Raw genomic sequence first — 224,969 nt, 5'->3', positions numbered from 1 at the left:
TTGTTTAAGGGACACATTCAGCCTGTAGTCTCTGCAGAACAGCAGAAGGCATCATGTCATACCTTTCAGATGTTTATCTTAATCCATAAAGTGCTTTTGAGATGTGCAAGTCAAATTCAACAAATTAAAGTTGCAGTTTTGTTCACATTCAGCGCAGCGTTTTTGAAACAGGGTTTGTAAACTAAATTAAGTTTGCATCCTTTAAAGCAGGGGTGTCCAACTCCAGGCTTCCTGCAGGTTTTAGATCTCACCGTGGGTCAGCACACCTGAATCACATGATCAGCTCATTTCCAGGCCTCTGGAGAACTTCAGGACATGTTGAGGAGGTCATTTAGCCGTTTAAATCAGCTGTGATGGATCAAGGACACATCTAAACCCTGCAGGACACCGGACCTCGAGGCCTGGAGTTCAACACCTGTGCTTTAAAGGATTGATTGAAGCAGGAGGATGCAGGTGGAGGTCATGGTGGTTCCATGTTTCACTATAATACATTCAAAATCTGTTTATGCTGATGATCTTTGTATATATGAAGGTTTTCACCAGATCTGATCTTATTTAATACCTCATTTAAAATCTTTACATTTTTTAGTTCCAGCTGTGTTCCCTGATGTTTCCATTTTTCCAATTACCTGTGTGTGTGTGTGTGTGTGTGTGTGTGTGTGTGTGTGTGTGTGTGTGTGTGTGTGTGTGTGTGTGTGTGTGTGTGTGTGTGTGTGTGTGTGTGTGTGTACACCGAGGTAAAAAAAGGGGTCATCAAGGTTAGTTTATGTTTATTAACTCCAACCTCTGATTCTGCATTGTGGGTCTGCTTTCTGTTTAAGCAGACCCACAATGCAGAATGACTCTACTTCACGTTATTCCTGTGCACCAGCTCGAGGTAAAACATCTCATATTCTCTTCCTTAAAGGTTTGTTGAAAAATAAAGAATTTCCTTCAATCAAATCAATCATCTAAAGATAGAAAGTGAGGGTTCCTACACAAAGCATACTTTCAGTGATGATATCATCTTCTATAAGAGCATATTTATGTTTCAGAAGAATAAAGAGCCATGACAGCACATCACCCCGCAGTAATGTTTGTCTTGACCATCTGCGATTTATCTTTGATGATGTTTTTTCACATTTATTTCAACAACCTGCAATAAAAACAGGTCAAAATGACAGCTTTTGTTCCAAACACCACTAACAGCACAGAGGAGTCAGGTGTCACCCAGGCAGCGTGCCGATCCCTCATTCAGAACAATATACCAACACACCTGGTGACATCAGCACCAGCAGTCCCTCTGATTGGCCGTCTGTATGAGCGAGCTGATTAGAAGAGGTCAGCAAGTGTTTGAGTGTGTGAATGAAAGTGTGCCACTACTGAAGCGTGTTAAACGTTTGTACAAAGCGTTCTTCCTGTTGCTGAAAGGAGGGGAGATTTGATCCTCCTGTAAGTGAGGCAAACCTGTATGTTGTCAGTCAGTTTCAGGTGGTGTAACTGAATCGCTGTAACACGATGCTGTTTGTTCTCTAAACACTGGAGACGATCACAGAACCATTCAAATGTGTCTCCGTTTAGTGGAGACAGAAAAGCAAAAAAAGCTCAAACTGTTCTGAGAAATTTCAGATTTTAGTTTCAACAGTTTAACTTCCTCACTTTGAAAAAATGAATTCAAATTTTCAAGTTGTTACATTATATTTAGTAAATCTTTGAAATGAAGAGGTTAATAGATGGTTAAATGATGCCACTGTTATTTAGAAACTTACTGAATTGAATATTTCCAGTGAAATTATTCATATTGAAAAATTCCTTCTAAGAGTTAGAGTTAGGCTACTGAGCTATGTGCAACCCATAGCAGCAGGTTTGGAAATCATGCCTCACACTCAAACAGGGTTTGGTCGACTAATCTGCTAATCGAATCACCCCGCCCAAATCAGTTGATGAGTTTGTATAGTTTTTATATGTTCCTCCTAATTATACATATTTCTCCTGTTTGTCACTTGCTGTTTCCGTAGCAGTTGGAGTTTTTACAGGGTGGGGTTGCTAGCCCCACGCTCAACCCTCCTCCTTTCTCATCCGGGCTTGGGACCGGCAATGGCAGAGCCGGTCCCAACAACCAACCAGCAACGTGCTGAAGAGGTGGAGAATTTTACATATCTTGGCAGCATCATCTCGAATGACGGGGTCTCTGATCGGGATGTCGACGCCAGAGTAGGGAAGGCAGTTGGTGTCCTGCGACGTCTCCAACCTAACCCTGAATGTTAGGGTCAAGATCAGACTACTGAACTCTATCGTCTTCGCTACTGCATTTTACGCTAGTGAAACCTGGCGCTCAACAAGTGCAATTATTCAACACCTGAACGTGCTTCAACAACGTGGCCTGCGGCGAATCCTGAGAATTTGCTACCACATGGCGTCGAACATTCATGGACAATCTGAGAACTGTCGACATTGTCTGGGACGAAGCTGAAGCAGTCGCTGCTGACTGACATCGATGGAGATCACTAGCTGCCCGATGCGCCGCCCGGTGTAGGAGGAACTAAGTGCTAAGTGCTCCTGTTTGTCATTTATTCCTGCACAGTTGGTGTGGAGCACCCATCATTTCGATGTACATGACAATCACAATAAACTGCGATTCTATTCTATTCTATTCTAAACGTAGCTTTGTCTCGTAGTTTGGGTTCTGTTCACACAGAGGAAAATCCAGGTGAACTCCAAGCCAATCAAAAAGCCAAACTGCAAACCACGTGAGAATGTTCCGTCCACTGATTGGCTGGATGTGTTGGAGAGCAACAAACTAAATACAGGAAGAAGATGCTCTTTTCTACACTATTGGAGAACCCAAGAATTTACACCCATTTCATGGCTGGATGTTAGTCAGTGCAGACTTTTGCACATCTACAGTACGTTTCCTCATCGTGGCCAATGGAAGCTTTTTAGTTTAGACTTGCAATGTACACCTGGGAACTGGTTTGGATCCGTTTTCTATCTTTTCAAGTCAAATATCTCAGCTTTACTTTAAATTACAGTTAAAACAGTGACCAAAGCTGCAAACGCAACCTTTAACATTTAAACTGTGCCGTTTTGTGCATGTTTTTTTTGCTCCAAGCCACATGCAGCATCCACACGGCCAATCCTCTCATGACGATACACAGCAGGGTGATTAAACGTTTATATAAGAAGCAACTACAGCTGATGTAATGTTAACAACTGACATGTTTGAAACTGATCATTTGTCTACGTGTCTTCCATTGTAAACCTACTAATCAGTGCTAACATTGATAACATTAACAGTGTTCAGTTTCATAAATCATAAACTGTCACGATCTATGCTAACGGTCCCTATGATGTTCCAGTTACCAAAGCAGCGGAGATAGTAATAAACCACTGGACCACCAAATATGCCTCCTCGTGGAGCCGTATCTTCAATCCACGTATTTCCTCAGAAGCATGAGTTCCCCAAACGCACCGACAGAGGTGGAAACTGTTTTTGCAAACTGTTCCTTTATACATAAATATAATACTGAGACACAAAATGATACAAACAAAAAGAGAACGTCGTGAAGCATTCGGTGCAGTTTTCCTCAGTAAAACCGTCATCAGCCCATAAAAGCTGAAGGTTTTTGATATTTCAGTCAAACAGCAGCAGGTCGGACTCACGGACTGCTGTCGGTCTGTTGTTTGTTCCACTCCCCAAACTAATCTGGTTTAATCCCAACAGGAATCCAGCAAACTAACGCCTCTACATCTAAAATCTGAGCACGCAGCTTTTCATTACTTCCATATTAGAGCTCTGTGCTAATACAGCTCGATTTAACACAGCGGCTAATGTCCCCAAAACAGCTCCGAGTGTCTCAGGTTGTTAACGTCTGCAGCACACATCGAGTTCACGAAGGCCTTAAAGTTTGCAAACACCAGTTTATGAAGACAGGATTCACCAGGATTCATCTTCCACAAGTTTCCTGTTGGAATCTTAGTTCAGATTTAAAATTGACAGACATGACAGCACAGCAGTAAATACTGAAAACCAAAGAAGACACTGACACAGTGAGGTGTTTTCACTCTCCTAACCCTGAACAGGTGAGCTGAGACCAGCTCGAGGTTAACGGGGAAGCAGTGACGCCGTCCTCACCCTGCTATGAGGATGTAGATGTTTCGGTCAGTTTTGAAGTCTTTGTTTTTCTTCTTCACATTAAAAATAAAGAAAATCCTTTAAATAATTTGATGCCCGAGTAGTTTTGGACTGAGAACCAGAATTCATGCTGTCGTTGTGTTTCTTCAAACTTATTTGATCTCCTTCGTCCATCCGTCAGAGTGCGAAGCCTCCGATCTCTGGTGTCACCTAAGGACAAACTGCTGGGCTTAAAAATGTGACAGGAGGTTTGTAAACCTGAAAACCTTCTTTTAAACACAAACACTCCTCTGAAAGACGAGTGTAGCCACCGCCACCACAAAAGCACCCAAACATGAGCAGAAAGGGCCGAGAGCGGGGCTGCCGGTGGCTGTTGTGTCTCTAAACCAAACACTGAGTGTCTGAACAGCAGCCAAGCCTGAAGGGGCAACCGGCGAGCCAACAACGCCGGTCCTCATGGCAACCGTAGTAGTAGTAGCAGCGAAAGAAAGAAAATCGAGCTATTCAGAGAATGCACAACAACGTTTAATGTGTTACTCCACTGTGTGTCTAACACTGGAGGTGGGTGGAGTTTGGTGATACGTAACAGCTGGTGTGAGAGGACGCGTGGCTGCAGCGTTCAAAGAACACAAACGTGCAGACTTTAAAAATGGAGCAGCGACTGAACGACATCTACGAACGCCACAAGGAGGATGATGTCATCATCACAGACTGTATATAAAAGATGGATGAAACTTCCTGGTCGGAAATGTAGAGCAAACGTCTGAAACCTGCAGTCACGACAGAGTCACCATAAAACAGCTTCCCCACCTCACAGAGTGTCATTTACAAAAAGAAGACAGGACTCAAGGGACGAAGGAGCAGAGAAAGGATGGAAGGAAGGAAGGAAAGAAAAAGACAAAAAGAAACAAGGAAACGAAGGAAGGAAGGTTTTGAAAGCATTACTCAAAACATATATTTAGAAGAACATTTAGAAAGAAGTTTTTCTTTGAAACATTTTTAAAACTGGTTTAAAAATCAGAGATTTGTGTAAATATTTGTTAGGAGTTCATCAGCCTTCAGTGTCGGTCCTCAGAAGGGCAGACAGATATGTGTGTGTGTGTGTGTGTGTCTGTGTGTGTGTTCACACTGTAGCGATGGACACAGGCCAGAGCGTCCCCAATGAGCACGCACAGACCAGGGAAGAGCCCACCAATCAGAGCGCTGCTGCCACAGTTTTGCTGTCGCGGGGGGCCGCTGGCATCAATCAGGTCCTCAGGTACCTGCCAATAAAACACACACACACACACACACACACACACACACACACACACACACACACACACTGTTTACTTGTTGTTTACCTCCTTCACTCTGCAGCAGCCAATTAGGGTTCAAAGAGAGACTCAAAAAGTTGCATCACTTAAAGGGTCAGTGAACCCAAGTTAATCAAATCAAAGCTTTTGTGCTTCAAAGAATCATTTTATGTAAAAAACACAAACTCAGTGAACTTCAGATAAAAAAAAACAAGATTTTAGCAGCTTCATAATCAGAGCAGACGGCGAAGACACCGAGAGACAGAAGTACAGCACACTCACCTGGAGACAGCGAGGGTCTGCACCTGAGACACACTGCAGGGATTCAGCTCACACTGAGCATCAAAGTTTCATTCAACACAAACCAGAAAGTTTTTACATCTATGTTTCTTCTTCAGGGATCTTTTGTTTTTTTAATTAACACAACAATTAAACAAAAAACCTTGACAAAAACAACACAAACCAAACATAACAATGTGCACAAAGGATGTAAAATTACAAAAGCATGTCAAAACTTTCAATGCAGTTATTAAAATGTGATGAAAAAACAACAAAATCACGATCAGAACAAACAAAAAGAAATCAAAAGCCACAAACTGATGTAAAATTGCACAACAATAAATACATAAAGGTCCTTTATTGTAAATGTCATAAATGTCACTTCAGGTCAGAACATGATGTGAGATGACAAACAGTTGGCCAAAAAGATGCAACATGTGGACACAAAATAACAAAATGACCTCAAAGAGCGATGAAATTCCCCCAAGACAAAAGTGAAATGGACACAAAGTCACGTGAAATTACCTCCAAAAACTGTCCAAAAACAGATGTAATTACACACACGAAAAGACCGTAAAATGATGTGAAATCACAAAACTTTAAAGGATGACCAGAAGTGACAAAAGCAGAAGCAAAAGCGCCAAAATGACGTCAAATAATATAAAATTAGAGAAAAAAGACAGAAGATGCTATGAAACAACCGAGAGACATAAAAGCTGCTTTAATATACCTCCACCTTGTGGCCACAGGAGGAACTACAGCTGTGGGGTGACGGGTTAACACTGGAGGAGCCTTTTACACTAAAGTGTTTCCTCCTTCTGACTGACCACAGTTTTTGTTTCACCTCAGCCTCTGCCGGGTTGGAAACACGCACAGAGTCAGAATGTCAGCTTCAGTGTGCACAAACTGACACAAAATACCCACAAACACAAACAAACACACAAAACAACCAAAAGCAGCATCAAAATCGCCACAAAGTGGTTTAAAATATCTGCAAACACATAGAAAATGGTCCAAAGGGCAGAAAATGAAAACAAACTGATGCAGCATCAGCCAATCAAATCCCACAGAGACATAAAAGAACCAAAAACATCACAAAGAGACAAAAAATTATAATAAACAGTTGAGAAATCACAAAAAACAACCACAAAATGAACCATCTTACATCATTTAATCCTCACTGTGCACTAAGGGCTCCACAATGATGTAGAAAGCAAAGATAAACGACAGATGACAATAAAAGTAATTCACAGCATCTTCTTCAGTCCTGAAGGACACGATGAACGACCCCGAGCGCCTCCTCTGGCGCCACCTGGAGGACAGGCACACACTTGAGGTACTGCTTCTTCACCAGCTGCTTCTCATCACGCTTGTCACCCCGCGTGTGTCAGTGAGCCGTGTGATTGGCTCATTAGTCGGTATAAAAACAAAGGCAAGCAGCCAGCCAATCAGCACAAAGAAAACAGACCTCTGCTGCTTTCCCAGCATGCCTTGGGAGCGTGGTGGTCCGGCGAGTTGGAGCTGAACAGGAAGATCAAAACCTAAAATAATAAACGGGACACAAATTAAATTAAAGATTTAAAGTTAAACACCAACAGCTTGGTGAGTCCGAAGGATCAGAGCCGATATTCTGATATATGAGCCGATGTTGTCTTTCAGGCACATTAATCATAGTCAGAATTATTAGTGAGTTGTCATTAAGGCCGTAAGGAAGCGTGAACACTGTGTAAATAAGAGAGCGTTTATGTGTGGGCTCTGTGGGGAGCTGTAACCATCCGCTTGGCGGTTTCGTCCCTTTAGTCGCAGCCGTGTTGCTGTCGGTGAGACCGAGAGCAGCTGATGGCTTTCGCAGGTCTGCTGTGTGGGACGGGTCGAGTCCAGGTCACAACCGCAAAGTCATGACTGGAACACTTTCAACGGGAGTGTGAGGGAGCTCCAGCAGGTCAGAGATACTGGAAACTGGGAACACCACCCCCACCCCACCACACCCGCCCACCGGCTGTGTGTTAAATTAATTTGTTCTTTTCCACCAGCTCGTCCCTGCAGCTGTCGTTGCCACAGACGCACAAAACAAGCGCTCCTCTGTCTGCTGAGACGTCACTATGTTTGTTTCCGTCTGTTGGCCGCATCAGGTAACAAAGGGCCGTCCGAGGAGACGTGCACGGTCGTTAGCAGGAATCAAACCTGAGACCTGTCGTCCGTCAAACAGCAACAAACCTCTGTCAGCGGATCAGATTCTCGGCTTGCCTGGCCTCAGACAAACTTCCCCACCGGCCTCGTGTTTATTTTAAGTTTTTTCTCACGAGTGCAGGTTAACATCGCCGCAGCTGCTACTGTGCACTTTACTTTATTTTTTTACTTTATTTTCATGGCTTCTGTGCTTCAAAAAGAAGTCCAGCTGTATAAAAATAACTCACTGCTCACTTGATCATTAAAGGTGGACATAGCCACGCCCCCTAGTTATCAAACTTAATACACAGCGAGACCGTGGCTGTTTTTGTACCAGGCCGTAAACGTGATTATTCCTGCTGTAAAGTTTTAATGAGGACAGACTCACTGTCGGAGCCTCAAGTGGACATTAGAGGAACTGCAGCTTTTGACACGCCTGCGTTGTCCCTTGCTTCAACATCAGCGTGACTTTTATTTTGAAACTTCCTTTCAATCAAGACTGGACTCAGTTATTCAGAGGTGCCTGTAACTTCTTTATTGCAATAATGTGAACAATGTTTTCTTCTTTGCAAACAGAGACAGTATAAAAGATGCCAAAGTGAAGCTAACACAAAGGTGCCTTCTTTTAACAGCCAGCAGGGGGCGACTCATCTGGTTAAACAGGCTTGCTGTATAAAAACGACCCTCGCTCTGCGAACACAGGAAAGTCTCTCTGAGAGCTCTCGTACCGAAACCTTCAGACGACAGAAAAACTTTGGTCCAAACTCTAAACACTGCAGTACTACTAGAGACTACGAGATACATGTGCGTGTATTTTAACTCATGTTAACTCTTATTTCCATTCATATGGATTCATGATGTCTGCACCGCTCCGAGAGATGCTTCACATTGCATCGTTCACCTGTACATTAACAAAGGCCTTCTGTTCTATTCATTTTGTGAATTTTGCTCATTTTAAGATTATCCGGGTTTGTTCACTGGCTAAGCACTGTTTTGTTTTTGGACTGCTGTTTGAGACACGTCTGCTGAGCTCTTCAGCTTTTGAAACTTAGACTCGTTTTTGTACTTGAACTTTTGTGTTTCCCAGCTCTGTGCCAAGTCCTCCCGTCTTTAGCCCAAGCTTGGTAAATATCCTGCAACCTTCAGCTGTTATTCAGGCACCGGTGGCTGCTCTCACTTCCCTCCATAAAAAAGCAGAGCTGAGTCTGTGCTTCGCCAACTGTCCCCTTAAAGGAGATTAGAGTTCTCGGAGCGGAAAAGAAAGTGTTGCTCATTTGTCTCCCTGCAGGATTTTCTGTCCCGTCGGTCCGCCGTCCTGCTGACTCTGCGGTAACGGCGTAAAGCTCCAGCTGATGATTCATGGATCGGATGACTCAGATCTTGTGAGTGAAGCTTCTCTGGGCCAAATCAAGCCGGTAGGATTCCCCCTGGATATTCCCTGCCGTCCTCGGTCTCACGCCTCCGGCTTTCCTGGATCTCACTGTTTACTCAGTCAGCTCTCACAGTGAAAGCTGAGCCGCGGCTCTGTGTGGATCTGCTCTGAAGGTTATCGGGAGGTCTGAAGGTAGTCAGACACCAAAACAAAGACACACAAAACTCTCATCACAGGAGTTTACCAATCCAGGAGCTGCTCTTAGCTACACCACCACATCAGCAGTCGAAACACTTAAACCTGCAAAGGTTCATCAGACATGTGACCATGGGCCTGTTCTGCTTCTCCTTGTTTCCTGTTATAAACATCTCCTGCTCATGTTCCACATGGCCAAAGTTTCTAATAAAGAGCTCAGACGGCTGTAAACAGTCAGTTTATCGCTGATGTCATATAGAGGTCACATCCCTAATATGGCCGGTGGGCACTGAAGCTCCACCCACCAAGCTTTTAGTTTATGAGGGGCATCCAATCAGAAGAGCATTACCTTAAAGACTAGCTAAAACTGCTCATTTGAGACAGAGGATGAACTGAGAGGACTGTTATATGATTCTATAAAGTAATGATTATTTTGATTTGTGAATCATACAAAGCTACTCATACAAAGCAGTAATTGAGTGTAAGAAACGTTGTTGTGGGCTTTGATGGTTTTGGTCAGTGGTTGTTGATCAATGGTCATGAGAATTTGCATAATTAAGATTAAGGAACTGACCTCCCAGCCCATTGTTCCTCCAGTGGGCTGGTTTCAGTCATTATGCAAATGTTCTGTTTATGAGATTGAAACCTGCGGTCAGCTGAGACTGAAGAAGTCACTTGGATGAGTGACAAAACGTTTCTCCCACAAAACGCTACGTCCAGATGAACAGAATCAACTTTTTGGAGGTCCTTGTGTTGTTCAGCATCCATCTTCTACCTTTAAGACTCCACATGGCTGAGTTATTTAAAAAAAAACACAATAAGTGTGTGTTTACTCAGGTAATTTCTGCTGTAAAGTTTGAACATTTTAAATATTTTTTACATGGGTGTGTATGGGGACGGACTCTAGTGGACATTGTCAGGCTGCTGCTTTGATGGACAGATTTCAACAGCTGATTGTGAACAAACGAAAGAGCTTCAGAGCCGCTGCAGGCTCTGAAGCTTTGATGTGGCGTCACCATCGCGAGTCAGGCTTTGAATACGTCAGCTGACCTGATTTGCTAATAACCTTTTTAATTACATTTGTGACAACTGAATTCTTGGCATGATGCTGCTTTGCCCAGGCGTTTCGTCAGCCATGTTGGCTCCACAAGCCCGCTCCCTGACCCTTGCTGCAGGTAACTGTGTTGTCTCTGTTGCCAGGGTGACGTTACTGATGAACGGTCCAAAAAGGGCAAACAATGACTCACCTGAAGCGTCACTTATTTCTCACCTTTAAATGTTCCTGTTAGTTTAACCGCTCCTGATTCCTGTTCAGCCAAGTGAATCAGCTGACAGCGCCTAACTGTTTCCACGTAACGTACAAGAACAGCAGCTCAACCGACAATAAGTTATATGAGCATTCAAATAACCAGCACTCGGACATCACACCACAAAATCAGTAAAATAACTGCGACACAGATCCACTGTGATGGAGTCACACTTGAAACACTCCAAGAAATGCTAGCTAACTTTAGCGTAGAAATAGAGTTGGATGCTAAAGGCCTTTTCAGGCATGTAGCAAACATGTTTAGACAAACTTGAGCATGCCAGGTTTGTTTAGACAGTAAAGTAGCTTCTTGTATTTAGGTAGGCAAAGTGTGTAGTTTAGACAGGGGTTGTGTCTTATTAGTGGGCGATAAAAAAATCACACAAACAATGAAGCTAGCAGTTAGCACAGCGTATGCTACTGCCTGTGTTAAAGGGCCATAACACCACTAAACACCAGACGCTGTTCTCCCAGCACAACACAGACTCCAAGACAAACTGCACATGAGGACAGAAACTAAATCTCTCACAGGCTTAGACGGAAACAGAAAACATTAAGGTTAGCCGGCTAGCTTGGCTAACCATAACGTCATTGCTAGAAAATCATAGTTAACTTTTGTTTTAACTGGCTCATAACACAATTTTGTGACTATTTGTTTTTCATTCAATAATTTAAAGAAAATAAAATTGGTTACAGCGTCTGCTCATTCAGATCCAGTTTGGTATTGGACCTGGTTTGACTTCACAGAACCGCCACAGAAGATGGGACTCTGTGCAGTCCTGTGGAAAACTAAGAACACCTTCACTGCTTCTATAGGAATTAAAACCACCTCGGGTGGATTTAGGTGTGATAACACAATTCCACAATCTTCCCACCAGTGGTCTCAGCAAAGTCACCCTACCAAACCCAAAAGCTCCATCTCGTACTATACAGGTCTCAGTTAGCATGTTAAAGGTTAAAGTTCATGACGGCACGGTTAGAGATAGAGCCTCTTTTGTAAATCCATAAAGCACAAAACCAACATTTCAGGCACCTCACAGTCCCTAAGTGGACCATGAACTCCTCTGTATACCAGTGTGAGCCTGTCTGTCCCACAGCTAAAGCTCTGACCATGAACAGGACAATGATCCAAGCACAGCAACAGATCTCCAACAGAACGGCTGAAAAAGAAAAGCGCTGCAGAGCTCAGAGAGCTATGCATGGATAAATGCTGCACATGTCAATGAACTGAAGCAACACTGTGAAGACGAGTGGACCAGAAGTCCTCAACCATAATGCAACAGACACATAGAGCCACACTTTACTTTTATTTCAGGTTATTGGTGCTTAAGCAGGTTCTGTGGGCTCAGTTATTCACAGCACTGCAGACTTACAGGCTCCTGTATTTAGACTTGTGTGTGCTGCTGAAAGGGCAACAGGAAGAAAAAAACGAGTGCTAAGATGACATCACCTCGAGCAGAGAAGGCCGTGGACTAATTAAAGGGTGATTGGTTGGGGGATGGTGGGCTTATTATTAGCATATTAGCTGGAGTGTCATTACCGTTATTAACCCAGGTGTGTTTTCTCAATGACCAAATTCTCCATCCCGAACGGACGGATGGGTGGAACGGAGGTCGTACGATCCCGAGAGGATAAGTGGGAGAGAGCCCTGTCGCCATAGCAACAGAAACACAAAGAAGATGGGGATCAACTTCGAGTTCACGGCAGGACAGAAAAACATGTCGCCGTATGACCTCATCCTAACTTTGACACGATACTCCTGTCACGAAACTGCACGCCAGCAGAGGAATGTGATTGGCTCTACTTCTGCAGCCACTTCCTGTCCAAGATGGCTTCTCTTTATACTGTAAACATAACTGCATCAGTCAGTGTGGCAGCAGCTTGTTTCTGTTACTCATCAAAGAGTCTGACAGAAGTTTGGGTTTTGTTGTTTTTTGTATCACTTTGTGTTTCTTTGTTGTTATTTGTGATGCAAAAGAACTACAAATTGTTTGGTTTCAAAACTATTTGTATCTTTTTTTCTTATTTTTGCATCTCTGTTGTTACTTTTTATTGTTATTTAGTAACTATTCATGTCTTTGACATTTGTTGTCATTTTCTCTTTGTTTGCATCTTTGTGCTCATTTTGTTGTTGCCTTGCTACATCTTTTGACTTCGCTTTGTGTGTCTTGGTGGGAGTTTTGTCTCTTTTTGCCATTGTTTTGCAGCAGTGGTTAACTTTATGCACAGTTTCATTGGCGGCCCATTCTCGTGTTTGCTTTCTGTTTCTTGCACTTCCAAAGTCTGTCTCGGTGAACCTGCAGACCCACTCAGGTTGCAGACATTTAATGTTTCTCTGGGAGAGATCTGATGTCTCGTGTGGAGTGCGATCGGAGCACACGGATGGTGCAGTTGGAGAACAGAGACGAGTCTGAATGTGTTTATTTTAAAAACTGACCTTCAGGAGGAAACTGAGAGCGGGGAGGACGGAGGGAGGCGTGATTGCTCCCAGGAGCTTTCATTAACAGGTAATGGACCTAATGATGACATCTTACACACATGATGGTGGAAAAGAAGAACAGGAAGTGATGCCACTGGAGCAGAGGCTGCTGATTGGATAGGAGATTCCCAGGCAGCTGCAATAAAACTTGATGTGTGAAGCCAGAAGAAGACACAGAAACAGAGCGAGGCAACGCAGCAGAGATCAGCTCCACACTGAAGGTACAAACATGCATGTGTGTGTGTGTGTGTGAGAGAGAGACACAGGTGTGCACAGGTGCAAATTAATGCCACTTCCCAACATTTTCTATTTAAATTTAAATTCCTTTCAGAGTTGAAGTTTTCTGCTCGCAGTTTTCTGTGTGTGAGTTGTTTGCTGCTTCTTTTTGTCATCTTTGATTCTTTCTGCCAACTTTCTGTGAAACTGAAAACCTTGTGTGTGCATGATCTCATTTATGATTTCTGGCTAAGAAAACAGAGACTTGGACAGGTGAACATGAATGAAATATGTCTTTAAATCTTCACACGAGCAGCGTTTAGCACTGAAAATAAGACCTGGAGATGAACGAGAACTCTCTTCTCAGAGGAAGTCTAAAAAATGTGATGCTGATGTTCAGTCTGCTGCTGGGCTGCAAGCAGATTTTTGTGAATGGAAGGATTTGCAGTGTAAGAGTGTGTGTGTGTGTGTTTGTCCTCACACGTGCATGAATGAGAGAGCTGCAGCTCCTCAGCATCAGCAGCAGGTGTGAACAGGAGCGTGCACAAACCTTTGTGCATCGTCAGGAATGTATGTGAGTGACGCAACACGACAACAAGTGTTTGTTTCTGCGTGTCTGCTTGCAGGGGACACTGTGTGTGAGTGTGTGTACAGGAGTGTCAGTGAGTGTGCATGTGACGGTCAAAAAGGCGTTTATTTGCAGGGATGGAAAATGCTAAAATTAGCCGATGTTGCTGGACAATACACTTACAGCCATCAGCCGAGCTAAAAGTGCCCCCCTCCTCATGTGTGTGTATTTAAAACCATTGTTGTGAGGACGCTTCGGTTCCTCTGAGAGGTCAGACCCGGTTTGGGGGGCCTGAAACTGTCAGACTGAGCTCTTTCTGCTGATGTCACAGAGCCGTCATTAACGTCTTTGTGAAAAACCACACTCTGTAAACAAAAGATGGACATGTGCCCATGACATCACTCACGCTCAAATGTGGAGGAGAATGTTTCGATCACGTTAACGCTGCAGCTGAGCTGGTTTTAAATAAATAAATAAAAAATGTTTTATTTATATAGCACCTTTCAAGACAGAATCACAAAGTGCTGCACATAAGATTACAAGTCATAAAAAGATTTAAAAAGAGAAAATAAAACAGGCAAAAAATTAACCAAAAGCAGTTTTAGAAAGGTGAGTTTTGAGTTGCTTTTTAAAAACAGCGACTGAGTCCACAGTTCTTAATGTTTGGGGGAGAGGTCCACAGTCTGGGGGCCACAGTGGCAAAAGCTCTGTCACCCTGAGTCCTCCTCTTAGTATTTTTAAAGCAAGTAAGCCCTGATCAGATGACCTCAAAGACCTGCTGGGGACATCGGGCTGTAGCAGATCAAAGATGTAGGCAGGTGCCAGTCCGTGCACAGCTCTGTAGGTCAAGACCAGGATCTTAAAATTGACTCTAAATGTAACAGGAAGCCAGTGTAACTGAGATAACAACGGTGTCACATATGAGTACTTGCAGGATTTTGTCAAAAGCCTCGCTGCAGCGTTTTGCACAACCTGCAGACGATCCAGAGAACCTTTGCTTAGACACATAAACAGCAAATTACAATAATCCAAGCATGACAACATAAATGCATGTATAGCAATCTCCAGTTCAGAGCGAGATAAAATCGGCCTCAGCTTAGCCACATTTCTTAAATGATAAAAACAAGACCGAACCAGAGATTTCAACACCTAAATTCCTGATAGAGGATTTAACATAAAGTGAGAGAGGACCAAGGGCTTTCACTATCTGCGATAGAAACCTATCAAGGGCGCATACGAGGACTTCGGTTTTCCCCACGTTGAGTTGGAGGAAATTTGCAGCCATCCAACGTTTGATCAAATCTAAGCAATCATTCAGACGCTGAAGCTTAGATAAATCCTGGGACTTAAAAGAAACATACAACTGAATATCATCAGCATAACAGTGATAAGAAATGTCCTCAGAAGAGCCCATTATATGCCGGAGGGGGAGAAGATATATTAAAAACAATAAAGGCCCCAAAACTGACCCTTGAGGGACACCATAAGTAAGGGAGGTAGAGGATGACCTAAAATCGGAGACCGCCACAGAAAAGGATCGGTGATAGAATAGAATAGAATAGAATTCAACTTTATTGTCATTGCACATGCACAGGTACAGGGCAACGAAATGCAGTTTGCATCCATCCAGAAGTGCTTTAGTGATATAGATATATTACAATATATATTAGTAATAATATAGATATGTGAGTATATTACAGAAATGGGTCTATTATGGTATGTTATAATGTACACGGTATGAAGTATGTTGTGAATATTCTATAACTATAAGTATGTACAGGCTGTAGTGAGTACAAGCTATGTACAGGATATGAACAGGATATAAATATGAAAACTATACAGAAGATGGATGGAGATAAGAGGAGAACCACTCCAAGGCAGTTCCAGATACACCAACCCAATTTTTCAGCCTTTCAATGAGGATGTGATGGTCAGCTGTGTCGAAAGCTGATGTGAGGTCCAACATGAGTAGAACAGAGCACTTTCCTGCATCATTATTCATCAAGATATCGCTTGAGACCCTAAGAAGAGCTGTCTCCGTGGAGTGAAATCGACGAAAACCGGACTGAAACTTATCGTAAATGCCATGTTTATCAGGAGCTGCCATAAGTTGCTTAGCCACTCATTACATGCTTATGCAGAAGAGAAAAGGTAAAACTGTAACTTAGATAGTAATGTAATTACTCTGTGTTTTTGAGGTCCTTTATGCCAGTTCATTGAAGCATTACGTTTACCTGACTGATCGTTTCAGATGCAGTTCTGCTTCTGTTTGCTGCTCCCCGGCCTCCTGTCCTTCACTCTGCTCCGCTGCAGCGTCGACGGCCTCAGAGTCCAACCGCAACCTGCTCGGGTCAGTGTGCGCACACACACACACACACACACACACACACACACACACACACACACACACACACACACACACACACACACAAGCCCTCTCATTTGACTCCTAAAACCCATTTTCAGCAGCCCTGTACAAAAAGTCCTCACAGTGCTCTAATGTCCCCGTAATGCATAAACGTCATCACAGTTCATAGTTCGCACTGATCCACTCACACGCGTGCATGTCTTTCTATCTTTGTGAGGACCAGACGTTCGTGTTTCACCAGTGGGAAAAGGACATTTACTTTCTTTCAAATACTTCCATTCTGTGCGCTTTAATGTAACCTGTGAGGAAGTACTTTTACATCATGTACTTCAGGTAAACTTTATAAGTACTTTTATTAGGCAGGATCCCGTCACACCATCACGAGAGCCAAAACAAGCAGCTCCTCCCTCGAGGGCTCGGTGCTGATATCAGATGGCGTGAGGCGGCGGGGAGGGAAAGCCGAAACGTTTTTCTGTTTAGTCTGGATGACACGAGATCTGTCGGAGTCATCTGAGGCAGCAGGCGGACAGGAAGTGAGACACCGCTCGCTGCCGGGGCCGTGGCGTGAGAGACAGGCTTCAGTGTGGAGGCGTAACATACAAAAACACAGTTCAGTGTTTTCCATACGGAGACTCCCTCATTGAAAATAAAGATGGAGGCGGCGTCGGAGGCTTTTCACAGCATCCCCTTGATTTACGTTTTTATCAGCAGACCAAAGTTCCCAGTAATCAGGAGGCATACGGGTTCACGTGTTAAAGGACAGGAAGTCCTTAAAACTGGACAGGAAGCACTGGATCAGACTCACACTCCTTTCCTTGGATATCATGTACAAAACCTTCAGCTCTAAGCCTTATCCCGGGTAATTTCACACATCCTCTCATACTCTCCTCATTTTCAGTAGATAAACTTGTTACGCCTTTATCTGATCCAGCAGGTAGACCAGCCCATTTTGAGATTTCATGCAGCCCCTCAGTCCCGCCCTGTAGGTGTGAAGGTGGGGGAGGAGCTGACAGCAAAACTGCTCCAATCGGATCACCTGATGAGGATGGAAAATGATGTCATGGAGCCAAAGAGGAAGAGGAGCTTTCCCATCAACAACGTCCCGCTGGACCGCCTGTCCATCAGCTCCATGGAAACGAAGCAGCAAGGGTCAGACAAGCAGAGGTAGTCACCTGTGAGAATACCTGAGAACACCTGAGACGCAGGGATGAGTCTAACGCCTCCATGTTCTTCTGTCTGCAGTAAGGTGGTGGAGTCGCCACGGCGACGACTCAATCCACCGCCCATTGACAGAATCGGGATGGGTCGTCTGCCAAACGGCAGAGGGTAGGCCACATCCCCTCCGTCTGAAAGCCCACCCTCTCTCCACAGCGCTCTCACTGGACAGGTGCAGAACTGCATGTGACTCATTTTCATAAAAGTATCAGTAAAAACACTAAAATGGTCATTTATCTCTACAGATGCATGAAACCGCCAATCACCTGCTGAACCACGCCCACACTCACTTCACCTGGACACGCCCACCTGACACCCTCACTTCACCTGGACAGCAAACCTGACACCCTCACTTCACCTGGACAGCCCAACACAAAGCATGACTGTTCAATGATGGTGCGTTCAAATGCAGCTCCGTAAAGTCGGCACACATAGAGAGGAAGTGATTTCAACAACACCTGCGATTTGCTTCCATGGCAACTCGTTTTAACAAGCATTTTATTTACCTGTAAAACTTACAGGTAAATAAAACTTTTTTAAAATACTGAATTTAATCAAGGTGAAATCTGTAATGTGAGCAAATCTCGAATTAGCAGCACCAACAAATATCCTGACGTGTGAGATTAAATATACTTATTAGTTTCCACCAATGAGAAGCTTTGATTTCAGATTTATTAAGAAATAAATATGTTACAACTTCAAAATTTGTATTTGGATAAAATCAGAGCCTGATCTCAGAAAGATCAAATCATCAGAATCGAGCAACTTTGACTATAATAAGAATAATTTGGATGTTTTGAGTTTTTTCATTTATAAATTTTTTCATCTTTTTGATTCTTTGCATTTAATATATAATTAAAAAAATTAAAGGTTAGAGTTTGAACATTTTAACCTCATTAGGATTAGTGTTAGGAAACAATAATGCTGCAGTTTTCCGAGTGTCACCTGAATGCACCATCGCCGGCTCCTCCTGCTGTTGGGACCCTGACTGGAGGCGTTGTTGCCTCGACTGCCCTCGCAATCGTCCAACACCAATCGAGTTTCGTCCTCGCACGTTTGTCTCGGAGTTGTGCCGCAGGACTGTTTCCACAGCAACGGCACATTTCTACTGCGACCGTAAACAGTGGACAAAGCTACTGTTACGTCATCTCAAAGTCATGAGATTAGCATTTTCATCATCAACACCTTAGTCGCAAAGCAGACTTCCTGTTCAATATGACCCAAGATGAGTGACTGAGTCCATCAGCAGCAAAGTGTTTACAGAGGTCAAGCTTCTACAGCACTGGAAGTCTTTTTGCAACTGCAGCAGTCGCCACCTGGTGGCTTTTTGATAGAATGCAGGTTTAACTCTCCTGGATTAGCTTTATTTTCCTCACCAGGAAACTATGTCCATGTTTTATACCATCTATGACGGTAACACATCTAAAGTTTGTAAACTTGAAATGAGAAAAAAATAAAATAATAGTCCAAAAACAGGTTTAAGCGTCCGAGTGGCGCTGCAGTGGAAACCGTCCTGCTCACTGATTCTGTTCTGATGTGCTTCTTCCTGCCCGAGTTTAACTGTGCTTAATAAAAAGAAAATGACAATGAAGTTCTGAGTGTGACTGATTTTTTCTCTTTTTCAACCCCTTGAGGATTTTAGATCATGTGCTAAAGGCTACAGTTCCACTAATGTCCACTAGAGGCTTCACCAGTAAGTCCCTCCCCATGCTCCCAGAAATAAACATGCGTACAGCCAGGTGAGTTTTTGTTGAGTCTTTATTAAGAAAAGATCATGTGATCCAGAACAGTGCACACAGAACGGCTGGTTCACACAATCCACGAATGATCCAGATCAATCAGAGTCCCGGCATTTCTTGTGTGAACTCATCCACCGAGGACTTCTGTACAGCTGCTATGGGAGCAGAGAAGGGAGATAATGGACCAGACTATCAGCAAAATACAAACACCTTCACATTCAGAGACGGAGAGCGCAGACGAGACTTCACCCTCAAATCCAAACCAGAGAACTTGAATGTACTCTGGACAAGAAACTCCAAAATGATCCTCTGATTACACAACACGTTCATCTTTAACCAACTCTGTCAGCATGGCAGTTTACAAAATATATTAAAAAAAGAAAGAAAGAAAACAAGCTAACTACTAATACAAGCTAATACCACAGAGCAATTTAGTCTTTAAATGTAGGCAAATGGCTTGAAGATTACATAAGAATACAGATGTTTAGGACAATGCTAGCTCACAGCTAACATTAGCTATTGTTAAGAACTCAGCCAGTTAAATCAGATGACATTATGCTAATGTTAGCCAAAAATGCTCAAACGCTTAAAATCAACATTTTATCTGCAATGCTACCTTCAAAAATCAGTGCCTTTGTTAAATTAGCTTTACCTAAGGCCAGTGCTATCATGCTAACTTCCAAAACTGGGCTAAGAGATAAATATAAATAAAATGAGCTTCACCTCCAAACCAGCTAAGATAATAACAGTGTAATTTGCTGACAGCTAAAAATAGCTGTCACCTCTAAGGTGAAGCTAACATTAGCTAATATGATAGCATTTGTTTAATTAGTTTTTTCTGATGTAGCTCAATGCTAGCTACCAAAACAACCAGTTAACAAAGCTAAAATGGCTTTGATGTTAGTTTCACTTTGAAGTTATCTATGTTAACCATTCCTTAGAATTATTAAGGTTTATAGCATTAGCTTAAATTACTCATGTCTGCATTATTGATAGCTAGAAACTATTATGGTTTACTTTAAAACATGTGATCACTAACTCCGCCCAATGAACCGTGCATCACCACCAATTTAAAGGCGAACAACGATGTTCTACTCAAAAGAACACAAGAAAGTAAAGTGACAGGGCTGATAATAATATGTGGCCATAGTTCAATATTCACTGTTAGCATATAGATAAACATGAATGTTGGCTTAGAAGGCTTACAGACCTTAATAGTTTTGACATAAGGCTAACATAGCTAGCTAATATAAGCTATTGCTGCACTTTTTTTTTTCAAGACAAAGCTAATGTAGATTGCTAACAATAACATCATAATTTTTGTTATGCTAGCTTTACAGCCAACTCACTCTGAGCCGAGGTAAAACTAAAACAGTAGGCTATTTTTACAGATTTTATTAGCTCCGTAGCATATCAAATGTAGATGACTGCTAACATGACTCAGCTTTTGATACAACATCATCATAAATAACAGCTTCATTTTAAAGAAATACAAACACTCGCTAACATTTTAGACTTTGAGATAAAAATGCTGCCAATAATAAAAAATAAAAAAAATAATAAAAAAAACAGAAAAGAAAAGACTATGTGATGCCAGTATTTGTTAACACTGCGACTATCGCTGATTTTCAGGTCAAGCTAATCAAGCTAACTGCTAACACAAGTTGAACAATAAAGCAAATAATTAAACTGTTAGCATTAGGAAACGTTATTTTTGGATCATTTTGGAGTCTTTCATGCGTTTTGTTCAGAGGACAGACAAGTTTACAGCAGATAACACATTTGAACTGAAGCCAACACGGTCTGACAACAGCCCCTTTTTTCAGTAAGGCAGAGCTGGACCTGAGGAGGGCAAAGCTGCGGGTTTGTTCAGAAACAAAACAATAAAAAGTAAAAACGATAAATCCTACTGAGTTTAGAGCAAAAAAAAAAAAAGAAAAAAAAAAAAAAAAAGAATCAGAGCGGCATTCGATTGCCTTCCACGCTGATTTTAACAGCGTGACCCGTCTTCGTCAGGCGCCGGATGTCAGCAAATCTACGCATCTGTTTATCAACACGGGACAAACTCTTCCTCACCGGACCCTGGAGGCAGACAGACACACAGAACAGGAAGTTACAGGATTTACATCTTGTAATCACACACTGAGGTAACAACACAAAGACAACCGGTTTGTTTCGCACACTTCACTGCTCATGCAGGAAGATGTTTCACAAACACCTCGTTCAGAGCCATCAGATGGGAAGACTGTTCCTAAAGACCATTTACAGTTCAAAATAAGCTTTATTTGTCTCATTCTGCCCCCTCGCTCTGTGTGAAACAAGCTGCTTTAACTCCCCTCCTCCCTGAACATCTATTTGCTTCTGATTGGACAGCTTCTGGAAGCCTGCTGCTGGACGTGTGGCTGATTCCATATCAAAGTGAAAACATTTCTTCCTCCGGGTCAGCTGACTCATTTCTACAGTAAATGTATTTTATTTAATGAAGCCATGCAAATTACAGGTACACTGTCCCACACACTGCACACCTTCTCACCTGTGGAACGTTACTTCCAGTCTCTTAGTGATTATCTCTCTCTAGTGCATGAGTTTGGTGTTTATTAGGCTCAGAGGTGCTCGACGGCTGCAGCAGAGATGTTCATGTGTTCATACAGCAGGAAGGAAAATGATTCAACCCCGGGCACTGCGTATGAGGTCACATGACCTCTGAGTACATTAGTTTGTTAAAGTTAAGGTTTTGTCCGTTGGTTATGACACGATCAGAAGGTTTATCAGTGATTGGTCTGACGTTAGAGGTCTGAATGACTGAAGTGTGATCGATCGTGTGCTCTTCGCTGTGTTCAGTGAACTCTGTTTGGGGGTTGGATAACTTTGCCTCCACTGTACGTCTGCACACTGCCGGTGAGTCAGGCTCTTCACACCATGCAGACAGACTTACTGCCCCCTGCAGGGGAGCAGGGGAGCTACAGGGGCATTCTGTTTCCCTCTATGCTGATCTTCACAGCTCCCTGCGGCCGCCCCAATTTTCTCTGCTCGGCGAAACGCCGTTTGTGCTTCTCCAGCAGGCTGATGGCCTTCTTACAGCCGCTCTACAAAGGACCAATCACAGCTCAGCTCCTGACAGCAGGTAAACTCCTTGTTCAGAGCTTTACAATCAAATAGAAGCAGAAAATAACCCGATGTCTGTTCCAGCACAAAAGTGTTGAAGTGTTTGTTTCAACTTTATTTAAACTTCAGAAAACTGACTGTTTATATAAAAGTTCTTTATTGTTATTCGTATTGTTTTTTCTTTAAAAACGCGTTTGCTCTTAGAGAGGTTTAAAATATATTTGTTTAATTTTGGAATTTTGTATTTGTGATTCATTTTGTAAATCGTGAGTAAATAATTTGTTTGACTCAATTACGAAAAAACTGAAACCAAATGTTAAACTCTGGATATTTCATAGGACTGTGCCTAAAGGGGGCGCTCTGCTGTTTAGTTGAAGTGTAGCCACGCCCTGAAGCACACGCCATCGGCCCGTGTGACCACTCACCCTGCTGGAGTCCCCCTCCACGTTCCATTTGGGCCGAACCACGTAGTCTTTGTTTGAGGGCATCGGGACTCGAGCCCGGGCGCAGAACCCGGGGTCTCCGGGCCGCAGAGCTCTGTTGGGAGCAGGCGTTCAGGTTAATGAGGGTGGAATTTAAACACGGCACAAAATTTCAGACGACAGAGGAGGAAGTTATGACAAATCCCGCCCCCAGATGTCTGAGAACTTACTTCTCCTCTCCGGTCAGCTGCTTCTCCAGGTCTCTGCGAGGCGTCTGACCTCCAGAACTACAAACAGAAGAAGAAGACATGAATTCAACTTCGAGTGTGAAGTAGCTCCGCCGCACCTCGCAGGTTTCTGAGCGATGTTCTTCACCGGCTGAGCCTCCATGCTGTTAGCAGCACGTCACTCCGAGCGAGTTAGTCGGCGCCAAAACTTCCCGCACGGAACAAACTCAGCCCTGCCCGAGCTCCACATCGTTAGGGCAGTAAAACACACACGGCTAACACTGCCGTTACAGAAACAGGCTCCAGTCTCTGCTCTGTTTAACCCCTCTGTGCAGCAGCGCCCCCTAATGTCTACAGTGGATATTAAAAGTATCAGCAGCTGTGACTGTATTAGTTTGTGTCGCAGATATGGACCGAAGCTGAAATAAGGCAGTCCTCCACTCCGGTGCAGTACCAGTTTCAACCACCGGGTGGCATCCAGTCCGCCTAAAACGCGCCCAAGCTAATGTTAGCGTTTCTAAGCTGACTTATTTTGATAGCTAGATGAGCTCAGAGTGGAGGTGGTAAAAACAGAGTTACAAGAAGGGCTTGAATCAAATATAAAATCTCAGCTTCAGTCATTTTCTTTAGTTGAATCACTCTGAAATAAATGCAAAGTATTCAAACCGGCCAATTCTGCTTCATCTCACAAGCTCCACCCACCTGTTTGTGAGGAGCAGCCAATCAGAGGATACTTAGAGGAGGCTTATTTTATACTGCAAATTATGCAAACAGACTCTATTAGAGTCCAAGAATGAAAAAGGAGCTGGAAATGAGCAGAACGGGTCACCTTTAAATCGTGCAGCTGCACTCATGAAGTCATTTAAGTCTCAGGGATTCATTCTGGTCACTTTGGTGCTGCTGTGGGTATCTGAGGAGTTACTAAGCTTTAGACAGAGGGATGTAAAACCTGCAGAGACGCGTTAAAGAAGGTAAACCTGGTCACTCAGTGCAACCATGCAACGTCAGGACTGAACCTGGTTGGTGGAGAAAAGACATCAGGTTCCTCTGCCCTCTCCACCTTCTGAGGCTGACTGGGGATGAGACGGAGGAAGAGGAGTGAAAGAGGAAAAACTACGCCTCACGCTAACTACGACCTTTAGAAATCATCTCACAATATTCAAAGAGAAGATCGAGAAAGGCGAAGCTTTCAAATGGGTTTCAGGTAAAGCCGTGCTGAGTGACTTTAGAGTGAACAGCGGTGGGAATGCGGCGCACAGATATAGCAAACGCACTGGGGGGGGGGGGGTTTCCACCTGTACAAAACACCTGACACTCTGACACAAGCAGAAGATGGAGAATGAGGGTTAAACTGTTCTCAGGTGAGAGACAAGCATCATCACATGACAGGAAGAGGACGCTGAAAACAGAGCAGACATCAGCCCGGGGGGGTCGGTCAGTATTGTAGCTACTGCATGGTTCGGACGACTCACTGTGGAAAAGGTCTGAAACCTAACGACGGCTGACAGCGATTCTAATAAAGTCAAATATATGAGCAATTTTATGGATAATGTAAATAAAACTTAAATCGCTGCAGATATGAAGCAGAAACAAGAACGTTAGTGTCGTCTGGGTGACGATGGAATCAGAGGAGGTCGGACGTTGCGATCATCGTTACCTTAGGCGCCGTCTCTGAGGCATCTGCTGATCCAGATCTCTCTGCTGCCGCTCCTCTCTCGTCATCCCCTTATAGTTCGACGTCAGACCGAAGATCGGCCGCGACCACTCGTCTGGAGATGAGAAAGCGTTCAGAAACCGCGGCCTCCACGGCCAGACAGGGAAACTACAGAAAAGGAGCATGGCCTTACTGATGAGTTTGAGAGCGAGGTCTTTGTTGGCTCGAGACTCTTTGGGATGTTTGTACAGGAACATGACGGCCCGCCCGATGCCGCTGTGCTTCAGCGTCTCCTGACTCACGCTGGGCAGCTGCAGGACGAAACACACCATGAACGACTGAATCTTAGAGACGCAGCTGAAGAACGATGTGCCGCGTTCAGCGCTCACCTCCTGCAGTATCCTGAGCAGCTCCTCTCTGATCCTGAGAGCGGGCAGAGATTTGTCAGGAAGAGGGCTGATCCACTCTTTAATGGCCGACATCACGCCGCTGTCGATGAACGTCTCCTTCAAGTCCTGCCTGAGGGACAAACGATAAGAGTCTTCAATGCAGTCACGGAGGAGAAGGACCTGCTTTTTTTTGGCGCTGGTCTCAGCACGTAAGCCTTCAACTATAAGCTAACACGGAGCTCTTACTTCTTCAGGTGCATGACGACCTGCGGCAGCAGCATGAGCTTCTTCAGCGCTGGTTTCTTCTGGCTGTTCAGAGCTCGATCTTCCTGCAAATAAAAACAAATGCACACAGAGTCGGTGAGGATCACAGCTCAGAGATTTGTGAGGCTTTTATTTTGACGGGGCGAGAGCAGCGTGCGCACCTCCGCAGCCTCGTTCATCTTGGTGATCATGGCGTTGACCACGTCGTCGGCGTCGCTGATGAACGTGCCTCCATCGCGGTGCCGCCTCTTCTTGCTGTTCATGGCTTTCCTCCGGGCGAGCATGATGTCGAAGTCTGACATCATGCTGGTGCTACACACACACACACACACTTAATAGCAGAAACAACAACGCTTGTTTAAAATCGTGTTGCTGATCAGCAGACTCACTCTTGGCCGCTGCGGTCGACGCCCTCGTCAGAGTCTGACTCCTCCTCCGCCTGCACCTTCTGCTTCGCCTTGCCGTCGCCCTCCAGGTCCTCCTGGTTGAAACCCTGCAGGACGACAGTTTGTGAAACGGGAACTGCTCGCGGCTGATCTCGCTTTTGTCTTTGAACGGAGACGCGACATCGAGGCTTACCGTGAACTCCTCCTCATCTCCAGACTCGCCAAAGATGTCTGCGATCATCTTCCTGCAACAGAACAGGCACATCAGCTCCTGGCAGCCACAGAATTAAACTCTTTATTTTGAAATTAAAACTCTGCATGTGTCTTCTTGCAGGGGTGGTAGCTGCATCCCTCAGGCTGTCCTGTAGGGGGGTTTGAGTTTTCTGCGAGGTGCTTCCACGTCAGCACTCACTCCTCCTGGTCTTCTCCGGAGTCGCTGTCGCTGCCAAACAGCGCTTTCTCGTCCTTGTTCCCCGCCGCCTTCGCTCGGTCGTCCTCCTCGCTCTCGCTGTCTGAGCCGAGCTCTCTCAGTTTGGCGGCCAAACTTTTATCGGGACCCCCGAAGTCGGCGTCACTGTCTGAGTTCTCGTCGTCTGACACCGCCCGGTTCCTCTTCGCCACTGAGGAGACCGTCGAGAGCGACAAACGTCACACAACAGCGCTGCTTTACCTCGCAGCATCAACTTTTACTTTCAGCAGAGAATCCAAACAAAGATCCTGCTCCAGCCGTCAGGTCTGCGTTACCTGGTTTCTCCGCCTTCTCCTCGTCCTCGTCCTCGCTGTCGGACAGGATGGCCTTCTTCCTCTTCACTGCAAACACAAAGCTCACTGGTTACTCACACAGCATCTAAAACGGAACTGAAATATTAACAGAACCGGCGAACGTGGCGGGTGACTCCGTCTCCGTCTGACCACGAACACAACGAGCAGCACGCCAAAGGAAAGTCTGTGAGAGAACGTGTTTACCATTACTAAAAGTGATCACATGTTCTTTAGTCGGTGAAGCCGGCGTGTGTGTCACGTGTGTGATCACTGTGGCCCTGCTGGATGGGTACACCTTACCACAGACTTGCTTCACGACAGCGGCGACGTTTACCTCGCAAACCCGGACAGTGTTGGGAAAGTTACTTTGAAAAAGTAATTACTTATAGTTACTTCTTGAAAAAAGTAACTGAGTTACTATATTATCACAGTAACTAATTACTAGGAAAAGTAACTATTGCATTATTAAAAAAACCAAAACAAAAAAAGTTGAACCCTCTCAGAGCGCAGACTTTAAAAGCATCTCGCCTCGTTTCATCCTGTTCAACCTCGCAACCTGTAACCACCACAAACATGGTTAACGGATCATTTTCATAACTCGAAATATAAATTGGACATTTTTAAAACCTTTGCAGCTATTTACCTAAAATGCAGCCAAGGTGTTTTCATTTCTAACTATTTACAGAAAAATCTAATAAGATGTCACAAATGATTTGTGTCTGTGTCCACTGCACGATGCAGGAGAACGCCACCTGACACCTGCAGCTGTGTCACTCCAGTGTTTACACTGTAATCTGGCTTTTTTTGGCAAAACTGTGACATTCAGCAGTCACCTCATTGTTCTGACACACAACAAAACTACACACTAACTACACACTCCAAACACGCTAAACGTCACAAATCTCTCACCGCCGTCACTCCTAAAACTCCGCCTTCTTCCTAAACAACCAAATGCCATGTTGTCATATCATTTCTTGATTGGTCGACATGGTACATTTTTCCACCAATAGGAAAGGGGTGTTTTTTCTTTTTCTTGGTGCTTTCGAGCTCTTTCCTTAGAAACAGTTTTTGTGTTTCTTCTAAACTTCACGATTTTATTCAGAAATAAACATTTTTAATCATAACTCGTGTTTTTCACGGCCGATCAACACAATTTAAAAACTGATATATATTTTAAAGTCAACACTTGTTGCTGTCATCTTAAATTGGTCATGTGATTGTTTTGCCCCGCCCCCTGGTAAACTGAAAACAGCTTCAACCGTCTGTGTTGACAATAGTAACGCGTCCACAATGTAAGAGCGTTGTAACCATAGAAACAGTCATTAGTTCGATCGCTCAATAACGCCGTCACTCGGTCACTGAACCCAGAGCTGCTCGTTTATCTTCATGTTAATTTGAATCAAACTGATCAGATCAGGAAGTCCAGTGTTTCTGGAGTAACGACATCATTTCCTGTCACAAAACGGTTCAACTGAAGTCTGCCTGGGGGCGTGGCTTACCGCCACGCGCGTACCTGGCTTCTCGTCGTCCTCGTCGCTGTCACCTCTCTGCTGCCTCTCCTCTTCCTCCTGCTGCTCTCCATCACTTCCTGCTGCAGCCTTCCTCCGCCCTTCCTCTTCCTCCTCCTCGCTGTCTGACTGCATGACCCCCTTCCACTTCTCCCCTCCTCCTTCCTCCTCCCGTTTCTCCTCCTCATCCGAGTCTATCTGCGCCGCCTTGCGTCTGGCAGGCGTCTCTGTGTCAGAGTCACTGTCAGCATTGGAGCGGCGCTCTGGGGACGCCGCGGCTTTGGCATCCTCGTTGTCAGAATCGCTTTCTGCCGCCGCTTTGGGCCGCTCCTCCACATCCGAGCTGCTCCCTCTCCGCTTGGGCGGCGGCGACGCCCCCTCCTCGTTGTCAGATGCTCCGTGTTTGAGCGGCGATGAGGCCTCGTTATCTGAGCCGCTCGTCCTGCGTTTCTCTGGCGGCGACTCCTCCTCCTCGGATGCGCTCACCCTGCGTTTCACTGAAGATGAGCCATCCTCATCGTCGCTGTCGGCGGGCCTCGGCGCCTCCGCCTCAGAGTCACTTTTGTCATCACGGCCCCCGGGGCCCTCGCCCTCCGAGTCGCTGTCGGCCCTGCGGCAGTCCTCGTTGTCAGAGCCGCTGGCCCCGCCACCTGTCACCATGGCGTCGTCCTCGTCGTTGCTGCCCTCGTCCTGACAAAAACAAAGAAAGTTTATCAGCCCGATCACGGCGGTCTGCAGACGGTGTTTGTCATATTTACAGTCCGAACAGACCGGAGCGGCCATTGTTCCAGCAAACGTAACAAATACTGACAGCGTCCACATCACTGCAGCTGCAGCACCAATCCATGTGTCGACCTCATGTTTTCCAGCTGTTGCAACATCTGTCTCTCTAACCTGTGACTCTTTCAGCTCCGGTACTGATCAATCACTGACATGCTGGGAAAAACAACACTCTCATAATATCATACATAGAGCTCATCCCACACGGTTCCAAACATGGAAGATCAGCTGTCCATGTCCGTGTAAATCCGCCTGATTTGAAGTATGAATTTCAGGCACTACTTAAAATGCAAAGACGAAACGGCTCAGAATAAACGTTTGAAAACTGATGATGTCAATGAATTATCTGCAGAATCAATGAGATGAATTCTGACCTCAGACCGGCGCCCGGCGCTCCTCATCTCCTCGCCATCTGATGCTGGGTGTTCATCCTGAACCGGCGTGCCGCCTCCATCATCTACAAGAACACATCCGGAACATTCATGTTAAATTCAGTCCTTTTTAAAAGCATTTATAGGAGCTGCAAAAAGTATGCAGTAACTTTACCAAGCTGCCAAAGTAAAACTGAATGAAAACTACCGGTACACAACAGCTTTCTCTGCATTCCCTTCGATAAACTGCCTTTCAAAGAAATAATCGTGCTTTTCAAGGATCATGGCTTATTAGGACTGGATAGAACATATGACAGCAGCAGTGAGAAGTAGAAGATTACACTACAGTCACATCAGAATATCCACCGTTCTGTACATTAACGGTCAAACAGGCTACAGCTTAGGAAACGTTTCTAGTGTTAAAAAGTCTCCGTAATGATCACACGATGTCATCAGCTGGTCTGTAAACAGCTCAAAAACAAACACTTGGATCCTCTGCAGCTGCTCGCCAAACTTCACTTTAAAAGTGACCAATTTTAGGTTCATGGCTAACCGCGTGACAAAAACATAAAGTCCACCTACATGAGCAGACTTCATCTTTAAGGCTTTCGTATTGATTCGGCTCTCTTTGGTGTATCATGTCTAACCGGTTATATTGATTATGAAACGTTTGTTATGTAATCAGGCCAACAAACACTGATGGTTTAGCTTGGCTCGGTGGAAGGCCGCTTTCTGCCGGGTTCGTGTTGGATGGCTCCGCTGGTTTCCTCCACGGATATAACGTTGAAATATCACCGCGTGTTTCAGTCTTTTGGAGGTAAATGTGACGGAGAGCTCAGGAGATGTTTGCCAGCCGGTCGTGACGCTAAACCGGGACATGTTTGCTGGAAACTGGCGCCGATGCTGTCGCTAACCCCGAAACACAAACAACGATCCCTCCGTGTGATCACAACCCACCTCTGCATCATGTTTATCTAGGACGCGCTCATGGTGCTCGAATTCAGTTAGTATTCAGTTAGCTACTACAGTTGGTCAGTACTGTCCTGTTAGTCGTTTAAATAGGAAACAAAGCATAAGCGTTACCGGAGCGGTTCCCGGACATTAGATCGTCCTCCTCTCCGTCCATTTCCCCGACGAAGAAAGCTTTGAGTTTGGGCTTGAGGGCGGAAACCCCCCTCTGTCCACTGGAAGAAATAAACCTGAACGAAGTAACGACGGTCTGAGGAAGATTACACCCACAGCTAGCCTCTGCTAGCCCACACAGCCAAAATGGTGACTACCTGTATCATATGAGCATGCGCAAAGGGATCGGTCGCTTCCTAATGACGTAAACTGTCTTTTTGGAAAAAATAAACTTTATTAGTATGACAAATGATTCTAGAAAAAACAATACCAGAACATTGGTCGTGTAAGTATTTTTATTTATACTGTTTTGATTTTAATTGTACTGCCGAAAGTTTTTCTTAGCTTTGAACCGCGTGACACTGTCTGTTACTAACTCCAGCTGTAGTGTGACGACTTAGACACGCGCCACAGCCTACAGAGGATCCACGCGGACCCGGAGCTGTCCTGTTTTTTTTTCGGCTGGTTTGGTGTGTGTGAGTCCGGTGTGATGGGGGACCGGAGCCGGTTGTGCTCCGTGTGGCTCGGCTCGGAGACCGGGATCCTGAAGGGGGTCAGCCTGTCCCGGAAACAGGCCTTCAACTTCTGCAACACGAGCCACCTGAGTCGAGACCAGGAGGTCCGCGCGCTGTGCTGGGGGGACGCGGCGGAGAGCGAGCTGCTGGTGGGCTGCGTGGACGCCACCGTGAAGACGTTCAGCTTGGAGAAGGGCGCGTTCACCGAGAGCCGGCGCTGCGGGGACCCGGCGGAGGGCTGCTTCTCCGGGCTAGCGGCGCTGGGCGGCGACGCACTGGTCACCTGCGCGGAGAGCGGCGCGCTGCGCGTGTGGAGGCAAGAGGGCGGCGACGAGCCCGTGACACAGGTGGACGCCGGGAAGAACGTGTGCAGGATGCGGCAGAGCCCGGCGAACCCAAACAAGGTGGCCACCGGAGGGAAGGAGAACGGCCTGAAGATCTGGGACCTCCAGAGGCCCGAGCAGCCCGCGTTCAGCGCCAAGAACCTCCGGGACGACTGGCTGGACCTCCGGCGGCCCTACTGGGTCCGGGACATGGCCTTCATCCCGGACTCCGACAAAGTGGTCACCTGCACGGGTTACCACCAGGTGTGTAGCTGTGATTCACCCTCAGCAGGACAAAACGTGTTTTTAAAGAAGACCCATTTAAAGTTTACTTTGGCCCGGGTTAAAGGTCAAGCTTATCACAAACATCTGGTTTGTGTGATCTGTAAACGTTCGTCTGGCTCAGAATTGGCTCAAAAGTCAGACCAGACTCCGTTCAAAAAGTGTTTAATTTTAAGTTTTCTTAAGTCTATGACAAAATTAAAGCTCGTGTAAATCCTCAGCTCTCTACATGTATTATATTTTTTTCTCTAAGTCGGCTAACATTTGAGCAATATTAAAGGACAACAACAAACTGTCTGAGTAAAACAAACTAAGGCTAAAATTATGGATGATTTTATTATCAAAGCCATCGTCAGTTTGGTTTCGGACCGATTCCTCATCAGTTTTCTCTCCATTCAGAAGGTGTTTGATTTAAGGTTTACTTTCTCTTCTCTCATACATTTATGATCTTTAAAATTTCCTCCAGGTTTACAAGTTTAAAGGGATATTCCATAAAATTATTAAGACAAAAACAACACAACTGAAGTTAAAGCTGTGGATAATTTCTAAAGTGTTTCTAAAAAGAAACAATAATAGTGATTTCCCTTTGAGGTCTTTAGTATCCTCGGTGTTGATTCCTGATCAGTGGAAAAAATGCTTTTAGGTGTAAAAACAAATAAAATAATAATAATTAAGCAGCAGAAAATAAAGTTTAAATCTGTCAATTGATGACCTGCTTTGTTTTTTTGTTTTTTTAAAATAAAGTTATGTTGAAACTCTCTCTCAGGTGCACGTGTTCGACCCCTCGTCTCCTCAGAGGCGTCCTGTCCTGGAGGCGGAGTACGGCGAGTACCCGCTCACCGCTATCTCTCTGACGCCTGACGGCACAGCGGTGGCGGTGGGCAACACCCAGGGTCACATCGCCCTGCTGGACCTGAGGAAGGGCCTGGTGCGTGGCTGTGTCAAGGGGCTGGCGGGCGGCGTGAGGGGGCTTCAGTGCCACGCCTCCCAGCCGTTGGTGGCGTCCTGCGGCCTGGACCGCTTCCTGCGCATCCACAGCCTGGAGGACCGCAAACTGCAGCACAAAGTCTACCTGAAGTCCCGTCTCAACTGCCTCCTGCTCGCCAGCCAAGACCTGCAGGAGGGAGGGGCAACTGCAGGGGAGGCGGAGTCTGAGGTAAAGGAGGAGGAAGACGAAGGTGATGATGTGTGGGACGCTATGGAGCAGGTGGAGGAGAGGCAGAAGAGGAAAACGACAGAAGACAACGAGACAACGAAGAAGAGGAAGAAGGCACAGGACTGAGAGGCATTTGAGGTTTTAGAGGACAGTGGGACGTTTAACCGCCGTAGCTGGGGGCTTGTAAGCAGCGTTTATTCAGACTGGAGGCCTTTTATTTTGAAAAGCTTCAGGTACTGGGTAGATGTTTCTCACCTGTGAACAGGTAGAGTCTGCGTCTGCCTGGGGAGACAAATGTATGAGTGCTTTAAAACGTCTTTGTGGTTTTTTATGATTGTAATTATTGAAAATACACGTGTAATTATGATTAAAGGAGTTTCTGCTTCCTGTGTCTGATCAAAGAAGTTAAATGTGCTGACGGAGCATCTCAGCTCCTGAGGAGAAACTGCAGCAGAGGAGAAAACGGTGGAAAAACAATCCAGTTGTAATTCTGTGCAGGGCGCTCAAACATGCGGCCCAGTGGATAAGAATGTGGGGGGAAAGGAGGGCTTCCAGTTTTTCAGTTTTGTCCTTCTGACCTGTCAGGGTTCACAGCCTTAATGCTAACAAATATTACCCAGACCATTTAAATAACAGGCATGAAAAACTTCCTGTTTTCAGGATTTCAGGAACTCAATTTGAGGTTTTTAAGCGATAAATCTACCCGTGTGACCCACTCAGGATCAGAGCTGCGTGTGGCTCATCGGTCAGTGAATGCAGCCCGAGCTGCCCCTATTAAAGGTGCGTTCACTGGCAGCAGCTGCAGGTCTGAGCAGCACACAGAACTTGTTTTCAGTGTCTGATGGAAACATGGGATGAACTACAGTACTGTGCAAAAGTCCTGAGTCAGCAGCATTTGTTTGTGATTGGCTGAAACAAACAGCCCCAGTTTACTGTGACATGTAAATAACAACAGACCCCTCCCAGCTGTGAACACAGGCCTGTGATTTCACACTGAGCGTGCTCTTAATAAATGAAATGTTCACTCAGCCCATCAGAAACATCAGACTTTATTTAAAACAAAAAAACAGACATTTTGAAATGTTAGGCCACACCCCTTCATTCAGGTAAAGTTTTAGTCCCGCCCTGGTTTTTATTTCCACTCATGGGCTCATGTTTGGATGTTTAATTTTTAAATGTTTTTCAGAGAACAACAAACAGAAAGCATATTATTTTTTACATCTGTGCTCGCAGGTGTGCAGACGGTGGGCGGAGCTTGTGAAATCCACAGGTACGAATTACTGTAGCAAACTGTATGTTTCAAACAGCTGGAGCTCAAAGTGCCGCGTGATTGGTGAGAACAAACATCAGAGACTCTTCTTCAGTGGTTTTATTGAGCAGTAGTATCACAGCAGTAACGAACGGCGTCATCGGCGTGATTCGACGCGTCCTGCTGTGTCAAACATTCAGTCAGAGACGAGCCTCGCGGCCTCGTCCATTCACACAAACAGTCAAAAACAGATGAGCAGCAAAAGTCTGAAATCCCTTTTGGACACACTGTTAAACGCGGGGCATTTAGGGAGGTTATTAAATTCAACCCTGACGCTTCTTCCTCCCACCGTACATCAGACTTTCAGCGAAGCTCATCACGGCTTCACGCTCCGTCACAGCTCGGTAAAAACGTGGAAACGACAGCCAAATATTTACAGTAACAGCTGAAACGTTTACGTTCACAGACACGTTTTTCTGGTTCCAGTTGTAAATATTACTGTGAAATACAGCAGAAGACTCGAGGTAATAACTATTTACATGACCTTCAAACGAGGGAGAACTTTGGATCAATTTAATCCGAATTTGTCCCAGAATGTAAAAACATGTTACCACAAAAACGTCACTATATTAAAGATTCACCTCCAAATATGAAACATTTTATTGTTCAAAGGGTTTCAGAGTGTTAAAATATTGTCTCTCGTTTCCCCGTCGTTGTATTTGTTATTACATTAAAGACGTTTCAGTCTAATAAACATCTAAAAACCACGATACCAAAACGTGCCTGTTATTACCCTTCACTGTGCGGTTAGGTCACATGTTACTGTTGTTGTATTTCCTCGTTATTACCAAGCTGGGATGTGAAGTGTTTGGACTTTCAAACAGAGACAGATTAAAACAAAAGGTGGAGGCTGTAGCTCCATCAGCTGTCAGAGCTCAAACAGCACCACCTTTCACACATAAAACGCCTTCATTCCCAGCGATCCGCTCCAGCTTTCGGTGATTCCTATTTTTCGGCGCAGGAGCGGAAACATCTGGAAACGTTTTCTGGAACGCTGTCTGAATTGTGAGGACATAAAGTGCTGTTGGAAGTTTTTCAGGACGTGTCAGTGTCTTCACAGTAAATTAGTAACCAATTAACTGTGCCCAGCAGGGGGCGCTAGCTGTAACTACATCCTGAAGTAAAGTTGCGTGACTGAGGACAAACCTCTGTAACATTGATCTCCTCTCATGAGAGTTAAGACGTGATTATTCAGATAAAATATATTTAGATTCAATAATCTGAGGTTAATATGAGAGGAAATATTTTCAGCTGCACTCGTGGTTATCTGAAGGTCGGTAACGGTTCTCCGTCAACGGTAATCCAAGAAGAAGGTGTCTGAGGTCTTCCTCCTGCGTGGGCTGGTACTCGTGACAGAATAACTTACACTGTTACCGTCACCGCTCTCCATCCTTTCAACACTACCCCTCCTCCTCTTCCTCCGCCCCTCCTCGGCTGAAGTGCCGCCGGCTCAGTCGCTCCGGGTCATGTGACGCCATGTCGCTGAAGTCCCGGAAGATGTCCTGAAACGTCTCATCATCTCCTGAGGACAACACGACAGTCACAAGTTAACAGGAGACATCATGGGAGGAGGCCTGGCCTCTCCCCTGCCTCCAAAGAGCCAATCAACAGAGGAAATATAAGCCAATCAGGTTCACAGGTTAACCCCAACCTAACCCAGGTTCAGGTAAAGGTTCGCGACCATTTCAGAAACTGTGAGCACGCCCAGCAGGACTCTGCATCACAGGGAAACAGGTTTGAAAGGTCGAGTTGAGGAAAAGCCGACAAACTTTCAAAGCGTTTTGACGTCTCCGTGACGACGAAAGTTACACTTACAGTTCCTGCTCCGGTCATTAAGAGTGCGCCTTTAAAATAACCAATCAGATTTCACCTAGCTACAAAACTTTGATAAAGGACATAATCTTTATTTTCATTTTTGGACTGCAGCAGCTCTGCGTGACGCTCGTTCAGCCATCTGGTTTCACCTTCCTTCTCAGCTGAAGACAAACGTGAGACAAATGTTGGAGTCGACTAACCCGCGGCGCCGAAGACTCCCTCCGAATCCCTCATCTCCTCGTTCATCCGGGCCATCCGGAGCCTGAAACACACGAGCCATGATCACGTTAAAAGAGTTCACAAAGGAATTGAAAGACTCTGTTATCGGTCGTGTGTTTCCACAGCGCTCTGAAGACCCGCCTCGACCAATCAGATCAGTCCCTTGACGTACGAGAAACTTTATGATTGGACTCTGGTCACGGTCTGAAATGTGAAACGTCACGTGTCGACTTTTTCATACATCAGTGGGCTTTTCTGATCTTCAGGATGCCGTGGAAACAATGTTAAGGCTGGAAACACTTCCTGTGACTCACAGAGTGACGATGTCAGCATTGGCCGTTTCCACGGCGATGGCCAGAGGGTCATGACCTCTCTCATCCACTGCGTACTGATTGGCTCCTCTCTTCAGCAGCAGGCACACCTGTCTGCAACGGTCAATTAAAACCAGCAGCGTTGATTCGAGCTCATGCTGTGTGTGCGTGTGTGTGTGTGTGCATGTCTGTGTTCGTGTGGTTACCCGGTGTGACCAGCAGTGGCGGCAGCGTGCAGCGCCCCCTGTCCTCTAAGGTCTCTGTGATTGACGTTTGCGCCGTTCTGCAGCAGGAACTCGCACGCCAACAGCGACCCCTGCAGGCAGCCGAGAGAAACAGTGACAGCAACGAAGTTTGTATTCTGTTTACATCACAGCTCTCTAAAGGCTCAGTGTGCAGAAATAATATTACTGATAATAACACTAATAACAACGATGATGATGTCAGTTAGGAGTCAGTGATGTTATTAATGAGTAATAATCAATAAAAGGTGCCTTCAGTAACATTTCCTCTTCTTTGTGCATGCTCACCCCGATCGCTGTTCCGATCAGCGGCGTGCGGCCCTCCTCCTCGCCAACGCTCCCGTTGACCTCCGCCCCCTCGGCCAACATGGACGCCATGGCAACCAGGTCTCCTGCCAAAGACGCCTGATAGAGACGTAGCATGGCTGAGTCCTTATGACGATGATGCTCTGAAACAGAAAACGCAGAAAACATTTTTTTCTAAACACAATAAATTTAAATTAGTGCTGAAGCGCAACAGGACGCCGTAACACGCCGATGCGAGCACTGACAGAGGAAGCCAACCGCACAGCTGTCGTGCACGGGACAGGAAGTGAACAGACGGGTGCTGCAGCAGAGAGGCGTGATGGGTCAGGTGTTACAGGGGGCAGTGAGGCTCAGAGCAGCGGCAGGAACGAATCCAGCAGTAAAATGTAAAAGTAATAGATTACTGCAGTGATGAATGCGCTGATAAGGTATCGTTCCAGTTTAAACAAACTTCTTAAATTCTAGTTACAATGTGCAGACGGTCGGACTTACGAGCGCCGTTGGCCTGGACAAACTTCTTCTCCACGTATTTCTCTTTGATCCACGCCTCCTTCTCGGCCCTGACAGGGAGAAAAACAGGATGCTGAGTCTCTGCTTCCAACATTCACGTTCAACCAAAGCCGATTCCTTTCAGCGGCTCGTGTTTTTACCGCGGGCTGTCGGCTCGGGGCTTGACTCGTCCCTCCTCTGAACACCGCGCCTCGTAGATCTGGTTCATCACATCGTTTCCCAGAACGCACAGCAGCTGAGGAGGAGCATTCACATTTTAGAATCTGGGCCTGCGATCGATTCTTCATTGATTTTTTTTCAACGTCAGACATGAGCAGCACTGTGAGATTCTCCCGGTTAGACTCGGGACAGGTGAAGGCAGTTTGGGCTGTTCTGGGATCAGTTTGGTGGGTTTTCAAACATAAAGATCCAGAGAAGCCGGGAACTTCTTGTGTTATTTTCCACAACAGCTGATTGCCTTTTAGAGACTGTTTAGAGCAATTTCCTGAAATGATTCAATGACCGAGCAGCGATTTGTCGGCTTGTTATTAGTTCAGGGTGTTTGGTTCACACAGAGGCAGAAATCTGATTTTTGAGCTTTCTCGTTTCTCCTCGTGGCGTTATATTTGACAGCTTCCTCACTTTACGGTCTGCTCTTCACTTTATGATGCCGGAGTGTTAAAGCTTCAGTGCAGAGTGTTTCGCTTCTACCTTCAGCTGTTCGGCCTCCCAGGAGTCCAGAGTGAGAGATCGCACCTTCGACAGATGGACTCCGAGGCTCCTGCAGACACAGAGAAAGAAGAACATCGGCCAACGTGTTGCTGGTTTTCATCTTCTGACAGTAAACTATGAAGATCACCAAACACCAGTGAGTACTTCTCATGGTTCCCACAGGCTGTGTGTGGACAGAGAAGGTTGATGAAAGATCAAAGGGCGAGATTAAAGCCTGACACCTGCTAAAAAGCAGTGAAGAAGAAATGAGGAGGAAGTCCTCCTGAAACCTGGGCTGTTACCGGTGTATGCCCGAGCACTCGATGCACATGGTGACTGCCAGGTTGATGGAGGCCCAGCGAGGCTCTTCCTCCCCGCAGTCACAGCACCTCTGGTTCCCAAGGCCCCTCAGGGCCACGCTCAATGCTGCCGGCCTCTGGGCGGGAGGGCCCGGACAGACGTCCCCGCCACAATGCAGAGGGGGGAGCTCCTTAGGCTGCACATAGAGAGGAAGAACTCGTCAGCCAAACGGATGGGGGAGGGGAGTTAGCTATAATATTCAGAGGTGAGTGTATCGTGGTCGTGGTGTGGACCGGCCTGCATCAGCTGAGTGTCGCTTCGCTCTCTGTAGGCGAGGTCGATGCTGCCCTGCAGAGCACTGAGCCAGGCCTGCTTCAGCTGCTCCGAGTCGGCCTGCAGAGCACAACACCTGGAAACAAACAGGTCAATTAACGCCATATCACATGACCCTACAGGTGTGAAAACGCCGTGTTCACTGTCTTACTTCTGGACGGAGAGCAGCTCAAAGCAGAAGCGTCGGTCCACGTGATCCAGAGATTTGACAGCACACAGTCGAAGATCCTCAAACAGAACCACAGCTTCCTCCTGCGGCGTGGGATTCAACATGACTCGTCATCATGATCCTCAGCAACATCACCATCATCATCATCATCATCCTCACCAACATCATCACCATCCTCAGCAACATCACCATCCTCAGAAACATCACCATCCTCAGAAACATCACCATCATCATCATCACCATCCTCAGCATCATCACCATCCTCACCATCCTCATCACCATCCTCACCATCCTCAGCAACATCACCATCCTCAGTATCATCACCATCCTCAGCAACATCACCATCCTCAGCATCATCACCATCCTCACCAACATCACCATCATCATCAGCAACATCACCATCCTCACCAACATCACCATCATCATCAGCAACATCATAATCATCACCATCATCACCATCCTCAGCAACATCATCACCATCCTCACCAACATCATCACCATCATCACCATCCTCAGCAACATCACCATCCTCAGCATCACCATCCTCACCAACATCACCATCATCATCATCCTCACCAACATCATCACCATCCTCAGCAACATCACCATCCTCACCATCATCACCATCCTCACCATCCTCAGCAACATCATAATCATCACCATCCTCACCAACATCATCACCATCCTCAGCAACATCACCATCCTCAGCAACATCACCATCCTCAGCAACATCACCATCCTCAGCAACATCACCATCCTCAGTATCACCACCATCCTCAGCATCACCACCATCCTCAGCATCATCACCATCCTCAGCAACATCATCACCATCACCAACATCATCACCATCCTCAGCATCCTCACCAACATCATCACCATCCTCAGCAACATCACCATCCTCATCATCCTCACCAACATCATCACCATCCTCAGCAACATCACCATCCTCAGCAACATCATCACCATCCTCAGCAACATCACCATCATAATCATCACCATCCTCAGCAACATCACCATCCTCAGCAACATCATCACCATCCTCAGCATCATCACCATCCTCAGCAACATCACCATCCTCACCATCCTCAGCAACATCACCTTCCTCACCATCCTCACCATCCTCAGCATCATCACCATCCTCAGCAACATCACCATCCTCAGCAACATCACCTTCCTCACCATCCTCACCATCCTCAGCATCATCACCATCCTCACCAACATCATCACCATCCTCAGCAACATCACCATCCTCACCAACATCATCACCATCATCATCATCCTCAGCAACATCATCACCATCCTCACCAACATCACCATCCTCAGCAACATCATCACCATCACCAACATCATCACCATCCTCAGCAACATCACCATCATCCTCAGCAACATCACCATCCTCAGCAACATCACCATCCTCACCAACATCATCATCATCCTCACCAACATCATCACCATCCTCACCAACATCATCACCATCACCAACATCATCACCATCCTCAGCAACATCACCATCATCCTCAGCAACATCACCATCCTCAGCAACATCACCATCCTCACCAACATCATCACCATCCTCACCAACATCATCACCATCCTCAGCAACATCACCATCCTCACCATCATCATCACCATCCTCACCAACATCATCACCATCATCACCATCCTCAGCAACATCACCATCCTCACCATCATCATCACCATCCTCACCAACATCATCACCATCCTCAGCATCATCACCATCATCATCATCCTCAGCAACATCATCACCATCCTCACCAACATCACCATCCTCAGCAACATCATCACCATCACCAACATCACCATCATCCTCAGCAACATCACCATCCTCAGCAACATCACCATCCTCACCAACATCATCATCATCCTCACCAACATCATCACCATCCTCAGCAACATCACCATCCTCACCAACATCATCACCATCCTCAGCAACATCACCATCCTCACCAACATCATCACCATCCTCAGCAACATCACCATCCTCACCAACATCATCACCATCCTCACCATCATCCTCACCATCCTCAGCAACATCATCACCATCCTCACCATCATCATCACCATCCTCAGCAACATCACCATCCTCAGCAACATCACCATCCTCACCATCATCATCACCATCCTCACCAACATCATCACCATCCTTTTATGCAGTTCTTCCTCCAACTAACATTCATCCATGAAATTCTTTCTTCAAACACTAAAAGCAGAAAACTCACCTAAGTGTGAGGTGGTATAACCGGACGCCTTCCTGTGATTCCAGGACCAGTGGAGTGTAACTTGACTGTCTGGAGGGTTTCTACTTTGTTTTTATTTGAATTTAGCGTCGAATCAGAGTAAGTGAAAAATACTGATTTTTTTTTTTAAAGTGGACCTTTTTCAGTGTTTCATTATTTCCTGTCATGGATGTTCATATCAACCATGACCAACGGATTAATAATGAGCTCAGTACACAGAGTAAACCCTGTGAGCTCTAAACTCACAGTTTATCACAGCTTCTCCTGTTGAAGTGTCACGGAGCAGGTAATAATCAGAGGAGGTCCACTTTAAAACCGATTTCACTCCAGATTTAAGCTGAACTTTTAATTTTCTGTCATCATGTGAACATTTTGATTTAGAAATGTTAAACTTGAGTTTCTGATGTAAAAATTTGTGAACAGAAAGAAAAAAGTAAATTTTGCAGAATGAATAAACGTAGACAAAAACATGCTAACGATTGTTCTGAATGAAAGCAGGAAGAGCGGTCAGCTTCCAGAGAAATCTCAGGGACACCTGTCACACCAACATGAAGTCACGTGAGGTGTGTTCAGCTGTGATCTCAGCTGGAGCTGGGCAGTAATTTTCTCCCGCAGGTGGATTTAAGGCTGGATTTGATTACATGTAATCAATCCGAGGAGCTGAACTCTGTTTAATGGCTGTAACAGGGTGTGAATCCAATCAGAAGTTAAACCACCATAAACAGAACGTCCAGCTGGGAACAAATTCAGACCTCTTGATTGAGCTGATCAGTTATCAGGCAGTGAAATCGATCCCTTTGATTAGCTGTTCTTTGATTGAGTGGCCGGGTCTCACCTTGTGGGACTTCCTGTATATGAGCTGGTTGTCTCTGATGGTGAACCAGGATCTGAAACAGGTTTACAAGTTAGAAGGATTCACTGAGGTCAAAGGTCAGCAGGCCATGTGACACTGCGGGTCTCTACCTCTTCCACATTTTAGATTTCCTCCTCGAGCGTTTGAACAGGTAACCCCGGATGATGTCATCATTGCCAGGACATGCGCTGACCATCGGCTCACCTGAAGCGTCCTTAGAACAAACACACGCGTGTTTCAGAGCGTTCGTTCTGCTTTGAGTCTAAATGTATTCGTCCCTCCTTGAACAACATATCTAACATCTGTCTGCAGCGTCTGCTGGGACAGATGTGCTGATCTGTGAGACTCCTTACCCTCTGCTGGACCAGCAGGTGTCTGTTCTCCAGCTCCTTCCTCTTGGCCGTGCAGTCCGCAGACAGCTGTGACAGCTGTGGAGCACACACAAACACATACGTGTACACAGCCGTTACTCCACACCGAGGCTACCACACAAACCAGCACAAAGAGGTCAGAGGTCACAGACCTGCGCTGCCATGGTTTTCATGGTGGGCTCGAGGTCTCTTAGCAGGTCAAAGCCCTGGTGGAAGAAGGTGAACTGAGCGTGGACGAAGGAGAACATCTGGAAACGCAAACTTGAGTCAGTACACGAAGATGGTCGTATCAGGTATGTCCCCCCTCTATGACATCACACAGACCCACGAGTTGTGTTTTCACTCACAGAGTTTAAGATGTCGACCTTCTGCTGAGTCTTGAAGGTGTTGAGCTGAAAATTAGGACATAGAGGATAAAGCATCTGATGTTCCTTCATGTCATCAATGTTAAACACACTCAGGTGTCACACCTGCAGACAGTAATCCAAGGCGAAGTGCTGGTAGCATTTGCGTGTAGCGAGCAGCAGGTGACTTGCCCGCTCGGCGTCGGCGGCTTTATGTCGAGACACCTGAGCGTTCTTCGTTGCTGCCGTCTCCAGATCCTCGCCGATCCGGACAAACTCCTTCCTGGTCTCCGCCAACTGGGGCAGGAACCTCAGAGAGATGAAGAGCAGCAGTGTCATCACCAGAGCAGCTCTGCCGGTGCTCAGAGCTAAACTGTGTTACTGTTACTGTGGCAACGACCTCTACACTGAACCCAGGAACCCCGACATACTGATCAGCCCCCCGGAGTGATGCCTTACTGCGTGCAGAGGTTAGTGAGCTGCTGGCCGATGGCTCTCTGTGTCTGATCAAACAACATCTGCAGGTGAAACACACACACGAGTCAAACACATGAGTCTCTGCTGGAGCTCAGACGAACAAACACGAGTACAGCTGAGCGTGGACTCACAGTGTGGAAGCTGACCATCTCCTGCAGGCCCTGGTGGAACTGGTTCAAGCAGGTCTGAGAGGAAGGAAATAGGAAGTCAGACAGGAAATGCCCCAACACCCCACCGAGAAACTGAGCAGACATGTTAGGTCATTAGTCCTTCCTGGCTTATTAGCTGGTAGTGTTAGATAAATGAACTCAGAGGAAACAGAGCAGACGTTGTGGGGCGTCGGGAGCTGAAAGTAAATTGGACGACCGGATGCAGCGATTTCTTCTTTTTCAGATGCATCGAGGAGCTGCTTACTGTGATCACGCTGTCCTTCGTCTGATTGGTGCACAGCTCAGCTAGGCCGCTCAGTAGCAGCTTATTGGCAGTGCTGTACGCTTGTCCCGCCTCTACCATCTTCCCACACAGCTTCATCACCTGATTGTTTAGAAACAGACAGTACAGACCAATCAGCTTGCCTCACTAGTAACAGTTAGCTTCTAACAGTACTTCATCAGTACTAGTAGTGAGTATACAGCTGTATTAACAGTATTTGTAGTACTACTATTAGCTGTGAAATTACAACTAGTATCGTAATAGTATTAGCTACAGTATTTGTACTGTCTAGCAGTATTAGCGCTAGTATATGCAGTATCAGTAGCCTAGTACAAATAGTACTACCACTATTTGTAGTGGAAGTACTTGTGCCTTGTCTCCATGCGTCTCTAACAGTTTTTATTACAGCAGTAGTGGTAGTAAAGTAGTAATAGTAGTAATGGTAGTAATGGTAGTAATAGTAGTAATGGTAGTAGTACTTGTACCTTGTCCAGTTTTGTCTCCAGCTGTGAAACATCTGTTTCAAACTGATCCAGAGCCAGCCTGAATAAAATAAATAAAGCGTCATCACTACAAGTGAACATGCGCAGATTGGTGTGTGCGTGCGCGCGCGCGCTTACCTGAACTCAGGTGAGTCTTTGACGCAATCCTCAAAGTCCAGCAGGCAGTCCATGACGTCACCCAGCAGTCCCGTGTCCCTGTAGTGAGTGCGAGTGTAAATAAAGTTAGCTGCGGTGCTTCATCCTGCCGTTAGCCGTTAGCTCCGCTCTAATGAATCATTTTTAAACACGCGCCGGGGACGTGGACGGACTCCTTCACGCGCCTGGTCCACAGCCTCACAGCGGGTGGATCCGTCGCGCGCAGCACACGCGCCCCGGTCGGCCCTCCATATTGGCGCGGTTGAGATCAGAGAGTAACTAACCCGGGTCAGCCGCTGTTCTCGGACTAACAGCTGTCCCGCTGCAGCCCGCTGTTGTCAGACTTGTTGCTAACCGACAACGTCCGCCTAATATCCGCTTTGTTTGGCTCGGAGCCAACCGACAGTCACAGCAACTCCAGCGACCCCCAGCGGCCCGGGGCGGAACCACACCTACCGTGCCCGTTATTTAGGGCTGAGTATCGTCGCTGATTTCTATAACTGATTCGATTCAGTTTTGACAGTCAGAAATATTCTAATTCTGATCATTTATCAGCACACATCCATGTTTTATATCTGTGTATAAACCAAAGCTGACATTGAGACTTCATCAGAGGTGTGAGCATCACAGCAGGTGTAACTGAGGATCCAACAGAGAAACATGAAGCATGTTTTGTTGGAAGTACAGCAGCCAAAGTCAGAGGGAGCTCATGAGCATGGTTATCAAACGTGAAGCGCAGTTTGATCTTCTTTTGCTGCTGGTTCAGTCAGTGTTGGTCAGTGACGAAACCTGCAGCTTCAGGATCTGTGAGCCGTCGACTCTCAGCGCCGACGGCGTCTGTGGACGATCCACGCTCTGCGTTTACATCTTTGTGCTTCTCACTTACTGTTTTAGCTGTTTGGTGGTTGTTGAAATAGTTTTGTGAGCTTTAACCTGAGATTCTGTCAAAATAAATTTATATTTAAAAATCATTCAGGATTTAATGAATCGATATCGTGTTATTCAAGCTAATATCGATCTTTTTGAACCCACACCTACTCGTAATTGTTTTTTGATTTTCTTTCACTGACTGAATTAAAACTCAACATGTAGTAAATAACAGGCACTACTACTTAAATGCATAAATATTTAAGGTTTTATGTGTAGTGTATATGCATTTGTTTTAAAATTCAGATTAGAACAAATATATTGACAAAATATTAAAAAAAACTATACAAATATATTTTAGCCCTACAAAATTATGTTATTAGTTTTCTTTTATTAATTGTAGTTTCAAATCTCTTTTAAAAAAAGATGTTTGCATGTTTTCAGTGTTTTTCGCTGCTGCAAACCGACTTCTGTGAGGAATAAAATGCACGTAATCTTTCGAGGCCAACAAAGTGAAACGTTTGACTTTCACCAGCATAATTTCACCTTTCGTTTCCTGTTTATTGGCAGAAAAAATGGCGTACATAGCTTTTTATCAGAAGTTACGATGAAACATTGAACATCTAATCGAATCACTTCATCACTAAAAGCATATTTGCACTGCAAAAGACTTACAAATGTGGATTGCACAACACTGGACATTATAGTTCTTCATTTCCACTTAATACTGTACAGTTGCCGTTATTGTATATATATATTTATATTTCTTCATACATTCCTATATATTTCTATACTGTGTATTTTGTTTATACAGTTATTTTATTTTCAACTTTAATTTTCTGTTTCTTTAGGCCACGAGCAGTTGTGTAAGCATTTCACTGCATATCATACTGTGCATGAGACAAATAAAATTAGAATTTGAAATGTTTTCTTCATCCAGCTGGACTTTTTGTTGCATCACAGAAGAAGAAAAAAACCTGTCCCTGCTGTGTTGTTTAATGATCGGGCTGCACGGTCTGATGCGTTTCCTCTTTATGTCCCGTTTGTGTTAATAAAGTTAACAAATTCAAACACTGATGGGACAAATCAGCTGATGGAGACGGAAAATAAATTTTTTTATTGTAAAAGAAGCGGACGTTACAGCAGCAAGAACACAGAAACAAAGATGAGGACGGTGAGTTCAGTAGCCAATAGAAACCAGGATCACAGTGACGTTGTCAGCGCAGCCTCGTCTGACCGCCTCGCTTGCCAGCTGCTGACAGGCGGCCTCGAACCGCCGCTCCTCCTCCATCTGCCCCGCCCCCTTCTCTTTGCTCCCGTCCTGTAGGCATGAAGAGGAGGATGAAGATCACCCAGCAGAACTCACATGTTTAACTGGATTAAGGCCAAAACCAGTGGGTGACGTTGCAGTGGGTGTCTCCATCTTTTGCATACAGTCTCTTTTTCTAAAACATACAGTGGGGCAAAAAAGTATTTAGTCAGCCACCGATTGTGCAAGTTCCCCCACTTAAAATGATGACAGAGGTCAGTAATTTGCACCAGAGGTACACTTCAACTGTGAGAGACAGAATGTGAAGAAAAAATCCATGAATCCACATGGTAGGATTTGTAAAGAATTTATTGGTAAATCAGGGTGGAAAATAAGTATTTGGTCAATAACAAAAATACAACTCAATACTTTGTAACATAACCTTTGTTGGCAATAACAGAGGTCAAACGTTTACTATAGGTCTTTACCAGGTTTGCACACACAGTAGCTGGTATTTTGGCCCATTCCTCCATGCAGATCTTCTCGAGAGCAGTGATGTTTTGGGGCTGTCGCCGAGCAACACGGACTTTCAACTCCCGCCACAGATTTTCTATGGGGTTGAGGTCTGGAGACTGGCTAGGCCACTCCAGGACTTTCAAATGCTTCTTACGGAGCCACTCCTTTGTTGCCCGGGCGGTGTGTTTTGGATCATTGTCATGTTGGAAGACCCAGCCTCGTTTCATCTTCAAAGTTCTCACTGATGGAAGGAGGTTTTGGCTCAAAATCTCACGATACATGGCCCCATTCATTCTGTCCTTAACACGGATCAGTCGTCCTGTCCCCTTGGCAGAAAAACAGCCCCATAGCATGATGTTTCCACCCCCATGCTTCACAGTAGGTATGGTGTTCTTGGGATGCAACTCAGTATTCTTCTTCCTCCAAACACGACGAGTTGAGTTTATACCAAAAAGTTCTACTTTGGTTTCATCTGACCACATGACATTCTCCCAATCCTCTGCTGTATCATCCATGTGCTCTCTGGCAAACTTCAGACGGGCCTGGACATGCACTGGCTTCAGCAGCGGAACACGTCTGGCACTGCGGGATTTGATTCCCTGCCGTTGTAGTGTGTTACTGATGGTGACCTTTGTTACTTTGGTCCCAGCTCTCTGCAGGTCATTCACCAGGTCCCCCCGTGTGGTTCTGGGATCTTTGCTCACCGTTCTCATGATCATTTTGACCCCACGGGATGAGATCTTGCGTGGAGCCCCAGATCGAGGGAGATTATCAGTGGTCTTGTATGTCTTCCATTTTCTGATGATTGCTCCCACAGTTGATTTTTTCACACCAAGCTGCTTGCCTATTGTAGATTCACTCTTCCCAGTCTGGTGCAGGTCTACAATACTTTTCCTGGTGTCCTTCGAGAGCTCTTTGGTCTTGGCCATGGCGGAGTTTGGAGTCTGACTGTTTGAGGCTGTGGACAGGTGTCTTTTATACAGATGATGAGTTCAAACAGGTGCCATTCATACAGGTAACGAGTGGGGGACAGAAAAGCTTCTTACAGAAGACGTTACAGGTCTGTGAGAGCCAGAGATTTTCCTTGTTTGAGGTGACCAAATACTTATTTTCCACCCTAATTTACGAATAAATTCTTTACAAATCCTACCATGTGGATTCATGGATTTTTTTTCACATTCTGTCTCTCACAGTTGAAGTGTACCTCTGGTGCAAATTACTGACCTCTGTCATCATTTTAGGTGGGGGAACTTGCACAATCGGTGGCTGACTAAATACTTTTTTGCCCCACTGTACATATAAGTCTAAACTATGAAGCAGAGCCTCGATTGAACATGTAGCCTAAAGGAGCTCAGGAAGGAAAGCGACTGTTTCTTTAAGTGTCATGAAGACGTCTCACCTCTCACTGTGAGATGGTGAAAGATGGACCCTTGGGCCCCCTCCTCGATTCGATTAAGGGTCCAGCTTCCACCATCCTACAGTGAGAGGTCAAACGTCTTCATGAAACGTAAAGAAACGGTTGCTTTTCTTCCTGAGCTCCTTAGATTACCTGGGTGACAGATTACACCCTCACAGATGAAAAACAATCCAAAGTTACATGAAGCTAATCTGCAGACACGCTAACTGCGCTCTTATTTTGTTACACTCATCCGTCGCACTTCCTGCTGATGCAGCGACTTGTGATTGGTGTTAAGGAGGACGGGCTGATACCTGGAGGACGCCGAGGACGAACTTCACGGCTTCGTCGGCTGAGAACACTTTGAACAGGCCGTCACAGGCCAGGATGAGGAACCTGCAGAGAGCAGGGACAGTGCTCACACACCTGCCTCCCAGATCACAGCAAACCAAAGCTGTTTAGGTCCAAATCCAGCTGTTTCCAGTTGTTTCTACTGTGCAGCATCTTATGTATTAAACACGTTTTATTTCTAGTTAGTGAACTCTCCATCACTCTCTCATTGGCGCCAACGGGCTGTGCACTGATGTAGCTCCACCTTCACTGTCACTACACTGATGCTCAGGTGAGCTCAGGTACACAGACCAGGCTGTTTTAAACGTCACGATTCTGTTTCTACATTCGTGGAGCACCTTTTGGTCTCTCCTTACCTGTCATTGGGCGTGAGCTGACACCTCCTCAGGTCAGGGGTCGAAATGACGCCACAGCGTTTGTACTGACCGTCCCCGATGGAGCGAGACACCTCCAGGACACCGAGCACGCGGCCATCCCTGCGGAGACACGAACACATCACCGTTAGCTGAGGCCGAGAGGCGCTGGTGGAGGACGGTAAGGATTCGGACCTGACGGTGCCGCCGGCTCTCTGGATCCTCATCCTCTCCTCGTAGATGGTCGGGTTGTGCTCCTTACTGAGCGCCAGAGTCAGCGACCTCCTCTGTCCGTCTGCCGCCGCCTCCATCCGACACATGACTGCCTGCAGACACGGAAACGTCGCAGCAGGAAGCTTAAGACAGGAAGAAAAAGAAGCGCAGGTGGAGGTGAAGAAACGCCGGCTCACCCTGCTGTCTCCCAGGTTGGCCACGTACACCATGTCGTCCACCACCAGCACGCAGGTGGCCGTGGAGCCGTCCTTCCACGCCGGTTTCCTGTCCACACAAACAGCTCGTCAACTTTTCCTGCTCCACATTTAAAAACAGCTGCGGCACACTGGCGCTCAGAGTCTTACTGGCTCGAGGCCTTCTTCAGGAAGTCTTCGTCGGTCTGCTTGAACGTGTCCAGGAGACACCTCTTAATCAGCTTGTCTGCGTTTTCAGCATCTCCTGAAAGAGACGACGTGCTTTAACCAATGAGAAGGCACCACGGCTCTCTCGCACGTTTATGTCAAAGTAAACTTACAGATGACTCTGGGTCTCTCTGGACTACTGCGCCCTCTTGTGGACATGACGTGATATTAAAGCAGTTTAAATCTTCTAATAATTAAACATGATTTATGTCAGATTTAACATCACTATTATTACTGCGGCATTAAAACAAGCAGCTGCCTCATCCATCATCCATCCAATCACGTCTATGACCGCACAGCGAGCAGGGAAACAGGAGACAGCAGCAACTGGACTTTCAAAATAAGAGCGAGGGGGGATTGACCACTGCGGGTCGTGAACAGCGTGGAGGAAACTCACCTGTGGGGAACTTCTTGGCGAGAGTGTGATGGAGGTTCTCAGCGGCGAATCCAGAGGCTCGAGCGCCGCCATGGCCGTCGAACACGGCGAAATACGAAACTCGGGACCTGCAGACAAAGACACGACGTCAGAGAGACCACACGGAGGAGCTGTGACCGATCATGATTGGTGGGCGTGACTTCCTCTTACACGTTTCCTGGCAGCGTGGACAGACAGCCGCTCATGTCCGGCAGCAGCACGTGAGCGTCCTGCATCTCCTCGCGCTCGCCACGCCTCGCCGCCACATATCCTCTGAGCACTGGGAGGCCTAGACACACAAAGAGAGCGTGAGACCGGCGGCGTCCGCCCTCGCCTCTGCGAGTCGTATTCACGTGTGCTCGCGTCTGATTGGAGGAAAAGAAGCAAACAAACATTGTGGTGGAACAGCTGAAGACCTTCTTTGCAAACTTTCTTGACCTCCTCCTCCTCCCTGTGTGCTTCATCTCGTTTCCGTTTCAACCTTTTCTCCTCCTCCTCTTCTTCTCTGGTGGTTGGGGGTGGAGTTGTGAGCGGTGCTAGAGCAGGACCTGAGGAGGAATCGCATCAAACATTAGCCCGATGTCCTTCCTGACACAACCCTCGCCATTTACCTGCGTTTGTTCCTGCATTCATCACAGTCTAACATCACCAAAATCAAACACTCCACATCTCAGCTCGTGGAATTTCACACTTTTCTTTATACTTTTATTGAATTCATAGACCTGTTTAGGAGCACCAGCTACGGGTTTTTGTCCGTTTGCAAACGGTGCTGGTGGAAAACATCCTCCTGCTGGATAAAGATGGAGGAGGAGGAAGAGGAGGAGGAAGGTGTGTTTGAGGGCAGCCAGACAGAAAGAAAGGTAGGAGTGTGGAGGTGAGAGCAGGAACGGTAAAGAGCCGTGACTGATATGGAAAGTGAGGCCAGGAGCATCTAAGGGTGAGATGGTCTGCGCATGTGCAGAGGAGGGACGTACATGCAGAGGAGGGAGGGAGGGGGGGGTGAGACGATAAGATGGTGATGATTCAGAGACAGCCTGTCTGGCTGTTCCTCACTGATACCAGTTATTAATAATCAAAGAGATCAATAACTGCGAGTTTACGCGGATATATCGAGTTTTAGAAAAAAATGTAATTCACTACAACCACGTTATGGAAGGAAATACGTCACTTTTAATTTTCCCGGTGCTTTGCTGACTATTTAGTGTTTTTACACAGTCAGATTTCACATTTTAGAGGTGAAAAACTGTCGCTGAGCTAATGAAACCTGCAGCTGCTGACCGACGAATCGATGCGTAATCGATCAGTCATGTCTGTGGGGTGTGAACTGAAGCACGGCTCCCGCAGCAGTAACGCTAACGTTAGCTCACTCGGCTCTGTGATGGAGCCTTAGCCCTGCTGCTAACGTCAAACCTTCCCGTTAACTCACCGGAGGTCTGAGTCGGTTCCGGCAGATCGTCGAACAGATCCATCCCGCTGCCCCGCAACAAGCTAACGAACCCGGATACCTGAGCGAACCGCCACTCCTGCCCCCAGCTCTCCGTGTCCGGGTGTCCGTGTCAGGGTGTGTGAGCTGACCCAGTTCGTGTTAAACCGACACGATTATTAAAGCGGGCCAAACTGTGCTAAAGACCCGCTGTCGCTTCTTTTGCAGCAGGAACTGTTCTTCATCTGCAGCCTCAGAGCTAGCCCTGCATTAGCAACACACGGCTACACACAACCTACTTCCGGCCGCTGCTTTCAAAACAAAAGCTTCAAATTATCCGAGCTGCAAATGTCCGGAAGTCTGTGAAGGAAGCTCTAAAAAAGACAACTTCGTTTCCATAGCATCGTTACGTTTAACCCGCAATAAGGACCTAAAGTTTTAGCAGTTGCACATATTTTGCTACATTAGGTTTTATTTAATTATGTTTTACATGTTTCTGTGAAATAATAAAGAGCATTCACAAACATCAGAATTTACTGTATTTACAGTGTTCTGTGGATCAGCAGGGAGTGTGTATTCGTCTGCTAATCAGAAGGTTGGTGGTCTATCCCTGACTGCACCAGCCAAAGATCCTTGGGCAAGATATTGATGCATCCATCGGAGTGTGAATGCTGGAAAGCACTAAGCTGGGAAAAGCAAATGTGCCTGTGTGAATGCGGCGTGCTGTATAAAGTGCTTTGAGTGCTTGACTAGAGAGTAAATAAGAACCAGTCCATCCATAACTCCTGCAGCTGTCCACGTTACAGATCAGTGTTTTGGATCCATAGTCAGGAAACTCCCCGGTCAGATCTTAATCTGATCTTAACTTAAGTGAGGATAACCTCATGGGTCTGTCAATCACTGACACACAGAGGGGCATCTGAATAAGCGATGGTTCAGCTTCATCCTGACAGAAACTGAGGTTACATGTCATAAAACGAGTAAAACACGCATTTGATAAAAGACTTAAGAACTATTTGTTGATCCCAGGCTGCTGACAGCTTACACAGTAATGCTGAAGTTACGGTGCTGCATTTGTGTCTTATTTGTCTGTGCAGACAGGTGTGCAGCCGACGCAGACGTGCTCGCGTGCAGTCCTGCAGAAGGCTGACAGCCCATTCAGTTCAGTTTTTTTTATGTAGCACCAAATCGCAATAAGCTCTTCGGCCTCCTCAAAAAGCCTATTGTGAGGTGAAGACCCTACAATGATGCAGAGGCTGAATCCTGATTGGTTGAAAAGTGGACATGACCAGAATATAGAGTGAAAGCAGAGATCACTGCATGAAGGGAGAGATGTGAAAAGCAAGTTAACACACACACACACACACACACACACACAGTCAGGTGTTTGTGATGGCACCCTCTGGTGCCAGAGAACAGCCACCGCAGAAGACCATCAGCACAGGCTCTCCACAGCACACTCCTCTCCCTCCTTTCCTTCCCTCCTTGCCTCCTTCGCCCGCCTCTGGCCTCTCATTGGCTGCTTGGCTGCTGCTCTCTTCCAGTTGGCTGGCGGCAGCAGCGGCTGTGGGTGTTCGGATGTCCCACACTGACAGAGAGCCTGAACCTCTCAGCTGCAGCTGAACTCGGAGCTCCTGCGGAGAACATGCGGCTCTGTGAGCTCTGCCTCTGGACCTGCTGGGCTGCAGCGCTCTGCTCCGCAGCACAACAGCACGCGGGACTGGAGACGAGCCCGGCCGGGGGGAGGAGGCTGAGCGCGGGCACAACCACGGCAGCACCGCGGGGGAGCGGAGGGAAGCCCGGGGACCGCCGGAGAGCAGCTCCGAGAGGGTGAGCACCGCACATATGACCATCACCGTCACATTCCACATCACCAACCCAAATAACTCACTTATAATCAGCCGGGCTGCTGTCGGTCTGCGGCTCACTTCATGTCTGAAATCATCTGAGAGGAGAGAACAAAAAACTTTGTGTGTCCTGGTCACGGTGACGTCACACCCGTGTGTAAACAGGCTCAGCTGAGTGAGGAGCTTTGGTTGTGTGCTTTGTGTTGGCTTGTCATCACAGCGAGTCCCGCAGGTGTGCTGTCTGCTGTTTAAATCTCTATCATCACAGACACAACAGGACTTCAGCTTCAGGCTGTGCAGGTGTGACCCTCAGGTGAGTGGTTGTGCAGGTATTATTCATCCTGACCGATTTCTCTCTAGTTCTGCTTTGTGCTCTGCTGGTGTCATCCAACTGCTGGGACCTGCTGCACAGGTGCACCGGCTCCTCCTCTGTGTCCACGGGAGCTGTGGAAGAGCATCTCCCTGAGGAGCAGGAGGAGCACTGCACAAATGCTACAGTAAGACCTCCATCGTGCTCCTCGTGCACGTTTCTGACCGACTGACTGTCAGAATCAGACTGCAGGAGGGCCAAACCTGCTGCACGGGAATCTTTGCTCACATCACTGTGCAGAACCAACAGGTCCAGCTCTAGTGGAGGAGAGCAGGCTCACACTGAGCACAAGAGACAGAGTCTGGAGATGCCGCGGTGAACGTTACGACCCTTCAGCCACATCCAGCAGGACCGGCCTGGCACCCTGGGGAGGAAAATCCTCGGACGGTCCCACAGACCTCCGGGTGTTAGCTACCGGTACCTGAGTGTCCTTAGAAACCAGGATGAAATCCTCAGACTCTGTCAGGCCGGGTCCACCTGCAGCAGGCCCCAGACCCCTCCTGGTGGAGGACGATGCCTGGCCTCAGAGTGTGCAGGCATTTCTTTGATGACGAAGGCATTGATGCCACCGATCGGCGCTCATGCTCCTCAGACCTGAATCCAGAGGTGAGGTTTGTGTATTGCACCGCAGGAGCTCACGGATGCCCTGACCCAGGTCTGGGAGGAGCTGACCACCTCCCATCAGGAGAATGCACAGATGTTTGTGGGAGCACTTTTGGGCACGTAGAGCTGCTTGAAGATGGATTTGGACAGCTGTAGGCAGCTCAAGTTTGCAGGAGGGGACTGATATCTTTAAAACAGTCGACATGTGAACAGAATTACAGATATTAAAGCTCAAACATATTTTTATCAAACTAGATGTTTGATGTCTCTGTTCATATTCGATGCAAAACATGTTATGCTGTTCTTATTTTTGAAATCCTTACATTCATATTTATGGATAAGACCAAAGTCCTGCTTCATCGTGCAGGCCTCAGGTGAGGCTGCTTTCCAGGTGCTGGACACATTAAAACAGCTGGATTACCCTGAACAACATGTCTGAGAGCATCTGGTCTACCTGTCTGTGATGTAGTGTGACCGTAAGGCAGCTCAGGAATGTATGTGTGTGTGTGTGTGTGTGTGTGTGTGTGTGTGTGTGTGTGTGTGTGTGTGTGTGTGTGTGTGTGTGTGTGTGTGTGTGTGTGTGTGTGTGTGTGTGTGTGTTGACCGTGCGGGTTTAGGGGTAGATTCAGGCTCAGGTCGGGGTTATCGTCCTTATAAACAGTGTGTGTTTAAACAGAGCCGGTTTAAGGGGGGAAATCAGAATACTTTATTGATCCCTGGGGGAAATTATTTTTTGTTACAGTGCTCCATTTTAAACCAACATTAAGACAAGACAGACAATACGCTAACTAAGAATAGTACAATATATACATATATATACATACATACATACATAAGTCACTTATAAATAAATAGTTGGAAAAGAAACATGTGTAGTTGTAGCAGCAAACAGTGTGTTAAGTGGATGCGTTGTACAGGGAGCCACAGGCAGGAATGATTTCCTGTGTCGTTCAGTGGTGCTTTTCGGTAATCTCAGTCTCTCACTGAACGAGCTCCTGTGACTGACCAACATGTCATGGAGTGGGTGGGAGGTGTTATCCAACATTGTCTTTATCTTGGACAGCATCCGCCTCTCCGACACCACCTTGAGGGAGTCCAGCTCCATCCCCACAACATTGCTGGCCTTACGGATCAGTTTATTAAGTCTGTTGGCATCTGCGACCCTCAGCCTGCTCCCCCAGCATGCAACAGCATAGAGGATCGCACTGGCCACAACAGACTCATAGAAAATCCTCAGCATTTTCTGGCAGATGTTGAAGGACCTCAGTCGCCTCAAAAAATAGAGACGACTCTGGCCCTTCCTGTAAAGTGCTGTGGTGTTTTTAGCCCAGTCCAGTTTATTGTCAATGTGTACTCCAAGGTATTTATAGTCCTCCACAATGTCAACACTGACCCCCTGGATTGAAACAGGGGTCAAGTGTTTCCTGGTCTTCCTGAAGTCCACGATCAGTTCCTTGGTCTTTGCCACGTTGAGCTGCAGATGATTCTGCTCACACCACGTGACAAAGGAGTCGACCACAGCCCGGTACTCTGTCTCATCATCCCTGCTGATGCATCCAACCACCGCAGAGTCATCAGAAAACTTCTGAAGATGGCAGGTCTCTGTGCAGTGGCTGAAGTCTGTGGTGTAGAGGGTGAAGAGGAAGGGGGAGAGGACAGTCCCCTGTGGTGCCCCTGTGTTGCTAATCACCTTGTCAGACACACACTGTGGGAGACGTACATATTGTGGTCTTCCTGTCAGGTAATCAACAATCCAGGACACCAGAGAAGCATCCACCTGCATCGCTGCTAACTTATCACCCAGGAGGGTCGGCCTGATGGTGTTGAAAGCACTGGAAAAGTCAAAAAACATGACCCTCACAGTGCTCGCCGGCTGGTCCAGATGGGTGTAGACACGATTGAGCAGGTAGATGATGGCGTCCTCTGTTCCGAGACGAGGCTGATAAGCGAACTGAAGGGGATCCAGATGTGGTCTTACTATGGGTCGCAGCTGGTCCAGGATGAGCCTTTCCAGGGTCTTCATGATGTGGGAGGTCAGTGCCACGGGCCTGTAATCCTGGGGGCCACTGGGACGTGGCGTCTTTGGTACAGGGACGAGGCATGATGTCTTCCACATCACCGGGACCCTCTGCAGACTCAGACTCAGCATAAACAGTTTATGAAAGACTCCACACAGCTGGGGGGCACAGGTCTTGAGGACAAGGGGACTCACTCCGTCTGGTCCAGCAGACTTGCCTGAGTGAAGTCTCCTCATTTGCATCTCAACCTGGTATTGAGTGAAGGTGATGGGTGGGGGAGGGGTGTCAGGAATCTCACAGGAGGCAACATGTGACAGGAGGCAGACATGTTTGTGTAGAAGCAGGCCTCGTTGGCTTCAGCGTGCTGTCAGAGGAAGCGGCTGATTTAGCGTCATGCTCTCCAAACGCTCTACATGATGAAACGTACGCACAACGTTTTTTGGTCCCACACTCTACGTAAAGCTGATTTGCTTTGTTTTTGGTGCTTTGACCCATGAAGTGATCTTTTTAATTTGATTGGAAATTGTTGTCACGTGATGTGATCACATGACCTTCAACATGTATGTGGTGTAATTTTGTGTGTTATTGTGTGGTGAAGTGCAGGTGTGCTCAGGTAAAATGGGAGAGTGCGAGTTGGTAGTCACTCCTGTCGCAGTGAGGTTGGTAAGCTGGCCAATCAGAAGAAGGTGGGGAGTTTGGTGTTCGTGTTAGCATACATTAGCATCTGCCACTTTGCTTCTGACAAACTCTTTATAACAAACATTGTTTGTTTGCTGTGAGATAAATACATTAAAAGTCTTCTTCTGCTGAGTCTGCAGAGGGTCTTTCTACATAAAACCACAGAAGAAGACAATGCTGCTTATTGCAGAGTTGCATTAATTTCAGCAGCAAACATTCAAAAGTCAAAATCCTTGAAGGATTTTCTGTACAAATCAAAGAAGTTCTGCTGTTAATCTGCCAGACATCACAAAGTCCACTTTTCTTTTCTCACCGTGCACATGCTGCACGTTGAATGATCCGAGTGTCTGCAGCAGGAACCACGTTACAGCAACATCTGCTGAGGAGAGAAGCCGGCTGACGGTGGAGATGCTGTCTGACAGAATCGTATATAAAACATGTTAATACTTAGCGTGTAGGACAGCACACGTCTGTCTGTGATTCTGCTGACTCTGAAACATCTTAAAGCCTCCCTGCTGCTGACACCGGTTTAATCTCAAACAGAAGAAGAAGAAGCTGCTGCGACTAAAACCAGCGTAGATCAGTTTAATGACAGCAGCTCTGCTCTGCGTCCACGTAGCAATCAGAAAGTCGAGTTTTTGTTTGATTTTATTTGCGTAATTAAATGCTCAACACTGTGTTTACCTTTATTTTTGTCCTGTATCGATACTTTTACATTTTCCTGCTTATATTAAGTTTCTTTGTATGAATGTGTGTATTAGCACACATATTTCTGTGTGAATCTATTCTGTTTATTTCAGTTCCATATTTTTTTCTTGGACTCTGTTAGAGCAGCTTTGCATGAGTCACAGTTTAAAATAATCCCTCTTTATGTCGTTCTGGGCCTTGATGCAGCCCGTCAGTTCATTCTCTATCTGAAACAAGCTGTTTTCATTTCTGTCCCCACAAAGGATCTTTCTTCTGATTGGTTGCCCCTCATAGATATTAGGTGGGTGGAGCTTCTCAACATGAGGTGACCGTACTAGAGCTATGCCTTTTCTATGACCTCACAGATCCAAGAGTAGAAAAAACTGTAAGAAACTGAGTGTTAAGAGAAGTCTGAAGCTACACCGACATCAGTATTTAAAGTTTTGGTCATGTTTAAAATGAGCGTTTCCCTCTGGAACAGGAGATGTACGACAGGAAATACCAAAAACCCTACACGTTAATAAAGGACGGAGAAAGCTCAGACTGACTGAGGGCGAGCTTTGTGTTTGTAGTTTTCTTTGTGGATGAAATGTGGAGGCCAACAAGCTGCTCAGTGTCTGAAGGCTAAAGCAGATTCTTTGAAGCTCAAAGTGTCTGAGAGCGTAGGAAGCAAACACAGGCTCGTGGTTTCAGAGCAGCTGTGGACTCCCTGACTCGAGCCGACTCGGGCTCCTTCCTGACTTCTGGGTCATTCTTGTAGGTCTTTGGTGTTGGTGAAACTCTGGGATAATGTCCCCGAAAAGTCAGTGAAACAGCCGTGTGTGTGTGTGTGTTTATGCCCCTCCCCCTGCACCTGACGTGGCACAGGTTGTAGTCATTTTAACAGAACAGCTTGTAATGAAAATATAAAAACACTCATTCAGATTCAGCACTGTGCTTCGTCCCCAGAAAGAGTCTCGTATGACCGTCACCGTGTTATTGTTGGCAGCTTAACTTCATTAATCCCTTGTTTCCTTAAAGTGCAGCGATTAGATGACTGATTAGTTGTTTGAGAAACAGTTAATTTTATAAAAGCTGCTGCAAAATGAAATGCTGTCTGCAGGTCTGCATGACCTGGAGGAGGGTCATTACTCTGTTTGTAGGACGATTTGTTCTCAGTCGCTTTCCTGAGGAAAGATTTCTTATTTTTAGCTTCTGATGTGTTTCTACTAAACTGAATGTGTTTCGATTTTTAATTATTCGATTGACTCTGAAAGCAGAGCTTTAACTTTCACTTGCTGGCTATTGTGGATCATCATATTTGATCAGGTGAAAGCTGTTTTAAAGTGGGAGACACTAAAACACTTGTTTCAGAGAGAGGACACACTAAGTTCCAGTATAAGATAAAGAAGGATGATTTTAAACCACAGATCATGCAAATATGGTTCTGGAAATGATCAGACACTTCAGATTATTCTGCAGTTTGAATACTTGGGGATTATTCGATGATTGTGTTGCTCTAAGGCTGCAGGTGAAAGCATCAACAAAACGTATTTACGCTGAGCTTTTTGTCGTGCTTTGCAGACTCAGGAAAATCCTTCGAATGTCTTTGTATTAAAGGTCTTAAAATCTTAAATTTAATCTGGTGAACCAGCAGAAATCTTGCGACGTGCTTATTTCTATCAGCTGCCGTTCCTGTATGAAGGGGTCTTTGCTCTAACTTGTACCCCTGCGCCTCTCTCCGGACTCACCCGTCTGTGTGTATACAGGTTCAGGACTGTATGTGTGGTAATGCTAAATCTTTGTTTGGACACACACTGATCCCGGTGTGAGTTAGTGGGGCCTCCTGTGCTGCTACAATACGACCGGTACGCTGTGAGTAATGATTAAATCCTCTGCAGAGAAGCTGTGTCCACACTTGGTCGGCTACATTTAACAAACAGCGTCTCATCTCTGCCGCCGCCCCCGAAACCCGAACCAAGCCCGAGCCCGGTGTATTCATCGCTGTCAGAGTTATATCTGTTAGACCGCCTTGTTGCTTTCATGTCTGAACATCAGAAGATCTCCAGCCTAAACAATATATATAATCAATTTTCTCCCACTTACCCGGGTCACAGAGATACCCTCACATTCCCCTCCACATCCACTTCCTTGGGATACCGAGATGTTCTTGAAGCAAGCCTGCAGCCCGGATTGTTCTTAAGCCTTTTTCAGCTGCATTATAGATGTTTAACATAAAGTTGTGTTTCTGTTACGTTCATGCAAAAAGATGCAAAGCGAGAAATGGATCAGTATTTGATGTTTGATGTTTTCGAAGCTGTCTCCAGGTGCACAAAGACCAGTTTTCAGACTGATCTACGGACTTGGCTTCAAAGGATTGCAGTGAAGTTGCTGCCGAGACAGAACTTTCTCTGTTAATGAATATTGGAGAACTTCCCACAGTTACCACGACTCCCACAGCGTTCTTTAAAATCTAGAACTAGTTCCACTTATTTTCAGTGGAGAAGCATCAGTGGCATTTCCCAAAAGTGTAGCCTAACACACAAATGTCTCCATCCAAAATATGCACCAGAGAACTTGCCCATTTACTTTTTGGCTGCTCATCTTCGGGTGTTTGTGTGACCTCAGACTGACTCCATAACTTGTGTTGCACAGAGTTTGACCACTTCAGGACTTGGTTTTGGGACCTCTTGGAAACTTGCTGTTCAGACTGTCTCAGTTTCTTCACTTTTAATGTGAATGTGAGTAAAATAGACTTCAATGATATTTAATCTCTGGTTTTGGAGCATCTTGTACCAATGGACAACAGCCTAGAACCAGCTCCCCTGGTGTGGAAGAGTTCTTGGGTGGATTTAAGTGGTCTCGATGCCAGAAAGACTCCCAAAGACCTTTTTGTCTTTGGGAAGTGTTTCTAGAGTGATTTCCACTTTGGTTTCATCGTTCTAGATTTGAGTTAATCTCAGACTCAGTTTTGGATTTAGAGCAATTGTCTCGGAAAAAACCCACGAACCCTAATGCTCAGGATTCAGTGTCTTTAGGGCTCTGATTGGCTGTTTGGGATCATGTTTTCTCTGCAGGGTGATCCAACACCTTTGATCAGCTGACTGCTTGTGTTAAGCTTTCAAACAAATCCTTTCTCTGGTTTCCCTCACACTTCCTGTTGCACACAGCTGTGGAGTCACACTGGCCCGTCACTTTGATGAGGGGCAGCGGCTCTTGATCCAAGGTTTGCCTGTGAATTGACTCCTTTTTCCAGAAGACCTGCGAGGTAACGGTTTACTGGGAATGTTTAAATGTTTTATTGGAAGACCGTGAACCCAGCCGCAAATAGCGGACTGCTTGTTTGTAAGGAGGGAATGGTTTTTTTTTTTTACCTTTTATTACTTCTAAATCAAGTGTCAGGGACCAAGCAGTAAAGCATAAAGGACACAGGTGGTTTTAATTAAAAAAAAAAACGGGTTTTATTGACCCAAAAATATGAAAATATATTTAACAAAGCCAAAACTTAAACAGGCAGACCAATAAAAGAGGTCAACTCAATAGACTAAACTCAAGATAATAATTAACAAAACCTCAAACAAACATATGGTAAACTGACCTGCTGAAATGACACACAGGGGAACTTAAATACTGGTTTAGCTAAACCAAATGACACACACGGGGGAAAACAAGATGGCTGCCATATAACCAACTAATACAAAACATTTAAACAAACATGAAACACCCCCCAGGCAATGAAGCATGTGGTGCAATCCAATTAGGCTGTCAGCAGTACTTCAGGTCTCCCAGCCCTTTGCCACACCTTTTGCCAGACAGGAGGAGACACCAACCCCCAGGTAACTCAAACAAAGAAAGATGTATTAATATAACATAAAACAGAACTTTGACCTTGCAAGGTTAATATGTGTGCACGCCATATAAACATTGGAAGGTGTGATGGAAAAATGAATACATTTAACAAAGAAACGATATTGAACAATAAATAGAATATTTTAAAGTAGTGACTGTAAATTAAACTAAAGTGAATCAACGGGTGATGAGGTGTGGAGCTTACCATGTGTGGCATGCCATCACACACCTCCCCTCTTCAGAGCTCTCGCTGGAACAGCGAGAGAGATAGTCAGCAGTAAGGTTCTCCTTGCCTGGTACGTGGTGGACAGTGAATCAGAATGGCTGTAAGGCCAGGTACCAGCGGGTAATTCGCCCATTTGTGTCCTTCATCTGCTCAAGCCACTGTAGTGCTTTGTGATCAGTTTCCAAGGTGAAGTCTCTTCCCAGTAGATAGTAGCGGAAGGAGTCCAGGGCCCACTTGATCGCTAAGGTCTCCTTCTCTACTGTGGAATACCGAACTTCCCGTGGAAACAGTTTCCGGCTGATGTAAGCCACTGGATGGCGGCCTTCCATGGTTTCCTGAAGGAGGACAGCTCCCAGGCCCCGATCTGAAGCATCAGTCTGTAATATGAATGGTTCATCAAAGTTGGGACTGTACAAAACCGGTTGCTTACTTAGTGACTGTTGTATGTCATGAAACGCTGCCACTGCCTCCTCTGTCCACTGGATGTAATTGGGGGAACGTGATCCCGTCAGGTCTGTGAGCAGAGCTGCCCTGTTGGAGAACTGAGGGATGAAACGACGGTAGAAACCTGCCATGCCCAAAAAGGATCCAAAAAGGATCTCAGCTGCTTCCTTGTTTGGGGCAGGGGGGATGATTCCATGGCCTCGATTTTGCTGACTTGTGGCCTGATAACCCCCTTGCCGATGACATGGCCCAGGTATTCTGTCTCAGCAGCGGCGAAAACACACTTTGACGGATTCACCCTCAACCCAGCTGAGTGCAGGTGGTCCAGAACAGTTCGCAGGTGTTCCACATGCTCCTCCCAGGTGTTGCTGTGGATAACAATATCATCCAAGTAAGCAGCAGCAAAGTCAGAGCAGTCATGTAATACCTGATCCATCAGCTGTTGGAAAGTTGCTGGAGCTCCATGTAGTCCAAATGGCAAGACTGTAAATTGGAAAAGCCCCCATGGTGTTCTGAATGCTGTGAACTCTCTGGACCGTTGAGTGAGTGGGACCTGCCAGTAACCCTTACACAGATCTATTGTGGTCAGGTACCTTGCTTTTCCCAGACGTTCAAGTAGATCATCAATTCTTGGTGTCGGGTAGGAGTCAAACATGGATTTGATTTCAGGTACCTGAAATCAATGCAGAACCTCATACTCTCATCCTTTTTGGGTACCAAGACCACAGGGTTGCACCATTCACTCTTAGATCTTTCAATGATCCCTAGAGATAGCATCAAATCGATTTCCTTCTTCAATGAAGGCAGCAGACGTTCTGGGATCCTGTAACTTAATCGTCTCACAGAGGCACCTTCTCGTACCACAATATCATGTTCGACAATGTCAGTTCTCCCTGGATTCTCTTGAAAGACTGCTGATTTACACATTTCTCTCACCTGCTGCTGCTTGTCCTCTGGGAGATGGCTGAGATCATAATCTAGAGAGCCAGCAGGTGGTAGATATTGCTCATCTGCTTCATCTTCTTCAGGCACTCGCCGTATGAGCATTGCATCTGCCTTGTGTTCAATACGCTCCACCCACTCCTTCAGAAGGTTTATATGCAAGACCTTGCTGGAGCGCAACTGCCCTGGGGTGGACACCTCATATGTGGTGGGTCCCAGCTTCCTCATGACTTCAAATGGCCCCTGCCACTTTGCCAACAATTTGTTGTTGTCACTGGGGAGGAGCACGAGCACCTTTTGTCCTGGCTCAAACGCACGCTGACGAGCAGATTTATCATACCAAGACTTCTGCTGCTGCTGGGCCTCCACCATATGTGATTGAGCAAGTTCACCCATTTTCTCCAACCGTTCTCTCATCTGAATGACATAAGACAAAATGTTCTTGGATCCCCCCTCCACCTTGTCTCCCTCCCAAATCTCCTTTAACAGAGTTAGAGGGCCACGAACCTCATAACCATACAACAGCTCAAAAGGTGAAAAACCTGTGGAGGCTTGGGGGACTTCTCTATAAGCAAAGAGTAGATATGGCAGCCATTGATCCCAATCGTTACCACTGTCGTTGACAAACTTCCTGAGCATCTGTTTCAATGTCTGGTTAAACCGTTCTGTCAGCCCATCAGTTTGAGGGTGGTATGGTGAAGTTCTCAGACTCCGGATGCCCAACAACTGATAAACTTGCTTTAACAGAGTAGACATGAAGTTAGTGCCTTGATCAGTTAGTATTTCTCGTGGAAACCCAACTCTTGCAAAGAACTGCACTAAACAAAATGCAATGGGCTTGGCCTTTATAGATTTTAAAGGGAACACCTCAGGATATTTTGTGGCATAATCTGTTACAACAAGCATGTAACGATTTCCTGCTTTGCTCCTCTCAACAGGCCCTACAATATCCATTCCAAGACGCTCAAAAGGAGTGCCGATGACAGGGAGAGGTTGGAGTGGAGCTCTATGGGGGATTTTAGCAGATGTTATCTGACACTGTGGGCAACTTTTACAAAACTGAGCCACATCTTTGCTAAGACCAGGCCAGTAGAAATGATGTTTGATGCGAGCTGTGGTCTTGTGTTTACCAAGGTGGCCAGCCCACGGAATAGAATGCCCTAAGGTGAGAATGGCGTTTCTAACCTTCTGGGGAACCACCAGCTGCAGCACCGACCCCTGCTGACGATAGAGAATGTCATTTTGCAAGATGTACTCACTGTTAACCTGCTCCACTCCAGGTTCCTTTTCTTTGGCCTTCCGGAAAAGAGATATTAAAGATTGATCAGATTTTTGGAGTTCAGCAATTTCAGTTGGAATATTAAACCCTAGGGGTGACGGTGTTGGCTCAGCGTCTGTTAGTGTATCCACAGGTGAAAATTTGAATTTCTCCTGCCTTCTTTGTCTGCGGGTCTTCCGTGGCTTCACCACAGTTGTCTCAAACTCCTCATTAAAAAAAGGCAGGGCACTCAGGGTCTCAGAGTGGGTACTGACTTGCTTAGCCTGAGCTCTGGTAACAGCTACATTGCACTCCTCAGTCTGCTCAGACTCCAACAAATCAAAAAGCACAGGAAGGTCACGCCCTAACACGGCAGAGTAAGGCAAACTGTTCACAACACCCACATTCAGCAGATACATCTGGTCCTGAACTTTAATGTAGATGTCAGCTGTCGGATATCTTTTCTCATCTCCATGGACACAACAGATTGAAATTGTATCACTGGTGCGAACAATATTAGGTGGGGCAAAATCTGAGTGAATAAGAGACCGAGAACTGCCAGAGTCAAGAAGGGCATTGAGTAGAACCCCATTCACTTCAATCTGGCTCATTTTGATGGATTTGTCACTCTCCTGCTCAGGATCAGCATTAGAACGAGGAGCAAAACACATTTGCACCATTTTAGCAGAATTTCTTGGGCACATAGGTTTTGTATGGCCCTCTAATCCACAAAGATAACAAATGAGCTTCTTACCAGAGGCCTTTGGTGGTCTAGTGGTAGACTGAGAGCTCTTACTGGTGCTTGTATTTGCTGAATCCAGATGGTTTTGCTGAGGTATCTTCCGGGTGTCCCTCGATACCTTCCATGCATTATGGCTCAATGCTTGCCCCTTCTTTCTGGCAGCAACAAAAACATCAGCTAACCGAGCCGCTTCCATTGCTGAACCAGGGTTGTGTTCTCTGATCCAAACCTGAAGCTCAGGAGATAACATTGTGAGAAACTGCTCCAAGATTATAGTTTCACCAATGTCATGAATAGTTTTACCCTTTGGCTGGATCCATTTCCCATAAAGCTCCTTCAGTCTCGCATATAGCTCACGAGGGCTTTCATCTGGTTGAACGTCCAGGGATCTGAATCTTTGCCTATATGTTTCAGGGTTAATGTCATATTTTGACAGAATAGCTGATTTCACTTTATCATAGTCTAATGAATCATCAATGTCCATGTGAACATAGGCACCTCTAGCTTTACCAGTAAGCAAGGGTATCAAATGAAAAACCCAATCTGACTTCTGCCATCGATAAGCTGTAGCCATACGTTCAAATGTGATCAGGAAATGTTCAATATCATCAGCTTCAGTTAATCTTTCCAATCTGCCCTCTATTTGTAGGGGAAACTGAAATGCTGGTGAAATGGCTGGATTGGAATTAGTCATAACTGGTTCAGCCTGGGCCTGCTGAACAGAGGAAGAAGGATGAATACCAAACTCTAATGATTCAGAGCGAGCTTCTGCAGAATCTGATGGTGATGTTCTGACTTGGATTTCTGACTGCAAAAGTCTAAACTGATGTTGAAAGGCTTTAAATCGCTGTTCTTGTCGTGCATTTAACTCACTCTGTTTTGCATCCCGGATGTCCTGTTGTTCCATGTGAGCATGTAGCATATTGACTAGATCAGACAAAGTAGGCTCCTTTTCAACTCTCTCCACAACTTCAGTGACTCCTGAGGCTCCATTTTCCTCCTCTTCGCAGGTTTGCTGAGCAGATCCCTTTTTCTTTTCATTCTTGCCACCACGATGCATTCTTCCTCCTCATGGGGAAAAACAGAAGAAAGAAAAAAAAGAAAAAGAAAAAAGACCTGTGTCCAATACTGGATGATCCCACTGCTGCCACCAATTGTCAGGGACCAAGCAGTAAAGCATAAAGGACACAGGTGGTTTTAATTCAAAAAATGGGTTTTATTGACCCAAAAATATGAAAATATATTTAACAAAGCCAAAACTTAAACAGGCAGACCAATAAAAGAGGTCAACTCAATAGACTAAACTCAAGATAATAATTAACAAAACCTCAAACAAACATATGGTAAACTGACCTGCTGAAATGACACACAGGGGAACTTAAATACTGGTTTAGCTAAACCAAATGACACACACGGGGGAAAACAAGATGGCTGCCATATAACCAACTAATACAAAACATTTAAACAAACATGAAACACCCCCCAGGCAATGAAGCATGTGGTGCAATCCAATTAGGCTGTCAGCAGTACTTCAGGTCTCCCAGCCCTTTGCCACACCTTTTGCCAGACAGGAGGAGACACCAACCCCCAGGTAACTCAAACAAAGAAAGATGTATTAATATAACATAAAACAGAACTTTGACCTTGCAAGGTTAATATGTGTGCACGCCATATAAACATTGGAAGGTGTGATGGAAAAATAAATACATTTAACAAAGAAACGATATTGAACAATAAATAGAATATTTTAAAGTAGTGACTGTAAATTAAACTAAAGTGAATCAACGGGTGATGAGGTGTGGAGCTTACCATGTGTGGCATGCCATCACATCAAGTCTTAAAGTTTAAAACGCCTCCTTTCTCTGCAGGCCTCGAGTATGTGGAGATCGCTGCTGTGCTGGATGGATGCTGTCGCCTAAAACTAGGAGATGCACCAAACGTGAGTATAACGTGAGGGAACCACCACTAGCATGAATTTTGTTAGAAGTGTTCTTTATTTTAGTCAACATCACTCATCTTGCTGCGCAGTTTAACATATCTGCAGCACACACCTGCAACAAGCATGCACACTGATCCATCTGCAGATTTGGTTGATTTTGGTCCTCAGGGTGCAGCCCAGATGGATGCCCATAGCATCCACCCAGCGTCCAGTTGCTGAGTCTGCACAGACGGATCTGATAATGCAGGTCAGGTGGAGCTGCTGTCAGCGTGCATCACAGTTTAAAGTGTGAAATGATGCTGAGTGGTGGAGTCCATATGCAGAGCTGGATTTATGCACTCCACCTGCAGACCTGCAGGCGCTCCCACAGAACAAAGTTTAAAGCAGAGTTGCTTCTCAAAGCTAACGGTTCATTTTTAATTCATAAAATCTGAACCTGCTTCTTCCTGTTAATCAAAGGAAACCTCTGGTGCTGATAAACGAAGCTAACATGGAAACGGCTAAAGCTGCTGAAACATTAGTGGAGACGATGAGCAGGAAATTCACTTCCTGAGTCCGTAAAAACTGAGCGCTCACTGTTGAACTCAGATTTGAATTCTTAGCTAAAACCTAACAACTTTTTTCGCCCTCTGTCACAGGGTCACATGATCGATTTGTTCATCCAGATGATGATTTTTTTTTTCCAACACTTATTGTTTAGCGGCTCAGCTCCAAACGAGAGGAGAATAAACTGGGTGATTGTTCTTCAGCTTTTCTCTTCATATCAGCAAAAACAAATCAGACTGTGAAACATCATCAGGACGTCCCAGACAAAATATCTCAGACTAATCTGGATCCAGGGGCTGAATCCATGCAGGATATAATGGGATATTATATTATACGTGTGTGTGTGTGTGTGTGTGTGTGTGTGTGTGTGTGTGTGTGTGTGTGTGTGTGTTGTTATTCTGTGCAGATTAGCCACATATAAAAGTAATTTTACACACGTGGATCCTAATGGTTTCTTTCAGGACGGGATTATGGGGATTGTCTGAAGCAGAAACTCGTGAATAGAAACAGATTTTGCCTCTGACTCGCTTTCTCTCTCACACACACACACTCTCACACACACACACACACACACACACACACACTCTCACACACACACACACACACACACACACACACACACACACACTCAGCTCAGGGCGTGCAGAGTGAAGTTTTGTGTTTAGTCACATTGTTGAGCAGTTGGTCTGCAGACTCACAGAGGGAAACGCTGGCGCTGAGTTTCTGTTTGTCAGACAGGAAATGCAGATCAAACCAAAGAGAATAAAAGAATAAAACGCTGGTTATCCTGAGAAACTGCAGAGTTAAAAACCTGTTTTAATCTCAGCCCCCCCCCCCCCCCAATCTGGGTCTGACCACAGATCAGTTGTACAGGTGCTTCTCTGAGTGATTGAGTGATGCAGCAGTAACCTGCAGGTCGAGCTGCTCACAGACGCTGGTTTCTGGAAGTGTTCCTCAGCACATGCACTGATGTTTTAATGCAGTGCTGCCGACGCTCACAGAGAGAGATGTGCTATATATATCTATATACATATATATGTTCACAGTAAGGAACATTATTTTGAAACTGTTCTAGTTTGAAGGCGCAGATTTTTGCAGAGTGGTCAGCCTCTGCTCATCTGTCCTTCTAGGAAACTCTGCCTCCTAAACATGCTCTTTTTATACCTGATCATGTTACCAACCCGTCTTTCAGCTACAAAGTGCGTAATGATAAGTGTTACAGCTGCATTCTGCCTGAAAGCCACCAGATGGCAATAACTGTGCAAACAGACATAGAAAACAGCTTTTTGTTGACCCCTGTAGACATCTTCCTGCTGAGTTTGGGGCTCAGACTGTCGTTGTGGGTCACATTGAATAATAATAAGTCTACATTTCAAATGGAGGATTATTTGTGGTATGCTCATTAGCTAATGACTTATGACTGATGGTCCATTAGCCAATGAGCTGCTGGTTTCACAGTGAGATCGGCCCGGCTTTGTTACATCAGGGTATTTGACTGCTGTCTACGCTGCAGTAATGTTCTGTTAATGAAGCGCGCTCTCCTTCTTCTTCTGCAGCCAGGTGTTCTCCTCCCTGCCGTAACGGGGCGCTGTGTCGACAGTTTAACAGGTGCGTGTGCAGACAAGGTTTCCATGGTTACCACTGTCAGCTGCCCCTTTCTGCACCAGGACGCCTGCTGACATCCATCCACCCGACAGAGTTCCCGGTCCACCTCAGACCCCTCCGGATCCCACCACAACCAGCTCTGAGCCCCCAGAGAAGCACCAAACCTGCTGCCAGCTCACCTCCACCCGAACCTCCACCTGAACCTTTAGACCCGAACCCGACTTCTGCTCAGGCTGATGGAGAGGAGGACACAAAGGTCCCTGACTCTGGTCCTGCCAAAGCTGTAGGCTTTGGAGGTCAAACTGAAGAGAATGATGGAGCTGACAGTGGAGGAGGTGTTTCCAAGCGGTTTCTGACTCGTGAGGAGAACCAAGCCTCCCCAAAATATCCCACTGTAATCCGGTTCGATCCAGATCCAGGTGAAGGGCTGACAGCCTCCAATCAGAGTTCTGATTCTGGATCTGAAGCAGAGGAGAGGAGACCAGGCACTTTCGAAATGCCTCCACCCGAGTTTGATCCAGGACAGGATGAGGAGGATCAGAATGAGGGGAAGGAGAAAAAGATGGCGGGAGCAAAAAAGCTGAGGTAACAAAAAACTCATCTTCTTTATCTTCTCATCTCCTCTTTTTCCTTTCCTAACCTCCTTGTTTCCACTCCTCTGTCCTGGGTCACAAAAATAAAATCCCTCCTGAGTCTTTTCTGGTCCACTCTTCCTCGACCTTGATGGGAAACTTTAACTCTGTAACTCTCTTTATTTAAGCTCAGAGCGTGTTTAAGGTGGGGGGACAGTCTAACCCCCTCTCCTTTCACAAAGGATCCTCCAGTGTCTCCTTTGCTAAAGGAGATGATGAAGGATGCACTGAGGCACCTTTCCTTAGAATCTGGAGAGTTTAACCAGCTGTTTTGTAGCTCCTCTTTGTCCTTCTCTCTCCTGCTTTTTCTTCTTCCTCATCATCACTGCACAGTCAGTGCCGTTCTCTGTTCAGACACCAGGTGGAGTTCTTTATTTGATTATATACGCTGTACTGTGCACTGTATGTTGTACAAAGATCAGGCACTACTTCCTGAAGCTGCTGGAGGCTCTAAAATTTTTTAAATGTTCCAGAATCAGCTGGGAAAACTTCTCCATCCATCCTGATCTTTGTTCCACAAATCCGTCACCTCAGATCCAGATGAGGAGATGGGAAGAAAGACCTAAGCTTTCACTTCTCCGGAGAGTCTGACCTCTGCTGAAATCCAGATTCACAAACTGAAAGTCAGCACAACCCTTGAGTCATAGGTCAGGTGGTGGAGGTCAAAGGTTAGAGCCATGGTCCCTACAGGCTGTGGGAGAATGTTTTATGTTCTGTCTGCTGCAGATTAAACAGAAGTTTTTCACAGTAAAGACTTTTTTCATCACAACAACAAGAGGGTTGCTAAGGATGCCTCTGAGTTTGTGTATATTTTGGATAAACACCGAACCCCTCTGATCTGGGACAGAGTGTCAGCAATTCATCTCTTTCCTTCTCTGGTTTGAAATCATGGCTTTCGGTATCTGCTGATAATTTCGGTATGACTAAACAAGGATTTAATAATTCATCAACACTTATTTATCAACAAAAACCTAAAGTTTTTTTTTCTAGCTGCACATCAAACCTGCATTAAGATCAGGTCGGTGTTCGGTGTGGTTTCAGTGTCTTAAGCTGACATCATCCTGAGGACGGCTTGAGAAACTTCCTCTTGATGAGGAAGGTTTTTACCAACACCTTACCGTTAGGTGTCTGTTGGTACCTTTGTACTGATGCAGTGTGAAATGAATGAGTTGTTAAAAAAACATTCAGCATTTCTGATGAAGTAAACTTAGAACAACACGGACTCAGATGTGATAGATCTGGTTGCTGATATCTGATCCAGGATTTTGAGTAAGGATCGGATCAATATTGCCAACATCGTGTCACTTACCAAACGATGTTAACTCATCATTTTGAGCATGCACTCACCTTTACAGGCTACGCTTCAAAAACCCGTTGGTCTAACTAACAATCTTGAAAGTACAGCTTTTTGAATTTACAGCAATTCGTTTTACTTTTAATAAATCCAGCACTGATTTACGTGTCTAAACTAAAAGCATGATGAAGTAAAAGGTTAACCCCACAAAATTTAAATTATCAGTCCATACAAGCTTGAAAGAACATCCTATGGACAGGAACTCCAGAAAGTGGGAGTTCTCGAGTATTTATAGAGTCTTTGGTTGGAAGAAGTTTGACACCCCCCCCCCCCCCAGAGGGTTAAACTGGTTGAAGTTATATTTTTTCTTCTAGTTGAAATAATGTTCAGAAGCTGCATGTTTGGAACAGGCTTTTCAGATCTCTCCAGAGCTCTAAATCTAGAGCCGGTTTTGTCTGTACTGTGCTTTTTGTGGCTCATAAAAAGCGACAAAGTGGCAGCTGTAACATTTAAGTTCAGGAATGAAAAATAAACTTTGCATCAGACTGTAGGGCGTCTCTGTGGTTATCAGCTCCAGCAGATTAATCTGTGCTGTTTGTTCACTCTGCTGCTGCTGCACCACTGTTTTCTATCACTCTATTTATGGCCACTTGAAATCATTCTCTCAGTTTACTGCCCTAGGAAAGCATAACACTGGAGCTACGCTGGGTCAGATGTATAATCTGTAACTGACATTCTGTTTGATTTCCTGTGAAAACAGCTTTTTTTTTTAAAAAGAAGACTAAAAATATATCAGACACGCTGCCCTCAGTACCTGGCCAGCTGAACAACAACATAATTTTACAAGTTAACATCATGCCAGCTAAAATTAGGCTCCAGCATCCTAAAAGTACTTTTCGTTTGAAAAACAGCTTAATTATATTCTCACATCAAATGAGAGTTTTTAGCTAAGTGGGAATGTGCCCAAGTTAGAGCCACTTCACAAAGGTTTTCAGTAACAACGGCAAACAGGTGCTAACAGCAGCTAACAGGCAAAAACAGCAGTGCTTACTGACAGAAAATTACAACAGTTCTCATCAACAATTTACCTCAGTGTCACTGTCATCAATCAGCGAGGCTGACTCGTCGACAGTGTAAGGAATAATACGCAGAGACATGTCAAAATGTCATAAAAAATCAAGTAAATGTCTAAGCAGTGATCAGTGACCGTGGTCCACTCATTCAAGTGACTGCAATTCCAGGCAGAGTTCAGTGACTGATGTTTGTTACCTATCTTGACACAAAATACTAGTAAGCGTGCAAAATTTTGTTGGGCTTCAGATTTTCTCCAGTATAATTTGAGGGATCGTTGATAACATAATGATATAAATCATGTGGCATGAAGTCCGGGAAAGTGCCAGGGACTTCACACCAACACTTGTTTACTCATAGTTGCCATAGTTTATCTTATCTGCATAATATTTGGTATGTGTTTCACTAACTTGAGGTGTCAAGATTGTTACACACGCAAAATGGCTGACAAGCACTAAGTGGTCACGTGTCTGCAAAACCTCTCTAAAAACATGCTAACAGTGGCTGAAGTTTTAGAAAGATAGTAAATATGAATAAAATTATTTTAAAAGATGCTAACTACAATTAAAGTTATAAAAGATTAACTTAATAACTTACTATTAACTTACTATTAAATGAACTTATCTAATTAGCTATCTGCTAGCTATCAGTTATTACTGTTCAGCTTGTAGTGCCATTACTGTTCAGCTGTTAGTGTTCAGCTGTCAGTGTTATTACTGTTCAGCTGTCAGTGTTATTGCTGTTCAGCTGTTAGTGTTATTACTGTTCAGCTGTTAGTGTTATTCCTGTTCAGCTGTTAGTGTTATTGCTGTTCAGCTGTTAGTGTTATTACTGTTCAGCTGTTAGTGTTATTGCTGTTCAGCTGTTAGTGTTCAGTTGTCAATGTTATTCCTGTTCAGCAGCTAGTGTTATTGCTGTTCAGCTGTTAGTGTTATTGCTGTTCAGCTGTTAGTGTTATTGCTGTTCAGCTGTTAGTGTTATTGCTGTTCAGCTGTTAGTGTTCAGCTGTCAATGTTATTCCTGTTCAGCAGCTAGTGTTATTGCTGTTCAGCTGTTAGTGTTATTACTGTTCAGCTGTTAGTGTTCAGCTGTCAATGTTATTCCTGTTCAGCTGTCAGTGTTATTGCTGTTCAGCTGTTAGTGTTATTACTGTTCAGCTGTTAGTGTTATTGCTGTTCAGCTGTTAGTGTTATTGCTGTTCAGCTGTTAGTGTTCAGCTGTCAATGTTATTCCTGTTCAGCAGCTAGTGTTATTGCTGTTCAGCTGTTAGTGTTATTGCTGTTCAGCTGTTAGTGTTATTCCTGTTCAGCAGCTAGTGTTATTGCTGTTCAGCTGTTAGTGTTCAGCTGTCAATGTTATTCCTGTTCAGCAGCTAGTGTTATTGCTGTTCAGCTGTTAGTGTTATTCCTGTTCAGCTGTTAGTGTTCAGGTGTAAGTGTTATTCTTTTTCAGCTGTTAGTGTTATTCCTGTTCAGCTGTTAGTGTTATTTAGTCTGATGGTAAAATTGTAATCATATATTCTTACATTGTAAATGATAGTTTTTGTGTATATTTAAAGTAAATTTTTTGTTTATGTATTTTTTGTGTTTATTGACTACATATTATGTGTTCACTGTTATATAATGTATGTAACAGCCTGAGAGAGGTCCAGGCAGTGCTGCTGAGAAAGACTCTGTCACAGGGAGGAAGAGGTGACAAGATGGCCGCCCTGCTGATGAAGCACATTGAGAGGGAGACGAATAAAGTTCACAGTGCAACCTCCCCTTTTAATGCTTCCTCATCCTCCTCGCTGAAAACAAGTGTGAAGACGTTCCACACCCAGAAGGGGCAGTACAGCGTCCATTTCAACACCCTGACAGGTCAGTGATGTCAGTTATTTGAATGTTTTTTTTACACTTACATGTTTCATATTGTCAGACAGTTTTAATATTAGATAAAGCTAACCCAGGTAAATACAAAATGCAGTTTTTTAATGATGATTTTGTTTATGAAGGGAAAAAAATCTCCTTAAAGCCCTGTGTGAAAAAGTAACTGCAGCCGTTGTTAAGTTGGAAATTTATTAACTTTACTCTTTGGAAAGGATAGTTTTTTTCCCCCTTTAATACATGAAGTTATTGTTAGAAAACTGTGGAAGCAAACCAATATTTCCATCTTGACCAAAATCCGCCTTTTCCGGACGCTGATCCTGCTGATTTTACTCTATGGATCTGAAACGTGGACTGTGCTCAAAGAAGACCTCAACAAACTTGAAGTTTTCCAGATACGCTGCCTTCGACAGATATTACGAGTATCACTTCGAGGCCGCCTTCGAAACAAGGACATCCGACGGAGATGCGACAACCAACCGCCAATTGAGGGGCAAATTCAAAAACGCTGATTGCGATGGTTTGGCCATGTGTGTTGAATGGATGGGAGGAGACTACCACATCAACTCCTCTGACGTAAACGACCCACCCAGTAGAGAATCCACCGAACGGCACCGAAGAAAACATGGCTAAAACAGGTCAAAGATGACATCAGGGGCAGAATAAATCTTGATGAGGCCAGGACAATCGCCAACGATCGCCATGCATGGCAACGAGTTGTGAAGGAAATTCTACAACCATTGGCACCCACAGCAGTGTATGGGCTTAGGAGTCGATCCAGACCCAACGCCAGCTAGGGATCAAAGAGAAAGAGAACAGAGGCAAACAGGAGTTAACTGCAGCTAATGGCAGCTAACAGCAGCAAAAATAAACACTGAGGGCCATTATTGCAAAAATAAATTGATTGAATTATTTATTAATGTATTTAATGTTTCAACAATTAATGGAACCAACTTGATAAAAAAAATTAAATAGTTTGTTAATCACATGTATAATTAATACAGAAAAGACAGAAAAGTTCAGGGTATACTCAACAACTAGCTTTAGTGACACTGTCATCAGACAGACGTGAGCGTCACCCGCTCAAATCGACTCATATCCAGAGTACGTAGACGTGGACACATACTAACAGCTGAGGTAAGCAGCGGACTGACAGCCTACACTCAGCACAGATGAATGAGAGCTTTTTGTCCTACAGCAGCCATTGTAGCTAGGATTATGCTACAGTGGGAGTGCAAGAAAACATAACTGCAATCTGCTGACATCTAGTGGTGAGATTTTACACACTGTAACTTTAAGTGTGAGAAATAAGCAAAAAAACGAAGAAATCAAGAACGGGCCAAAGTTTGATAAAATAGCACAAAAGACAAAATTGTGTCCAATACTGGACCTGATGCTGATGAGACAATAACCAAAGGTGGAGGTTGACTCTGAAATAAATTTAAGTAAAATACAAACAATCTTTATGATGCACCCTTTGCACTCTAAGGTTGCCATATTGGCTTTTTCATATAATTTCATATAAAAAGGGTGCCAGATTAGCTCAGTGGGTGCTCAGCAACTATGTGCTGCATGTAGTGGCCTGGGTTTCAGTCCGACCCTTTGCTGCATGTCTTCCTCTCTCTCTTTCCCTGTTTTCCTGCCTCTCTCTATCCAATAAAGGCTAAAATGCCAAAAAAATAAAAAAAAGTTAAAATTCTGGTGTGGTGTTACAGATTTCACAGCGCTCTTAACGTGCCCGATCATGTTTGGGCACAGTAAGAGTAACCGTGTATTCGCCTCACATACCACTACGTGTGGATCATTATTTTCTCTAATAACCTGAGCGGAGTCGATATGTTGGTGCTGATGGATAAAAGGCGCGCGTCTATCAGCCATGCGCTGCAGGAATGCGCTGTTTGTTTCCACCCACCATGTGTTAATGGAGCTGGAAGCCATGTTTTCATTGTGCACTTCAGATAAGGACAGCGTTAATGCGGTGTCAGAGTCCGGGCCTGATCGCCGTGATTAGACCTGTAAACAGTTCCTGTCTTTGTTCTGCTTTGGGGAGAACCCGGTTCATGCAGGAACGGCTGAAAGCTGCAGATGGAGGCTTTCTCATAGCTCTGGTGGAAGCTGGTTCTGAGATGTTTCCAGTTTGGCTTGATCTGAGTCCTTTTATTAAGGATGACTGGAACACATGCATCCATAATTTTTGTGTGTTTGTCCATCGTTGTCAGATTATCAGTTAAAAAAAACGGTTGACAACATAAAAACAAACCCAGGTCCAAAAAAACTGAGTTTGAGTTTTGTTATGTACCATTAACAAAAATATTAGCTGGCACCTGTTGGTGAGCTGCAAAATCCTCCTTTGCACACCTTTGTTGTTCACTTTTTAAAAGGAATAAAACCTGCAGCTCCCGCTGGCATCAAACGCCGGCCGTCAGCTCCCGTTTCCTTAAACTGTGACAGAGCAGATCATTATGAGCATTTGTGAAAGCTGACTCCTGCGGTGAGAGCGGAGCCTTAAGAAACTGGTGGTGCTGTAATAACAATAATAATATTGCTTGTTTTGTTTCTGCCTTACAGCACCTCTCTGTCTGTCAGTCAGGACATGAGCTCATAGGAAAACACCCACAGGAACAACCAGCCTCTATTCCAGCCAGAGCCACAGCCTCACCTCTGCTGGGGCCCCCGTTACTGGTTCAGTGACACGGGGCCGGTTTGGAGTGCGCAGTGTCACCCTGTGAAGTCCAACAGTGGTTCAGTTTTATTTATACAGCACAGAACCTCAATAATATTCACCTCAAAGTGCTTTATACTGTGAGGCAAAGGCCCAACAATCAGACGGCCCCCTATGAGCAGCCGTGTATCGCTGATCTGACGAAAAGGCTCTGCCTCCCATTCTACAGGGTGCGCCATTTATATGGATACACCGTCATAACATGGGAATGGTTGGTGATTTTAAAGTCCTGTTTGTGGCACATTAGTATATGTGAGGGGGCAAACTCCTCAAGATGGGGGGTGACCATGGTGGCCATGTAGAAGTCGGCCATCTTGGATACAACTTTTGTTTTTTCAATAGGAAGAGGGCCATGTGACACATCAAACTTATTGGTAATGTCACAAGACAAACAATGGTGTGCTTGGTTTCAACGTAACTTTATTCTTTCATGAGTTATTTACAAGTTTCTGACCACTTATAAAATGTGTTCAATGTGTTGGATTTTCAATGCAACCCTCTTCTCCCACTCTTCACACACTGATAGCAACACCGCAGGAGAAATGCCAGCACAGGCATCCAGTATCCGTAGTTTCAGGTGCTGCACATCTCGTATCTTCACACATAGTCAATTGCCTTCAGATGATTTTTTTTTTTTTTTTTTTTTACTATTTAATTTGTAAAAATGTGTATACACACACACACACACACACACACACACAAACACACACACGTAGGAAAATATTTAGTATACACATCCAGAAATGCATACACTATTATATATTGTACATATATTTATTAGTTTCAGGTTGGCCATTCTTGTATTTTGCTCGTTTGTGTTGTTGTGTTTGCACATCTCTGTTGCTTGTGGGGCTCGCACACAAGAATTTCACTCGCATGTGCTGTGCCAGTGTGCCTGCACGTGATGTGACAATAAAAGTGATTTGATTTGATTTGATGACCCCAAAGATAAAAGTCTAAGGGGGTCAGATCGGGAGACCTTGGGGGCCATTCAACTTCAACAATGACCAATCCACTTTCCAGGAAACTGTTCATCTAGGAATGCTCGGACCTGGCACCCATAATGTGGTGGTGCACCATCTTGCTGGAAAAACTCAGGGAACGTGCAAGCTTCAGTGCACAAAGAGGGGAAACACATCATCATGTAGCAATTTCAAATATCCAGTGGCCTTGAGGTTTCCATTGATGAAGAATGGACCCACTATCGTTGTACCCCATATACCACACCAAACCATCACTTTTGTTGTTCCAACAGTCTTGGAGGGATCCATCCAATGTGGGTTCGTGTCAGACCAATAGCGGTGGTTTTGTTTGTTAACTTCACCATTCACATAAAAGTTTGCCTCATCACTGAACAAAATCTTCTGCGTGAACTGAGGGTCCTGTTCCAATTTTTGTTTTGTTCATTCTGCAAATTCTGCGTGCCGATCTGGGTCATCCTCGTTGAGATGCTGCAGTAGCTGGAGTTTGTAAGGGTGCCATTTGTGAGTAGCTGATATCCACCGAAGGGATGTTCGACTAATGCCACTCTCCAGTGACATGCGGCGAGTGCTACGCTGTGGACTCTTGCTGAATGAAGCTAGGACAGCCACTGATGTTTCTTCATTAGTGACAGTTTTCTTGCGTCCACATTTTGGCAAATCCAACACTGAACCAGTTTCACGAAACTTAGCAAGCAGTTTGCTGACTGTAGCATGGGAGACAGGTGGTCTCGTAGGGTGTCTTGTATTGAAATCTGCTGCAATGACCCGGTTACTGCGTTCACCAGATATCAACACAATTTCGATCCGCTCCTCACGTGTTAACCTCTTCGACATGTCAATGGCTGTGAACAAAGAGAAACTTGTAAATAACTCATGAAAGAATAAAGTTACGTTGAAACCAAGCACACCATTGTTTGTCTTGTGACATTACCAATAAGTTTGATGTGTCACATGACCCTCTTCCTATTGGGAAAAAAAAAAAAAAAAAAGTTGTATCCAAGATGGCCGACTTCTAAATGGTCACCATGGTCACCACCATAGCTGGACTGGCCATCGGGCATACCGTCTCACCTGCTCTTGTTCATCTCTGTTCCTCTCTCTCCCTCTTTGTGCTGACAATCATCAAATATACAGTTGAAACCAGATATTTACAGACTCTTCAGATAAAAACACTTTTTTAATTGTAACATCAAATCAGACTAAATGTTTATTTTTTAGATAAATATAAAAACATATTTGTTAACTTTAAGAGTAAAGAGAGAAACTGTCTGTATTTCTTGTAAATGGCACCAAATTGTATTCAAACTGAGCCACACTTATGGAGCTCCACAGTTCTCTTCCTGGTGTTTTGTTGACATCTCCTGATGTTCCCATGTCACAGAAACAGACTCTGTGTTTTGCCTTATATGCATCCACAGCTGTGCCACCAGTTTACTCACATGGACTCTACGAACCTATCAGAAGCTTCTTCAGCTCAGAATGGAATCGTCTGGAGTTTTCTTATTAATTAACAATAAACTTAGTGTACATGTGCTCCTAAATTTGATGAAAGTGATAAAAACAGAAGCTCTGTCTCTCTTTATTCTGACATTTAACTAATTCAAAAGATATTTCAATATTTATCTAAAACAAAAGTTTACTCTAAATTGATGTTGTACAGTAAAAATGTTTTCTCCCTAAAGTGTAAATATCTGGTTATAAATGTGAATATCCTGCTGTGTACTGAAACCCCTCTTGTTTTGCATAGAAATATACTGAACAACATACAAAGCATAATATATAAAATAACATTTACCTGAGTTTTTTCTTTGAAAGAAGCCTCTAATGTCCATTCTTATATTTCAGTGCATTACTGAAACCGATTTAGTCGGGGAGGGTAAGAACTGAAAATATGAAATAAACACACTTGAGCTAAGACTCTCTAAAGAAACAGCATTAATAAAAATAGCATTTGTTCGGCTTTTCATTTCGCCATTTGTTGATTCACTTGAAGAGCGAGTAACGTAACATGGGTCAAGTGATCAGTTTCATATCAATCTTTCGTGATGCACCGTCATATTTACATTATTTGTACAGTACGAATGCTTTGCTTTGGTACCTGCTCAAACTTAAGCTCTCCTTAGTACGGCTGGCTCCGTTTCTCCAACAGCGCACTCACAGGCAGCAGCTGCCCCGCCCCCTCGCTCAGTCGCTTAGTGCCTGAGCTCGGATCATACCAATATCAGGGGGGATTCACGCACAGTCGTAAATTCCCACAGTGTGCACTATGTGCTTCGAATATTGTGTGTACTTTTTGTTTTATACAGTTGTCAGCCAGACATCTAACTATGAAAAAATTACACTCCAAAAGACCCCGGGCTTCTGACAAAAAGACCCGGGCTTAAGCCCAGTAAGCCACCCCCACGCTCCGCCCCTAGGGCCGGTCTCTAGTCAAAATGCCCGGGCCGATTTTTTGTCCCAGTCCAGCCTTGTCTACCACCCATCTTGAGGAGTTTGCCCCTCACATATACTAATGTGCCACAAACAGGACTTTAATATCACCAACCATTCCCTTGTTGTTACGGTGTATCCATATAAATGGCCCACCCTGTACTTTTAAATACTCTACAAACAACAAGTAAGTCTGCAGTGTGAGAGCGAAGTGCTCTGATGGAGTGATATGGTACTACAAGGTCATTAAGATAAGGTGAGCAATGTTCCAGTGTATCATGTAAATAAGTCACTGATTAAAAAAGAGAGCAATGAAGCTTCCTGTGAGCTCTGTGCACGTCACAGTGTTAGAAAATCAAACAATATATAATTATTACATGTAATTAAATACTAGGATTTTATTTATAACCGTCTGCTCATAGTTTCAGAGCAGATGGAGTTTGTCTCAGCTCTCATTGGCTGAGAGGCCTTTGGGTTTTACCCTGCAGAGCGAAGCTGCTCTAAAGCTGATCAGAGATCAGCAGGCATGAAATCGTGATCCACTGACCAATCAGATCTCCAGAAAATATCCCTCAGACCTTAGTGCTCAGAGAGAAAGAGAGAGGGAGGGTAGAAACATAGATCCTTAGGATCAACTTGATCCCTTATTCGTCCAAAGCAGTTTCTTTGTTGTGTGGAACAGCTCACCCTCATATGAAGTTTGCATGTTTGATTTGTTCTTTGGTTTCTCTCAGACAGTTTAACACAGCTGAAATAAAACGGACTGTTTCCACTGGTTTCCCAGTATAACCAACCAGTCGCACTGCTTAGTGTGCACTTCAATACTTACATTTATACAGCGCCAAATCACAACAACAGTTGTCTCAAGGCGTTTTTTATTGTAAGGCAAAGACCCTACGATAGTACAAAGACAACCGCCTTGATCGAGCGCTTTGGCGACAGTGGGAAGGAAAAACTCCTTTTAAACAGGAAGAAACCTCCAGCAATAGAAAAGAGGAAAGCAAAATAATTTGCTGACTCCAGCAAAAGTCAGCAAATAGTCATAAAGTAGGGGAGGATTGTGACACCAGGGCTGCAGTTTCAATGGAAGCTTCGATCCTCGTTTGACACATCTGGTTTCAAAACACCAAAATGGCGACGGCAAAAACGCTCGTCACGTGACATCCATCTTTTACACTGTGTATGGATGTGTTGGGCTTCCTTTGGAGGCTGATGGAGACAAAACACAGAGCAAAAACACACTGAATGCTGGGTCACGTTGGCATGGTATCAGCGTCAAAGGTCAGTGTTGGTCAGTGTTGCGTTCACAGGTGGAGGAAATGATCGGATTCTGTCGGTTTAAAGTTGCAAACTCTGCACCGTGGAGCCACTTTAAAACTTTTGGTGAATTTGACCCCCAGAAACCCAAAACCGGGGTTGCATCACCACCGTGACGTCCTCCAGTGTTCTGCAGTGGGTTATGAAACTGTGTGCAGAGATAGTGGGCCTCTGTTTGTACCGAAGAAAAGGCCAATAAAGTAAGAAGAGGAGGAGTGAAGAGGGGAGAGAGATTGATACAGTAATGCTTGCTCTCTCAGTGTGGACTGATGGACCAGATCCCCGCTAAACATTTTGTTTGGATCGGAGCCCAGTCCTGCACACTGCTTTCAATTATCTCTCTCCCCTCTCTCTCTCCTGCTCGCTCGCTCGCTCTCTCACTCAGGAGTGTTTAGGGAAAAACCGAACTGGGAGAGGGGAGGGGGGAAACGTGTTTTCTTCTTCCTTCCTTCCCTCCTTTTTTCCTGCGACGCTCGTTCGCACTCCACCACAGAGCAAGAAAGAGAGAAAGCGGGGCAGAGCCAGAGCACCGAGGTTTGGGAGTTTTTTGGCGATGCATCACACTCGCAAACTTTGACTCCAAACACTCGACATGCGGCGACTCTGCTGTTTCCTGTCACTGTCCTGCTCCTTCATCTTCTTCTTCACCTCCCTTCTGCCAGCCGATGGACAGACAGCAGGAGGAGGAGTGAGAGGAGGGGGAGGAGTAGAGACGATCCAGGTGATGTTCACGCCGACCATCTGCAAGGTGCGCTGTAGCCAAGACCGATGTGTCAACTACTGCGAGAGAGGCAACGTGACGACACTGTACAGCGGCGGCGAAGGAGGAGGAAGGAGAGACGGCTCTCACGGACCAGGCTTCAGAGTCTGTGAGTTGAAGCTTTAACTTTAAAGACCTGCATGTGAATAAATAACTCTGTCACAGAGAGGGACAGTGTCAGGTTCACTGCCATGTTTGCGTGCAGTAAATAATGCACACGTGCAGGTTTGTGCAGCTTGTCTTAAATCTGCTTCAAATTTAAATTCCTGCTGGAAGTTGGTGTAAAGCTTCCAGTATGAAGTGATGTGAAGCGATCAGCAGGATGTGAGCAAACTTTTATGTCCACGACATCTGTGTATTGTGTTGAAGAGATATCAGCTGAAGTCGAGTTAGGGCCAGCTGGTCTTGATGTAATCCCAGTTCAGACCACGAGATGGTGCTGTGCGACCACGCAACCTTTATTTATGAAAATAATTGAGACGCAGAATTTCCCGTTCATGTCCCTGAAAACGTCGTGAAAACGCATTTGAGTCATTAATATGTTCTTATTTAAAATGGGCAGCGTCCAAATGTCCTGCAGAATCCTCTGTAGCTAAAAAACAAGCACTCACCGAACAAACACGAACCAGCAGTTTTACTGCGGGTTGTTTTTGACCTGCTTCACGTGACATGTGAATCACCAAAGGCTACATTAGCTTTGAACCATAAACCTCACAACAGCCATGTTATTGGTCACATATTAGTATTAACAAAGGCCCTGACAGCACAAACACGTCCAAAGGTCCAGTTCAGGGACTCCAGTTAGCTGAGGTGCAGCCGAGCAGACCGCTAACAGCCTCAGCCACATGTCAGTCAAAGAGCCCCCAATAATACAAATTTTAAGCCTTAATACAGTTTAAACAGGTGAGCTATAAAAACATTTTTTTGTGTACAGTTGTGATGAAGGCAAAATTATCTACACACCTAACAGATTGTGCATCAGGCTGTAAACATGTTTAGTTTTGCTGTAAAGTTTTGAATGGGAGTCTACGGGAACTGACTCACTGCTGACACCAGCCTCTTGTGGATGTTAAAGGAACTGCAGCTTTTATTAATGGGTCTGCTTAATTCTTCTGTCCCAGCCGAGTCCTCCACTGCTGGCAGTATCATCCGTTTTTGTGTTTTGTTGCCCATAAATAGCGAGGAGTGTTTTATTATCTTAATGCTGCTGGGGTTTCTTCTTCTTCTTCTTCTTTGTTTGAGGAATCTGGACATTCTTTATAAATTACTGTAAGTGTTGTCAGATGATCTCTGCCTAGATTTACTTTGCTAAAGTCTGATATTGGACTCTTGGACTTGAATCTGAGGTAACATGAGAGGCTCAAACCTGAGATTTACACCAAAATTTATAGCGAATGAGCTCAAGAAAATTCCAGCCCGTCAGAGATAATAACTCCTGCGCTGAACATTTGATCTTCACGCTCTCAATGAGGCTTCACGTGTGAAGCTGCTCCAGCTGAGTCATGTGACCTGCAGCTCTTTGATGGTTGGCAGAGTTGGGAGGCTGAAGCCCAGCCAGTGAATAGTTGTATAGTCTGATCTGATCCCTGGTCAGTGAGTGTTAATCGTTCCTGCTGGCAGCGAGTCGGAGCTGTCAAACAGCTCAGGGCTCTCGCCGAAAGCACAGAGCGTCCAGCGCTGTTTAATTTAAACTTAATTAGTGGGTCGAAACACAAGCCAGCAGTTTATCTAATCACCAATCACTCGTTACATTATTTCCAACTGTAATTGTATCGCAATTACCATGATTCATATTTAATCTGCTTGGATCAGAAAAGCCCCACAAAAAAGGCTTCGAACTGGAAGTCAAACTCACACTGAGATAAGCTGAGTGCTTATCTTAATTCATCCCAAATTTCACAGCAGAACGATTTGAAAAGGGTCAAAACTAATCAAAAATTAAACATTTCAATATTCTTTTCCATAGTCAGACCGTTAAAACCTCTCAGGAGTGGAAGCTACATGTTACCAGATAATCTGCGAATTTAAATTGAGCACTTTTTAAAACCTTCCCCAGCAGGGGGTAGCATTTTACCAACAAGCTTAAGGCCTCATCTGAGCCGGTATTACACCAAGAGAAAATGCAGTATTTACAGTATTAATTTAACTGTTTGGCAGTTAGTTTTGAAGCTTTGATTGAGCTAATCCCATAAATTTATTGTTTTCAGTCTTAACAAATGGCTCATTGGCTCCCTCTTCAGGCTGCTGATGCAAAAGCATTATCAGCTTTCATTTTATCAGTGTAAACATTATTAGAAGTTCAGCACCATCATTTATTGACTTCACTGTCTCCAGCAGTGCAAAGTTACCCCGATGTTTCCTGTTTTGTGTTTTTCGGTGAAACTGAGCATGGTGCTGGTGATGGCTGCTCTCCATTTGAATACCAAACGGTAATTAAGTTCATACTTGGATGTTTTCTAGTTTGAGATTAGCCTGTTTATGCAATGAGCTCTTTGGGCAGATGCTCTGCTATTAAGGCAAAGGTCGTGAACGCTGGACTGGTGTCTGTGTAAGAGAAGCGCAATCTGCTGATTATCAGATCCCAAGAGTCAGGTGCCCTTTGTATGAGATACTCAAGATTCCTGCAGAGCGCGACTGACTCAAAATTAGAAAATGACAATGCTTTGATTGTAGTCATCCATATTTTCTGAACTACTAGAAAAAGAGACCAGGAGTCTGCAGTAAATTGTATCAGTTCGCTCACGTAATAAGCTGTTGCTACATGGCTAACATCACCAGTTTTCATCTCACCAGTCTAGAAAAGGTGTTTAAAGTTCAGCATTATTGTTTATTCCTGTATTCTCTCCACGCTGTCTTGAGGGGTGGAAAGTGTTTGCTCTTGATTTTATTTATTTATTTATTTTTTTAACCAAGCATGGTTTCTTTCCAGGTGTTTCCCTGGCAACTTTCAGCACCATACCTAAATTTCTTAGAAAGAGCTGCTGCCTCAAACACTAAACTCAGGAAGTGGCAGTCTGTTTGCACTAAAGGTTAACAGTGATAGCTGTCTGTGACTATTTGTAGGTCAGTAAACCATAAGTTCAAGTTCAAGTTCAACTTTATTGTCACTTCAACCATATACAGTTTAAAAATACACAGTGAGGCGAAACAACGTTCCTCCAGGAACCAAGGTGCTACAAGACAAGTTAGTGCAAAAAAAAAAAAATATATAATATATCTAGTAATAATATTGTGCAAAAGAGCATTTACAGGTTGGTGTGTGCGATGGTTTGGTGGTGTAGGTCAGTGTGTTTGCGCTTGTGTTGGTTAGTCAGTCCAGTCTCAATGTTTTGAGGTATTTGAGTTAAGCTGAGTGATAATGTTAGTGTGTGTATGTGTGCGTGTTTATCAGTCAGTCCCTTTTTGCTGAGGAGACGGATGGCTTGTGGAAAAAAGCTGTTGCACAGTCTGGATGTGTGTGCCCGGATGCTTCGGTACCTTTTTCCAGATGGCAGGAGTGTGAAGAGTGTGTGAGAGGGGTGTGTCCGATCAGCCACAATGCTGGTGGCTTTGCGAATGCAGCGTGTGGTGTAGATGTCCTCAATAGAGGGGAGAGAGACCCCGATGATCTTCTCTGCTGTTCCCACTATCCGCTGTAGGGTCTTGCGGTCTGATATGGCACAGCTCCCAAACCAGACAGTGATGCAGCCGCTCAGGATGCTCTCAATAGTTCCTCTATAGAAGGTGGTCAGGATCGGTGGTGGAAGCCGGGCCTTTCTCAGTCTTCTCAGAAAGAAGAGACGCTGTTGGGCTTTCTTGTGCAGGGAGCTGGTGTTGAGGGACCAGCCGAGGTCCTTCTCCAGGTGTACGCCCAGGAATTTGGTGCTGTCAACGATCTCCACAGAGGAGCCGTTGATGCTCAGCGGTGAGTGGTCGCCTCGTGTCCTCCTAAAGTCAACAACCATCTCTTTTGTCTTGTCAACATTCAGAGACAGGTTGTTGTCCTTACACCAGTCCGTTAGTCTCTGCACTTCCTCTCTGTACGCTGACTCGTCGTTCTTGCTAATGAGACCCACCACGGTCGTGTCATCAGCGAATTTAATGATGTGATTTGAACTGTGTGTTGCTACACAGTCATGAGTCAGCAGTGTGAACAGCAGAGGACTGAGCACACAGCCTTGTGGGGCCCCAGTGCATAAATCCTCCTCTGCAGAGCAGGAGGTGGTGGGGGGTGTACACCTGCAGATGTGTAGTTGTTCCTACCTCTGTTTTATGCTTTAAAGGCCTTTAAAGGCCTTGGTTTAGAAAAGGGTTTTCCACAAGGGTTTTTTTTATTTTACCCTCATTGATGGTTTGAAGAGTTTGCGCCATCGTATTTTCATGTTGATGAATACCGATGGCTGTTTGCTGGTTTTCTGGATATTTGTGCAACAAGTGCTACATCTGGAGAGAAGGAAAGGAATCAGAGGGGCAGAGGGAGAAGAGTGACCACTGACATATGGCTTTCATTGATCATAAAAATAGCCCCATCGCACGTCCCTGTGTTTCAGAGGACATCATAGTAACTTAGTTTGTTGGAGAGCCAACCTGATGGTGACTTTCAGCCAAGTTTTAATCAAGCAATATAACTCTTATGTCATGGGGGGGGGGGGGGGGGGGGGGGGGGGGGGCTTTGCTTTTTGTCGTCATAAGGATGTCAAGTCCTCAGTATGCGGACTACAGCTCTTTGTCCTCACAACATCAGTAACACACACACACACAGCCCCGTTCAGCTATCTTAGTGAGGGCCTTCATTGACATAATGGTTTCCCAGCCCCTTACCCTAACCCTAAACCTAACCATGACCTAATTGTAACCCTGACACTAAAACCACATTTTCAAACTTGTGAGGACCGGTGAGTGTGTCCTCACAAGTCACTGTTGGTTCTCACAAGTATAGTAGAATGCAGATTTCGGTGCTCACAAAGATAGCTAGACAGGAACATGCACACACACACACACACACACACACACACACACACACACACACACACACACACACACACACACACACACACACACACACACACACACATGTGCCCAGGATATTTTGCTGGTGATGTGTGAATGTTTAAACAGGCAGTGAGGTAAGACTGGACAGCAACACACACAAACACACACAAACACACACAAACACAAGGGAGGAGGTGGTGACATCATAGGGTCAGAGGTTAATCCCCCTGTCCAAACAGCTGTTCCCCCCATCAGCCTCTCTCGCTTTACATACAGACTAACAATCAAAACAGAGAAGCACACGAATGTAAAGGAAATCATGGGAGATGTTATCTGTCAAAACATACAAACCAAAGCAATAGAAATTCTACTAAATAAACTAAATATTAACATTTCAGAGCAACTTCTCAGAGCTGCTAGCATGGATGTCATTCCATTTGGACAGGATTAACATTACAGAGCGAGGTGGGGGATAATGTATTCCTTGTGGGGTTCGGGTAATTTAAGTCTATTACAGGAACTGGACTGTAACTGGGTAACCAAAACACAAAGCAACAAAAGCCTCCATAAAGAGGAGAAAATCTTCCTGAGACTCTTAACATTTTGAAGTTTTTCCTCCATATCCCAATAACCCGATGACGGCTGTCTGCACATCCACGGGTGGGGGCTGGCAGATTCCTCAGCTACTTTTAATCACACTTCTTCAAGTAAATCCACCAGGCTAGCAGGAGCTGACTAAATTAGCTGCTGAACTGTCAGGGAGAGTTTGTGCATGTGCGGTTTGCTGCGTCTCACAGTCGTATCTGTTGTTCAGTGATAAATTCGGATTGCGGGTCAGGAAAAAACAAGCTGAGTGTGAGCTGTGGGAGTTGCTGGAGGTGACGGTCACGGTCACTGCGGTGTGGCAGGAAACCACACATGCTATTGTTGTTTTCTTCCTTCTTTTTTCACATTTATATCATAAGTGCAACATTTTTAGAAAGCTCCTGGTTTTGAAGTCCTATCTGAGGGCAGATGTACCGAGTTTCCATAACTGAAAAACACGGAGATGTGCGCTTTGCATTAGACGTAAAGGTTCTGTGGGTAACCTCCTTAAAACCTGTAAAGACACCAGTGACCGTGAATTAGGGTTGCCAACTCCCTGAAAAATAAATAAGGGACACCTCGTGGCCAGGGCCGGGCAACCCAGTTGTCTTCACCCTTCCCAGCAAGGCTGGACTGGGACAAAAAATCGGCCCGGGCATTTTGACTAGAGACCGGCCCACCAGGATAAAGATTGAAATGTGACGTCATTCAGGGATAAAACCGCAAAGGATTCTGGGAACTTGTGGCAAGAGGTACTAGCGCACGCAGGCTTTCAATTGAACTGAGTTACACAGCGATAAAAAGAAACCCAAAAAATGGCAAGAAGCTGTTGTATTATTAACTGCAATAGCCGGTCGCATGACAGCCACGGGAAGCCGACGGGTAAAGAGATCGTTTTTTTTTTATCGGATTACGTCGTTGAAGAGAAAATTTTTAAGCCATGTTTCCGAAGTAAGAGCCGACGGATGGTCTGGATATACCAAATATAACGTCTCAGAACACTCCAGCTCACATGTTAGTCTGATCCAAGCATTCCCACAAAGGTCAGAGTTTTGTAGTAGTTAATGCGTCATTTTTCTTAACATAATTGGTGATATAGATTACAAGCAAGTCTGGCGCTGAACAGAAATTGTCGCGCTATGCTCCTTTGTTTATTGTGCATAAATAGTGAATTGTCCTGACACAATATTGCGTTTCGCTTCTGTTATAACCATGGTACACTGACAAAACCATATACTTTTATTCACAAGATAAAACAGTTGTTTTGTATCACTAATTGTCCATTGCGATTACAACATACAATATTATTGTCACTGCTACATTTCTGTAATGCTACTGTAACCGGTTTCTGCTTCATCCCGCTGCAACAGTTCGGCCCAAACAGACTCCTCGACTCTGCGTTGTGTAGTGTTTTTAAAAAGACAAGGAGTCTCTGATCGATCGTTGCCACTTTATTTCCTGAATGGAAACAACGGTGTATTATCAGTGCACAGGCTCGCCATACACCACTCCGCACAGCACACTCTCGTATGGCTACGGCAGACTGGCAGCGATTACTGCAGCAATATTACAATTTCTAATATAAAATAAAATAACAGCAACAACAAATGATGTACCTGAATGGAAAAAATGGTGTATTATCAGTACACAGGCTTGCCACACACCACTCCGCACAGCACACTACGGCAGAACATCTCATTAGCATTCCGCTTTAGCATACAGTTTCACACATTAATAAACAAATGAAAAGTACATAAAACTGGTGTTGGACATGTGTCCACTAAGCACTTATTACACTCGGTGCTCTTCAGCTAATCAAACATGTTTTATGTGTCTGTACTACTTAGCTATATTGTGTGCGGAACAATACAACTCACCTCTCGTATGGCTACGGCAGACTGGCAGCGATTACTGCAGCCAGCCACACCGAGAGGGGGGGCGCTGTTTCCCCATTACACTGATATTTGTGGCAAGTGGAATAATACCACATAAACACTGTTACACTACCAGAAATTATTTCCACTACTAATTAATTACCGTTGAGCTTAAAGGTCCTATTAATAAACTGTTAATGAATGTGTATTTATGAAGACGATTTGTGAGACCGGTAAACTTATGATATGTACAATAGTCTTTCGTTCTACACGGTGCGTTTCAAGGTCCTGTACCCATCCGTCGGTAAACTGTACCTGGGCTTGTTGCAGTGACCTGAAGTTACTAAACTTCATGAGTGTATGCACTCACTCCAAGAAGCGTATAATTATAAATCTGAGCGTGGTGAAAGTTGGGCAGCACGCTGACGTCTTTTGTCCACTCTTTCACTCCTTTGATTTTTTCCTCGTATCTTTTCTTTGTCTTTTCGTCGAGTCTGTCTTTGTACGGACCGGCATTGTTCTCCTTTTGTTTTGTACATTCCTTTTTTGTGCGGCAAAGAAAAAAAAGAAGGTATTGGAACCGGAGAATGAACGTTTTGCGGTGCTGCAAATGTTTGCATTTGATGCGGTACTTGGATTGTTTTGCCACGAGTTCCCGGCATGCAATGCGCGAAAATCACGTGATTGCTAAACAAGGGGGAGGGTGCATCCAGCCTCCTCGGCTGTAATTGGTCCAGCCCAGAGTCGATCATGACCAATTGGCCAATCCAACACCTTTCATTATATATACCCTTCCTAAAAAAAAAAAAAAAAAAAAAAAAAAAAAAAAAAAAAAATCCATCGGCCCATAAAAACAAAAAATCGCCAGCGGCCCACCGGGCAAATGCCCGGTATGCCCGATGGCCAGTCCAGCTATGCTTCCCAGTGTGGTAGCTCTTTTTTTTTGTGTGAAATTATTTTTTTAACCATTTGACTTGAAGTTGATTTAAGCAGATGCATATTCTTTGTGATATGAACACATGGGAAACAAATGATCATTTAGCCATTTATTTTTAGCTCAAAATGACAACATTAACACAGTAAAACAGGTCTCTTTCTTAAACAGAAGCCTGTCATGCTTAACTTTTGAGAATATAAGTAAATCTTTCTTTAAAAGAACTCTGTCCTGCTTAACTTAAAATTATATAAATTAATAGAAAACAATAGAAAGAAAAATATTCTTGTAACTGTGCACATATAGTGCATTTAGTACAATTGGCTTCAGTTGAGGTATTATTTCAGCTTTTCTAATGCTAATCAGCTGCTCCTGTTTGTAAACCCGCTTGTTCCCATGATTACGCATCTTAACTCATCATCATTATTCATCTATGTATTACTTTTATGTATTAGTCATCTATTTGTTGTAATCATCTATCCTTACAGATGTTTATTACACAAAATAAGTTATATTATCACACTTCTGGCCACATAGCGCTGATATTCACTGCACATGCCCATATTAACTTTTTCCAGCCAGGTGTTTTCCTTTTCCCATTCCTCCCTGTGCTTTTGCAGCCTATTTTTCTTTCTCTGAGCGAACAAACATTGCTGCTCTGATGCTGGGCTCACACTGTGCGATTTTTGGCCCATTTTGAGACGATTTCTGAGTCGTGCGACGGATTTGGTGATCAGACCGATTTTGGCCTTCATCGTGCGTCGTGTAGTATACGTGGGGTAACGAGAAGCGATTAACACCTCACGACCAGCTCCCGATCATCAATCGCTCGTGAGGGTGTCACCGCAGCCGCTCACACTGCGCACGCGCAAACACGTAAACGTCGGTGAAAAAGACGGAGCAGCACAGCTGTGCAGCATGTGATCTGGACACAAGCGATGGAGGCACAACTTGTAGAACTTTGGAAAGCTCATCCGAGCCTTTTCGATGTGGCATCACAAAATTATCACGACCACAACAACCGTGAAAACAGTTGGATCTACATCGCTGCTCAATCACAGCTGCCTGATCATGTTTTTCATTAGCAATTTAGCAAAGTTGATGGTGGTGGTGTGTGTGTCTGTGTGAGTGAAAGACGGAGAGAGAGAGCGCGACAGATTGTCTGTTATAACCTTAATTTTATGGACGCACAGTGTGAGCTCTCAGGTCGCATCAGAGCATCGGGCGGTATAGTGTGAGACCCTGCATCGTGACCTACCAACTTCTAACCCCTGCGAGTCAATCGTGCAGTTTGAAAATCGCACAGTGTTTGCCCAGCTTTAGGTGTACTGTCATCCGAGACTTGCACCGCAGTGTCGGCGTTTGTTTCCCTGTTGGCCATGCTTGTTGTTGTGGTCATCTGTTGTCTTCCGGTATTTTCTCTGTAAGCGACCTTTCCTCGACCAATGAGATAATCTGAATTGTCATACTCGAATTGTCATAAGTGTGCTGTCAGCTCATTGGTCACAAAGCAGGAGAGGGGCTGGGAATTATGTTTTCAAACAAAGCGTTAATTCCATTAACATTTATAGACTACTTTTGATTCTCACTGTATTACGGGACAAAGTGCGTCCCTTATTAGCTCAATACGGGACGTGTACTTTTGTTTCGAAATACGGGACGATTCCGTATTTTAAGGAACGGTTGGCAACCCTACCGTGAATGTTACACTCACACAGGGGTGCTAAATAGTGTATGTAGGCAACGGCACAACCACAGTTACTGCAACCACGTGTGGTGAACTTGTGATCTTGTTGCCTTTCAAATTGGTGCTTTGACTAGGTCTGCATCAGCGTTGCTGCTTTACCAGGTGTAACAATAAAGTTTAACATCCAGGCATCCATGAAAACAGAATTCATGAAGTTTAACAGAGTTAGAAGTTAGCAGGAAGTTAGCTCGCTAGCTTCCACCTAAACATGATATAGCATGTTCTGACTGAGAGATTTCTGAAAGAATTCAAACGTACATCTCTGCTATCACTTCCAACATAAAGAAGAGAGAAAACTAAACAGCAGTGACGTTTGTAGGGTTACTGAAGTTGGGCTAGCTGCTATATAATGATGTGCTATGTGATCGCTAGCTACACAGCTATGTTAGCATAGCATAAACTCACTGAAGCTGGAGGATGAACGCTAACTTTTTTCCACTCGATAAAAGTTAACTTGAGGGTTCCCGATGGTCAGGAACAAATGTAATCGCATGGCAGGATGCTGTAAACGGACCAAACTTCAGTCAGGAGAACAACTGAGATAATCCATCCACAATACGAGGTTAGTCATTCATATACTGCTGCATGGGCTGGGCTGTAGCTACATCGTAAGGTTTAAAAACTGAGCTTTAAAATGAACAGAGAGGCCGACAGTGATCACTGACTGTTTTTAGGGGCTTGTTCAGATTCAATAGAACAAGATACAAAGCATTAAAACATGTGAAAAACACAACAGCCATAATAAACGCAGAGTAGTTTGGACCCGGAAGCAGGATTCATACATCATCACTGAAAGACCGGATAATGACACGCTGATCGACACGCTGATAAAAAGGGACTAAGATGGAGTCAGTCTGTCTGTCTCAGTCAGTCCAGGTTGGTCAATTCAACTACTTCCAAATGGTTGCTGAGTGAATTCTTATATTTGTACATATATTTATCCTTAAAATTCCCACATTCCTGCTCTTATATTTTTTTGTTTCTTATGTTTCTTGTGTTTTGCACACCTCTGTTGTTTGTAAAGCTTGCACTGTGATGTGACAGTAAAAGTGATTTGATTTGAAAATATTCCATGCAATGACTGGGCACACACCAACTTTCACTAGTCTTCAGGAGGTGACTGTCTCATGTTTATCTTAGTGTGACTGAGTCATTAGTGAGCTGCAGTGCTGTGTGTGAGCTAAACTAAATCAGTGTTAGTCTTTGCTCTTTTGTGGCTTTGGGTTGGAGTGTGTTTGATGATGTTTTGTGATGTTCAGATTTTCAGATTAAACCTGACCAGACTTTCAGATCATTCGTTAAAGATATGGGGACGGGCAAAATCAAAGTTCATCTCATAGATTTTTCATGTTTGTCTCTGTTTATTCTCTCCATCAGTTTTTCAGTGTTTACAGTATTTCATCAGTGTAATCCCCCACACTCGCTCTGTCTTTTCTCAGCTTTGCCCCAGGAACGTCGTCCAAACTCTCCAAGTGTGTTTGTGTTGATGTGGTCCATCTGTGGTTTGATGTCCAGCATGATAACTGTGTTTACAGCAACACACGCAGCAGTGCTGTGTGCGTGCGTGTGTGTGTGCGTGATAGAGTAACATCAACAAACAGGACTACACGCACACTGTGAGGGCGTGGACACGGGCGCACACGGAGCGTCAGCAGTGGAAGTCGTTCATCTTTTTACTGAAGTTCAAACACGAGTTTGAGCCGATTCAAGAGTTCCTCTGCAAGCCTATGGAAAAACAGCCCCAGCCCCGAGCTCTGTAAACATTTTCCTGATGGGTTTATGAGCTCAGTCATCGCAGGTTATATGCAATAAAACAGAAAGTCCATTTTTTAAATTTTGCTCATTTCAAGTGCCAGAAAAGAGGTCAGAGCTTCCCCTCACTCGTCAAAACACTGTAAATGGTGAAAACGCTTAACTTCAGAACAGGACGTCACAGTAACAACATTCATCTTTTATATCGTCTATGTTTTAGCGCTAGACTCCCCCGGGGGCTGAAAAGGTACTGCCTGTGGATTATAAAAGGTTATGTTGAAGAAGTCTTAATTTCCAATACTGCAAATGAGTTGAAAATAACCATTCAGTGGTTACAGTTAAAAAGAAAGAAACTGAACATATGAAACATCTACCGATGTCTGTTTTTAAACCTGAACTCATCAAACAGAGATGACAGTGTCGGGTGCCTGAATTACAGCTGTAAGTGCAGAATCACCCTCAGCAATCACTTTGTCAGATCACAGGGCGATGGCATTTGTGTTTTTGTGGGGAGGGAATAGGACTAGCTTTGGTGTTTAGACTCAAACTGGCAGGTTGAAGACCAGAAAGGTCATGGCTGCAGTGCTAAGGCCTTTGTGTATCAGTTAATTAGCAGCAGCTGAACTCTGGGTAACTGTACACCAGCGTCCTGAGGCTGAGCTCATACAGCATGCAGGAAGTGGGTGGAGCCTGCTATCCCATTGTAGCAGTTAGCTTTGTTCAGACCCACATATCACCAATCATTTCTTAAAATGCTTCTTCTGTTGTTCCCAGATTGGTCCAGATGGTACCCCCAGGAGACAGAGCAGCAGGCTCATTAAACTCACACGATCAGATTTCTTCTGGAAACTTCTTCTGTCTCCTGGTTACTTCAGTAATCAAAGACTGATGTAGAAAATGACGAATTATTTCATATTATTGGTCAGATGATGTCATTAAAGATGCTCCAAAAAGCTCCAACAGCACAAACATAGTCCAGAGGTCCAGCTCAGGTGAAGCCAGAAGGAAGAAAAAGCTAGCAGCTACAGCCACCTGTGTCACCATCCACCTGTTGGGCAAAGAGGCCACGCCCTCAATTATTCAACTTTAAGCTTTAATACAATTAATACGAGCATCCTCCCAGCGTAGAGGTGTTATTTTAACATGGCAGTCTATGGGGACTGACTCACTGCTGCCTCTGCTGTTCATTAAAGGAACTGAAGCTTTTGGTACTTTATTTTTTATTTCAATCCTTAGCCTGTGTGTGAGCTCTTCCTAATTTGACAGATTTTACTGCTGTTGTTCTGTAAACAGCTTACAGGAATCATGAACCTGTGATGGTATTTATTTACTGAATAGATAAGTAAGCAGGTTTGTTTGCCTCCCGCAGTCCTCTGTCCTCTGCTCTGTAAGAACGGCGGAGTCTGTCTGCAGAAGGACCGTTGCCTGTGTTCGCCAAACTTCACCGGGAAGTTCTGCCAGATCCCCGTCACACCCACAGACTCCTCTGCAGCCTTCTCCACCAATGAGATCGTCAAGCCGGTTCTCCTCTCTGCCATGGCATCCAATCAGGAGCTGGTTCGGTCTGAGTTCCTGCTGCCGCTAGGACGGGACGCAGAGGCGATGACTGCTGGAGGTAAGCGACCTGTGACCTTTAACCCCAACTGTGTCGATGGGTGGCTATGACGTTTTTGTGTAACTCTTTGGAGTTTAGAAATATAGAATTTTTTAAAATATTTCTTGATATCTCAATATTTTACAGATTTTTATTTATTTCGGTTGTAGTTTGCTCAGTTTTGTTCTGACATTATTATGTTTATATGTAATAATATCTTTATTTGTTTGTCATTGGTCATTTAGTTGATACATTTTTGGCAGCTTCGGGCTTCCATTGGTAATTTGTTGCTATTGTGAATGGTGCCTCACTGCAGTTATCCTTTAATGTTCACACTCACGTGCAGCCCCCAGCGGGCCCATGGTGAAGGTCAGAGTTCAGCACCCCCCTGAGGCCAACGTGAAGGTCCACCAGGTGAAGGTAAGAACATTAACAGCTCCTCTGATTGGACGATTAAACTGTCAGTCATCATGTGATGATAAACGTTTTGTTCAAGCTGTTGATAAAACAAAGAACAGCTGTTTCGTTTTTTGTATTTTTACATTCTTATAGTTTTGTAAATATCTTTGTTTATTACTGGCCACAGGCATTTAAATAATATTCTCTCACAGTCATCGAGGTTTTACAAGCTTTTTATTTTGTAGATATTTCATAAACATTAATATTCAGTTTTGGCATTTATGTCATCTGTTTTTACATATTTTTATATTTCCACATATTCTTTTGTTTTGTTCTTAGATTTATTATTTTACATGTTATTAATAATCAATAAATTTTACAATTGGAATTTTTAAATCTTTTAATGATCTTTTATTACATTTTTAATAATTAATAAGAATTATATTACATCTATATATAATTTATTTTTTATCATTTAAATCTTTGATTTTATTTGAAACAATTGTTTTCTTAAATATAGAATTCTTTAGTTATTTAAAAAAAAATTCTTGGAAGTTCTTTAAAAACATCTAAATCCATCAACCTTCTTCCGTTTATCCGGGGCCATGTCGTTTGGCAAGCAGCCTAAGTACCTCCTCCAGCTACTCCGGGGGAACACCGAAGCCTTCTCAGGCCAGCCAAGAGATATAATCTCTCCGTGTCCTGGGTCTGCCCTGGAGGGGTGGGACATGCCTGGACACCTCGCCCAGGAGGCGCCCAGGAGGCATTCTTGTCAGATGCCTGAACCACCTCAACTGGCTCCTTTCGATGTGGAGCAGCAGCAGCTCTACTCTGAGCCCCTCCGGGATGGCAGAACCTCTCACCCTATCTCTAAGGGAGAGGCCAGCCATTTCCGCCGCTTGTATCTGTGATCCCGTTCTTTCGGTCACTACCCACAGCTCGTGACCAGCCAGAGCACCAATCCGTCTGTTGATCTCCCGCTCACTTCTCGCATCATTCGAACAAGACATCGAGATACTTAAACAGGGCGATTGTGGCTCAAGAGTTGGCAGTTCATCTTGTAATCGGAAGGTTGCCGGTTCGAGCCCAAGCTCGGACAGTTTCCGTCGTTGTGTCCTTGGGCAAGACACTTCACCTGCCGCCTAGTGGTGTTGGCCAGAGGGGCCGATGGCGCGATATGGCAGCCTCGCCTCTGTCAGTCTGCCCCAGGGCAGCTGTGGCTACAACTGTAGCTGCCTCCACCAGTGTGTGAATGTGAGAGTGAATGAATAGTGGTATTGTAAAGCGCTTTGAGGGTTTCGAAAAGCGCTAAATGCAATTCACTATTATTATTATTAAACTGCTTCACTTGGGGCAGGAACTCGTCCCTGACCCGGAGTGGGCACTCCACCCTTTTGAGGACCATGGCCTCAGATTTGGAGGTGCTGATTTTCATTCCCGCTGCTTAACACTCTGTTGGGAACTGCTCCAGTGCGAGCTGGAGGCCATCAGCTGTGACAAAGGGCAGCCCTGGCGGAGTCCATCACCCACCAGGAATAAGTCAGACTTATTGCCGGCTATGCAGACCAAGCTTTTGCAAAGGTTGTATAACGATCAAATGGCCCATAGCAATGGGCTAGACACCCCATACTCCCGAAGCAACTCCCACAGGAATCCCACACAGTCGAACGCCTTCTTCAAATCCACAAAGAACATATAGACTGGTGGGCAAATTCCTGTGCAGTATCCTTGGGAGCTCCACGACCAGGACGAAACCACATTGTTCCTCCTGTATCCAAGGTTCGACTGACAGACGCACATCTAAACAGTCATCTTAATTTCTTGCAGGAGTTTTAAAATTTAACCACAGATCAAGTTTAATGTAATTTATTCATTTATTTTTAACCCTTTCATTGAATGTGCCTGTAGTCTTTTGCATTCACTTGCTCGTAGGTAAGTTGAATCTTCTTGTTCCAGGTGTCTGGATTCACTCCCACCCTGCGGACGCTCTCTTCCTCCTCCTCCTCCTCAGGGTCAGCAGGTGCTCCGGCTCCTGCTGGCAGCAGAGTCCTGGCCCAGACTGTGAGAGGGGACAGCGTCTACACCCAGCAGTCCGGCTTTAAGTACTGCTTCAGAGAGGTTCAAGACGGACAGGTGAGTGGCAAAATATGAACACAAAATACCACCTGACATTTACCAGCAGGTTTTCAAAGGAGAACTTAGTTTTTACCCATTAACATGGATTTTGTTCAATGTTTCATGTTTGGAGATTTCTACGACTGTCAGGTGGATAATTACTGTGTTCTGTCACATCAAACAAAAAAAACAACCTTTTCGGCACTTTTTACCCCACATAGGCTGTTTTTTTTCTGTCACTGCTGGATTGCAAAGTCAGCATGACCTTGAACCCATGTTAGGGATAAGTGCTGTCTATGACATCATAGGGATCCAAGAGTAGAACAAACAGTCTGAAACTGAGTGTTTAAAGCAATCTGAAAGCTGAGCTTTTGGCACACAGGGATTACTTGTACATATACACCTCATCATTTGGCGAGTTATCACTGTGTTAGGAGACATATGACAGGAAGTAAGGAAATACTGAATAGATCAACTTTAATGTGATTACAAAAAGCAGAAAATGCGAACACATGGTCCTACATCCTTTAAAATGACAAAGAAGTCCTTAAATTATCCCATTGCTACACGATGCATATTGTTGTGTCTTGTTTTGATGAAAGTCCAGCCTGATAGATGTTAGCATGGCTGCGGTCCATCAGATTTATCCTGGACTGTGTTTGTTTTTAGTGCAGCTCTCCTCTTCCTGGCCTTCGGAGCAAGGAAATGTGCTGCAGAGGGATCGGAAAGGCCTGGGGCATCGATGACTGTGTCATCTGTCCTGAGATCACAGGTATACAAAAGTACACACAATACTCGTATAACACAACATAACACACTGTGTGGTCCACTCAGGCTTCCATAACCTACCTTGAGTGACCTCACTGTGGTCAGTCAGAAAACTTTGAAGACTTTTATATGTCTGACATTTTATTATTGCTTTAGACATTAAATTAGGCCCCAAAACCTTCTGGTAATTAAACTGAGACACACGGGAAAAGTTCCCATAGCTAACTTTATCCCTGTACAGTAAACCCAGACGTGCACTGTTGAAGGTTTGACTAACTCTTCCTTTACACTCCCTGGTCCAAGCAAGAATATTATAGTATGACATCTGTTTCATGCTGGTGGTCATTGCAGTGTTTTATATCAAAAGAAAATGACCCATCAATATTAAAACAATGCACTGTTATTCCTCCTCGCCTTTTTCTGTAAAAGGTAGAAAGGTGGCAGAGTGAGGGGCCAGCAGTGGAGTTTGAAACCAACATTCATGTGAAAAGCTGACGGCCACATGCTATGTAAAGTCACGTGTTGCTGCAGCATTACACCGGTTTGATTTAGCGGTTTAGGGTCAGCAAGCAAAGGTGTCATAAAAGAGGTCTTTCGAAAGCTCTCCTTTTTTCTGCAAGAGAAGAAGTCCTCACTATTCACTAATGTCCTCACTTAGGCTTGAATTTATAGAGGTCCTCACAAAGATACCTAGACTAGCACAGTTATACTAACACTTTTTCTGTGAGTGAGGGTCTGCTACTTCATGACTTTAATATTTGGGAAATATTTCACCAGTAGCTGCTTATGTAACTATTGGACTTCATCACACACACACACTCACATTTGTTCATCTGTCTTTGTGGGGACCGTAGTTAATACATGCCTTCTGAGGTTCCGTAACTCAAACATCATGATTTCAACACTGAACTCGAATCAGGTCCAAACCATTTAACAGGCCTCCCAAGGTCTGCCTCAAAGTGAGAACCCAGCAGTGTGTCCTCACAAGCATAGATGCATACACACACACACAGTAAGTAATCGGGCTTCCTTGTTCTTTTAGAGCTGACTAACAGTAAAGGAATGCAACTGTGGGACTGTAGGCTTTACAAACACACACACACACACTCAGGAAATCATGTTAGCTCAACTGCTGGCATCCAGCTTCACACCAGCCTGTAAAGAATGACGGCATACACCTTTAAAGAACAGAAAAGAGGGCCTGGATGCGCGCGCACACACACACAACTGGTACGATTTTTGATGTTTGTCATGGTTCATTAAAAGTGACCAGAAGATCTTTAAAAAGCTGTTTATAGCACAGGTGTCGAATTCCAGGCCTCGAGGGCCGGTGTCCTGCAGGTTTTAGATGTGTCCTTGATCCAACACGGTTTATTTAAATGGCCTCCTCAACAAGTCTTGAAGTTCTCCAGATTCCTGGTAATGAACTGACCCAGGGTGAGATCTAAAACCTGCAGGACATCGGCCCTCGAGTTCGGCACCCCTGGTTTATAGCTTTGGCTTTGTGATGGCGCCCCCTGGTGTTTCTGTTTGACCTAATTTGACTTTAATGTAACAAACTCTGGGGAGTTCATCTTACAACCTCCATCCATCCATTTGCTTCCGCTTATCCTTTTCAGGGTCGCGGGGGGCGCTGGAGCCTATCCCAGCTGTCATAGGGCGAGAGGCGGGGTACACCTTGGACAGGTCGCCAGTCTGTCGCAGGGCCAACACACAGGGACAAACAACCATTCGTGCTCACATTCACTCGCACATTCACACCTAGTGGCAATTTGGATTATCCAATTAACCTATCCCCACAAGCTGCATGTCTTTGGACGGTGGGAGGGAGCCAGAGTACCCGGAGGGAACCCACGCAAACACGGGGAGAACATGCAAACTCCACACAGAAAGACCCCGGCCTGATGGTGGAATTGAACTCAGGACCTTCTTGCTGTGCAGCAACAGTGCTAACCACCGTACCACCGTGCTGCCTAATGTAAGATTAGGCAGCACGGTGGTACATCTTACAACCTTTTTCTTATAAATAATTTAATTTGTAATATATTTCTTAGAAACAGTGCAGAACTGTGTTTTGTGTTCTCTCCTAGCAAACATTAAATATAAGTATGTGATCAGATAATTATTCCACAAGAATTGGTGATTGATCAGCGTGTATTTGGTTATTGATCATTGTTAGGTCAGAGCGATGCCAGCTGTCCAATTGGGTTTGAGCGAGCCAATGGAACGCAGTGCGTCGGTGAGTTTGGCGGTTGTAATCGTACAGGCGGTGGAAATATTCTGTTCTTTAAACAACAGAGAAACTAAACGATCAATCGGAGAAGGTTCTTTCTTTTCATTTCCTAAATGTGAACTTCTGTTGTTAAATGAAAAACAGATCAGTACGCAGGTCCATCCACTCACAGCAGAAGAAGCAATGCTGGTAAAATTAACGTTTTCACGGGATTGGCTGACAGCTTAACGTAGTGCCTGAATAACTGTTATGAAAATATTACATAAAGGAATAATTAGCAGATATGCCTTCCTGTTTTCAAAACTTGTACAAAAAATACTCAGAGCAGCCCTGGTCAGTTACAATACTATGCCGATGACACGGCATAATCTTATCATAGGACAAGATCGGATCAATATGTGGTCATTTGCAGATATGTGTCATCAAACTACAAATAAATCCAGGAATAACAACACTACAGTGGCTGCTTTTAACGAATTAATATGTAAAATAATCCTTATTTAATCTATTTTATACTGAGCTTTGTTCATCTTTGCAAAGGGAACTAAAACTTCTTCCACCAACATTTTATCAGAAAGTTTTAGTAGAAAGAAACCAAAACTGCAGTGTTTAATCTGAGCTGTAACAATTAAAGGTTTAACTGCCTAATTTAACCTTAGACTGTAGTTCTACAGGCTGATATTAGCATTAATGGCTTCAGTGTGATGATTCAGCCATGGACAGTTACTCTGCCATGGTCACAGATGTCATTAATCTCTTTAGCTCGACACACAGATTTCTTGGAGAAAAAATCATAACTAACTGTCGTAACTGCTTTTAAAGTCAGAAGTTTATAAAAGGTGCCCTGTTTTCCTCTGATTTTCTTCTTATTGGTTTCCTTCATATTCCAGTCTGTTTAGACATTAGCGATAAAAAACATATTTACTGCGTGAACAAAAGTGACATCGATCAGAATTAACATAAAGATAATACCAACGAACTGTCAGCTACCAAATGTAAGATCTTCAGCTTTCCTTCTGAACTGCTTCCAAGATAAAGAAATCTTCATCTGACTATTTGTTTAAAGTCTCCATGTTTCCTATGCAATGGATTTCTTTATTTACGACCAGAGGACTGATCCATCTTTAAAAAGTTTATCAGTTTTCTGATGAGCCCACTCGGGATCCGGGCGTTAGTAAATAAACGGTGTCTTAGAGGACGTTTGACGTCGGATCGCTTTGACAGCTGAGAAAAGCCTGAAGTGTTTGTGTGTGTGTGTAGACGTGAATGAGTGCCTGCAGCCGGGGCTGTGTGAGAACGGCATCTGTGTGAACACCAGGGGGAGCTATAGCTGCGTGTGCAGGCTGGGGTTCATCCTCGACGCCTCACATGGAATCTGCATCTGTAAGTAACGCACATTTACATGCACGCTGCCGCCGCCGCCGGCTTGGGAATGAAATGAGGAATGATGCCGACTCCTGTCAGGACTTCCTGAATCCATCTGAGCTCTCCAAGTTTCTCCTGGACTTTGGTTGGCTCGTCTCTCTCAAAGTTTAGCTGTGCAGCACATCAAAGTACAGAAAAGCTGAAGCTGCTGCACAGCTGGAAATAACTCTAATTTCTACTATAGCTGTAACACAGTGGGCAGTGAGGATTTGGCTCCCTGCGCCACCTCAGCAACTGCACTGCAGACTTTCAGCTTTAACTTTAGGTTCTGTTCAAAAGCATCACAGCCATTTTTGTGTTAAGGTGTAAAAGGCTGGACTGGCGAGTGTAATGATGTCACTTAAGATTTTCACTTTGATACCACAGGAGTCTACTCACAAACCCGGTCTAGGACGCACAGACAACCTGCAAACTGAAATTGATAAAATAATATAACACAGGACAAATTATTACTACAGTGTCTGTGTAGTTTATTAGACAAGCTACACAGTGTTGGCTGATTTCAACTTCAAACAGCCACTCAGGTATTAAAGTTACACTGGGCTAATACAGCATTTCTGTAAGTTTAAAGATGTTCTAAACACAATTTTTCTTACAAAGAATTGTTGATTTACTCTGAGCTTTTCTGAAAATCTGAAGATGAGATTCGTCGGACTGCGGCTCAGACCTTCAGCAGGAATAATGAGAGGACTTCTGTGTTTTTAAAGGTCAACTTTAAATCTTTGTTCTGCTCGTTGTTCTTTGGGGAACATGAGGGAGAGGTTCAGTGCTCAGATGGTTTGTATGAAGCCTGACCGGTACTCTGCTTATTCCGACCGGCATTCAGTGAATCAGAGGAGGAGGAGCTTCAGGATGCTGGTCTACCTGGTAACTGATGACAGCGCTCTAATCAAAGCTTTACTTTTTTTTAACAGTGTGTCTGTGTTTGGTCTCTTTCCTTTCCTGGAAATATTTTTTATATCCAAATTATTGTTTTGTCAAATTGAAGGTTTTTTGTTTGACATCCACACGGACTTGGACAAGCAGCAAAGTGGCTGTGCTTTTTCTATTGTTCTACTTCCTGTTTGTGTTTTAACCTGCGCTTACTGGGCTGAGTTATCACCTCGGAGCAGCTCCCTCCCCACAATCTAGAGTCTGTTTCCTGTAAAAGAAATAAAGCAGAATAAAAATGAAGCCAACACTGAAGCAAATGAAGCTGCAGTTCCTCTGACGTCCAGCAGAGGCAGCAGTGAGTCAGTCAGACTCACATGTTGAAGCTTTAGAGCAGAAATAAACACGTTTACAGCCTGATACACTGATAAACTGTTTGGTTTTTACAGATAATTTTCTCCTTCATAACAAGAATGTTTGCACAACTCACCTGTTTGGATAATGTTGAGGCTTACAGTGTGCATTATTAGGGGCGTGGCCTATTTGACTGGCAGGTGGATGGTGGCACAGGTGTCAGTAGCTGTCTGCTAGCTTCACCTGAACTGGACTTCTGGACCGTGTTTGTGCTGTTGGAGCCTTTTGGAGCATTTTAAATGACATCATGACATCATGTGACTTGCTGCGAGGTTACTGTAGTAACAACCTGTCCACGAATCAGAGCTCCAGTTTCAATGAGTGAAATTCTTGGATTTTACTTGGATGTTGCTGAACACTAACTAGCAGGCATGGATGAAGCTTCCTAACCTAACTGTCTTGGTTAGGAAGGAACGCTTCGTGCTCATCTACTCGTTTTGAGGAGTTGCCCCCTGCTGGTCAGTAGAGAGAATGCAGCTTTGGAGCACTTCAGTGTCGGTTTCATTTTTCAGACCCAGAATTTGCGCCCATCTTTATATCAGAGCGGTGCCAACACTCGTGTCCTCTTTGATAGAAGCCATGAGCCAGATGTTTGCATGGGAGGTTACTGAGGTTGAAATCGTTGTGAATCTGTGTCTGCAGGTGGTTAAACTTCCATCTGAATTTAGATCTGTTGACACGGCCTGCTGATGTTCTGTGTCGTCGGAAAGCTTCCTGTTCCTGCATCACCTGCCACGTCTGTGTTGAATCCCTTCCTGTGTCATTTAAACCGAGCGGGTCGGGGTACAGCATGTACTTGTTCTGCATGCAGCGCTCTGCTTCAGGTCCCGGCCGAGCTTCGGGTGGATCATCTGTGTAACGAGTCGCCCTCCTTCCTGTGTGTCCTCCTCAGCCCAGAGTGTCATTTCTGAGGAGAAGGGTCAGTGTTACCGGGTCCTGGGTTCAGGTCTGGGTCCGTCCTCCTGCTCCCTGCCTATTCTCAAAAGCATCACCAAGCAGATCTGCTGCTGCAGCCGGGTCGGCAAAGCCTGGGGACCCGACTGCCAGAGGTGTCCGTACTTCGGTTCAGGTAGGTTCAGGAGGACGACGTCACGACTGAGCTTATTTGGTTTCAGGTGAATTTTCAGGTGTGTCCTCTCTCTTCCCTCCATCTCCTCCTTCAGTGGCCTTTAAGGAGATCTGTCCCGCTGGTCCTGGTTACCAATACTCGCCTTCAACTCTTAAATTCAACCAGAGAGTCAGCGAACCGGAAGGGGGCGGCAGAGCTGTGCTGGTAAACGGCAGCAACAAGGACAACCAGGGTACCTGCTGAGCACACAGCATCCTGCACACCGGCTGCTCATGCTTCTGTCATGGGAGTGTTGGGTCTGCTCCACCTTAATGATCAATAATAACAATAATAATAATAATAAATTATGACAGCATTAAAAACTTTAAAGTTGACACAAGTTATCGTCTACGAACGGTTCACAGCCTGCCTGACAACCAGTTTTCCTATTAATGACGTTAATAAATGAAACAGCAGCTGCTGACAGACTGAGCTCCTCTTAAACTGAGCCTAAACTCGTATTTAATGTTGTCACCGTTACACTGCAGCATTTACAGCTACATTCTGACTCTGTTTCAGATGAACTCTTGTTTTTGGTTGTTTCTAAGTCTTGTTTGAAGACTATTTGTTTTTTTAGGATTAAAAAAATCCCTGGTTGATTAAGATTACACCTGCAGATCGATTTAAACAAAGATGGATGTGTTAGTCAGTGTGATGAGCCTGAGTCCCCCCCTGCAGGTCCTGTTTCAGGGTCCGGGTCTCTACTGAAACCCCCTCCCTCTGGTGGAGCGAGTACCTCCGGTGCCACAGGAGCTGGGACCAGACCCAGTCCTCCCCAACCTAAGCCCCAGCCAGGCACAGGCTTTCCCGCCTCCTCCTCCTCGTCCTCCTCCAGGCCTGTGCAGCCTGGCAGTGCTGGTACCTCAGCCACCCAGGGCAGAACCCGGCCTTCGCAGAGCCGACCTGATTCAACACAACTGAGACCTCAGCCTCCGTCCGCCGGGAGCCAAGGTAGCAAAACAGCGACGTTTTATTTGTCGGAATCATCGATAAACACCAGCAACAGTTTTACTTCAACTTTACAGACAGTGAGACGGTTTCAGGACATCTGAGGTCAGATTTAGAGCAGAATCCTCGTTTGGCACTAAAGAGCTGTTGGGTTATGTTAAAGAAGCCTTTTCACACACGTTTGCACAAACATGAACACAACATGATTTACAACAACCTGCAGCATATAAAAGCATCGAACACTGTGAGTTGGCTCTGCCTCTGTTTTTTATTATTGCACTTTTATATTTTCTTCAAATTTGATCTTCACTTTCACAGTTTTGCTGACGACACCCAGCTGCATCTCTCCTGCAGACCTGATTCCTCCCTCCCACCTTCTTCCCTGACAGAGTGCCTCACTAAATTAAAATCCTGGTTCAGCTCTAATTTTCTTAAGCTTAATGAGGATAAAACTGAAATCCTCCTTATTGGCACTAAATCCAACCTGCTGAAGGCGAACCATTTCTCACTCACCATCGATAACTCCACAGTTTTCCCTTCACATCAGGTTAAGAGCCTTGGTGTCACCTAGACAGTTCACTTTTCTATAAATCTCACCCGTTCTGCCTATTTCCATCTACGCAACATTAACAGATTATGTCCTTCTCTTTCCACCCAGTCTACGTCCATTCTTGTCCACAATCTTGTTACCTCCCGCATTTACTACTGTGATTTTCTCTTGCATGGTCTCCCCCCAAAATTGGGGGAATTTCACTGGCTCCCAGTGAAATTTCAGACAAACTTCTGCTCACCTTCAAGGCCCTTTATAACCTTGCTCCTCCTTACCTCTCTGACCTGTTAAGCACGATCTCTTCTGCCCGCTCACTTCGATCTTCTTCTTCTATCCAGCTTGCTGTGCCTTCTTCCCACCTAACCACCATGGGAAGCAGAGCTTTCAGCTGCTCTGCTCCCAGGCTGTGGAGCTCTCTGCCCCCAGATATAAGAAACACTGGTTCTCCCTCAGTTTAAATCTCAACTCAAAACCCATCTGTTCAAATCTGCATATTCACTGTGAACCTACTTTGTTCATTTTATCTTGTGCTTTTGTTTTATTGTTCTTCATTGTGTCGTTGTTCTATTATGTGTTTTATTCTAAATGGTACATTGGTAAGTGTCCTTGGGTGTCTTACTATTATTATTATTATTATTATTATTATTATATTTGATATTAATTGCCTTTGCTTTTTGAATCGAGGCTGAGTGATTCGTTAAAATCTTAGCAGAGCTTTTTCTATAAAAACTGCATCTACTAAGCACGAAGTCTTTGGCAGCGTTTATGAAAAACTTTACCTGCTGTACCTTGGTTTGATGAAGATGACTGTGTCAGTCTGAGAGGAAGGAGCTGCTGAAGACAAACTGACCTGTCGTTGTTGTTTTTGCTCTCAGCAGCTGATCGTTTCTCTTCAGTGTATCGGGCCGATCCGCCGCCATCCAGAGGGGACTCCCTACCCGCTCCGGCCCAGCCGCAGAGCCCCGAGCGTGGGTCGAGACCCAGGGAAGACCTCCCTCTGGAAGCCAGACCGGCTGTGAGCCCGACGCCCCCCAGAGTTCAGAGTGAGTACTGGACGGAGAGGACGGCGTGTTGGAAGGACGTTCTTCATCTGTTCCGTCCTTTGAAAAGAAAAAAGTTCACTCAGATCAAAGCAGAATCCGTTTGATAAAACTGTCTTTGTGCAGAATGAAAGATCAAAGGTGTGTTTATGTGAATGATCTGATGTGTGAGAGCACTGACCTGAGGTCAGCTGCAGACGCTCGGCGGGTGACGAACCTTAACCGCCATGTTTCTGTGTGCGTGCAGCAGTACAAGGCGTGTGTGAGAGCAGGCCGGGTGTGTGTGGCCGTGGCCGCTGTGTGGATCAGCCAGGTGGGAAACACACCTGTGTGTGTGATCGGGGCTTCCAGCTCAGCTCGCAGCACACACACTGCCAGGGTGAGATATGAACACGTGAATCCTTCAGCCCTGCTTGAAAATGTCAGCTGACTGAGAGTTTGTAACAATACGATCTGTAGCAGTAACAGTTACTACATATCAAAACAAATAAAGATGAACTTATTGAAAGTCATCATATTGTATCACATCATGTTTATTATAGAAAAATATTTCTGCATTATTTAACAGATATTTTACAATAACAGTAATTTTTATTTTACAAATAAACAAATGCAACATAATTTGAATAGATTTTGTTTATTTTACATTCAATATTTTCCTTATTGTCTTTTCCGTGGATAGTTTCCAAACATGTTTTGTGTATATGTACACACAGAAACTGAATGTTGTATTTGTTCAGTTGTTTTTTAATGTTTTTATAATGATATTAGTGTGTGTGTGTGTGTGTGTGTGTGTGTGTGTGTGTGTGTGTGTGTGTGTGTGTGTGTAGATGTGAACGAGTGTTTGCAGTCTCCAGCTGTGTGTTCAGTAGGAGAGTGTGTGAACAGCATTGGAAGCTACAGATGTGTGTGTCCATCTGGATACAGAAGCAACAGCCAGCAGACCAGTTGCCAAGGTGACGGCCACTTCCTGTCTTTTTTAAAGCGTTTTCATGTTTGTTTTCCTGCCCGGTGACAGCCGTGAGACGCTTCAGCACGTCTGCACAGTCTGGACCTTTAAGATCGCAACATAAGCACGAGCTATGTAACCACATCACGGAAAATATGACTGGAAAACATGATGCCAGAAAATAAAACTCTGGAACCTTTTTATTGAAATGTTGGAAAAACTGGCATAAATCAGAACATGTTAGTAAAGGTTTGTTTGGCTCCTCAGACATCGACGAGTGCCGGCAGAATCCCTGTGTTAACGGTCGCTGTGACAACACGGCGGGCAGCTACAGGTGCATCTGTCGGCTTGGTTACAGGCTCGTTGGCAACACCTGCACAGGTGAAGGGCCGCCATGGCTCAGCTTAATTCATTTCTATTTTAGAGATGACTTCCAGACAGCCTCACACGGTTCAGAAAAGCTGCACTCTCACGTTAAACGTGTGCAGACTGCTCTAAACACTCAGTTTACAGGAGTTTTTTCAACTCGTGGGTTTGTATGATGTCATAGAGAGTCAGTCAGCCAATCAGAAGACAGCTGGCCTTAATCATCTGTCTAAAACTGACTGATAAATCTGCTATAAATGACATCACTGATGTGTGTGTGTCAGATGTGGATGAGTGTGCCGACCCTCTGCAGTGTCCGGGTCAGGAGTGTGTGAACGCTCCGGGCTCGTACCGCTGTGTTTCCTGCCCGCCGGGACACGGACTGCTCAACAACGTCTGCAGAGGTAAACAAATATGTTATAATATATTAATAATTATTTTCATTTAAATAGTTCAATGAAAACATCTAGTTGATTTTTTTCATTAGAAAATACAATTTTACAATTAGCAGTATAGTTGAAAAATATCAGAAAAGAATTCTTAGTAAACTCTATAAAAACGTCTCTCAGCTGCTGTTTCATTCAGACGCTGTCGTCCTGCCGTTCAACTATTATGGTTATAAACTATTACAAAGCCTTTAAGCATTAATATTCATATTTTCCCAAACTGAATAGATATTAGTAAATATGTTACTTATATTCATATAAAAGTCAAAATGTGAAAAGATAAATATAGAATAAAATCTAAATTAAATAAAGTATCAGTAAAATAATAGTGCATCAGAATGTTTTTGTTTTGTGTGATAGATGCTGCTGAGCTCTAATAAAAATAAAAAAGATTTGAAAATGTTTGTAAACTATGAAAGTATCCCAAAAATTTAAAAACAATACTAACATGTAATTAAGAAGGTAGAGCGGTCGCCCCATGATCAGAAGGTCGTGGGTTCAAATCCACCGAATGGCTATCCTGAGGTACCCCTGAGCGAGGTACACACTGCTCCCGGGCGCTGGGCGAATGGGTTAAATGCAGGACTACAGACGACGCCCACGTGTTTAAAAAACAGCATATTTGAACATTGTTTCTCTGTTTGTAATTGTTTTGTTCTTTTTTATTAACTCATTCACTGCCATTGACGTCTATAGCCGTCAATTGCAGTGAATGAGTTAATGGGTTTAACTCATTCACTGCCAATGGCTGGCAGTGAATGAGTTAAAAAATGGATCCTGAACTGTCAGTGACTGAAAAACCAAAAACCTTTCCTTCCTCCTGAAACTCGCTGACGTTCCCGTTTGTTTACGTTTCCTCTTTCTCGCTGTGCCTTCAGACGTCGACGAGTGTCGTCAGAATCCCTGCTCCAACGGCCGCTGTGAAAACACGCCGGGGAGCTACCACTGTGTCTGTCACCATGGTTACAAGCCCCAGAACAACACCTGCACAGGTACACATCACAGATAGTTAGTGATGTAAATGTTAGTTTGTTTGTATGACGTCACTCTGTGTGTGTGTGTGTGTGTGTGTGTGTGTGTGTGTGTGTGCAGACGTGGATGAGTGTGCAGAGCCATCTCAGTGTCCTGGGCAGATGTGTGTGAACTCTGTGGGCTCGTACAGATGTGTTTCCTGCAGAGCAGGATTCAGACTGACCGACAGACAGTGCACAGGTACACACACACACACTCGTTTTCATATCGTAGTGAGGACATCTCCTTGCCGTGCTTTCCCTAACCCTCAGCCTAACCTGACTGTAACCCTGACACTAAAACCACAATTAGATTCTTAAAAGTGTCGTAAAATTCGTGGGGACTTTGTCCCTGTAAGGGCTGTTGGTCCCCACAAGTATAGTTTCTGTCCTCACAAAGATGTCTAAACACACACACACACACACTCTGTGTGCAGATATAAACGAGTGTGAGGACGGCGACTCCTGTCCCGGTCAGCGGTGCGTGAACACTGAAGGCTCCTACAGGTGTGTGGACTGTCGGCAGGGATACCACAGCGTGGATGGAGTGTGTACAGGTACACACACACACACACAGGAGCTGAGCCTGTTTAGAAATCAACATTATGTTTAGACTCATCACCGTTTCATCATCCGTCCATCCTCAGCTTGCAGTGGCAGAAGGCGGAGCCTCTGAGCAAATCAGTTAGGAAAGGCCGATCAATTTTCAATTCAATTCAATTCAATCCAGTTTTATTTACACAGCGCCAAATCACAACAACAGTCGCCTCAAGGTGCTTTATATTGTACAGTAGATCGTACAATGATACATACAGAGAAAAACCCAACAATCACATGACCCCCTGTGAGCAGCACTTTGGCGACAGTGCGATCAATGATGATGTCACTCTCTGTGCTGCAGACATAGACGAGTGTGCGAGCGGCAGGGTGTGTGAGGCAGAACGGGTCTGTGTGAACACCGTCGGCTCGTTCAGGTGCGACTGTGCGCCCGGGTATCGAACCTCCAGCCTGGGAAGGCAGTGCAGAGGTGAGGTCGCTCTCTGCTAGTTAAATATAACTTTACCAGATGTGGGTGGTGATGAGGCGCCCTCGTACAGAACGGTGCGTTAAACAGATCATTTTAATGTGTGTGTGTGTGTGTGTGTGTCCTCAGACATTAACGAGTGTTTGGAGGGAGATTTCTGTTTCTCCAGAGGAGAGTGTGTGAACACGCCTGGATCCTACACGTGTGTGTGCTCGCAGGGATTCACGCTGACTGAGAACCGGACGGCCTGCCTCGGTGAGTCCCGCCGATCAAACGGGGAACGTTTATCAGGACGCTTCTTTGGGTTTGTGCGCACGTCCGTATTCAGATGTTTAAGTATTTCATTTAATACCACAGCAGCCTCATGACCGTCGCAGGAAAGCAGGACTGATGTCGGAGCTGTTGTGTCGGATATATTACAGTCAGGTCCAAAAATCTTTTACACCTGTGCAGTCAGCGATGGCCTGCAGAGCCCACAGACATCACTGCATGCTGCGTGAGATGCTCTGCAGGCCTTCGGCTGCTGCCTGTTTGTGGCTCTTCAGTTTTGTCTTCTCGTGTCTTTGTGCAGACGTGGACGAGTGTGTTAAGGCGGGGGTGTGTTCGGACGGTCGCTGTGTGAACACCGAAGGCTCGTTCCAGTGCGACTGTCAAATTGGCTTCACCACCAACCCCGAGGGGACTGCCTGCCTTGGTATGCACACACACACACAAGTGTGACACCTTCAGCCCAGTTTAAGTAGGCCTGACCTGTTAATTAGGTCATGACCCTGCAGCCTGTGTCCATCTCCTCGTGGCTGCCAGTACCATCCAAAAAAGAGACGAACAGATAAACTGATAAATGAATCGTGACAAATAGAAGAAGAATATTAAAATAAGTATTTTGACTTCCTGTCAGCCAAAGAAAGAAATTAAAATAGGACCGATGTATTCAAAGCCTTCATGAGGTGCATCATGTTGTGGTTCAAAGCTCTTCTCCATACAGTCTCTGTAATCTGACCAGCAAAATAAAATATCTTATAAACGTACAACGTGCTGCACATACTTGCTCATATATATTAACTGGACCCAGTACTGAACCCTGAGGTGCTCCATAGGAAGTGTTGGCCTCATGTGAATCAAAGTTTATATTACTGATGTTTAAGGCCAATCCAAAGCTGTGAACCTTGACGTCTAACGACCTCTGTCTGTCTGTCTCTTTCAGATGTTGATGAATGCGTCTTGTCCGGTGGTTCTATTTGCGGGTCACAGCGATGTGAGAACACCATTGGTTCCTACAGCTGCCTCACTAACTGTGAGCCAGGCTACCAGGTGAACCACGCTGGGATCTGTGAAGGTGAGTCTGAGCACATGTTACCGACGCTTCAGCATCCACTTAGAACAAACGAGGGAGGCCTCATCTCTGCTTAGGCCAGACGAGCCGTAGAAAATGGATGAACGGATGGACTTGACTTCCTTCTCGTTTCTTCTTTCAATCAGATATTAATGAATGTGGCAACACGACAGTGTGCGGCGCAAACGCCTACTGTCAGAATCTGTTTGGAACTTACCGCTGCATTTGTGACCAAGGCTTCACCTCCTCCACCGATGGAAAGACCTGTGTGGGTACGTGTTAGAGCACAAGTGTGAGGATTCAAGGCTTTTGGGTTCTTGGGTCTAAAAAAAACCAAAAAGACATTTTAAGACTTTGGATCCTACAAATGTTTTTTTCAGCATCACATGTTTGACCCTCTAAAGCCTAACCTGTCGCTAGATTCAGATGGGTGTTTTCAACATCTGTAACTCCTGAACCATTTGCTCAATTGAAAGAATTCCAACGGTTCCTGAAAGCAGCGACGCTGCGCTTTTCAATGATATTAGGGTCATTACGGTGATCCCAGGCACGGAGTCACAGCAGCCCCGCAAAGACAAGCATTTTATCGGGCATTTGGCTTCTTTTAACTGAGTTTCATTATTGTTTGTTTTTGCTGTTAACTTTCTTGTTTTGTGTTATTTCCCAAAATTTGGACGTGTGCCTGAGATTATTGTTTTTTTAATGGGTTAATCTACAAAACAATCTAAACAAGGTTTATGTGAATGAAATGAAATGCGTTTGTGTATGTGTCTTTCAGATGTGAATGAGTGTGTGTCTCTGCCGGGTGTGTGTGGCTCAGCTCGTTGTGAGAACGTGGAGGGGTCCTTCATGTGTGAATGTGACCAGGCAGGTCACAGCTACGACACGGCGGCCAGACGGTGCGTCCACGCTGCAGCTCTAGGTAAACACATATGAGACTACATGGCTGCTGTGTAGCTGCTGCTGCTCACACGAGCCACAACCCAACTCCATCCCAGCCCCATGCCGTTAATAAGATTTTCATCTCTGTTGTTGCTGATGTTGCTGGTGTGGGGGCCTCTTCCATTGCTGAAGATGGAATAACGATCCTTGGACTTTCTTTTCCCCAACTGCCAACAAAAGCTGCAATTCCTCTAATAGCCACTTGAGGTTGTAGTGAGTCAGTCTCCTTGTTAAAGCATCCAGCTTTAAAACAGAAATTAACAAAAGTTACCCCTTCTTAACAACAGTATGAGAGGGGAATGATTTTTAGAACTGAGCTGACTAATTTTATTAAGGCTTAAAGTTGGCCTTGTTTGACTGACAGGTGGATGGTCACACAGGCAGCTGTAGCTGCTAGCTGTCTGCTAGGCTTCACCTCAGCTAGCTAGCATGCCTGAACTGAACCTCTCCTCTGTGTTTGTGCTGTTTGAGCTTTTTTAATGCAATTATTGGATCAATAAAAAGGCTACTGTGAGGTTATTGTACTAAAGAGGTCTGAGCTCTAGTTCTGCTCAGTGAAATTCTTGGGTCTGTGTCCTGGAGCATGCTAACCAAGCTTGATAGCATTAGCTGATATCTTGGGTCACTTCTGGCTACACGAAAAACTGTATTTTGAAATAACCGGTGATGGTCGCCAAAGATGACCTCGCAGAACAAAAGCTAAAACATGCCAAACACCCAAACCTGTTTGGTAGATGCTAATTTAACTTTCATATTCTCATTTTTCTTCAGAAACAGACATAGTCCGTGCCCGCCAATCCTCTACCACCACCTCCTCCTCCGCTTTCCACGCCAGCGTGGTGGAGCTGTCTCCGATGCTGCCGCCCCTTCCTCAGGCTCGTCCTGGCGAGCTGAGGGAGTGTTATTACAACCTGGCAGAGCGGGGAACCTGCAGCCTGCTGGCCACCAACACCACCCAGCAGGAGTGCTGCTGCACACTGGGGCAGGGCTGGGGGCTGGGCTGCCAGTACCACCCCTGCCCTACAGCATACACAGGTGGGAAAGCTTGTGTGTATAGTGAATGCAGGCCACCTATCAACCTATCAGGACTTCAGAGCTGCGCTTTGGTTCATTTTCTGATAAAGTCTTTCTGTGTTGCAGCTGAGTTTCTAACTCTGTGTCCCAGTGGGAATGGATATGTTACAGAAGGACCAGGAGCCTTCAGCTACAGAGGTACAAACACAGACAGACCTCTTTAACCCTGACCCCACTGCATTTCACTTCCTGACTGATGATGTTACTGGGTCGCAGAATGTCCGGTTGGCACAGATACCGTTTCCAGATGTTTTCAGATATTTGCTGTGTTTTCAGAAAGTTGGGAATTAGTAACCCAGAAGGTATAAGAGTGTTTTTAAAACCCTCAGACTCAGAAAGTCTGGACTGTAAAAAACAGGATCAGTAACAATCCGTACGTCACAACGCTGCAGGGAGGTACAGCGGACATGAATGAGAACATCTTTGAGACACGTGTCCTTTTTCGTGCCTTTGTTGCCAGATGTGGATGAGTGTAAGCGTTTCCATCCAGAGGTGTGTAAGAACGGCGTGTGTGTCAACAACATCCCGGGATACAGCTGCTACTGCTCCAGCGGATACGTTTACAACAGCACGCTGCTGGAGTGTGTTGGTACGCCGAACCGAAGCTCAGCAGCTTAATTTGCTCAAACCGATTTGAATTTCTGTGTCAATAAAGTTTTTTCCCTCCTTGTTTGTGTCAGATCATGATGAGTGTGAAGAGGAGAGCTGTGTGGGAGGGATTTGTGTGAACACAGTTGGTTCGTATTACTGCAGCTGTCAGCCTCCTCTGGTCCTCGACGACACCCAACGAAACTGTGTCAACTCCTCCGACCTCAATCAGGGTAAACCTGAGCTTCCTGCTTCTACTTCTCCTCCCTAGAAATAATAGAAATATCCTTTATTGTCCATCATCACGGAAACTCTGGTGTTCCAGCAGCACAGTGACAGGCAGACGCAGCATGCAGACTCACACAAAAGTCGAGAAACTATATGAATAGCTTCCTGCCATCAGTTTTGCTTTGCTTTCTCTGCTCTGGTGTTGACTTCTTCATGCTCTCCAGATGAGAACCTGTCCATATGCTGGCAGCACGTGACGACAGGCCTGGTGTGTCAGAGCGTTCTGATGGGAGCTCATATCACCTTCACAGACTGCTGCTGTCTGTATGGGCAGGGCTGGGGGTTCAGCTGCGCCCTCTGTCCTGCCCCCGACACAGGTAAACAAAAGAACCACTGGAAACTATAAAAACATCTGGTGTCTCCTCAGGAAGGCTGTTAGGAAGACGTCGAGAGGTTTTATTGTTTTTATACCTCCAGAAATCATCAAAAGCTCCAAAGCCGTGTGTATTCAGTGTTGTAGATTTTGAAGCCATTACCCCGACGTGGTGACATTTACAGGAGAAGAATTTTAAGTTGTTAAACTGGAATTTGAATTGGGAAGCCTTCCTGCTGTCACCCTCTGTGGAAGCCCAAAGATGAATTTCAATGCAGAGGTCACAGCTGTAGTTTAAACATCCTAAATATCATCAGTTGGTATGATGACCTTGTAGCATATTTAACAGATTAACTGGCATTCGTCTCTCCACAGAGGGGTATGCCAGTATGTGCAGTTCGTTCCCTCCTCCGCCTCTTTTCCCGGCGACTTATCCGGACTCTGAAACGGAAGCAGGTCGAAGACGAGGGAGTGGTACAGAAAACTGTTCACATTTCTCAGTTTTATTTTGAGTTTTAATCTAAAGTCGAGTTTAATTTGACTTTCTCGTTCCTCCTCATGAACTCAGCTTCTCCAAACCTGCCTCCTTATGGACTCGACTACTTCCCTGTGATTCCCGGCAGAGACTACGGTCACTCCGACTATGATGATTACTCTCCAGCAGAGGGCAGCAGGTCAGGCTTCAGAGGGAGCCTGCCAGATGAAACGTATCGTAGGCCTGAGTACAGGTGAGACCAAACTCATGGCTGTCGCTGTTCTAATAATCATCAGGTTACGTTAACAGATGTTTGTGTGTCACAGCACTGGTTACTACTCCGAGGGAGACTACGGGCCTCCTGACAGCTCCCAGTCCAGACCGCCTCCCTTCCGCATTCCTCCGGACCCACGAGCTGACATTGGGCTTGGAGTCGTGCCTCATCCACCATCCAGGCCCGACAGTCCTCCTCTCAGCCTGGCCCCGCTGCCTGGAGGGCGCTACGAGGAGACAGAGGAGGAAGGGGAGGACAGGGCGTGGAGGCCGGGGCCGCCCTTCCCTTCTTTCACCGACAGGAGCGGAGGAGGAGGGGTACCGAGGAGGCTGTATGAGAGTGAGTCCAGAAACAAAACTTTTATTTAAAATGCAAAGAAAAATATAAAAACGTGTGAACATAAAGCGCTGCTTCAGTGCTGAGGCCAAAGGTCGAGGTGGACCGGGTCAGGCCAGGTGAGCAGCAGGTGAACTAGCTGAAACTACCAACACAGTGAAGCCTGCTTTCTCCTTCTCTCATCTCTCAGGGCGTTACGAGTCATACGCCAGCCTGAGCACAGCTGAGGATTGTGGGATCCTGCACGGCTGTGAGAACGGCAGGTGCATTCGTGTTGCAGAGGGTTACACCTGCGACTGTTACCAAGGATACGAGCTGGACATGACCACTATGACCTGCATAGGTAAGGCTGCAGAGGAGAGCACAGATCGCTATGAGACAGCAAAGAAGAAGATAAACTGTTAAAGCCTCAATCACAGACGCCCAGAGACCCGATTCACATTTCCCCCTAGCAACCAGCAGTTGCCAGGCAGTCGTCCTTTGCTGTGTGACCAGGGCTTGATGAATCACATTTATATGTTAGATTTCCAGTACTGAATTACTGATTGTGTGTGTGTGTGTTTGCAGATGTAAATGAGTGTGAGGACAGCGTCAGGATTGAGTACCCGTGCGTGAACGCTCGCTGCGTGAACACCGACGGCTCGTACCGCTGCGTCTGCAGGAGAGGATACGTCATGTCTCGCAGACCGAACCACTGCGTGGCTGCTTAGAACAGAGTGCGCTGGACTGGGATCTGTAGGCCAGCGCAGACTGGCTCAGGCTTTTTTATTCTCCAGATTAGATAAACTAGACTTGACCAGGCGAGAATAGACTGGACACTAAAAGACTCTAGATTGCACTAAACTGGGCAAAGCTAGACTGGGTTAGCCTGAACAACACAGGGCGACGTCTGATTAGAGAGCAACTCATCATCCTGGTTTAGCCTGAACACACTTCACTAATGCCTCCACAATCCAGACCTGAATACACCCTCCATTTGTTCACCTCACCTGTGTTGCAGGTGGATTGTGTTTGTTTTTCTTTAACTGGGCAGGTAGTTATCAGACACATGGTAGTTTGGTTGGACCTGAGTGGTGATAAAAGCAACGATAAATCAGTGTGTCTGTTAGAGCCCAGTGTGGTTGCTGTAAAACACCTGGTTGCCTCAAATTGTGTGTAATTCAGTCAGAGTTCATACATAAACATAAACCTGAGCAGATCAACGTGTCATTGTCTCAAACCCCCGTAGGAAGCCAGGACTATCCTTGGATGGCCCCATGGATGAGTATTCTTATTATACTGCAGTATTTACTCCATTTGGACACGCATCTGTTTCATCACCTTGTGTGTGTGGAGTGCACAGGACACGGAAAATTCAGTGACACATAGCAAGCAAATATCACCTAATATTATAATAACTTTATAAAGCCTAAAAACACGAGGGCGAAAAATGTTTCAGGTTTAGAAACTCTGTTTTAGGGAACAAAAGGTTTGGCCTAAAAGGGACCCATCATCATCATCATCATCATCATTATTGTTATTATCACTTTCATCTACATTTTTATTCCTGGACTCCACTAGAGTAGCTTTACATGACACACAGTGGCACATTAATCTTCCTCTAATCGGCACGAGCCGATTTTGTTTCTGTCTCTTTAAGGCCCCCCTCCCTATGAGCCCACATTCTTCTGATTGGCCAGCTTCTGGAAGCCTGTTGGGAAGCAGCTCCCAGTGATTCTGGCTTGTACTTCCTTTATTCTGTTAGCTGACTCACTGTCGAAGCTTTTGTTTCCCTCTAACTCGTCACAGGAAACACAATTCGTCTTCTTTAACATTCAGATGTTTGTAGCTGATGTATGACTCGGTGGTGCAGTCCACTCCACAGTCCTCTAAAGAGTGTGGGAGTTGAATGTTCCAATCAGACTAAAGAGTTTATTAAAGTTTGTAAAGTTAACGACTCGTACCTCCTTGAAGCGTTGTGCCCAGTCTGACCCAGTCTAGCCCTGTTTGACCCCGTTTCATTTAAAGCACTACACAAGGAACCAAGCTGCACCCAAAGCCCACCAATACACTCACTGGTCACTTTATTAGGTACACCTCTGCGGTAACAGGTTGGACGCCCTTTTTCCTGTTTTAATTCTTCATGTCTCAACATTCCTGTAAGATTTTGGTTCATATTAACCTGACATCATCATGACATCATCCCAAAGCTGCTGCAGATTTGTCATCTGCATCCATGATGAGAATCTCCCGTTCCACCACATCACAAAGGTGATCCACTGGAATGAGATTTTGGGCTGAAACATTGGTTTCCCTCAATATTTGAGTACAGTGAACTCATCATCATGTTCAAGAAACCAGGCTGAGATAATCTGAGCTTTGTGACACGGTGTGTTATCCTGCTAAAAGCAGCCATCAGAAGATGGGTTGGACATGGTCAGCAACAACACTTAGGTAGGCTGTGGGGTTTAAACGATGCCACCACACCAGCAGCTTCAGAGGTGCTCTTCTTTATGCACGGCACTGTAACAAGCAGCTGTTTGAGTTATCGTTGCCTTCATGTCATCCTCCTCTGACCTCAACAAGTCATTTTCTCCCAGAGAACTGCTGCTCACTGGGTATTTCCTCTTTTTCCGACTGTTCCCTTTAAACACAGAGATGGTTGGTGGGGAAATCTCAGTTACAGCAGTTTCTGAAACACTCAGACCAACAACAACACATCACCTGTCTTACCCATTCTGATGCACAGTTTGAAACTCAGCAGGTCTCCTCGACCACATCTTTGCACACTGGGTTAAGCCGTGTGATTGGCTGATAAGACATTTGAGCTAACAAGCAGTTAAACAGGTGTACCTAATAAAGTGAGAGATGAATGTAGGTTTTCCATGACACACTGTCAGGATGTGGTCATGTACAGCAAAACAAAAGGACTGAAGTTGTCCTGCAGGTGAAGAAATGCTTTATGTATGTTTGCTTTGTTTAACCAGCAGATTTGTGAAGTTCAGATAAGTCTTTACAGACGTAATCGTCAGCTTTATTTATACAGCTAGCTCTGGTGTGCTACAGTAAAAGAAATTAAAGTAGAACGATGTGTTCAATTAAACTGAGATTAAAAAGGAGTCAATGTATTTTACGCATTCATAAAATGACCAGCCTCAGTTCTTACTTACAGTTCTTACTCTTATTAGCATGAGCCTAAATGCGTGTTAGTGCGCAAAGTTAAAGCTAGTACACTCACTATGTGCTACAGTCAAAGCTAGCGTAACCTAAAGTTATGCTAATTAAAGACTTTAAATGTTAGCTATCAAGCACTAGCTAATATTTTGTTCTAAAAGTTACTGCAATATTTAAATTAATATTCAACACACCTAGTAAGCTTACTAATGAGCTATTAGCTTGAAAAATATTAATACATGTGTGCTCATTAGCTATTAGCACACTACTGAATGAAGAAGCAGGGAGTTTTAGTTTGACGCACTGTTCTACTTCAAAATAATTTTCTGTGTAGTCGCAAAAATACTGACGCAACAGTTTTAGAAGACTGCATTTAATTCTTTTAACTGAATATTTGTTTATTTTCTGGCCATGTTTGCTAGCTAGTGATCTGTTAGCTGCAGGATAATAGGCTAGTTTTTTTTTCTCTACTAGATATCCGGTTGTTCAGTGATGACGCGACGAATCCTACTTCCGGGTCTAAAGTAGTCTGCGTTTAATATGGCTTTTGTGTTGTTAACATGTTTAATGTTATGTATTTTCTTCTATTTGATCTCAAAAAGCTCCTAAAACAGTCAGTGATCACTGTTGACCTCCCTCGGCTTTTATTACCGCTAATCATTTATTTAAGCTCAGTTTTTAAAACCTTAGGATGTAACTACAGCCCAGCCCATGCAGCAGTATATGAATGACTAACCTCATATGTGGATGGATTATCTCAGTTGTTCTCCTGGCTGAAGTTTGGTCCTTTTACAGCATCCTGCCATGCGATTACATTTGTTCCTGACCACCGAGAACACTCACGTTAACTTTTATCGAGTGGAAAAAAAAGTTAGCTTGTTTATATTAAGCTAACATAGCTGTGTCGCTAGCGGTCACGTAGCACATCATTATATACCAGGTAGCTCAACTTCAGTAACCCTACAAACGTCACTGCTGTTTAGTTTCCTGTCTTCATTTATGCTGGAAGTGATAACAGAGCTGTACGTTTTAATTTGTTTCCAAAACCCCGCAGTCAGGACATGCTATATTGTATTTAGATAGAAGCTAGCGAGCTAACTCCCTGCTAACTTCTAACTCCGTTAAATGTCATAAATTCCGTTTTCATGGATGCCTGGATGTTAAACTCAATTGTTACACCTGGTAGAGCAGAACGCTGATCATTTTATTAAAGATGAAAGACTTTAGACAGTTTTTCAACTCTCAGTAATGCCACAGTGATCGTTTGATATATGGACCTGCAGCGGAGTTTAGGCCCAGACACGGCTAGTGACGTCAGACTGAACAATCGGATTGATTATTGAAATACCATGACAACGGGTTCACAGTCCCCTAGTTTGTGCCTTTTTAATTGTTGATTTATAGTTTATAGCAACATTTATTAACTTTTGATATGTTAGATGAGATTGAAAAAAACTAACTTGGAACAGAATTTTTTTTTATTTACCAAAGTACTAACATACTGAGTCAGAATTCCCAGAGTTCATTTACTATATTAACCAAAGTAAATATTCTGTCAGCCTTTTAGCAGTGAGTGGACTGTTAACTGTTAGCTCAAGAGCTAATTTATAAGCTAAGCTTCCCAACAGTTTCACAAATGATATTGTTTTGAAATTCAGATATGTACAAAATGTCACAGAAAATCTCCTTTGTGAACAGACATTCCTAACTTTATATATTAGGACAGTTATATGTTCTTTAGTACGGAAGAGGAATAGGGCCACTGTTTAAAAAAAAAAAATGGGCATGTCTTTTTTTTTTCTTTTCTAGAATTCTGAGAAAAAAACTTTTTCATCCGAATAATCTTTAAACTTTAATCTCTTTAAACTTTAATCTCTTTAATCACTTTAATTCTGAGATTAAGTCAGAATTCTGACAAAAAAGAAGTTTTTTCTCGGTTTTTTTCCTCAGATTTCTAGAAAAGAAAAAAACAGGACGTGCTCGTTTTTTTTCCCAGTGTCCCTAATCCTCTTCCGCACATTTCAGACTGTGCATTAAAATATTGGCTTTAATCTGAGCAGGTTTATATCACTGTAAAATTATCTGCTACCTTTTTCTAACTTTTAGATTTCAGTGATCATCTGATTCACAGTCTGATTCTATTTATTTGTCTTCATGTCATCAAATCTCAGGTGCGGCTCCGAACACGTCACATCTGATCGACGCAAATTTGGGTTTTTTTTGTGACAGCGTGATTTTCAAATTGATTTGAATTGGAATTATGTTTTGATAACCTAGAAAGTGACGTTTACAGGCATGTGAAACATTATAGTTAAACCAAACTGTGTCTTTTTAAAAAATGTATTTGTGTGTAAAAATAATACAAAAATCTAGAAACGGTGGTTTCGTGTGATGTTCTGCCTCTAGCCTCGAGTAAACACCTGCCTGCTAATACAGAGTCTCACTAAACTTAACGCACATTAATATCAGCAGATACATTTCAATTTGCCGAGAACTGCTGAGAACGTGGCCAGACTTTAGCTTGAACCTGTTTGTGGGAATACTAGCTGTTTTGCTGACATGTCTGTACTTTTGTGTTTTCCAGAACATGAATAGAAACTTTATGCAGTTTCCACTCCTGAATATACTGGAAGCTGTGCTCACTCATATTGTGTATATAATAATTCACCTGCTCACTGAATAATCTTTATTTTGACCATAATATTTCTGGCCTGTAAGAGAACGTGTTGATTGTGTTTTATTAACCTCTCGATGCAGTTAACGTGTTGAAGCGTAGCATGATGAACTTCCTGTTTCCTGTCTCCAAGTATACCATGCACTGTTCCACGTTTATGCTCACGTGGCACGTTTTGTACATTTTGGTCTCTGATGTTTGTTCACTTGTTAACTTTGCTAATGATTCACACTTTTATCACTGTTTGTATGACATGAAACGAAAATATATTTGCACATGTTTATTGAAACCTGCATCCGTGGTTTTGTTTCCCTTCTTTATAATCTGTAGGACAGGAAGAGCAGCTGGGAGCAAAGGTCGTGTAGCCCCTGACCGGTCACTACGGAGATATAAGCATTTTACACTGGCTGGTTTTTTGCACTTATAAACACTGCAGTATGTTAGCGGGTCACAAATACGCAACAGTGGTGAATCCTTCCAACAGAGAAAAGGAAACGCGTACCGTGAGCTGTATGTGAGGCTGGACATGAAGAAACCTCTATCAGCTGACTAATCAGAGATGGAGCTGGACAGGATGTGCAGCAGGTTAGCGTGATTAGTGTCAGGCAGAGAGGATGTTGGAGCGTGAGGAGATACTGATTTAGAGGGCTTCTCTGTACTTTAGACAGAGAACTCCAGCTTAACTCAGGGATTCCAGCTCAAATTTCCGACCCAGGATTTCCAACTTCATGGAGCGCATGTAACTTCCTGCTTCTGTCCTTGCTGCACTCTGCAGGCTGTTTGAACATCTTCAGTTGTCAGCCTCGCATTGCACACAAACACATGTCAAACAGTGTGTGTGTATTTGATGTCCTCTCGGTGACAGTGGTCATCTGTAAGGAGGATTACGTCTTAAATGTAATGGCATTCTTGTAGACTGAACTCTGATAGGTTGTTAATAAGAGGAGCGGAACCAGCAGCAGTCACTGCTCTGACTGGTCTGCTGCTGGTATCAGTGTCCTCCTCTGCGTTACGTCCTGAGCTCTTTGTTTACACTGTCCACTGTTGGGAAGCTGCATTAGCGTGTTGCTAACAGTTAACCATTGTTGCGGAGTCACCTCAGGTGATGCTCGTGTGCTGGCCGGCTTTAATCCTCCACCTGGCTCCATAACCTTAATGCCTGCACTGTGCGTGTAGATCCAGGCCTGTAAGCCACTTTGTATTATAGGCCAATCTGTCCACACACACTCTCACCTGCAGGCAGTATTAATGGAATTACAGAGGTCCACCCAATACGAGGCTGAAGCCGTGAGCCAGCGGAATATCAGCTTTCAGCCGCAGATCCTCCAGCGCTGGTTACACACCACAGCAGATATCCTGGTTCAGCACACGCTCAGTTAAGCACACACAGCCTGCAGTTAAAAGAAAGTGGAGAATAAAAGCTTCAACTTCTTTAATTCAAGGTTCAACGTAAATAATTTAACACAATATCAAAGATTTTACAGAAAATCAACGCAGAAGAATCAAGACCACAAAAATCTGAGAAACACAGAAAATCTCACACACGTCCACCTGCAGCTCCAACGCCGTCCTGTAGACGGTATAAAAGATGGACGCCATCGCCATGACGTCACCTGCTCGTTTCTGAACGAGGTTCAAAAGCTTGAGGTTGAGAGGTTGAGAGTTCCTGTAGTCTGGCCAATAAAACAGTTGCTGGACAACTGACCAACAGCCCGTCCAGGAACAAATGTAAACTTTTACAAATGACTGCTCAGCCGTGTCTGTACACAGCAAAATCTCCAGTGTTAAATTAACACTAGAGCGTGTCTATATGGGTCCACACCTCTGAGTGTTAAATTAACACTTTTGACAGTGTTATATGTTTAAAAGTAACCTGGTCAGTTTTGAAGATTAACAATGGCTAACACTGAGCAGTGCTGATTTTCTAACACTGGATTATTTCTAACATTTTGAGTTATTTTCCAGTGTTAGAAACTCAGCACTGCTCAGTGTTAGCCATTGTTAATCTTCAAAACTGACCAGGTTACTTTTAAACATATAACACTGTCAAAAGTGTTAATTTAACACTCAGAGGTGTGGACCCATATAGACACGCTCTAGTGTTAATTTAACACTGGAGATTTTGCTGTGATAATCAAACCTCTGTAACTTTGCTTCACTTCAGCAGCATCAGGTCATGTTCACATGCTGAAAGATTTTCTTGTAAAACAAAAGGGTGGCCTATCAAAACAAACGTTTGGGAACCATTGAACCACTTTGCCCGAAGGAGCTGCTCGGTCACGTGGAGAAGTTAAGGGCTGCAGGTTGAACGAAGCTGCTCCACGTTTCCTTGAAGACACCTTTACCTGCTCACATTAACCAAAATAGAGTGTAATAGGATCGAGGCAGAAGCACTGCTGTACGATGGGCTGTGACTGCAGGAGCATGAAGGCTCACGTTAATAAACGAGTCCCGCTGATGGATGCAGTCCTGGAGGCCTGCAGGGTCTGACACGAGGTTGACCCAGATCTGATGGAGGTGAGTGGGTCAGCTGATGCCGCAGGGTTCACTGACAGACCTTTCGGCTCAGATTAGCTCTCTGCACTCCAGGATGATTCACGGCTGTGCATAAAATGCAAACTTCCCGCCTTCGAACAGGCGCTGATGGCAGAAAGACGGCATGAAACACCGGTTTACCCCACGGAGCCCCGCTGTCAGATATAACAATGTCTGTGACGCTGGGTTTAACAAATAACTGCTCAAAGTTTTAAAAACACATTTGGCGCCATCTTCTGTCAGCACGGGACGTGACGTCATGTGATTGGTTGGCTAACATTAGTTTATGTTAGCTAACTAGTGACGGGATCGATAACTCACAGGAAAATAAGGACACTGAAACTAAACAGCAGTGTGAGGGGGCAGTTTAGTGCTGCAGCAGTGAGTTTATTTTAAACCGAGGACATACTGTCTGTAACAGGAAGTGGCTGTTCGCTGTTTGCCCTGCTGCACTCGGACAGGATGATCCAGCTGTTAGCCGCTGTTCTGGGAATCCATCCTACCCGTTGTTTATGCACACAACACGAAATTAAGTGCCAAACCATCCTACTTTTGTGAATTTGACCTACAAGCAGAGATGGGCAGTAATGCGTTACTGTAATCCGATTACTTTTTTAAAAGTAACGAGTAAAGTAAGGAATTACTATTGCAAAAAAAGGTAATTAGATTACTGTTACTTTCCTGTAAGCACGCTGCGTTACTGCGTTACTAAAACCGTGATTTTTTTGCAAGTGTCTCATGACAGTGACGTCAGCGACAGCTGTGTGCAGATCAACAGTGGATCATATATCGAGTGCAGAGAGAGTATGAGCGTGCAGCGTTTAAAGCGTGGAAGTACTGACCTTACTTTGAGTTTGATTCTGTAAAAAGGGACAAAAACATTAGTGTCCGCTGTGCGTGGGAAGAAAACTTCTTTTTACAGCGAAAAAACCCCTAAACTTCAGAGCAAGCATGACGCTGTTTGCTTGCTGCATAAAGTTAAAAGATTAAAACTAATAAAACGAGTTTTAAAAAGAGGCTTTTCCATTTGATTACATTTTGTATGATGGATTATGTAGAAAAAGTAGAATTGGGCTGAAAGATCTATCACTTTATCACCTCTTCAGGTTGTAAATCGTGTTTTTAAAAAAGTAACTAAGAACTAATTACTTTTGAAAATAAGTAATCAGTAAAGTAACGGGATTACTTTTTTGGGGAAGTAATCAGTAATCAGTTACTGATTACTTTTTTCAAGTAACTTGACCAACACTGCTTACAAGCATACTTTAACAACTAAAATTCAGCGGCGAACCATGCTACCTTTGTGAATGTTACCTACAAGCATACTTTAACGGGTAAAATGAAGTGGCAAACCGTCCTGGCTTTAAGAATATAAGCTACAAGCATACTCTGATGGGCAACGTTAAGTGGCAAACCGTCATACCTACTGAAATTTGTGCTGGAATTACTCTGTGACAGCAGAAATGTGCATAAACTACTTACGGTAGGACGTTTTGCCAAAGTAGGATGGTTTGTCAGAACACTGTAATGTTCACGTTTGTAAATGAGGACTTTGGAGGAGAGCCTGTGTGAGCCAGGAGCCTGATTTTTCCCCCCTCTGCGCTATTTTATCTAGTAAAATAATCTCTAAGCAGACAGTTTACACGGTTACAGCCACCACATGCTCAGAGACCCTAGCATGATCAGGAATCCCATCAGCACCTCTGCAGGGAGGAGAACGTTTGGAGACCTTTGTTGTTTCCTCACATCATCTCACTGACTGATTACTGAGTAAAAGTGAAGCCCCGGTGTAAGTGATACATTCGCCTCAAGGTGCTTTACATTGTAAGGTCGACCCTACAATAATACATACAGAGAAAAACCCAACAATCATATGACCCCCTATGAGCAGCACTTTGGTGACAGTGGGAAGGAAAAACTCCCTTTTAACAGGAAGAAACCTCCAGCAGAACCAGGCTCAGGGAGGGGCGGGGCCATCTGCTGTGATTGGTTGGGGTGAGAGAAGGAAGACACAGTCCTGATTTATAAAGTGCTGTACAAACACCAACGTCACAACTAACAGCGTGATTTTCCTGTTGGAGTGCAGCAAACAATCACTTCCTGCTAAAGACAGTGAAGTGGACAGTATGTCCTCGGTTTAACATAAATGATTCTCTGTGGGAAGATTCATATCTGCATGTCAGAGTTTTCCCATAATTCATAGCTGGTGACATCTATGACATGGAGCCAACCACTTCTTCGTGGTGTCATTGGCTCCGTGTCCAACCTCCACCCTGGAGGACCAGGTGCTGATTTTTGTCTGGCCTTTACCTCCACGGGCTGCCCGACCTGGTTAGACCTACCAGAGCATCATCACCCGTCAGCCTCCCACCTCAGTAAGACCCGGGAGAAGACGGAGGTAGAGAGGCACAGACTGAGTGGACACGAAGGCTGAAGCAAACAGGACTCATCCTTTAACTTTCAGCTGTGTGTGAATCATCAGCTGAACCACATCTTCCGACAGACGGGTCTGGTTATGCAGCTCTTATGAAACAGCAGATGTAGGTGAGACTGATCTGAGCTGCCTGAACGTCTGAGTGTAAGATTAGGACACTGTGTGTGTGTGTGTTTACATCACACACCTCGCTGTCAGAAAGTTGCTGCTTCAGCAGCCTCAATCCTCGCCGCTCGGGTCAGCGCCCTGAACACAAAGTGGTTTTCAAGTGTTTCTCGTCCTTCATGTCATCAGTTATTGATGTAAACAAAAAACATGATTCACCACAGGAGAACTTCTACGGTGGATAAAACACTATTTTTTTTATATAAGTTTTGCTCAAACTTAAGAATCTGTGACATCATTATCAGCGTCTGGCCAGATGTTCAGGCAGCTCGAAACAACACGACAAAACAAAAAGTTCTAATCTGGAAATGAAATACATGAAAAGGCTTTAAGTTGCTAAAGCAGGACCGCTGCTCGTTCTCAGCTCCACCCTTCCTTCTGTCTGCCTCAGTGCAGCGCCTCACTTCATCCTCTGTCTGAAACATGCGTCTCTTTAAAGTCCCTAAAACGGCCTCTTCCTTCTGACTGGCCAGCTTCCGGAAGCCCGCAGTGGGGCAAAAACCAGGGTCATAGCTGTACTGATTGTGTTTTGTGATGGCATGAAAGTAGGAAAAGTAGGAACATTTTCAAGGCTCCTGAACGCCTCACGGACCTTCAGGCTTCACGTGCTCTCAGCGTCTCTTTTTATTTTTATTTATTTTTACCGTCATCCAGTTTCACGAATTACAGTATGCTTGTATTTGTGTGTTGCATATTTACAGATGTAGACGCTACAGGGTGACATCAGCAGACCGGAGCTTCGGCCTCCCGTGGCCTACATCTGTCTCTGTCCAAATCAATAGAGATGATTGGTGGAAGAGGAGGAGAAGCTAACTCCCACCACGCCCTCTCAGAGAAGCAATATGCTGATTGGCTGATCCTACAGGCCCCGCCCCCTCACTCCCATCCCTTGCGATGACACAACAAACAGATAAATAACAGTGCAGACTCCTGAAAGCCTCAGATGTCCCTCTGAGACAGTCTCAGCACGTTTGTCCCACTTTTTCGTTGGACATTGAAGTATCATCAGAGACTTTTATTACTCTGGTGTTGGACGCTCCACAGCAGCTTCACGATGGAGCTGAAGGACTTCTGCGTGACGGGCGACCTGCTCAGCCCGCAGCGGTGAGTTCACGGAGCCTCGGCCTGAAACCGTCCTCAGGTCCAGATTCAAACGTTTTAGTGAAGTTAACGCGCTTTTTCTGGATGTGTGACAGTTTTCTTTGCAGCACGTTTTGAGTAGCACAGACAAATAAATCTAAAACGTTTGAAGGTACTTTTGGAAACTCTTTAAAATCTGATGCGAACACTGTGTGGCAGCGTTCCCCAAGTTTAACTCTGTTCTTTGTGCGTCTGAAAAAAACAAAAACAAACGATGCTGCTCTGTTTTTAAAATAACTCCAATTCTGTGCAAATGTGTATGACGTTTGTATATTATGTATGATGAACACGCTGTGCAGACTCACACGGTTTGTGAAATACAACCTCTGTGTTGATGTGAATATGAATAATAAGTTTTCCTGTCCTTGAACGCGACGTTGCAGCGCTGCACTCCCACACAGACTCATGTCCATGTGCACAACATCAATGATGATTTCCACTTTTACAGGCGGAGCTTTCTCTGATCAGAGAAGCACACAGACCAAACCTTATCTGAAAAGACTTGTTTTCATTATCGTAAAACACGATCTGGCATTAACAACGCGACACTTTGTACCGATGAACGCGAACAAACGTCACCTTTGCACGACTACGAGCTCAGATTTAAAGGCTCATTTTCTTGTAAAGCGCCCCCTGCTGGTCATTACACAGAATGCACGTTTAAACTCTTCGCACCAAACTTGTGAAACTTGGAATGCGTTCATGGGAAACCCAAATCTTCTGTTTTTAACCCTGCAGGTCATTAACGGCCTCACTAATGTCAGCAGTCGGCTCGAGATTTTATTTTGTGTTCTGCACATTTTGTCCTGGTTTGTATTTCATGCTCCTCTTTCTTCTTCCTCCTTAGCATCCTGGACTCCTCTTCTCCCTCCTCCTCCCCCAGAGATGAACCTCAATCTCCACCCTCCTTCCTCCACTCCTCCCCCATTGGTCCCGCCTTTCCTCTGGAAGCCACTCCCACTCTCAGCCCTTCACATGCAGAATTCTTCCTCCACAGCCCGGCTTCTTCTTCCTCCTCATCCTCCTCCTCCTCCTCACCGTACAGTCTCCTGTGCCGAGCAGCGGAGCCCGACTCCCCGACAGGATGTAGTTCCAGCGGTGGAAGTAGCGTCTTGGTGTCGGAAGCGTCGCTGTGTTTTTCTGTATCGGACTCGTTTTCAGCGCAGGTGAAGTTTCTGTTTAATCACATTTAAAAACACAAACACTCTTAAAGTCTGAACGTCCCCGGGGTCGAACTGCCAAACTTCAAATTCACGTCCGTATCCAACTGTTCCTGGAAGTTTTCTCTGGTGCCCCAAAAGTCTTAATCCAGACTAGAGTCAGAGCTGAAGGTTGGACTGAGGTACCTGCTGAGCTCACTGACATCCAAATAAAATCCTCGAACGTCACTAAAACTGGAGCTCCGCCTTCATGGAGGTGTGTTAGTACAGAAACCTCACAGCAGTCATGTGATTGGCCATTAAAAAGGCCCCAACACCACTCAAACGCAGCCCCGAGGTCCAGTCCAGGAACAGTTAGCTGAGGTCTGTGGGGACCGTCTTACTGCTCGCCACTGATGATGATGTCGTATATCTGCAGGTCAACTCGATCCTGAGGGGCGACTACATGACCTCGATGGGGGCCGTGGGGCCCAAAAGGCTGTGTCTGGTGTGCGGAGACTTCGCCTCCGGGTATCACTACGGCGTGGCGTCCTGCGAGGCCTGCAAGGCTTTCTTCAAGAGGACCATCCAAGGTGGGAGGAGCACGTTCATCATCTCCTGTATAAAGAAATAAAAACATGAGGATGAGGACGGCTGATGATATATTTATAAAATATAATTCTTACTGTTACTAGTGTAAACGATGCTGGTCGTTTATGACATCAGGCTGTTGAGTGTAAATGTGTCCAAACAGCAGCCAAATTACGCTTTTTGCACGTCTCCTGTGTGAAACCTCCAAATAGGTTTTTAACGGCACCCTTTAGAATAACGTGGTTACAAAGGACATCCTGTGAAGATCGACCCGCGATGTGAAACTGCCTTACAAAAAACACTAAAAAGGACAAACAGGGAATCCAAGTCATCAGTAGAGTCATAAATAAATAGACGCTCAGCTGGTTTCTATTAAATATCAAAGGTCTTACAGTCTGTGTGATTCATTAGCCGATCAATACAGCAGCGCTCGCTGTATCGATTAGTGTGAGAAGCCGTCGTCTCTCACATCAGCTGCTTGTTTCTCATTCCGGGCGATCGATTGGTCACGCCCGATCACTTCACTTATTGATCTGTGCAGAGAGGTCAAAGGGAGGCCACGAAGAAACTCACAGCAGAGGGTTTTAATATTACAGGGCACGATGATCCACGTTATTGATCCACGATGAGAGTTTGGGTTCATTTCTGATCACAGTCTGAGAGACTCTCACAAAGATCCTGCATTACTGCAGAGCTGTGACCACAGAATATAAAGCACCCTACAAACTGACCACTGCATTTGCAAATATGTGATGTCTCGATAAACCGAGCAGATATTTGAAGTTTACACAGCTACTGAAAATATGTTAAACGTTTATTTTGAGACACAGAAAGATTAATAAGAGTAATATTAAAACTTAGTAGCGGCCGCCATTGTTGGAAACTGGAATTGGCTGGGCCGCGCTATGAATTCTGGGATATGGTGGGCCACGAAGGACACACCCGTCCCATCCTTCAAATTCGGGGAAATGAAGGACGCATTTGAAGGAGTCGATGAATTGGGACAGCCTTCGTCGCCTGGCTGTGACGTAATCGGCCTTCAAATGCGGCCTCCGAAGTATGCAGCCTACGTTTTGGGACACAGCTACTGACACTCCTGCTTTTATTTCCTGTTGTGGTTACCTAGGTAACATCGAGTACAGCTGCCCGGTGATGAACGAGTGCGAGATCACGAAGCGGAGGAGGAAAGCCTGTCAGGCCTGCCGCTTCCAGAAATGTCTGCAGGCCGGGATGATGAGGGAGGGTACGTTACACCAAACGACCGTTAAGAGCTGGCAGGAAGTAGAACTACGTGTGTGTGAAACGCCTCTGCGTGTTGCAGGTGTCCGTCTGGACCGCGTCAGAGGGGGGCGCCAGAAGTACAAGAGGCGGGTGGAGACGGGACTGAGTTTATGCAGCAAAGCCCCGTACAGCCACCCGAGCAGCAGCAGCAGTGAGTTCACCTTCGCTCCCTCTGAAGGCTTTCAGGTCAAACTACTCGTCCACGCCGTTTATCATCCACTTCCTGTCTTTTAGGGAACAAGGTCATTTCCCACCTGCTGCTCACAGAGCCCGCCCCTTTAGCTGCCAATCAGGACGATTCGACCAATGACAGCAGCTTGCGGATCCTGCTGATCCTGTGTGACCTCCTGAACCGGGAGCTGCTGCTTCTGATTGGCTGGGCAAAACAGATTCCAGGTACACGCTCGAGACCACCAAACAGGTCCCCAATCAAGACCACACCCACCCTCAACCTCCACCTGGTCCCCAATCCAGACCACACCCACCCTTAACCTTTACTTGGTTATCCAGAGCACTGGAACATTATGTATAAACACAGGTAATATAATAATAATAATTATTATTATTTGTCATTTATTACTCTGCCCCGCCCACTCCCAGGCTTCTCCGGACTCTCATTGGTCGATCAGATGTCGCTTCTGCAGAGCGGCTGGATGGAGGCGCTGCTGGTGGGTGTGGCCTGGCGCTCTCAGGGCGCAGGGGGGGACGAGCTCGTGTTTGCCGGGAATCTGTGTCTGGACGAAGCTCAGTGTCGAGCCACGGGATTGGCTGACCTGTACGAGGCGCTGCGTCACCTGATAGCGAAATACAGAGCGATGAAGCTGAGCCCTGAGGAGGTGGTGACCCTGAAGGCCATGGCACTTGCCAACTCTGGTAAGAACAAGCCATTAGCACCACTGCCTGTAACTATGGGTGGGTTTTTATAATCGATTCATCGATTAAAATCGATTCTGGCTTGGATAACGTAAAATCGATTCATTAAAATCCTGAATCGATTTTTTAATATAAATTTATTTTGTCCGAAATGCCAGAATCTCTGGTGACATCTCACAAAATTTCAAGAACCACCAAACAGTAAATGAGAGCAGGTACAGGGATTCTGCACATAGACTTAAACACACAGCGCGACCCGCGGATCAGAATCAGTTAGATGTCGCCTTTCTCACAGTCGGGGCTGAAAGCCGACAGCTCGCTGATCCGGGTCCGCGCTTTGTGTTCACGCCCTTTATGCGCTGATTCTAAAGCTGTTAGTTTGATCTCTCTCCAAACAATATTGACCGAACCAGCAGCAAAAGAAGATCCAAACGCTTCACATAAACATCGTCATGAATTCACTCTTTTACTGTTTTGCTTCCATTGCGATGCGCAGCTCTCTCTCTCTCTCTCCCTCCCCCCCCCCCCCCCCCCCCTCTCTCTCTCTCTCTCGAACAGTTTCGCTTTCTTCATTATTCGCTTGCTTGTTACGCACAAGTCTACTGTTGTTTACAGCGCTGTCGGCCGCTGTTTTTTTCCCTTTTACATTCTTCCGAAAAGAAAACCTCATTTCTGCTGTTCAATACTGAACAAATTTAAACTTTTTAATATTATTCAAAATGCAAAATGCTTAGCCGTGTGTCTAATAAAACCGCTGTAACGTCAGAGGTAACGTTCATTAATTAATGGTTTTCTTTCGTTTTTGATGTACTGCAGAATATTTTTATAAAATCCCAGGCCAGGAAAATCACCTTCACGTTTTTCTGTGTTTTATCTTCAGCTACTTTGACACAAAGGCATCTGCTGTGATGCTCACACCTTGGATAAAGTCTTGCGAGTGTCAGCTTCCTTTTTATAGATACAAAAATATGTAAATGTTCTGATCTGAATTATACTTCTGACTGTCAAAATTTCCCAGATTTAAATCGAATCGAATCGAATCGAATTAAATCGAATCGTGGATCGAATCGATTTGGGACCTTGTGAATCGGAATTGAATCAATTCTAGAAATCAGTGACGATACCCAGCCCTACCTGTAACCACAGTAGGACAGTACTGTGTCAGGGCAGAACAGGCCTGTAGGGGGCGATGTTTCCCTGCAGTTTTATAGGAGAAACAAATAATCTCGTTTTAATCTCGTCCTGATGGAGTAACCTGCTTATGCTCAGTGTTTAGGAGACACATTCTTCATGGTTTCTGTTTGACTCAAAGCGTTATGGCTGCACATGAACTCAGATATTAACACTTCCTGGCTGTCTGAGTTTCAAAATAAGAGCCTGAGATGAATGATGATTAAGTTAAACAACTCGTCTGCATCTCACAGGACAGTACTGTGGTATAAATGATGCAGGAATTCCAGCACTCTCATGTTTTACAGCTTTTACAGTTTTACACACACACACACACACACACACACACACACACCTGATCAATATGGCTGCTGTGTATCTGTGAGCGGGACAGCTGAGGAGCTCCAGCATGAACTCAGATATTGATTTTACCACAATAACCACTCCACTCATTGATCTTAGAGGAGTGGTTATTGATATTGATCAGACTCTGGGAGCTGAAACAGCAGTATTGATTAATCCCAGACTTGAATTAGTTTTGTGGCTCTCACTCTGTCGCAGTTCAGTGGTCAGCAGAGCGTTTAGTGGCGGCGCTGGAGGCTGCAGGCGAGGAGCAGCCGATCAATAACACTGAAGTCTGCTCAGACTCTCACTGTCTCAGCCTCAGATCAATAAACAGACTGGCAGACAGGCCTGTGGCTGCACAGCCGTCCTAAACCTGCAGATGCTCAGGCTCAGACGTGCAGACACACTCACAGCTTCTGATCAGTCGATCAGGGGAAACATATTGAGCTGATTAACAAGCAGCACCCAAACGTTCCGGTCTGTGATTTAGAGACGTGAACAGGACCCAGTCTTTAAAAACTAAAGCAGTCTGACACTGCACACGTCCTCCACCATCGGATGTCCAGTTTCATGCAAACTCATCCGTAACCAGTTCAGTTTTCCTGCTAACACAAAACCAACCAATCACATGACCTCACATGATGTAGGTGAGAGACTTTTGGAGCCAGTAGTGACCATATTTAGACCAGAGCCTCAAGTGGCCATGAGAGGAACTGCACTTTGTGTTTGTAGCAGAGTGTTTTGGTCGTTTGTCCTGATACAGCTGAGCATGCTGGGTGTAATGAGTGAGGAAGCATTCTAACCTGCGTCTGTCCGTCTGTCAGACGCCGACCCGGTGGACTGCCCGGACTCGGTGCAGAGGTTTCAGGACGGGCTCCACGAGGCGCTGCAGGACTACGAGTCGTCCCGCCGGGAGCAGCACCGAGCAGGACGGCTGCTCATGACCCTCCCCCTGCTACGACAGACCGCCGACCGAGCCGTGCAGGCTTTCCTGCGGCTGCACCGCCACCGCCACGTCCCCATCCACAAACTGCTGCTGGAGATGCTCGACGCCAAGGCCTGACCGCGTCCTGTCGGCCATTTATCGGGGAGACTGTAAAATGACCCAATGCACTTGACTTTTAGCTTTCAGAGAAGTTATATTTTTGTATCATGATGTTTGTTTTTTGGCAGAAATGAGCTTCCGTATTTTTTGTTTATGGGACCGTTCCTGCTCAGTAAAGCTCATTTCTGCTCAAAGATCCAGCGTTACAGCTTTTCATCAGAAAACATTAAAGTGGAACCGTTCTACTCATTTGCAGCGTGGGTTCTGCTAGGGCAGCTTTGCATGAGTCACAGTTCAGAATAACCCTTCTTTGTCTGATACTGGGCCTCTGTCTCAAACAAGCTACTCCCTGTTTAAGGGCTACCGTCCTACTTAAATGTTTGAACGGCGAGTGGGCGGGGCCTTTATGTCTGAGATGACTACAGTAGGGATATCCTCTGTGACATCACAGACCAACATCAGAAAAAAAAAAAGTTTGAAACAGAGTGTTCGTCTCACTGAAGTCGTTATTAGAAACTTGGCTCATGTTTATTATGAACAGGAAAGCAGAACAGAGCCACTTTAACCAATCAGCAAACACTTCTTTAAGCTCCGCCTCCTGTAGGAAAAGGTGGGCATATCTAGAGTCAGATTTAAATTTATTTTTATAAACTAAAATATTTTTGTGTGATATCCATTTTTCCACGATGATGCGATCAAACTGCGATGCTGAGTCGTCGTTTAAATGGCTGTGGATGTTTACTGTGTCAGAGCTGTTTGTTATAACAATAAATTAAAGCTTTTGGAATAAAATCAGGTGCTCATCTTTTATCTTCTAAAATATCTCGTCATGTCTCTAAGACATGAGTCTTTACAACACGAGCTGAGCTGTACGCACAGAGTTGGAAACCATTAAAAACATTACAGATTCCTAATGGCTGAAGATGCTGCATTCACAGGTCGTAGGAAACTAGAAATTTGTCATCCTCTGTGGAAGTCTCTCTCTAGTTTTTCACCATTTCAAACAATATACATAATATAATGATATATTATTAATAAATAATAAAATAGACATAATAAAATAACAGTTAAGTTAAACATATTTTTAAAAAAAGAAAAGTAAAACATAAGAGCGAAGACCTCGTGGAGTTTGTCAATTTGTCACTGTAAAATCTTCATCTTGTAACTCAGAGACTTTATTATTCCCACAGGGAAATTCAGTCATAGCAGTGTAAATACCACAAACGTCAAGTACTCATAAAAAATGCAGTGTATGTAGCCTGAACCACGAAGCAGCTCAAAGCAAACAGAGCGACAGGCTGAAGCTAAAAGTGTGTTCAAAGCTGAGCGAACATCAGAAACTAACCCGTGTCTGAGGTCAGCTTACCCGAGGAAGACTGTGGGCAGCAGGCGGCTCTGCTTCATCACAGTAAAGGAGGAAGACGCAGTTTTCCTGTAATCACCGGTTTACTCTGAGGCTTCCTGGAAATACATTTTCCCCTTAAAAGCACCAATGCAGCAGAAAAAGGACTCCGTGCTTTGAGTGATATATTATTGTTTATTATCGATTAGGATTATTAATGCATCATCAGGATTCATAGGTAACTTACAAAATCTGAGAAACAGTAGAAAGTCGTGAAAAATAATCGCCTGACAGCCCTGAACGCACCATGAAGAAATTGGGTAACAGGTGAGCTGCACCCCTAACATTCCTGTACTGGAGTCTCCCCCTGCTGGCCATAAAGTGTACTACAGAAAACCTAAACAGTTACACCCTCTGCACTCCCAGGGAATGAGCTTCAAACGAGCTCAGACTTTAAATTTAAATTGGATTTTTGATATTTTGGTGACATGATGAGTTTGAAAACGGCCAGAGTAAACATGTAGAGTTCATAAAACCTTCAAAGGCGGTTTCAGAGACCTGAAGACCCAAACAGGGAAACGAGTCCTGATGCACACAGATTCAGTTCCCTTCAAATCGCTTCAGTTTTTTGACCCTTTAATTATTTTATTTCATCTGCAAATTAGTTTTTGTTCCAGGGAAGTTCCTGGAGATTCTGGGGAATTATCAGGTTTCCTCAAAGCAGCTGTGAGACGTTCAGGGTCGGTAAGTCAGCAAACATACAAATGAAATAAAAAGACAAAACTGTGAAGTCTGTTAGAAAAGTTAGAAAGAGTGCTGGTTAGAAAAGCTACAAACAGCTTTGTGCTCGATCACCTGAGGAGTCTCCGTTTGGGATTTCACTCTTTTAGCTCAGTTTTTGGTCTCCACCGCCTCCCGAAGGAAGCGTCCGTCTCTTCAGCTGCCAGAAGCTGAACTGTGACGTTACAGTGCGACAGGTTACTCTGATAACAGCGACGCATCAGCATGGCTGACGTGGTTCAAACAAACCCAGGCTTCCTGCAGCAGCTCTGACCTGGTCTTCATCCTGTCACAACCATCCAATTCTAATTAAAAGACGCTTTTGTGCCAAAGAGGTTACTTCTCCTCGCCTTGGGGCCTTTTCTTGTTTTACCTGAAATAAAGACTGAAGGTCGATCTGCAGCCGTTATCAAAAACCACCGGAGGAGCTGATCGTATCATTTTCTTCTTCACGTCTCACCTGACAACAGCTTTTAGTCATGTTTTCAGTTTTTTCAGCCATCGTGTGTCCACCTGAACCCGAAGCTCTCAGGCAGATCAGCCAATCAGAAGCTGGTCTCATTCATATGTGGTTTGGGGCTGGTGGGCGGGCCAGAAGGGGTGGGGCTGTCGGGACCTGGGGGACTCTCGGGGGTCCCCGAGGAATCAACGGGTGACGCCGCAGTGTTGTGGCGAGGGGAGACAGATGCCTGAGAACGGGTCGGGCTCACCGCTGCGGAGGCAGGGCTCGGCGGGGAAGCGGGTGAGGTCCTGCGGTGTAATGACGAGGAGAGCGGTGACGAGGACAGCGATGATGGCGGTCCAGGTGAATGTCGAGCAGCAGGGGGTACAGTGAAGGTGGGAGGGGTCCTAAGGCCGAATTTGGCCTCCAACTCACTGCACACCGCCAGGCTCCGCCTGATGCCCTCTGACCCCGGCGGGAACCCTACGCTCACAGCCGCCTCTGAACCCTTGGCGAGCTCCTGGCAGCGCTCAACAAAGCTCCCCCTGCGCACAGACCCACATTCTTTGTCCCGGTCCAGATGCCTGAGGGGACGGGGGCTGCTGGTCTGGCTGCAGGTGGGGTAGGAGGGGCCTTGTTGCAGTCCAGGTGAAAGGCCAGCTTCTCGGGCAGGTTTAGCGAAGGGAACGGGGGGCGGAGCCTGGCGGGGGAGGCTGCCGTACAGCGACGCAGACGAACCCGAACCTCCGGCTGCACCTCGTCCTCCTCCCATAGAGCGAAGGTGCTCTGTCCTGAAGGCATCGCTGAGCTGAGAGTGAAGGCTGCAGGAACAGGAAGTGACACAAGTCAGCAACCACAGTAAGAGCATGATGTTTACGACTGCAAACGACCAATGGCATCCATCAAAGACGCGAGATTAGAAGTCATCTGTCAAAATAGAAACACCAAAGAAGAACGTGGACTCTGCACCGCATCACCCTGTGTGAATGAGGCTCAGTGGGAGGGAACTCTACCTGCAGGTGGAAGCTCGGGGCGTGCTGTCAGGTGTTCTGGTCAGAGCCAGGTCGCACTGGTCCAGCAGCTCCAGCAGCTCCTCCTCTGTGGGTCCGCCCAGTGCTGCCAAACAGCCAATGAGAACCCATGTTGATCAGCTGCTAACTAACTGCAGAGCACAAGAAGTTGTTCTTCTACATCACGAGTCTGGAGTTTTACCTCTGATGTCGACCTTGCCGGCGATCTCCATGGCGGTGGTCAGGTCCCACATCTGGATGCTGCCGTTGCTGTGGCCGCTGAACAGGTAGCGACGCGGCCGAGAGCCGATGCGGCTCGAGCCCTCGCACTCGTGGACCATGAAGGCCGTGATGGAGGTCCCATCCACCGAACGCACCTCACATACCCTGACACACACACACACACACGATATTTTGGTCTTAACAGACGTTTGGTTCTAAACGTTCTTTAACCTTCAGTGTCACATGATCACACATCGTGTGCTCGCGGGTTGTTCTGTTATTACGTTTACTTTCCAACATGGACGTCAATACTCTACACGCCAGTCGACAGACAGGCGGCGTGTTTCGTTACCTCCTTGTTGAACCAATGTGACGCCGAGGACAGTGTTGTTGTTTTTAATTGTGTTGTTTGTCTTTCATGCATGTACGGAACAGGAACAGCAGCTACTGTTACTGCAGGAGCGAACGGGGATCCTAAAACTAAACTGACCACACACAGTTATAACCAGGTGGGTTACAAGTGTCTACGGCTCTCCCACCTCTTCCCGTTGGAGGACAACCGGACGTAGAGTTTATCCGTGTCGGGAACGACTCTCTGGATAAACACCTGCTGATCGTCTCTCTCTCCATACGGCCCTGAAACCAACGAGACAGTGAAACGAAAGGAGATCTGAAGAAATCTGACAAAGTCAAAGTTTGATTGTCTTTGATGAATTCCATCGCTTCATTACAGAAGCAGAGCTACAGTCCTCAAACACAGCTCGGACTGCGATCGGGGTGACAGTTACCGATCTCGGTGCCGGCGCTGCAGCCTCCGTGCCCGTCCACGTCGTCCAGGCTGAGGATCTTGAAGGAGGTGAGCGGCGTGGACCCCGGCTGGGTGGAGATCATTCCTCTGAAGCGAGTCACCGTCCACGTCCGCACGTGGTTGTTATCTGCACAAACTGAAGGACGACGAAGAGGAGCTCAGAAACAACGACACCATGAACGAGCTGCAGACATCAGCTTAAGCCCTGCATTCGACACAGAACGCCAGTTTCCAAGACGAGGCGATTCTCGTACCTGAGATGAGGTGCTTTTCCGACAGCATGATCTTGGTGACGGGGCTGCGGTGGACAGAGAAGGTCTGAAAAAGCTGAGGCCCTGAGCCCACGGTCTCTGGATGCTGAACGATGACGCGAACAGTCCCCGAGCTGGTCCCGTACGCAATCTCGATCCAGTTCCCGCTGTCACCTGAGCAAACCGGGCTAAGTGTGAGACGGCTGCAGGAACATGAAAAATAAGACTTTCCCTGACTCGTCTCTAACAGACTGAGGTGAAGGAATGTGGAGAAAACTGACGCCCTGCAGTGGTTGTATTAGCAGCAGTGTCAGTGTCTCCGTACTTGTTTTGGGTGTGAGGTAGACGCTGAGAGCGGTGATGGCGTCTTCGGTCGGGTCTCTGTACAGCTCCGTCACCAGCAGGTCGTTATCCTTCATCCTCAGAGGAAACTTCTGAACATCTGACCAGCAAACAGGGACATTGTGAACAGCGGGGACTTTTTAAACATCTGTCAAGTCGTGAAGCCAAAGCCTCCCAATGAAAGCTGGTGAGAGTGGCCCGCAGCATTTACTGAACAGATTCAGGTTCTGGTTGGTAAATTAATGACCACGAGCCAACAATCTGATGAATTTATACTCGTACTGAGCAGTTTTCAGTTGATCCGACTCATCGATCTGCAGCTTCTTACCGATGTAGTAGATGGAGCCGTTATTGCAGCCCAGGATAAGGAAGGAGCCGGCGGTGTCGTAGCTGCTGATGGGAACCACATCCTGGTTCTGCAAAGGTCACAGAGAACATGTGTGAAGCAGACCGATAACCACCTGAAACAGACTTGGTCCAATCAGCTCCCTCGGCAGGTGTTCAGGCTTCAGCACTTCCACTGAAGCGACCATCTGAGAGCGTCTCCACCCACCTGCCAGTGTTTGGTGACTGCGTTCCACACCCCCACCTTCCCCGTGTGGCTGGTGGCGATGAGCTGGTTACCAACAAAGAAGAGAGCCTCAGCGGGGACATTGAGACTGAAGACGCCTGCGGGGAGGGAGAAACACGTTTGTTTTTGTTACTGGGAACGTTTCCCGAGCAGCTCATCAAACCTACGTCCCGATTCCCGGGAACACTGCGCAGAAACTCGTACCGATTTCATTGCCGTTGCCATCAGGGCAAATGGACCAGAGGATGATCTCCGTCACCGAGGCGACAGCCACCATCTTGTCGTTGTCTCCCAGCGACCCGCCCATCACTTTGGCGTTGAGCGCGACTCTGTCGATCATCCAGTCGAGGCGGGGAGAGGTGAAGACCTGCTGCCACCCGGTCGACTCCTTCACCCTGAGAGAGGAGGCGGGAAGAAGGAGGCAGGAGAGGGACAGCCAATCAGAAGACAGTTAGCTTACAGTGGGAGGAGCTAAAACAGCTTTTCCCCCCCACTTCTCTGACAGACTACAAACTGACGGGACGACTCAGTACGGAATAAGGATTATTGGGCTTTGGCCCGAGTATTAGCTAATCTGAGATTAACGCAAACCTCAGACTACAGTCAAATTTAAACGGGTGATAAATGACCTGCGACCTGCAGTTAAAGGTGTGTGAGAGCACGCAGCAGTGACCTGTGCGCACGTGTGTGCACGTCTCTCTAAGGAGGCTCACGGTGTTACTGAAACGGCTACAGATGCTCGGACGGAGGTGTGGATGCAGCAGGATGTGCCGATGTGTCTGAGCCGCTCCCAGTCACGTGAAAACAAATAAACAACAGAGGTCATGTGACGCGTTTACCTGTAGCAGACCACGAACTGCGCGTAGGCCACAGCGATCCAGTTATGATGGCCGCAGATGATCCGAACCATGCCGGGGTCAGATGAGTGCCCTGAACGCACACACGCACACACACGCACGCACACACAATGAAACTCCCACCACGTCCCTCCGATCTTAAAAAAGTACAAAATAAAGAAGCATTATTTAACGTGCCGACCTCCTGACGTCCGATCCTCGTTCATGCCTCTTCCCAGTATCCCAGAATTCCCGAGGTTCGGAGGCATCGTGTTGCTGCGTCGGACCGGCGCTCGCTCTACAGGAACAACGCGGCCCGCCATGAACTGCGACCCGGCCACGCTGTGACGGTTCCGACGCTTCGCCGGGTGCACTGGGACGACACAGACAGAAGGAGCTGTGAATCAGGATCACGCCTCCACGTTTCAGTTAGAAACAGGACATTAATTATATTTGCATCGTTTTATGTGAGTGGTGAGCCTCCTGCGGCACATTTTATCTGAAACAGAAAAGATTTCGTTATTTTAATCATAACAACTTTTTAAGTTTGCAATGATTCGTATATAATAAATACAGACATGCTCACATTCTATGAAAATTTTACCCGATAAAGCATTTTGAAGTTTAAGATATTTAATTTCAAATTTTTTTTAAATTAGTTACATTTTTATAGAAAGCATCCTAACACCTGCATAAATTATGTGTTGTGCATTTAAACTTCCTGAAGGCCCTGTCAGGTGGGGGTCAGGTGTGCTGTGAGGACAGGTGTACCTGCAGGCGGCAGGTAACCGTTGAAAAGCACGTTTCCGCAGGACGACCGGTCCAGCTCGTCACACAGCTGCAGCTTACGCACTGTTCCAAAAACAAAGTGATGAAGAACGTTTAGCGACGTCTGCGGCTTTACGTGCTCAGCTCAGAGTGCGGTCCAGCCTCACCGAGCGGTGTGATGCCGTAGAACTCGGCCTCGTGCATGAGCATGTGCACGTTGATGGAGCGCGGGTGGAGCTCTTTGGTCCGCAGGAAGTTGAGGATGGTCGCGAACAGGGAGGGGTCCCTGTCGATGAAGATCTACAGCGAGAGAGGAGGGACAAACGCAGTTATCGCGAGGAGGAAAAGCATGCGGGGACGTGAGGAAGAGGAGCTTTACTTACAGCTCCAGTTTCATCCTTCAGAGTCGAGATCCGGCCGCTCAAAAGGCTGAAGAGAGAAAACCCCCAAAGAAACCATCAAGATGTCAGAAACCAGCAAACTCAGCTTTCCAAAATACAAGAACCAGTTCAGTCACATCTGCCTTTCATTTCACTTACACGACAATTTCATCACATCACAGACTAGCTCACGTACGCATATTAACATGCATGTTTCTGCACACATTCGACCAAATGAGCAGACTTTTAGCATGTCCAGCTCAAAATCAGCTTTTAGGGAGTGAAGTGCATGTAGTCCAGAGAAAGTAACCTAAAAGCCCCCGACAGCCAGGGTCTCCCTCTCTGACCCACCTGGAGAAAAAGGAGTCAGGGACCCAGGTGAGCGTCTGGCGGGAGGTGCTGAACCTGAAAGCAAACACACACTCGTTGACTCTCGTGTTGTCATAAAACAACAGAAATAACAGCAGTGTGAACAGCTCCCCTCTCCTCCTCCTCCTCCTCACTGACCTTTCACTCCTTATCTGACCCTGGTGATACCTGCGCCTCGTGCACGGAGTCACAGGTGCACATTAAAGTCTAATGAGCACCGAGAAACTTTTACATCCGTTTTTACTAACGGACATGAAACTGTTGCCCTGCTGCGCTCCAGCACGCCGTGATTTCCTGCATCCGTGTCTTGGTTAAAGATCAATATTTTATCACTAAACACTGAATAAAAAACGAGCGATGAGCTTCAGTCTTTATAAACACTCCTGACTTAAACAGTCCCTCTGCCTGACTCTGACATGTTTAATAGGTGAACATGTACCTGACATCACCTGCCTTTCAACAAAAGACAAACCTGTTTTGCTAACTTTAACAGTTCCATTGTCGGACAGCATAGTTTTAATTTATTTACGTTAAACAGGCCAAATATAAACTCTTACTGAAGTAAATCTGAACTTTATTATTTATTCGTCGTTTATATGTTTAATGTGCGCAGTACAGCTAGCTTACAGCGGCTCGTTTCCTGTTTCTCTCCTCTGTGCCAGGTTCTGGTGTGAGCAAAGTTATGCTAGCTAACAATAACAAAGTGCGGGGCTGGAAAAACTCACAAAGCGCGAAACACGGACTTTATAACCGGGTTAAAAACATCTAAAGTATACTGTGCAATAGAAGGGGTTATAAAACGTGTTTAATGTCTTAGCGCAGAGATACTTTAGAGAACATTACTACACTATGATACTGGAAGCAGTCTGTCCGATAACGGATCCTCCCATGTTAGCCGCGGGAGCTAGCCGGGTTAGCAGCCACTCCTGGGTCTCACCTCTTCCCTCCGACGTTCAGGTGGATGATGTCTCCGCTCCTCGCCGTGGTGGACATCCTCTAAAGGCCCGGAGACTCCGACAATGACCGCCAAAGACACAGTTTTAATCCATTTTTCGGTGATAAACTCTGTTTCCGTTGTGCTTTAAGCCGGCTTCCGGAGGTCGGACAGAGGGGCGGGGCATAATGGCCGAGTTATGGCCTCGGTCTACCCGCGGAGAAACCCGGCCGGGAGCGCCGGATCCGGGGCACACAATGAACCAAAGCCCGGAGTCTGACTAGATCAGGACCGAAGACCAGTTCCTGGGGGAAAACAGAAGAAAACAAAACGAAGACTTGTTTTTAAAGGTAAATAAAAACAAAGTTAATTGATTAAAAACTAAAAAGAGATAAGGAATACTGGAGTATGTTTAATTTTAAAGTCAAAGCCTGCACCTCTGCATTTAGTATCTTTGTTTCTTTACAGGCAAATCAATTCAGAAAACTTTTTGGCTTTTTGAAAACTGTAAATATTATTCAATAGGACATATTATTATTATTGTTGTTGTTGTTGTTGTTGTTGTTATGGCCTTATTTAAAATATTGTATGTAAATAAGACCGATGATCCCAAGCCCAGAGGTAAATGTCCGATAGAATGGCTGAAAAGAAAAGAAAGAAGCGGCTGCAGGGGTTCATTCAAAGTTCAGACCTCAGCAAAATATATTCAGGTGACCATCGCAAGGTCATTTTCTGATGTCAGCCTCTGATCTTTAAAGTGAAAGTGCTGCAGCTCTCCACTACTCCACTCCTTCAGTCCTGTTCACGTGACTGTAAATGAAACCGATCAGAGAAAATCTGCAGACTTCAGAATATGAAAAGAAATGAAACTAAATGAAAATGTGGGGAATGTGCAGAGGCTCTGTAGAAGGACAGACTTCATGATGGGGATATAAATGGTAAGTGGCCTGTACTTCTATAGCGCTTTACACACCCATTCACACACTGGTGATGGCAGCTACATTGTAGCCACAGCCACCCTGGGGCGCACTGACAGAGGCGAGGCTGCCGGACACATCTTTGAAACATGTTAGTGAGCAAAAGAGTGAAATCAGAAGGAGATCTAATAGTATTTCACAAAAATCTTTTCAGGATGAAATCATGTAACAGACTTATTCTTGGAATAATTCAATGAGCAAACCAGACCAACATGTGTTGACTCCAAGTCTGCATCAGGGTCTGACAAATACAATCATTCAGGATTAAACACCAGCCCTGGGCGACAAACACCTGTGGTGAAGTATTTTAACCACTAGAGGGCGCAAAAATTAAAGCGTGAGGCCCAGACAAATCCAAACTGTAACAAAACCTCAGCAGAAGTTATTAATTATATTAATATTATTATTAATTATAAAAGCGAGTCTAAGAAAAAGGTAAATTCTGAATATTCTGCTAACTGTCGTGTTTGATTTCCTCCGAGGACGGCAGGTGTCCACAGTCAGGACAGACTGACAGATTCAGAGGCTTTTGATGATACACCAGGACAAGTTCAGCGATACATGAGGAAGAGCTACGCAGGACCAGCTGAGAGATGAAGAGCATAGCCAGGCTGTTCTGTCTACTTCACCCGGTTTCCTTCTGGCAAAGGTACCCTCACTGCCATACTGAGAAAGTTTCCTCCCCCAGGCTGTTCAGCTATCTTAGTGAGGACCTTCACTGACATAATGGTTTCCTTAGCCCCTTACCCTAACCATTAAAAATTAATGCCTAACCCTAAACCATAACCTAATTGTAACCCTGACACTAAAACCACATTTTGAGCCTCAAAAAGGCTTCAAACTTGTGAGGACCGGTGAGTGTGTCCTCACAAGGGACTGTTGGTTCTCACAAGTATAGTAGAATGCAGATTTTGGTCCTCACAAAGATAGCTGGACAGGAACACACACACACACACACACTGAGTTACTTTTGCACAGCCCACTGTCATCGTTGCACTTTTCTTTTGTACTTCTGTCTGCTGTTGCACTGTTTTTGTTTTTAGCAGTTTTTGCACACTTGCACTTTCTGTGGTCCCATGTTTGTCTGTCATCTGTAGCACTGTGGTCTTGGAGGAATGTTGTCTCACTTCACTGTGCACATGGCTGGAATGACAATAAAGCCACTGGACTTTTTATCTCTCCATAATCCATCCTGTTTGTTAGGGTTAAACTAACGTGTTCAGAGTGGGATGGGCTGTTTGTCAGTGGTGGCAAGCAACGGTTGCGGCGCCCTCTATAGTAAAAGGCAGAGCCCCGTCAGCGAGCCCAGCTTAATACAAAGACATGTGAAATCATCCTAAAGCAACCTCACAGTTTCCAAGACAGCGTGAATGTGACTAAATCGTAAATGGCCTGTATTTATATAGCGCTTTAATTAGTCCCTAAGGACCCCAAAGCATTTTACACATCCAGTCATCCACACACTGGTGATGGCAGCTACATTGCAGCCACAGCCACCCTGGGGCGCACTGACAGAGGCGAGGCTGCCGGACACTGGCGCCACCGGGCCCTCTGACCACCACCAGTAGGCAACGGGTGAAGTGTCTTGCCCAAGGACACAACGACCGAGACTGTCCGAGCCGGGAATCGAACCGGCAACTTTCCGATTACAAGACGAACTCCCAACTCTTGAGCCACGATCCTCTGCTGTTAGCGGTAACCACGAGGATTTATTCACAGTCTGCTGCTGTACAGAACAAATGTAGGTTACCATACAAAAACAGATGTGAGTGAGTGTAAATGCGCGCTGAGCGCAGCGCAGCAGGGCTGCGTTCACTGGGCGCGCGTCCCTGCAGCTGTGCAGATGTTTAGTGTTGTTTCAGCTCAAATGACAGAGATGCTCCACTTCCTCCTCTCGTGTCCGATATCTTCCTCCTCCCTGCTGGATTCCTCTTCCTCCCATTCTCCTGCAGAGCGAGGCAGCGTGGGCGGACGCAGCAGGACCGAAGATGACAAAGAAACAAACTGCTGGACCGGTCAACAGAAAATCCCCCAGAAATGTTTGTGTACACGTCGGCACATGAGCGCCGCTGTCACGATAACTATTCTTCACTGTATCCACAGCTCTGCCTACAAAGGTGCCTTGATGAGCATCATTTAGAAAGGACTTTGATCAGGTTCAACTTTTTTCATTTTGCAGAAAGTCTAAAAGATGTTGTATTAATCAAAGATGCATCTCCACGTTCATCGATGGCATACAGAGAATCAATGTGTGGAAGAAAGAACTGCTTCAAACACGTGATTTGGTATGAATGTAACACAAAGGAACAGTTTTTATACTTTGAATGTTGTGTTTGGGCAGTGGCACAGTGTGGTTTGGATCTTGTGTTAAATCTCGGTGAAAATCGTGACTGAAGTTACAAAGCATCTCACCCAAACACCATGTACTGTAGTTATGACGGTCGACACTCAGCGGTCGGCCCAGTCCAGTCTACGGCACGCTCCCCAGCTTTCATAGACAATCCTTTGAAAGTACGACTGCAGCAACATGCTACTGATGAACGCAATCACAAAGACGAGTACAGGTTTTCCTTAGCAACAGGTGGTTTCCAGGAGTCACTAACTGGTCTGGAGACCTTTGACCTGGACTCCAGCAGTACATCACCCACTCGCAGCCTGGTTTTGGGCCTTATTCTCTTGATCCCACCCGTAACCATAATTGTCACCAACCAAAGCTGTGGACGAGTTAAAGTCACGTGGTCAACATGCAAAACTGCAAATTGCACAGGGGCAGCTCACCCTGCTGTGCAGAGCTGCATCCAGTCAGAAGATTAAGACAGCGTGCAGTAAAGATGAAGCGCCTGCTAATTAAAAACCACACCCTAAAAACACGGGTTAAAATCCTAAAACGACTTCCTGTGGGTGATACGAGTGGATGGATGAACTTTAGCATTACTGCACCTGATGCACAATAAACCCAAAGAACGATTTGAAGTGGACGGCGAGGTGCAGGAGGAGCCCCCATCATAGTGGAACAAAGGAAGAGAGGGAGAGATCTAAAAGGCTAAAATTGGAAAACGCTGGAGCTAAAAAAAAAGATGCAGTGAGAACATCTGCCCAGAAATAGCCTGAAACACATCCTGTTATCTGCTCAGAGCGACAGGTGAACAGTGCAGGACAAAACTCTGCACTCGGGTTTCTGCCGCCATGTCCTGTTTGGCCATCTTTGAATTTGAGGTTCTGATACATGTAAAGCAGCTGTTTCATATTTCACATCTTCACTAATTTCATGCAAACCAACAGACCCGGAATTACCCCGGGCCTCTGAGGGAAGTGAAAAACAAGCTTCAATTAAAGAACCAACAGTTACAAGAACAAAGGAAACAGAATGAAGAGGCTGAGACGAGCAAAAATAACGCAGGGTGCAGGCTGGGAGGGGGGCAAAGGTCTAAAGCTCAACAGGAAGAAGGTTAGAAGCTTACAAGAAATGCAAACTTGGAACGAGAAGTGTTTACAGAAGGGATTCACCCGAAAACAAGGACGTGCACAACAGTGACAACAGAATGAAGCTGGCAGGAAGCAAAGTCGGGACAGAAAACATGTCAGTTTAAAACATGACAGGAAAAAACTAAAATCCCTGCAGATTAAAAAAGTTCAGATGAACCTGAGAAGCAAACTTTCAGCTCATGCTGGCTTCGTGTCGGCTCAGGTCTTTCTAAGGCAAATGTTTAAACCACAAATCAAAGAGGCAAAAGAATAAAGTCGCACTAACTGCTCGCTTCTAATCGGCCAATCGCGTGGCAGCGCCTCAGTGCACTCAGGCACGTAGATGCATTTTTTGGACACTCGTGGCATGTGAAGAGTTCTGGTTTTAAATCTTGTCACAGTTCAGAGACGGCACTGTGAAGGAGTTGCTCTCATGACACATCGAGCGATGCCATTGGTCAGCCAGTCCAGCCACATCACATTTTTGGATGGTTGCTTAGAGCAGGTAGTCGAGTACTCGGTACCAGGTACCTGCACCTGTGGAAACCCTGAGAGTCGAGTACGCACTGATGGAAAAGGGCAGTGTGAGACAACCCCAACAGGAGTGGGTTTACAGCTGCAGGCCGCTGACCTTTTCCTTCCTCGTCTTTGGCAGCATGAGGTCACGACACTGTGTTTGGGTCTAATACCAGCAGGTTGCACCTCCGACTGTCACCGACGCCCTGACGCTGTACCAGCTGCTGCAGTGAAACGGACTCGCCTGCTGCATCGGTTTTTCTCTGCAGAGTTCAAACGACGGGGCATCCTTTCATTCCTAACGCATTACCCAGTCCACACCAGCGCACATATCAGCACCATATTCACAGGTGATTAGAAACATCTGCTAACATCCAGCTGTGACGCAGCAAACACATCAGATTTTGCATTTGTGGAGTATTTGTCATGCAGAGGCCTCAGCAGTGTGTTGTAACATGCAACGGTCGGAGCAGGGTTATCATGTTTGCATAGACGTGTTAGTCAGACACAGAGGAGGAGGGCTCCTCTACGGGGGGAGGGGGGTTAGAGAGAGAGAGAGAGAGGAAGTGGAGTCCACTGCAGACTATAACAGCTCAGACTCAGCTGTCAGCAGCACTTCAGCTTCCCATTCACAGAGCAGGAAAGCAGACCACAGGTGAAGGCAACATCTGTATGGGAGCCTGAGCAACATCTGGAGTTTATGGTGAGAGAACCATCTGATGCACCTTTAAGCTGATGACAGAGCTGTGTTATTGGGTCAGTCTGTGATTAATGTAAGAGAGGTGTAGCTGTAGAGGCGTGATGCGTGTGGAGGCAGCGTGGTGGACCTCGGCTCACCGAGGCTCCGGAGCCCGAAGAAGCAGTAAAACCTGCCGGAGGCTCAAACAAACTGTTTCGGGATAAATCCGTCACAGGGGAAGAATGCTCCACCACGCTGCTCTCTGCTCACTCAGCTGCTTCATGTGACTTTGTTCTGCGTTCAGAGCGCTTCTTACTTATAAAACTTTGTGGATGTTGTAAAGGTTATTTTTCTGTTGAGTGAAGGAAACATTAACACACGATCTGACCTTTCAGCTGCAAACCTGAGTGAGGCAACTCTGACATTTAGATAACATTAGCTCACATCGGTGCGGGCCAACTTATTACACGCACAGAAAACACTCAAAACTTTTTTTCTTTAAATATCTCAGAGGAAGGAAGGAAGGAAGGAAGGAAGGGAGATTAGAAGTGATCAAACATCAGAAGAGCTCAGAAAGTTTTAGAAAACTGAAAAAGCGCATCACCATCAGATGAGGACGTTTGTCGGTAATCTCCTCAGCTGATGGGATATTTGTCACGAGTGTGAACAGCAGATGTAAACGCCACGCTGTGGTGATGCGTTGCTCCCAGCTGCTGTAAGAAAGAGCGAAGTGTGAGGGCAGAAGCTGCGCTCTCCTGCAGCATGCATGGATGAAACAAACACACGGAGAGCAGGATGTTCAAAAGAGCTCAAAGGTGCAAATGAATCAGATGAACTCAACAGTTTTGCTCTAAACGAGCGGCTGCAGAAAGATTTTCAGCAGCCAACTGTAACCTCGGTTGTGGTTTCCACATTAATATAAGTGTGCCAGCTGTTGCTCGCTTATACCTGCACAGGCTGGCGGCATGTGCTGTTTTATTAATGTCGTTTCATCCAGCAGGTTTCTGTTTGGTTTACTGATTCAAGAATGTGGAAACATGTCACGTAATGTCAACAGTATGAGAAAACGAGCCCAAAAACAAACACAAACAAGCTCATAAACACGCACAAACACACGTCAGGATGTAACGGCGCACGAACGCAGGAGCCCGAGCGTGAGGACAGATTCTGCTGCAGGACGCGCAGCTTACAGAAATATAACAGTCAGAGCTGCAAGGAAAAACACTTCTGTGACATGATTGAGGCTGACTTCATGTTTTACTCAGAAATCCTTCAGTTGTGTTTTGTGTCAGTTTGATCTTTTATTTCTGACCACAGAGTCAAAAACAGGGTTTGAACTGACGCTGCAGAGGAAGAGCCGCTGGTTTGTGGTCGAGCTGCACTGAAGATTCAGATGAAGTGATGTGGTCATGTTTTCATGCTAAACCAAAGGGTTCTTTTTCTTAACCTACGTGTGTGTGTGTGTGTGTGTGTGTGTGTGTGTGTGTGTGTGTGTGTGTGTGTGCGTTCACATGCATGCTGAGAAGTGGAAAAAACAGCGACCAAAGAAATGACAGCAACAAACCATCCACACCGCCAAAGGTATCAAAAAAACCACAGAGGGTTAATGTGTGGATTCATTTCTTCTCACATCCCCAAACTCGTGAGGATGTGCCGACAAATCTATCCATACTGGTTACATACTGGTTACATACTGGTTACATACTGGTCCTGGTCAGTTATCAGAGCCCAGATTAGCAGAATATCTGGTTTTGTTGTGCTTGTAGTTTTTTCTGGTTTACTCTGTGCTGGGTCGCCTGTTTCCCCTCCTTCCTTCAGCTTGTTGTTAGTTTGTTTCTGGTTTTCACTTTGATCTGTTGCAGCTGACGCATTTAAGTTTGATTTAACGAGTTTAAAGTGCTAAAAATAAAGCTGTGGCCAGCAAGTAGCAACAACTACCCACAGTCTGTAATATTTTTATATTCTACATAGATCTGCTCTGTGAAAGTCTCTCACTGGAGTAGGTGTCACACAATTGGTCGGTTTGGTGCAGGAAAAGAGTGAAAGTCTGACTCGGAGAGCCTGGATAAACAGAGGCCGCTGATAACCACCGTCAGCATAGCTGCTGTCTCTGCCTTTGGTCGACTGGGCTAACACAGAGGCAGCCTGGCTGCGTCTGTCCTGCTCTGCAAGCTGGTACCTAATGTCCTTTAATGCACATATTAAACACATATGTAAGACTGCTTTCTTCCATTTGTGCAACATCTCTAAAGTTAGAAATATCCTGTCTCAGAGTGACGCTGAAAAACTAGTTCATGCATTTATTACTTCCAGGCTGGACGACTGTAATTCATTATTATCAGGAAGTCCTAAAAACTCCCTGAAAAGCCTTCAGCTAATCCAAAATGCTGCTTTGGATTCAGGAGACAGAGACTATCTCTACTCTTAAGATTAAGTTTTTAACTTCCCCCTTTGGTAAATCTTATCCTTAGACCTGGATTAGGTGACCTTAGGTGGCCTCAGTGTGGTCTTCTGCTGCTGAAGCCCACCTGCCTCATGGTTTAACATGCTGTGTGCTTTGGTCCAGCAGTCAGTCCACAGTGGATAAAGAAACAGCCTGATACAGAAACCTTTTTCACCTGGGTGGGTGAGGTGAATTTCTATTTGTAATAACAGCATTGATGTAGTCCTGTCACAGGAGGCCCGGAGTGATGTGCTTGGCCTCGTCTGCACCAATCAAAGTCACTGACACTGAAACCTTCACTGTTTGTGCCCGACAAACACTGTGTGGTTCAGACCATCCAGGAAATGGATGCTCTTGTTTTACTGAGTATGAGTGTTTTACTATCGAGTCAGAACAAATGGGGTCTGCTGGTCTGATTCGTGAGAGCTTCAGTTTCAAAGAAGTGAGTTTGTTTCCATAACTGAGTCACAGCAAACAAACAAATGCTCAGGAATGACATCGGGGAGCTGGATGAGACTCGTTTACTTAACAAATGATTCCTGTGAATGTTTACAGCCTTCACACAATGGCTGGAGTTATAAGCAAACTTCCCTTTAAGTCTCATAAACATGAAATATCAGTGAAGGTCCTGCACCACGTCCTGTGCCTGTCAAAGGTAAAAGCAGAAGCTTTGCAGCTGTTATTGCATAGTCAGCATCCTCTCAGTGTGTATGATCAGATACTACAGATGCAAACTTTGGGAACTTGTATCCCAAAAGAATGCAGAGTCCACGAAGTCCAGGACGCAGGTCCAGGAACCAGGCTTAGCTAACGTCTCTGAGCTGAGCTCTGGTGTTACAGTGGACATGACACACACATGTTTAAAGGCTAATTTGCCTCCTGCTCTAAAAAACGGTCTTATTTAAGTCCGTCTGTGAAGCTGACGTCTTCAGAGTTTGTAGCGCCATCTTGTGCCACTACAGTGCTGTCATGTGGTTGGTTGGTTGCCACTAACAGACTTACATTAGCTTATGTTAGCTAACTAGTGATAGAATCAATGATGCAGTGGAAAACAAGGAAACTAAACTAAAAGCAGTCTAAGGGGTACTTTTGCGCTGCCCGTGGCAGCAGAAGTGGGTTTGATCCTAAACTGTCCACACCCGTCAGCAGTAAGTGGTTCTCCACCCATCGCTAGCTGCACTGAAACAGGAAAATCCACCTGTTAGCTGTTTGTGTTTGTAGCGCACTTTATGGATGTGGAGGAGAGTCAAGTGCACCGCTGGTTTACCAAGCTCGAGTCCAGCACGCCTTAGGTTTGCTTGGGGTTGCAGACGAACAGTGCAGGCAGCTGGCAGAGCAGATGTTCACAAGATGTAATCGGCATTATTTTAAGCAATGTTAAAGTCTTAGCCCTGCAACTAGGGCTGGGTATCGTCACTGATTTCTAGAATCGATTCGATTCACAAGGTCCCGAATCGATTCAATCCACGATTCGATTCTAATTGAATCGGGGAAATTTTGCCTCAGACAGTCAGAAATATTATAATTATAAAAGAGTGGATGGATGGTTAAAGTCTAATTTAACATGAAGTTATATCAGGGTAAAGTCTGGGGAATCCTGGTATCGGCGCTCCGTTGATAGTGGATTCCTTTCCCGGGTTTATTTTTGAACTCAGAGTTTGTTGAGCCTGCTTCCTGGAGTGATGTGATATCAAAAAAACTTTGTTTGTTCTTGTTCTCTGAAAAGACCCTCGTAAGGGTCGATAATATAACACGTTGGTGCATTTAGTCGACATGATCGTCCCCTGTGGCTCGCTCTGAGCTGCAGCAAACAAAGGAACAGGCCATTTATTGGTGGCTCTGGCACAGGAAGTAAACATCCTCGTTCTAAAGCTGTGGGCATTCAGTGGCTTTATGAGACAATCAGCAATGTGGAGATGGTAGGAAAAGAGGAACAGCACACTGCAGGGACACGCCACACGCTGCCTGATCAGGAGTTTAGCTGCTTCCCTGAAATGGAAACTGCTGTCTGATCCTTCTTCATATCGGCTCTTCTGATCCACAGTGGAAGTGTCCATCTCCACACAGGATTTCTTATTCACTAACAGCTTCTGTTGACTGGTGTAGGTGCACAAGAAACCAAATAGTGTTTCAGGTGGAATTAAAGCCAGCAGGTTGTGTGGTTAGTGCAGGAATGACCACTAGCAGAAATCTGAGGTTAAAAATAACTTTACTAGCACGGGAACACGCGATGCAGCCGGTGCTGTCCTGTCAAACCCGACCGTAAGTGTTTTCACAGCGCAGATGAAGGACGAGAGCGCTGCGTGTTGGACTGGGATGAATCAGGATCGGAGGGAAGTGCGTGAAGAGCAGGACAAAGGAAGCGTCCGTGAAACCTTGTTTGTGCACGTGCCCAGTGTAAACAGAGCAGCTCACTGCATGAACACAAAAGGTTTTTTCAGCCGAGCAGCACAGAAACAACGTAACACTGAACATGGGTTAAAGCACAAATGCAGATTCAGGCCTTCAGCGGTCGTTACTTTGTGCTCTGTCATAACACCATGACGCCGCTGTGGTGGTGCATGCAGACAGTCTGCAGCTCTGTCAGTGGAAACCAAACACTGACCACAGAGAGTCTGTCCACCTCCTCCAAGTGACGATTACGTTTATCACTCATTTCAAAGAGAATGATTCTGCAGGTGGAGCCACAGAGCGTCACCTCTGTCACTGATTTCTCCCGTTTTATTAATGCCAATGAAAAATGTTTCCTGTAATCGTCCTAAAGCTCGTACTGTGTTCTTCGTGTTTGCAGGGATGGCTCACAACAACTCCACCAGCCTACTGTCCAACCAGACGGCAGACTTCAACAGCGTCTTCACCCTGAAGATCCTGCCCCTGCTCTACTTTGTGATCTTTCTGGTGGGTTCGCTTCTGAATGGCGGAGCCGCCTGTATCTTCTTCAGAGTGCCCGCCGACTCTGGGCTGGTGGTCTACCTGAAGAACATGGTGGTGGCCGACCTCCTCATGCTGTGCACCTACCCGTTCAGGATCGTGGCTCAGCTGGAACTCGGCGGCTGGTACATCCACGTGATCGTCTGCCGCTACAGCGCTGTGATCTTCTACTGCTCCATGTACATGGGGATCCTCTTCATGGGCTTAATTAGCCTCGAGCGCTACGTCAAGATTGTCCGAACCTCCCCCTCCTCCATCACCACCACCTCCTGCAGGACAAGAGTAGCCAGGATCTTTTCCCTGCACCACCTGCAGAACCCCAAGTGTGCCCGGGTGTTGGCCGTCCTCTCTTGGACCCTCCTCACCGTTTTCCTCATGCCCAACAGCTTGCTGACGAGCAAGGAAGCCAACGAGGAAAACGCCCGCAAGTGCATGGATCTGAAGACGGCGCTGGGCAAAGAGTGGCACCGGGTGTCCTCGATCTTCAGCGTCTCAATGTTCTGGGTGACTCTGGCGGTCCTCGCCTTCTGCTATGCCTCCATCTCCCGCCGCATCTACCAGTCGTACCGCCGGGTTCGCTGCGATAACAGCGACGTCTGCCGCAAGTCCAACCGGAGCATCTTCAGCATCCTGGTGGTGTTCTTCATCTGCTTCGTGCCGTACCACGTCTGCCGCATCCCCTACACGCTGAGCCAGATGCCGGAGTCGAGCTTCAGCCGGTACGCCCGCTTCCTGCTGCTGCAGGTGAAAGAGGGGACGCTCTTCCTGTCAGCACTCAATGTCTGCCTCGACCCCATCATCTACTTCCTCATGTGCCGAACCTTCAGAGAATCGCTGCTGAGAAAAGTGTCGCGGCGAGAGAGGAGGAGGAGGAGGTCCCTGACCACGGCGCAGAGTCTGAGCAACATTTAGAAGGCGAGGAGGGGAGACAAGGCAAATAAGGCAGCGGCAAGGAGAGGAGAAGACCCCTGAGGAGACGCAAAACCTAAATGTTGAAGCTGAAATCATGTATTTTTTTTATTTGCTGTAATAAAATTGCTCTCTTCTGTTTGTTTCTCGGTCTGATAGAAAAGTGTGTAAATCAGGAGTTGTATGTGTAAAATAGAAAGAGACATGAATGTATATTTTTATCCCTTTATGTGTACATAAGAGAAGTATTCAGAGCTTCAGTTCTTGGTTTTATTTATTGTTCTGACCAAAAGCAGGACAGAGAGGACAGGGAAGGTCAGCGAGGAAGAGGAAGTGTTGACGTGGAAGTGAAACTGAACTGTGATGAGTGGGCATCAAACCTGCAGCATTAAAGTCCGTTCATGCAGAATCTGCTGATTTGCTCACGAGTCGCCTCTTTTTAGAAGCTCGTGTCAAACCGCAGGACGAGCAGCAATCTGACTGTGATGTCATAGTGTTCCTGCTGTCAGAGTCATTACAACTGCTTTATGACGTCTGTATTTTAAATAAAGCTTTTCTTTCTTCTAAAATAACTCCTATTTAGTCATGTTTTCAATCTCTGCTCACTGCAGCTGATGCCTCTCTGCTGCCATCAGGTGGTCATATCTGTCATTACATGTTTGTTTGCAGGTACACGAGGAGCAGCAGAGTGGGATAAAAAATATTAATAACTATTTTGCTGACATTTTAAAATCCCTCTTTTTAAAGTAAATTAAATGAGGTGATAGTACCTGTTCCTCAAAAACACAAAGTTAAAGGGGAAAAAATGGAGTGTAATGGAACCCTGTGACCAGCAGGGGGCGCTGATGACATTCCCAGTAAAGGTATTGTTAAATCACACGTGGCCAGTCTGAATCACAGCTCTGACATCAAAAACACATATTTTGGGAGTTTTTAAAGGCAGCAGTGAAGAATTGAGACTGATTGATGTTACAGCTGTTTCTGTCATCTTTTGGTGTGTGTGTGTGTGTGTGTGTGTGTGTGTGTGTGTGTGTGTGTGTGTGCACGCAGATAAGCATTGATCATAAACAGAGACAGATGTGATAAAGCAATGACAGCAGCAGACGTGCAGGATAAACTTGGACAGTGTGCAGTGACGGGAGTTGGAGCTTCAGGTTAAGCTCATGATGCTCGTTAGTATCATTTGAGGAATTCCTCCTTCCTGTACAGCAGCCATCAGCATATAACCTCGAGCAGCAGCATTTTCAAAATCATCACATCAGAACTGTTTGCAGTGAGTATCTTACACCAGAGAGACACAGGGAGAGGGAGGGGGAGCCGGGACCAGGCAGGGGTCATGACTTCATCTGAAAGTCAAACATCTACCTCCCTGTCTGCCGTTACCGAATCCTCCCACAGATTCCAGCTCAGTGCCGAGCTTCGTCAGAGAATCAAAGAGCGATTGTGTGCGTGCAAAATCAAAAGAGAAACCGAACGCTCCATTAGCCAGCCAGCATGACAGAGAGGAGAAGAGCCTGTGAAAGCTTTCAGCAGGGCTGCCCGACCTGCTCAGGTGAGCTGCATCCTTAATCACCGGGTCAGCTCCACCCACCGATTACTTGGAAGAGATGGGGAGATAAGGTGAACGCTGAGAGCAAGGCCAGACCTGTCGCTGTCACCGCACAGGTGAAGAGATCACAGCCAGCCGATGATGGAAAATCTACCTTTAATAATCAGATTTATCTTAAAGCGAGCCTTTTCTCCGCTGCACCTCTACAACCGATCTTAGGCTGCCTCCACATGCACCCACCGAGTCCTGACTCAGTCTGGGAGAATCCCCGTAGAAAGATTTCTTCATGATCGTTATTCCAAAAACATGTCCTGACAGTTTGCCCTCCAGAGCAGAGACAAACCAGCCTGAGGCAGTTTGAATATTTCCCTCTGTGCTGCGCAGAGATCAGGCTGATAGGGTAACAGTCAGGCTCTCCCATCTGTGAACGGAAGACGAGATCTATTTAAAACTCTTTCCTCTCTTCTTTGGAAAAGAGAAAAAATCAGCATCTTTTAATCTGAAACCAGGCATTCATTGTGGCAGCAAGGTGGACGTGATGGTGGGAACAGATTATTATACCCATAAGCACTTCTCAGTAACCTGGTCTTCCCCCTCATCTGTTTGATGGTATCAAACCTATCACTATTCAATTCAGTTTTATTTATACACCGCCAAATCACAACAACAGTTTCATTAATGCCTTTAAATTGTAAGTTAAAGACCCTATATTAGTACAAATACAGAGAACACCTCAACAATCATATGACCCCCTGTGAGCAGCACTTTGGCGACAGTGGGAAGGAAAAACTCCCTTTTAACAGGAAGAAACCTCCGGCAGAACCAGGCTCAGGGAGGGGCGGGGCCATCTGCTGTGATTGGTTGGGGTGAGAGAAGGAAGACAGGATAAAGACATGCTGTGGAAGAGAGACAGAGGTTAATAATAACTAATGATAACACAATGCAGAGAGGTGTAGAAAAATGAAGTGAATAAACAAGAAACACTCAGTGCATCATGGGAATCTCCTATGGGACAAGCAGCCTAGATCTACTGCAGCGTAACTAAAGGGGGGATTCATAATAAATGCATGAACTAGTTTTTCAGCGTCACTCTGAGACAGGATATTTCTAACTTTAGAGATGTTGCACAAATGGAAGAAAGCAGTCTTACATATGTGTTTAATATGTGCATTAAAGGACATTAGGTACCAGCTTGCAGAGCAGGACAGACGCAGCCAGGCTGCCTCTGTGTTAGCCCAGTCGACCAAAGGCAGAGACAGCAGCTATGCTGACGGTGGTTATCAGCGGCCTCTGTTTATCCAGGCTCTCCGAGTCAGACTTTCACTCTTTTCCTGCACCAAACCGACCAATTGTGTGACACCTACTCCAGTGAGAGACTTTCACAGAGCAGATCTATGTAGAATATAAAAATATTACAGACTGTGGGTAGTTGTTGCTACTTGCTGGCCACAGCTTTATTTTTAGCACTTTAAACTCGTTAAATCAAACTTAAATGCGTCAGCTGCAACAGATCAAAGTGAAAACCAGAAACAAACTAACAACAAGCTGAAGGAAGGAGGGGAAACAGGCGACCCAGCACAGAGTAAACCAGAAAAAACTACAAGCACAACAAAACCAAGACATTCCTGCAGTTTAACTCATTGGTGTGTGTTATCTGGCTTCATGGACAGATAGAGCTGGGTGTCATCTGCATAGCAGTGTAAATGTATGCTATGTCTTCTAATGATGCTGCCTAAGGGAAGCATGTATAATGTAAACAGAATTGGTCCTAGCACTGAACCCTGTGGAACTCCATAATTAACCTCAGTGTGTGAAGAGGACTCTCCATTTACATGCACAAACTGGAGTCTATTAGATAGATATGATACAAACCACCGCAGCGCAGTACCTGTAATACCTACAGCATGTTCTAATCGCTCTAATAGGATATTATGGTCGACAGTATCGAACGCTGCACTGAGGTCTAGCAGGACAAGCACAGAGATGAGTCCACTGTCAGAGGCCATAAGAAGATCATTTGTAACCTTCACTAAAGCTGTTTCTGTGCTGTGATGAGCTCTGAAACCTGACTGAAACTCTTCAAATAAACCTCTGCAGATGATCTGTTAGCTGTTTGACAACTACTCTTTCAAGGATGTTTGATATAAAGGAAGGTTGGAGATTGGCCTATAATTAGCTAAGACTGCTGGGTCTAGAGATGCTTTTTGAGTAAAGGTTTAAAGCTGTGACCCTAAAAGGCCTGTAGACCATAACAGCAAACATAGAGTTGTTCTTATTTTCTTCAATCAGTGATGAATAGTAAGATGTTCTGGCTTTGTGGAGGGCTTTCTTATAAAGCAGCAAACTATTTCTCCAGGCTAAATGATGATCCTCTAAATTTGTGACACGCCATTTCCTCTCCAGATTACGAGTCATCTGCTTTAGGGTACGTGTTTGAGAATTATACCACGGAGTCAGGTACTTCTGATTAGAGACCTTAGTTTTCACAGGAGCTACAGTATCCAGAGTCGTACGTAGTGAGGAGGTAAATGTTATCAGGAAATGATCAGACAGGAGAGGGTTTTCAGGAAACACTGTTAAATGTTCAGTTTCTTTGCCGTATGTTAAAACAAGATCTAGATCAGGGGTCCCTGCGGTGTCCTGCAGGTTTTAGATCTCTGGGTCAGCACACCTGAATCAGATGATTAGTTCATTGCCAGGCCTCTGGAGAACTTCAGGACATGTTGAGGAGGTCATTTATCCATTTAAATCAGCTGTGTTGGTTCAAGGACGCATCTAAAACCTGCAGGACACCGGCCCTCGAGGCCTGGAGTTCGACACCTGTGATCTCCAGTGTGATTTTACATTTTGAGAAAATCCAATTGAGTCTAATCACCCACAATAATTATTTTATCTGAGCTGAGAACTAAATCAGATATAAAGTCTGAGAAATCAGACAGAAACTCTGTGTAAGGCCCAGGTGGACGATAGATGATAACAAGTAAGACTGGTTTCTGAGTTTTACAGCTGGGGTGGACGAGGCTAAGCATCAGGCTTTCAAATGAATTAAAAGTCTGTCTGGGTCTTTGGTTGGTTAATAGGCTGGTGTGGGAGATTGCTGCCGATCACTTCAGTTTGGTCCAAAATCTGTGCCAAAGTGAGGCTAAACTGGAAACAGTACAAACGAACTGGAAACAACGAAAAACAAACAAACAAAACAAAACAAAAACACACTGAGCCCTGGAGTCAGCCTGGGAATACAAACAGAGGGCCGGTGTGGCCACGGTGGCAAGTCATCGCAGATGCTCCAAAACAGGATGTGAAACCATCCCAAAGTTCCACACCAGTCTGAGGGAATCTGAAAACAGGATGAAGCAGATACGAGTCCAAAACAGCTGTGAAATCTGAACCAGTCTGTAATTAGATACAGAGAGAAAACACTGAGTCCAGTAAGCTGCTGCAAAAGCAGATGTAAACTCTGGACTCGCACCAGCCTTCAGCACTTCCTAATAGAATTTAAAACCAGAAATCTGATCTACACTCTGTGGTTTCACCGTCCTGCACTAGTGTCTGTTTGCACAGCTCGTATGTCTCACAGGGAGGAGCATTATGGGTATTCAGCCATCAAGTTCATTTCCTAATCAGATCCTCCTGGGCTGAAGGCCAGCATAGCAACACCATCAGTCTGGAATCTGCAGCAGGTTCTCCAGGAAGCTCCAAGACCTGAAACCAAACCCTAATCCTTTAAAACAGGTGAATGCATCACATGACGCAGCGCTGTGTGTTTAAAACACAGCACGCGCTCACTCTGCTGCTAAAAACCAGAAACCTTCAACAAGCAGCGACATGTCGCGCTTCCTCTGACACATGTGCTGGACCCAGAACCGGCTTTGAATAACTGACAGGCACTCCCAGCTCACACTCAACACTCGTGTAAGCCGAATAGAAACAGAATTAAGTTTGCAGATTGAAAATAAGAAAACACGAACACTGTGAGTCACGGGACATTTACGAGTCGACTCTGATCTGTGTTAAAGCTTGCTGGTTAACCTTTAGCCGCGTTTACCTGCTGGTTCTGGGTTGTGTGTCTGACTGAGTCTGTTTCCAGCAGCTGTTGTTTTCAGAGGATCAGTGTCGCACACAACAGACCCGCTCAGAGCAAAGCTCTTTCAAATAAAGTTCTCTGGAAAAATGAAAACTTCCTGGTAAAAATAGGTGTGTGTTTTTGACTTGCAAATGAGGAACGGTGCTGCATGCAGGACGTCAGCACAGCAGCAACCACCAGCTTCCTCCACCGCCCTCCCTCTCTCTGTGTGGCCTGGCCTTGCTCATATAAACTGTGCAGAAGGAAGTCATAAAGGGTTTCTCACAGATTCTCCGTGAAGACGCGCAGACGGGACAGTGCTGCAGGTAAGCCTGCTGTTTCTACCCCACCTCACCGATATGCTTACATGTCACATGTCTGGCCTTTAAACGCTGTGATTAGCAGCTATATTTACACAGAACCTGTTGGTATTAGTGATCTGAAAGTGTGAAAACAGTGAAAAAAGGAAAATGTTTTCTGGTTTCGGGATGAGAATGTAGCGATGGGAGCTTCTCTTCCTGTGGTTTCACTGCTCGCGGCGCGCACAAGCTTGTGTCTCACAGGTGGCATCTTTAATGTGGTTCAGTGGTTCCTGGCCTGCAGGCTGCACAGAGGTGCAAACATCCAAACATCTGCTTTCCTCTGCTGTCCATCATTAATGAGAACCATGGATGTGAGCGTTTTAGCTGCGAGGTAACTGATTGGTTATTGGCTGCGTTTGTGTGCTGTCGCCTCACAGTAAGAAGGTGTCCCCGTGGCTGTGAGGGTCCCATCAGGGCTCTCTGGCGCCCCCCTCCCCGGTCTGGAGACACGTGTGCTGGAGTAAGTGGATGCGAGGCATCACGCCGTCTGGGTGTGATTTATACCCTACACGCTGTTTGCTCACTGAAAGCTTCTAATATGGCGGACTGCACCGCAGCTCTTTGATGATGAGGCCAGTTGATGTGAATTTGTGGCAGATTGACGCAACGCTCTTTTTACTGGTCACCACAGCAACCCTCGACCTCCTCCCATCGTCCGCTTGTCGGGCCTGATCTGCACTTCGGCACCGAGTGTGGCCGACATCACGGCTGCCGTTTCTACTCGTGCTGGTGTTTAATGTGCAACAAAAACATGAAACGCTGGGACGTCTTGTACTTGGTTATTTTCGTGGTCAAACATTTGTCCCTCAGGATTTTCCACTTTGTTGTTTTTCCCTCACGTCCATACCGACAGTCTGATCTCCCTCTGGGAATGGGCTGACGTCCTTATACTGATGCTGTGATGAGTATTTCTAATATTGAGACCATGATTGTTGACCTCTCACTGACATTTGAAATCTGTGGTTGAAAAAGTAGCTGGAAATGCAGCGGAGTGTGGATGGTCTGCGGGCTGCGTCGACCCAACGTGTACCTGCATCTCTCGTGAGGTGCAGACGGATTCACGCAGGTACGGCGTAGATTCCTGCTGAAGCACAAATCCTCCCTGTCGACCACACACAGACACCACAGTGATGTTTGAGGACAGGTTTAGTTGTCAGTGACATGTCAGTGAGTCTTCTGGGAGACATTACCGGTGGCGACGCAGCGTTGTGACTAGGGCTGCCACGATTAGTCGACTATCAAAATCGTCGACGCGTCGTTTGAAGCTTTGTAAGATCACAAAAGACGCAGGAATAAGTAGCAGGATTTAAGAGTGTAATAACGGACTGAAACAGAAGATGGCAGCACTGCATGTACAAGAATGCCAGCTGCCGTTAAACCACAAAGAAGAAGAAACTGTGTCCCAGAATTCATAGCGCAGCCCAGCTCAGTTTCCAACAATGGCAGCAGCTAGTTAGTTTTAATATTACTCTTATTATTCTTTCTGGGTCACAAAATAAACGTTTAACATATTTTCAGGCGAGAATGTAGCTGTGTAAACCTCAAATATCTGCTCAGTTTATCAAGACACCGCATATTTTCAAAAGCGCTCCGACGTTTTCGGAGACGTCTGTTACCCACTAGCTCGATAGTTAGCCGGGGGCTAGGCTAACTAGAGCCGTGAGAACACCGGACTCCCGGCAAATCGTTTTCAAACCCACCGCCATCTTTCGCTACTCAGCTTAAACATGATATATGAGTCACTTAGATAACTTAAAACTGTTATTGTTTGTTTTTTTCAGTATTTTATTTGTTCCTGAGTAAATCAGTTTGGCTGAGATTAAAGTTATAGTTTTTACACAGCTGAATAAACATCAAGCAGACAGCTGATTATCAGAAGTGTGAGATGCTCCAGAATTTACTCCGGTGTCCTGTTATATTTTAGATAGCAAGGAGTTTATTAAACTCCACCGAAACAATCTGCAAACTTCATTAAACTTTAATAAACTATCATCTTGTCTTTATTTTTAGTTAGCACCTTAAACACTTAAAGCTGTAAGCTAATGATAGTTATATAAGAGCAGATGCTGCTGGTGCAATAAGCTGTAGTTTTACCTCCAATGGATGATGATCTGATTAGTCGACTATCAGAACGAGGTTTCACCAGAGAAAATAGACCCTCTCTGCGTGTGAAACTTTGCTGCTGATGTGTCACATCTGGAAATAGTTTTTTAAACAATGTTTTCTTTGCCAATAAAAAGATTCTCATGAAGTTTCGATAAGCGGTGGCTGCTGTTTCTCTGTAACTGGGTCGCACTGTTGTAACTAAGCCGCTGTGACCACAAGCTGCAGCTTCGCGGTGCTGATGTAACAGAGCAGAGAGAGCACTGAGCTGATTGGTCAGGAGAGAAACGTCAGAGCTGGAAATATCTGCAGTCACAATCACAAACAGATTGAGGTTTCATTTACTTTAAAGCCACTGTGTGTTCAAATACAAACGTTAGCGTGGAGGGACAAACAGGGCGAGTTCTGCATGTTTGCCAACAGCTGCGTCACATGACCACACATACCTGAACTGGAAACACCTGTAAGGAAAACAACAGCCCCAACCCTGCAGATGATGGCGTCTGCTGTTTCAGCCTTAGTTTGAAAGTCCTGCAGGGTCACCTGTGCGATTAGAAACAGAAAACAGCATCGACCTGTCGCACAGACACGAGCGTTTCAGCCCTCAGGGCCACGCACAGGACCCAAAGCCCTCGTTTAACAGAGCAGTGAAGTCAGAGCGATAAACAGGCCGACAGCACGAAGCCCACATCGACATCCGTGAGGCCAACGCCTCGGTCAGAGCGTAGACTACAGGCTGAATTCTTCAAATGGAAACGTATCGACTTACATACACTCGCTGAACATTTTCCTAAAAAACCCCACTGTGGAAAAAACGATTGTGGACAGCGAGCGATGAAACTGATAACTAGTTTGAGAGCAGCGTGCAGTCGTTTGTCTGAGGTCAAACTCGCTTATTTCCCTGTTTCTGCTGTACTCAGTATGGGCTTTTGATTTGCTGCCAAATGCAGTGACCTGATTGGTCAGATGTGTTTGTTCGTCTCTGAAGACTCAAGTTTGGTTTCACGTTCCTCCTGCAAAATTGCACAGTCGGTGTGAACGGCCACATCAACAGGCGTGAAACATCAGCTCAGATTTCGAGTGTGTGAAGGTCTGCAGAGTTTAAGAGGGGGTGTGGGCCCGCCGGTCCTCTCAGTCACACGAGTGAAACCTCAGCATCAGCTGATTTTATATTAGCTGCTCAGAGAGGGAGGGAGACCTCTGTGGAGAAATCAATCATCCCTTCTTCTAGAATAATGATGATGATGATGATGATGATGATACGGGGCTGCCTGTTGCCGTGGTGTTTGCTCTGCAGCCCTCACAGGTTCATATCAGACTTGTGTGTCATGGTCCTGAGTGTTCTGACTCAGTGTTTGTGGTTTGTGGTTAATTTATTTTCTCTTTCATTCTTTTTCATGGTTTTGGTTCTGCTTGTGTTACAGTCTCAGTTTCTGTTTGTCTTCCCCGTGTCCCTCGTAGAGTCCCTCTGTCTCCTCAGACCGTCGTGTCTCTATGTCTCAGCTCTCGTCAGTGTCTTTGATAGTCTTGTGTTCCCTGTTTTACTTTGAAAGTCTCATGTCAGTGTATCTAGCTTTGCTTCCCCTCGTCTTATTATGTGTGATTAGTCCCAGCTGTGCTTCCCTCCTGTTTCCGGTTCCTGCTCCCTTGTGTATTTCAGCGCTGTGTTCTCCTTTGTCGTGTCGTACGTCTCCTGTGTGTTTCCTCCGTGGTCCTCGTTTCCTGTGGCCTTGGTTTACCAGCTTCTAGTTGTTATGCTTTGTTTCTTGTTTCCTGTATTTGAGTTTTTCACAGCGCAGTGAAAGCTGCCTCCTTCAGTTCCTCTGTGTCCTGTGAGTCCTGCATTTGGGTCCACTCTCCTGCCTGCCACACAGCAAACGTGACTGTGTGAGGTTTAGGATTCAGAGCCGTGGTGAAGGCCAGTAGAAGCAGGCAGAGCGGGACTTCCTCTGGCCTCATGGCGGCTCCTGGGCTTTACCCTGACATATGTTGGTCCTGGTTTATCGGGCCGGGGCTTTGCAGACGTAACAACCTGTAAGGACAGAAGACGGAACGTGTGGAGGAGGAGGCCTTGGTTACGATGCTGTCAGTGATCGGGGTCAGGCTATGAAGATGAGCCGGCTTCTGTTTAGGTTCACGAAACTTCCCACACCTGCCCGTCATCGTGTGAATGCAGTGATCTTTCCGCTTCAGTAACAACAACATCATTAAAAAAGTGGAACACATGAAACAAACACTGTGCAATAAAAGCACAGACAGGTGCTGATCTGAGGTCAGATAAGCTCATGATAGTAAGTAGGTCAATGCAGTCTAGAAGGATCCTTCCTGCGTCTCTGACCTGTGAAGAGACGGGCCGATGAAAAGATAAGAGCGATCGGTTCTGTGAGGTCACATATCGTCGCATCGATGAGGAGATCAGACCGACAGCCCTCCTCCTCCTCCTCCGGGAGGAAAGTCTGAGCCGCTGTGATCGTCAGGAGGAGACGCGCTGCTCTGTGAGAGGCACAGGTGATTTAATGATCATCATCACGCCACATGTTGCTGACTTTGACAGAGACGAGTGCAGTAACGCAGCTGCTGCTGTCAGCTGTCCTGTTTGCTGCACAGCTACGAGGCCGTGTTTGCAGCGCAGAAAAACTGCAGTGACAGACCATTGTGTCACTGTGCAGGTGTGTCAGGTGTACAACGCAACCGCCAACACATCTCACAGAAGAGATGAGAAATTACACCGAAGGAAACAAATCTGTGGTTCTGGAAACACGTCCACTCTGTGTTTACCACACGGGTTATGACACACATCAATGATATTTACAAGGTTTTCTAAAGTGACTTTCATTTGCTGATGATGTGACTGTTTTGGGCTGTGGTGAGAATCTGAGCCGCACCTCCACAGGATTTAAAAATGGTTTGATATAAATAAACATGATAAGGTAAAAAATCAGATTCAGGTCAAACAGAAACGTCACATTAATCATGTTGTAAATAAAAAAACCCTCAGTAACCTTTTAGAGGTGAAAAGAGCGTCGCTGATGTGTGACGCAGGAGTTTACGGGACGACCACAGCACGTTTCTCCACATCCACACAGTGCGTGGCGTAGAGTCGCCGCCCCAGACGGCATCATAGCATCATTCTTTCTAATCACAGGCGCGGTCGAGTGATGTCATCACTATTGAGCACAAAAATAAGACCTGGTGTCAAATATTAACATAAGTATCTGCAAATGTTAGAAAAAAGCGTGTGTGGGCACGTTAATATGGAATTAAAACAATGTTAGAATAGAATAGAATAGAATAGAATAGAATCATCCTTTAATTGGGGGGAAATGTGGGTGTCACAGCAGCCAGAAAGACACAAATACAAACAAACAGTACACAAGACACAGGACAGAAACATACACAGTTTTTACATATTTACATCGAGGGCGATGGTTACCAAAAACAGAGTCCTGCACCCTTATTAAATAAAATAAAATTAAATACAGTTAAGAGGCAAACCCTGGTTGTAGTGTGAATCGGTTGATAAAATAGTGCAAGTTGCAGCGCAGATGTAAACATCTGTGTTTGTTGGTACAGTCTGACGGCTGCAGGGAGGAAGGAGCTGTCCTGTGTGAATATGGCTTAAATGATGAAATATCATTACAGCAGGTCAGCTTCTCCTCACCTGTTCAGCATGTATATAGTTTGAGTTTCTCTTTGTATCCGTTTGCTGTTCACGGTGTGATTTATGTTCACATGTTTGAATCTGGTCTGGATGGAGGTCTGTATTAGAAAAATCCCAGTTACCTCTGTTTCCTCTGCATCAGCGTTGTTGCTGTTTTTAAATATCCAGTTTCTTTGGCCGTCTGTGATTTTCGCCGCCTTTCACCACAAGTTTTTGTTTTGGTTATTACTAAAAGCTTCCTCTTATTTAGCATCACATTTGTTCAGGTGGCGTGAGAGCAGCAGCCTCCTGAAAAAGGCACGATTGGTAACCATGTGTTGTATCACTTCCCTTTTAGCCTTCAGCAGTTCCCGTGGTGACCGTCTCTGTTTTAACCACCGTCTAACCCGGGTTGGTCTTTCCAGACCTGGAAACATGGCAGCTTCGACCTTCGACCCCTCCGGAAACAACAACAGTAACTCCAGCTGTTATGAAGACATCCAGGACACCTCAGCCCACATCTTCTTCATGGTGATCTACACCCTGGTGTTTCTAGTGAGTCGCTGTCCTCTCTGTCTTCATGATGTGGCAGAAAATAAATATTAAACTTTGACTAAATGATGCAAACCTCCTTCCTGTCCCTCCCGTGTCTGCAGGTCGGTTTGTTCCTCAACGGTTTCACCCTGAACGTTTACTTCTTCAGGGGTCAGCGGCACGTGTCCAGCGTCACCCTCTTCCTGAAGAACCTGGCAGCGGCCGACTTCCTCATCAGCCTCTGCCTCCCTTTGCGAATTATGAAGTACGCCAACATTAAGTCTGAGATCATCCGCAAGGTCTACTGCAACTTCGGTGCCTCGGCCTTCTACCTGAACATGTACGCCAGCATCATGTTCATGGGCTTCATCGCTGCTAACAGGTGGGAACGTAATCAGGACACTCCAGGGGTCCGACAAAGAACTGCACACAACTGAGGCAAACATGCGAAAGCAGGGAAAAAACAGGCGTTAGAGAGAAGAGAGGACTTTAAATAATCAGATGAGACCCAGCAGGGAACAGAGGACAGGTGGAGACAATCTCAAAGGACAGAAAGAAAACTACAAAAAACCACAAAAAACAGGGAACAGAGAGGGAACGAAAACAGACGCCAAAAGTCAAAAAATCCCCAACAATCCAAAACAAAGCTGAGCGAGATGACGACGCCGAGGCTGTAACACGTTTGTGTCTGCTGTAAACATTTTCAGCGCACCAACAGTGGATAGGATGTGGGTTCTTATCTTGTGGTAGATGATTGTCATCACTCTGTGTCAACTTAAATTTCAAGGAAATCGAACGTGGTTACGTTTGTCTGGCTTTTATTCGGGTCATGGCACCGAGCTGAGTGCCACCTGCATACATGACAGATTCTTTTTGTAAAAGCCATAAACAGTCCACGATGTGCAGGCGCGCCGTGGCGATTAGTGCCATCGCCCGAGAACTAGGTCACAGCAGCATGAGTAGGGTTCAAATCCAGTGTGGCGTTTGCGCGTTACCTCTCCAGGTACCCCGGAGTCCAAAAATACAACCCTAACCTGATCCTGGGCGGGGCGGTGCTCACCAGGTGGATCGTAAGACTTTGTAACATCCACCAGGTGAGCAGTGAATCACTTAGGAGGGCTACCATGTATTTTATGAACTCATGTGGCTACAGTTCATCTGGCTTCTCAGCTAAACAGGAGGAAATTACAGGTACAGATGTAGACATGAGCCTGATCCTAGCAGCTGTCAGTTCACCTGAGGGCGGTCAGTGCGACGCTGCGTGTTGTCTCTGCAGCTGCACAAAGGTATCAGCAGGATACTGTCATACGTGTTTGAAAAGCAAAGGATGTGGTCTCGATGCTACTTCTGCCTCCGTGGTCAGAGCTGAAGCAGCAGAATGAAATCAACAGCAGAGTTCATCACGGACTCAGCACGTTTGCACACATTACACAAACACGCACACATCAAAAGGGTCATTTAAGTAGTGAAACACCACCATCGGTGCATCTGCATTTAACATTTGTGTACGGTCGACTTTGCTTAAACCACTGTGGTGCATCTCCACTCGATCTCGGCTGTTACTGCTGGACCTGAAAAGTTTTAGACCCACTCTGAGACGGACCAATGGAAAACCCCAAACCCAGGAAAGCTGAAACAGCCAGATTACCGTATTTTTCGGACCATAAGGTGCACTGGATTATAAGGCGCATTCAGCGAAACAAAACAGTCAGATAAGTCAAACTTTACTCAACTCATTCTTCGTGCTTCCTCCACGTCCTCCAGGCTCCTGCCTACGACAGATGTTTGAGCGCCGTGTAGCACATAGAATCTGTTCGAGGTCGCGCCTTATAGTCCGACAAATACGGTAGATCACGTGTTCACACCCCTGTCAGACTCAGTGAACCCATACAGCGCTGTATCCCTGTCACAGTGAGTTTAATAAGAGGCGGCTCCAGTTTGAATCACACAGATCTGGATCTGGTAAAAGTGTGAGTCCAAACAACTCTGGACATGAAGTAGTTTTCAAATTTTGGGGGAACAGACTAGAATCTAGTTATCAGTCTACTTTGAAATGTCAATCATCAGCCATGTCCCTGTGAATAAAGGGTTTCCTGTCTTCATTGAAATGCTCCCTCTCCTCCTGCCTTCCTGAAGAGGAAGTCTTTGTGCGTAAAGCTTATAGGTTAAAGCGTTTCTTTGGGGCATAATCATCCAACAGGCAGTGGCTGCAGACACGGTGGAAAGTGCAGGCTGGGAGAACATGAGTCCACACTGGATGAACATGCTTAGTCTTTGGTTTTCAGGAGGTGAAAGAGTTGGTTTGACTCACACACTGATAGCTCTCTCCTCCCTGCAGGTACCTGAAGATCGTCCACCCTTTGGGAAATCACATGCTGCAGACAGTACGAGGTGCTAAGATAACATCCATCCTAACCTGGGTCTTCCTCATCACTGTGACGAGCTCCTACATCCTGGTCTCTCTTATAACAGAAAAGCCGGTATATGAAACACTAACAAAAGTGAGCTGTGATGAGATGCACAGTAAAGAGCTCAACGTGCTTTACAAAATCATCCACGTCTTCTCGGCCACCATCTTTGTAACCGTCCTCGTCTGCCTGGTTTTCTTCTACTACAAAACCTCTCGCAAGCTCTCAGTGGCACAGGAGAAGCAGCCTGCGTCTATCGGGTCCAAGAAGCTCGCCAGATCACGCAGAAACATGTTGGTGCTGGTCAGCGTCTTCTGCGTCTGCTTTGTCCCCTACCACCTGGTTCGTCTTCCTTACGCCTACACATCCAAGACCAGCAACTGTTCGTGGAGCCAGGTCTTCTTCTACGTGAAGGAAATGGCGGTCTTTGTGTCAGTTCTCAACGTTTGCCTGGACCCGCTCATCTACTTCATCTTCTGCAAGGCCTTCCGGGCCAGGTTGAGCCTCAAGAATGCACTAGCCACTACAGAGGTGTCAACGGTCGCAGCGAACGCAGACAGGAGGAGCAGCGATACGCAGAGCTCCATCAAAAGGAAGCTATCGCTCACCCCAACGACAAGGACCAGCGTGCTGTAGCTTTAAGCTAGCACACGAACGACTGTGATGAATGTGAGCTTTAAAAACTGCAACTATGTGCCAAAGCTGCCTGCTGGGACCAGCTGTTTCAGGACACGGGGTGGTACCACGTCGGGCTTTTCAGAGACCTGCACTGAAACGTTCCTGTTTGCTATCAAAGGCCTAAATATTAAGAAAAGTCATGTCAGTACACTGAAGTATTTTTTAATAGATGAGGAATTTCATCACTTAGCAACTATTTATCGTCTATCTTCTTTAACTCTGTGAATATAAATGATCCCTGATGGACAGCTAAACTGCAAGCCAACATATCTCAGAGGTTTTGACATTTTATGACCTCCTCCTGCACTGATGTACCTTTAAAACGTCCAAACTAGCCTCTTCTCAAGCTCATTTACAGGAAGCAGTCCGATTTGGTCTCAGGTGAACTGGACCCGTAAAACCACTGCATAAAAACCCATGTGTTTAAAAAACTGTAAATATGTACATTATGTTATTGTTCACCTGAACCAGAGCCACAATTTGTATGCAAACTGCTTTGGATATAAATAAATCGAATACATTTATCACACTGAAATAAGGTTTTGTTCCCAAGCGTTAAACATTTCACTCGCTGGCCCCTCATTTGAGGTTTGACAGCGTTTTAGTAGGTAAAGGTGAAGGGGACCAGTGGCGGCTCCCGGGCCTGACAGATCCCAATGCACTAAATAGAAGTTAAAGAATTGAAGGGGGGGCACATAAATGAGAACAAACAGCTTGCAGAATTGGGGGAACCTATATATGTGAGAACTGGAGCGTGTTTGGAGGCGTGGTCCTGCTCCTGAAATTCAGATACTTCACAAGTCTCTCCAAAAAGTCAGTTTCATGCAGGCGCCAGCTTTCAGATAACTCAGTGATAAGACCACAGACGCAGGCAGAGCAACAATGACTCACTGCATCGAGAGGGGTTTTTCTACAAACATCTTTGGAAAGCCTCGGCCTCTTTATCAGGAGGAAAAGGTTTGAATTTTGACTTGCAAATGAACAAATATAGCACTTCAACACACGCACAGGCTTTTTCTGTAACTCTTCTTCCTACCACGCCCTTCCTCCATGTGTCATCACACCTTTCTGACATAAACCTGGGCCAAAGGACATCACAGTCACTGTACGCCTACCACACCAACAGTACTATGCAGAGCTGTTATATTTCTGTGCTACAAATACTGTGAATAACTCCTGTGTGCACTGAGATACAAGCTACTGTAAATGAAAGGTTAGTATTCTCCTAGAAGGTGTGAATTAAAAAGTCTGTTTTCTTAAGTGAAAATGATCAGTACAACAATGAAAACAAGATTAATTATGAGTTTAAGTGTATTCAAAGTGCAGACAGATGATCTGTTTCACTCTTCTTGCTTGGTGTTCGCTCTCTCTGCTGTACAGTATCACGCTCTCTGTGTATGGAGGAAACCTGGTCTTGTTAGGAGAGACGGCCTCCATCCCACTTTGGATGGAGCAGCTCTCATTTCTAGAAATATGGACAAATTTATTAAACCCTGCAAAATATGACCATCCAGAGTTGGGACCAGGAAGCAGAGTTGCAGTCTTACACGCCTCTCTGCAGCTTCTCTCCTCCTGCTACCCCCCCAAAAACCCATCTCCATAGAGACTGTGTCAGCTCCCAAACAGACAAAAAACAAACTAAAAACCAGCAACAAACAACTTAAACCTAAACAATCACAAAGAAAGAACAATACAGTATCCACATCTGAACCAAAGAGTAACACAGTGAAATGTGGATTATTAAACATCAGGTTTTGCTCTGATTTGTAAGGTGGCGTATTCATTTAGACTCTTTTTCTCCAGTTGATCTTTCTGAGTTAACTTCAATAATTCCTCCAAACCATCAACGTGTCTTTTAGACCCCATTCCTACAAAACTGCTCAAAGAAGTCCTGCCATTAATTAATGCTTCGATCTTAAATATGATCAACCTATCTCTAATGATCAGCTATGTACCACAGGCCTTCAAGCTGGCTGTAGTTAAACCTTTACTCAAAAAGCATCTCTAGACCCAGCAGTCTTAGCTAATTATAGGCCAATCTCCAACCTTCCTTTCATATCAAACATCCTTGAAAGAGTAGTTGTCAAACAGCTAACAGATCATCTGCAGAGGTTTATTTGAAGAGTTTCAGTCAGGTTTCAGAGCTCATCACAGCACAGAAACAGCTTTAGTGAAGGTTACAAATGATCTTCTTATGGCCTCTGACAGTGGACTCATCTCTGTGCTTGTCCTGCTAGACCTCAGTGCAGCGTTCGATACTGTCGACCATAATATCCTATTAGAGCGATTAGAACATGCTGTAGGTATTACAGGTACTGTGCTGCAGTGGTTTGTATCTAACAGACTCCAATTTGTGCATGTAAATGGAGAGTCCTCTTCACACACTGAGGTTAATTATGGAGTTCCACAGGGTTCAGTGCTAGGACCAATTCTGTTTACATTATACATGCTTCCCTTAGGCAGCATCATTAGAAGACATAGCATACATTTACACTGCTATGCAGATGACACCCAGCTCTATCTGTCCATGAAGCCAGATAACACACACCAATGAGTTAAACTGCAGGAACGTCTTAAAGACATAAAGACCTGGATGGCCGCTAACTTTCTGCTTCTTGATTCAGATCAAACTGAGGTTATTGTACTCGGCCCTGAAAATCTTAGAAATATGGTATCTAAGCAGATTCTTACTCTGGATGGCATTACCTTGGCCTCCAGTAACACTGTGAGGAACCTTGGAGTCATTTTTGACCAGGACATGTCCTTCAACGCACATATTAAACAAATATGTAAGACTGCTTTCTTCCATTTGTGCAACATCTCTAAAGTTAGAAATATCCTGTCTCAGAGCGTCACGGTCCTGAGTCGGACCGACCCAGCGTCTTGAGTTGCTTATGTCTTGGTTTATTTTTGAATGATGGATTGTTCTTTATGTTTCTCTGGTGCTTTGTTGGTTTTTATTATGAGTCGGTGTTTCAGTTATGCTGGTATGTTTCTGCATTACGATTAAGGTTCGGGTTGTATTTGGTTATTATTGCCGGTTCAGTGTCTTGTCTGTCTCACTCTGTCGAGTCCGTATCCTGGTAAAGTGTGTCTTGTTTCCTGTTTTACTCTGAAGGTTCATGTTCCTGTCTTCCATGTCAGTGTTTCTAGCTTTGTTCCCCCGTCTCATTAGGTCTTATTCCTCCCAGCTGTGTTCCCCTTCTGTCTCTAATTCCTTAATAACTTCCTCAGTGTATTTAAGCCCAGTGTTTCTTCGTGTCAGTGTTGTGTCGCATCCTCACGTTAGCTGTGTGGTCCATCTGCCTGCCTGTTTATTTTTGTATCTTTAGTTTAGTTTCTGCTCCGTTTCTCCAGCAATAAAGCTGTGTATTCTGAGTTCACGTCTGCCTCTGAGTCCTGCATTTTGGGTCCTATCTCCCTGCCTGCCCGCACACAGTCATGACAGAACGACGCGACCATAGCCTGGACCCAGCGGGCTCGTCCCAGGACTGTGATCTCTCCCGCATTCAATGTTTGGTTAAGCAGATTTCCCACACAACAGACGCTAAGGTGATGGCGGTTGGGATTAACGCTATCAAAGCGATCCTGGAGGGGAATTCTCATCTGCGTCAGCTTGGAGAATATATGGGCCTGATGGACCAGTTGCATGAAGCTCATGAGGTGTTACAAGCTCGGGAGCTTGCAGCAGCGGCGGCTGCAACATAAGGAGCTTGCCGCGAAATCGTCCTCTGTTGGAGCCTGCTAAGAACTGTTGAGTCGATACAGAATTAACCTCGGACAGTTTGAATTCAGTTTTGAGGTGCACTGCTGAATCTGTTAATAATGCTGTGGGTTTGCAATCTAAGAATAGAGAGGGAGACTTAACGGGCTGTTTTTGTCCTGCTCTCTTTGAGCAGAGAAGCCTAAGCAGGACTGTTTCTTCTGAACTCGTTCTGCTAGTAAAACCCAGCCCTAGAGGCTCAGGGGAGCCTATACCACCCCCTGCATCACGTTCACTACTCTCCAACCGTCAGCTCATTCAGCTGCCCAGTTAGCTACTCCGTTACCTATAGCTCAATCATCTGCTCCATTACCAGTTTCATTCTTGCCACACCGTCACTTCAGCCTTTTGTAACCCAGTCGCCTGCTGAGCAGTCCTCTTTTCTCACTCGTGTGAAACAGACGCACCCAATAAGACTGTTTTTGTTTCTCAAAAGCTGACCCGATTAGAGACAGTTACTCTCTCCAGGGCCTCCCCAGAGTCTGCGTTTCAACCCGCAGTCGACTCTGGACCCCTGGAGGCTAAGAAGTCAGCCGAGGACTGCACCCAACTGTTGCTGTCTGAGCCAAACCTAGGTGTTACTCTGCTCCAGTCAGCATCAACCAACCAGCATCAATCCAGCACCTGCTGGTTCTGCCCTGTGTGTTCCAGGGGCCCCTGTGCCCACTGGGCCTGTGACTGGCCCTGCTGGAGGGTCCGAGGAGCCCGTCCAGCCATTACCATCGCCTGCAGCGCCACCACCTGCGGCTTCCACACTGTTGCCTTCCGTGTCTTCACCCACGCCTGCAGCCACAGCTTCACCTGGTCCTGCCTCGCCCGGTCCTGCCTCTGCGTCATCACCCTCATCCTCGTCTGCGTCATCACCCTCATCATCCACGCCTGGTCCAGCCTCTGCTTCAGCTTCTGCCTCGCCTGGTGCTGTGGGGGCCGCGCCGTCTTCAGGTCCCCAACTGCCACCTCAGCGTCGGCGGCCACTTTCTGGGCCTCTTGCCGGACGTCATCGCCGTCGTAGGCGGCCTCCGAATCAGCACTGTCGTCTCCTTTACCTGCGTCGCTGCTGTTGCCGTCCGCACGGTCGGCCCCCTGAACTTTCTCGTGACCTGCTCTGTCGCCGCCACTGCCTTCCGCGTGGCTGACCTCCTGATGTGTTTTGGCTGCTATCGGCCGGCCCCCTGAACTGTTTTTGGCCCTGTGCTGTCTACCTTCGGGTCGACCCCCCGAACTTTTTCGTGGACTCATGGTTTGGCCCAATCTAGTTTAGTTTTGTATATCTGGACTTGTGCTCCTGGTGTTTTGTTTTGTTTCTAATCGATTTAATTCAGCTTCAGTCTATTTGTTTCAATAGCACTAAATCACAATAACAGCTGCCTTGCAGTGCTCTCTATACACAGGATAAAGTAAAAACAACTGCGATGACCTGAATGATAAGATCAGCGAACTCTGCCGCTGCACCATCCTTCTGTCGGGTTTTCACCTATCATGTTTGGCTTATTTATAAAACTGATTGCTCGCAGGTATGAATGTGAGTGTGAACGGTTGTCTGTGGTAGATTGGCGACCTGTGGTAGCTCCACCCCCCCGTGACCCTGATAAGGATAAGCAGGAGAGGATGGACAAAGCTTTTAATTATATCAGGGCAGCTGTGGCTACAACTGTAGCTGCCTCCACCAGTGTGTGAATGTGAGAGTGTGTGAATAGTAGCATTGTAAAGCGCTATATAAATGCAATCCATTATTATTATCTCATTATGATTAACAGAAGAAAAGGGCGGGAAGTAACGCACACTGACCTTGTCTGTTGAAATGACATACATGACAGCTGTGGTGCTTCACAAGGTTAGAAATCATGACTAAAGCCAGACTAGTCTGAGGACACAGCAGAGAGGAGATTCAACTAACCTGCTGGTTAAGATAACTCATTCACCAAACTGCAGTTTTCTCATGGTGCAGTAACATCTTTGATCTAAAACAGTTGTGGCACTTCACCTGCCATCACCAGTAGGCAGCAGGTGAAGTGTCTTGCTCAAGGACACAACCAAGACAGACAGAGCTGCAACCTTCCGGTTACGAGATGAGCTTCCCAGTATTATCTTACTTATTTTTCATTTCTTTGTATTTTCTTTGTATTTTTGGTATTATCTGTACCTGAGCTGACGCAACACAAACATTTTCCCGTCGTGGGATCAATAAAGTCTTATCTTAACAGCTGACTGTGGAATATTTAGTAGTAGTAGTCTCCTATCACAGTAACACGCTGGAGTTCACTGAGCTCCTGAGAGCGATGCACAGATGTTTGTGGAAGCAGTCTGCAGGTGCTGGTTTTATACACCTGTGGACATGGAAGAGACTGGAATACTTTTGTTGTCATCTGGCTGCTGTTGTCATCTCAGAGGTGTTAAAGAAGTGGATTTATAGGTGAAATGATGTGAGGGGAGTTTGGTGGGACTTTTCTCACTAAAGGGAAGTAACAGTGTTTCATTTCCTCTTCTGGTAACCTCAACCACACGACTGACAGACACTGAAAGCTGCAGCATTAGACAGCATAATGGGGAAGTTTGGCTCTTTCTATATTGTAAATCCCCAAATGAACAGAGCTCAAAAGGACAAAGATGCTGGAAGCACAGATGCATCATAACTTCTGAGAGTTCAGGAACTTAACAGTGAAAATCTTCAAACTTTCTCCAGTTTGTCCGACCTCGAAACCCATGTTTGGATCACAGTTACATCAGACAGCGCTCAAAGGCATCTCAAATGCTTGCTATGATATTTTTATTGACCACTTTCACAGCAGTAATGAAAAAAGAAGTTTAAAACAATGAGCTTGCAGCTTTTACTTTGCTTCATCTCTGAAATCTTTCTCTGCTTTTTGGACACATTCAGGATCATCATCATCACTTTGGTCGTGCGGGGAAAGAGTCACCTTTCAGACCTTTCACAGTGAGCAGAGCGTCACTCCACCTTCTGCCTCTGTTCACCCCCTCGTGCATGGAGGTGAACGCCAACAACCTTACCAACTATGCGCTAACGGGCACAGAACCGCCTGGTGCGACACGACAGGCAGAATATTACAGCTGACATGTACGACAGCGGTGCCCAGCAAAGGGAACGAAGCCTCTGTCAGCGTGTCAGTGATGGGGGGTAAAAACGGCTGACGGTCTACATAATCACGCTTCAGTTCAACTCAGAAAACTTTGTGACTTGCTGGCCTGAAGTTTCCGATATCTGCTGCTGATCAATCATCTGAAGCTCCAAAAATGGTATTGGTGACATTTAGGAGACAAGCAGGAAAACAGCTGTACAAACAGCTGCCTGATGCTTTTTATTATCCCAGGATTCAGTTTTTTAATTTCACTGCAGACTCTTCGATGTGTTTTTTTTTTTTGTTTTTGCTTTTTGCTCATGTCGTCTTCTTTTGTTTGCGTGATGTGGACGCAGCATTAAGTTTAGCTCCTGTAGAACAAACTCAGCGTCACCGCAGGAGGCGATGTAGTCGTGACCTTTACTGGCTCGTCGTCGTCAGCACCAGTTTTCCAGGATTCACTCAGTCCAGCTGGGAGGACACACATGGGTGTGATTCCAGGAGCCTTTCTTAGATCTAAAGTCAGAGTGTGACAGACGCCGCACTGACGTGACATCATCCTGGGGATTTAGGACGCTGCAGGTTTTTGATCTGGTCTGTCTCTGTGTTGAGCACGCTGAAGCAGGTGCAAACAGGAAGTCAGCAAACAGCATGTGTCTGAGTATTATAGTCACACAGTGGGTTTCCTGCTGTTGTGCAGCCAGCAGTACGCTCTGACCGATGAGGACTAAATAAGGACTGATGTGCAACGATCGAGCTGAGCTTCATCGTTCTGTTAAAACTGTGTCAGGTTCCCTGAGCTGCACTCTCCGCCAGGCATCAGCAACCAGTAACAAACAGGAAGTCTCAGAGCGTTAATGTGCAGCACGGGCACACCGGCCTTCGGCCACTTCTGACTTTAGTGATTGAATTGATCCCAGAGCGAGATCCATACGTACACGCCTCGGGCATGCAGCAGAACACCCAGCTCGTGCAGGGTGAGGTAAGCTGGGGATCTTTCTGGCTGGTTGCCACGGTGAACCATAATATCAGTGATTTATTGATGCTGGCTTTTTGGAGTCATCACATAGGGAGTTAATTCAGGGTAAACACACGCTGTGTTTACACACTGAAAACTCTGCTGATAAACTTTTCAAGTGCCAGAAAACCTTCCATGCTCACGTGCAGCTGTGCAGCTGTTTTATTTCTGAACTCCTCTCCGTCTCTCACCAACTCGTGGCTCGTGGGCCAGATCAGCCCTTTGAAAACGTTCACGTGGTCCACGTATCTGTGACCCTCACGGCGACTCAGAACAGGCTGCAGGCGTCGACGCTGACCGGCACAAGCACTCCGATCCTGATGGCAGACCGGATTTCACAAAGCTGAGTCCGTGACTGATTCTGCTGGGAACTACAGCCCCCTGTTTGCATGTGCAGCCAGCCTCATCCTCTGCTTTGGGTTGTGATGTTCATGCCGGTGAAACAGACTCTGTAAGAGGTTTTTCTAACATACTGAAGACGTTGCTCAGCTGCTGTGTTCTGCTGCTCTCTCAGGTTTGGGGCCGCCTTGTTGTTGCTGAACAGACTCTGGGTCGTGAATATGAGAGTAAATCACATATTCTGGTTCTCAGTCAAACCTCAGGTTCAGGCCTGCGTGAGCACAGCTACTGAGAGTTCACCGATGATCAGTATCAGCACTGCAGACGGCGCACAAAGCAAACCTGCCGTCTCTAATCAGCATCTCTACACTTCCCATTTAACCTCCCTGCAGCGTTGGCTCCTCCGGCTGTGTCACAGCGAATCATGTGATCCACTTTCATTCAGTGCTGCGCATTAAACCTTCCGCACTGAGTCAGCGCTCTCTCATCAGAGCTACATGCTGCTTTAACACTCACCTGCATGCGCTAAACACCTGCACAGCAGCCCTGTTCGGTTATCCCGAGCGCACGGCGCCATCTAGCGACTTCATTGAGAGGTGCGCTGGCAAAGCAAAACAATAACTAAGTTAATATTTAACTAATTATTTAATTAATCTAAAGACAAAAATAATTCTCATTTTATTACTTTGAAAAGTGTTAAATTTTGTTCTCAGTTTACTTATATTTTGGGGTTATTTACAAGTTTTATTTGTAGGTTAATAATTGCTTAACTTTAGTTTTGCTGTTTTTCTTTGACAGTCACTCAGGACGAGTATAGGACCAGCATGCACCGGGTGGGCCTGTGGTTCTGTACCAGAGCAGGAGAAGCAGCAGGAAACAACGAACACTGATCTTTTGTTTGTTGGATAAATAAACCTTAAACGCAACTTTTACCTTTTGTTTCTCAGCAGAGCTCAGCAGCGCCTTGATTTTAAATGGTTGGATGTTTGGTGGGACAAACAATGGAAAATAGTTTTTAGCCATGTGTTGCAGACACGAGGGTTACATCCACCCAGCGTCCGTGGTTACCATGGTTACTGCGGTGAATTAAACAGCTGGCACTGCGGCAACTCCGTGTTTACGTTTTCATTACGAACGAACTGTCTGACCTGGTTAACTTATAGTTAGGAGTATCGCAGATAACACCCACGTGAGCTGTGTCCTCGGAAATCTGGACTGGTGTGGACTCTCCAAGACAAACTGGTAAGAACGGTTCCCCACTGCACTGAAATAAACAGGCTATTGCTGAAGCACACGTGCTGTGTTATAAACTAAATGTGGATTTGCTATTAACATGTTTAGCTATGAAGGAAACTTTCCTTCCGTCTCGTTCGTGAGCAGCGTTTTCTTCTGTCGTGTGTTTCACAGTTTCTAACACAGTTAAACGCAACATCAAACAAACACAAATCAGATGTTACTTATTTTTGCTTTATTTCAGTCATCCTAACAGACAGCTGGTGCTGAGAATATAGTTGAACACATATTAATAACAGATGATCATTTCTGGACAGCGTCTTCTCTTCTTTCCTTGTAAAAAATATTTTAAATGTTAGTTTAAATTCAAAGTTGGCGCGAATGGTTCAGTCGAACACGTGCTCAGTGAGACATTAAACTAAAGTTATGAAACTTTAATCTGAGCCAAATTAAACAGTGACGTAAGCGTGACCCTACAGACAGACCGGGCCGGTGTTTCACCTCCACCGAGAGCTGAACCCAGCGGGGGTTGAAAGCTGTGTGCCGGGGTCCCAGACTAACAGACAGCGGCAGACTTGGAGCCGCTTCCGACAAACCAGCAAATAAACACTGAACATCTGATCTGTGACATTTGTGAGGTCCTTTCAAACACACACCGCAGCCTTTTTGACCAATAAAATATTCTCATACACGAAGCGACCGCAAACAAATAAACGTCACGACGCCGGTGTTCACGGGACAGGTCAGGAGACGGCCTTCGTTTTCTTTCGCTTTGTACGTTTTATCTGATTTCAGCGCTTTCGCCTCACAGCTGCTGTGTGTGCACTCACAGAGACTTCATTCCTGTTTCACGCACAACACACAACTTTCGCTGTTTCTCTTCTGAGTCTTGCACAGAAACGTTTAAGTTAAAAGAAATGTTATTGTGCACTTCCAGCCTAGTTGTAGAAATCAGCACTCCTGTTTATTTACGGTGATTTTAATTTGTTTTCCATAACAAAGAAGTACGTCCTGCACATGTTGTGACATCACATCCTGTTATCGTAGTCTGCCTGCCTCATTTTTCTGGACACGAATTCAATTTGAGAATCGTCTGAAATGATGGAGCAGCGAGTGCGTGACATTTGTGTAACTGCGCTTTCTCATCTGTGCGTGAAGCAGCTGGAAGTCTGCAGAGTTTCTCCGCTCCTTCACGTTCATTCACACAGCGCACTGCCGCGTGTTTTTTTACAACGTGGGAAACCGTGATTCAGTTTGCAGATACTTATCACAGCGCGTCCTGCCCTCCTACACATCAGACAGACACTTCCTGCAGGGACGCAGCACAAACAGCCCTGACTGTCTCTACGCTTTTCTCTTCATCACAGACCTCACACTGGTTTATGACTCTCATCTTATCATTCATTGTGCTTCCTGCTCTTGGCTGCGCTTACATGTTTCCACTGCCTTTAAGTGTCATCTGCATGCATCTACATGCAGGCACCGCACATGAATCCATCACATCCACACGCTCCTATGATGAATTCGTTTATGTGCATTTTCCCTCCTTAATGAAAACAAACACAAGCGGTGTAGCTTTGCGCTGCTGTGTTAAGACACCTGCTGTAGTTGTGCGTATCTTCCTGAGGTTAAGCATTAATCATCACAGTCTCTGCAAACTGTGTGCAGCTCAGGCTGTAAAGCTCAGGGGGGAGTTCGTGCCTCACCCTCGGCCTCCCCGCAGCTACGGTATGAAAACCCTACATTTTCTCCACCTCGATTTTCAGAAAACTTGACCTCCGACCTTTAAGTTGAGTTCACTGAGTTATCACGTTGACACAGACGTGCGCGCTGCCCACCTGTCCACAGGACCCCGTGTCTTTAACTGCATCTGAGGACGTCTCTGTTCATAGCCGCAGACGTGCTGGGCCGGGCGCCTGCTTTTCCCTTTTCTTTCATCGCGGCTCATCCAACGAGGAGCGAGACGTTGCGCCGTGTTGACATCATCACACGGCGGCTCTGCTGGGCTGAGCTCCGAGTGTGTGCTTGTGTTAAAGAAACAGACAGCTTGATGAGCTGCAGCGGGTCAGAGGAACCGCAGGTGTGACCTCACCTGTGGACGTCGCTCGCTCTGCGCCTGCCCGGGGTTTTCTGCTCTCAGCGCTGTGACGTCGAACCATTTATTTAGAGCACATTTGTTACTCTTTACTTTCACTAAAGCTGACATTTTCACTGTTAAAGAGACGTCATCGTCCCCTTCCTCTCTTCTGTGGACTTTAACTTTTTTTCCCACTTCTGCTAAAAGCTGATAAGTGCCGATCAGCCTCGCCAGATAAACCAGAAGTCTCTAAATTTATCTGTAAAGAATCATTACTCACAACTCATTTGCTGGAAACGCCTTCAATATGCATATATGTGTGTGTGTGTCAGGGAGGCGGGGCTTGTGGTCACACTGACGACAGCAGCAGCATGTTGCTAACAGGCAGGAAAACACCTTCCATCTGTCTGCAGCTTCCGCAGCTCCGAGCACATGATCTGCACTGACACACCGAATCAAACGCACACAGAGGACCCGAAGAGAAGCCGGAGGGCCCGCTCAGTCCCTTAGGGATCCAACACGCGGTCCGAGAGCCCGGGAGGGGACGAGGCGGGAGCTGAAGATTCATTCAGGTTTGTTTTTAAGGGGAAACAATCGTGACTGTGTGGGAATGTCTGTTTCAAGGGGGACCATGTGAAATGGATGACCGGCACACTCACACACACACACACACACACACACACACACACACACACACACACACACACACACACACACACACACACTGTGAAATAATGAACTAACAGAGTTGAGATCTGTGATCTGAGAGTCATTTTCTCTTCCTGCTCCCGTCCTCGAGTCTCGTCGTCTCCTTTCAGTAGTTTTCTGTCTGATCACTTCACGTCTCTGTGGTCGCTTTCGTGTCACTCTGGTGGTTTTACATCCTCTCGTGCTGAGCTTGTGTGTCTTTGGGGTTGTTTGACTGATTTACAACAGGAAATGTCACCTCTGTGACAGTTTGGTAATCTTTTCACACATTTCACAGCGTGTAGGTTTATTTTCTAACCTCTCCTCAATATTTCATATCGCTGTGTTAAAGGATTACAAATGAAGAACCAAAAGCTGCGTTCCTCTAACATCCAGCAGGGGCTCGAGCAGTGAGGTAAAACATGTTTACAGCCTGATACAGAAACGGTTTAGCTAATTTCCTCACAACAACTGTACGTGACTCACCTGTTTGATTGTTTCAAGGCTTAACGTTTGCATAATTGGGGCTGTGGCCTCTCTGACTGGCAGGTAGCTGCTAGCTGTCTGCTGGCCTTCGCTTCGGCTCGCTGGAGTCCCTGAACTGGACCTCCGGACCCCGTTTGTGATACAAAACCAGTGTGTAAACACTATGGTGTCCCTCTTTTATATACAGGCTGTTCCTTTTTTAAGGTTCAGGGGATAAAAATACTGAATGCATCCAAAAGCGGCAGGTTCCTGGGCACATGCTGAAATGCATCTTGAGACTCGTGGTTCTCTCCTTCAGCTTTCACCGCTTCGTCTCTGCGGTCTCGACACGGGTTTGGACATTTCTGCCTCCTCTGCTTGTTTATCATACAACTGCAGCTGCAGGTGGAAATTCTAGTCCCAAATCCTGGTGTCTGAGTGCCATGACCTTTAGATGACTCTTCATTTTCAAAGAAAGCTAAACCCCCAGTGTCGCTTTCTGTAAAGCTGATTTTCCCCAGTTTGTGTGACTCAGTACAGACGATTTCCTTCGTCTAAATTTTCCTGCTTTATTTTCCTTATTTGGACGAAAAATGCAACGCAGTTTATTTTCACTTGGGTGCACATGCGTCGTCCTTCTGCCACAAATATTCACAGAATGTGGATTCATCCGCCGCTGAAAATAGTCCTGAAGACGAGCGCTCTCTCCTCCGAGGCTTGAACAAAAGCCAGTGTTCAGGTGAAGCCACAGACAGAGAGGAAGTCAGATCGTGTTGGAGGCCACGTTCTCCTGGTTTGGGCTGAGAACTTCGAGGACTTCCTGTTCCACCTATGAGAACGAATGAGGCCCTCATGGGAAAAACTGTTAAGGTAAAACACATTTCTGCGAGTGTTGGGGGCATCATAGCGCCCCGGGGTGCTTTTTGGCATCCTCCATTTTGATTTGGGGCGTGAAGCGAGCAGCGGCCTCCTGATAGCATCACTTTCAACCACCACGCTCAGCTGCTTCAGCCGGGCTTTAACTTCGGGTGACCATATTTTGAAAAAGGACACTTGGCCCAGTCACGAAGGACTTTGATAAACTTCGTTTAAAGAAAATTTTAACATATTTAAATGATGCTTTTTCTGTGCCGTTAATGAATGGTGAAAGTCAAGAAGTCAACAAGTGCAAAAAAAGAGGACGCTTGGTCACCCTACTTTAACTTCTAACGTCTAGTTACCGTTAAGAAACGAGCGCCGTGGAGGGAGGACGCCGCGCTCTAAGCGTTAGCAGAAAGTGAATGTTTTTGGACAGAATCACCTTCAGAGTGAGGAAAACTGAAGGACGTGAGCAGGCTGACCAACGGTCCTCTTCTTTGGAAGTCAAAATATGACACGAGTGATGTTTTATTACGGAAGGCGGATTTGTGAAAATTAAAATGTGACTTTTTCTGCAGAAGCAGGTGGAAATAACTTGTTTCATGTGTGCAGCTCGCAGCGGTTGGCTCATTTCAGCTTCGGTGGTTTGATGGGATCAAAAAGAAATGTTTTTGCATTTAAATGCAGCAGATCTGTGATCCTGACTCGACGTTACAGGATGTTTCTTACCTGCTGATCCTCTCTGAGAGGATTATCACCAGGACAGGATACGTGCTGATGGTTTGCAGCTGTCATCACAGAATCTGCATCGGTTTGTGTGTCTTCGACATGAAAATGAGCTCCCGTGATCGCGAGCTTTCTTTTCTCTGACTTCCTGCTTCACACAGGTTTGCTGCGACCACAGAGCTTATTTTACATCCTGCACGTCAGCGTGTGCCCGTCTCACACCTCGGGCTCTGCCACAGCTCGCTGCTGTTTCTGAAAAAGCAGAAATGCTCAGAGGTCAGAGGCTCGTATGTAAACATAGAAAGCAGCTTCTCAGCCTTTTTATGTTTACGTGACGGTTACATTCATAAATGCTTTGCTAACAACTGCTGATGTACTGAGCCTCAAAACCAGAACTTTTGGTTTAATGTTCTATAAGATGTGCAGTTCATCTGGTTTGTGGCTGCTTATAATAATGTAGATAACAGGAAATGATTCACGATAAGAAAACATCTACAAACATCATAAATAACAAGTTTGAGGGGAGCTTGTTAGAAGATGAAGAAGACCTGAAACCAGCTGGGAGCAGCTGTGTCGGCACATCGGGAGGATTCAGTAGCTGCTGCTCGTTTTCAGGGTTTAGATGGTGAGAGATCTGAGGTAAACCAGATGCTCTAACAAACTTCAAACAGGGCGCTTCATGATGATTCCTCTGATTTCAAAACTTATTGACAAAAACCTGTGAGTTTGAGATTGTAGGCGTGCTGGATTTCCACTGTGAGCGTGAGAGGAAATTTAGTGCAGCTGAGTGTTTGAAGCCGTCGGCTGTAAACCTGTTTCTGTGTCAGCTCCTGTTTCAAGTCTGTTTAACTGCAGGGAGAAAGTGCCCTGAACACAGACACATCACAGACACATCACAGACACATCACAGAGTCACATCACAGACACAGAGTCACATCCCAGACACATCACAGACACAGAGTCACATCACGGACACATCACGGACACAGAGTCACATCACGGACACAGAGTCACATCACAGACACATCACAGACACAGAGTCACATCACAGACACATCACAGACACATCACGGACACAGAGTCACATCACGGACACAGAGTCACATCACGGACACAGAGTCACATCACAGACACATCACAGACACAGAGTCACATCACAGACACATCACAGACACATCACGGACACAGAGTCACATCACAGACACATCACGGACACAGAGTCACATCACGGACACATCACAGACACAGAGTCACATCACAGACACATCACAGACACATCACGGACACAGAGTCACATCACGGACACAGAGTCACATCACGGACACATCACGGACACATCACGGACACAGAGTCACATCACGGACACAGAGTCACATCACAGACACATCACAGACACAGAGTCACATCACAGACACAGAGTCACATCACAGACACATCACAGACACATCACAGACACAGAGTCACATCACAGACACATCACAGACACATCACAGACACAGAGTCACATCACAGACACATCACAGACACATCACGAACACAGTCACATCACGGACACAGTCACATCACGGACACAGAGTCACATCACAGACACATCACAGACACATCACAGACACAGAGTCACATCACGGACACATCACGGACACAGAGTCACATCACGGACACAGAGTCACATCACAGACACATCACAGACACAGAGTCACATCACAGACACATCACAGACACATCACAGACACAGAGTCACATCACGGACACAGAGTCACATCACAGACACATCACAGACACATCACGGACACAGAGTCACATCACGGACACAGAGTCACATCACGGACACAGAGTCACATCACAGACACATCACAGACACAGAGTCACATCACGGACACATCACGGACACAGAGTCACATCGCAGACACAGAGTCACATCACAGACACATCACAGACACAGAGTCACATCACAGACACATCACAGACACAGAGTCACATCACGGACACGTCACAGACACAGAGTCACATCACAGACACAGAGTCACATCACAGACACATCACAGACACAGAGTCACATCACAGACACATCACAGACACATCACAGACACATCACAGACACAGAGTCACATCACAGACACATCACGGACACAGAGTCACATCACGGACACGTCACAGACACAGAGTCACATCACAGACACAGAGTCACATCACAGACACATCACAGACACAGAGTCACATCACAGACACAGAGTCACATCACAGACACATCACGGACACAGAGTCACATCACAGACACAGAGTCACATCACAGACACATCACGGACACAGAGTCACATCACGGACACGTCACAGACACAGAGTCACATCACAGACACAGAGTCACATCACAGACACACCACAGACAGAGTCACATCACAGACACACCACAGACAGAGTCACATCACAGACACATCACAGACACAGAGTCACATCACAGACACAGAGTCACATCACAGACACATCACAGACACATCACAGACACAGAGTCACATCACAGACACATCACAGACACATCACAGACACAGAGTCACATCACAGACACATCACAGACACATCACGAACACAGTCACATCACGGACACAGAGTCACATCACAGACACATCACAGACACATCACAGACACAGAGTCACATCACGGACACATCACGGACACAGAGTCACATCACGGACACAGAGTCACATCACAGACACATCACAGACACAGAGTCACATCACAGACACATCACAGACACATCACAGACACAGAGTCACATCACGGACACATCACGGACACAGAGTCACATCACGGACACAGAGTCACATCACAGACACATTACAGACACAGAGTCACATCACAGACACATCACAGACACATCACGGACACAGAGTCACATCACGGACACAGAGTCACATCACGGACACAGAGTCACATCACAGACACATCACAGACACAGAGTCACATCACGGACACATCACGGACACAGAGTCACATCGCAGACACAGAGTCACATCACAGACACATCACAGACACAGAGTCACATCACAGACACATCACAGACACAGAGTCACATCACGGACACGTCACAGACACAGAGTCACATCACAGACACAGAGTCACATCACAGACACATCACAGACACAGAGTCACATCACAGACACATCACAGACACATCACAGACACAGAGTCACATCACAGACACATCACGGACACAGAGTCACATCACGGACACGTCACAGACACAGAGTCACATCACAGACACAGAGTCACATCACAGACACACCACAGACAGAGTCACATCACAGACACATCACAGACACATCACAGACACAGAGTCACATCACAGACACATCACAGACACAGAGTCACATCACAGACACATCACAGACACATCACGGACACAGAGTCACATCACGGACACATCACAGACACAGAGTCAGATCACAGACACATCACAGACACATCACATCACGGACACAGAGTCACATCATGGACACATCACAGACACATCACATCACGGACACAGAGTCACATCACAGACACATCACAGACACAGAGTCACATCACAGACACATCACAGACACATCACATCACAGACACATCACAGACACATCACATCACAGACACAGAGTCACATCACAGACACAGAGTCACATCACGGACACAGAGTCACATCACAGTCACAGACACGGACACATGTCAGTTAAGATCAGATGAGACTGTGTGTGGCTGATCAGCACGTGGTGTTTACAGCAGCAGCTGTTTAAATTCTTCTAAAGTTGAGTAAATGTTTGTGCAGAGAAACGTGTCTGTGCTGCTGCTCTGATTTCAATGTGTTTGTTTCTGTGTGTGTGTGTGTGTGTGTGTGTGTGTGTGTGTGTGTGTGTGTGTGTGTGTGTGTGTCTGTGTGTGTGTGTGTGTGTGTGTGTGAGAGTGTGTGTGTGTGTGTGTGTGTGTGTGTGTGTGTGTGTGTGTGTACCATGTTTACATATCTTTGTGAGGACCAACAGCCCTTATGCGGACAAAATCCCCGTACCCACAAGTTTGAATGAAGGCATGTTTGAGACTCAGAGTGTGGTTTTAGTGTCAGGGTTACAGTTATGTTATGGTTAGCATTCATTCTTGATGGTTAGGGAGAGCAGCTAGGGAAAACATCGTGTCAGTTAGATGTCCTCACTAAGATATGAAAACAAGAAAAAAAATGACAAAGGATGAACTGAAGCTCTGCCATCACGTAATGTCGCATACTGCTGTTTCTGATGTCATTTAGAAAAAAAAAAAAAAAAAGAAAAAAGAAAGCATTTTGATTAATAATTGACTTCCAGGAAAGCAAGGCTGACATTTTTTACACTGACAAACTGCAATAGTGAAAGACTTGTTGTGTCTTGTGTTTAGTCCTCATTTACTGTTAGTGAAGTATTTGATGAGCTTATAAAATATGCTTTATAAAACACATCCTAACCTAATCCTGATAAATTTACCAAACATTTAAAGAGACAGATTTTTCTCCTTCTCAAGGTTTGATATGGAGGATTCTGATGCATGTATTTACACAATTATATATTTGATAGGATGCATAGGAGCATAGGATGTATAGAAAATCTAAAAAAAGTTCTTAATGTCAATAAAAGTGCATCTATGTTCAAGTTTAGGAAAATATTTCACATTGCAAACACAGGCAAAAAACTCCAAATATACTTACACAGGCCAATATTTTGATACTTTAAAATTTATGAGTGGACTATGTGCTGATATCACAGAAGTAGCACTGATTTCAAAGTAATTAATTACTTAGTTACTTAGTTACTTTTTAAAAACACGATTTACAACCTGAAGAGGTGATAAAGCGATAGATCTTTCAGCCCAATTCTACTTTTTCTGCATAATCCATCATACAAAATGTAATCAGATGGAAAAGTCTCTTTTTAAAACTTGTTTTATTAGTTTTAATCTTTTAACTTTATGCATCAAGCAAAACATTTAATTATATGCAACATTCTCTGACTTGAATAAATTAGTTTAACATTTAAACCTATTTTCTGCACATTCCAGCTCATAAAATAAAATATTTTTTGTGTTTACACTCAGTCTTTCAAATAGATGCAAGTAAAACACAGCAGAAAATAAATAAAGTCAAAGACTCAGCGGTCCTTTTGCTCTATTTTCACCTGTAAAGCAGGAGCAGGGTAGGCGGAGGGTTACCCTGGTGTAGGTGTGCTGCGGTCAGTGGAAGAATCCGCAAGTTTCTCTGTGAGTTTCCCATTACGTCGTAGCTACTCGGTGCTTGTTGGAAGTTTAGGGGTTTTTTTCGCTGTAAAAAGAAGTTTTCTTCCCACGCACGATGGACGCTAATGTTTTTGTCACTTTTTATGGAATCAAACTCAAAGTAAGGTCAGTACTTCCCAGTGTTGGGTAAGTTACTTTAAAATAGTAACTTAGTTACATTACTAGTTACTTCTCTCAAAAGTAACTCAGTTACTTCAAGTTACTCGTTACTTTCAAAGTAACTAGTTACTAGGGAAAGTAACTTTGGTTTTACTCAGAATTCTCTTGTTAATGTGTTTCTTCCATAACTTTGCCAGTCTTCTAGCTTGCTTACTTGCCACAAGTGCACTGTGCCACCTACCAATAGAAAGGATATGATAACGTGCATATTTCCACGAGAGAAATCCCACGCCTGGACCATCATTGACTGCTGCCATGATTCTAGCCTACGTCACAGAGTCATGTGCGCCTTTTACATCCAACACAAAAACTGCAGTCGTGGTGCTTTCGATTGTACTCAGAACTCAGAAATTCTGCCTTCTGAATAGGAAGATGTAGGTAACACCAGACTGCAGATGAGCTGCATACAGGGCTGGACTGGGAAAGAAAATTGGCCCGGGCATTTTGACTAGAAACTGGCCCACCATTATAGGAAAACTCATAAAGCCTTTGAATGAAAACAAACACTGTTGTGACAGTGATGTACACTGTTTTGATGGTATATATGCATCAATATATCAATCGTTTGTTGTAAGATTCAGATAATTATTTTTTAAAAGCTAGACATTTTAAATGAGAATAAGAAAGAAAAGTATTTCTTTGTGCCCCCCTCTCCCTGTTAATGCCCTACATGCCCCCTTGGCCACACTTTGCTAGATCCGCACCTGCACAGTTACCAGCTGTCAGCTACCTAAAAAAGGATCCTGGGGTTATTTGTCTCTCAGAAACAGTTCATAACTTCCCTTCAACTCATTCATGTCACCTAAAAGGTAAACCTGTTTCTCCATCACCTGCTCAGCTCTGATGATCCAGTAAGGACATCTCCTGGTTTCATCTTCATGTTTCCCTCTCACCAGATAACCAAACCATATCATGACCAGCAGCTTTTTTTTACAGCTGTGGCTCCAGCAAACATCAGCCGATATTAGAAATTAATATTAAATAAATTCTAACAACAGCTGATCAAGCTTAAACGTGCTGCTGTTGTTTAGCGCGACATCCGCTGGTTTCCTCTTTCGGCGCAAAGTGAGCGATAAACAAACAAGAGAGAAAAGCCGATCAGCTGATCATCGATCAGTTTCATGATTGAAGTAGAAACGGGAGAGGGAGGGGGAGAGGATGAGAGGAGAAGAGGCAGTTGTGCAGCAAAGACACAGAATAACTCCAGCTTTGTGTCTTTTTCATTGTAGCTGAATTACGGGACAAACTGTTCCTTTTCACCTCAATAAGAAACGCGTAATATTTTCTCTGAATACCAGACGGGACGGTTGGCAACTCTAATAACTTATGAACAAAATAAAGTTCAACATCAGTAACTTCATAGCACCCACCCAGCTGTGTAGAAACTCCGTCATGCTAGCTAGCACGCAGTACGGAAAAAGTCAGAATAACGAAAATAAACTCCACCTACACTTGGTTCATATCTGACCCAGAGAGACTGCAGGTCATAACTTCTTACCTGAAGTTCAGTTCACACTTGGACCGGCGGCCGCCTGGGGTCTCTTTTCCTTCTGCGTCCCTTTTCCTTCATCCACCTGCTGCCTCCACCACTTGCTAATGTTACTGAATCTGTGGAAGCTCCGCGATAGCCACCACACGAAGTAACGAGTAACGACCCTATCTAAATCCCAGTAACGAGTAACGCGTTCCTGATTTTGGCATAATAACTAGTTACCGTGCTCGTTACCACAATAATAACGTAGTTACTGTAACGCGTTACTTAATAACGCGTTAGTCCCAACACTGGTACTTCCACACTTTAAACGCTGCACACTCATACTCTCTCTGCACTCGATATGTGATCCATTGTTGATCTGCACACAGCTGCTGTCACCAACGTCGCACTTGCTTACGTCACTGTCATGAGACATTCTCGCAAAAAAAATCACGGTTTTAGTAACGCAGTAACGCAGCGTTCCTACGGGAAAGTAACGGTAATCTAATTACCGATTTTGCAATAGTAATCCCTTACTTTACTCGTTACTTGAAAAAGTAATCAGATTACAGTAACGCGTTACAAGTAACGCGTTACTGCCCATCTCTGCTGAGCACATTGTTCAACATAAGCATATTTATCTCATTTCCTGTACTTTCCCCTCTGCACACTGTGTGCAACAGCTCAACCAGCACACTCTTACTTGGTGTTAATTAAGGCTGTTCAGAGAAAGTCACTGGGGTAGCTCACTTATGCACAAGGTGTCCTTTGGCATCTGTGGCTTGGAACATTAAGTTATGAGAATAGGGAGAGAGGTCTGTCACTGACAATTCATAATTTCCTTTGCATAAATGGGGGGACATGGGTAACATCTCAAAAAAACATTTCCATATTACATAAACATATTACATCCCAAGTATCGCAAAAATGCATACACACGAAACAGTGCAGAACGTAAAATAAGGTGCTGAACTTAAATCTATTCTATTCACGCTGCACAGAATAGCTCAAAATGAATTGTGTATTGTATATCGGGGTTTAGAGCAAAACAAGCTTTTTGAGAGGAAACTGTGTGTGACGCAAAGCATTTTCCAGCCTGGTGAGCTGAACAGGTAGGGCGAGCCCTGCACATCTGAAGCACCATGCTACAGCTTTGTGCATTTATGTTTGTGGGAATATTTATGTACTCCTGACTCAGGAAGGAGTTGTTTCCAATGCTCCGCCCAAGCTTTTCCTGCTGACACTGGTCTGTTTGACATAATGTGGCATATGTGTGTATGTATATATATATACATATATATCCCGCAGGCAAATGGGAACCATGAAGAGGCCGCTAGAAAGGCTGCAACCACCAAGTACCTGCAGAGGGTCAGGCAAGTCCTGAGGAGTCAGCTGAATGGTAAGAACAAGATCCGGGCCATCAACACGTACGCCCTGCCCGTGATTAGGTACCCTGCTGGGGTAATAGGCTGGCCAAAGGAGGAGATAGAAGCCACTGACATAAAGACAAGAAAGCTCCTTACCATGCATGGAGGGTTTCACCCCAAGTCCAGCACCTTGAGGCTGTACGCTAAGCGGAAGGAAGGGGGCCGGGGACTGGTGAGTGTCAGCACCACAGTCCAGGATGAGACAAGGAACATCCAAGAATACATTGGGAAGATGGCCCCAACTGACCGAGTGCTCAGTGAATACCTCAGGCAGCAGAAACCCACGAAAGAGGAGGGAGACGAGGAACCATCATGGAAGGACAGGCCCCTGCACGGTATGTACCACCGGCAGATAGAGGAGGTGGCTGATATCCAGAAATCCTACCAGTGGCTGGACAAAGCTGGACTGAAAGACAGCACAGAGGCACTAATCATGGCAGCACAAGAACAAGCTCTGAGTACAAGATCCATAGAGGCTGGGGTCTATCACACCAGGCAAGACCCCAGGTGCAGGCTGTGTAAAGATGCCCCAGAGACTATCCAGCACATAACAGCAGGGTGCAAGATGCTAGCAGGCAAGGCATACATGGAACGCCATAACCAAGTGGCCGGCATAGTGTACAGGAACATCTGTGCCGAGTATAACCTAGAAGTCCCGAGGTCAAAATGGGAGATGCCCCCAAGGGTGGTGGAGAATGACCGAGCTAAGATCCTGTGGGACTTCCAGATACAGACGGACAAAATGGTGGTGGCTAACCAACCGGACATAGTGGTGGTAGACAAACAGAAGAAGACGGCCGTAGTGATCGATGTAGCGGTTCCGAATGACAGCAATATCAGGAAGAAGGAACACGAGAAGCTGGAGAAATACCAAGGGCTCAGAGAAGAGCTCGAGAGGATGTGGAGGGTGAAGGTAACGGTGGTCCCCGTGGTAATCGGAGCACTAGGTGCGGTGACTCCCAAGCTAGGCGAGTGGCTCCAGCAGATCCCGGGAACAACATCGGAGATCTCTGTCCAGAAGAGCGCAGTCCTGGGAACAGCTAAGATACTGCGCAGGACCCTCAAGCTCCCAGGCCTCTGGTAGAGGACCCGAGCTTGAAGGATAAACCGCCCGCAGGGGCGTGCTGGGTGTATATATATATATATATATATACACATATATATATATATATATATATATATATATATATATATATATATATATATATATATATATATATATATATATATATATGTATGTATATATGTACATATATATATATATATATATGTATGTATATATATGTATGTATATATATATGTACATATATATATACATATATATATGTACATATACATATATATGTACATATATATGTATATGTACATATATATGTATATATATATATATATATATATATATATATATATATATATATATATATATATATATATATATATATATATATATATATGTATGTATATATATAGTTTTAATACACAGTACTAGTAAAACGTGTTTTCTGTGCACATCCATGCACGACAACAGTCGACTAGGACATTCAAGCCCTACCTCAAACGACTGTGTCCCACCTCTAAGCCCTTATTAACTCGTACTCCTCCTGGGTTAAGTCCTGGGATCCTGACTGCTAACAACCCTGTATATGTGTCTGGTAAAAGCTGCTCACCCATTCACAATGCTTTATGACTGACAGGAACTCATAAGCCTTGTTCAAAAACCTCCCATGGAGGAAAATTTGCAAAACAAGTGCTTAGTTTGAGAGGACAGAACTGAAGAGAGAAGGGGTCAGAGGCACAGTTAAAAAAAATCATCTGAAGATTTAAGAAGAGAGTAAGAAGATGGCTTTCACTGGTGATTTAAAGCTGATTTAGAGAGCTTACTCCAGTCCTTTCTCACTCCCAGGATATTAAACACAGGGTCTTCTAGTCGGTTTATACCACTGGCCCTTCTTCAATTTACTGAGTAGAGCCATAAACAGGAGCTATAACTCTTTGCCGTGGTCAGTACATTAAAACATGGACAAGGACGTGTTGTCCACTTGTCTGTCAGCCCAGCGGCTTCTGACAGTACAATGCTTTGGTATGAGAATGTATTGTTTTATCCAGAAGGGCTCATTTATATGGAGGTTGGTTTATTAAGTTTATTAAAAAAAAATTTGTAAGAAGTTTAATTTATGCGGTTCTTCTTCTTCAAACGTGTATTTTTGAAAGTACGCAGCACCATGAAACAAACGTTGGGAATTACTGATTTTACAAAATGCTAAGCAATACTACACAACGCGCTTACTCAACCAGCTGTTCCGTTGCAGCACTGGCATGCTGTGAGCACAAGAATAACCTCTTCAGGCTTTATACCTCCCTGAAATGCAGAAGTGTACCATGTGACAGTGAAGTGACACTCAAAGACGCGTTTTCTTATCACGCCCAGTAGCTGTGAGGCCCTGAGACACTGAGGTAACTTTTCTGTGACCACAAACTTCCCCTATCTGTGAGAATAATCAAGAACTGTGGTGAAACGACCCTCTCCGAACGACCCAGCCCAGGGTGGCTCTGCTTCCTGTGATGAAAATATTATGTGATTCTACCTCCATTAGCACCTTTTAAGCTGAGTGATAAAATTCACTGAAAAACATCATATGGAACCATTCTAGGGCTGCCAATATGTGTGATACATAATGAAGTTTTTCAATAAACAGGTGCAATGTATTTAGTATTTATGGTTGTTTACAAGAGACTCTTTCTTGCGTGACCAAGCGCTGATTGGCCAGTGATCCACGAGTATGTACGCTTTCTCACCCGAACATGTTGTCTTCTGTGTCAAAGATCTAACAATGAATGTAGAATTTGACATTAATTGATAGTAAGACAAAAAGTTGGTGTTTGTGTGTGTAAGTTAATTTAACCTTGACTTGCACATGAAGACCATCTTTGCAAAGTATAAACAAGCCAGCCACTCTTCAATCTTCACTTACAGTAACTGGAACTGTGTGTAATCTTAGCCAATGTGGTATTAATCACATGACAAGCTCAACAGACTGCTAAAGTGAAACTGAATCCGTGGGGTTTTCCACCGGCAATTCAGTGCACGAACCAGTGAGGTCTTCTCTGTGTCTGCTGATTTCAGGGAAACGGTTTAGCATCATAGTCCTCCTTTTAGCTTTAACAAAAAACTGTTTCCCCCAAGCAGTTTGGCACCATCAAAGTCCAAGCAGGGGCTTATTTGTCTGCCAAGGAGAGGAGTCTCCTACGGGTATACTAAAAGCCAAAAAAATTAAAAGAGATTGGGGGAGATTAACATCTTCTAAAAAAGCAGCTTTTTTATGGGAACTGTAAAATCCGTGCCAAGCAGTGTTTGTTTGTGTACAAGTTAAAAAGCCCTTGGAAGCTGGCGTTAAGTTGTGAAGATACTGGTCAAGTTGCAACATAAAAGAGAGAAAAAAAAAGAAAAAAAAAAAAGATATGAAAACAAGTGTGTGTGTGTGTGTGTGTGTGTCACAGCTGCTGCAGATTTGCAAACTTGCATGTAACAGTTTGAGTGAACCACTTGTGTACGCCGGGATCTCTCAGAGCCCCGCCCCCTGCTTGGCCGATGACCTCTCACAGTTTAAAAGGATAAACTCTCATTGGCTCGTGCCAGCAGCTACAGCACCTCCTTCCCACCTCAAACCTTCCTGCTTCTTCTTTGCTTCCCTCCTACGGCAGAGCTTTCCACTTTTCCCTGTCAACCTACACGCTTTCCTTCTCACCGACCCTTTAACACATTCATGCCCGCCTACACATCTATGCACCTGTACCTAAACTGGCCCCTTTTTCATGCTTCTCATGAATCCACTGCCAAATATGTGAAATAATTTATGAAATAAAAACATTTTTTGCAGGTGCTGGGAAAGAAATGAAACCAGTGTGTTTAAACTGACTGCAACACTTTCAGTGCAGACAGATAAAAACATGTGATTGTGCATTTTTAACGTGTGCTCGATCGATCTCTCTGCGTTTCTACAGAGCGAGATGAATTCATCCGACGCTGTAATACAAATGAGATTTTGTGGTTTAATCTTTGGAGTGGATCCTCTTCCTGTTTTCAGGCCGACAGTGAATGCCGCCGTGAGCAGCCCTGCAGCCTCTCTGCTTTCACCTCCCGACGAGCGCCACCTCACGATGACTCCTGCCACCAATCTCAGCACCGGCGGCGCTCCGGAGGAGAAGCCCTGCATCGTCAACGACCAGATGGGACCCTTCACAGTTGTCTACATCCTCATCTTCATCATCAGTCTGCCTGGAAATCTGGTGTCAGTGTGGGCCTTCATCCGCAGCCCCAGAGCCAAGGTAGGCAGGACGACTCGAGATGACCCGAGGTCACACACGAGGTGAAAAGTGAGGCGAATGTCCTGTGGCGAGGTGTCACATGACAGTGTAAAGGTGCTTGAAGAGCACGTATTAGATAAGAGAAGAAGAAGTGATGAGAGGATTTGTGGTCAGTTATGGTGAAATGAGCTGGAATGAGGATTTCTCTGACCCCGTGACTCACTGTAAGCTTCTCTTTTCCTCGGACATAGAAGAAGATATAGTCGAGGTTTTAAAAATGAAGCTTTAAAATGAAATCGTCCATCAGCCTCTGACTCTTCTGAGCTCAAAGCTCTCAGATGGAGATGTGGACAAAAAGAAGGCAGATTTAAAGCCCTTTTGCATCAGTACCTACTCAGATCAACCGGTTTTCCATTACAACCCAGTGTGCGTGCTTGTCGTCATAGCAACGCATCTGTGTGGCCAGCGACATAATCATGCGATACGAACGCTACAAGAAAGGACGTCGAGGCAAGAATAAACCTGCTGCTTTCCTTCGTTGCCGAGTTTTAAAAAATGACAGTTTTAATTTTTGCGAGTGAGACGCTCTCATGACTCATCGAGTGGCGCTTCTGACCGGCCAATATGTGGCACGCAGTCTGATGATGTCACATTTTAGTACCTGCCTGGGTGAGCAGGGACTATGACCTAATGGAAAACCCTGGAAACCGTGGCGAACGGTTGCCAAGTCGATCCGATTAGGTACTAATGAAAATGGGGCATAAGACGCTTCAGCACAGCCTTAAAAACACCCATGAACACACATTTACCCCAGTGTGGGGTAAGTACTCCTACCTTACCCAAACTACAGGTTCTGGACAAATTCAAAGAGCTTTTGGTCATTTTAAATTTCATTTGTTAGAATTTATTAATTTTCCCCTGAACTGCAGTTCCTCTAATGTCCACTGGAGGCTCCGACAGTGAGTCAGTCCCCACAGTCCTGCATGTTCAAAGGTCCAACAGAACTGCTTCACAACAAATGCATGAAGTTTATTTTAAACACTCACCTGGTTAGATAGTATTAAGGCAGCTGCAGCACAGGTGGCTGTAGTAGCAGAGCTGATGATCTGAGTCCGTGTCCATGTTTAGATGTTTTTGTGTCCCTCAGCAGAAGAGCGCCAGCATCTACCTGATTAACCTGCTGGTGGCCGACCTGCTGCTCCTGCTCGCGCTGCCCTTTAAGATCATGAAGGACCTCGGGGTGGCGCCGTGGAACCTCATGGTGTTCCACTGCCAGGCCAGCGCCGTCACCATCTACATCAGCCTCTACGCATCCATCGCCTTCCTCGCCTTCATCATCACGGACCGCTACCTGCAGGTACTCTCCAAAAATGTTCAAAAGCAGCGCTCTGGTTAGTGGGCACCACGCACCGTGCGGTCTTTCTTATGTGTTTAGATTGAAATCGTTTTCAGACATCAGAAACAAAAATGTGAGTGTCCTCCTGCAGGAATGCCACACTGTGCGCTCTCTGCGGCTGCAGGAGGTCGGCTTCGCCCGGCTGCTGTCGCTGGTCGTCTGGCTGCTGCTGCTGCTCATCATGGTGCCCAACATGGCCCTGCCAATAAAACAGGTCACGGTAAGGCAACAGTCCTGACAATAAAGCCTCTGTGACCGTTGGAGGTGCACGATTCACATGTCTAAAGTGCACCATGCAGGCCGGCGGCGGCTATTGGAGACGTTTTCAGAATCAGAATCAGAATCAGAAAGGGTTTTATTGCCAAATGTTGAGCAGGTTTACAACATTAGGAAATTGCTGCTGTTTTGTCCTCTGAGCAGAAGGAGGTGACACTGTGCCTCAGACTGGTGTGTTTCTGTTGCTCCTGCAGGAGCAGACCTACCTCAGCTGCTCTTCTCTGAAGAAGGACATCAGCCTTCACTGGCACGCTCTCACGGTCTTCCTTTGCACGGCGCTCTTCCTCAACGCCTCCGCCGCCACGCTCATCTCCAGCACCCTGGCTGTCAAAAAGCTCCTGCGCAGCCGCAGCGACCCCAAACTCTGGGCGAACGCCAGGAGGGTGGCGGCAAGCGTGGCGGCTGTGGCGTTGGCCTATGTATTCAGCTTCGTCCCCTACCACGTGGTCCGCACGCCGTACACGCTGGCCCAGACCAAACTCATCACAGACTGTGAAACCAAGAAGCGGCTGTTTCTGGGGAAGGAGTCCACTCTGCTGCTGAGCGTGCTCCACCTCTGCTTCGACCCGCTCATCTTCTTCTACCTTAACGCCCCGTTCAGACACACCATCAGAAAGCTGTTTCCCTGCCTCGGAAACCACGCCATCAGAGACGCAAAGGAGGAGGCGGCAGAGGAAATGATGCAGCCGGCGACCTCTGCACAGCAAGAGGCTGCATGCTAACCACACCGTCTCCTCCAGGATGGTACTTAGCTTAGCACAATGACTGGAAACTGTTAGCTTAAATGCTCTCTTGAAAGACTACAAACATGGACTAAAGACTTACAGATGCTCCTCCATGTGCAACAGGATTCAACTTGACTTATTAAACTTATAGATTATTACTCACTGTTCAGTTTTTATCAGTGTGACTGGTGTTAATAAAATGAAGACTAACAGGTGAAATGATTAAACTCTGTGATGCTGTTACATAGACTGTAACTTTATATTATTATTGATTCATAAAGATGAAACAAAGAGAACAAACCCGATTGGTCCTTTTAAGTGCTGTGAGCGTCTGTCACCAGCAGAGGGCAGCAGTAACCAGTGTTCACCACAGTGCTCCTCAACTGAAACACCTTATAGAACCTTATGATATCCCGCTTGTCTTTTTCAACAGAGGACACAATTATTAAAGCTAAATACCACAACAAAAAACATTTTTAATGTCATGACAACAGGTCAGAAAGCAGAATCTAAACACTGTGATGACGATGTACTTAAAGTGTGTCTTGGGAACATTTATTGAAGAAGTCTTTTGCCAATAGCCATATTCTGAAATCGAACACCATCGACAGCAGCACTCTGACCTGACCTCTGTGTGAGGTCTGTCACTCATCGCGGTGCTGATGCACGCTCAATTATCCAGGTAAGTAAATCCCAAAAGGTTGAGTCTGTTCATCTGGAGGTTTCAGTGGGAGAAACGTTTCATCATCATCAGCTGACGTCTTCAGTCTCAACTGACTGCAGGTTTCAACCTTATAAACAGGACATTTGAACAATGACTGAAACCAGCAGCACTGATGAACAACGGGCTGGGAGGTCAGTTCATGATCATTAATATACAAATTCTCATGACCACTGATCAAAGCCCACTGATCAATAACCATGAGTACCATTCACAGAGAGTTGGGGAAAAGCTGCAATCACAGCATTGTAGGATGGTGACAGATGTACCCTTAGGCCCCCTCCTCCATTCAGAGATGGTCTTTCCCTCACGTTCCTTCAGTGCTGCTGGTTTCAGTCATTGTGCAAATGTCCTGTTTATAATGTTGGAAACCTGCAGTCAGCTGAGACTGAAGACGTCACCTGATGATGACAAAATGTTTCTCCCACTGAAAACGTCCAGATGAACAGAATCAACCTTTTGGGATTTACTTACCTGGATAATTGAGCGTGCATCAGCACCGCGATGAGTGACAGACCTCACACAGAGGTCAGGTCAGAGTGCTGCTGTCTCAGGAAGAAGATGATGACAATGGACCAAACGAGTTAGTGATTAAAGTGAACGGCATGTGCTTTTTCTTATTTCACTCATACTTACTCATATTAATCTTGCTTCAGGAAATGATGTTCACGTTAACCGATACCAATACCAGTGCCGATAATATCGATTTGCCCAACTTTACCTTGAAGCAGAAGGACAACTGAATATCTCCAAAGGAAAATGGACCCTGGAAAAGGAGGAGCCTTGGAACCAGGACTAAAAGAAACAGTATAACAGACAAATAAGGCTTTTAAGTATGAATAAACTTACCTCTGGTTTCTGTAGCTTAGTCAGTAAATGGTAAATGGCCTGTATTTATATAGCGCTCAAAGTCAGTGTTTGTAGTTGTTACCACAGACTGTTCCCAAATCACCGACACAGTGACGGTAACTGATTTAAGCGCATATGCTATTAGCTAATGCTACTCAGCCTGGCTAGCAAGCTCCTGCTAGTACCAGCCAACCATAAATGGTCTGTTACTACAGTAACCTCACAGCAGCCATATTTTTGATCAGATGATGTCATTAAAAAGGCTCCAACAGCACAAACACGGTCCACAGGTCCAGTTCAGGGACTCCAGTTAGCTGAGGTGACGCCTAGCACACAGCTAGCAGCTAGAGCTACCTGTGTCCCCATCCACCTGTCAGAGGCCACACCTCTAATAACGCAAACGTTAGGCTTTAATACAATTTAAGTTGAGTTTTAAAGGTGAAGTTAACATTGGAGACCAAACATCATAAACATGTTTGTCCTTTTGAAGTCTCTGGTGGACATCAGAGGAACTGCAGGATTTGGTCCTGAGTGCTGACATCATTTTTATCATTTTCTGTGAACAAATGAAAGTTTTTTGGTAGTTTAAGATTAAAAACAATCTCCCTACGATACTGTAAGCAGGAGGATGGAGCTCCTGCAGCCGTTCACATTCCTGACCTGATGGAGTGGATCCAGGGCCTGACCTTCTGACTGCACGTATGAAATTATCTACAGCAGCTTATAATAATGGTTAAACAAGCCTCACGGTGGCCAATACAGATTACAGACTGAACATTAAAGAGTGAAAATAAAGCTTGTCTCTAAAAATCTCTCTGCATTTCTGTTAGCGTACGAAACGTAATCGAAACGCGTCATTTAGACTAAAACATTCAGGAGACGTGCGTGAAGACACGAGGACCGAGCTGCCTACAGGAGACGTCATTAAAGATGGCGTCTCACTGATAATACATGGCTAACGCTGATATTATAAACAAACATGTAATATACGGATTAAAGCTGAGAACAGCTATTTGTAGGTTATGACGTCATCTGCCTCCAGTAAGAACACTTCTACAGTACTGCAGATGTATCCTCATTTGTAGCTTTAATATTTGGATACATTTGTAACTATTTCAGCTTTTTAAACTAAAAAATGCTTATTTTAAGATTGTGGAAAATGTTCTTTTCCTACACACTTCATCTGTCCATCCTGTCACGGACTGAACACTTGTCCACAGTGAACTTCACCTCTCACCCACTGAAGGCTGGGATAGGCTCCAACCTGTGCCATGAAACGGATACACAGGTGAGGACAATGATGAAGGATGGACTTTATTTATCCCACGGTTGTGAATTTCCTGAATAAAGTGATTCAAAAGTCTGTGTCACCCATGGAACACCAATCACAGGCAGCGATCTTGTTGGTGGCTGTTGGAGTTTTGGGGGTTTGGCTCATGTGGACAGCCACAGCAGTGATAACAGACACAGAGAGGCACAGCTGACATCTGTCAGCAGATTGTCGCACACGCTGAAGGCCTTTCACATCCAGCAGATGAGCGTCCGTGTCTCTGTAGAACAAACTATGAGCTGCTGTCACCTCTGAAATTCCCTCTCGTTCTCCGGAATCGCAGAAATGTCGCTAACAAAGTCGGAGATGCCCAGACAGCTGTGGACACCTCAGCAGATATGAGCTGCTTGTCACATGATGCTGACAGCGAACAGACAGGACACAGGCCCAGTAAACACTGACGGACTCACTGCTGGAGCCTCCGGTGGACATTAGAAGAACTGCAGGTTTGGTGCTTTGCTCCGTTTTTCAGCCTCTGAGCTTAAATATTTGAGTCGAGTCAAAGTTTTCTGAAGGCAGTTCACCCAAATCAGGAGGCTCTGAGTTAAAACTGTGCTTTATGAGGACATGTGAGCTGATAACAGAGAGTGCACAGCCATGTGTTCTGCCATGCTCCTCCCTGCCTCACCATTTCAAATATGCACTGTGGAGACAGTGGGCAGAGGCCGGGGCCAACAGTTGCAGTGGGGCTTGGTAACAGGGTACGAGCCGAGGATCTGCCTGGCGACAGCGTCCTGCTGTTTGCACTTGGAGCTGCAGCTGCTGCAGTTGGGACGGTCGTTAAATGAAATAAAGGCCTCAAAGAAAAAAAACAAACTCTGATCTGATAAAATAATAATAGTTTATTCTTTTGTGTTAAATGGAGGCTTCAACATGGACACGGGCTTTAATCAGGTCAGAACAAAATAAAAAATATTAAAGGCAACAATGGCCGACAAACTCTCCACAGTAAGGACGGCTGCAGAGATGCGCTGGTTGTGAAGGAAGGAGCACCAAACATGCTTCATTCAGTGGGTGGAGACTCAGCCGCAGCGATGATGGCACTGATAACCAGCTCGCTAACGGGAACAAGCCACCTGCTGACCTGAGATCAGTTACAAGTCTGTCTACATTCATACACTCACAGGGACTAGAAAGAGAGAGCAGATTTCTCCTGTTTTGGCTTCCTGTTAACTCCAGAATTCAAAATCCTGCTCCTCACATACAAGGTCTTAAATAATCAGGCCCCATCTTATCTTAATGACCTTGTAGTACCATATCACCCTATTAGAGCACTTCGCTCTCGCTCTGCAGGCCTACTTGTTGTTCCTAGAGTATTTAAAAGTAGAATGGGAGGCAGAGCCTTCAGTTTTCAGGCCCCTCTTCTGTGGAACCAGCTTCAGTTTGGATTCAGGAGACAGACACTATCTCTACTTTCAAGATTAGGCTTCAAACTTTCCTTTTTGCTAAAGCATATAGTTAGGGCTGGACCAGGTGACCCTGAATCCTCCCTTAGTTATGCTGCAATAGACGTAGGCTGCCGGGGATTCCCATGATGCACTGGGTGTTTCTTCTTTACTCACTATGTGTTTATACACATCTCTGCATTTAATCATTACTTATTATTATCTCTGGCTCTCTTCCACAGCGTGTCTTTGTTCTGTCTTCCTCCCTTCACCCTCGACCAGTCTCTGCTGGAGGTTTCTTTCTGTTAAAAGGTAGTTTTTCCTTCCCACTGTCACCAAGTATTCACTAATGAAGGTTGTCTAATTGTTGTGGTTTCTCTGTAATATTTTACGGTCTTTACCTTACAATAGAAAGTGCTTTGAGGCGTCTGTTGTTGTCAGACTGATTCTTTTTCCATGATGAATTCATCAGCCGTGGATGATTCCTGGTAATTTCTGGGTCCAGCTGGCTGAGTGCGGCCCGGCTTGGGTCTCTGTGGACCCACCGAATAGGAAACATCAGGACTGAGTGTGAGAGGGAGACTGTATGGGCTCACTGCGTCCTTGGTGTTGCAATAAAACACACTACTCTAAAATTAGACCCTGAAGACTGATATTAGCTCACTTCCCAGATATGGAGCTAAACACACACACACGGTGAAGGTTGTGCAGTGAGTCAGCTGGGTTTTTGTTCTGAAACAGGGAGACCAGTCATCCCCCATCACTGACATCACCTGAGCAACAGGGAGGAGGACAGAGGTGTCGGTGCACTGTGGGAACAGTACAGTTATTAAGATACAGTAGTATGTATGTGAAAGATGGACTGAGTAACCATGACGAATATCTGGTTGTTTCTGGAATCTGACGAGGGGGAACATTAGCGCTAGCTCTTTTGTCCAACTAGATTTTGTTTATGTGGTTAGAGACCAACCACATACACGGTATACATTATTAGTTTATTTTGATTTAAAGATCAGCCTCATCTCCTAAATAAGTCAAAAAACACACTTTTTCCTCTGATAAACAGTTTGATAATATCCTCACATCGTGTGACAGTTTATTCAGTAAGAGTCCAACAATGTTTGAACCATTTAAAAGAGTTTCAATAATTCAGTTCAATTCAGTTTTTCACTATGAGCAAGTGCTTTGGCAAAAGAGGGAAGGAAAACTCCCTTTTAACAGGAAGGAACCTCTAGCAGAACCAGGCTCAGGGAGGCGTGGCCATCTGCCGACTGATTAGACGTCAGTGTATGAAGACAGGACAAAGACAGACTGTGGGAGAGTTCCAGCCAACTGTAGCTAACAGAGGCTAACAGCAGCTAGCAGAGGTTAACAGTAGCTAACAACTGTTAAAAAGGCTAACAGTGGCTATTAAGGGCTAACAGCAGCTATGAGAGGCTAAGAGTAGCTAACAGCTGTTTAAAAAGTGAAAAGCACATAAGATATGCTAACAGCTAAGTTCAGGATATCCTCAAACGATGTCAGGGTGTACCCCGCCTCTCTCCCTATGACAGCTGGGATAGGCTTCAGCGCCCCCGCGACCCTGAAAAGGATAAGCAGAAGCGAATGGATGGATGGATCTCCTCAGCATCGCTGTCATTGGAGAGAAATGAGCTGTAGTGATTCATCGACTCGTATCAGACTCATTTCACAAAGTTTTACAGCTTCTTTCAGAGGAAATGGACGTGGCCCCATTAACAGCTGAGGTAAACAGCGGACTGACAGACTATACTCACTACAGATTATTTGTCCTACATTGTCCACTGTAGCTAAAATGAATTAGGAGAGTTAAGAAAACAGAACTCACTTGATTACCATCTGTAATCTGCTGACATCTAGCGATGAGATTTTGCACACTGTACCTTTAAACAACTGCTCAGATCGACCTGCTGTACAATCAGAATCTTATGCTAAGTCTAAGAAGTAAACAGTTTGCTCTTCAGACTTTTTCTGATGGAAAGTTCGAAGCTGTTTGCTTCATCCAGCAACGTTTGGTCTGTGGTCAGATTTCAGTTTCCAAATCTTTGTTCCATGCAGTTAGCCATGTCTGGCTCATCAAGTTACAGACCCTGGGCACAAATGTTTCATGGACCAAAGCCAACTTGACTTTAATGGTTTGGCTTTTTCCCCTTCTTCAGTAATGAGACATAAGATGTAGGACGTACAGGGTACATGTACGGAATAGTTTAAATCACTGAAAAGTCACAGTCACGCTACAAAGACACGAAGCAGTCAGAGAGCTTTTCATGGTCACGACTGTGAGCTGCAGCTGGATCGGTGCTCGTGTCGCTCATCCTAAACATTTTCTCAACATAATAAATCTGATCTGCAGTGTTTTTATCCTGATGTTAGAAAATTGTCAGTTGCCAGTTTCTGCTATGCGTGTTGGGTGTTTGCTCAGACACCTGACCGTTAGCCTTAGCAGCATATGAGGCAAAATGAAAGGTGTACACAAGGTCCGTACTACACCATCGTTCAGTTTTAGTTGTTGTTATATGTGGTTATAAGGTATCAGATAAATGTTCGTGCCAGCTTTGGTTGCTGCTCTGCTGATGTTGGACAAACACAGACGTGTGGATTATTAGTAACATACGTGTTCATACTCAGAAATGTTAGAGGGTAAAATTCTGGTTCTGTTGCACAGTGTTGATGAGTTTGGAGGAGAATATTTCTGTTTCAGAGTAGATCCGTGGCCTTTGTTCCTCTTGATGTGAATGAGTGGTTTCCATGTACACTCCTATACTGGGACATTTTGGTTCCTGCCCAATTGTAATCACATGTTTAACCATCGCATGTCCGGCCAGCGTTTGCAGTTTTTCACTCTGCCGGAGCATAAATACATAAATACATAAATACACGGGGACCCAAGTGGCAGCTTGAAACCCTTACAGGTCATTTGTTCCCACTGAGGAAAACAAGCTGTCACTTTTTGCTATAAACAGTTTTTTTGTGGTTCTGTTCGTGGTCGATGAGAGGCTGCGACGTGCGGGCCGTAACCTTTTGTTTTCAGAGCTGAACAAAGACCTGGCTCATCCAGCACGGTGGCTCCAGCGTGTTCAGGAAGCTGTGCAGGTGTCGGACAGAAGCAGGCCAGCTGTCTTTGTGCTAAGGAAGCTGAGCCCCCCCACCTCGTGCCTGCAGGCCTGCACACACAGACGGGGGACTGAAATCCTTCCCAAGCCTCTGGAAAGAAACAGTTCATGTCCTAACTTCCTTTAAACCCAGCCGAACGGCCGCTTTCGCCCGTCTGTCTCATTCTCTGAATAGTTTCCCCTCTCGCTCTCTCTCTGTCCTTTTTAAGTCTGACTGGTCACCAAAACGCCACCAGACGAGCCATTTATAGAGAGAGAGAGGGCGAGAGAGCCCGAGGTCGTTTGGTGTCGTGGGAACGGCTTTAAAAAAATACAGGCCTCCTCTCACATCACATCACAAACACACAGAAACACAACTGGTTTCAATTTTTCACTGGAGGTCAGTCGCGTTTCAGTCCTCCCCCCCTCATCCTTTGTGCCCCCTCCTCCTCCTCTGTTTGTGAAACTGCATCTTTGTGTGCTTCATGCCTGGATATCAGTCGGTGCTCAGGATCCTGAAGCCGGGCTCAGCGTGATGATTTCAGACTTCAGCTATGTTATCTTGAGGAAACATTCGATCAGATTGTGCAGCATTTTTATCTCCTGAGATAATCACAGTATCAAGTTGGGAAATCACAGCTATAAATTCTTGCAGTGGCAGAGATGTGAACGAGGCACACTGCACCACATGGGCTGCATGGTCAGCACCGACGCGCAGATGTTCTGCTAGCGCTCAGCGGTCGTTCTCGGCCTCTCCGGGTTCATGGGCTCTGTTCATGTGCGGCAGAATTCACAGTTTCACAGATATTTGAAGGGTTCAGAGAAGAATCCCTCTCAGGCTGACTCAGTGCAGATGTGAAGCTGAGGATCAGCGAGTAAACCTAAGCACGCAGCAGCGTTAATGACTGCACTCGTGCTCTGTTTTCAGCGTCTTCTTCCTGCAGTATGCGCCGTTTGTCTCTGCGGGACCCTCGACATGAGAGCAGCTTAACCCCGTCCTCCATCTTTCCTGCATCACGTGTGAGAACAGCCACAGCGATCGCTTACAGCTGAAATCATTTGGACAGTTTGATTGCTTTCAGGAACTGGTTGATGACTCCAGACTTTGTATTTATGAAGGACGTCAGCGACTATCATGTTTATTGTATAAGTAATCAGTAAACTGTGGAAACGGAGATCTGGGTCATGTTTGATGGGGAGATTCCATCTCTAAGGAACTCCGTTTGCCAGATATGATCATGACATTGATCAATGGTAAACCCACCCTCTCCTGCCAGCACCTCCTCATTAAAGCGGACCTTTTCTGCTTTCGTTTCTTTCCTGTCGTATAAATCTCCTGCTCCTCTGGTGGATGTTCATATTAAACATGGCCACAGTTTCTAGTAATGAGCTCAGTGTATGCACAGTAATCCCTGTGAGCCTGCTCTGAACACTCAGTCTGTCACAGCTTTTTCTGCTCTGCCATCTGTTTGATGTCATTGAGAGATGAAATCCTCAGTACGGGCCTCAAATGGGCAGAGCCGGGCCAGCCCGGCGCTGCCACGGACCCCAACCGACTGTACGGCCAGGTTAGAGTCACCAGCTTGGTCTGCAGCACCGGGAGAACATGATCTCTGAGTGTGTATTTGTTCCTTTGTATGGCTGCTCTGTCTTGCAGCTGTCTATGGTTATTGCACTCTCCTTGCTGTCATTTACTTACATATTTGTGCTGTTTTGGTTGCTTCTTTTCATAATGTTCTCTTGTGTCACTTTGCAGCCTCGTTCTTGCTTTTTGCAGCTTTTTTGGGACGTGTTTTGCTTATTTTGTGTTATCTTGATGTCTTTGTGGTAGTTTTGGACTCATAAATCCTCCCTTTCTCACTTTATCTGTCATTGCGGTGCTTTTGCAGGTGTTTGAAGATCTCCCTTTTTTGCTTTTTAGTCTCTCTTTGTGGTTCTTCTGAAGAGGACATGCAGGCAGTCACTTTGATCCCCTGAGCTGCTGTTTCTGGTCCATTTGTTCATCAAAGACACTCGTCTGCTAACGATCTCTGGAGGAGCTGGTAGATTCTGTTAGCTCTGCAGGGAAACTGTGTGGTTGCTGACTGTAGATTCACATTTACTGGGCAGGTGGGTTTGAAGAGATGTTTCATAGAACAAGTTCTCCGCTGTGACAGAAATAATTCACAGAGGAGCTTAAAATGGTCACAGAGATGGAGGAAGGAGGAGGCTGAGGCTGACGGGGAGGACAACGAGATAAGAGGGAGAATCAGCAGTTTTCTATAAAAAGCCTGAGAAATATTAAACCCATGAAATGGAAAATACTTCAGTGTGTGTGTTTGTCTTGAGGACCCAACCGTCTGACCTCGTCCACCAACCGTCTGAGTCACCACAGACAGATAGCTGCTGCCGTTAGTCACCGTGCTGAGACGAACATGTGGCCCCGCTCACACATTTAAAAAGCTAATCTGCTTGTTGGGATTGAAATGAGTCTCGTACCTCGAGGCAGCAGGATCTGTCCATGGTTCTCATAACTGCTGGAGTTCTTCCTGTCTTCTGTGCCAGCACTGCAGGAGCTGAGGACCATTGTGGTTCCTGCAGTGCTGACACTGTTACCTCCAACTATAGAGCAGATACTTTTCAGAGACTATAAAGGTGGACATAGTGAAACCAGAGCAGAAGTGCCCTAAACCTGCATTCTCTCTGACGGCCTGCAGGGGGTGGTAGGTGTGGCTGCAAACAGACTTTCTGTCCTATAGAAGACTGTGGGAAAACAGGCCTCAGCACTGACCTCTGCAAACACTTTCCTGATGACTTCATTTCTTTATTTTAGTTTATACTGAAACATGAAGTCCATCATGTAAATTTGGTCATTTGTGAGGAATGAGGTCTGGTTACAGGACATGGTAACGGTGAAAACGGTCGTCTCCAGGCTTTGGAACGGGACGCAAACCAGTGGGCGATGTCACATCGGGTACGTCCATCTTTCATGCTGTTGATGACACTTTCTCAGCATGTGAAGAGCTTTGATTCTTCTGAAGTGACCCATGAGTATCTCTATCACAGCCATAAGAGCAGATTGTCTAAATACCAAGGAAAGGTCTTTCAATGCTTCCTTTATTACCTCCTTTCACAAGAGGATGCATTTGAGCGTCCTCCATAAAACGGAAAGGAGACACCATCCATCCCTACAATAACACATACTGAGAAAAACCCAACAATCATATGACCCGCTGTGAGCAGCACTTTGGTGACAGCGGGAAGGAAAAACTCCCTTTTAACAGGAAGTAACCTCCGACAGAACCAGGCTCAGGGAGGGGCGGGGCCATCTGCTGCGACCGGCTGGGGTGAGAAAAGGCGGGCGGAGAAGACAGGCGGTATCTGAATGATTTGTTTGAGGTTTTCGATCTGCCCGTCGTGCACACAGCTGAAGAACCTTTGTAACTCAAATATCGACACAAATGTAAGTGAATGTAGTACAGTGCTGTGTTATTGAAAGTGTTACACCCAGCACGCGGTTTATGGAGGGGGTGACAGCTTTGTGAAGGTCAAAGTTCAAGCAGGGCTTCGTGTCACCACTGTAACTGTTAAACTTTATTGTTTTGAACCTCAGTGGTGAAGCGATTTGTTCAGCTGGACGTCCGTGTTCATACTGCCTGCCTAAAACAACAGGAGCAGCTCTTTGTAGTCCATCTGTGAGATTTTCACCAGACGTTATGCGATGTCATTGGTTTATACGATATATAAATCAAGCATCATCAGCTCTGTGATTGGAGGAGTGGAGATGTCTCACGGTGTGCTGCATGGTGAGTTTCTACAGGCTCATATTACATATTGTTCCTGCGTATGTGGGTGGTGCAGTATTGCTGAAAGGCTGAAGGACTCGGGCTCAGCAAGCCGGCTCTTAGGGGAAGTTCACGATTTGGCCTTTTCAGCCAAACTGAACGAGATGTGTTTGGGTTTTTTAAACCACATCTCCGTGCCGTTTACATCTCATTTCAACATGTTTTAAGTGGGCTTTGTGGGGTGGGGTGTTTCCAGGGGTCTTCCCCGGTGGGTAGTTTCCAGAACTGTTTAGTCTTGGTGAAATCTAATGCGTCTGTTTCACAATAAAAGCCACCGGCGCAGTCGGGTTACATCATCCTCGGCGTGTGATGATGACACAGCCGATTGTGCTGAGCGAGCTTTGTGATCTTCGTCTATTATAAAGTCAGCGTCACACGTTAGCAGCTGCTCTGTAATCTGCACACGTGTGATTAGAAACCAGTCTGATCCTTCCAGCCAATCGCCTCGCAGCTCACCTGTCATTACCGTCTCTGCATGTTTTCATGTTTTCATATTGACTGAGTGAGAAAGAGGTTTTAATGACATCGTCCTCCTGTCATTGTGTGTGTGTGTGTGTGTGTGTGTGTGTGTGTGTGTGTGTGTGTGTGTGTGTGTGTGTGTGTGTGTGTGTGTGTGTCAACGCGCCCCCCGGCCTGAAACAGCAGACATGAATAAACACAGGATGATCATAAACAGTCGTGTTTCCACTCATTTCCTGGAGACTCATAACTCCGAGCCTTACCTTCACTTTAAATATGAGACCATAAACTGTAATGATTTATGGTACACACACACACACACACACACACACACACACACACACACACACACACACATACATGCTGTGATCACCTCAGATGAGTGACAGCTGGGTTCAGTGATGTAACTGCACGTGTGGCGCATTAATAAACTGCTGCTGTTCATGCACAGACTCGTTCTTCAGCTCGCTAACAGCTCACGATCTGCCTGCAGCGTTTGGCTCTTCTTCAGTCACTTTAAAATTTGAGACAACCATTTATTTATTTATCTATTTTGTATATTCTTTAACATCTTGTAAATACTTTGATGCTGGAGGAGACGTTAGAGTTCAAACCGTGCAGTCTACACATGATTTATTAGCTCAGTGTCAAACTGGATCATCTTTGCACCGTGGAGCTCAGAAACGTTGTGGCTGTTGCATTAAAGCGATCCTTCTCTGTTGGATTCCAGCCTCAGTACTGTCTCGAGGTAAGCGTTGGTAAATTCACTGATCACTGGCCGACGCAGCCCACAGAGCATGAGTCAGACCATCGAGGGGGAGACCCCCCCCCCCCCCCCCCCCCCACCGGGGAGAGGTGGCACTTATATCTCACATAATCAATCGAATGATGCATCAAACGTTCCAACATTCATTTACAGCAAACACTGGAAATGAAATAAGAAGAAAAACGTTTGCAGTTTTGGTTCTTATTAAGCAGTTATCAGCTAAAAGGATGAAGAGCAGCTCAGCAGAGTCCAGTCATCACGCTGTGTGTGTGTGTGTGTGTGTGTGTGTGTGTGTGTGTGTGTGTGTGTGTGTGTGTGTGTGTGTGTGTGTGTGTGTGTGTTATAATCAGGGTTTTAATAGTTTTGCAATTTTCATTAGTTTTTATTTTTATTTAGTTTTGACTTCAGATTTTCAATGTTATATCAGTTTTAATTAGTTTTTACCAGTTGTTTGCTAGTTTAGTTTTTAGTTTTTTGAAAATCCTTAGTTTCAGTATAGTTTTGATTAGTTTCAGTTTAGTTTTGATTAGTTTCAGTTATAGTTTTAGTTGTTTCCAATAATTAAGTGCAACAAAATCCCAGTTGCATCATATCAGTCATGCTCTTCTGCTCATCCTCGGGTATGTTGCTATTCCAGCTACCATACCCTGCACAGGTCGCCTGTCTGTCGCAGGGCTAACACGCAGAGACAGACAACTCACATTCCCACCTATGGGTTCTTTAAATAAATAAATAAATTAGGGCAGATGAACAACCACTGATACCAGGCAACTATAAAATGTATATCTTGGCCCCAATGAGACTATTAACTCTTGCAGCACCGGGTGTTCGTAATTTTGGTTCAAGTGAATTGATAAACTTTTTGAAGGCAATTGACTCACACAGTTGTGTAGATGTCCCCGTCCTGTTGTCTCGGGATGCATCACGCTGCCTTGCCTGGGTTAGCTTCTGTTTCTGGGATGAGGGTTGAGTGTGCTCCCTTCTCAAGGTAAGCTAGGTTAGCCTTCTGGTGTGAGCTTTTCAAGTGCACTTTAAGGTTTGTGGGATTTTTTTCCCTTTAGAAATGTCCCTCATAATTTGTCTCTTTCCACTACAAGACACTTGCTTTATCCAAAACACAGTCATATTCAAAGTAATCCCAAATTGGACTCTGGCGCTTTCTCCCGACTTTTCCTGACATGATTCTGCGCGTGGGCGGAGCAGCGACACAAACGACTCGACTAACGTGCTGCCACCTGCTGGCGTAATGAGACACAGCAAGAGAAAAATCTGGAAACTAAACTTCATCTTCACCCTCGACTATTGTAGGACACGCACACATCAATGAAACTAAACACATTTTTGCTATAAATTCAGTTAATTTTAGTTAGTTTTGTGAACACTCATTACAGTTTTAGTTAGTTTTCCTTTTTTTTTTTTTAATTTCCGTTAATGAAAATGTCTTTTCACTTCTAGTTTTCGTTATTTCGTTAGTTTTCGTTAACGATAATAACCTTGGTGTGTGTTCCCCCACTGCTGAAACTGCAGACATGACTAAACACGACTACACAGTCGTGTTTCCACTCAGAGCTGTGACCCTTACCTTAAAAACACTGGAAACTAAATGATTTGCATTTGGCGACTTTTTTTCCTCAAATACGAGAGTGTGTAACCAGATTTATGTTCCCACAACATGACTGTTCACACACACACACACACACACACACACACACACACACACACACACACACACACACACACACACACACACACACACCTAACAATGATGTCACTCTGGAGTATGAAGACATTACACATAACAACACAACTAAAACCGCCGAATTGCTTTCTCATACACACACACACACACACACACACACACACACACACACACACACACACACACACACACGCACACACACACACACACACACAGTTGGCGTGCCTGTGTTATAGGAGCATTGCTCGGAATCAGAGGTTGTGATTATCTCAGATCAGCGGTCAGCGATCGCATTAATAACCAGCGCAGGAGTTTCTGCATACACTGCTGCTGCTCGTGCACAGGCTCGTTCTTCAGCTCACAAACTCTTTTACAGCAGTTTTCAGTCCCGACTTTGAAGCTCCTCACGGTCTGTCTGCAGCGTTTGGAGCTCAGCAGCACTTCTCAAAGTTTCAGTCTGCAGCTCTCAGATTTTTGATTTGAGGCAATAAACACTAAATATTTTAGTCTATCTTTTTTTCTTCTGCTGCAGCCGCCATCTTTGTTGGGTAGATATTACGTATTAGATCACACGTTCAAACTCTCTGTACGCCCATTTTCTGCTGCTTATCTGGGCCGGGTTGCACGGGACGCCGCCTGACCAGAGAAGACTTGGCCTCCCTCTCCCCGTCACCATCTGCAGCTCACCTGGGGGAACACCGAGGCATTCCCAGGCCTGCTGAGAGGTGTAATGACTCCCGCCTGTACTGGTTCTGCCCCGGGCCTCCTCCTGGTAGGACATGCCCAGGATACCTCATCGTGGTCAGAGACCCAGACCACCTCAGCTGCCTCCAAGCATCCTTGAATTTCAATCTGCTGGAGCTCATACCTGAAAAGGATTGAATTTCCACTTAAATACACATGTGATGTTTAAATATTTTGAAGATTTCCTTTTTAGAGAATTCCCGTAGACTAATGAAGCACGGCACATGTTTTTATCTGAAGAGCACTGCAGCGTGCGCAGGCAGAGACGTTTTCTCGAACCACATATAAAAACAAACCACTTTTCTCACCACAGCTGACCCTTCAAGGCTGTTGAACACACATTGCGGGCTGAGGTCACTTCCTTTCGTCCTCCTGGTCATTGACACGTTAAAGAGGGTCAGAAGTGAAGGGTGGACGCCTGCTGTGCTGGGACAAGGAGGAGAGAGATGGAGGAGAATGGCTGGAGCCAAATCTGTGAATGAGGGACAGAAAAGAAAATGATGACGTCAGGCTGTGGGTTGTGGGTTCGAGTCCCCCCAGAGTCACCTTCTCGGTGCGCCTCCTGTTTGCCGTATTAACATGTCTCACAGCAGGAAAGCTTTGAAGGGTTTGAGCCAGCAGATGCTCCTGAAGGCTCGTTTAAACAAGAGAAAAGGAAGAAAATACTAAAAGCTCAGCAGAAAGGATGAAATTAAAAACATCTGTTGTGTTTTTTATTTGTTCCTCTCTTTGTCTGATTTTCTTCACTTTGGTTTTCTGGCTTTTCTCTCCTGTAACTTCTTCTTTTTCATTTTCCTCTCATGTTAATTTTTTGTTTTTTCCATCTTCTCCACATCGTCTTTAACTTTTGTCTTTTGAGAGAAAAGAAAGGAGAAGGTTTCCCCCACGTATCTTCTGCTGTTTTCTCTGTCGACACAAAGACTCTCTGAAAAGCTTCGTTCCTTTTGGCGACCATCCTCTCCCGTCCTGCCTCCCTCTCTCTTGGCTGAGGCGCTGCTTGTGTGCTTGTGGTGTCGAGGCTCGCGCACCCTTGAAGAGGTCCAGAGACCGCAACGCAACCAACATTTAGGTCACAAGCACACACACATATATGTTTGTATTTCTGTCTTTGTGAGGACCCACACTGACACACGTGTGTTCCCAGGTATCCAAGCTGATTACAAACCCTAACCTGAAGCCACCCTTCGCTCTCCAGCAGCCCTCTGGAAGTCTGGAAGTCACCGCGGTCCTCACAAGGACGCAGACTCTACATACCACAGCTGTAAGTGCTTATTGGCAAAGATGCCGAAAGATTAGGCCAAACCCGCACTCACACACATACGCGTTCAGTGTGAGTCTGTAATAAGCAGCAGGGTTAGAAAGCCTCTCCACTCCTCTGCTAATTAAAGGCCATAAACTGATCTGAGCAGAATTCAGATATAATGAAGAAAATCTGCTGTTTCACCAACAAATATGAGGAAAACGCTCCAAAAACATCAACTGGAGCTCATCAGTCACTGCTGGGAGAAAACACGATGTTGTTAGCGATCCAACATCTGCGGTGAGCAACAGGTGAGCCGTAATGGGAGGCAGACACGGAGGATTACTGCGCCAGACGCACGCCCAGGAGCTCCAGGTGATTTTCTCAATGTAAAAATCAAGTTATGAACTTCATCTGTGCAAAAATGCTGCTATTGATGTCAGGAGTAACGCCCTATCAACCTGAGTATACTGTAGAGCAGTGACAACAGACCTGCTCGCCTCAACGTTAAGATACAGAGAGCTGAAGTCTCCCTCCTGCAGGCAGCCAGGTGCTGCTGATGCGCCTGATTAATTAATCATCAGCAAAACTTTATAAAAGCAAAGCTTTTGTGAGTTTGTGGTCAGACCGTGCAAAAAACCTAAGAGCTCCATCCAGACTGTCCAGGGCTCAGGTAGCAGGTCAAAGTTCATGGCAGCACAGCTGAGGTTTGCAAAGCTTCTACGTCCCTTTTTACAGACCAGGCTGGAGATGTTTGCCCATGAAACACAAATCCAAGCATATCTGCACAGACACCTCACACCAAGCGTCTGCGCAGGGTGAGGATTTAAGCCCCTCACAGTCACTGAGTGGCCTCCTCTGTGCACCAGTATGAGGACGTCTGTCCCATAGCTGAAGCTTGGACCAAACTGTGTCATCAGCAGGACAAAGATCAAGTACAGCAGCAGATCTAAGAGCTCAAAGAGCTGTGCATGGATAAATGCTGCACACATCAATGCACTGAAGCAACGCTGTGAAGAGGAGTGGACCAAAACTCCTCCACAGTGAAACAGTCTCCTCATATTATTGCTGCTGAATCATGAGGCCCTCACAGAGTCTGTGCAGTTCCTGTTTGCACATGACTAAATCCCGTCATCTCTGGGGACTGGGGTTGGGTTTTTTTTCCAGTTTTCTTTCCTCTTTCCTGCTCGAGCGGCGTTGACAGTTACAGAAGAAACGATGACGCTCGAATCATCAGAAGAGTTCGGAGGCGACGGAGACGATGCACGGCAGCGTAAATCTGCCTTTCTTATAAAAACACCTGCAGCCTTTAACACTCTCCCTGCTTTCAAACCTCCGTCTTCAGCACACACACTCTCAAACACACACATGCAGGTCGGTCGTGCCGCCACGCCGCCATCGGTTTTGCAGTCTGTAATGAGACAGCGCGCGGAGCCAAGATGGCTGCTGCCGTGTCATTAGCAGTGGAAATGTGGTCGGTTATTAGAGATGGAATATCGGTGTGCGCTCCGGTGACTTCATACGAGGCTGTTAGCTGATCCGGCATGCAGGAAACAGCCAAGACGTGAAACCAGGACACGACGGTTCTCTGTGACCTCACCAGGATCTGAAAAAGCTCAGAGACTCTGACAGGAGTGCAGGCGTCGCTCACGCTGAGCCTCCAGATGATCCAGTGAGGCTGCAGGTAAAGCCCGACAGCTTCTGTGGTGAGGCGGACATCACCGCCTAACCACAGCGAGCTCTCTGCTTCAAATCCAGCTGCAGAGGTTTTCTGAACGCCATCCTCTCCGGTCTCTGTCCACAGCTTGGTGGAGCTGGGAGGAAAAAAGTAGTCTGCTCAGATTTCACTGCCGCATAACTGTGGAAACGCCGCCGAGCTCGCACAGAGACTTGATCAGCCAGCAGAGCACGGTTTGCGGTCTGGGAGGCATTAGGCTAACATCAGACAGCTGCTGTGCTTGTTAGCAGCGCTCAGTACCTGCTGACACCGGTGTGATGGCATGGAACATCCTCCAGGACGTGGATGAACTCCCCGTCTGTCAGTGCAGCTCTTAGAAAAAGACACAGATGATGAGGAAGAGCGGGATGCACAGGATGTAGCTTCCAGGTGTGGAAGAGCCATAATTCTGCATTCTCTTTAAAGACCACCTACGAGAAAAACGTCCTCATAAATTATGAGCTTTTATTAATTGATTATACTCTGATTGACTGATGATAAGTTGTGGGCACTGACAGCTGGAAACAGCTGATTTGTTGATGTGTATCTTTGAAGTCTGCTGCCTCGGGTGCACGCGTAGCTTTCTGCAGACAAGTCCCTGCAGTCGCTCCTATAAATAATTACAGGTGTGGTGATGAAAGTTTTGTCCAGCAAATGGGAAATTAAGTGTGTGTCTGTGTGTTTGTGTGTGTAAGGAGTAAATCCAGGAAAACGTGTGACTTTGCAACCAACAAGGAAGTACTAAAACTGAACTTCCTCTAATGGGCAGTTGAGGCTCCAGCGGTGAGTCAGACCCCACAGACTGGCATGTTACAGAGTCCAACTTTACAGCAGAAATAAACATGTTTACAGCCTGATACAAAAATAATTCCCACTTCATAAAATCGACATTAGCTGTAGCTGCTAGCTGTCTGCTAGGCTTCACCTCAGCGACGTCCGGCCTGTGTTTGTGCTGTTGGAGCCTTTTTAATGACATCATCTGATCAATAATTTGACGACTGTGAGGTTAATTTAGTAACAATTTAACCGTGACGTGTGAGCTCCAGTCTCTGTGAAATTCTCTGATTGTATTTGGGTGTTGCTGATTAGCATGCGCCTAGCTATGCATTAGCTTGTATTAGCTGCTAGCACGTTTCTAAATTCTATCATTTCTGGCTCCAGAAACAACAGTGCAACTAAAACCAGGAGTGACCAGGGACACAGATGACTGTTAATAAACGACAGATTTTTCTGGATTTGGACTTTGTTGAAAATTTACAGCAAGAATAAAGAAAATAAGTTTTAAGACTTTGAATCACAAATATGATTATTTCTGCAACGTGTTAACATGTCTGAGTCTGTGGGGACAGAGTCACTGCTGGCTGTTGTAGGTTTTGGGCTCACATTCTTCATGCTAATATTTCATAGGCAGAAGTTTGTGCAGCAGTGGAGACAGTGCTAAATGCTACAGGGTCGCTTTTATTCGGCCTGTGTCGAGAGCACAGATTTTAAAACTGGAGACATCGATCGATTCACCGTGCTCAGCTGTAACTTTCTTCAGACTGAGCACCAAACCGGCAACATCCAGGTGTAAAATAAGACATCCAGGTGTGTGCAGTCAGCCCGCCTTACTGTGTGAAACTTAATCATAAAACACGTTTTCACTTCCTGTTTGTGTTCGAACCGTCAGGGCTGCTGAAAGGACCCCGAGTGTCAGAGTTTAGAGCCGTCGTCCTTTTCCTTTTGTTTGCCGATGACCTCCTGACCTCTGCTGCTTGCGTGCACACACACACACACACACACAGTCTGGAGGGTAATTGTTGGGAGGAAAGTGAGTTGTGGAATGTCTGAGTTTGGAATAACAGTGACAGGACGGTGCCAGCCGACCAGCTCTGTTTACCCCCACTGTGTGTGTGTGTCTATATATTTTTAGTGTTCACACTTTCTTACATCTGCTTCTGTTTTTCAGACAGCATTCCAGTGTGTGTGTGTGTGTTTCCTCGGGTTGTGTTTGTCCAGTATAAATCTCTGCCTGGTCCTTCAGAGGGAACAGATGTGGTAACAAACGTCTGTTTCTTCTACATCACCAATAATTTAACAACAACGAGTACATTTTTAGGGAAATTCACAAACTTTCCAGCAGCCGTGGATTTAAATTAAATATAAACCCACCACATATTTACTGCATCTGTCATCATAACCCAGTCACACGATATTCAGGAACACTTCATGAAGACTGTCATTTCTAAGCTAATATTAGCTTCTGTTGCACATTTCAAAGTATTTCAGATCAACACCTGCAGTCTTTCTTCTGTCCAGCAGGGGGCGACTCCTCTGGTTGTTTGGAAGTCAATGAAGTAATTAGCCCACGGGTGGGCAATCTCAGTCCACGAGGGCCAGTGTCCCTGCAGGTTTTAGTGTCCTCGAACCATCACAGCTGATTTAAATGGCTAAATTAGCTCGTCAACATGTCCTGAAGTCCTCCAGAGGCCTGGTAATGAACTAATCATGTGATTCAGGTGTGTTGACCCAGGGTGAGATCTAAAACCTGCAGGACACCGGCCCTCGTGGACTGAGATTGCCCACCCCTGAATTAGCCCATGGTTTACCTGACCTATGACCTCTGTAAACACTTTACTGATGAGTTTGTGGTCTCCATCGGCAGTGCCAAACCAGTCACTGTATATGACACGATGTTTATAGATTATGTTTTAGTTCTGCATGCTTTAGACCAGGCGTATTAAAGATGAGGCCCAGGGGCCAGAATCGGTCCCACCGTGACACCAGTCCGGTCTGCTGGATGACTTTTAAAACACGAGCTATAGACACGAGATATAATCTCTCCAGCGTGTCCCGAGTCTGCCCTGGGCCTCCTCCCAGTGGGGCATGCCCGGAACACCTCACTCCTTGTCAGATGCCTGAACCAGCTCAACGGGCTCCTTTCGATGTGGAGGAGCAGCGGCTCTACTCTGAGCCCCGGATGGTCAAACTCCTCATCGCTTATTTCTAAGGGAGAGGCCAGCCCCCCTTCAAAAGAAGCTCTTGGTCACTACCCAGAGCTCGTGACCATTGGTGGGGTAGGGATGGAGAAAGACCTTTAAATCGAGATCTTCACCACGACAGACCGGTACAGCGTCTGCATCGGCAGCACCATCCGACTGTCGACCCCCCCACTCCTGAACAATAATGCAAACCTTAGGTTTCAAACATGTGAGTTATAGTAAAAATTAAAAAGTTTGTGTGAACTTGTTTATTTGTGCTGAAAAGTATTGTAATGATGGTTAAGTGTTACTGGACAGTGACATGTTGGTTTTCTCTGCACACTGTTGTTGTTCCTTTAAGATTCATGTTTGGTTGGGCTGCAGGAAGTAGTGAGGGTGGTGTACAGGAAGGGGTGGGGGGGACCTGGTTGTTCTGTGTGTGTGCCAGGCTGAAGAGAGGTGTAGTTCGAGAGCGCTTCCCCCTGAGTTAACAACCCGCTGGCTTATGTGCCGAATAAACGGACAAACTGAGACCCCAACCGTCTGGTTCTTGTGAACGTTACATTGGTGTCAGAAGTGAAGAAAGAAAAAAGAACCCCAGAATGCCCGAGACCCTGTTGCCGGCGACGCTTGCCGTTACGAGACGAGGATGTTGCCGGGCAGGATTAAGAAGGAGACGGAGGAGAGGGAGGTTCGTCCGCGCTCGCCCGCCCATGGAGTGAGGGAAACGGCGCTGCGGCTGTCTGCCGAGGCTGGATTTTCTCCAGGTTTGACTAGGCTCGGGAACTGTTCGCACAGCGGCCGCGATTCCGGCGGGAAGGAGTCGACCTCGCTTGGCGCGCCGTCACGTGATGTAAACAAACATGGCGGCGCCCAGCAAGCTGCAGCGAATATAAAAACGCCTAAGTTCAGCGGCAAGACGCCATGGGAAGTGTTTATCGCACAGTTCGAGCTGTTAGCTGTCGCAGCTGGCTGGTCTGAGGAACATAAAGCTCTCCAATTGTCTTTGTGCCTGTGTGAGGATGCAGCTGCATGCCTGCTGCTGCTGACCGAGGAGCAGAGGGGAGATTATAATGCTCTGGTCGGAGCACTTCAGAGGCGCTTCGGGCAGTATAACCAACCAGTGCTGCTGAGGTCGGAGTTCCACAACAGACGCAGATTGCCAGGTGAGCCCCTCCGCATTTTGGCCCATGAAGTCGAGTGCCTTTGCCGGAGGGCGTATGACAGCATGCCACCATCAGTGCAGGCGGAGTTAGCTCGGGACCAGTTCCTGCAGGCCCTGAGCCCTAAAGAGCTCCGCATGCAAACTCAGCTTGCTCGGCCGGCCACACTCAGTGCAGCCCTGGAGCTAGCGTTGGAGAGGGAGATGCTTGCAGGATCCTCTGGGGGCGCTGACGACGCACACGTGGTGAGGGCTGTGTCAGCACCTGTGGAACAGATGGAGACGCCAGCGGGCCTGTGCAGTTTGGTGCAGACAGCTTCGCTGCAGTCGCCTTCCCCTCGGGCTGGCCCACACCGCCGACCTCAGAGCTGCTGGGGATGTGGACAAGTCGGACACCTCATCAGGCAGTGCCCCAAGCTTGCAGCGGTTCAGGGAAACGCCCACGGGCCCGTGTAGGCGGGAGTACACGGGCCTGGGAGAACGACATCCCCACACCACCGCCACCTCCACCCGGTGCGGCCATCACTGTGGGCTGGACCCAGGTTGGCGGCTTTTGCCATGTTCCAGTGACGATTGCGGGGGTGTCCTGTACGGCCCTGCTGGACACGGGATCCAATGCAACGCTGGTCCGACCCGATATTGTCCCAACCGGAGCTGCTGTACAACCGACTAACGTGCAACTTAAGACTGTGACTGGTGATCTGGCCCCAATGAGAGGGAAGGGAGTGTTCCAGTTCAAGGTGGGGGACCTCGGTGTGTCTTATGCTGCCTGGGTGGCTGACGTGCAGGACGCCTGCATCCTTGGGCTGGATTTTTTACGAGCCATTGGTGGTGTACTGGACTTAGGCAAAGGCCTCCTCGTACTCCCTGATGGGAAGAAGGTGGCGCTTATTCCTCCCCCGGTCTGCACAGCATCTGCCGCGGCGTCCACCTCCACCGCAGAGACCCCTGCAGACCCGCCAGCAGAACAGCGAGCGGAGGAGGAGGAGGAGGAGAGGCTCTCAGCAGTGAGGAGTATCTGGTCAAAGAACTGTGAGGGGCTGACTCCACAGCAGCAAGAGAGTCTATGGCAGGTACTAAAAGAGTTTAGTGACATTTTTGCCCTGAAAGAAAGTGATGTTGGCTTGACACACTTGGTAGAGCACGTCATTGAGACCGGGGATGCCCAGCCTATTAAAGTGCGCCCCCGCCGCCTGCCCCTGGCTCATCAGGAGGCTGCAGACAGGGAGCTGTGTGAAATGATGAAGGCGGGCATCATAGAACCATCTGATAGCCCGTGGGCCTCCGCGGTGGTGATGGTGCCTAAGAAAAAAAGTCCTAGGATGCGTTTCTGTGTGGACTACAGACCACTCAACAAAGTGACGAAGAAAGACTCTTACCCCCTTCCCAGGATTGATGAGTCCCTCGACTTAGTAGCCGGGTCCTCCTGGTTTTCCACCCTGGACCTGTGGAGTGGCTACTGGCAGGTGCCACTGTCCCCGGAATCCAGACCGAAGACAGCCTTCTGCACTAACAGGGGACTATGGCAGTTCAAAGTCCTGAGTTTTGGCCTTTGCAACGCTCCTGCGACCTTCGAGAGGCTCATGGACAGTGTGCTGGCTGGCGTCCCACGGCAACGGTGTCTGGTTTACCTGGATGATCTTCTAGTGCACGGGAGCTCCTTTGATGCTGCCCTGGATGCCCTGAGACAAGTGTTGGAGAGGGTGGCGGCTGCAGGCCTGAAGCTGCATCCCGACAAGTGCCACTTCATGAGGAGGGAGGTGGAGTTTCTGGGCCACAAGCTGGGTCGTGAGGGCATCAGCACTTTGGAGGAAAAAATTCACACCATTACCGAGTGGCCCACACCAGCAGACCAGAAACAGCTCAAAAGCTTCCTAGGACTGGCGTCTTATTACAGGAGGTTTGTGAAGGGCTTTTCCTCCATAGCCGCACCACTCTTCCAC

The 224,969-nt window shown here is 45.5% G+C and overlaps 11 protein-coding genes across 25 annotated transcripts; 8 read left to right on the top strand and 3 right to left on the bottom strand.

Moving 5' to 3' along the window:
- The first annotated feature begins 7,182 nt into the window (after positions 1-7,182).
- Positions 7,183-19,083, top strand: ostn (osteocrin). 4 transcript variants are annotated; one of them, XR_013972419.1, is made up of 5 exons: positions 7,183-13,430; positions 16,245-16,343; positions 17,296-17,525; positions 17,604-17,748; positions 17,822-19,083. XR_013972419.1 is itself a non-coding variant. In XM_080888791.1 (4 exons), exons 2-4 carry the CDS (start codon positions 16,245-16,247, stop codon positions 17,689-17,691), a joined length of 420 nt encoding a protein of 139 aa, XP_080744917.1. In that variant the 5' UTR covers positions 7,183-13,430; the 3' UTR covers positions 17,692-17,788. The 4 variants fall into 4 exon arrangements, 1 of the variants encoding a protein (XP_080744917.1); XR_013972420.1 differs by having other exon boundaries at positions 17,293-17,510; XR_013972421.1 differs by having other exon boundaries at positions 17,293-17,525.
- Positions 19,084-21,238: 2,155 nt separating this feature from the next.
- iws1 (interacts with SUPT6H, CTD assembly factor 1) lies at positions 21,239-30,484 on the bottom strand. The gene is made up of 15 exons (XM_080888152.1): positions 30,267-30,484; positions 29,187-29,269; positions 28,038-28,722; positions 26,507-26,572; positions 26,175-26,382; positions 25,956-26,007; positions 25,766-25,869; positions 25,538-25,688; positions 25,359-25,441; positions 25,113-25,242; positions 24,917-25,034; positions 24,727-24,838; positions 23,073-23,129; positions 22,846-22,957; positions 21,239-21,397 (listed from the first exon to the last, which is right to left on the bottom strand). Exons 1-15 carry the CDS (start codon positions 30,307-30,309, stop codon positions 21,272-21,274), a joined length of 2,130 nt encoding a protein of 709 aa, XP_080744278.1. The 5' UTR covers positions 30,310-30,484; the 3' UTR covers positions 21,239-21,271.
- Positions 30,485-30,687: 203 nt separating this feature from the next.
- Positions 30,688-32,966, top strand: wdr74 (WD repeat domain 74). Its single transcript, XM_080888154.1, has 2 exons — positions 30,688-31,407; positions 32,192-32,966. Exons 1-2 carry the CDS (start codon positions 30,796-30,798, stop codon positions 32,705-32,707), a joined length of 1,128 nt encoding a protein of 375 aa, XP_080744280.1. The 5' UTR covers positions 30,688-30,795; the 3' UTR covers positions 32,708-32,966.
- Positions 32,967-33,935: 969 nt separating this feature from the next.
- On the bottom strand, positions 33,936-51,677 carry LOC308401027 (arf-GAP with coiled-coil, ANK repeat and PH domain-containing protein 2). The gene is made up of 33 exons (XM_080889091.1): positions 51,367-51,677; positions 50,357-50,488; positions 50,112-50,229; positions 49,923-50,029; positions 49,469-49,562; positions 49,301-49,388; positions 49,086-49,216; positions 48,894-49,013; positions 48,501-48,582; positions 46,214-46,346; positions 44,315-44,498; positions 44,141-44,218; positions 44,006-44,063; positions 43,503-43,622; positions 43,220-43,273; positions 43,071-43,129; positions 42,738-42,921; positions 42,615-42,659; positions 42,420-42,515; positions 42,250-42,324; positions 42,007-42,110; positions 41,879-41,930; positions 38,768-38,868; positions 38,581-38,692; positions 38,286-38,479; positions 37,984-38,053; positions 37,434-37,528; positions 37,276-37,343; positions 36,766-36,926; positions 36,442-36,551; positions 36,239-36,349; positions 35,906-35,967; positions 33,936-35,412 (listed from the first exon to the last, which is right to left on the bottom strand). Exons 1-33 carry the CDS (start codon positions 51,407-51,409, stop codon positions 35,291-35,293), a joined length of 3,363 nt encoding a protein of 1,120 aa, XP_080745217.1. The 5' UTR covers positions 51,410-51,677; the 3' UTR covers positions 33,936-35,290.
- On the top strand, positions 38,795-41,804 carry LOC308400451 (uncharacterized protein). Its single transcript, XM_080888153.1, has 2 exons — positions 38,795-38,913; positions 39,742-41,804. Exons 1-2 carry the CDS (start codon positions 38,901-38,903, stop codon positions 40,974-40,976), a joined length of 1,248 nt encoding a protein of 415 aa, XP_080744279.1. The 5' UTR covers positions 38,795-38,900; the 3' UTR covers positions 40,977-41,804.
- A 1,256-nt stretch (positions 51,678-52,933) lies between the features above and the next one.
- Positions 52,934-123,012, top strand: ltbp4 (latent transforming growth factor beta binding protein 4). 7 transcript variants are annotated; one of them, XM_080888303.1, is made up of 38 exons: positions 52,934-53,193; positions 66,875-66,945; positions 69,048-69,681; positions 73,729-73,952; positions 82,073-82,279; positions 95,403-95,648; positions 95,974-96,047; positions 97,983-98,159; positions 98,811-98,913; positions 101,089-101,148; positions 102,403-102,525; positions 104,744-104,920; positions 105,015-105,152; positions 105,638-105,910; positions 107,336-107,500; positions 107,745-107,876; positions 108,328-108,453; positions 108,714-108,827; positions 109,097-109,216; positions 110,137-110,250; positions 110,351-110,470; positions 110,706-110,825; positions 111,170-111,295; positions 111,422-111,547; positions 111,864-111,986; positions 112,497-112,628; positions 112,772-112,897; positions 113,404-113,547; positions 114,339-114,602; positions 114,708-114,779; positions 115,102-115,230; positions 115,322-115,462; positions 115,682-115,834; positions 116,206-116,304; positions 116,399-116,558; positions 116,632-116,918; positions 117,106-117,258; positions 117,483-123,012. In XM_080888303.1, the coding sequence occupies exons 1-38, from the start codon at positions 53,009-53,011 to the stop codon at positions 117,623-117,625; spliced, it is 6,081 nt and encodes a 2,026-aa protein (XP_080744429.1). In that variant the 5' UTR covers positions 52,934-53,008; the 3' UTR covers positions 117,626-123,012. The 7 variants fall into 7 exon arrangements, with proteins under 7 accessions (XP_080744429.1, XP_080744430.1, XP_080744428.1 ...); XM_080888304.1 differs by having other exon boundaries at positions 107,333-107,500; positions 107,748-107,876; XM_080888302.1 differs by having other exon boundaries at positions 107,333-107,500.
- A 5,792-nt stretch (positions 123,013-128,804) lies between these two features.
- esrrd (estrogen-related receptor delta) lies at positions 128,805-136,237 on the top strand. Its single transcript, XM_080889469.1, is given in 8 exon segments — positions 128,805-128,980; positions 129,864-130,182; positions 130,595-130,748; positions 131,873-131,989; positions 132,068-132,229; positions 132,232-132,423; positions 132,628-132,900; positions 135,240-136,237. Coding segments are annotated over 8 exon segments (1,506 nt in total). The 5' UTR covers positions 128,805-128,930; the 3' UTR covers positions 135,479-136,237.
- A 724-nt stretch (positions 136,238-136,961) lies between these two features.
- Positions 136,962-144,704, bottom strand: shkbp1 (SH3KBP1 binding protein 1). Its single transcript, XM_080888849.1, has 17 exons — positions 144,519-144,704; positions 143,564-143,617; positions 143,216-143,261; positions 143,000-143,132; positions 142,836-142,916; positions 142,267-142,437; positions 142,068-142,158; positions 141,433-141,623; positions 141,211-141,326; positions 140,986-141,073; positions 140,641-140,757; positions 140,319-140,489; positions 140,045-140,200; positions 139,796-139,892; positions 139,237-139,421; positions 139,038-139,140; positions 136,962-138,845 (listed from the first exon to the last, which is right to left on the bottom strand). The coding sequence occupies exons 1-17, from the start codon at positions 144,572-144,574 to the stop codon at positions 138,128-138,130; spliced, it is 2,574 nt and encodes an 857-aa protein (XP_080744975.1). The 5' UTR covers positions 144,575-144,704; the 3' UTR covers positions 136,962-138,127.
- A 26-nt stretch (positions 144,705-144,730) lies between these two features.
- On the top strand, positions 144,731-157,007 carry LOC308400843 (P2Y purinoceptor 14). Of its 4 annotated transcripts, none has more exons than XM_080888852.1 (3): positions 144,731-144,865; positions 145,983-146,141; positions 155,387-157,007. In XM_080888852.1, the coding sequence occupies exon 3, from the start codon at positions 155,389-155,391 to the stop codon at positions 156,436-156,438; it is 1,050 nt and encodes a 349-aa protein (XP_080744978.1). In that variant the 5' UTR covers positions 144,731-144,865; positions 145,983-146,141; positions 155,387-155,388; the 3' UTR covers positions 156,439-157,007. The 4 variants fall into 4 exon arrangements, with proteins under 4 accessions (XP_080744978.1, XP_080744977.1, XP_080744976.1 ...); XM_080888851.1 differs by having other exon boundaries at positions 144,752-144,865; positions 145,975-146,141; XM_080888853.1 differs by lacking the exons at positions 144,731-144,865; positions 145,983-146,141 and adding exons at positions 150,108-150,176; positions 151,679-151,733.
- Positions 157,008-168,587: 11,580 nt separating this feature from the next.
- Positions 168,588-172,166, top strand: LOC308401108 (P2Y purinoceptor 14-like; the record flags this gene model as incomplete). Its single annotated transcript, XM_080889171.1, has 3 exons — positions 168,588-168,707; positions 168,809-169,068; positions 171,025-172,166. The coding sequence occupies 3 exons, from the start codon at positions 168,588-168,590 to the stop codon at positions 171,728-171,730; spliced, it is 1,086 nt and encodes a 361-aa protein (XP_080745297.1). The 3' UTR covers positions 171,731-172,166.
- Positions 172,167-183,650: 11,484 nt separating this feature from the next.
- gpr171 (G protein-coupled receptor 171) lies at positions 183,651-201,349 on the top strand. 3 transcript variants are annotated; one of them, XM_080889337.1, is made up of 6 exons: positions 184,086-184,240; positions 184,319-184,381; positions 198,444-198,684; positions 199,811-200,020; positions 200,151-200,279; positions 200,530-201,349. In XM_080889337.1, exons 3-6 carry the CDS (start codon positions 198,517-198,519, stop codon positions 201,055-201,057), a joined length of 1,035 nt encoding a protein of 344 aa, XP_080745463.1. In that variant the 5' UTR covers positions 184,086-184,240; positions 184,319-184,381; positions 198,444-198,516; the 3' UTR covers positions 201,058-201,349. The 3 variants fall into 3 exon arrangements, with proteins under 3 accessions (XP_080745464.1, XP_080745462.1, XP_080745463.1); XM_080889338.1 differs by lacking the exons at positions 184,086-184,240; positions 184,319-184,381 and adding an exon at positions 183,651-183,851 and having other exon boundaries at positions 199,814-200,020; XM_080889336.1 differs by lacking the exons at positions 184,086-184,240; positions 184,319-184,381 and adding an exon at positions 183,651-183,851.
- Positions 201,350-224,969: the final 23,620 nt, after the last annotated feature.

Source organism: Rhamphochromis sp. 'chilingali', assembly GCF_963969265.1.
Source record: "Rhamphochromis sp. 'chilingali' genome assembly, chromosome: 8".
In the NCBI taxonomy this organism is placed as follows: Eukaryota; Metazoa; Chordata; class Actinopteri; order Cichliformes; family Cichlidae; genus Rhamphochromis; species Rhamphochromis sp. 'chilingali'.
Note: the sequence above shows the minus strand (reverse complement) of the source record. Positions and strands in the feature narration are given on the sequence as shown.

Coding starts and splice junctions, on each gene's coding strand:
- ostn (XM_080888791.1), top strand. CDS start 16,245: ATGCAGTTCTGCTTCTGTTTGCTGCTCCCCGGCCTCCTGTCCTTCACT. Junction 16,344..17,292: donor TCCAACCGCAACCTGCTCGG/GTCAGTGTGCGC, acceptor TATCTGATCCAG/CAGGTAGACCAGCCCATTTT. Junction 17,526..17,603: donor CAAGGGTCAGACAAGCAGAG/GTAGTCACCTGT, acceptor TTCTGTCTGCAG/TAAGGTGGTGGAGTCGCCAC.
- iws1 (XM_080888152.1), bottom strand. CDS start 30,309: ATGGACGGAGAGGAGGACGATCTAATGTCCGGGAACCGCTCCG. Junction 26,383..26,506: donor GGAGAAGGCGGAGAAACCAG/GTAACGCAGACC, acceptor CGGTCTCCTCAG/TGGCGAAGAGGAACCGGGCG. Junction 21,398..22,845: donor TGGAGGGGGACTCCAGCAGG/GTGAGTGGTCAC, acceptor GTCTGCCTCCAG/GGTCCGGTGAGGAAGAGTTT.
- wdr74 (XM_080888154.1), top strand. CDS start 30,796: ATGGGGGACCGGAGCCGGTTGTGCTCCGTGTGGCTCGGCTCGGAGACC. Junction 31,408..32,191: donor CCTGCACGGGTTACCACCAG/GTGTGTAGCTGT, acceptor ACTCTCTCTCAG/GTGCACGTGTTCGACCCCTC.
- LOC308401027 (XM_080889091.1), bottom strand. CDS start 51,409: ATGGATCTGTTCGACGATCTGCCGGAACCGACTCAGACCTCCG. Junction 50,489..51,366: donor GGAACCGACTCAGACCTCCG/GTGAGTTAACGG, acceptor ATTCCTCCTCAG/GTCCTGCTCTAGCACCGCTC. Junction 44,219..44,314: donor GGAGTCCGTCCACGTCCCCG/GCGCGTGTTTAA, acceptor CACTCACTACAG/GGACACGGGACTGCTGGGTG.
- ltbp4 (XM_080888302.1), top strand. CDS start 53,009: ATGCGGCTCTGTGAGCTCTGCCTCTGGACCTGCTGGGCTGCAGCGCTC. Junction 53,194..66,874: donor CGGAGAGCAGCTCCGAGAGG/GTGAGCACCGCA, acceptor CTTTCTCTGCAG/GCCTCGAGTATGTGGAGATC. Junction 116,305..116,398: donor AGGTCGAAGACGAGGGAGTG/GTACAGAAAACT, acceptor TCATGAACTCAG/CTTCTCCAAACCTGCCTCCT.
- shkbp1 (XM_080888849.1), bottom strand. CDS start 144,574: ATGTCCACCACGGCGAGGAGCGGAGACATCATCCACCTGAACGTCGGA. Junction 142,438..142,835: donor CGGTTACCTGCCGCCTGCAG/GTACACCTGTCC, acceptor GTGTCGTCCCAG/TGCACCCGGCGAAGCGTCGG. Junction 142,159..142,266: donor CGAGGATCGGACGTCAGGAG/GTCGGCACGTTA, acceptor GTGTGCGTTCAG/GGCACTCATCTGACCCCGGC.
- LOC308400843 (XM_080888852.1), top strand. CDS start 155,389: ATGGCTCACAACAACTCCACCAGCCTACTGTCCAACCAGACGGCAGAC.
- gpr171 (XM_080889336.1), top strand. CDS start 198,517: ATGACTCCTGCCACCAATCTCAGCACCGGCGGCGCTCCGGAGGAGAAG. Junction 198,685..199,810: donor TCCGCAGCCCCAGAGCCAAG/GTAGGCAGGACG, acceptor TGTGTCCCTCAG/CAGAAGAGCGCCAGCATCTA. Junction 200,280..200,529: donor TGCCAATAAAACAGGTCACG/GTAAGGCAACAG, acceptor TTGCTCCTGCAG/GAGCAGACCTACCTCAGCTG.